The 243,793-nt window shown below is 37.6% G+C and overlaps 2 protein-coding genes, 1 non-coding gene and 1 pseudogene across 29 annotated transcripts; 2 read left to right on the top strand and 2 right to left on the bottom strand.

The window, feature by feature from the left end:
* Nucleotides 1-1,105: 1,105 nt before the first annotated feature.
* On the bottom strand, nt 1,106-97,693 carry LOC147829866 (uncharacterized). 27 transcript variants are annotated; one of them, XR_015445394.1, is made up of 4 exons: nt 97,291-97,693; nt 94,467-94,568; nt 10,607-11,859; nt 1,106-10,500 (listed from the first exon to the last, which is right to left on the bottom strand). XR_015445394.1 is itself a non-coding variant. In XM_087196053.1 (3 exons), exons 1-2 carry the CDS (start codon nt 97,691-97,693, stop codon nt 94,499-94,501), a joined length of 426 nt encoding a protein of 141 aa, XP_087052179.1. In that variant the 3' UTR covers nt 1,106-10,500; nt 94,467-94,498. The 27 variants fall into 27 exon arrangements, 14 of the variants coding, with proteins under 14 accessions (XP_087052179.1, XP_087052164.1, XP_087052132.1 ...); XR_015445393.1 differs by having other exon boundaries at nt 11,806-11,859; XR_015445420.1 differs by having other exon boundaries at nt 11,806-11,859; nt 97,338-97,693.
* Nucleotides 97,549-134,143, top strand: Slc35f5 (solute carrier family 35 member F5). The gene is made up of 16 exons (XM_004836094.4): nt 97,549-97,731; nt 98,451-98,541; nt 98,683-98,824; nt 102,436-102,579; nt 105,376-105,438; nt 108,484-108,565; nt 109,497-109,687; nt 114,534-114,615; nt 115,376-115,463; nt 118,013-118,077; nt 120,078-120,182; nt 124,375-124,534; nt 126,443-126,533; nt 128,742-128,896; nt 129,704-129,792; nt 132,134-134,143. The coding sequence occupies exons 1-15, from the start codon at nt 97,692-97,694 to the stop codon at nt 129,777-129,779; spliced, it is 1,575 nt and encodes a 524-aa protein (XP_004836151.1). The 5' UTR covers nt 97,549-97,691; the 3' UTR covers nt 129,780-129,792; nt 132,134-134,143.
* Nucleotides 103,754-104,315, bottom strand: LOC101719285 (signal recognition particle 19 kDa protein pseudogene; annotated as a pseudogene).
* A 98,604-nt stretch (nt 134,144-232,747) lies between the features above and the next one.
* On the top strand, nt 232,748-232,854 carry LOC147829865 (U6 spliceosomal RNA). Its single transcript, XR_015447530.1, has one exon. It is a non-coding gene; the product is annotated as a U6 spliceosomal RNA (small nuclear RNA).
* Nucleotides 232,855-243,793: the final 10,939 nt, after the last annotated feature.

The raw sequence follows: 243,793 nt of genomic DNA, 5'->3' as shown, positions 1-243,793 counted from the left end.
TTTGTCTTGTCAGCATAGGCCATTCAGATGGCTCACTAGTGATAAATGGGTACCAAAGCCCAAAATGGGAGATTCCACCCCTTCACTTTTTGAATGTCAGTCAGTGTTTCTCCCCATTGGCCACCTCAAATAAATTTTATCTATTCTGCATTGTTTTTCCATTTAGAAAATATTGACCTTTATAGTTACAATTCTATGGTTTGAAAAAAGAAACAAAGTTAAGGGCTCCAATGGACAGAATGTGTCACTCCAAATTCTAGGCTGAAATCCTAACTTTCAATGTATTAGCAGCTGGGAGTTTGGGGAGCTAATTAGTTCATGAGGGTGGACCCCTCATGAAAGAGATTAGTGCTTTATAAAGAGTGCCTCCAGAGAGTTACTTCACCCTGTTTTCTTCCATGTGAGAATATGTTATAGTTTAGGTCTGAATGTCGCCCCAAAGCCCCATTCAGTCAGAGATAGCTGCATCTGGAATGTGTGATGCTGGGATTAAGGGTATGTGAGTGAGTGGTTTAGTACAGCCTTAATTCCGGTAGTCTGAATGGGATAAAAAGACAGAAAGACACGGTGAAGCTCCCTTTTTAACATTTGTTGCCTTGTGCCTGCCATGTTTGTTTCTCCTCCGCAATGCCTCTGCCACCCTGTCTTGGAGCCAGCTGACTAGGGACTGAAACCTCTACAAACTCTGAGCTAAATAAATCCTTTCCCCCTTTAACTTTGGGTGCCAGGTATTTTGTCTCAGCAATGAGAGAAAAGTAACTAACAGAATATAATAAGAAGTCAGCAGTCTGCAACCCAGAAGAGGATCTTCACAGAACCTGACCATGCTGACACCTTCATCTCAAACTTCGAACCACTAAAAATACTAGAAAATAAATTTCACCAGTCCATGGTACCTTGTTATAGCTCTCCAAACTAAGAAATGTACAGCAAAAATGTCAGACTTATTTGAAACTTGAATCTATTATAATAATTATTTTGGCATTGTGTATAATATTTTCATGTAATCTATAATGGAATTTTAAAATGAAAAGGACATTTGTCCTGAGAATGTGTTAATTACATTAATTTTACATTAATTTAAATTTAACAGAAAATTTATTTTAGAAAAATTTACTATACACCTAATATATGCCAGATATTTATCCAAGTGTTATCACTGGGATATTCTTTTTTTTTTTTTTTTTTTGGTACCGGGTATTGAACTCGTGACCTTGTGCTTGTGAGGCAGGTGGTGGAACCACTGAGCTAAATCCCCGGCATCACTGGGATATTCTCAATGAGAACCAAAGCCTAAACTCTGGCCCATTTGAATCTGTTAGGAACACAGCTGAACTGGGAGGGTGAAAACTGTCAGAGTAGTCAATGAAAGCCAAATTAAAAGTGATTGAAGACTGAGTCACCTACTGTAATGGCATAAGCAAGACTCTAAAGCCAGAGAAAGCACTGATTCCTCTATTTTATTTCCCAAGAGTTAGATGGATGCCACAGTGGTCAAGAGTCAGATGGATCAGCACAGACATTAGGTTCTTGGGCAAAACATTCTGGCAGTTTCATGGACCTTGAAGTAGAGGTGGAGGACAAGGAGTAGAAAATTTTGCACACTGAGCCACTGTGAAGGTGATTGTTATGGTTTAGTCTAGATGTCCTCCCAAGGGCTCATGCGGTCATAGATCCCTTTTTCAGAGGTGGTTGAATCTAGAGTGTGTGATTGATTCATGATGCAATGCTCGGCACTAGGATTAAGGGTGTGAGTGCTACCCGCCCTAAGTAGCCTGGATAAAACTGAGATGCTGGGATTAAAATCATGTGATTACTAAACCAGTACACTGATTGGTTTGGCACTGCCCTAATCCAGGTAGTTTAGATAAGATAAAAGGGGTAGAAAGACACTGTTAAGGTCCCTTGTTGCTACCTTCGGTCTGCCACAACTTTCTCCTCTGCCATGCCCCTCTGCCACGTGCCACTCTGCCTTGGAGCCAGGTGATTAAGGACTAAAACCTCTACAAACTGAGCTAAATAAACCCTTTAAATTTGAGTGTCAGATATTTTGTCTCAGCAGCAAGAGAAAAGTAACTAACACAGAGATCTTAGCCAAGGTACCTACGGACAAGCTCTACCCAACAGAAACCTAGGAATGAAGGTTCCAGGGCTAGGAGTATAAACATGGTGAAGAATGTAACCAGCCGTGGGGGCCTCCTAGATAAGCTTTGTAATAAGGATGGCCTGTAATAAGGTATTTAACCAGGAGGCCAACTCTTCACTAACATTTTGAACAGTAGGTATACAAGTAAAACATATGCTGTATTAGATAGTTGTAAGTGATAAGCAAGAAAACAGACAAAGCAAGGAGAGGAGGCAGATAGGGAATAAAGAGTTTTGGGTGAGATATGACAGCAAATTGTTAAGGTCAGGTAAAAGAGGCCCCATTGGAAATGTGGAATTCGGTAAAACAGTTTAGAAATGAGCCTTGCAAGCATCCAGATGAGTGGGTCACACAGTAAGAACTGAAGTCCAGACCACCCGAGGTGGCTGTCTGGAGGAAGTCCACTTGTCTGGAGTGGAGCAGGCAAAGGGAGCAAAGTAGGCAAAGAGCTCGTGGAGAGCTTGTGAGACCTCAGGTCCTATAGGGGAGGAGTGGTGAACCCATGGCATGTGTGCTATTGTTTTTCTTTTCGGACAAAAGATGTTAATGCATGAGTTGTTTTTCTAAACTAAAACCTCAGTATTCAGGTTTAATTGCAGTGTTGGCACTTTGCGATAAATAAGTGGGTTTGGGGTTGCAGTTTGGCACTTGGTCTCTAAAAGGTTCACTATCACCGCTATTGGACCTCATCCCCTCTGAGATGAGCAGCCATCAAGGCGTGGGAAGACCAGTGATGGTGTCTGGTTCTAGCTGCTTTCTTGAGAAGAGAGTTAGGAGAGGGTACACTAAAATTAAAAAATGACAGTGCAAAGCTTGCAACTCATTGTTCCATTCACTGGTAAATTATTTTGTTTTTGTCCTCTTAATCAATAGGTGATCATTAGTGACAGAGGATGTGATTCTGTGGTATGCACTGTATGCAGCCCATGACACAGCATATAGGACACATGCCACACCATGTTCAATACACAACATGTGTTTGAATACTTTTTTTTTCAAAGTTTTCCCTTAAGCATTTGGTGTCAGTTGAATTAGCTCTTAAAACTCCCCTTTATTTTTACTTTTTAATTTTTTTTTTGGTACTGGAGATTGAACTCGGGACCTTGTGCTTGCGAGCCAGGCGGCAGAACCACTGAGCTAAATCCATGCCCCAAAACTCCCCTTTAATCTCATTGTTTGCTCCAACTTCTGAGAGATTATTATTCTCTTAAGGATACTTAGGTACTGTGTTTTGCTCTCCATTGTATATTACCTGTTTTATTACTGATTTTTAAAATCAAATTTAATCAACCCATAAATTCCCTTCATAATGAAATAATTTGGTCATCTAAAAATCTAAATATGTTTAATACTTTTGGAAGTTATCTAATAGAAAAGGATTCTAGTAAGCAATAAGCATGTGAATGTAATGTGTGTATAAACTTTAACTCAGAAGTCCTAAAAATTTGTTTTATACAGAAAATTGAACAGAATGAAATATATGTGACACAAGGGTGTTCACTACATTTTTTTTTACCATAATGAAAAGCAATGAAATATCAATGGACTACTGACTCACAATGATGTATTATGCATTTTTCATGTATATGGTAAGTTGTCCATGATTTACTTTTGCAGAAAAGGTGGTAAAACTAAATTTACAGATATCAAAAAAAAAAAAAAAGAGAGAGAGTTAGGAGAGGGAGTGAAGTCATGTTAAGCACAGAGACAAGGAGACTGTGAGGAAGTTACTGTAATGATCCAGGAAAGACATGCTGATGGCTTGGACCAAGATGGAAAGATTGGAAGCAGGGAGCAGTGGTTGGGTTTTGGATACATTTTGAAGGTATACTCACCTTTTATTCATTCTAAACATACTTTTGTTTTCCACTTCCATATTTTGAAACATGTCTTATATTGGGGTGGCGTATTATGATTGTTGTCAACCAGGTGACAGTCATGATATAGTTGTTTAGTTTGTTAAAAACTTTTAAGCATCTATAGTCCCAGCTACTTAAGAGACTGAGGGGAGAAAAAATAAATTAAAAAAAAAAAAAAGAGAGAGACCAAGGGAGGAGGATTGTTTGAACTCAGGGGTTTGAGGCCAGCCTGTACAATATGGCAAGAGTCTGTTACAAAAAGAAAAGAAAGAATAAAAAAGAGGCCTGCGGATTTAGCTCAGTGGTTCCACTGCCTGTCTCGCAAGTGCAAGGTCCCGAGTTCGATCCCTGGTACAAAAAAAAAATGAAAAAGACAGAAAGAAAGAGAAAGAAAAGAAAGGAAGATAGATTGATTTCCATTGATATTATATGGTAATTGCTAGCATCCATCTATAGATATCTTGTAACAAATTTGAATTTTATGTAATTAAAGTTCAAAGTTTATTTTTATTTTTTTTGTTCAGAAATGCATTGTAAGTGTGGCTTTTCTGCTTACTTTCACTGACAATACAGTTAGTCCTCCATGTCCATGAGTTCCACATCCTCCAACCAACCATGGGTCAAAATATATATAGAATTTTTCTTGTCATATTTCCTGAACGATACAGTACAACAACTATGTACATAGCATTTACATTGGATTAGGTATTTCAAGTCATCTAGAGATGATTTAAAGTATACAGGGTGATGTGTATAGGTTATATTGCAAATACTATGCCATTTTGTATAAGGAATTTGAGCAGCTGCAGATTTGTATATCTGAGGATGGATGGGTCCTATAACAAATCTCCCTCAGATACTGAGGGATAACTAGTTATTTGCTTAGTTGCAAATCCTCTAATTCCCTCTGGTAATCACCAGTATCAACCCATATTATTGTGACAAATTCAGATAATTAAGTTTCAAAATTTAATACCTTTGCTCAGAAAAACATCAGACATGTGGCTTCTTTGTTCTTACTTTCATTAACAATACCTCACTTGAGGGTTTCATCATTTTGTGACTAGATAGCAGCTTTCTCCCGGTCTTCCGTCTTTCGCCTCCCAAAGGCATCACAGACTAGTGCGAGAATTATCTTCCTGAAACCTAAGTTGATTGTCTCATTCTGTGAGGATAAGTCTCTGATGCTGTATGGTGGGTATAGAATTTCAAACTTGACACCGTCATATGAGAATCCCATACTCTGCCTCGGCATACAATTGTTTTTATTAGTGCATGTCTGTAGTAGAGAATAGTGATGCTCATTTTGGGGAATCGGTACATGCATATAACAAATCGTGATCATTTTCAGTCCCTCCACTACACTCCCTCAACTCCCCTCTTCCCTGTCCATCTCTCTGTCTCCAAGAGTTTGCCTTTTAGTTTCCTATCATCTCTCTTATTTATTTGTTTGTTTGTTTATATTTTACATTTCTTTCTATAATTTTTCAGCCTTATTTCCCATTTGTACTTTCTATATAAGCTGCACTGAATTCTCAGTTTCCTGTAAGACAAGACCAAATCTCAACTTTACACCTTTCCTCCTGCTTTACCTGTCTTTCTCCAACAGCTACTCATCCTTCATCCACACTGGCTGTCACTTTGGGGAACTGTTTGGATCTTCCAAACAGACATAATTATTTATCTTCTCACAAAACATGCTGCATAGAAATGTAGTTTATCTATTTGTCCTTTTCTCTTCTCCTGGGGACTGGGAGCTGAGGACCTGATTCATTTTTGCATCCTTTGAACACAGTTATTTGGTTGGTACAGAATAGTTATGCAATATTTGTAAGAATCAGTTTTTATTAAATTGGATTTGATGAACCATACTTCTCTCTCCTGAAAAATGTAGAAAATAATAGTAGCTATCTGATAAAGGTGTTTTAGGTATTTTGAAGATTACTTAAAATCATGCATAAAAGTATAATGTTTGATACATAAGTGCTTGATAAATGCCTGCTCTTTAAAAATTTGTATAAAATTATAAATAATATTACTCATATTTTGAATGAACATAGTATCTTTTAATCCCATTGGAAAATAGTGATGTCTAATTTAAGCCTCAGAGTAATATAATATTATATATATTAATATAATTATTATTAAATAATTATGTCTGTTTGGAAGATCCAAACAGTATCTGACCCATTACAAAACTTCTAGTGTGTTCAATGAAAAAGAATAAAAAGCAGTGAAAGAGGAGGTAACCCCATTTCATTTTTCTCTTGGTGACAAAGTACTGAGAGCTTTGATTGTTTGAAGAGCCTAAATATAGAGCACAGATGACCCAAAAGCTCACCTCAAACTTCATTTTTTTCTAATAGCTCCTGAAAAAAATACTCTCAGGAGTACTAATTCTTCCTGTCAATTTAGGTAGTTCATACAATTTTCAGTAGTATAATGCACTTTATCACATTGACCTTATCTTATAAGAGTTTGTTCACATCTTGTTTATTTTGGTCATCATAAATGAATGGTTAAATTACTTATTTAGTGTTTTTTCTAACATGCAGATAAACAATTTAATGTATGATTATCATCCAAATAGACATCATTGGGTTTCTGTTAATCCTTGATGCATGACTGAATAAGATTTTGACACACACTTTCATCTATGACTCAGGAATTTTCTTGATTGCTATGTTGACACTGATGAATGCTATGGATTGAACGTGTGTTTTGTCCAATGCTGCTGTTGAAATTTATTGCCATTGTAACAGTATTAAGGGGTGAGGCCTTAAGGAGATGATTAAACAATGAAGGCTGCACGCCCATGGGAGAGACAGGTGCCATGATAAAGGGTGAGTTAGGCCCCCTGTCTATCTTTTTCCTTCTTCTCCCCTACCGTCCTCTCCACTCTCTTGCCCTCTGCCCCTCTTGCTTCTTACCACATGATGACAAAGCAAGAAGCCCTAATCAGGAGCTGGCACCTCAATATTGGACTTCCCAGGCTCCAGAACTGTGATGCAGTACAGTTCTGTTCACTGGAAGTTTCCCAGTGCTATAATTTGGATATGGGTTAAGTCTCAAAGATTCATGTTCTGGAAGCTTCATCGCCAGTGTGGTGATGTAAGAAATGGTGGAACCTTTAAGAGATGAAGCCTAGACTGATCAATTCTAAGTTTATGACCTCCTGTGTCAGCACTGCAGTGGTGGGTTATAATATTAAAACCTACTACTCTTTTCCCTTATTAACATGTAATTGCTGTGCTTTTGATAAGATGGTTTGGTTAGGAAAAAAATGTGAACGATCACTTAAACCAAGGCCAGTTATAAGGAGTATTTTCTCCTGTTGGTTTACCTTCACCTCAGAATTATAAGAACATCAAAATACAGAGTGAATAGTTGTCTATAACATTTCTACCAGTTGTTTCAATTGGTCTTGGCATTTCTCGACACTATGGTTCTATGTTCTTTGTGATGTCTTATTGTTTGTGAGGTTTTTTTAAATTTAAATAACTAAGTGGGGCTGTAAATGTAGATTTGTGTCAGTATCAAGAAATTGTTTTCCGATCTCTAAATAAGATTTCTATTTAAGTGTTTTAAATTTGTTTTTTCTTGCTGAGTAGCAAAGGACTTTTATTTTCCACTTTCCTATATACCTAAAAGTATGAACACTGCATTTCAATGGACTGTATTGTGTACTTTTTGCTGAGAACTTTTTTCTGTAAACACAATTGCCTCGTTCAGTTTTGTTGTAAAGTGACTTACCATTAGATGCATTGTTGATATGCTTTCTGATGTGTGTTTGATAAGAGTGATGAAATAAAACTTAAAACTAAAAGAAAAAAAGAAGAGGTGAAGCCTAGTAGGAGATAATTAGGTCATCAGGGGCAGAAAAAAATAGTGTAGTTTTTGTGAAACCTCAATTAATTCTTATTAGAATAGGATTGTTGTGAACTGAGCTATCCTATGTGGCTGTCCTCTTCTGCATTCAGCCAGTTCCCGTTCTGCTTTCCAGTCCATTTTGAGGTAACCAAAGGGATCTTCACCAGGGCTGAATCATTGAGGTCATCTTCTCTTGGAAGAAAACTATGCCACCACAACTATGAGCTATCACCTCCTTTCTTTTGGCATTCTGCTCATTCAGGGGAGCCTAGGTGGTGCAGGAATTTTTTTTTTTTTTTTGGTTCAGGGGTTGAACTTGGGACCTTGCACTTGCAAGGCAGGTGCCAGAACCACTGAGCTAAATCCCTGGCCCATAACCTCCTTTCTTTATGAAGGATCCAGGTTAAAGTATTTTGTTATAGTAGCACAAAATGGATTAAGAAAATGAATTTTCATACATAATCATTAAATCTTCCTAAGGAGTCTAAATCCAGTTCTTTCATAATTCCACCCAGATTGGTATACTGTTGTTCTTGGTAACCATAATGGCTTCCCTTCTGGCATCTCAATTTGGGAGTCTAATTAGCATATTATACCTAACTGTACATTTTGACCATCTTTCAAGAAGTAAAGACTTTTTTTTTGGTACCAGGGATTGAACTTGGAAACTTCTGCCTTCGAGACAGGCGGCGGAACCTCTGAGCTAAATCCCTGGCCCCTGAGAAGTAGAGACTTTCTTGTTTGGGACATTGAGAAACTGTAGAGTTCATTGGGTAAGTGAGAGTTCTGTGTACAAGTATTACTTTCAAATTAGTACAATCAGCCTAAGGTGTAAAGAATAGAGGGGGGATTGTCCCGCATGTTTCTAATCACTTCTTCCTCTCCTGCTCACTGATGACCTTGATTCATGCTTCCTGGGAAACAGATACTATCTCATCTACCCTGTCAGTAGAATTGGGCTCACTTTGTCTTTCCTCGTGCTACTTATGGTAAGAGGAAATATCTCTGCTCCTAGTACAGGGAAGTCCCTTACTCAGACTCCCTTGTTTCACCTTCTCAAGGACTTTATTTCTGCAAATAGATCCTTATCTCCTGCACTGCAATCCCCGCCCCCCCCAGGGGGGTGTTTTCATCAGCAAATAAACATACTCTTTATCTCTCATTCCTAGCTGCCGCCCATTTCTCCTGCTCTTTCACAGCAAAACTTCTCAGATGAATGGCTGTCCCCAAGCCATCACGTCTTTTCTTTCCTCAGTCTATTTCATATAGATTTTTCCTCACTATGTCTGAACCTTCTAAAAGATTCAAAGCAATCTCCATGTCAACAAATGCAATGGCCACTTTTCTGCCTTCATTTTACTCAGTACCTCGGTAGCACTTGTCCTAAGGAAACACTCTGTACTTCTTGAAACCCCCCTCTCTTGAATTCTGTGTTGCTCCACTCTCCTGATTTTTTTCTTATATTACTGCCCACACCATTGACTACAAACCAGCAACTCCCAAATGTATGTATACAAACCTAACCTTTCCCAGTTTCCCAACTTATAAATCTAAATACTATCTGGCATTTCCATTTGGGTGTCTAATTAGCATATTATACCTAACTGTACATTATGACCATCTTTCAGTAAATTAATATATGTTTAAAATCTTTCTTCTGTCCACTGTGCATGATATTCTCCCACCTCTTTGCCTTTATTTTTTGCCCCTTCCCCTAAGTCACCTCCCTGTAGGTTAGGTCCACTGATGATTTAATAGCACCCAATAATTTCCCCTCATAGTGATTATCACATTTATAATCAGTCAGATATATCCATTAGTCATCTGTTTAATGACACTCTTGCTTCTTTGATCTCCAAGATCCTTGAAGCCAGAGATTACCTCTGTTCTTTACTGATTTTTTACAGAATGCCTTGCACACCTTAGAAACTCAATAAATATTTTTTAAAAGGTGGAGTAAAGAAATAGCTGTTCTACATCACTTTTAATAGATAATATTATTATATGGATACAGCATAATTTATCTCTTATTTTTGCATATAGAGGCTGTTTCCTATATAACTAATCCTACAGTGAACATACTGTACTTATATTTGGCTTGTATCCCTAGAAATAGAACCACTGGTTTTATAGTGAGGTGACATTATTAATTCCAGGCAGGTTTTAGAATTACCACAGTGTCTACTGTGGTTTTCCTGACCTTTCTCACCACTGCATGCCCGGTGGGGGTGAGGGAGTTGGAGAGATTAGGGGGAGGTCTCAGAAAACAATTTATAGGTCTGTAGATACAGATAAGAAATACTTGAGGAGCTGCTCTCACATCTGAATATAGCACTGATAGTTAAGTATTGAACTTCGAGCCTGACACTTTAATGAGATGAGACTGTGCTCCACTCCGAGAGGGGGTGAGAATATTTTAAGAATTTAAACAATATGTGGCCAGAGGGAAGGCTATAGTGGATTCAAGATGGCCACAGATTTTTTTGCAATTCTTCTGAACAAAAAATAAAGTGTTTTTCCTTCTGCATTGGCTCTTGGCTGGCACTGTGACTTGCTGAGACAAATAGAACGCAGCAGAAGTGATGGTGTATGACTTCCAGGCAGGAATGTTCTGGAAAACCAGCTCTGTGGGGAAAAAAGTAAAAGCCCTGATTTATATCACTTGCCAATATCTTCAGTATAAATACTCCCACTATGGCTTATTTTAAACTACCAAGGTGATATCACTGACCATGGAATGGGGAAGAGATGTGCACGATGATTGGCGATTGGCCCTCGTGAGCCTGTATAAATGGGCTCCTGCATTCCATGGCTTCCAAAGCTGGTCCTTGAGATTGCTATCAGATTGCTATCAGATTCCATTTTTGCTTTCTTGGAATCTAACCAACATGAAAGATCCTTGGGCTCCTGAATGATGAGAGGCCAAATGGAAAGACTGTGTGGAGAAGAAAGGAAGCCTTCTGTGTTCCAGCCCCAACTAAGCAGCTGGCTGAGTGCAGGTGCAAGAGTGAACCCAGCTAACATTACATGGAGCTGAAGACTGCCTCACCAACTCACAGAAATAGGAGACATAATAAACTGTTGTGAATGGACGCCATTACTCTTTGGTTATTAGGTTATTAATCAGCAATAGATAACTGAAATGGGCCGGGGATTTAGCTCAGGGGTTCTGGCGCCTGCCTTGCAAGCCCAAGGTCCCGAGTTTGATTCCCAGTACCATAAAAAAAAAAAAAATAGATAACTGAAATATATGAATTGTCATATCATCATTTTAAAAAGCTACGAGAAGTTGTACTCCCACAGGCAATGCATGAGAGTGCTCATGCTGTGGAATATCAAGACCAGTTTAAGCTTTTAAAACAAGTATGCGGAACTCTTTTGCATTTCTTTAAAAATGAATCTGAATTTTTTTTATAACAACTGTAAGTTGACTGTACTCTCAGCCCACTTTTCTATTGATTTATAAGGGCTTTTTATTTTAATAATAGTAAGAATATTTTGCAACATATATATGTATATGACTACATAGTTTGTATATTTTTTTGCAGTAAAACATTTAAACTATATAAAACATGATGCTTGACTAGTCACTTTTTGAGTTTTTTAAAATAATTTGATTAAATTATTCTGAATATTTTCCCTGGATTTTCATTACTAGTGATTTTCTTCAAAGAAAATCTTCAGCTGAAAGCCAGTACAAAATGCATGCCCTTCTTTTCCTTGGCACTTCAATTAGAACACCACTGACTGAGGTCATTTAATTCTTCAGTCATTCCTGTGTTAAAACCCATGGGAAGTCTTTGGATATACAGTGCACTTATATTTCATACTAATTTGTATTTTAAAAGTTTAAAACAGAATGGTAGGAAAAGGCTATTCATTTCTACAATTTCCAAATAACATGAACCCTTCCCACTAAGAAATACTTACGTTGCATTGGACTCTGGAGCAGCAGCAACAAAATAAGGCCCAGTGATGGAAAAACTATTGAAATCCAAATAAAATCTTTTTTTAAAATTTAATTTTATTGGTACATTTTAGGTATACAATATAATGACCTTCATCATTGGAAATTTGCACCTTTACATAATCTCTCTTGGTCCAAATAAAATCTTGAGGTCAGTTAATAGTACCAGTGGTGTTTCTTAGTTTTGACAAATGCACTTTAATAATGTAAGATGTCAGTGATAGGGAAAATTGGGTAAGTATATACAGAAACTTTGTATACTATCCTTACAACTTTCTAGAAATCTAAAATTATTCCCGAATTCAAAAATATATCTTAGTCCAGTTTGTTTTGCTGTAACAGAATGGCTCACATATAAAGAAAAGTGGTTTATTTGGCTCATTATTCAGGTGATAGAAAGTCTAAACAATAACCACCAGTGTCTGGCTTACCATGTCACAGAATGGCAAAGAAACAAAAGAGGAAGCAGGCTTGTGCACAGAGAAGCCAAGCATGCAGATTGGTCTCATTTAAAACAATTCACTTTAGCGATGACCAGTCTAGTCCCAACCGAGTGAGAACTCACTGTATTGAGAAAAATATTAATCCCCCTTAAAGCCCCAACACCGAAAACAGCACCTCTCAACTCCACCACATTGAGTACTAAGCCCCTACATGAATTTATTATGAACCATGCTCAAACCATAGCAGTTTTTAAAAAGCAAACATTTCCTTTAGGAAATGACATACAGTGTTACAGGCTTTTGTGCTCTGAGAATGCTACTCCTTACATTATATTCATTCTGTTGGTGGAACAAACTGTAGAGAATAGGGCAAGTTTTGAATTATGTAAGGTTTGTGGGACCTTAGCCCATGAATATAATCCACTGCCATGTGAGTTACATATTCACATCCCATTTTGAAAATTGAAATAGGAATAACTGAAGAGTGAAGCATAAATCATAAGCCCAAAGAAATCCCTCTTTCCAGTAAAAACTAAAAGCCAAACCCAAACTTTCTCCCTTCCAGTTCCCAACAGTAGAATCATAGCATTAAAGCCTTATTGCCCTAGGGTGATCTTTGGACAAGTATGTGACTCGAGGTCTGATGTTAGGTGTGGAATTTGAGGTTAAGGTCCCTAGGTGGGGATTTTGTCTTACTCCCAGAGGCAGAAGCGTAAAGGTGTGAACCCAAATCCTTCAGGTACACTCATAAATCTTCTTTAGAAATTTGCTTTGGCCCAAGCAGTTGGTAAGGAGTTTCCCGTCATGCTTTTGTATTCTCCTTTCCCATCAGAGCAAATGTTTTGGGAGAGGGAGTGGAGGTGTTCCTTTTCATCATTTTGCATTCACCTGTAGGTTTCTTTGCAAATAAAATGTATCTTTTTATGGGCTTCAAGGCTGTAAAAGGAATTTTGATAATTTAAACTCTGAGTGTTTCAGGTTTTATAGTTCCAACGATTTCCTTCTTAGACTATATATCTTGAAATACACTAATACACTCCCCTGTGCCTCATTTCTTACAATAACCTCTCTCTGATATTGAGTGCCTTTGTATAAACATTGCACTAATGAAGGAGATCAAGAGATGGAGCGAAGGGAGAGGAAGGGTGAAGAGGATGAAAAAATAATTAAGATATGTTATGTACATGTGTCAACTCCCCACAAGGATTGTAATTCTTACGTGCTACAAACATGCACTAATAAAAAATAAAAAACAAATTAATAAAACAGTAGAAGTGAAAAATATTACTGCAGTCTCCCTTTGTGCTCACAAGTTGAAATAATGTACATTCCTCATACTAAAATGGTTTATTCTGCATTAAAGACTGTTTGATATCAGAAATTATCTATCATGGTCTTGGTTTATGTGCCCTGAAATTATTTCTTATGTTACATTTATTTGTCAGGGAAAAATCTGCCTGGAATTATACATGTCTAGGGTTTTGTGAGGTTTTCCAAAGCCCTTCCCAGAGTGGTTTCTGAGTAGCTTGAATAATTTGCCTCCACCACTAGGAATCTTTTATTTTTTGCTACTGATGTCATCGCTAATGGTAAAGGTTACTGATTGCTTACTCTCATGCCAGGTACTGTGTTAAGTACCTATATATTCGACAATGTGCATCATACCTATGAGGAAGGTATTAATGTGGTTTCCTTATATAAACAAACAAAAAACCCCTATGCTTGGCAAATTTAAGTAATTTCTATCCAAGAAATTATTTTTGGATATAGGTCTGGAATAAAAATTTGTTTCTCCGTAAATTCCAAGATTGTTGGTAGCCAATTCTGTGTAAAATATTTACCATGTTAACCTCAGTGATTTTAGCCCTCTAGAAAGGTAGGTAAGTCTGCTTTTGGGACAATCATCTTCCAATGTTGAGCTTTGGTCTGCTTCCTTGTTTCTAGGTCACTCATCTGCCTTTTAGGAAAGCAGGCCCACTCAGGAGAGGTGGTTTTGGGCCTGAGAGGGCAAATCTCTCTGCCTGTGGAATTGCTCAAGATTGGAGTAGCTCTTGAACTGTTTTTGTTTGCTTCATTGTTTCTTTCGGTGCGGCAACTTTTCCACTTCATTTGAAATTACTCACTTTTTCTAAGGGATGCTATATGCTCTGTCTTTAAACAACAGTGCCTTCAAACAGTTATTTCCTCTTAAGTGGACTATAAAATGGGCATGGATAGTTGTGTAGGGGGTTGCAGGGGTGTCATAGGTTATTTCTTTCTTTTGCAAATCTTTTTCCATTTGGGGGTTTTAAAACTTAGTAAATCTCACCATAGAGGTAGTTTGGTTCCAGCAACTCTGAGGCATTCCGTGCCCTAGGATATAATTTCTGTCTCTAAATTCTTCAATTCAGGGAGACAAAGTAGCCCCAGAGTGTCAGGAAACTAAATCTTCTCAATATCTTCCAATCTTTGGGAGCAGTTAAACACCTAGGAAGATGAGTCCAGTTGGGATCGGGACTTTCATACTCCACTCCTTTTATATTTTCTATTTATGAAGGTTTAACCATGTTCATAAATTCCTATTAACCAAAAAACTGAAAGCCCTTTACTATTACTGTTTTGTTTTTTTGTTTTTGTTTTCCATTACTGTTAATCATCACAAGAACATTATTATTGCTTTTTGTGAACGATTCATTATTTTCTTCTTTAAAATTTTATCCCATTCCCCCCTTCACGCCCTCTCCTCTCTCCATGTACAAAAGCTTTGCTTCCATTTTTTTCCTTCTATTTTCACTTTTTTTCTTGTCCCTTCCTTCCTTTCTCCCTCACGGACAATTCATTTTTTGTCACCCCTGTAAAACGAGATTCATGAAGGCAGGGACTTTGCCATAGAAGACTGCCCAACCAACACAAAATAATCATACAGTTCATTCGCAAGGAATTAATTAGGAGTGAATAACTGAGACTTTATTGAAGTAGTTTTCAGTTGGATTTAAGGAAAGGAATAGAGAATACTAAGTAGAAGGAGCACTAAGAGAGGAGTCTGGTGATCTCATTTTCAGCTTTGCCCTCTCACCTCCATTGGTGAAGTATATAACCTTAGGCAACTCCCGAAAGACCTTTAAAAATCTGTTCTGATTAAAGTCTTAGATTGTGACTTATGCTTTGTCTTCATTTGCGATTTGTTCTGATTGAGGATTCTTAACAGACTATGTTGGTGTAATACTAAGACATATGCATTTAAAGTCTATACCACATGCCATAGATTGTACATTAGCATATTTCCTAACTAAAATATTAAGGCTTGTAAGTCCTACAGACGTAGTTACTATTCATTTTCAGTTTATGTTCTATCAACTCTCTCTCCATAAAAAAAACGATACCATTTTTTGGACCTAAATATTTCCCTGGGGCTTTCTATAATTATACTTGTCTCTATGTATCTCCTTTAGACAATTTCACATTGTTTATTTTCTAAGGAGAAGTTTATTGTTGTTAGAAAGGCATGTCCAGACAGAGGATTCATGAGATTTCCTCTACAAATCATGGAAGCCAACTTTGTGACTCAGACCACCAATCCAGAATTGGAATTACACTTGTCCAGCAGCCAGCAGAAAGACAATATCCCCATTAGGAGTGAACATTTTTTAAAATCTTCATTATCACCTGAAAATGCAGAAGATGAAAGACAAGTTGAATCTTGCCTAAGAGTGTTTACTGTACTCTAAATTTGGAAGGTGAGGGAACTGGGATTCTTGATATTTGAGCTCCAGTTTCACATTATATTTATCCAACAGGCTCATCCTTAGAGGAGGCAAAACACCTACAGGCAATGAAAAAGCAGGCTTTGGTAGTTCCTTTTACTCATTTATTTATTACTTAGTTGGGGAGAGAAACTGTACTCCAGATCTCAGTGTTTCCCAAATTTATTTGTAAAGCTACAAACTGTAGCATGTAAGGAATATACTTTCCATCTCAACTTGGTCCTCACATGCGTACATATATGAGTACATGTGAATGTGATCACATACACACACTCACACAACTCAGTTTCATCAACATAGCTTCTATCTTAACTACAGTTGAGCCATTTGACATTTTTCTATTCTATTTTATTTTTTTAAATCTATTGGCTATGACTCCACAAGTTAGTTTAATGACCCTCTCTAGAGGACTGAAAGAAAAACAAACAAAAGAAATACTCTTGTAGATGATTTCAGGAGATTCAAAGAGAAATTAAGTTATAGACCCTGGCCAACAGAGAGAGCTTATAGGCCAATGAATTATTACCAGAAACTTAAACATTAAAAAAATAATGTGGGGGCAGGGATTTAGCTCAGTGGCACTGTGCACACCTGCCTTGCAAGCTCAAGGTCCTGAGTTTTATCACCAGTACCAAAAAAAAAAATGCCTTTAAACAAATGGTGTTGGTGCAACTAGGTATTGAAATGCAGTGGAATGAAGTCAGACCACTACTTTGCACTATATAAAAAAACTAACTCAAAATGGTTAAAGATCTAAATGTAAGTGATAAAACTATTAAACTCTTAGAAGAAAACATAGACAACTCTTTATGACCTATAGATTAGCCATTGGTTTCTTAGATAAGATGCCTTAACCACAAGGAACAAGAGAAAAATGGGTTAATGGAACTTAAAAAATATCAAACTTTTGTGCTCCAAATAACTCCATAAAGAAAGTAAAAAGATGACCTATATCAGATAAGGGATATATATCTAGAATATGTAAAGAACTTTTGGAACTCAATAATAAAAAACACAAACAACTCAATTAAAAAGTGTACAAAGGATCTAAACAGTCACTTTAAACCTTCGTTAGTGGTTAGAGAAAAGAGGGAAGAATAAACGGGTGGAGGAAAGATGACTCTGAGCATCTTTGTCAGGGCATTAGGTATTTTTTAGGGTAAGAAACTGAGGCCCAGGAGAAAGGACCTTAGGTGAATTTTCAGTTTCACATGGTGATTCATTACCACAGAATCTCCAAACCTTGGAGTAGGGCAAAATCCTGATTTAATTCATTTACTGAGTAAGGGAAACAGACAAAGTCCCTAGAGGTGTAATGATGTTTTCCAGACCATGTTAAATTTGAAAAAAAAGCTGGGGTTAAGAGAGTTCAAGCTTTAAATGACTTACAAAATATTATAAAGTAAGAAAAAAATATAGCCGTCAGAAAGACAAAGAATCAGGAATTAGGGGTACATTAAAAATACAAAGTATAAGGGGTGGGAATTTAGCTCAGTGGTTCTGGCGCCTGCCTTGCAAGCACAAGGTCCTGAGTTCGATCCCCCGTACCAAAAAACAAAACAAAACAAAATAAAACATATAGTTGTCAGGATGACCTTTGTCTGTTGGATGCAGGCATGGATTTTGCAGTATTGTGAAATAGTGGTTAAGATTGGAATAACTTATGTGTATGTTAGGCCAGAATTACTGTGGGAGTCCTATAGGGACTCATCTTTAAAAATTATAATTCAAAAAACACTTAGTGTTCTGTTAGTGCCCTCTGCAGTTCTCTTCAGAATCAACTTAGAGTGGAATGGCTTCTACTGGATACACCTTCCTCCCTCTTCATTTCTCAGTGAACTACTTCTTTGTCACATTTCCCTACAATCACCAGGGACCTGGCATGTTCATTTTGTACTCTGCAAGAAAGCCTATTTTACAGGAGGATCACTCTTCAATGTGCATATGTGACTATATACATATACATATAAATATGTAATTGTGTGTATATATTATACATACACACCAAATTTATATAACAAAAATGTATATTCAGTGATGAAAATTTGGAACATTCAACAGAATTTTAAAATCACTTTTAATTATAGTATTTATATATAATTTTTGGTAAGTTTTGGTGTATTTCCTTTTAGTCTTTCTGGAGAATTAAAAAGATACATACAGACACAAAGATATACACTTTAAAAAATAATTGGGCCAAATTATACCTGTTACATTTTTCTGTCTTAATTTAATAAGATATCCTTATCATTTCCTATGACATGTGGCAATATTCTGTAATATTATTTTAACTATTTCAAAGATTCTATTGTCTAAAGTACCAAAATATATTTTAATCATTCATGAATTCATGAATCTTACATATAAAAAAGTGCCATATTGAACATGATTGGATTTAAATAGGCACTTAGTGCATATTGTTTACTCAGGTTAAACTGCTAGGAATAAGTCAAGTTAATCACATAATTAAACACAAGTAAGTGCATGAATAAGAGCTTCAATATATATTGTCAAATTGTATGTCAGAAAGGATGTACGATTTCACAGTCCCATTAAAAAAGCAAAGCATCTGTGTATATACATTATTTGTATCTGTGTATATATAATGAGTGTATATGTGATTGCATTTCACCCAATAGGGTAGAATACTACTTAGATTAGGTCACTATGATAGAATAGCTCTTGTTGCTCTAACAAATAAAATGTAAAATCACAGTGGCTTAACATAATTTTTTGCTCATGCAGCTGTCAAATGAGAGGTTTCTGGCTGGGTATGACTTTTTTCCATGGGGTGATTTGGGGACTCAGGCTCTTGCTTCTGGCTAGGGATTTCCTGGTGCTTTGCCATTATTGTCTCTATGTGATGAGTCTAAAAAAGAAACAAAGAAAGTATGATGGAGGCCCAATCCACATTCCATTGGTAGAACTCAGTCTTATGATCAACCTAAGTGCAAGGGAATATGGAAGTGTAATCAGGATAAGTTGCTGCAGTGCCCAAAAAGTCAACCTGCACATAACAATACAGCAGGCCCATGGGATAAAAACACCCACTGCTGACTATATTGACAGAAGGGGCCAATTGAGGTCATTAGTAATGGCCTTACCATATATATCTTGAAGCTAAAATTTGTTATTTTAATTAAGACAACTTAAATTCTTACAGGGTTTCCACCTGCATATTTGCAAATATAGGATAGGTTTTCATTTTGGTACTAATTTTATACTTGAGAAGGCTTTTCCATTCAGCATTATACTGTTGGTTTTTATAGTACATTTATGTGATAATGGAAAGATATTAAATGCCTAGCTAAAATAATTACATACAGAGAATGACTTCAATTGACAGAGATCTGTATATTTATCTGCTACAGTGCTTAGAATTATACTCAGGCAGTAAAATTGATCAGCTTGCCAGAGATTTAGCTCATTGGCACTGCACCTGCCTTGCAAGCGCAAGGTCTTGAGTTCGATCCCCGGTATGAAAAAAAAAATTGATCAGCTCATTGGACAACCATAGATTCTGTCCTTAGATTTTATAGGTGGGTTTCTCTTTGCCTTCTAAAAGACATCCTGTTGCTTGACAGTGATACATTTAAGGTCAACTTTTAGAAATAAGAATAGGTTTATATGTTTTACTCATTCACATTGAGATTTAAGTAGTCTGCCAAGAAGATCATAAAATAGACCTGGAAATGTTCTTTCAGGATATCCAGTGAGATTTTCATAGAGCTTACAATGCTATACTTCTTTTCATACATTGTAAATCCAGCATATTCTGTTTACATGGGAGGATTTAGGAAAAACAGCACAGTTTTGAAAGACAAAATATTGATCCTTTCCTGAACACTTCTTTTGCCTCACTGATTATGCCATTTTTCTCCCTAAGTTGAACTATAAGAAGCATAGAAAATACCACTTAGTTATTTTTAATTTTAAGTGTCAAAGGGAAGGAGATATATAAGCTTAAAACATGGTTTTGTTATTTTGTGACAAAGTAGTAAAATATATACGCATTAAAGACTATACTGTTCATTCAATGTTTTGTTATCATTACCATTTTTAGTAACAAGAGTGTGTAATACAAGGAATAAAACAGGCAATGTTAATAGGCATTAATGTTAATAGGCATTAGCATTTGCTTTATCATTTATCACTTTTAGACAATACTGAATTTTTATCATATATGAATATTTTATTTTCCTTGTTTGATTGGAAAATTATATTAAATTCAACCTTCCTTAGAGTTTTGAATAATAAAATAGCATTAGTTATGTACACTTTAATATTAATGACTCCTTCACATTTTTCCAAATTTGACAACTAATTAAGAGCAGTTTAGAAAAAGTTTGATTTAGGCTGGGGATTTAGCTCAGTGGTTATGGCCCCTGCCTCACAGGCACAAGGTCCTGAGTTTGATCCCTGGTACCAAGAAAAAAAAAAAGAAAACATTTGATATCTACACAAAAAAGTAAGCCTAAGAGAGACTTAAAAGAAACTTAACAGAGACTGAAGAGTGAGAGAAAACTATTGATGATTTCTACCCTTTTGCCGCAGACCAGCTGCAGTCGATGTGCAGTCGATGTAGGAAGGAAGGGGAGATGTCCTGGGCCGGCAATGAGAAAGAATCTTCACAAGCAATGTTCAGGTTCCCTCTGAGAAATCTCATGGTCTGATTTATTTTTGTATCTTTAAGCAATAGCTGGGAGGCATTGGGCGGAACATGTTTACATTTTAAATTGCCTTAGCAATTTCTATTGAAGTAAAGTTTATGTTTTTGCTAAACAAAGTACAATTCCTCTAAGCTGTTTCATTTCATTGAACATCATGAATACATATTTAAAAATTACAACTGTCCCCTTATTTACCCATACCTAAACAGAACAGAAAGTAACTTAATCAAAATCTTTATATCAGCGGGGGTACAAGCAAGATTTAATCAACTAAGTGTCAAACTTGTGGTCACCAGCTGGCCCTTGAGAAACTGCACAGTGGTTAATACAGTTTGCTATTAGCTCTCTATTTTTCTATACCTCTATTCATCTTAACTAAATGTCATTTAGGTTCATAGTCCATGAGCAGGAGATATTTACAGCTTGAGTAACTTGTCTCCTTAATGTCTTTACCTGTCTTAACGTTCTATTTCCCATTTTCCACTATTTCTTACATCTAAAGTCTGTCCTTTCAATCTCTTCATAAGACCCCTTTAGTAAAAAGAATGTCAGCAATAAGAGGGGGAGTCATAGTAGTGGGGGAAACAGAGGGGGTTTTAGGAGAGGTCTCTTTAGGAGTGGATGTGGCAATAGAACTAAGAGAAACTGGAATTTGGGACTTTTGAGCCAGATCAGATTTCAATATATCATTGCCAATTTGCCTCATGGAGAGTTTGTTGTTAGTCACAAACACAGTGACTCCTGTGACCAGAGTAACAATTATAAACATTATGGCAAGAAAAAATAAAACATGAGGGTACGATGTGTTCCACCCTTTCTTTCCCCCAGCTGGAACTTTGTCAGGCAGCATTGGAGGTCGGTTGGGCTTCACCACCCTTTTGTTGTTTATCTACAAATTCCTAAATAAGGTATCAGAATCTTGGACTTATTTATAAACTCATGAGTAGCTATAATATGGGACAGGAAATATAGCCTTTTACTGGGCACATTATCACTGTGGATAAACTCTTAGTTTTATTGTAATGGAAGGAGAGAATGCATATTGAGTAGCTGACCAGCAATCATTTCCATGTCTGTATAATTCAAAGTATTTTTCCTATTTAAAAATGATGGTATCTGACTATATTTTAGAAAATGGTGGAATACACTACAAATTTAAAAAGTTTTATTTTTGCTTGATTTTTGTTTGTCTGTTTTGGGGAGTATTTTGTTTTTGTTTTTGTTTTTTTTGTGCTGAAGATTGAACCCCTCAGTCTTTACTCTAGCCCTGAGCTACACCTCTTGCCCAAAACATATTTTTATGTAAGATACTACCCCTAATAATATATTTATAGAGGATTATAAGGTTTCCAAAGTTGTTTCAGAGACTATTACATAAAATTGATGGCCCTAATAGTCCTGTGTAGTAGATAGGATAGAGATTATAATCTATAGAGGAAGAAACTAAGAATAAGTAGCTTCCTCAAGGTTATGTGGAAATGAGTTCTAATTTATTCCCTTCTTTTCCTACTTTAGCATCACATAGAAGGAATATAGGAAGAAGACTCTTCTATGCAGGGCCCTAGTAGTGCTGGGATGAGGAGGAGAGTAGGTACATGTACACCAAAGCCATCTGCCTCCTCCTCATGCTGTTTCTCCTTTGAATCATTGCATGTTTGTCAAATAGGGCTGGAATCCCCCCAACTACTGCTTGGGATCCCCAGTCACTCTAGTGTGATAATAAGTATTGGCATCAAATGCTATTACACAGGTACTGGGTGGATTTGGAATGCCACATAAGGTACAATACCAACTTAGTAATATGGACATTTGGTCAGATAGTTATTAATGCAAGTGTTAGCAGCCTAGTCTCTGTATCTTTACACATGGAGTACGAGAATTACATTGTTTAGAGTTGCAGATTGTTCAATAATAGAGATATAGTGAATATGAAAATGAGTGGCTACACAGAGCTTAGGGAAACTGAAAATGCTGTGTATATTATGCAATTTTTGTTTTCATGCAGCTATTCATTTTAGTTCTGCTTGATTAGAGACTTTGTAAGCGCCAGATCTCTCAGAAAGGAAAAATTCAGTCACTGCATTATGCCTCAAGGAAAATGTGGCAATTAAAGAATGTTAATTTTTAACTGAAAAATAGTTGACTGTCTCCCTGGAAGGATGTGACCAATAAAAGTCTTTAAATATTTTTAAACCACATAGCCAAGGATCCAGTTGAGGCTTTACTGTACTCGATACTGAAAGTACTTTATAGACCACTGAAAATGACTGCCAATATTTCAAGAATAAGATGTCTGTGAATTAAAATTATATGTATATATGTATATTTGCACACTAGTAATTTAAGGACGTGAAACTTTGTCCTTCAGTTTCAAAATACCTATCCATATTAGTAATTATTTAGGTACTCACAATATTTGCTATCAGTAAAAATATATTACACATAATGTATAGTACTAGATATATTTCTGGTGGTCTCATCTTTTACATTACATAGATTTTAGGTAAAAGACAATTTAACCTTTAATTTTTTGGAACTTTCTTTTTATGGAAAATGTCAAACATATATGAAAATAGAATATATTGATCCCTATCCCTTTCCTCCATCAAATATTTTGATGTAAATCTCAGAGAACATATTTTTAAATCTGTGACTACTTTAGTTATTATTAATAGATATACATACCTCTAGAAGGTATCTCCTTTTAAAAGGATAACCACTGAGATAGATGACATATGGCCTCTTCCGTGGTCTAATTCTCCTCACTTTGAATCCCAGCTGACGATAGCAAGTTGCTTGCCTAGTAAAATGAGGCTGAAGCAGCATTCTGGCACTTCCAAAGTTAGTTCTTCAGTGTCTTTGAAGCTTCCATCTGGACCTCTTAGGACACGTTCTTTGAAAATCTGTGATTCCATGTAAGATATCTGACAACCGAGAAAGTGCCACAGTGACCAGGTCACACGCAAGTGCTCAGTTGAACCCAGCCTTCCAGTCTTCCTCTCAAAGGCACCAGACATGAAAGTAAAGCCATCATGGATCTCCTATGTCTGCCCATCTGTGCATACCATGAAGTGGTACCACTGAAGCAGAAAAATTACCGAGCTGAACCCTGCTCAATGTCCTGGTCCACCAAGTTGTGAGATTTAATTTTATGTCTGCTGTTTTAAACCACTAAGTTCTAGGGCTATTTGTTGTGCTGCAAAAAAGTAGAGCAACTACAAAACTATTATCATTTCTAAAATAGCAATAATTCCCTAAAATACTAAATATCCAGTGTTCATATAAAAAAGCCTTTATTATCTCTCTTTTTTTTTTTTTTTGGTACTGGGGATCCAACTCGAGCGAGACTTTGTGCTTGCAAGGCAGGCAGCGGAACCACTGAGCTAAATCCCCGGCCTATGGTCTCATATTTTTAAACATTTTGTTTTAATTGGGATCTAATGCCCTATGTGGTGACTGGTTTTGTTTGTTTGTTTGTTTTTGGTACCAGGGATCGAACTCGGGATGTAGCACTTGCGAAGCAGGTGGTGGAACCACTGAGCTAAATCCCAGGCCCATGGTGACTGGTTTTTATATTTCCTTCAGTATTTTAAAATCTATTTGCTTCCTCTCTCTCCCCTGTCCCCACCTTTGAGGACAAACTGGACCGTTTGTCCTCTGGACCATTTGTCATCAAAGTTTCCCATAATTTAGATTTCAGTATTGTTTTATACATTCTATCACCTATATATGCTTTCTGTAAATTTTTAATTATCACTAGAGGCATGATCCATTTCAAGCTTGAATTTTGTCATAGCTATTTCATAGGTGGTATTATATACTTCTATGAGGAGGCACATCATATGAAGTCTCTTGTTCTGTGATATTAACAGCTATTGGTAACTTTTGCCTAGCTCCAACGAGTAATTTAAAAATGGAGATTGTATCAGCAAACTGTTACTATATAAGCAAGGGTCATAGAATCTCGGCAGCATACAATAGCAAGCATTTACTTTACCTGCTATCATCATTTTTCACTTATCTTGTTGAACAAAGCAAGTTATTTGGCCAAATCTAAGAAGAGGTAAATAATCCTGCCTCTAATGGGAGGTGAGAATCAGCTTCCAAACTAAAATCTACATGTGAACTTTCAGACCGGACCATAGGCAATGACAAGGCTTTACCAGGCAGGCCTCATGGGATGTGATGTGGGGGGAGCTGCCACTGCATCACAGTCTCCGGAGGGAGTTACAGTAAAGGACTCATGCCTTCCAGGGCCAGCCATATTTTTGTACATATCTACATTCCTAGGGCAAGCACCTCCATTCAGAGGTCTCTTTATTAGGTGCCTCAGCTAAGGTAGTTCCCAGGTGCATCCCTTAAGACTCCCTTCTTGGGAATCTTAGCTGAGGCATTTTTTCTTCACTTTGGCTCAATACCATGGGCCCTACTGAGACCCTCTTCAAGGAGTCCTTCCAGCTTATGAAGACGGCGCTGAAGGAGGACGACATCCTCTGCTGCCAGGGTGAGTGCCAGTGGCTGTATCTGGACTTCATCAAGTCGATGTGGCAGTTCTGCAGGTCCCTCTTCCCGGTAGTGGGCTAAGCCTACTGCACCATCCCCACCTACCCTAGCGGCCAGATAGGCTTCATGCTGTGCAGCAAGAACCAGAGAGCACCAACTTCCGGGAGCCTGTGCAGCAGCTGACGCAGGCCCAGGTGGAGCAGAGGCAGCTGAAGTGCTACAACGCCGAAGTGCACTGTGTGCCACCTTCGTGCTACCCGAGTTAGCCCGCAAGGCCCTGAACGATGCCAGCTGAGCCCCGGTGCCGCCGTGCCACCGTCCAAGACCTTGGGCTGGACCAGGGAGCCTCCAGGGTGTCGGTTCCCCCCAGCCTGTACCAGACCCCTGCCAGCTCTCGCTCTCCGGGCACGTGTGACAGGCCCTGGGATGCCACCACCAGCCCTGCTGGGCACACTCCACGTGTCTGTCCTCTGTGGTGTTCAGCTCCACACCCATACCAGCTCTGTACAGCACCATCTGCCCTGTTACCCCTCAGCAAACAAGTATTTATAACAAAGCGCGCGGGCGCGCACACACACACACACACACACACACACACGCACACACACACGCACAGCCATTCCTTCTCTTCCTCCTTCTAGTCCCTGGGAAGGAGTGAAAGGGCAGGAGCCTTTGGTTCAGGGCTCCTCAGCAATGACATGATTCCCTATGTGCATTGCAACTATCTGACCCTGGACCAGCATTGTTCCACAGAAAAACTGGAAGGCTGAGAAGCTGGTCCTTTTCTCTTCTACCTGACAGTGAGTGCATAAGGCTTAATTTTCACTATAGCTTGTTGTCCTAATTGTCCATGTCAACATAAAGTAGCTCAACAGGACAGTGTTGGAAAGTTATATAAGAAAGGGAAATTGATACTAGAGAGGGTGAAGAATTAGGTTAACAAAACAATCTATTACAGTGATAGCCTACTAGTATTCTTCTTTACTAATTAGCCAGAATATTTCTATAAAAAGAAACTAACCAGCTCTTTTTAAATAGCTGATACTAAGGATTTCAGAAAGGTCACAAATGAATTTTAAACGATTTCTTAAAATTAATTTATGGACTTCAAATATATTTGATATATTTCAACCTATGGTAATTACTACTGTGATTATTGCTCAAATTGTAACATCTTTTGCCAGTATGAGCTCATAAAGCTGCTCCTGAATCTTTTTGACACGACCATAGTCATTTTGGATAACTTCCTTGTTTCTGGTAGAACAGAATGTACCAGCCCCCAAATCAAGCATTCAGTACTTAATTTTTTTTGGTTTCTAGTTGGTGGGATAATAAATAATTTTTATTTCCATTATGCTTTTCATAAAAAAATTAAGTTCAAACATGTTAGGTCACACGTGGCACTCAATGCTAATTTATCTTAAGTGGGGACACAGAGATGAGTCATTTCCAAGGAGAAGCCAACAGGACTTTGACAAAGGCTGGCTTGCAGGCGAAGGACAGACACTGGACAAAGTGGAGATGGTCAGCTCAGCCTAAGTTCAACCCAGAAGTGCTGACAGTGGCACAACACTGCACAAATCCAACTGCAAAAGCTGAAGATAACATGGCAGCAACAGCCCAAAAAGGCCAGGCTGCTCAATACTTAATTTTATACTGTATAGAATGATCCAGTGATGGAGGTTATGTTACTCAGCTTTGTGTTGCTGTGACAAAATACCTGAGAAAGCCAACTTCAATGAGGAAATGTTTAGAGGTTTCAGTCCATAGTTGGTCAGCTCCATTGGTTTAGGACTGTGGCAAGGCAGAATCATGGCGACACAGCATGGCAGAGGAAAGCTGCTCACCTTATGGCAGCCAAGTAGAAGACAGGGAAAAGCCAGAGAGGAAGGGCCCAGAGACAAATTATAGCCATGTCCCTAGTGACCTGCTTCACTTAATTAGGCTCCATCTCCTAATAAGACCACTGGAATCGGAATTCATCAATGGATTAATCCACTTGATGAAGTTAGAGCCCTTAGGATCCAATCACTTCCCCAAAACCTACCAGCTGGCAACCAAGCCTTTAACATAGTGAGCCTTTTGAGGAACATTTTCTACTCCAGTCATAACAAAATGTCAATTTAAAAAATGTATCTGAAGAGAGTTTACTTGTAGTTGCTGAAAATTTAATACTTTTGTTAGTAGGAAAAATTATATATAAATATATGCTTTAAAATTTCAAATTATGTATTATGGAGGTATAATTATTGTCACTGTTTTTTTGTTGTTGTTGTTTTTCCAGTACTGGGGATCAAACTTGGAACCTTCCACTTGCCAGGCAGGTGGGACGCAGCTGAGCCTGTTAGGAATGGGGAAAAAATAAGAACCAAGATGCATTATGTAAAGGTACAATTCCCAATGAGAAATGTAATTGTGTTGATACTTACAATGTACCAATAAAAGAATTTACTAAAAAAAAAAAAAAAAAGAAAGAAGGAAATCTAAGCCATATTTGGTGAGGGCTGTTTTCTTTACTTAGTGACGGATGACCTCAGAGAAAGATCACTGTCACATTTTGTATCTGCCTTCATTCATCTCCAGTCTTGAAATAGGGACCTTTAATGTGACATCTTGCTTTCAATACGAAGTGCTAGAATTTAACACTGACTTCTGTAAAACCTTTATAATGATAACTACATCTCCCCTGTAGCCAATTATATTTAATTAACTATGCAACTCAATTCAACAAATAGTATTTGAGCCCTACCCTGAGTAAAAGCAACCAGTTAAGTTAGGCTTTTATGAAATACAGAAGAAATACATGAAAAAAACTATACTCCATGTTTTGAAGAGACAAGATAAATTCAAGAACAATTAGATTATGATTGAGGAAAATATATAATTACATGTTCACACAAGGAGTACTAATACTTATTGATGTGGGATTTCAGAGGATAAAGAGATGCATTAGCTTAGCATAGTTGGAGGTGGCTTTATGGAGAAGTTACTCTCTGATTCAAATCCTGAAGATTGGGTGCCTTTTCCATGGGCATAATAAACACCTGAACAGTTATAAAGGCGGGTTTAAAAATGACATGGAGGACATGGGGAGGCCAGCCACACTGGAATGCAAGTTTCTGGCTGGGATAGTGGGCAGCTACACATGGGACACATGGATTGGAACCAGTTTCTTGGCAAGCTTAAGTGTTAGGCTGAAGAGATTAGATTTTAGCAAAGCATCTGTGCCCTTCATCTCAGCTGCCAAGATCTTTGCTGTTAATCAATAGCTACTGTATTTACTTCTGGGAAAAATCTTGGGGTGTGATTAAAGTTAGAAATTTGACAGAGTTTGGAGTGATAAAGGCAAGACATGAAGCAAAGAAATTTAAAGAAGTAGTAAATGCAGAAAGGGAAGTCAATTCACTTAGAGAACAAATATTGAGTATCTCTTTGTACAAAGGATGAACTAGGCATTGGGGATAAAGAACCACACTGTTCCCTGAGAATTTGTTAATGGTCTGAATAATTGAAGAAGAATTAATACCTAATATAGATGACTTAATAATTGATCCTTAGGAGTAGAATTTCAGATGTGGTGATAGTTCAGGAAAGAAGATATTGTCACAGCTGCCTTTCTTATCATTTCAGATAATCCCACCTGTTCAAACACCTACTCTGCCACCGATGTGTAGTACTAAAGCTGAAAAGTGAATGGATCTCCTCCAAATAGTTAATCACTCTCTCTGCACCCCCCCCCATATTCGGGGGGGATGTCTTTATTCAGCAGGGGATGTCTTTACAAGCCTTTAAAAACTTGTAGGAGAGTAAGGAAGCTGTAGCAATGTTAAGGATAATGGCTGCAATGTTTTAATGGTAGGCTAGATACTATGGAGGAGGAGCCTCCTTTAAGAAAAGTTAGCAGAGAGGATTGTCATGCATTTAAATTATCAATAAATGTTATTCAAATTCCTTCTATGCTTTAAGCATTGATGTGGTGCTAGAAATACAGCAGTGCTCAATACAGAAAATATTTCTGCACGCATGGGGCTAATACTCTGGTGGAAATGCAGACACACACTGCATTTTTAGTGATAAGTACTATGAAAAAGTATATAGCATAATAGGAGATTAGTGATAGGGGTGTGTGTGTGTGTGTGTGTGTGTGTGTGTATGTGTGTCTGGGGCTTGAGAAATGATTTCAGGTTGAGTGGATTGGGAAAAACTTCTCTGGGGAAAGAATGTTGAAGTGCATCAGAAATACTATAGGGGAAATAGTGTAGTGTTGCCAAATGCAAAGACCCTAAGAGAATAGCAGCAATGGAGGGAGAACAGGAAAAGTGTGTGGCTGGAATCATGTGCACTAGGGTCAAGTAGTAGGAGAGGTAGCTAGGGGCCAGTGTATTTAGGTAGGGCCTTGTAGGCTTGAAGAAAAATGTATTATTCACTGTGCTGGGAACTATGGGATGGTTTTGAGAATAAGACTGACCAGAAATGATTCCTATTTTTAGATCTTGATGCAATTTGCAGGATAATCAGTGTAGGATAAGAGTAAAGGAGACTCATCAGGAAGCAGTTTGGTAGTCAAGGTAAGAGGTGTTGGTGGTTTGGACTAAGGCGTGCGTGTGGGATTGTGAAAAGTGGCTAGACTCAAGAGGTATTTTGAAGATGGAGCTGGCAGAATTTCTGGATATACTTAAGTGTGAAAAGAAATTAAGAGAGTGACCCTCCCCAACACAGGGTAAATGGCAGCACCATTTACTGAGATAATAAAAGACTGGGAGACGAGGTTTAACACTCACTAAATATTCACTGAATGAGTGAATGAATCAAAAAATTAATGACATTACAAACTTGGAGTGATGGGGATGTTAAACTGTTTACTTTTTCACTATTACGAGATAAGAGTGCATAGCAATCTGACATCATTTAAGGTCATAATAAGAGTTTCTGAAGCACAAGCTTTTGAAGAAGTAAAATATTTATGAAAACCTCAGCAGAAAAAACATTGAATGAATATGTTAGGAGACTAAAATTTCAGTATAGGTTAGAAAAAGAAGACTAGGCATTTTCTCAGAAAGCCCCCGACTGTTGCCTTGACCATGTTCCTCCACTGAGCTACTACTTGACAGGTTGAGGGGAATGAAATAGGAAAGTTTTTTTTTTTTTCTTGATGGTGTAAGAGTGATCAACTGGACATTATTCCTCCAGCTGGAGCAAGGAGCTAGAGAATTGCTTCCTTTGAGTTATATAGGCTGTAAGTTATCATACAAATGTAACTTTGGCACACATTGCCTGATAAGAAAGCATAGTTTTAACTAATTTTTAAAAATTAATTATATTGGTACATTTAAGGTATACAATATAATGACATTCATCATTGGAAATTTGCACCTTTAAATAATCCATCTTGGTTCTTATTTGTTCCCCATTCGCCTGCCCTCCCTTCAACCCCTCCACCGCTCCCTATCTACAAAGACTTTGTTTCCATTTTTTCATTTTCTCATATTAACTCTATTCCCTTCTCTATTTTCCCTTACCCCTCCCATTTCCCCTTCCCCTTTGCCCCTTTTCTTCCTATTTCACATTATCTATTATACTTTTTAGTCCTTATTTACATTTTCCATTTCTCACACTAGAGAAACTATTCGATATTTACACGTGTGTCCTATTTATTTCACTTAAAAGAATCGCCTCAAAGTGCATCCATTTAACTAGAAATGTTTCTAATTTCTAATTTTTAATGGATGACTAGTACTCCATTTTATTAAAAAACCACATTTTCTTTATCCAGTCTCCAGTTGATGGGCAATTGGGCTGCTTCCAAGTTTTAGCTATTACAAATTGTGCTGCTATGAACCTGAGTGCACATATATCACTGTGGTATGATTCTTTTAATTCTTTGGGGAAGATACTCAGCAGGGGAATAGCTGGGTCAAATGGGACTTCCAGTCCTAGTTCTTTGAGGTATCTCCATACTGATTTGCACAGTGCTTGCACCAGTCTACACTTCCACCAGCAGTGGAGCAGGGTTCCTCTTTCCCCACAGCCCTACCAGCATTTGTTATTGGATGATTTCATGGTAGCAGCCATTCTCTCTAGAGTGAGGTGGAATCTCAGTGTTGTTTTCATTTGCATCTCTCGAATGACCAGTGATGTTGAACATTTTTTCATGTATTTATTTGCTATTTTTACTTCTTTGTCTGAGAAATGTCTGTTCATTTCAGATGCTCATTTTTGGATTGGATCTTTACATTTGGGAGGTCTGATTTTTTAAAGTTCTTTACAGATTCTTGATAGTAGACCTTTGTCTGAGGAGCAGCAGGTGAAAATTTTTTCCCACATTGTGGATTGTCTCTTCACACTGTTGGTGGTTTCTCTTGCTGTGCAGAAGGTTTTTAATAAGAAGAGATCCCACTTGTTGATTGTTTGTGCTAGTTCATGGGCAACTGAGGTTTTGTTCATGAAATCTTTTCCTACAGCAATGTCTTCAAGGGAGTTCTACCTAACCTCTGTTCCAGCCAATTCAGCATTTCTGTTTTGATATTTAGATATTTAATCCATTTTGATTTTAGTGTAGTGCATGGGAGAGATATATGTCTAGTTTTAATTTTGGCAAGTTGAAACCCAGTTTTTCAAGCACCATTTATTAAAGAGGCTATCTTTCCTCCAGTGAGGGTGTTTGGCTCCTTTGTCAAAGATGAGGTGGCTGGATGTGTCTGGAGTTGTTTCCGCATCTTCTAATCTGTTCCACTGGTCCTCAGGTCTGTTTCTTTGCCAGTACCATGCTGTTTTTATCACAGTAGCTTTGTAGTATAGTTTCAAGTTGGGGACTGTGATACCCCCTGCCATGTCTCTGTTACCTAGAATTGCTTTTGATATTCTGGGTCTCTTCTTGTTCCAAATGAATTTTTGGATTGTTTTCTCAAGGTCTGTAAAGTATGCTGCTAGGATTTCAATTAGGATTGCATTGAATCTAAATAGCACCTTTGGATGTATGGCCATTTTCACTATGTTGATCCTTCCTATGCAGGAGCAGGGGATGTCTTTCCATTTCTGATATCATCTTAAATCTCTCTTTTCAGAGTGCCATAGTTTTCAGAGAAGAGGTTTTTGATTTCTTTCGTTAGGTTGATTCCTAGGTCTTTCAATTTTTTGTATGCTATTGTGAAAGAATTGATTGCCCCATTTCTCTCTGTGAGTCTGTTTTATTTTTTGTTTTTTGTTTTTCTTAAATTCTTTTATTGGTACATTTTAGTTATACAACACAATTACATTTCTCATTGGGAACTTGTACCTTTACATGATGCATCTTGGTTCTTATTTTTTCCCCATTCCTAGCCCTCCCTTCACCCCCTCCACCCTTCTCTATTTACAAAGACTTTATTTCAATTTTTTCCATTTCTCATCATTTTTCCTTTCCCTTCTTTCCTTTCCCCTGCCCCTCCCACTACCCCTACCACTTTGGAACGTTTCTTCCTATTTTGCATTATCGATTATTCATTCTAATCATTGGTACAATTTAGGTATACAATATAATGACATTAATCATTGGAAATTTGCACCTTTACATAATCTCTCTTGGTTCCCATCTTTGACCCTTGCCCAGCCCTCTCTACAACACTTCCATTCCTCCCTATTTACAAAGATTTTGTTCCTATTTTTCCATTATCTCATATTAATTCCATTCCCTTCTTTCCTTTCCCCTACCCCTCCCACCTCCTTCCCCTTTGCCCCTTTTCTTCCTATTTCAGTGAGTCCGTTTTTTGTGTACAGGAAAGCTATTGATTTTTGTGTGTTGACCTTGTATCCTGCTACTTTACCGAATTTGGTTATTTTTTTTATCCCCCATTAACACTATTGGTACATTTTAGGTATACATACAGTTAAATTCATCATTGGGATCTTGTACCATTACATGAGTCTCTTGGTTCTTATTTTTTTTCCCCTTCCTTTGCCCTCCCCTCACCCCCTCCACCCTTCCCTATTTGCAAAGACCTTCTTTCCATTTTTTTCCTCTTCTCATATTTTTTCCTTTCTCTATTTTTCCTTCCCCTACCCCTCCCAATTCCCCTGCTCTTTTAGACTTTTTCTTCCTGTTACACAATATCAGTTATACATTTTTAAAATTACAATATTAAGATCTAGGAGACATTACCATAGATTTTACAGAATTCAAAAGGATATAGAAAGCATATTTCAAAAATCAGTTTTGAAATAAATTTGACAACTTCTAAGAAGTAAATTAGAAGACAAATTAATGAAACTAACTCTGGAGGAAATATAAAATTTGAATAGCACTTATTAGAGAAAGTATATTTCTAGCTTGAAAACCTACCTATATGACAACAACAAGCTGGTATACATTTTGACTGATAAATTATATCAAACATTTAAAGCAGAAAAGGAAAAAAAAAGAATACTTCCCCCCTCATTTTAGGAAATCAACATTGAGTTAATCCTTAAACTGGATAAAGATAATAGAAGAAAAAAGTATGAACATAGATAGAAATTTATTTAACAAAACAAACTATTAGAAGTCAGATCTGGCAGGATGTAGAAAGTGGTTTTGTTATAGGGATGGCAGTGTTGGTTCAGCATTGGAAGATCCACCCCCAAAAGTCATCATTTGAACAGAGGAAAGGAAAAAGCCATATGATCCTGTCACTAGTTGGAGAAAAAATATTGGACCGAATTCTATAGCTGTTCATGGTAAAAGCTATCAGGAGACTAGAAGTAGAACAGAAACTTCTCAACAAATTAAAGACACATTCTCCATACTTCCAGTGAGAACACCTTGCATGAATGGAGAAGATACAATGCTTTCTCCTTAAGGTGGAGAACAAGGGCAGATATACTTACTCTTTATCTGTCCATTAAACTTGAAACCTAGTCTCCACCAAAATAGTCTGGCAATAAAATGACACAACTAGAATAGGATTGGCATGGCAGAAGCAAAATCTTTATATGTAGATGAAATGATCATCTACAGAGAAAATACTAAGAAATCTCTAGGAGCCCCTAGAACTTGTATTTGAATTTAGCAGGATTAGAAAACACAAGGAATATATAAAAATTCAGGTCTGTGTATACTTGCTATAAATGAAGAACTGGATATTGAAATTTAAAAGTTATAAAAAAAAAAGTTATGTAGGAGTACAAAGGACTCAAAAAAGCCAAAAACAAAAACAAAAACAAAAACAGTGTTGGAAGATGTTTAGCACCCAATTTGAAGACTTCTTCTAAAGCTACAGTAATCAAGGCAGTTTGGTGTAAGGAAAGACATATAGATCATTGGAATCAAACAGAGAATCTAGAAATAGAACCACACATATATGGTCCACTGAGTTTTGAAAGATTATTTAACATTAGCATTTTATAGAATATAAACTTGATTCAAGAGCTGAGGAAGAGATAATGTCTTCAGCAAATGGCACTAGAACACCTGGTATCCGTATATAAAAAATTAACCTGAACCCTTTTTTTCCATACATGAAAATAACTTGAAGGGATCTATGAACCTAAATAAGAAAGCCTAAAAGTAGAAAACTTTAAGAAGAAATTATAAGGGAAAATATTTATGAATTCAGGGTAAGCAAGAACTACCTAGGATACAAAAAACATGATGTATAAAAGAAAAACATTGATAAATGAGATTCCATCAAAATTTAGAACTTTAAATGACATCATTAAAATGAAAAATAGTCCTTAAACAGACCATATTTACAATGCATATAACCTATGAGCAGAATATATAAAGAATTCTTAGAGCTCATTAATAGACAACCCAATTAAAATGTAGACACAAGAAGATGATAAATAGCCAGTATAGCACAAGGAATGGTGTGCAATTCTAGAATCAGAAAAATACTAATCAGTACAATAATAAGATTGAATTATACACTCATTAGGGAGATGAAGTCAAAAGTTTTAAAAGCCTTGTCATGACTTTTTCTTTTTGTTGGATTCTCCCCCTTTGCATTTAATTTGTCACACCCAATGGATTCATTCCGCTGGGTTTCCTGGGGTTGTGATCCTCATTGTCTTTTCCTAGGGTATTGTCTAAAATTTTTTTGAGTGCCGGTTTGGTATTCATGAAGTTCCTGAGGTGCTCTTTATCATGAAAGTATCTTATTTCTCCATCAAGTTTGAAAGATAGTTTTGCAGGGTAAATCAATCTCGGTTGGAGGCAGTTTTCCTTTAGGGCTTGAAATACATCACTGCAAGCTCTTCTTGCCTTGAGGGTTTGCATTGAGAAGTCTGGTGTGATTCTGATGGGCTTTCCTTTGTATGTGATTTGTTTCTTTTCTCTCACTGCTTGTAGAATTTTATTTTTCTGTTGGATTTCTGGAATCCTAACTATTATATGCCTATGTGTAGATTTGTTTTGATTAAGGCTAGCTGGAGTCCTATATGCCTCACTTATCTGTATGTCAAGTTCTTTTCCCCTCCTTGGGAAGTTTTCTGCCATCACTTCTGTGAACAGTTTTTTTTTATGTCATCTGCACTCTCTCTCCTCTTTCTTCATTGACTCCAATCAGTCTTATGTTGTTCTTCTTTGGATCGTCTAGCAGCTGCTGGATTGATTTCTCATGTTCCCTTGCAATTTTAAAGCAGTTTTTCTTTTCCTGGTCATTAATTGCAATCTTTTCTTCTATATCTGAAATTCTATCCTCACATTGGTTCATTCTGCTGCACAGACTTTTGATGGAGTTTTTAATCTCTTGGAAATCTGTTTGTATCTGTTTTATGGATTCCATTTGTTTCCTATGTTGGGATTCCATCATATTCTTCAGATCCTCTATTTTTTTTTTATCTGTGTCCTCTCTAGATTTATTAATCATGTCTTTCACCATGAGCAAAATCTTTGGTGTTATCTGAATAATTATTTCTGACTTTATTTTTCCCAGATCTTCTTTTGTTGTCAGTTCAGAGAGTCCAGGTGGTTGAGTATCAGAATGTTCCATCTCGTTCCCCTTTGGGGTTGCTGTAGGTGATCCAGAAGTCTGTTTTTGAGGCTTGTTTATGTGTCTTCTCATTTCCACGGGGGGTGGGGGGGTGCTTCTGGCACCCACGTGGCACACCTTCTCTGCCCTAGGAGCTTGGGATGGCAGTGGGGGAGCTTCCTTCTGGGTGCTGGGACTGGCTGAGCTTCTCTGCCCTAGGAGCCTGGGATGGAGGCGGGGAGCTTCCTTCTGGGTGCTGGGACTGGCTGAGCTTCTCTGCCCTAGGAGCCTGGGATGGCAGTGGGGGAGCTTCCTTCTGGGTGCTGGGACCGGCTCACCCTCTCTGCCCTAGGAGCCTGGGATGGAGGCCCTGAATTTGGTTATTAAGTCTAGAAGACTTTTGGTTGAATTCTTGGGGTCTTCTATATAGAGTATCATGTCATCTGCAAATAATGACAGTTTGACTTCTTCAATTCCTATCTTTATTCCTTTTATTTTTTTTCTCTTGTCTAATTTCCGTGGCTAATGTTTCCAAAACTATATTGAACAAGAGTGGTGATAGTGGACATCCTTGTCTTGTTCCTGATTTGAGTGTGAAGGATTTCAGTTTTTGAACATTTAGTATGATATTGGCTGTTGTTTTTTCATAGATGGCTTTTATCAGATTGAGGTAGAGACCATCTATTCCATTTTTTGTAGTGTTTTTATCATAAATGCATGTTGGATTTTGTGAAATCCTTTTTCTGCATCTATTGAGATGATCATACGGTTTTTGTCCTTGGCTGTCTATATATAGTATATTATATTGATTGATTTGCATATGTTGAACCATCCCTGCATCCATGGGATGAATCCCGCTTGGTCAGGATGTATGATCTTCTTGATGATCTTCTGCATTCAACTTACCAGTATCTTACTAGGAATTTTTGCACCTATGTTCATTAGTGAGATTGGCCTATAGTTCTTTTTTTTGTTTGGATCTTTCTCTGCTTTGGGGATCAAGGTGATGTTTGCTTCCAGGACTCAATTTGGGAGTATTGTTTCCCTTTCAATTTCATTGAAGAGTTTAAACAGTAGTGGCTGTAGTTCCTCTCTAAATGTCTTGTAGAATTCAGCAGTGAAGCCATTAAGACCTAGGCTTTTCTTAGTTAGCAAGTTTTTAATTAAGTTTTCAATTTCATTGATTGATATTGGGTTGTTTAGAATTTTTAGGTCTTCTTTGTTCAACTTTAGTAATTCATACTTATCTATGATCTGACCATTTCTTCTGTATTTCCATCTTATTGGTGTATAGGTTCTTGAAGCAGGTATTGATGATCCTCTGGATTTCTGCTGGGTCCATTGTAATTTCACCCTTTTCATTCCTAATTGCATGGTTTGGGCCTTTTCTTTCCTTTTTCTGATAAAGTTGGCTAAGGGTATGTCAATTTTGTTTATTCTTTCAAAGAACCATCTCTTGGCTTCATTGATTTTTTGTATAATTCTTAGTTCCATTGCATTGATTTCTGCCCTGATCGTATAATTTCCTCCCTTGTATGAGCTTTGTGTTTGTCCTGATCTTCTTTTTCTAGAAGCTTGAGGTTCAGCATCAGGTTGTTTAATTGGGCTTGTTCTGTTTTCCTAATATGCATATTCACTGCTACGAATTTCCCTCATAAGACTGCTTTCATTGTGTCCCATAGATTCTGATATGTTGTATTGGCATTGCCATTTAATTGTAGGAATTATCTGATTTCTTCTTTAATTTCCTCTGTGACCCATTGGTTATTCAGAAGTGTGTTGTTCAGTTTCCATGTGTTTATGAAATTCTTGCAGTTTCTTTTGCTGTTGATCTTCAATTTCATCACACTATGGTCTGAATATATATAGGAGATAACTTCAATTCCTTTGACCTTACTTAACCATGTTCTATGAGTGAGTATGTGGTCTATTTTGGAGAACAATCCATGTGCAGCTGAAAAAAATGTGTATTTTGATTTTGTGGGGTGGAACATTCTGTAAACATCTGTTAAGTTCATTTGTTCAAGAGTTTGAGTTCTAGTAATTCATTGCTTATTTTTTGTCTAGTTGATCTATTTGTGACTGTGGGGTATTGATTTCCTCCACTACTACTGTATTAGTGCTTATTTGATTTTTCATGGCCTTTAGTATTTGTTTTATATAGTTGGGCACACTAATGTTTGGTGCATACATGTTTATGATTGTCATCTCTTCCTCTTGGATTATTCCCTTTACAAGGATGTAATGTATTTTTTTGTCTCTCTTAATCAGTGTTGGTTTAAAATCCACTTGATCTGTAAAGAGGATAGCTATTCCTGCTTTCTTTTGGGATTCCTGTCACATGGAGTATTGTTTTCTACCCTTTAACTTTTAGTCTATGAGTTTCCTTTTGAATTAAGTGTGTTTCTTGTATGCAGCATATTGTTGGGTCTTGCTTCTTGACCAGTTCTGCCAGTCTACTTCTTTTGATTGGTGAATTGAGACCATTAACATTGATGGTTATACCTTATATGTATTGACTTATCCTTGTCATGACTTTTTCTTTTTGTTGGATTCTCCCCCTTTTCATTTAATTTCTTGTCACACCCAACAGATTCATCCTGTTGTGATTCCTGGTGTTGTGATCCTTGTTGTCTTTTCCCAGGATATTGTTTAAAATTTTTTGGAGTGCCAGTTTGGTATTCATGAAGTTCCTAAGGTGCTCCTTGTTATGAGAGTATCTCATTTCTTTATTTCTCCCCATTAAGTTTATTGGTACATTTTAGGTATAAAATACATTTACATACATCATTTGCATCTTGTACCATTACATGTGAATCTTAGTTCTTATTTTTTTCCCTAATGATCATAATATTGTGACCCCTAATTATCATAATAGCAGGTCTCATATTTTTATTTATACTCCATGCTACTGGTCTTATAAATCTATTGTCTGTTGAGAATCTGGAATCTTGATTGTGCAACTAAATGACAGCTTCTACTGTGGACTGGGCTGAGATTTATAGGTGTGTCATAATTAGTCATTTTTCACAGTATTGATGACAACAATATAGTATATTGATATGTATTAATAAACCAAATTTATCTGGGCCTATTTAAAGTATTGGTTTGCTTCCAGAAAGATGGGAAGGCTTAAGATGTCATTCTGAATGAGATAGATATTATCAGAGACTGCAATTTATCTACTCCTAAAATGTTTGCCAAGTCAATTTACCTCTTAACATTAACATTGAGGAGGACAACAGACACCAACAGAGACATTCTGCCAGAAGAATGAATAGAGTTAATATTTAAAGAAAAATAGACTTGAACAGATAGCACTGATGACCTGTTGATATCCATATAATTCACACCCTTCCTCACCATAGCTCTCACAGGGGGAAAAAAACCCAGTGATTAAAGTGCAAACAATATCTGTGTGCTAATGTGTGTGTGTGTGTGTGATTCATTGACAGACATAATTATTGACTACTTTATATGAAAGATTTTAAAGAGAATATGAATACAGAGTTATAGTCTACAAGAAAATTACATATAAGAAGAAAAATAGAATATATGTATTATTATATCACATTATGATAAGAATGTTTATGACATTTATGATGTGAAGGAAGAATATAAATTACTGGCTCACATTGGGAGATAATAATAGAACATTAGGTCAAGGAGATGGACTTCAAAGATAAGAAAATTAACTCATAATAATGAAACAGCATGTATTTAAAATTATGGGATACGATTATATTCAATACTACTATTTAGAAGTTGAGCTAACTATAGATCAATTTCTCATGATTAAAAAGATTGTCCTTTTCCCATTGTTTGCTGAAAATTCCCATCTTTGCTGAAAATCATTTGACCATGTAAGTAAGAATTTATTCCTACTTTTTCTCCTTATTGTGTTGGTCTATATTTCTGTCTTTCATGACAGTAGCATACTATTTTCAGTATGGTAGCATATGGAAATCAGAAAGTGTAACACTTCTAAATTTATAGTTTTTCAAAATTAATTTTGCTACTTGGGCCTCTTGAGATTTTACATGAATTTTACTCTCTGGGTAAAGGACATTGCTGACAAAACTGAATATTTACAAACAAAAGGTTATCTAATGCCATTTACAAATTTAACCACAAATGAATCTATGACATATATATGTAGGACCAAAATTATAAATTTTTTAGAAAAAAAGCTGCTACTCATCTTTCCTATTGCTGAGTCAAAATACTTGACACCCAAACTTAAAGGGGGAGATGTTTCATTTAACTCATAGTTTCAGAGGTTCCAGTCCATAGTTGGCTGGCTCTTAGGCAGGAATATCATGTTGAATAACTATGGTAGAGCAATGCTGCTCCGTTCTTGGCAGTTGGGAAGCAGAGCTCAGGGGAGAAGCACTAGTGAGAGGTCTACCCTCCATAGGCACATATTCCCGGTGAGATCCTTCCCACCAACCAGGCCCCTGCTCCTAACAGCACATTTACCTATGAATATTTGTGAATTAATCATCATGAGCACTTATATCTGCACATTGTAGCCCCAGGATACTGTCACTTCTCCAGTGCTCACTTAATCCAGTCAAGATAAAAGGTAAGATTAACTGGCACAAGAGCAATGGCAAAAGCTTAAAACTTTATATTTGGTAATGATTTCTTACCTATAACACCAAAACAAAGCAACCAATAAAAAATGAATTGAATTTTATTGAGATTAATAATTTTGTTCATCAATGAAAATGATCAAGAGTGAAAAGACAACTTACAATGGAAAAAATATTTGCAAATTGTGTATCTGATAAAGGACTAGCAAACAAAATATACTTAAAGAAAATACAGAGAGATAAGGTAGGTCTTTGCCTTGTGCTTGCTTTAGTAGCTTTAACATGAGAGATTCAGCTAAAGCATTAATAAACTGGCATCTTTCATGCTGAAAGGAAATCTCAGCTTTTCAAAATACCTTTCACAGTGGCACAGAAAACACCGAAGCAGTCCGCTGCAGACAGGCAGGTCTGCAGACACGGTCCCGAGGTCTCCAGTCACACTGAAAACACCAAATCAGCCCAATGTAGACAGCCACCTGGTTCCCCATTACAAAGACACAGAGGACACTGGACCACCAGACCACTGTACTGGAGCTAATCAAGTTCTCAGCATTTAAAGAATTCCTGCCCAGAGGTAGGGGCTTCTGAGCCACTGTCCCACTGCTCCCGGCCCAGAGGAAGGGGCTTTTGGGCCACCATCCCTACCACAACTCCTGGCCCCTGGCCCACCTCTCCCAGCTCAGGATAGGTGAGCCACGCAGGTGCCAACAGCCCCACCCACCCCCACCCCCCAGTCGAAATGAGAAAACACGTAAATAAGTCTCAAAACAAGACTTCCAGATCACCTACAGCAACCCCAAAGGGAAATGAGATGGAATATTCTGATACTCATCCATCTGGACCCACTGAACTGGCAACAAAAGGGGATCTGGAAAAAATGAAATCAGAAATAATTTCTCAGATAACAGGAGAAATTGTACTCCCAGTGCAAGACATGATTAATAAATCTGGAGAGGAGCTGAGGAACATGATGGAATCCCCACATAGGAAACAAATGGAATCCATAAAACAGATGAAAATACATTTCCCGGAGATGAAAAACTCCATTGAAAGTCTACACAGCAGAAAGAGCCAATGTGAGGACAGAATTTCAGAAACAGAAGATAAGATTACAATTAATGACCAGGAAAAGAAAAATTGCTTCAAAATTATAAGGGAACATGAGAAATCAATCCAGCAGCTGCTAGATGATGCAAAGAAGAATAACATAAGACTGATTGGAGTCAATGAAGAAACAGGAGAGAGTACAGATGACATAAAAAAACTCTTCACAGAAGTAACGGCAGAAAACTTCCCAAGCAGGGGAAAAGAACTTGACATACAGACAAGTGAGGCATATAGGATTCCAAATAGCCTTGATCAAAAAAAAATCTACACATAGGCATATAATTGTTAAGATTCCAGAAACACAACAGAAGAACAAAGATATCCAAGCAGTCAGAGAAAAGAAACAAATCACATACAAAGGAATGCCCATCAGAATCACAGCAGACTTCTCAACACAAACCATCAAGGCAAGATGAGCTTGGAGTGACATATTTCAAGCCCTAAAAGAAGACAGCCTCCAACTCAGATTGATGTACCCTGCAAAACTATCTTTCAAAGTTGATGGAGAAATAAGATACCTTCATGACAAAGAGCACCTTAGGAACGTTGTGAATACCAAACCAGCACTCCAAAGAATTTTACACAATAGCCTAGCAACAGACATCGAGTATCACAACCCCAGGAAGCAAAGCAGAATGAACCCATCTGGCATGACAAGAAATTAAATGTAAAGGGGGAGAACCCAACAAAAAGAAAAAGTCATGGCAATGATAAGTCAATAAGTTTCAGTTTTAACCATCGACGTTAATGGTCTCAATTCAATCAAAAGAAATAGACTGGTAGAATGGGTCAAGAAGCAAAATCCAACAATATGCTGCATACAAGAAACACACTTAATTCAAAAGGAAACTCATAGACTGAAAGTTAAAGGGTGGAAAACAATACTGCATGAGACAGGAACCCCCCAAAAAGCAGGAGTAGCTATCCTCTTTGCAGATCAAGTAGATTTCAAACCAACACTAATTAAGAGAGATGAAGAAGGACATTACGTCCTTGTAAAGGGAAGAATCCAAGAGGAAGAGATGACAATCATAAATATCTATGCACCAAAAACTAGTGCACCCAACTATATAAAACAAATACTAACGGACATGAAAACTGATATATGCACTAATACAATTGTAGTGGGGGACCTCAACACCCCACTGTCACAAATAGACAGATCAACTAGACTAAAAATAAGTAATGAAATACTAGAACTCAATCGAACTCTTGAACAAATGAACTTAACAGATGTTTCCAGAGTCTTCCACCCCACAAAATCAGAATACACATTCTTCTCAGCTGCACATGGGTCATTCTCCAAAATAGACCACATACACATAGAACATGTTTAAGTAAGAGCAAAGGAATTGAAGTTATCCCCTGTATATTATCAGACCATAGTGTGATGAAACTGGAGATCAATAGCAAAAGAAACTCAAAAAATTTCATAAGCACGTGGAAACTGAACAACACACTTCTGAATAACCAATGAGTAACAGAGGAAATTAAAGAAGACAGCAAACAGTTCCTTCAATTAAATGACAATGACAATGCACCACATCAGAATCTATGAGACACAATGAAAGCAGTCTTACGAGGGAAACTCATAACACTGAATACGCATATTAGGAAAACAGAATGAACACAATTAAACAACCTGATGCTGAACCTCAAGCTTCTAGAAAAAGAAGAGCAGGACAACCCCAAAGCTAATACAAGGGAGGAAATTATAAAGATCAGAGGAGAAATCAATGCAATGGAGACTAAGAGAACGATACAAAAAATCAATGAAGCCAAGAGTTGGTTCTTTGAAAGAATCAACAAAATTGACAAACCCTTAGCCAACCTTGTCAGAAAAAGGAAAGAAAAGGCCCAAATCCATGCAATTAGGAATGAAAAGGGTGAAATTACAAGAGACTCAGCAGATATCCAGAGGATCATCAATACCTACTTCCAGAACCTATAGGCCAATAAGATGGACAACGCAGAAGAAATGGACAGATTCCTAGATACATATGAATTACCAAACTTGAACGAAGAAGACCTAAAAACTCTGAACAACCCAATATCAACCAATGAAATTGAAAATGTAATTAAAAACTTATCAACTAAGAAAAGCCCGGGCCCTGATGGCTTCACTGCTGAATTCTACAAGACATTTAGAGAGGAACTGCTGCCACTACTGTTTAAACTCTTCAATGAAATTGAAAGGGAAGCAATACTCCCAAATTCATTCCTGGAAGCAAGCATCACCTTGATCCCCAAAGCAGAGAAACACCCAACTGAAAGAGAGAACTCTAGGCCAATCTCACTAATGAACATAGATGCAAAAATCCTTAATAAGATACTGGCAAATAGAATGCAGAAGATCATCAAGAAGATCATACACCCTGATCAAGTGGGATTCATCCCAGGGATGCAGGGATGGTTCAATATATGAAAATCAATTAATGTAATACACTATATCAATAGAGCCAAGGACAAAAACCATATGATTATCTCCATAGACGCAGAAAAAGCATTTGACAAAATCCAACATGCATGTATGATAAAAACCCTACAAAAATTGGAATAGATGGTCTCTACCTCAAATTGATAGAAGTCATCTATGAAAAATCAACAGCCAATATCATACTAAATGGTCAAAAACTGAAATCCTTCACACTCAAATCAGGAACAAGACAAGGATGTCCACTATTACCACTCTTGTTCAATATAGTTCTGGAAACATTAACCATGGCAATTAGAAAAGAGAAAGAAATAAAAGGAATAAAGATAGGAAATGAAGAAGTCAAATTGTCATTATGTGCAGGTGACATGATCCTGTACATAGAAGACCCCAAGACTCCACCAAAAGTCTTCTAGACTTAATAACCAAAATCAGTAGACTAGCTGGATGCAAGGTCAACACAAAAACATCAATAGCTTTCCTCTACACAAATGACATACTCACCGAGAGAGAAAGAGGGCAAACAATTCCTTTCATAATTGCATCCAAAAAACTGAAATACCTAGGAATCAACCTAATGAAGGAAATCAAAGACCTCTTCTCTGAAAACTATGGCACTCTGAAAAGAGAGATTGAAGATGATATCAGAAAATGGACAGACATTCCCTGCTCCTGGGTAGGAAGGATCAACATAGTGAAAACGGCCATACTTCCAAAACTGCTATATAGATTCAATGCAATTCGAATTGAAATCCCAGCAGCATACTTAACAGACCTGGAGAAAACAATCCAAAAATTCATTTGGAACAAGAAGAGATCCAGAATAGCAAAAGCAATTCTAGGTAACAGAGACATGGCAGGGGGTATCATAATCCCCAACCTGCAACTATACTACAAAGCTACTGTGATAAAACAGCATGGTACTGGCAAAGAAACAGACCTGAGGACCAGTGGAACAGATTAGAAGATGTAGAAAGAATGCTAGACACACTCAGCCATCTTATCTTTGATAAAGGAGCCAAACACCCTCACTGGAGGAAAGATAGCCTCTTTAATAAATGGTCCTCGAAAAACTGGTTTTCTACTTGCCAAAGATTAAAACTAGACCTGTATCTCTCATCATTCATTAAACTAAAATTGAAATGGATTAAAGATCTAAATATTAAAATAGAAACTCTGAACCAGTTGGAACAGAGGTTAGGTAGAACCCTTGAAGACATTGCTGTAGGAAAAGATTTTATGAAGAAAACCTCAGTTGCCCATGAACTAGCACAAACAATCAACAAGTGGGATCTCTTCTTATTAAAAAGCTTCTGCACAGCAAGAGAAACTACCAGCAGTGTGAAGAGACAACCAACAATGTGGGAAAAAATTTTCACCTTCTTTTCCTCAGACAAAGGTCTACTATCTCAAATCTATAAAGAATTTAAAAAGATCAGACTTCCCAAAGTTAAAGACCCAATCAGAAAATGGGCATCTGAAAAGAAAAGACATTTCTCAGACAAAGAAGTAGAAATAGCAAATAAACACATGAAAAAATGTTCAACATCACTGGTCATTTGAGAGATGCAAATGAAAACAATGCTGAGATTCCACTTCACTCCAGAAAGAATGGCTGCTGTCATGAAATCAAGCAATAACAAATGCTGGCAGGGCTGTGGGGAAAGAGGAACATTGTTCCACTGCTGGTGGAAGTGTAGACTGGTGCAACCACTGTGAAAATCAGTATGGAGATACCACAAAGAACTAGGACTGGAAGTTCCATTTGACCTCGCTATTCCACTGCTGGAGATGTTCCCCAAAGAATTAAAAAAATCATACCACAGTGATATATGTGTCCCCATGTTCATAGCAGCACAGTTTGTAATAGCTAAAACTTGGAAACAGCCCAAATGCCCATCAACTGGAGACTGGATAAAGAAAATGTGGGGTTTTTTTTTTATATATATAAAATGGAGTACTACTTAGCCATAAAAAATGAGAAACCAGAGACACAGCTAAATGGATGCACATTGAGGCAATATTCTTAAGTGAAATAAATAGGACACACATGTATAAATACCAAATAGTTTCTCTGGTTTGAGAAACTGAAAGTGTAAATGGCGACTAAAATGTATGATAGGTAATGTGAAATAGGAAGAAAAGGGGCAAAGGGGAAGGATGTGGGAGGTGTAGGGGAAAGGAAAGAAGGGAATGGAATATGAGAAAATGGAAAAATAGGAACAAAATCTTTGTAAACAGGGAGGAATGGAGGGGATGAAGGGAGGGCTGGGCAAGGGTGAAAGATGGGAACCAAGGGAGATTATGTAAGGTGCAAATTTCCAGTGATGAATGTCATTATATTGTATACCTAAAATGTACCAATGATTAGAATGAATAATTGATAATGCAAAATAGGAAGTAAAGTTCCAAAGGGGTAGGGGTAGTGGGAGGGGCAGGGGAAAGGAAAGAAGGAAAAGGAAAAATGATGAGAAATGGAAAAAATTGAAATAAAGCCTTTGTAAATAGGGAAGGGTGCAGGGGGTGCAGGGAGGGCTAGGAATGGGGAAAAAATTAGAACCAAGATGCATTATGTAAAGGTACAAGTTCCCAATGAGAAATGTAATTGTGTTGTATACCTACAATGTACCAATAAAAGAATTTAAGAAAAAAAAGAAAATATAGGGATGTCTAAAGATCATCAAGGAGAATATCTTTTGTACAATGGGCAGATGATAGACATATAAAATGAATTTACTCTTTGATGATATACAAATATCCACAATATCATCAAGATTTTCCTACTAGTTTACACCCATTAATGTGGCTCTTTGAAGCAAATAGAAGAACCAAATACAAAATGAGTACTATTTTTTGAATGTGTGGAAAAATTAGACGTCTTATGTATTGCAGGTGGAAATGTAAATGAGCTATCACTGTTCAGAAGAGAAAGTGGCTGTGTAGCTGTGTGTGGTGGTGTGAGTCTATAATCCCAGCCCTCTGGGAGACTGAGGCAAAAGAATTGTTAGTTTGAACCCATGGGCAATTTAAGGACTTAGCAAGACACTGTCTCAAAAAGAAACACACAAACAAACAAATGCAATAGTGGCTGTGGTGGTTAAGCTTATTTGTGCCAACTTGATTGTCATCGATGCCATGTAGTTTAGTACAATATATTTCTGAGTACTTGGGTAAGTCACGGAAGCATGACCTTGACATTATTTATGGTTCCTGCCCCTCCCTCTCTGGTATTCATCCTTTGTTCTGCCACCATGAAGTAAATATTTGTGCCATGCTGCACACTTCCACCATAAAGTTTTGATCTTGCAGTCTGCTAACCATGAACTGAATCCTCTGAAAGTTTAAGGCAAATAAAAGATGTCCTCTTTTAAATTGTGGTGTCAGCATATGGATCCCAGCAATGGGAAAGCTAACTAACATAGAAAATTGACAGCGGTGCCACCACCTGCCTCGCAAGCGCAAGGTCCCGAGTTCCATCCCTGGTACCAAAAAAAAAAAAAAAAAGAAAAGAAAATTGATACCAGGCCTGGAGTGATTGCTATGTCTACACCAGACTATGTAGTTCTGAAGCTTTTGGTTGTCTGGGAATTTGTTTGTTTGCTTGCTTACTTTCCTTTTTTTATTAGTCTATGTTTGCTGTACATAATGATTACAGTCATCATCTGGAGTCGGTACATGTACATGACACATCTCAATTCTCTTTACTTTTCCTTTCTCCCATTCTCTCAGAAACTTTTAAAAGTGCTTTGCAGAAGGAGTATCAAAACTTCAGAGATTGTGGGTAGAAAAGTCCTAGAATGTTATAATCAGAGCCTGTTGTGTGATTCTGGTCAGGGCTCAGACCAGAGTGGTGATAGCAGTGCTGACCAATAAGGCCGTGCTCATAAGGTTTGAACTGGGAATGAGGATTGTCTTGTGAGTTGGACTAGCAGCCCATGTTGTCTACATTTTGCACATTTCCTGAAATTCTTCAGGAGGCTGAGTTTAAAATTTACAGAGTAATTGATCTGGTAGAAGAAATTGCAAAGCAGTTCAACAATCAGATGGTGCCATAGTTACCACTGACAGCTTTCAGTCAAATTTATATTGATAACTAAGCAAAAAACAAAGTAGAAAAAAATTGAAATATTTAAAATTTGAATGAAAAGAATCATATATAAACTGTGGCCAAAGGAGATATTGTTGGTAACAAGATTAGTGTCATTAAAAAGAAAACCCTTTGTACAGGAAGAACAAAGATTGCTGAGGGCTCTCAGGATCAGCTATAACCAATCCATTGAAGGTTCAAAGGTTTCCCATTTGAGAGTCACTGGGACCTATATTCAAGAAGGCCCTTCTAGGGAATCTATTGACTGGGATTCATTTCACCATGTTCTACCATCTAGGCACCGAGAAGCTGCTGCAGCCATGATCAAAGGTATCTGCTCACTGCCCACACTGGTGGAAGAAATCTGTGTCACCCACATGATGCTCATTTTACTGATATGCAGAATACAGAAGTTGTGGTGTCAGAAAAACCTCCACCTGGATTTTTAAAGGTAGGCATGGGAGAACAGAAAATGTGCTTCTGAGAGAGCTGGCTGTGAATCTATGAAAATGGAGCCAAAGGTGCAGTGGAGACCCCAGGAAGTCTGAGATTTCACAAGTGTGGTACCTCTCGAGAAAAACTGCAAACAGTGAGTAAAAGCCAGTCCAAGAGAGAGGCTGCCACCATGAAAGCCATAGAGATGGCATGCCCAAGTCCTCTGGAGCTCACATCTCATCACCTAATGGCCCCAATGCCAGACATATAGCTACAGGACTTAATGTTTGCTTTTTTGGCTTTTGGTTTCAGTTTGGTCCTATTGTTTTTCTAGCCCCTCATTCATCCTGTGACATTTTACCATGGGACTACACAACGTGTTTTGTAGAGGTTCACAGCTAGAGTTTTCCTTGTGTCTCAAAGAAACATTGACTTAGAGTTAAGAAAAATGCTGCAACTATCGAGACATTGAAAGAAAGATTACTGCCTTCTAGGTTGTACATGATAGATATAACGTGTTAGGTGGAATCATTAACTGATGTTTATTTGGAGATTAAGTGTGATATAAAGAGATGGTGTAGGGTGTCAGTCGACAAGGGGTGCAATGTGGTTGAGCTTAATCGTGTCTGCTAGACTGCCTTGGAAGCCACCTGTTAGTCACACGCACTTCTGAGTGTGTCAGTCGGTCATGAAGCACGACTTTGGATACTAAAAGGTTCCCTGGCCCCTTCCTTTCTCACATTCTTCTCCTGCTCTACTTCTCAGCAGCCATGAGGCAGAACCATTGCTCTGTCACTCCCTTCTGCCATGACATTTCCGCCTTGGAGCCAGCAGACAATGGACTTAAGTCCTCTAAAACAGTGAGCCAAGAAACCCCATTACTCCTTTAAGTTATAGGTGTCAGATATTTGTCCCAGCGAAGCAAAGCTGACTAATATAGTGGCTCCTTGAAAACTTAAAAAATAGCCTCACCATTTAACTCAGCAGTTCTGCTTCTGGGAATACGTGTAAAAAATGGAAAGTAAGATTTAAATAGATAGTTGTACACAATGTTCACTACAGGCTTATCCACAATAGCCGAAAGGTACAGTCATCATTAATGTCCACTGTGGGCAGAAAGTAAAATGTAGTATAAAAACAATGGAATATAAGTCAGTCTAAAAATGGAATAAAATTATGATATATGGTGCAATATACATGAGTCTTAAAGACATTGTATTTAAGTAAAATAAACCATGCAAAAAATAGTACATTTTGAACTATTTTATTTACATAAAATAACTGAAATACTGAAATTCATAAAGACCAAAATAATAGTAGTTATTAGAGACTGGTGGAGAGAAAACTGAAGGTTATTGTTTAACAAAGAGCTGCTCTTTGAAATAACGAAAAATTATAAAGTAAGATAATTGTGATGATCAATACAAAGATGATACAACAATATAAAAGTACTTCCTGCCACTAAACTATACCCTTACAAATGTTACAATGATAATTTTTGCATTCTTAATTATTTCATAATGAAGTTTTAAATGTGTGGATTGAGTGTGGTGATAAATATGGAGATCTCAAAAAGCTAGGATTAGAGGTCAAATTGGACCCAGCTATTCCACTGCTGGCTATCTTCTCAAAAGATTTAAAAGAATCATACCACAGTGATATATATGCACCCGTGTTTATAGCGGCACAGTTTGTAATAGCTAAAACTTGGAAACAGCCTAATTCCCCATCAACTGGAGACTGGAAAAGGAAGATGTGGGTTTTTTTATAAAATGGAGTACTACTCAACCATAAAGAATGAGAAACTAGAGACTTTTATTGCTAAATGGATGCACACTGAGGACATACTCTTAAGTGAAATAAATGGGACACACGTGTAAATATTGAATATTTTCTCTGGTGTGAGAAACTGAAAGTGTAAATAACAATCAAAATGTATAACAGTCAATGTGAAACAGGAAGAAAAGGTCTAAAGTTAGGGGAGGAGGAAGTGGAAGGAGTAGGGGAAAGGAAAGAAGGGAAGGGGAAAAATATGAGAAAAGGAAAAAATGGAAACAAAATCTTTGCAAATAGGGAGTGGTGGAAGGGTTGAAGGGAGGGCAAGGGAATGGGGAAAAAATAAGAACCAAGATATATCATGTAAAGGTACAAATTCCCAATAATGATGAATGTCATCATATTGTCTACCTAAAATGTACCAATAAATTTCATGGAAAAAAAGAAGTAATTTCATATGCAAATTATGTGAAAGCAGCCTAATCTAATAAACCTGGAACTCTAAATAAAATTTTTAAAAATATATGTGGGGTGAGATAGTTTCTGAGTTCCCTGAATTTAGAAATTCGTTCACTTCTCATGCCCTTTTTTCAAAGTACATTTATTAAGTTGACAGAAATCACTTCATAAATGCCAAATTCCAGTTCCAATGTACATGTAGCTGATTTTAAAAGTAGAACTAAAACATTGTAAATAAATAAGTGCTATTATCTCGGATATGGCTTAAATATTATATCATCTCTCCTTAGAAAAGTGAATATTTTCTTTAAATTCTCCCTTCACTATATTACTACAGAAAATAAACAAATGAACTCTTGAGAAGATGTACACATAAAAAATTAGAAGAGCAGTATATTTTCAGAACTCGATAACATTTTTTTCCAGTAGCAAATTTGAGTGGTATCATTTATGACTATTATTCTTGATCTTATATTAGAGAATTTGACCTCTCTGCAAATGCAAAGGCAACAATATTGCTTGATAATATATCACTATTATAAAAAAAATCCCCAAATATAGGGAAACATGCCAGTGCTCCACGATTTTTCTGAGTACATACTTGTACTAAAATATTAAAACACAATTTTGAATTACACAGTCCCATGAGGTAATATCATAATGTAGACTGAAATAAATTGCAACAAAAGATATTGAAGACAGCTTACAATAGTTTCACATTGTAGAAATACACAAAATATTGAGGTTTGGATGAATAACAAATATTGAACCATATAATAATTGGAAATAAACAGACTTGACAGCAAAATTCATATGTGCTTACACAGAATTGAGGTGATTATCATTTTTTATTAAAAATATCTAAGGATTCCATAATTTTGATTGCATAATAGCACAATTTTTATTTCCTCTCCACAGTTATATAATTCCATGTGATGTTTTTATTTTATCTCACTGGATTTATTTTTTCTTCACTTTACAGTTTTTCTTCTTTATTCATACAAGTAAAGTAAGCATTTTCAGGTTGTGTGACTTTTTCAGAGAAAAAAAGTAATGAATCCATTTTTTAGAAACATAGTGTTCTAAATCTGAAATACATTATGATTTCATGATCATTACCTATTTCAAGAATTTACAGTTATTAGTTACCAGGATTATTGAGGTTAAATAAACCTTCAGTTGGCAAGATTATTTGTGCTGGGTTTTGTATTTGTAACCGAGATATCCATTATTGATTTAGTGTACTGAATATAATATATATTTCTACTTTTTATGTTTACAACTTTTTGCAAAAATTTGAACGCTTATCTTTGGAGGAAAGGTTCTAAGTTGGTTGACAAAAAACACAAAACTAGCCTTAAAAAATAGACTGCTTTTATTGTAGAATTGTGAATTCATATGTAAAAAGTCAAGATAATTTGCAATATGATGATTTGAACATGCAGCTGGAATGAAAATAATATTTGAACTGAGGACTTCCTTTTTTCCATTTTGAAGTATCATCAAATAGTGCTATTAGCAGATTTTTCATAGGATCGTCTAGACCTGACATCAGCCCAAGGAGTGGGTGATACCAAAGGACAGATCACAGTTTTTCCCAGTTTTTGAGTTTTTCCCAGTCTGTTCTCTTTCTTGGTAGCCCAACCTGATGATGTAGGGTGCACTTGTTTCCTCCTTTGACTTGGCCCAAACTTACTCTATAGAGCCTGATTCTTTTCTTACTTTTAATAAAACTTTGCTACTGTTTGCACTTGCCTTGACCAATTCTTTAGTCAAGACAGAAAGAACCTAGAAACCCCCTCCAGAAGACTCCAACATTCCAAAACGTGCTGATGCATTAGGCTTAGCCAGGTAGGAGAAAAGAATTACTACAATTTAATGTGGACAGAACACATTGTTATTGGCTACTAAGCCCTGTGAAAGATGCTTTGATTTTGGACAACAGCACTCCCATCTTCAAGCAAAATCAACAGACATTGAAAGAATAAGCTTTGCAGTGCAGAGGAGGAGGTTTCCTGGCTGCTGCACCACCGACCTCAGTGCAGAGGGAAAGGCTTCCAGGTCACTGAACCAATGCTCCCATACCAGAAGAGGTGAGCTGCCCAGATGCCAGCAGGACAACCCCCACCCCGCCCGTGGAAATGAGAATACAAATAAACACGTCTCAAATCCAGAATTCCAAATCACCTACAGGAACCCCAAAGGGAAACAAGATGGGAAACTCTGATACTCAGCCACCTGGACTCCCTGAACTGGCAACAAAAGAGCATCTGGAAAAAATTAAATCTGAAATAATTTCTCAGATAACAGCAGAGATTGTGCTCACAGAGCAAGATATGATTAATAAATCTAGAGAGGAGCTGAGGAACATGATGGAATCCCGACATAGGAAACAAATGGAATCCATGAAACAGATACAAACAGATTTCCAAGAGATTAAAAACTCCATTGAAAGTCTACACAGCAGAATGAGCCAATGAGAGGACAGAATTTCAGATATAGAAGATAAGATTGCAATTAGTGACCAGGAAAAGAAAAACTGCTTTAAAATTGTAAGGGAACAGGAGAAATTAATCCAGCACCTGCTAGACAATGCAAAGAAGAATAACATAAGACGAGTCAATGAAGAGGAGAGTGCAGATGACATAAAAAATCTTCACAGAAGTAATGGTAGAAAACTTCCCAAGCAGGGGAAAAGAACTTGACACACAGATAAGTGAGGCATAAATGACTCCAACTAGCCTTGATAAAAAAAAAAATCTACACATAGGCGTATAATTGTTAAGATTCCTGAAACCCAACAGAAGAACAAAGTTCTGAAATCAGAGAAAAGAAACAAATCACATACAAAGGAAAGTCCATCAGAATCACAGCAGACTTCTCAATGCAAACCCTCAAGGCAAGAAGAGCTTGGAGTGATGTGTTCAAAGCCCTAAAGGAAAACAGCCTCCAACCCAGACGATGTACCCTGCAAAACTATCTTTCAATATTGATGGAGAAATAAAATACTTTCATGATAAAGAGCACCTCAGGAACTTCATGAATACCAAACCAGCACTCTAAAAAATTTTAGACAATACCCTGGGAAAAGACAATGAGGATCACAACCCCAGGAAGCATAGCAGATTGAATTCATTGGGCATGACAAATTAAACGCAAAGGGGGAGAATTCAACAAAAAGAAAAAGTCTCGACAAGCTTTTTAAAACTTTTATCTTCATCTCCCTAATGAGTATATAATTCAATCTTGTTATTGTTCATGATTAGTATTTTTCTGATTTTAGTGTTGCACACCTTTCCTTGTGCTGTAGTGGCTATTAATCATCTTCTTGTGTCTACATTTTAATTGGGTTGTCTATTAATGAGCTCTAAGAATTCTTTATATATTCTGCTCATAGGTTATATGCATTGTAAATATGGTCAGTTTAAGGACTATTTTTCATTTTAACGATGCCATTTAAAGTTCTAAATTTTGATGGAATCTCATTTATCCATTTTTTTCTTTTACACATCATGTTTTTTGTATCCTAGGAAGTTCTTGTTACCCTAAATTCATAAACATTTACCCTTATAATTTCTTCTTAAAGTTTTATACATTTAGGCTTTCATATTTAGGTTCATAGATCCCTTCAAGTTATTTTCATGTATGGAAAAAAAGGGTTGAGATTAATTTTTAATATACGGATACCAGGTATTCTAGTGCCATTTGCTAAAGACACTATCTTTTCCTCGGCTTTTGAATTGAGTTTATATTCTTTAAAATGTTAATGTTAAATAATTTTTCAAAACTCAGTGGACCATATATGTGTGGTTCTATTTCTAGATTCTCTGTTTTATTCAAATGATCTATATGTCTTTCCTTACACCAACACTGCCTTGATTACTGTAGCTTTAGAGGAAGTCTTAAAATTAGGTGCTAAATGTCTTTCAACAGTTTTTTTTTTCTTTTTTTTACTTTTCTAGGTCCTTTGTACTCCTACATAACTTTTAAATTTCAATATCCAATTCATTTATAGCAAGTATACACAGACCTGAATTTTTATATATACCTTGTGTTTTCTAATCTGGATAAATTCAAATACAAGTTCTCAGGGCTTCTAGAGATTTCTTAATATTTTCTCTGTAGATGATCATTTCATCTACATATAAAGATTTTGCTTCTACCTTGCCAATCCTATCCTAATTGTGTCATTTTATTGCCAGAATATTTTGGTTTGGGGCATGTTTCAAAGTTTAATGGACAGATGAACAGCAAGCATATCTGCCCTTGTTCCCCACCTTAAGGAGAAAGCATTGTATCGTCTCCATTCATAAAAGGCATTCTCGCTGGAAGTATGGAGTACATGTCTTTAACCTGTTGAGAAATTTCTGTTCTACTTCTAGTCTCCTGATAGCTTTTACCATGAACAGCTGTAGAATTTAGTCCAATACTTTTTCTCCAACTAGTGACAGGATCATATGGCTTTTTCCTTTCCTCTGTTAAAATGATGACTTTTGGGGGTGAATCTTCCAATGCTGAACCAACACTGGCATCCCTATAATAAAACCACTTTCTACATCCTGCCAGATCTGACTTCTAATAGTTTGTTTTGTTAAACAAATTTCTATCTATGTTCATACTTTTTTCTTCTATTATCTTTATCCAGTTTTAGGATTAGCACAATGTTGATTTCCTAAAGTGAGGGGGGAAGTATTCTTTTTTTCCTTTTCTGCTTTAAATGTTTGATATAATTTATCAGTTAAAATGTATACCAGCTTGTTGTTGTCATATAGGTAGGTTTTCAAGCTAGGAATATACTTTCTCTAATAGGTGCTATTCAAATTTTATATTTCCTCCAGAGTTAGTTTCATTAATTTGTCTTCTAGTACTTCTTAAAAGTTGCCAAATTTATTTCAAAACAGATTTTTTGTAATATGCTTTCTATATCCTTTTAAATCCTGTAAAACCTGTGGTAATGTCTCCTAGATCTTGATATTATAATTTAAAAAACATATAATTGATATTGTGTAATAGGATGCAAAGGTATAAAAGAGCAGGAGAAATGGGAAGGGCAGGGGAAAGGAAAGAAAGGAAAAGAAAAAATATGAGAAATGGAAAAAAATGGAAACAAAATCTTTGCAAATAGGGAAGGGTGGAAGAGGTGAAGGGAAGGCAGGGGAAGGGGAAAAAATAAAAACTAAGATACTCATATAATGGTACAAGATCCAAATGATGTATGTAAATGTATTTTATACCTAAAATGTACCAATAAACTTAATGGGGGGGGGAAAGAAATAAGATACTCTCATGACAAAGAGCACCTTAGGAACTTCATGAATACCAAACCGGCACTCCAAAAAATTTTAAACAATATCCTAGGAAAAGACAACAAGGATCACAACTCCAGGAATCACAGCAGGATGAATCTGTTGGGTGTGACAAGAAATTAAATGAAAAGGGGGAGAATCCAACAAATAGAAAAAGTCATGACAAGGATAAGTCAATACATATAAGGTATAACCATCAATGTTAATGGTCTCAATTCACCAATCAAAAGAAGTAGACTGGCAGAATTGGTCAAGAAGTAAGACCCAACAATATGCTGCATACAAGAAACACACTTAATTCAAAAAGAAACTCATAGATTAAAAGTTAAAGGGTAGAAAACAATACTCCATGTGACAGGAATCCCAAAAGAAAGCAGGAGTAACTATCCTCTTTGCAGATCAAGTGGATTTTAAACCAACACTGATTAAGAGAGAAGAAAAAGGACATTATATCCTTGTAAAGGGAATAATCCAAGAGGAAGAGATGACAATCATAAACATATATGCACCAAACACTAGTGTGCCCAACTATATTAAACAAATACTAAAGGCCATGAAAAATCAAATAGGCACTAATACAGTAGTAGCAGAGGAAATCAATACCCCACAGTCACAAATAGATCAACTAGACAAAAATTAAGCAATGAAATACTAGAACTCAAATTCTTGAACAAATGAACTTAACAGATGTTTACAGAGTGTTCCACCCCACAAAATCAGAAAACAGATTCATTTCAGCTGCACAGGGGTTGTTCTCCAAAATACATCATATACTCTCTCGTAGAAAATGTTTAAGTAAGTGCAAAGGAATTGAAGTTGTCCCCTGCATATTACCAGACCATAGAGTGATGAAATTGGAGATCAATAGCAAAAGAAACCTCAAGAATTTCATAAACACATGGAAACTGAACAACACACTTCTGAATAACCAATGAGTAACAGAGGAAATTAAAGAAGACAGCAGACAGTTCCTTCAATTAAATGACGATGACAATGCACCACATCGGAATCTATGGGACACAATGAAAGCAGTCTTACGAGGGAAACTCATAGCACTGCATACGCATATTAGGAAAACAGAATGAACACAATTAAACAACCTGATGCTGAACCTCAAGCTTCTAGAAAAAGAAGAGCAGGACAACCCCAGAGCTCATACAAGGGAGGAAATTATACAGATCAGAGGAGAAATCAATGCAATGGAGACTAAGAGAACGATACAAAAAATCAATGAAGCCAAGAGTTGGTTCTTTGAAAGAATCAACAAAATTGACAAACCCTTAGCCAACCTTGTCAGAAAAAGGAAAGAAAAGGCCCAAATCCATGCAATTAGGAATGAAAAGGGTGAAATTACAAGAGACTCAGCAGATATCCAGAGGATCATCAATACCTACTTCCAGAACCTATATGCCCATAAGATGGACAACGCAGAAGAAATGGACAGATTCCTAGATACATATGAATTACCAAACTTGAACGAAGAAGATCTAAAAACTCTGAATAACCCAATATCAACCAATGAAATTGAAAATGTAATTAAAAACTTATCGACTAAGAAAAGCCCAGACCCTGATGGCTTCACTGCTGAATTCTACAAGACATTTAGAGAGGACCTGCTGCCACTACTGTTTAAACTCTTCAATGAAATTGAAAGGGAAGCAATACTCCCAAATTCATTCCTGGAAGCAAGCATCACCTTGATCCCCAAAGCAGAGAAACACCCAACTGAAAGAGAGAACACTAGGCCAATCTCACTAATGAACATAGATGCAAAAATCCTTAATAAGATACTGGCAAATAGAATGCAGAAGATCATCAAGAAGATCATACACCCTGATCAAGTGGGATTCATCCCAGGGATGCAGGGATGGTTCAATATACGAAAATCAATTAATGTAATACACTATATCAATAGAGCCAAGGACAAAAACCATATGATTATCTCCATAGACGCAGAAAAAGCATTTGACAAAATCCAACACGCATGTATGATAAAAACCCTACAAAAAATTGGAATAGATGGTCTCTACCTCAAATTGATAGAAGTCATCTATGAAAAACCAACAGCCAATATCATACTAAATGGTCAAAAACTGAAATCCTTCACACTCAAATCAGGAACAAGACAAGGATGTCCACTATTACCACTCTTGTTCAATATAGTTCTGGAAACATTAGCCATGGCAATTAGAAAAGAGAAAGAAATAAAAGGAATAAAGATAGGAAATGAAGAAGTCAAATTGTCATTATGTGCAGGTGACATGATCCTGTATATAGAAGACCCCAAGACTCCACCAAAAGTCTTCTAGACTTAATAACCAAAATCAGTAGACTAGCTCGATACAAGGTCAACACAAAAACATCAATAGCTTTCCTCTACACAAATGACATACTCACCGAGAGAGAAAGAGGGCAAATAATTCCTTTCACAATAGCATCCAAAAAACTGAAATACCTAGGAAACATCCAGCAAAAGAAATCAAAGACCTTTTTTTCTGAAAACTATAGCACTCTGAAATGAGATTGAAGATGATATCAGAAAATGGACAGACATCCCCTGCTCCTGGGTAGGAAGGAGTAATATAGTGAAAATGGCCATACTTCCAAAACTGCTATATAGATTCAATGCAATTCCAATTGAGATCCCAGCAGCATACTTCATAGACCTTGAGAAAACAATCCAAAAATTCATTTGGAACAAGAAGAGACCCAGAATAGCAAAAGCAATTCTAGGTAACAGAGACATAGCAGGGGGTATCACAATCCCCAACCTGCAACTATACTACAAAGCTACTGTGATAAAAACAGCATGGCACTAGCAAACAGACTTGAGGACCAGTGGAACAGATTAGAAGATACAGAAATAATGCTAGACACACTCAGCCATCTCATCTTTGATAAAGGAGCCAAACACCCTCACTGGAGGAAAGATAGCCTCTTTAATAAATGGTGCTGGAAAAATTGGGCTTCAACTTGCCAAAGATTAAAACTAGACCTGTATCTCTCATCATGCACTAAACTAAAATCAAAATGGATTAAAGATCTAAATATTAAAATAGAAACTCTGAACCAGTTGGAACAGAGGTTAGGTAGAACCCTTGAAGACATTGGTGTAGGAAAAGATTTTATGAAGAAAATCTCAGTTGCCTGTGAACTAGCACAAACAATCAACAAGTGGGATCTCTTCTTATTAAAAGGCTTCTGCACAGCAAGAGAAACCACCAGCAGTGTGAAGAGACAACCCACAATGTGGGAAAAAATCTTCACCTGCTCTTCCTCAGATAAACGTCTACTATCTCGAATCTATAAAGAACTTAAAAAGATCAGACCTCCCAAATTTAAAGATCCAATCCGAAAATAAGCATCTGAAATGAACAGATATTTCTCAGACAAAGAAGTAGAAATAGCAAATAAATACATGAAAAAATGTTCAACATCACTGGTCATTTGAGAGATGCAAATGAAAACAATGCTGAGATTCCACTTCACTCCAGAAAGATGGCTGCTATCATGAAATCAACCAATAACAAATGCTGGCGGGGCTGTGGGGAAAGAGCAACCCTGCTCCATTGTTGGTGGGAGTGTAGACTGGTGCAAGCACTGTGGAAATCAGTATGGAGCTACCTCAAAGAACTAGGACTGGAAGTCTCATTTGACCCCGCTATTCCACTGCTGGAGATCTTCCCCAAAGAATTAAAAGAATCATAGCACAGTGATATATGTGCGCCCGTTTGCATAGCAGCACAGTTTGTAATAGCTAAAACTTGGAAACAGCCCAAATGCCCATCAACTGGAGACTGGATAAAGAAAATGTGGTTTTTTTTATAAAATGGAGTACTACTCAGCCATAAAAAATGAGAAATTCGAGACATTTATGGCTAAGTGGATGCACATTGAGGCAATACTCTTAAGTGAAATAAATAGGACACACATGAATAAATTCCAAATAGTTTCTCTGGTGTGAGAAACTGAAAGTGTAAATAAGGACTAAATGTATAATAGGTAATGTGAAATAGGAAGAAAAGGGGCAAAGGGGAAGGAAGTGGGAGGGCTAGAGAAAAGGATAGAAGGGAATGGGATTAATATGAGAAAATGGAAAAATAGGAACAAAATCTTTGTAAATAGGGAGGAATGGAGGGGTTGAAGGGAGGGCTGGGCAAGGGTGGAAAATAAGAACCAAGAGAGACTATGTAAAGGTGCAAATTTCCAATGACGAATGTCATTATATTGTATACCTGAAATGTACCAATGATTAGAATGAATAATTGATAATGCAACATAGGAAGAAAAGGTCCAAAGTGCTAGGGGTATTGGGAGGGGCAAGGGAAAGGAAAGAAGGGAAAGGAAAAATGATGAGAAATGGAAAAAATGGAAACAAAGTCCTTGTAAATAGGGAAGGGTGGAGGGGGTGAACGGAGGGCTAGGAATGGGGAAAAAATAAGAACCAAGATGCATTATGTAACGGTACAATTCCCAATGAGAAATGTAATTGTGTTATATACCTACATTGTACCAATAAAATAATTTAATAAATAAAGAAACGTGTAGAAAATCAGTATTTTTCAACATTAAGTTTTGAAAATTCTCGACTAATGGCATAATCTAATTATAAAATTATTATATTTTGATATTAACCTCTTTTATTTCAGGTGATACCATAAGGCTGCATATACATAGATCCACAAGCAGAAACATATGAAAATAAACTCATCTGAATGGTTTGCAGTATCTTCTTAAGTGCAACAATTAAGGGGAAAACATTAGAAAAAGTGTTAAACACTAAGAAATGAAGAACAGAATTATTATGTAAACATCTGAATTAATATGCTTTAATATACCAAATTATTTAATCCAAAATGTAAGTGTGTTTAATATTCAGGAAGGTGAAATTATTCATTAGATGGTGTATTTTTACCTACGTTGAAATTGGTTGTTGTTATGAAAATCAGCCTGTTCAGCTATCAAGTATTTCTGAATTTCATTCCCTTAGTTGTAAAATAGAGGCATGCCTTACATTTTTATAGCTGTCCTCATGACTACCATTATTTTTGTTTCTGTGACCTTTCCCTTTGGATTGTTTATTTGGCCTTCTTATAATGAATTTTCTTTTTACATTTCCAATTGTACTCCAACTATTTGTGCTGTTCATTTGAATTTTCAATTCTGATGTTGTCTGCAGACCTTGCATATATTTCCACTTCAGTTTCATCACAGTTTGTGTTCTTCATATTGTATAAGAGACAAAATAGGATATTAAAGATGACATGGTTATTTATCACCAATTTTACTAGACTTTGGACTATTTAATATATACAAAAACATAAAAAAGGCCAGAGACTGACACATTACAGTTTTTTAATATAATGATAATTGCATTGCATCAAGATTTCATACATGGTAAAATATGGACCTTATAATGATCACAATTTTCCAAATTAATGTACTTGCTACATGTTAAGGTCAAAATATAAGTTAAAGATTTATTTATTTTTTTTAAATTTATATTAAATGCTTTATTTAAAGGCAGTAACATGAAAAAAGAACACAACACAGATTACATTATGATGACCAAGGCAGTGTTCTACATGACAGAAATCAAAACAAAACAAATTTATACAGTAAATATATCAGTGTTGAACACAGTACTTGAAATTTAACCTGCATATGCATAAAATGATCGGACTACAGGATTATGCAAAGTAAATCTTTTTAGAACACCAGAATGTCAACCATTCTAACTATAAAGTGACTTATTCCCCTAAAGAGTATTTTGAGACAATTTCTATATGACATGAAAAGAGCTGACATAACACTTAAATACTACAAAAAATAGTTGAAAACATATCTGTTATGCAGTTCTCTATAAAATATACAGTTAATCTTATTACTTAAAAAATTGAAAAGCAAAGGACCACCCTGAATAATGGTGAAAATCTCAAGAAAGAAAAATGCTCATCATTTCGATATCATTGGCAGAAAACTGGTAAGATTTTGTTGAGGGGAATAAGGAAGGTATCTAATGAAGTCATTCATGTAAAATTTGTTCAAAAATGTTCATAAAGTTGTAAATTTCTGCTTGTAATATCTTAAAATATTATACCATGAACACACTTTCTACTATTTAACTGGAGGAGAAAAGAATATCTTGAAGAAAGTGTTTCTCCAAATGACGTTCAAAAGTCCAAAAGAGTTCAAATGTGGGCTCAGTAATAAACATGGTGAACAAACACCCTGGGTGATTATTGTACACTCTGAAATGCCCTACAGAAAAGAGCAACACTTAAAAGCAAGATCCTAAACATATTTCTGACATGTTAGAATTCTCTGTAAGTTTATGTTGTGAATAGTGTTTTTTGTTTTAAAACAAGTTCCAGGAATTAAGAGAAACATACATGCCTCAGAAATGAACACATGAATGCCTATAAACATTTTCCCTTGATGTTTTCATTAGTTTCAAACTAAATTATATGAAGAAAAGATAATACATGAGTACAAGCTTTCGAAACGTAATATTTCTCATGAAATGGGGCATCTAAAAATGGTTAAAAGATAATTTCTGAAATGTTTACAAATTTTAAATCATTCTGGATTTAAAACTAGATCATTAACTAAAATTAGGATGCTATGTATCATCTTTCTGTTTTAGTATCATTTTTATGCCAAGGATGTGAAAGGTAACCATCATCATCTAAATGCAAATAAATTATAATGGTACAATCAGTTTAATTTAATTTTAGTTAATGATTTAGTTTTAAATTTAGAACAATTTAAAATTTATAAACATTTAATGTCTTTTAATCTTCTTCAGATGCCCCATTTAATGAGAACTCTTGCCTTTCCAAAGCTTGTAGTCATATATTGTATTTTCTTCATATAAAAAAGACACAAGTATATGTGTTTTTATTCACAATTGTTGATATTTTTTAGATTTTCCTGAAGACTACACAAACTGACCCCAAAAGATGGTCAGTTTCAAAAGTGTGGTTGGAGAGAAACTAGCATAGGTAAGATATTTTACTGAAAAGACAAACTGTTTTCTTGTATCATAAGAAAAAGAAAAAATATTAGGCATTATGTCCCACTCAACAAATGGAGTGCATATACAAGTGTGGTTAACAAGTGATTGGCTCATTGTTATTTAAATCAGTTCATAAAAATCTAATCTATGAACAAAAAACTCCACATTCTCTACTATAGACTATAAGAATCAAGTATTAGATCTAAATATAGCTTCAAAACAATAAATTAAAATTAGCTTCCAGACATCCCTGAAATGGTTAATTCTATCTAGGCTGGTAACAAGTTATTCCAAGCATTAAATGGCAAAATAAGCAAAATGTACAGTTGAAAAATGGGGATCAAACTACTTCTTCATACATCGTAAGATGATTGATATACTCAAAACCTGCAAATTCATATCCATCAAACTCCCGCACAACATGATTATCATCTGGGGTGAGCTGGACAGGTTCATTAGTAAATTCAGGATCAAAGTTGTCCAAACTAAATTGCTCAGAGATATTTGGTTTAAAGGGAGGCGCCACCTGCTTTTGTTCCATCATGTCCCAGTCCACATTTTGAAAGAATGGATGCTCTTGAATATAACCAAAGCCTCTGTGAGGATGACAACCCAGTTGTTCTTTTGTGTCCCTGTTCAGAAAACCCTCTAGGATACTTGCAGCTTGTACAGACAGATAACGAGGTATGAAAATGTCTCTTTCCAAAATTACTTGGAAGAGATTCTCAATTGAGTCTTCATAAGGGTTATCAGAGCTCTCATCAAGATGGAATGGAAACTCTCTGGTCATCATCATATACATCAGTACTCCAAGAGCCCATCAGTCCACACTGAAACTGTAATCTTCCTTTCTTATAATTTCTGGAGCCACGAAATGAGGAGTGCCACAGAAAGAGTGGGTCATGTCTCCTGGCTGTAAGCCTTCCTTACACAAGCAATAATCGATGAGTTTAATGTGCCCTTCTGAGTCCAATAATACATTTTCCAATTTTAAATTTCTGTGAAGTATTCCTTGATGATGAAAATAGTTGACTGCTAAACCGATTTCTGCAGAGTAAAACTTGGCATGTTCTTCAGGAAGCATTCTTTGTTGCTGCACATGAAACAGTAGATCTCCCCCACTGACATAGTCTAGAACAAGGAACAGTCTGCTTTCTGTCTGGAAGCAAGCATGCAGTGCAACTAAAAAGGACAATTCGATGTCTGCTGTAGAATGCACCTCTCTCTCTGTACCCAATGAATGTAGAAACACTCTTTTTTCACTGCTTTCATTGCATACATACGATTTGATTTTTTCAGTTGGACTAACAGTACTTTCCCATAACTTCCTCTGCCAATCACTTGGAGCAAATCAAAGTCCTCCAGACCTAAACCAGATGAAGCTTTGCCACTTTCCCTGGTGTTCCCTGCCTCATTCTCTTCATCATCTTATTCTAAAGCCTCATGAGTTGAAAGGTTATGTGGGATAGCTGTGTGTGCAGGGTCTGAAGCCATGGATGATGGATCGACTGGCACCATGGGCTCTGATGATAAAGAATGCTGCCCACATTCAATTGTGACAAGTTTGTGGCACTTCTTGTGAACCGAGAGTTTATAGTTGGTGCACTTATACACCTGGCAGCCAAGTTCCCCTACACAGTCTGTGCAGACAGCCCAGTGAGCTCTCCTGCTGAAGTGTTTAGCCTGAAAAGTGTGGCCATTTGGATAATACAGCTTTTCCCAGCAGCCTGCAGCTCTGTGGTGCATGGATTTCTCTTCTCCTGGACAAGGCACTTTAGGATGTTCTGGTATACAAGGCAATGAATGAATTAAGAGCTCAGAATCTTTCTTTAGCTCAGAAAGCCTAATGGTCTCTTCTAACTCCAACTGAGGTGACACAGTACATGAGTCTCCTTCCTCCTCTACTCAGTGTGTGGTGAAAATCTGTTTATTGTCCAAACACCACATATCTTGATCTTTATCACACAGGCCATCAAAGGGGATGGAATTCTCAAGAGATCTTGTCATGATGTCTCTTCTCAAAATCAGGGCCGATCAGGTAGAGGTGTGGGTGGTGGAGGTGCCTGGGAAGAAGGATCATAGAAGGGTTGGCTGCCCAGGGAAACAGGCAGGCAGGGCTCAGAGAACAAGAGCGGCCTGACTGCCTGCAGGGACTACACTGGCTGGAATTCTGCAAGGCTTTCTGTGAAGTTGTTTCCAATAGTGCCGACCAGGCCTGGACGGATGTACACCAGGCTTCTCAGTGTCTCTTGGGGGCCAATGGCTGTGACTTCAGTCTGACCTCCTGGACTTTGATTCTCTAGGTTTCTGCACTTGGCTCTGGGGAGGACTTCCCAGAGCTACTGGGTGTTTCTGGGCCTGGTGATGCTTGCCCCATGCTCTTCCCAGTTTTTGTGCCATTGGTATTTGGGCTTAGGGAGACTTCACTGGGGTACCTTGATTTTGGTAGGTCACTGGTGGTCACTCCCGGGGAGACAATCCCTGGGGTGTCTGTGACAGTTGTGTGGTGCTGCAGCATGGCCTACGGCATCTGGATGGAGTCAGCCATCTTCTTAATCTTCCACAGATACTTTCTCTACCTGGGGTCCTGAGGCTGTGGCCTCTCAAAGTGGAGAAGCAGCTCAGCAAGTTCACTGTTGACTGTCTCTGGCCAAGTGAGCTTGGGAGATGGCTGTTACTAGATTGTGACACCCATTAACAAGGGTTCCAAGTTCTGTTTGGAGATGTGGCCAAGGAAGTGAGCTCATGTCTTGGGGTTCCATATCCTGAGTCTCCACATAATAGAAAGGCCTATAGCCCATAGGGATAGAGACCCACAGGCAGGGAGAGATGAGCCCCTCCCCAAAGGAGTTCAGATAGTTGGCAGAACAGGCTTAACCACCCATAAGAAGCTGACAGTCTGCTGAAGTTGCACCTCCTCTTCACGCTGTACCCTGCAAAGATGGGTTTGCTACGATCAAAAGGAAAAAGAACCTTGGCCCTAAGATGTAAAGGGCCCCTGAAAAGACCCTTTCCTGTTGTCCCTAGTAATGAACTAAGTTAATCATTAACCAATCAAGTAGGGCTGCTCTCAGCCCAGAGGCAGGATAGGCCCCCAAATACTATGAAACCAGCATCTTGAGCCCCCTTCAATGGTGGCTCCATTTTGGGCACCCCTGCCTGTCTCTCTGAGAGAAGGCAGCTGTACTCTTGTATGCTTGCTGAAGAAAAGTACAACTTTGCCTCTATGCTTTCGGTCTCTATGTGATTCTTCCACAACGTTCTGCATCCTTGGGAGAGTCAGGCCTGGGACTGTGAGGACTCTCTCCCTGTCTTAGCCCATGACAGCCATTTTTTTCTTCATACTAAATAAATCAGTGGCCAATTATTTTGTTATTTTTATCTAAGTATCTATGAATATTTTTTTCTATTTCTCATCTATCTGTTAGTTTTTCACTTTTGCATTACTGGGGCTTGTACTCTTCATCTCTTCAGTGAACTATATCCTCAGACATTTTACTCCAGATACCCACTAAGGGTCTCACTAACTCCCCAGATTGGTCTGGCTGGACTCCACCATGTGACCTTCTTACCTCAGCTGTCCAGAGTGCTGGGACTGCAGTCACACACCATCCTGCCTGATTCAGTGTGCAACTACAGTGGTCTGGTGTGCCTTTATTGCAGAGATTTTCTTCACTTTTCCAATGGGCTTCCATTTTCATCAAGGAGCCTGAGAGAGGCACTCTTTCTGTTTCTCACAGCTGCTCTATCTTCTGGAGCTCAGAACAATGTCCTTTATGACCCCCTGGGCCTCTGTGCTGTGGATCCAAATACTGTCTCAGTGCAGCCACCAGGGTGGGGGGAGAGTGGTGCTGCTGGCACCTGAGCAGCTCACCTCCTCGGCACTGGTGGGGGGGGGGGCTCTGCTCCTCCAGATTTTTGCTGTTTTGCACTGTGAAGTGCATCTGAGGATTTTATGTGGCTATGGTGTCCCTGAGCCTACTCTAGAAAGTTGTATAACAAATTTCTTCTATGTGAGGGTCAAACTGATACCAGCAATGTTGGGCTATTAAAATCTTGATTTCAGGATCTGCAAAGAGGTGAACCTGAAGATGACAGCTTGTACAGGATAGTCCCCTTTGGAGCACTGCTTGTTTACCCTTCATAACTGTGTGGCCAGCTGGGAGCAGCAGTGTTTATCAGTAAGAGAGTACCAGCTCATGTGTTGCCAGCAAATTGTTAACTGCTTCCAGATGTGGTGGAGGATGCTTGTAATCCCAGCACTGGGAGACTGAGGATATGCATTTGAAGTCAGCCTCAGGTACACACTATATTCAAGGCCAGCCCGAAATACATAGCGAGGTCCTGTGCATGGGGCTGGTGTGGCTTCCACATCTCCACAACAGGGGATCTCTGATGTCCAAGAGGAGGCAGGATAGTTCCTTGTCCTCCCCTCATTCCCAGATCCTGATGTCTTCACAGAAATCAGCATCCTGGTTCAATTATCACTGCATAACGAACCATCTCAGTATATGAAGACTTCAAATATCTTCAATATTAAGGACCATGAGTCTGGTTGCAACATGGCTTCTTCCACTGACCCTGCCTGCATCATTCTTGGAACAACATTCCATTAATGGACATTCTCAGTAGGATGCCTTGAAAGAACATCTAGAAGACACTGATGGATACCATCACTGCTGTGCATGATGAGAGGCACAAATCTTTCTTGCTGAGATCAGAAATATGGCAAAGATTTCTCTTCTCACAATTTTTCTTCAGTATTACAGTAGAAGTTGTAGCTGTGCCTCAGAGCCAAGCCCAGCTGCTGGTGGATGCCAAGCACCTGTGTGTGGTGGCAGGAGCGCCATGGACTCGCGCTACAGCCGGTGTGTTCTTTGGGGGGCCGGTACTTTCCGGTGCGTGGCTGGCATTTGTTGCCCCCTCTAGGCCATGACTGCAGTCCCTGAAGGTCAAGAACAAAGAGCTGGAGGAGGGTGTAGAGCCCAGTGGCCCCGGTGGCAGTAAAGAAGTCACTGAGACAGAGGGTGCTGGATGAGCTCAACCGCTACTACCATGGCTTCCATCTGCTGTGGGAAAGTTAAGTTTTTGGTAACTTGATAATTACAGTAGTACATTGGTTCATGGACTTAATTCTTTCCACAATTTTGGTTGCAAACCAAATTGGCTGTAAACCAAATCAAATTCAGTGCTTAGGTTCAATGTTGACCTTAAGTTTACATGTCTCTACAGAATTAATTATTTTCTTCTTTGTGGTGGTTTCAGTCAAGTTGGAGGAGATAGCATTTATCCCTTAGAAAATCTAGAAATGTTTACAGTTCAATAGGGACTTATCAAGGATATTTTCCTTAAATGGTTTAAGTCCTTGAATATGGAGGGGCTGTTATTAATTTGAAAAACATGTTTAAATCTCTTTCTAGAAACTATTTCTTTAAAAATTATACTACGGTGATTGTTGTAGTGCACATCTGTAATTCCAGCACTCAGAAAGCTGAAGCAAATGGGTCATGAGTTTGAGGCCAGCCTGGGAAACAGTGAATTTCAGGCTGTCCTAGAATACACAGTGAGAGGCTTTTCATAAAACTAAAAAGAGAAACAATTACATCCCAGGACTTCATTAGCCTGGTCTTCCTACAATTGAGTGATACACCATATTAACAGAATGAAGGACATCTGAATAGACACAGAAAAATCATTTGACAAATTCCAACACTCATTCATGATAAAAAAAAAAACCCTACAGAAAATTGGAATAGATGATCTTTATCTCAATCTAATAAAAGTCATCTATGAAAAATCAACAGCCAATATCATACTAAATGGTCAAAAACTGTCTTCACTCCAAAATCAAGAACAAGACAAGCATGTCCACTATCACCACTCTAATCAATATAGTTCTGGAAACATTAGCCAGAGTAATTAGACAAGAGAATGAAATAAAAGTAATAAACATAGGGAAGGAGAAGGTAAATTATCATTATTTGCGGATGACTCAATACTCTACATTGAAGGCCTCCAATATTCAACCAAAAGATTTCTAGATTTAATAATCAAATTCAATAGCATGGTAAGATACAGAGTCAACACTCAAAACTCAATAGCATTCCTCTACAAAAATAACAAACTCACTGAGAGAGAAATTAGGAGAATCACAATAGCATCAAGATGATAAGATACACCGTCTGTCACACACACACCACTAACATTTACAAATATGATTATAAAGTTTAAATAAATTTAGGAGGTCACAGTAATTTTTACCCATCCCATAGACTGTTTAAAATTCAATCTTGCCTCAGCTGTTGCTGTCTCTTTCATAAGTGTTCATTCATCAAGGTGCATCCTACTTCTGGGTAGAAGTTAAACTATTACTTCCCAGTTTTGCTACTAGGATAGTTCTCTCTTCCTTGCTTTATTTAGGGAAAACTTGGTGAAGAAACTAGTTCTGCTTTCCATGTTAAGAAAACTTTCCACCTCTTTTTCCTCCTGACCCCTTCAAATTAAAGCCATTAGTTATTTTAGGAACTTTTTCATGGGCTCAGGTAGCAGCTGCCCTTTTAACATTTGTGGAATTAGTGTGTATATAAGCCATTCTTCCTGTAATCAAACAAATAGTCTTCGTGGCACCTTTCAACCTCGATTCAGCAAGGACTTAACAGTACATGGGGATCAATTTGCATTGTGTGATATATGGGCTGTAAATAAGTTGCCACATATTCTGAGCTTTGTAGCTTGATAAACTCTGAAGACTAGAAAAAGAAAAATTAGAAGGTTTTATAGTAAAATTTTGTACTATAAAATTTTTTTGAGCTCTTCAGAATTTTTTGTCATGAAAATTGTGTTAATAGCTTTAATGACATATTGGAATTTTCCTAGGGTGATGAATCTCTAAGTTTGCATTATAACAAATCTATTTACAAAATACTTTAAAAATATTTTTATTGGAGAAAATGGAATTGTTGCTATGTTCCATTTTGTAATAATAATACATAAAAACTACTACAATGCCCACTAGCTGCCTGTGGACCTGTGTGGGTGCCTGCAGCAACAGAGCCCCCCCCCCACCCCCGGCCACCTCTGGCCTCTTGGCTGTGCAGCTACTTGGTTCCACACTACTGAGGCACAGAGGGACACAAAGGCCATTGTTCTGAGCTGCAGAAGTGAACATCAGAGAGAGGGCCTCTCTCAGGCTCCATGATGAAAACAAGCCCACTGGAAAAGTGAAGAGAATCACTGCAATAAAGGCACACCAGACCACTGTGCTTGGTAAGTTGGAGGGATCATCAGCTCCCATCAGAACCTGAACTTTATTCAAGGGAAAGGCCGCTGAAACCTGGAGTAGAAACTTGCAGAAGGCAAACCTGCAGGAGAACAGGGAGCTCAACTTGGGACTTGCAGCCAGAAATCTGCCTGAATCTCATGGGTCTGGGACTAGCTTACTGAGACTCATTGACTTATAACTGCACACTGCTGCCCACATTGTCTATTGTGACAACAGAGACATATCCTGAAGGAGGCCCTTCATTTTTAAAGGTGATAGATTAATAACTACCACAGATTATCATTCTCTAAGATGTACTTGATGCTATGGTGTTGCTGATTGTATCACTTGGGCTAAGGTGTTGTGATTGATCTAATCATTTGTCCTTCCTGGTATAATGAAAATGAGATAGCCTCAGAGCCATTAGAGACTCAAAACCTAAAGACCAGCTATATCTGGAAAACTCCTCTGAGAAGCAATCATTCCATAAGGATTCTAATTACAAGCAACAAAGATACTTACAATAAGCAACTTCAAAATATCAACCCAGGAACTAAACCGAGGACAGTACCAAAGACAAAAATGAGAAGACATTTAAGCAAGTCAGATATTCAGGCTTCCACCCTCCAAAAGGCAAATTCTAGGGGAAATGAGGTGGAAAAGACTGATAATCAACCACCTGGACACCCTGAATTGAGAGCACAGGAAGTAACAAAACAGATGAATGAGGCTCTAGAAAAATTCAAAGCAGAAATAATCTCCCAGATAACTACAGAGATGGTGAACAGAGTGAAAGACATGATTAGAGGCTCTAGAACAGAAACTGATTAAAAAAAAGATGAGCTCAGAAACATACTGGAAGCCATGAATGCCCAGAATAAGAAAGAAATGGAAACCATGAAACAGATTCAAACAGATATTTAGGAGATTAAAAACTCCATTGAAAGCATGCACAGCAGATTAAGAGAATCTGAAGATAGAATATCAGATATAGAAGACAGGATTGTGGTGAAGGACCATGAAAACAGAGATTTCTTAAAACTAGTAAGGGCCCATGAGAAATCAATTCAGCAGCTGCTAGATGATGCAAAGAAGAATAACATAAAAATGATAGGAGTCCATGAAACAGGGGAAAGTACAATTGGCATAAAAAAACTGCTCACAGAAGTAATAGTAGAAAACTTCCCAGACAGAGGTGGAGAACTGGACATACAGATAAGTGAGGCATATAGAACTCCACCTAGCCATGATCAAAAAAAATCTACACCTACACATATAATAGTCAAGATCCCAGAAACCCAACAGAAGAACAAAATCCTACAGGCATTTAGAGAAAAAAAACAAATCAGCTGTAAAGGAAAGCCCATCAGAATCATGGCAGACTTCTCAACACAAACCCTCAACTCAAGGAGAGGCTGGAGTCAAGTTTTTTGAACCCTAAAAGAAAATAATTTCCAACCTAGACTGTTGTATCCTGCAAAATTATCTTTCAAAATCAATGGGGAAATTAGGTACTTCCATGACAAAGAACACCTGAGAAATTTCATGAACACCAAACCAGCACTCCAAACAAGTCTAAGCAAAATCCTAGAAAAAGGCAATGAAGGTCACAACTCCATGGGGCTCAACAGAAGGAAGCCACCAGGGAAGGTAAGAAACTAAAGGGAAAGGGGAAAAAAGAAATAAGAGCCAACAACAGTAAAACATCATGACAAGGATGAGTCAATATCTCTCAATTATAACTATCAATGTTAATGGTCTAAATTCACCAATCAAAAGAAGTAGACTGACAGAAAAGATTAAGAAGCAAAATCCAGCAATATGCTGTATACAAGAAACACACCTAACTCAAAAAGAAATTCATAGACTGAAAGTAAAAGTAAAAGGCTCTCCACACAACAGGAATGCAGACAAAAGCAGGGGTAGCAATCTTATTTGCAGACAAAGTAGATTTCAAACCAAAACTGATTAAGAGAGACAAAGGTGGTCACTACATCCTTGTGAAGGGAACAATCCAAGAGGAAGAGATGACAATCCTAAATATATATGCACCAAATACGAATGACCCCCAAGTATACAAAACAAATATTAATGGACACAAAAAACCAAATAAGCACTACTACAATTGTAGTGGTGGACATCAATATCCTACTATCACAAATAGATAGGTCATCTAGACAAAAAATTAACAATGAAATTCAAGAAATGAACCAAGCTATTGAACAAATGCACTTAATAGATATTAACAGAGTGTTCCACCCCACAAAATCAGAATACACATTCTTTTCAGCTGCACATGGGTCATTCTCCAAAATAGACCACAGGCTAGCTCACTGGACATGTCTAAGTCAATGTAAAAGAACTGAAATTACCCCCTGAATATTATCAGACCATAGTGCAATAAAACTGGAGATCAATAACATGAGAAACTGCAAAACTCCCACAAACACCTGGAAATTGAATAATACCCTCCTGAACAACCAATGGGTCATAGAGGAAATTAAGGAAGAAATTAGACAGTTTCTACAAGTAAATGATAATGCCAGTACAACATACAGGAATCTATGGGACACAATGAAAGCAGTTCTACAAGGGAAATTCATAGCAGTGAATGCCCATATTAGGAAAACAGAGAGAACTCAAATAAATAACCTAACGGAGAACCTAAAACTCCTAGAAAAACAAGAGAAAAACAAACCCAAAGCTCACACAAGAGAGGAAACTATAAAGATCAGAGCAGAAATCAGTGCAATGGAGACTAAGAGAACAACAGAAAAAATTAATGAATAAAAGTTAGTTTTTTGAAAGAATAAAAATCAATAAACCTTTAGCCAATCTTATCAAAAAAAGGAAAGAAAAGGCACAAATACATGCAGAAAATTGGAATAGAAGATCTTTACCTTAACCTGATTAAGGCTATCTATGAAAAACCAAGAGCCAACATCATACTAAATGGTCAAAAACTGAAACCTTTCACGCTAAAATCAGGAACAAGACAAGGATGCCCACTATCACCACTCCTGTTCAATATAGTTCTGGAAACATTAGCCAAAGCAATTAGAAAAGAGAAAGAAATAAAAGGAATAAAGATAGGAAAGGAAGAAGTTAAACTGTCATTATTTGCTGATGATATGATACTTTACATAGAAGACCCAAAAACCTCTACCAAAAGACTTCTAGACTTAATTGACAGATTCAGTAGAGTAGCTGGATATAAGGTCAACACTCAAAATACAATAGCCTTCTTATACACAAATAGTAGACTCACTGAGAGAGAAATTAGGGAAACAATTCCTTTTACAATAGCATCCAAAAAAATGAAATATCTAGGAATCAATCTAACAAAGGAAGCAAAAGACCTCTACACTGAAAACTTCAGCACCCTGAAAAAGGAGATCGAGGAGGATATAAGAAAATGGAAAGACATCCCTTGTTCCTGGGTAGGAAGAACCTATATAGTGAAAATGGCCATACTTTCAAAACTAGTATATAGATTTAATACAATGCCAATGGAAATTCCAACAATATACTTCACAGAACTAGAGAAAACAATCCAAAAATTCATTTAGAACCAGAAGAGACCTAGAATAGCAAAAACAATTCTGGGCAACCGAGACTTGGCTTTGTAGTAGCTATAGTACAAAGCTACTGTGGTAAAAACAGCATGGCACTGGCAAAGAAACATACCTGAGGACATCTGGAATAGATTAGAAGACATAGAAACAACTTCAGACATACTCAGCCACCTCACCTTTGATAAACGAGCCAACCACCCTCATTGGAGGAAAAATAGCCTATTTAATAAATAGTGTTGGAAAAACTGGATTTCAACCTGCCAGAGATTAAAACTAGACCCATATCTATCACCATGCACTAAACTAAGATCAAAGTGGATTAAAGATCTAAATATTGAGTTGCGCAGAACACATGCCGGGTCAGCTCGCTGCAGACAGGCAGGTCTGTGCACGCCCTACTGAGGTCCTGGGTCACGCGGAAGACACCGAGTCACCCCACTGCAGACAGGCAGCCACCTGATTCCACATTACCAAGGCGCAGAGGACACCAGACCACCAGACCAAGGTACTGAGTCTCACTGTTCCTGGCCGAGAGGTAGGGGCTTCTGATCCATCGTCCCACTGCTCCTGGTCCAGAGGAAGGGGCTTCCCGGTCACCATCCCTCCCGCTGCTCCCAGCCCAGAGGAAAGGGCTTTTGGGTCACCTTCTGTCCTGCTGCTCCTGGTCCAGATGAAGGGGTTTCTCGGCCACCATCCCTCCAGCTGCTCCCAGCACACAAGAAAGGGCTTTTGGGCCACCATCCCTACCGCTGCTCCTGGCCCCTGTCCCACCTCACCTAGCTCAGAGGAGGTAATCTGTGCAGGCGCTAAAAGCCCCCCGCCCCAGTCGAAATGAGAAAACACGTAAGTAAGTCTCAAAACCAGACTTCCAGATCACCTACAGCAACCCCAAAGGGAAATGAGATGGAACACTCTGATACTCAACCACCTGGACCCACTGAACTGGCAACGAAAGGGGATCTGGAAAAAATGAAATCAGAAATAATTTCTCAGATAACAGGAGAAATTGTGCCCTTAGTGCAAGACATGATTAATAAATCTAGAGAGGAGCTGAGGATCATGATGGAATCGCAACATAAGAAACAAATGGAATCCATAAAACAGATGCAAATAGATTTCCAGGACATGAAAAACTCCATTGAAAGTCTACACAGCAGAATGAACCAATGTGAGGACAGAATTTCAGATATAGAAGATAAGATTGCAATTAGTGACCAGGAAAAGAAAAATTGCTTCAAAATTATGAGGGAACATGAGAAATCAATCCAGCAGCTGCTAGATGATGCAAAAAAGAATAACATAAGACTGATTGGGCTCAATGAAGAAACAGGAGAGAGTAGAGATGACATAAAAAATCTCTTCACAGAAATAATGGCAGAAAACTTCCCAAGCAGGGGAAAAGAGCTTGACATTCAGATAAGTGAGGCATATAGGACTCCAAAGAGCCTTGATCAAAAAAAATCTACACATAGGCATATAAATGTTAAGATTCCAGAAACACAACAGAAGAACAAAGTTCTGCAAGCAGTCAGAGAAAAGAAACAAATCACATACAAAGGAAAGCCCATCAGAATCACAGCAGACTTCTCAACACAAACCATCAAGGGAAGAAGAGCTTGGAGTGACATATTCCAAGCCCTAAAAGAAAACAGCCTCCAACCCAGATTGATCGACCCTGAAAAACTATCTTTCAAAATGGATGGAGAAATATGATACCTTCATGACAAAGAGCACCTTAGGAACTTTGTGAATACCAAACCAGCACTCCAAAGAATTTTACACAATAGCCTAGGAACAGACATTGAGGATCACAATCCCAGGAAGCAAAGCAGAATGAACCCATCTGGCATGACAAGAAATTAAATGTAAAGGGGGAGAACCCAACAAAAAGAAAAAGTCATGGATATGACAAGTCAATACGTTTCAGTTATAACCATCAACGGTAATGGTCTCAATTCACCAATCAAAAGAAACAGACTGGCAGAATGGGTCAAGAAGCAAAATCCAACAATATGCTGCATACAAGAAACACACTTAATTCAAAAGGAAACTCATAGACTGAAAGTTAAAGGGTGGAAAACAATACTGCATGCGACAGGAACCCGAAAAAAAGCAGAAGTGGCTATCCTCTTTGCAGATCAAGTAGATTTCAAACCAACACTAATTAAGAGAGATGAAGAAGGACATTATGTCCTTGTGAAGGGAAGAATCCAAGAGGAAGAGATGACAATCATAAATATCTATGCACCAAAAACTAGTGCACCCAACTATATAAAACAAATACTAATGGACAGGAAAACTGATATATGCACTAATACAATTGTAGTGGGGGACCTCAACACCCCACTGTCACAAATAGACAGATCAACTAGACTAAAAATAAGTAATGAAATACTGGAACTCAATCGACCTCTTGAACAAATGAACTTAACACATGTTTACAGAGTCTTCCACCCCACAAAATCAGAATACACATTCTTCTCAGCTGCACATGGGTCATTCTCCAAAATAGACCACATACTCACACATAGAACATGTTTAAGTAAGTGCAAAGGAATTGAAGTTATCCCCTGTATATTATCAGACCATAGCGTGATGAAACTGGAGATCAATAGCAAAAGAAACTCAAAAAATTTCATAAGCACGTGGAAACTGAACAACACACTTCTGAATAACCAATGAGTAACAGAGGAAATTAAAGAAGACAGCAGACAGTTCCTTCAATTAAATGACAATGACAATGCACCACATCGGAATCTATGGGACACAATGAAAGCAGTCTTACGAGGGAAACTCATAGCACTGAATATGCATATTAGGAAAACAGAATGAACACAATTAAACAACCTGATGCTGAACCTCAAGCTTCTAGAAAAAGAGCAGGACACCCCCAAAGCTCATACAAGGGAGGATATTATACAGATCAGAGGAGAAATCAATGCAATGGAGACTAAGAGAACGATACAAAAAATCAATGAAGCCAAGAGTTGGTTCTTTGAAAGAATCAACAAAATTGACAAACCCTTAGCCAACCTTGTCAGAAAAAGGAAAGAAAAGGCCCAAATCCATGCAATTAGGAATGAAAAGGGTGAAATTACAAGAGACTCAGCAGATATCCAGAGGATCATCAATACCTACTTCCAGAACCTATACGCCAATAAGATGGACAACGCAGAAGAAATGGACAGATTCCTAGATACATATGAATTACCAAACTTGAACGAAGAAGACCTAAAAACTCTGAACAACCCAATATCAACCAATGAAATTGAAAATGTAATTAAAAACTTATCGACTAAGAAAAGCCCGGGCCCTGATGGCTTCACTGCTGAATTCTACAAGACATTTAGAGAGGACCTGCTGCCACTACTGTTTAAACTCTTCAATGAAATTGAAAGGGAAGCAATACTCCCAAATTCATTCCTGGAAGCAAGCATCACCTTGATCCCCAAAGCAGAGAAACACCCAACTGAAAGAGAGAACACTAGGCCAATCTCACTAATGAACATAGATGCAAAAATCCTTAATAAGATACTGGCAAATAGAATGCAGAAGATCATCAAGAAGATCATACACCCTGATCAAGTGGGATTCATCCCAGGGATGCAGGGATGGTTCAATATACGAAAATCAATTAATGTAATACACTATATCAATAGAGCCAAGGACAAAAACCATATGATTATCTTCATAGATGCAGAAAAAGCATTTGACAAAATCCAACATGCATTTATGATAAAAACCCTACAAAAAATTGGAATAGATGGTCTCTACCTCAAACTGATAGAAGCCATCTATGAAAAACCAACAGCCAATATCATACTAAATGGTCAAAAACTGAAATCCTTCACACTAAAATCAGGAACAAGACAAGGATGTCCACTATCACCACTCTTGTTCAATATAGTTCTGGAAACATTAGCCACGGCAATTAGACAAGAGAAAGAAATAAAAGGAATAAAGATAGGAAATGAAGAAGTCAAATTGTCATTATTTGCAGATGACATGATACTCTATATAGAAGACCCCAGGAACTCCACCAAAAGTCTTCTAGACTTAAGAACCAAATTCAGTCAAGTAGCTGGTTACAAGTCAACACACAAAAATCAATAGCTTTCCTCTACACGAATGACAGACTCACTGACAGAGAAATAGGGCAAATAATTCCTTTCACAATAGCATCCAAAAAACTGAAATACCTAGGAATCATCCTAACAAAAGAAATCAAAGACCTCTTTTCTGAAAACTATGGCACTCTGAAAAGAGAGATTGAAGATGATATCAGACAATGGACAGACATCCCCTGCTCCTGTGTAGGAAGGAGTAATATAGTGAAAATGGCCATACTTCCAAAGCTGCTATATAGATTTAATGCAATTCCAATTGAGATTCCAGCAGCATACTTCATAGACCTTGAGAAAACAATCCAAAAATTCATGTGGAACAAGAAGAGACCCAGAATAGCAAAAGCAATTCTAGGTAACAGAGACATAGCAGGGGGTATCACAATCCTCAGCCTGCAACTATACTACAAAGCTACTGTGATAAAAACAGCATGGCACTAGCAAACAGACTTGAGGACCAGTGGAACAGATTAGAAGATACAGAAATAATGCTAGACACACTCAGCCATCTCATCTTTGATAAAGGAGCCAAACACCCTCACTGAAGGAAAGATAGCCTCTTTAATAAATGGTGCTGGAAAAATTGGGCTTCAACTTGCCAAAGATTAAAACTAGATCTGTATCTCTCACGACGCACTAAACTAAAATCAAAATGGATTAAAGATCTAAATATTAAAATAGAAACTCTGAACCAGTTGGAACAGAGGTTAGGTAGAACTCTTGAAGACATCAGTGTAGGAAAAGATTTTATGAAGAAAACCTCAGTTGCCTGTGAATTAGCACAAACAATCAACAAATGGGATCTCTTCTTCATAAAAAGCTTCTGCATAGCAAGAGAAACCACCAGCAGTGTGAAGAGACAACCCACAATGTGGGAAAAAATCTTCACCTGCTCTTCCTCAGACAAAGGTCTACTATCTCGAATCTATAAAGAACTTAAAAAGATCAGACCTCCCAAATTTAAAGACCCAATCCAAAAATGGGCGTCTGAAATGAACAGACATTTCTCAAACAAAGAAGCAGAAATAGCAAATAAATCCATGAAAAAATGTTCAACATCACTGGTCATTCAAGAGATGCAAATGAAAACAACGCTGAGATTCCACTTCACTCCAGAAAGAATGGCTGCTATCATGAAATCAACCAATAACAAATGCTGGTGGGGCTGTGGGGAAAGAGGAACCCTGCTCCACTGCTGGTGGGAGTGTAGACTGGTGCAAGCACTGTGGAAATCAGTATGGAGATACCTCAAAGAACTAGGACTGGAAATCCCATTTGACCCTGCTATTCCACTGCTGGGGATCTTCCCCAAAGAATTAAAAGAATCATACCACAGTGATATATGTGCACCCATGTTCATAGCAGTGCAGTTCGTAATAGCTAAAACTTGGAAACAGCCCAAATGCCCATCAACTGGAGACTGGATCAAGAAAATGTGATTTTTTTATAAAATGGAGTACTACTCAGCCATAAAAAATGAGAAATTAGAGACATTTATAGCTAAGTGGACGCACATTGAGGCAATACTCTTAAGTGAAATAAATAGGACACAAATGTGTAAATACTGAATAGTTTCTCTGGTGTGAGAAACTGAAAGTGTAAATAAGGACTAAATGTATAATAGTTCATGTGAAATAGGAAGAAAAGGGGCAAAGCGGAAGGAAGTGGGAGGGCTAAGGGAAAGGATAGAAGGGAATGGGATTAATATGAGAAAATGGAAAAATAGGAACAAAATCTTTGTAAATAGGGAGGGCTGGAGGGGTTGAAGGGAGGGCTGGGCAAAGGTGAAAAACAGGAACCAAGAGAGACTACGTAAAGGTGCAAGTTTCCAATGATGAATGTCATATTGTATACCTAAAAGGTACCAATTATTAGAATGAATAATTGATAATGTAAAATAGGAAGAAAAGGTCCAAAGGGGTAGGGGTAGTGGGAGGCACAGGGGAAAGGAAAGAAGGGAAAGGAAAATTGATGAGAAATGGAAAAAATGGAAATAAAGTCATTGTAAATAGGGAAGGGTGGAGGGCGTGAAGGGAGGGCTAGGAATGGGGAAAAAATAAGAACCAAGATGCATTATATAAAGGTACAATTCCCAATGAGAAATGTAATTGTGTTGTATACCTACAATGTACCAATAAAAGAATTTAATACAAAAAAAAGATCTAAATATTAAGACAGAAACACTAAACTTGCTGGAAGATAAATTAGGTAGAACTCTTGAAGATATTGGCACAGGTAAAGAATTTATGAACAAAACCTCAATAGCATGGGCACTAGCAGAAAGAATCATCAACTGGGATTTCATCTTATTAAAAAGTTTCTGCACTGCAAGAGAAACCACCAACAGAGCTAACAGACAACCTACAATGTGTGTGGAGAGCGGTGTTAGCCATAGAGGCTCCATTTTGAATCTTACCCTCCATTGTACAGAGCAAGGAGACTATGTTACGAGGAACCGCGTCCTTGCCAAATTAGATGTTTACCTTCAGAAATTGTCCTGGAACATGATGAACGTTTTGTAAACCCTAGAAACAAGAAAGCCCATGAGGGTGGGGAATTTCCAAAGAACTAGAGAACAAGGAAGCACGTGTCTTTGGATAACGGTCACGATTAACAACCAAACTCACCTGTGAAAAAGAAGGGGAGGAGAATAAATACAAAGCGCAGTGGCAGTCTCTCGGAGAGGCTCCCTACTCTATCTCCGCATCTTTCTTTTTCTTCATCCTCACTCCCCCATTCAGGTGCTGTTCGACAAGTGACGGCTAGTTCCGTCAAATGTGGGAAAAAATTTTTAGCAGCTGTAACTCAGAGAAAGGGCTACTATCTAGAATATATAAAGAATTGAAAAAAATCAGAACCCTCAAATTCAAAGACCCAATTCAAAAATAGGCATCTGAAATGAACACACATTTCTCAGACAAAGAAGTAACAGCAGCAAATAAATATATGAAAAAATGTTCAGCATCATTGGTCATTCAAGAGATGCAGATGAGGGCTGGGGATTTAGCTCAGTGGTTTCGCCACCTGCTGTGCAAGCGCAAGGACCCAAGTTCGAGCCCCGGTACCCCCCCCCCCGCAAAAAAAAGAGATGCAGATGAAAACAACACTGAGATTCCACCTCACCCCAGAAAGAGTGGCTGCTACCAAGAAATCAACCAATAACAAATGCTTGTAGGGGTGTGGAGAGAAAGGAACCCTTCTTCATTGTTGGTGGGAATGCAGACTGGTGCAACCACTATGGAAATCAGTGTGGAGACACCTCACAGAACTAGGACTGGAGGTCCAGTGTGACCCAGCTATTCCCCTGCTGGATATTTTCCCAAAAGAATTAAAAGAATCATACCACAGAGATATATGTGTACCCATGTTTATAGAGGCACAGCTTGTAATAGCAAAAGCTTGCAAACAGCCCAAGTGCCCCTCAACTGGAAACTGGATAAAGAACATGTGGTTTTTTATAAAATGGAGTACTACTCAGCCATAAAGAATGAGAAACTAGAATCATTTATAGCTAAATGGATGCATATTGAGGCCATACTCTTAAGTGAAATAAATAGGACACACATGTGTAAATACTGAATAGTTTCTCTAGTGTGAGAAACTGAATGTATAAATAAGGATTAAAAGGATTTATAACTAATAATTGATACTTTGAAATAGGAAAAGGTCCAAAGGGGTAGGGGTGGTGGGAGGGGAAGGGGAAAGGAAAAAATTATGAGAAAAGAAAAAAATGGAAATGAAGTCTATGTAAATAGGGAAGGGTGGACGGGGTGAAGGGCACACAGGTAATGGGGAAAAGAAATAAAAACGAAGATCCATCATGTACAGGTACAAGCACCCAATGATAAATGTGGACATATTGTATACTTAAAATGTACCAATAAAAGAATTTAAGGGAAAAAAAAGAACCAGAAATTAGAGACATTTATAGGTAAATGGATGAACATTGAAACTCTTAAGTGAAATAAATAGGACACACATGTGTAAATACCGAATAGTTTCTCTAGTGTGAGAAATGGAAAGTGTAAATAAGGACTAAAAGGTATAATAGATAATGTCAAATAGGAAGAAAAGGTGCAAAGGGGAAGGGGAAATAGGAGGGGTAGGGGAAAAGAGAGAAGGGAACAGAATTAATATGAGAAAAAGAAAAAATGGAAACAAAGTCTTTGTAGATAGGTAGGGATGGAGGGGTTGAAGAGAGGGCAGGGGAATGGAGAAAAAAATAAGAACCAAGATTTATGTAAAGGTGCAAATTTCCAATGATGAATGTCATTATATTGTATACCTAAAATGTACCAATATAATTTTAACAAAAGCACAACAAAGGATCATTAAAGTTTACTTCCGTTTAAAAAAAAATACGAGTGACACTTGTAGAACACCAAACAAATATGATGAAAAAAGAAGCTCACCAAGGCATATTCTTATTAAACTACCAGATATTCAGTATACAAACAGAATTTTAAAAGTAGTCAGAGAAAAATAAAAAATCACATATAAAGGTAAACCAATAAGAATCACACCAGACTTCTCAAGGAAAATCCTAAAGTCAGAAGAGCTTGGAGTGAAGTATTTCAAGTGAAGAGTAGTAACTTCCAACCAAGATTAACTTATCTAGCAAAGCTATTTTTCAAAATAGATAGAGAAATAAGGTATTTCCATGAAAAATACCAGCTCAAAAGATATACGAGTGCTAAACCAGATCTAGAGAAAATACTTAAGAATATTTTTGACAGAAATAATGAAACTGACTCAGCTAAAAACACAGAGTAAGGTCAATGGATAAACAGCAAAAAGAAATGTCAGGAAAGGAAAAACAATTCGCCAATAAATGAAGAAGGCAGTGATAGTAAATAATCAACATATCTCAGTAATATCTCTCAACATTAAGGGCCTCAGCTCTCCACAAGACACAGATTGACAGACTGGATCAAAAAACATAATCCAACAGTTTGTTGCATTCAAGAAATTTATCAAATTCAAAATGATATACATAGACAAAAAATTAAAGGATCAAAAACTATTTCATGCACCTGACCCCCAAAAGAAGCAAGGATAGCAATTTTATCAGACATTGCAAACTTCAAGTTAAAACTGGTAAGAAGAGACAAAGAAAGTTACTACATACTAGTTAAAGGTTCAATCCAACAAGAAGAGATAATATTGATAAACATATTCACCAGATAATGGAATACCTATCTTCATGAAACAAAAATTGCTGAAATTAAAAGATCAAATAAAGACTAATGTAATCATAGTAGGGGATTTTAACACTCCACTTTCACAAAGAGATAGCTAACTATACAAAAAAAATCAATAAAGAAATATCAAAGCTAGCTGGGCATGGCGGTGGATACATGTAATCCCAGCATCTGGCAGGCTGAGGCAGGAGGATCACCACTAGTTAGCTACATAATGATTTCAAAGCCAGCCTGAACTACATAGCAAGACCCTGTCTCAAAAACAAAACAAAATGAAATAAAAGAAATATCAAAACTGAAGTACACTTTTGAACATATGAACTTAACAGATACTTGTAGAGAATTCTACCCCTCTGTAACAGAGTATACAGTGATATCTTGGTTTGTGAACTTAGTCCATTCCATGATTCTCGAAAAGATGGCCACATTCATGTTCCTGCAGGAAATATGCCCACAGTTGTGGTCATCACCTGATGCAGAGTTTGCAGACAAAAAATTTTGCCAAACACTTTTGTTTGCAAACCAGATTGTTCACAAACAAAAGCATTCATAAACATTGTACATTATTTTCCACACCACATGGTATTTTTTCCAAAATGGATCAGATGCTAATCTGCAAAGCCTGCTTAAGTAAATACAAAAGAATTGAAATTACCCCATGCATACTATCAGATCACTGTGCAATGGAAACAAGATCAATGAGAAGAAATTTTGGGAATAGCAAAATCTCCTGGAAAATTAATAACATACTCCTAAACAACAATGGGTCACAGAAGAAATCAAAGAAGAAATTAAAATACTTCTGGAAGTTAATGACAATGACTGTACAACTCAATGAAACATCTGGGACACTATAAAAGCAGTTCCAAGAGGAAAATTTATCACAATCAATGCTCACATTAGGAACATAGAGCAAGCCCAAGTAAATAACCTCATGAGATATCTAAAGATACTTGAGAAAAAACAACAAACTAGCCCCAAACTGAAATTAAGGAGGGAAATTGTAAAGATGAGAACAGAAATCAGTGAATTTGAAATGCTGGTTCTAAATAAAGTAGACAATCCCTTAACCAGACTTAAGAAGAGAAAGAGAGAAAAGACATCAGTGCAATTAGAAATGAAAAAGGTGAAATTACAACAGACATTGTAGAAATCCAGAAGATAGTAACTACTTTGAAAATTGATATTTCAAAAAATTAGCAAAATTTCAAGAAATGGTCAGATTCCTAGACACATACAAGCTACCAAAATTAACCCAAGAGGACATAAATATGCTCAACAACCCAATAATAAGCAATGAAATTGATAAAGTAATAAAGAATCTATCAGCTAAAAAAGCCCAGGGCCTGATAGATTCACTGTTGAATTCTATCTATTATCTATCTTATTATTGCTATTATCAGCATTTTTGAACTACTGAAGAGGAAGTTGCAGATACCATGACTTTTTCTCCTTTCCTGATGTATCTTTTGTGAACAAGGATATTTTCTTCTGTAACCCCAGAACCTAATCAAATGCAGTAAATTTAATTTTATATTACCACCTAATGCATGGTTCATTCAAATTCTATGTATTGTTCTTGTAATATTCTTCCTTAACATTTTATTTTTATTGACAAATAAAATTGTATATATTTATTATGTACATTTTGAAATTTGTAAAAATTGTGGAATGACTAAGTTGAGCTAATTAACATCCATTACTTCACATACCTGTATGTGGTGAAAATATTTAAAATCTACTACCAGTAATTTTCAATAATATGCTATTTTCAAAAGAAACCACCAGCAGTGTGAAGCGACAACCCACAATGTGGGAAAAAATCTTCACCTGCTCTTTCTCAGACAAAGGTCTACTATCTCGAATCTATAAAGAACTTAAAAAGATCAGACCTCCCAAATTTAAAGACCCAATCCGAAAATGGGCATCTGAAATGAACAGACATTTCTCACACAAAGAAGCAGAAATAGCAAATAAATACATGAAAAAATGTTCAACATCACTGGTCATTCGAGAGATGCAAATGAAAACAACACTGAGATTCCACCTTACTCCAGAAAGATGGCTGCTATCATGAAATCAACCAATAACCAATGCTGGCGGGGCTATGGGGAAAGAGGAACCCTGCTCCACTGCTGGTGGGAGTGTAGACTGGTGCAAGCACTGTGGAAATCAGTATGGAGATATCTCAAAGAACTAGGACTGGAAGTCCCATTTGACCCTGCTATTCCACTGCTGGGGATCTTCCCCAAAGAATTAAAAGAATCATACCACACTGATATATGTGTGCCCATGTTCATAGCAGCACAGTTTGTAATAGCTAAAACTTGGAAACAGCCCAAATGCCCATCAACTGGAGACTGGATAAAGAAAATGTGGTTTTTTTTATAAAATGGAGTACTACTCAGCCATAAAAAATGAGAAATTAGAGACATTTATAGCTAAGTGGATGCACATTGAGGCAATACTCTTAAGTGAAATAAATAGGACACACATGTGTAAATACCAAATAGTTTCTCTGGTGTGAGAAACTGAAAGTGTAAATAAGGACTAAATGTATAATAGGTAATGTGAAATAGGAAGAAAAGGGGCAAAGGGGAAAGAAGTGGGAGGGCTGGGGAAAGGATAGAAGGGAATGGGATTAATATGAGAAAATGGAAAAATAGGAACAAAATCTTTGTAAATAGGGAGGACTGGAGGGGTTGAAGGGAGGGCTGGGCAAGGGTGAAAAATAAGAACCTAGAGAGACTATGTAAAGGTGCAAATTTCCAATGATGAATGTCATTATATTGTATACCTAAAAGGTACCAATGATTAGAATGAATAATTGATAGTGCAAAATAGGAAGAAAAGGTCCAAAGGGGTAAGGTTAGTGGGAGGGGCAGGGGAAAGGAAAGAAGGGAAAGGAAAAACGATGAGAAATGGAAAAAATGGAAACAAAGTCTTTGTAAATAGGGAAGGGTGGAGGGGGTGAAGGGAGGGCTAGGAATGGGGAAAAAATAAGAACCAAGATGCATTACATAAAGGTACAAGTTCCCAGTGAGAAATGTAATTGTGTTGTATACCTAAAATATACCAATAAAAGAATTTAAGTAAAAAAATAAATATACTGTAATTTAAAATCTATTTTAACCTAGTGTGGAATATTGGTATGGGGTAGGCTGCATGTATGAAGGATAAGGGGTATATGGGAACTCTGAGCTTTCACTCAATTTTGCTGTAAACCTAAATTTGCTCGGGCCAGGGATTTAGCTCAGTGGCACTGTGCCTGCCTCACAAGTGCAAGTTCCTGAGTTCAATCCCTGGTACCAAAAAAGCCTCCCCAAAACAAAAAACAAACCAAACAAAAAACAAACCTAAATCTGCTGTAAAGATATTATCATAACATTTGCCAACATGTTAATACTAAATGTAGTCGACTCTAACCACATTTCTCAATTTTTCTACTTTCTATGTCCTTCTCTTACATTTTATGATCTCAAAAATCATACTAGTTCACTGATAAAAGCAGCTCCCAGAAGCCACTAATGAGGCAAACTCCTGGCAGGGAGAGAAGCTGAAGTTAAGGTCACTGTATGATAAGAACTTTCTGAGAACTTTTGCTACCCAGTCTTCACACCACTCACAATTTCCTAATTTTGAAAGTACCAATTTTATATCTTAGTAGAACTACAACTGTGATACCTTGAAAGCACAATAAAGAGAACTTTGGGTGGAGAAGCAGCACTCTAATTGCTTTAGATTTTGCAAGGTTTATTTTTTAAAACGCAGATTAACAATATCCTAATATCCACACACATAATTGCTCACTTCTTTAAAAAGTGACACATAGAGAAAGTAATATAATCTTTAGTGGACAAATTAAGGATTTTTTTTAACAGGATCTATACTCTCCTATCTTTTGCAAGGCAACTTTCGGGTAAGTATATCCTATCTTTCTAGACTCATCCTAGGAGTGGCCACCTATTACTCTTACTCTATTATTCTCTGCCCCTAAACTTGAAGAACTGGCTATACTTTTATCTCTAATATTCTCTAATGTCCATTATGAAAAACACAGTAGAATTTGATGACACACTTCTGTATTCATGGTTTGCTTCCTATATTTGTAGACTTTAACCAGTTTTATTAAATATGTACACATTCCAGTACACTTTTCAGCACTAAAGATATGCAATGGCAGGGAATATATTTAATACTCTTCATGTCAATCCTACATCCAATTCATCAGCAAGCACCATTTTCAAGATCTATCTCAACATGTCCATTTCTTTGCATTCCCTTTACTCCATATCAGGTGCAAGACATCACCATTAGTCTTTTGACTTCTACAACAACTTTCAGATTTCTTTTTCATCTTTACCTGTACTTCTATTCATTCTTCACATTGTAGAGTAATTCTTTTTTTAAAATCACATAGAATATTACCATTTACTTGCTCGAGATCCACTAACAATGAAACATGGACTTTTTACCAAGAGCCTCTGGACTATGTGTATAGGTTGGTACCTATCTCTTCAGTACCTCTCCTACCTCCCTTTGCCTACCAAAACTTTAGCCACTTGGCCTTCTTTCCTAAACCCACCTGTTATTTGCTCCACATGGATTACTCGCGCACATCCATCTCTACACACCCATACTGCAACTATTTCTAATGAATTTTTGTAATATAAAGATCTATAATATTTTTTAAAATTATAAAATCATAAATGAACTTGGCTACTATGATACTTTTCATGAGCTTTGGAGGAAAAAAACAATTCCTGGAAGCCCTACCTGAAGAAAAGTTCCATAAGTCATCTTAGGATTTCTTAGGGGATGTAACTCTGGCCATAGAAGCAAGCTCCCTTTCAAAGAATCACTTCCTACAATGCATTCTTACATGGTTGGGGGTGAAGTGTAAAGGTGAGATACTTGTTTCCAGTACTCACAAACACTCGAGGATAAATCAGGTGAGTGAGAGGTCAGGTGTCTTAGTTACTTTCTTGTTGCTGAGACACAATATCCAACACTCACAACTTAAGGAAGGAGAAGAAGTTTATTTTGGCTCACAATTTGTAGAGGTTTCAGTCCATAGTTAGCTGGCTTCAAGGCAGAGCAGTGTGGCAGAGGGGAATAGTAGAGGAGAAAGAGCACATGGTGTGGCAGCTCCAAGTAGAGAGTGCAGGAAGGAGGGAGAGGGATGGAGCCTTCCAGGCTACACACCCAATGACCACCTCCTCTGACCAGGCCTCGCCTCCCAACATCACATTTAGCTATAAACTTATCAGTGGACTAACCCACTGTTGTGTATCACATCCCTATGATCCAGTCACCTCCAAAGCCCCACCTGTGAATGCATAAGGCTTCAGGAGGACATCTAGATATAAACCATAACAGAAGGCTACCTGGAGAACTGTTAGTTAATAAGAAATGAACTCAGTTATTTGCAAAGTCACCAAGTATAAACTATTTGTTTATTGATTTGTCCATTAATGCACATTTGGGTTGCTTCCTCTTCAGTTTCCTATAATATTTTAAAAGAATGCAGCTCCTTTTTCAGTACTATTCTTCAGTGAGCCTGAGAGAATGATATGAAACAAATGCAATGTTTTACTTAGAAAGTGATCCTCCCTTCTAGAATGGGATCCTGCTGCCTCGGTCAAGCCCTCAAACAACCGCAATTTGACAGCAATATTTCAAAGAGATCCTGAGCCAGAACTGCCACACTACACACTAAGTTCCTGGCCCACACCAATTTCGGTTTTTTGTTTGCTTGTTTGCTTTTTTGTTTTTTGAGTCAGGGTCATACTCTGTAATTCAGGCTAGCCTTGCTATGTAACCCAGGCTGATCCTCTTGCCAGCCTCCTGAGTGGTAGGATTGCAGGTTTGCACCACCATGCCAAGCTTCAGTTTTGAAATAATATTTTAAGATGCTAAGTTTCAGAGAAATTTATTATACAGGAATATGTAAAGTGTATGTTTTCTTTTTCCGATACTGGGGATCAAACTTAGGACCTTGTGGTTGTGAGGCAGGCACAGTGCCAGAGTTAAATCCTTGGCCCCAACTGTTTGTTTCTTGAATGAACTAGACTTTGTAGGGCACAAAGGGAAAATAGTTATTTTTCTCAATTTTTTCCCTATAAACTCACTCACTCTATTTGTTCTTTACTGTCTCAGAATGAAAGAGTAGGAATTTGGTTGGCTTTTTGGATTCTTTTAGACACTAGTAGTTCTTTAGTCTAATGTTATAAATCCTAACAATTATTCAATTTAATTTTTACTTCTTCCAGGTTAGGGATGTTTTGGGCCTAAAAACTTACAGTTGAAAGAAAAACTTGGCTGGCTTCTTTTTCCCTCATCTTGCTTGTTCTGTTCCCTTTTCCACACTCACCAGGCTATGTCTGATGCCTCCATGGATAAGGGACAGGGTAGAAGAAGGAGGCTGGTTAAGGAGGAAAGGTCTCACTTGAGTGGTCTGGCTGTTGTAACCTGGCATTAGTGCCTTCTTTGAATGCTATAGTGGTAGGTTGGAATTTGTCTGTATTGACTCAAGAGAGCTGGTAGTTAGATTATCTGGAACTTTTCAGGTGGTTGTTATATCCAGCCCTCATTAAAAATTAAATTGTATATAAATTTATAATTAAATATATTAAACATAGTTAGTAAGTTCTCATTACTTCCTAATTATTTAACTACTGAACACTTTTCTAGTGTGTTTGTTCTTGAGTTTACTTATATCTATTGAATCTGCATGATGAAAATATTCTATAATGGTGTCCTACTGTACACTTTCCCAACTACATGTTCACTGATGTCATGTTGGTAGTTTAAAGTTGCTTATGGTGGGAGTCAGAATCATGGACTCAGACCATGGAAACCAGAAACACTAACAAATCTAGGCTTTTCTCCTGGAGATGAATTATGTGGATGTTAGACTTTTTACCAGGACACCAGATGTAAATCTAGTTCTCATGGAATGCTACTTCTGGGAGATATGATATATTCCAAATGCAGATCTTTGTTTTCATGATTTGTTTCTGCTGGGAAACATGAATCTTGTCTTGTTTACCTGCCCACTTACAAATTCTTCAAGTAGTTGTCTGTTACATAGACACAGCCTGGACATGTGTGTTGTACTGATAATAAAACTGGGTTGGAATACTCCTACATTGATAAGGTAAGGTAATACCTTAGCTTAGAACATGACTGTCTTTATTTAAATAACTGTTAATTATTGTTTTTTCTATGCTTTGGCAGCCTCTGCTCAAGGCAGGAGAAAATAGGAAAAGTGACATATAACAACCTGTTATATGTATCATGGCAATAATCTATTTATTTATTTATTCAAATATTCTCCTGTGGGAAAATAAGCAATCCAGGCTGTACATGGGCCACATGGTCTGGGGAAGGGTTCCAGGAACTAGCTGCCAAGGCTGGGTGGTTCACTGAGAGATTAGAAGCAGATAAGAGCTCATGTGTCAATGCAAAAGAGAAGAGAGCCAAAATTGTACTGTGTGAGTGCTATCTGGTGTCTGGATCAGACCACATAGGAAATAAGTGAGCAAGTAGAAGATGAAGGGTCAAGAGAATGTTTGGGAAGTGAGCATATATGTCACTAACATTATCAGTGCTCCTCTTTGGTAGTGCTACTAGTCTACTAGGGAGCTGGGTCGGCTGGCTGAAGATACAAAATGGGCATAGACAGTGCTATTTTGAATTTCTCAGAAGCCAGTGAGATGGGTCTTTTACTTTTTCATCCAATTCCTGGAAAATTATGCCTTCTGTAGTAAGATATGAAAGGAAGTGACATTCAAGTGAGACCATTTTCAAAACAAGCATTGATTTGGCATCAATCAAGGCAGAGTGCTAAGAGGAGAAAAAAATGCATTTAGATTCAGTGTTTTCCAGCTTAGCAAATATCTGCCCTAATTAGATTATCAGTTTTGTTTATGACATGATATCCTTGAGGGCAGGCCCCATGGGTCCTCCTACAATAGTACAACACTGCAGCACATGGCTACTCAATAATGTCTGGTTTACTAAGTGTTTCTCTCCAGCTGAGAGTGTAGCTCAGTGGTACAGTACTTGCCTAAAGGTATTTTCTTGTTTGTTTGTTTCTTTGTTTTTTGGTACGGGGGATCGAACTTGGGTCCTTGGGCTTGTGCAGCAGGAGGTGAAACCACTGAGCTAAATTCCCGGCCCTAAAGGTATTTTCTTTTACCTAAAAGGCCATAGGTTCTCAACACACATGAATACACATATGAATTAGAGGTGCACATTCTTTTGCTTAGTTTCCATAGCATGCTTCAATCTTCACAGAACTCATCTGACCTGTTTAATTTTCTATTGCTTCACCACATATACACTGTGCTTTGCCAAACCAGTTTTATAACTTGTCTTTGGATAGAACTTTTTCTCATGGACATATGTTTTTACTCAGGAAAAAACTCTTTTCTTCCCTTATAAAATATACTCATTATTAAAATCAAACTCAGATTCTACATCTTTTTTTTTTGGTACCAGGGAACAAACTCAAGACCTTGAGCTTGCGAAGCAGGCAGCGGAACCACTGAGCTAAATCCCCAGCCCTCTACATCTTTTTTGAAGTCTTCCCTACCTATATCTACAGGAAGAGATCATGTCTTCGAACTCTGGTTCATGCCCTCAAAACATGGGAATGAATGGGAATCAGTCATGCACTTTTAAGAGGTGCTTATTCCAGGGGCCGGGGATTTAGCTCAATGGTGCCAGTGCCTGCCTCCCAAGTGCAAGGTCCCAAGTTCGATCCCCAGTACCAAAAAAAAAAAAAAAAAAAAAAAGAGGTCCTTATTCCAAATATGTTGGAAACTTTTATTCAGATCCCTGCTACTATCTTGCTTGTCCAATTTGTCCATAACCTCCAAGAAATCTAGGGCTTGATTGCATAAGATAACCCTAATACCTTAGATATCTCAGAACCTCCCAAGTTTATGACTTCTACTAGAGCATATGATTTACTCCATAAAATGCACTAAGGTTCAAATTCCAAAGAAGTGTTTTTTATACAATACATATTTTGTTTAAATTTGTGAATCTCAATCCATTTGATCATCTTACAAGCACATGAAATCAATAAATGCTTATCAAGCCAAGCATGTGCCCAGTATTCTGGTATGTACTGCAGAAAACAGGATGATACAAAGTAGAATCTTGTGAGAGACTGAACTTACAAACAAGCAATGGCCAGATTGTATATAAAAAATAGAACTCTGACTCACAATCTCTGTAGCAACCGGTTCAGAAAGGCAACCACAATCTCTGCAGCAATCAACACAAAATGGCCTAGGCCTCACTGATGACTGTGTTTCCTTAGTTTGGTTCCATTTCCCACTTAGGATCAACTGGAAAAAGCCAAATTCATGCCCTCAACTTCCAATCCGGGTGGGAGGGAATCACTGCACTATCCTGTTTGCCTTGAAGTCATCATAAAACACAGGTGATAGTGGCTGTCTGCTTTGCTACAGCAAGTAGTGAATGCAAGCTGTCCCTTGGTATCCCTGGGAGGTTGGTTCCAGGACCCCACTGATGTTAAAATCTGAGGATGCTCAAGTCCCACATATAAAATCTGCATATAACCTGTGTATCTACTCTCATATACTTTAAACCATCTCTAGATTACTTATGATACCTAATACAAAGTAAATGATATGTTTAATAGTTTTTGTATGGTATTGTTTAGGGAATAATGCCACCAAAATAAGCTTTGTATGTTTAGTACAGATACAATTTTTTCTTGAATATTCTCTATCTGTAGTTGGTTGAATTCATGAATATGGAACCCATGGATACAGAGACTGACTCTAAATATTCTTTGCTTGTTCTCATTTATTTTCATACTTGGAATTTACAGTATTATTATAGGTGGTTTCAACTATCAAATGAAAGACTGTGAATACTCACGACATAATCACAATTTTACCAGCATTCGAATTGAAGTCGTAGTCGCAGACTGGTGTACTGGACACTTAGCTAGCGTCTGCTCTACATACACGCAAAACTTTGCTCCTGTATTCATATTATGGCATATGTTCTTTTCTGGGAAAATTACATTATCTAGGGAGCATTTTAGGGGATTACTCTGAAGGTGTGAGACAATGCCTGATGAAACATAAAAGACTACAAAGAGATTTCCAAAGGACCTAGAGTGATTGATTTTGAAGAATAAAAAGTAAATAAAAATAAAACATAAAACCCATGAAAGAAGGAAAATTGCTACACCAACCAACAGAAATGGAGACTTGGGAAAAGTATTAGGTGTAATTAAAAGGTCAAGAGACAGCAGAATGTTCAAGTTCATTCAACAAATATTGCCTGCCAACTCTGCAATAAGCACTGTTGTAGATGCCATATATATGGCACTATTCACACCATATATTTTTCCAGTTTTTTATCAGTACATATTTGCATACATAATGATTACATTCCTCATAAGGAGTTGGTACATGTATATAATGCATCTTAATTTTTTTTATACCCTTTCCCCTGTCGTTTCTTGTCCCTTCCATCTTTTAGTACCCTTCTCATTTGCAAAAGATCTATCTCCTTACTTCCAACTATCTTTTATTTTGCTCTTTATTTCTATTTTGGGTTTCTCATATAAGAGAAGCCATGCACATTTAAGCTTGTGTGTCTAATTTATTTCATGTAACATTATGGTATCAAGTTGTACATATTTTTGTACAAATACTCATTTTTCCTTCTTTATGACAGAGTAGTCCTCCATTGTGTATAAACACTTTTTTAAAAATCTGTTTATTTACTGATGGGCATATAGGCTGCCTCCAAGATTTATCTATTATGAATTGTTCAAGCCACACATACAAATACACACACACTGAGTGGTGAGATTTGAAGGGACGGGTAATATAAAGATACATGTTTCTAAGACTTATCCACATAGAGATAAAATCAAGTAAGTGGCACATTCATGTAGTCAGTTACCTGGGAAGCCAACGTAGCAGAATCACTCGAGTCTAGGAGTTCAGATCCAACCTTGGAAACATTTTCAGTGGGTAGAGTACTTGTCTACCATGTTCAAAGGCCCTGGGATTGAGAACCAGGTTTCAAAGACCCCCCCCCCCCCCAAAAAAAGTTTGAGGTTATCAGGTCAGGCAACAAATTTCCTAAGACACTTTCAAGTCTAAAGATTTAACCCTGGGCAAGGTATACACACTGGGGCAGGAAGTAAAAAGAACGCCTGAAATGTTCAGGAAGGTGCCACAGGACAGAAACCATGGCAAGGTCTATTTTTACAGAGCAGTGCAGTGGAACTACCTTAAACAAAAATCAAGGGTAGGGAGGGGTGTCAAGGGGCAGTTTAAACTAGGTTTTGAGACTACTTAAAATAAATCTGTCTAGCATTACTTTATCTAATGCAGGAATATTAACAGCACTGTTCTTTTTTTTTTTTCTCCTTAAATTCTCTTATTGGTACATTTTAGGTATACAATACAGTTACATTCATCATTGGGATCTTGTACCTTTACATAATATATCTTGGTTATAATTTTTTCCCCATTCCCTGCCCTCCCTTCACCCCCTCCACCCCTATTTACAAAGACTTTGTTTCCATTTTTTCCTTTTCTCATATTTTTTCCTTTCCCTTCTTTCCTTTCCCCTACCCTTCCCACGTCCCCTACCCTTTTGGACCTTTTCTTCCTATTTCACATTATCAATTATTTATTTTAAACCATATTTACACTTTCAGTTTCTCACACCAGAGAAACTATTCAGTATTTACACATGTATGTCCCCTTTCCTTCCTCCCTCCCTCCCTCCTCTTTCTTTCTTTCTTTCTTTCATTCTTTCTTTTTCTTTCTTTTCTTTCCTTCCTTCCTTCCTTCCTTCTTTCAAGGCAGGCGCTGGAACCACTGAGCTAAATACCCGGTCCTCTCCTATTTATTTCACTTAAGAGTATGGCCTCAATGTGGATCCATTAAGCTATAAATGTCTCTACTTTCTCATTCTTTATGGCTGAGTGGTACTCCATTTTATAAAAACACCACATCTTCTTTACCCAGTCTCCAGTTGATGGGCACTTGGGCTGTTTCCAAGCTTTAGCTATTACAAACTGTGCTGCTATAAACATGGGTGTGCATATATCGCTGTGGTATGATTCTTTTAATTCTTTTGGGAAGATACCCAGCAGAGGAATAGCTGGGTCAAATGGGATCTCTAATCCTAGTTTTGTGATGTACAACCACTGTGGGAGACAGCACTGTTCTTTAACAGATACTCTGGATAGAGATGGTAATAATAGTAACTTATATTTACAAAGTACTATTATTTGTATTATTTTTAATTAAGAAGCATTTATTGATGGAGAAACTCAGTCACAATAGTGTTGATAATCATTAAGATTACACAACAAATTGTGGCCAGATTAAGAACTAGAATCTAGCTTTTCTGCTTTTAATTCTGAGAGATATTCATAATGCTATTATTTTTTCAGACTATACATCATATAGGTAGCATAAAAATCTTTAAACATATTATGAGCCTGACATCCTAAAGAATGTTAATAAAAGAATGAATAAATTACACTAAGTCTCTGATTTAGGAACATTCAAGTTGTGAACTTTCAGATACAAACAGACCTTGCATTATGAATAATCCTAGATGTGAACAAATCGTAGATGTAGTTTATGTGTCTGCCAGACATTGTCAGTTGTGCTACTGTGTGCTTATTGTACAGTGAGGTAGTGTACAGTAGTAGTGTTCAATCAGAGCCAAGGGTGTCCACAAGCAAGAAGAAAAGCAGTGGTGATGTGGAGGGGCCTGCTAGGAAGCATAAAGCAATATACATAAAACTCAGGTTGTCAGATTTAGGAAAGAATCCAACTTATGAACATTCTCCCAGAACGGAACTCCTTCCTAAGTCGGGAACTTAACTGTAGTTAAGTGCTGGAATAATTTGGTTAATGTCTACAACCAAATTCCCTTAAGAAGTAATTACTCTGCAAAATAAGTTTCTGAATAATTTATTGGAGGTGCTTGATGACAGTAGTTTCTTAGAAACTGATCATATCAAGATAAACATTTTCAATGGTATTATTAGTCACAGGAGTATGTGTTTCAGTGAAACAAAAGGAATACACTACACCCTGACCACAGGGGTAAGAAAAATTTCATTATTATCAACTGCTCATGACATAAAAAATGCATTTGTGGTAGACAATTCCAGTTAAATTACAGAATCCTTAAGTCTTGCTTGTGTTTTCCAAATAATATAAAAGAGGAAGTTGGCCAAGTCTTTGTTGAGGTATTTAAGGTATTTAAGGGAAAGAAAGAAAAGAGCTGTACTTTAATAAGGCTAACATTTGTGGAGCTCTTACTGTGTACCATGAGTTTATCCAAATCCTTTACATCTGTAAACTCAGGTTATCCTGGCATAAACACAAAAACCAGATAGAGCAAGTACCATCATTAGTTTCATTTTTCAGATCAGAAAACCGAGGGGTAGGGAGATGTGTAACTTGCCCTAAGACACAGCAAATAACTCGAAGAACTAAGATTCCGTCTACATACAAACGTTTCTGGAAATTAAAAGTATGCTCAAGCCACTCTGCTTTTGTGTTCTCGAGGAAGGGATATTCTAAGTTCCGTGCTGAACCTTGCAATAAGTGGAGCCGGAAGCTTTGGCTCCACGGTGGGGGATTTGAACCCTCCGCCACCTGCCCTGCCTTTTCGTCTTTCTCAGCCACCTACGCCCGATTCTCTCTTTTTTCCCATCTCCTCTCTTCTAGAGGACCGACAAGTCTCCTACCTCCGTGGCCAGGGCTGAGATACAGCCCACACAGTACTTCCACCAACCTGGAGCTGCATCCCAGTGCGGGTGGTCGTCGCGCCGACATGACGTAACACGCGCGGCACCACCGGGCTGTGGGGGCGGGGCCGCGGAGTTGGCCAGTCGGGGGCGGGGGCGGGGCTAGGGCCGAGCTCAGGCTCTCCGCGGCCATCCCTGCCTGCGTGGTCCGTTCTCTTCCTTCTTCCCGGCTCTCCTGGGCGAGTGGAGCTGAGTGGCATCGGTGGCTTTGCCCTGAGGGGCACCACGGCTTCAGAGGCTCGTCCTCCAGCGAGGCCCTATGTCGGGTGCCGTGACGGCTGTCTGAGTGCGGGGCCTCGGCCGGGCGCTGGGCGGCGGCGGCGGGGCCGGCCGGTCCGCTCATGGTGCCACCACGACGCCATCGCGGGGCAGGAAGGCCAGGTAGGCAGGCAGGAAGGCGAGGGCCCCGAAATCACCTGGAACCCGGTGCACACGAGCAGCCCCATATCCAGCCATAGTGGCGGCCGTGGATCTGTGGCCGGGACGGTGACGATCTCTGGGGGCGGAGGGAGCGGGAGGCTGTCAGGAGCGGTCGCGTCGGGTCCCCAGGGCCAGCGGGGACGCTCCTACCCTCCCTGGGAATTGCTATTTGGAGCTGAATCACTGGATGTAGTCACAGGATAAGTAGGGGAGCAGGAGGATCCCTTTCCCTTACCACGTGAGATGAATGGAAAGGAACCCTCAAGACCCACAACAAATCACTTGCTCTCCGATAACCAAATTCCACTGGAGATCAGGAACAGAAAAGACACCTTTAGATCCAGGCGTGAGTCTAGTCTCTGTTCGTGGGCTGGATTCCTCTTCGGGGAGAGGCGAATGATGAAATTCTGCTTTGGTGAAATTCAGAGCAGCAGTTTTCTGGTCGTTGAGTAGCTAATAGACCGCTTGTTGAATATTGCCTTTCCCCTGTCCCATGTACTTCGCTCAGTGTAATCCGAAGTATACAATGGGTAACATGAAAGCCTAGAGAAAAATGCCGGTTATGTTTAACACATTTTAGTAGTTTTCTTTGGTTTGTTTTCAGTTTCAAGGTGAATTTAAAAAGACGTGAATCTTATTTGTTGACATTTCTATAAACATCGTTTTGTGGTGGTTTTTAGGTGGGCTGAGTTCTTCACCTCCTTTTAGACTGAGATCTGCCCGATTTTTAGGCATTGCTTTTGAAGATCTCAAAGAGGCCCTTAAAGCAAGGTAAATTCTGTGTGCTATGTGACTTTCCTCCTGCACATTAGCTAACATTTGCCCCATGTTTCTTTATACTTCTCATCTCATTTTTATATGGCTATTTTTCTAAAAACATCTCTAATGAGATCTATGTTTTCTAAAAAACAGACTGCAAATGGTGTGTGTATTTATCATGAACCGAATGAATTCCCAGAACAGTGGTTTCACTCAACGCAGGCGGATGGCTCTTGGGATTGTTATTCTCCTGCTGGTTGATGTGATATGGGTTGCTTCCTCAGAGCTTACTTCGGTATGTACCTCTTCTCCAGGAGTGATATTACATTATGGTAATGGCATCAGTGTTTCCCTATAGTATTTCCAACAATTACTAGAAATATTGAATGGAGTATTTTAAGTATTGTTGAATTGGTGTCATTTTAAGTTAAAACTGTAAGGATGCCCTTTGTTTTTCATGCAATTTTCTTGTATCTTGTAGGGAGGGTACTCATTTTCTTAATATATGAAGATGAATTGCTGGTTTTTTAATTACTAAATTCAGTTTCTCTGGAAATACTTTTTTTTTTTTGGTGAACAACCATTCATAATACAAAACAATCTTCCACTATTTAGAAGGAAGTAAAAATACTTTTGAACTGGAGGTATAGCTCAGTGATAGAGAACTTGTCTAGCATGTGAGAGGCCCTGGCTTCAGTCCTCAGCACTGCATTAAAACAAGTAAGCAAACAAAACCCCACTTTTGGAAAAAAATGAATAAAAGTGATCAGAGTTTTCACGTGCAGGTCACTATTATGCACATGCACGGTTGTTTTATATGTTTACTGCCTGAAACAGTATGAAGTGCACATTATGCAGTGAGTGCCTTCAGTTAAATTTTGTGTTTGATGACCTATTGATAGTATTATAGTACTACATTTTGAATTCACAAGCTAAGTTTTCTTTCTACTTGTATAATTAACTGTTTGGTTAATGATTCCTATAAAAAAGAGCAACTTTTATTTTCAGAATTACCTACCTTTCAACTTACATGTTGCAATCTTAACAAAACATACAGGGCTGGGGATTTAGTTCAGTGGTTTCACCGCCTGCTGCGCAAGCTCAAGGACCCCAGTTTGATCCCTCGTACAAAAAAAATATTGCGGGGATTTAGCTCAGTGGTTCCGGTGCCCGCCTCGAAAGCACAAGGACCCAAGTTCGATCCCTGGTACCAAAAAAACAAAAAACAAAAAACAAAAACCCATACAAAAGGGAACTACCGTTTACAAAAGAATTTAAATATCACAAGAGGCAGTTTGATACTAGGGATCTTCTTAACATCATAGCTAAGTAACAGTTGACACTGACATTATATCCTATGAATAAATAATTTTTTACCCTTTGTGGAATTAGGCTCTGGAATTCAACAGGTCATTTGTTTTTCTCTTTAAAACTGTCCAATAATCTTTTAGATTAATATTCTGTAGTTTTACCTCAAAGAAATCTTAATATTGGCAGAGAACTAAACCTAACTTGTAAATTTTATAGTTATGAATAAATTTTTTTACCTATTAGGTAGGAAAATTTAGACAAAAATCACCTGAATAAATTATGATTTAGTGATTCATATCTGAACAAAGTAAAAAAAAAAACCAACTTGTTTGTGGTAATTGTTTCACAATATAGAACATGAATCAAAATGCTGTATAGTACTTAGCAAATATATTTAGTTCTTTTCAGTTGTACCTCAATAAATCTAAGGGAAAAAAGTTTTTTGTTTTTTTTTTAAGTTTTAGTAAGAGGATATTTAACAACTTTTATCCAAGAGCTTGTGTAAAGTTTTAATACATCAGACAGATAAACTCACAAATTTTTGAGATAAATTGTGTATTTCAAAAAGAAAATCTTTTTATTATAGAACTTTCTAGCATATGTGAAGTAGAGAGAATGGGATACCTTTAACAGTTGTCAATTTTTTCCATTCTTATCACCGCTGGTGAAAATTTTTTTTCCTGGAATATTTTAAAGCAAATTCTAGTTACATTTGCCTCAAACTGAAAATTACTTTTGTTTTTAAAAACATAGTTGCTGTAAAAAAAAAGAAAAAACCCATAATTTCTGTGCCATTAATAATATCTGAAAAAATTAACTGTAATTCCTTAAAATCACCTGAAACTAGTTGATATTCAAATTTTCCCACTTGTATTAAGGACATCTGCTTTTTTGTGTGTGTGTTTTTTCATTTGAGGTTTATTTGGAACTAAACAAACGTCACATATTCCTTTTGTTGTATATTTGAATTCACTTTTATTTCTTTTTTTTGGTACTGGGGATCAAACTGGGGATCAAACTGGGGACCTTGAGCTTGTGAGGCAGGTGCTGTAACCACTGAGCTAAATCTCTGGCCCTCTTTTATTTCTTATGTGCATTTCCCCTCCCCTTTTTCATGCCATTGGTTTGTTTAAAAAAGTCACTTTTCTTCTAAGGTATGTCACACATTTTGATTTTGCTATTGCTTCCTTGTCATTTAATTTGTTCTTTTCTTTTATTTCCCCCAAAATGATGGGTATAAAAAGTCTTCACTTGGGTTGAGCTTTTTAGGAAAGAATACGTTGGTAATAACTAGGTACTTCCTGTGACATTACAATGTGGGTCCTAAAATGACTACAAGTCTTATTTTGGGTGATGCCAATTTAAGCACTGTAAAATTCCTCATCAAACTTTAGATAATGGGTGAATGTCTGTATGACTACTGCCTTGATAAAGGTTACAAAATGATTATTTTTCTAAGGATCACTCCTTCTGTATTCTTTAGCTAAAATCCTTTAAGGAGAACTTTTCCATGACTAAACATAGTTCATATATAAAAATTGGATAAATCTTAATTTTTCCCCTCTTTTTATTCATTTTAGAATAGAATTACCTGGCAACTTCCATATTGACCATTGTTAGCATCATTGTAAATTCTTAATTTTTATATATTTATATATTTGATAAGTTTTAAACTATTGAAGCTATTATTTCTTTTAAAGGTTAAACTATCTTGTCTTTGACCAATGGAAGCCCCATGAGATTGACTCTGGGGTCCTTTTGGTATGACTCCAATAATCTTTTATTTGCTCTCCAGCACAAGATGCTTTAGGTTTATCATGTGCATTTCTTGCCTCATTCTTGGAGTTGACTATGGTTTCTTTTAGTGCAAAATGCACAGACTATCACCTGGGCCCTAGAGTTTTTTCTCCCGGTTTGTCAAAATTTTTAGGCCTTTTCAGTGCACATGATTTTTTTCCCCAGTAGACAAAAATGACAACTTTATACTGCTATTTCCAGTTTATATGAAGATTGTAGGTTCTTGTATAACTCCCTAAAACATTAAACTTCATGTAGTTTTCTTCATACACCATTCTGTTTCACTAACTTTGAAATGGTGTTTCCTGTGTTGAGGCCAACTCTTCTTCGGCCTTTCACACCCAGCTCAGAAGTAGCTTCTCAGGAAACTTCCTTAACCTTCCAGTTGGTCTTTGCAAGGCACCCGGTGCCCCTGTCATGGTACTGAGAACATCATGCTGTATTTTCTTCATTTATTGGTCTCTCTTATTTGATTGTAAACTTCTCAAGGGCAGGAAAGCCTATCTTATTTTTCTTTAGCTCATAGCACAGGTTTGTTATGGGATAGGTTTTCAGTGGATGTTGAACAAAACCTTTTTGAAAGTTGTTGCTGCTGTGTTTGGCAAAAGGAACCTTTATATGCAAGGCAAGTACAGTATCAGAAATGAAACTAGAATATTTTTATAATCCCTTTTGACCTTTCCTGTACAAAGAAACTTCTAAAAAATGAAAAATCATATGAAGGCTTTGTTCTCTTGGAAATGAGTGGTAAGGTTTAAAGACCTCTCAGAGTTATCTGTGTAATTTTTTCTTCTACAGTATGTTTTCACGCAATACAACAAACCATTTTTCAGCACCTTTGCAAAAACATCTATGTTTGTTCTGTACCTTTTGGGCTTTATTATTTGGAAGCCATGGAGGCAACAGTGTACAAGAAGATTTCGAGGAAAACATGCTGCTTTTGTAAGTTTTTAACTTTGTTTGGGGAGGGTATAATTTTTCAAGGTTTAAAGAGATATTAATTTCTTTAAATATAGTTAGATTTTAAGTTGTTTAAAGTGAGTAATGATAGAATACAAGAAAAACCTATTTTTGTCTAAAAATACTCTAAATTCTAAATATACTCTAATTAACTTGATATCAGAATACCTAAGAAATCAAAAGTGTATAATCACTTTCCATCTCCCTTATCCCATGACATCTTTTCAGTTGTTAAAAATTGTTGAAGTAGCCCGAATCAGTTAATGTGGAAAGAAGATGACAGTGAGGAATAAGAGTATCTAGAGGCTTAGGTTATTTTCAGATTGGATGAGTATCATCTATGTAATTGTAAAGTCTATTGTAGAAACAAAATAATTCAGTTTTATATTAAAATAAAAACTAAATTTCAAGTATTTGCTTAGTCAAATTGTATTCTTTCATTGATCTAATGTGACACGCTTATTCAAAATATTGAAAATTGGTCCCGGGATTTAGCACAGTGGTTCCGCTGCCTGCCTTGCAAGTGCAAGGTCCTGAGTTCAATCCCCGGTAAAAGAAAAAATATCTATCTATCTATCTATCTAATATACTCATTAGGTAAGACAGGAAATGATGCTATTTCAGTACCCCCCCCAAAAAAAAGTACAAACGAAATACAAAGACTAGTAGAAACGAGATACAGGGGCTACTGGGGTACATATTTTGTGTAGTGGCAAATCTTCCTTGTAGAATTAGAAACTTTTGAATTTTTGAGAATGAAAAATATAAAACTGTTCCTTATATTAATCCTTTTCTTTTTAATATATATGTAACATCAAATTTACCATTGTAACCTTTTTTCTTTTTTCCTATTTTTTAATATTATAAAATATAATGTAAAATCTGCCATTTTAACCATTTTTTAAGTTTAAAAATTTATTTCATTGACTTAAAAGGTGAACAAAATGTGTGTTTCAAATCTTATTAAACTTACTTATCTGACATACGTGCTTACACAGAGGACAGATACAGATTTCTGTTAACTTCTGGAATAGTCCATTGACCATTTAAAAATATTTATTCTTCCACAAAAACTTCATTGAAAGATAGAAATTTTTTTCTTTTATACTGCATAACAGCTAGATGTACATTTTCAATGTGTTGTACTTCTGATGTATTCATTTCATTGTCAACTCCGATAATGAAGATAGAAGGCACAGATGTTCACAGTTCACATGACTGATGGCAAACAAAAAGCTGTTTCCCTTAGCTACAAAGAAGCCTCCATCATGTCCCTCACAGTAGGATCACATACTTGATGCTCACAGTAGATCACTTCTTTCCTTTTCCTCTTTTACTTCCCTCTCCTCGCTGAAGGTTTGGGTCACTACCTCCTGTTTTCTGTGACCTTGTTTTCAGTTTAGGTATCATTTCTGCTGCATACAACATTACTGACTTACCTCAAGAAGTGCATTGAGTCCAACTGCTGAGCATATGTCTTGAATCTTGGTAGCTGTAGGATTTTCAACAGCCTTACTTATTGGGATCTGCCTCCCCTCTGCGTTGGTTTTCTTATTATTTAAATAAGCAGGGTAGATACAAATAAACCTGGCTTGGTCTGCCGGGGACTGTGCAGAGGCACAAGCCATTTCCACACAGCCGCCATTTTAACCATTTTTAAAGGAGCAATTGAGTGGCATTAAGTATACTCACTTTGTTATGCAACCATCACCGTTATTTATCTCTAGTACTTTTTTTTTTCTTTTTTTTTTTTTGGTACCGGGGATTGAACTTGGGTCCTTGCGCTAGGAAGGTAGGTGGTGTAACCACTGAGCTAAATCCCTGGCCCCTCTAGTACTTTTTTTCATCATCCTAAGCAGAACTCTGTACCCATTAAACAAAAACCACTGTAAATATTTGATACTATCTATAGCTCCACACATGTGTGTCTATATTAAAAATTGTGTATAGTAGAAATAGGCCCAGTTTTATCATTTTCTAACCTGATTTTATTTTTTACTTAATGTATCATGAATGTCTTTCCTGGGAAATAAATAAAATTTATCATCTTTTCTTTTCCTATTTTATTTAACCCTAGACAAGTTTTTTTGCTTTTTTTCTGATATAAATAAGTAGAGATCTCTAAATACTAATCTAGTTGTTTAAATTTTTAAAAGCACAGTGCTGCATAAGAGTAAAGCTCTTGTTACTGCCAAATTACAATCAGTAATGCTTATTCCAATTCCTGTCTCAGCAATGCATGAGATTTAACCCTTGCCAGCATTCTAACAATTTGATATGTGAACAGTAGTATCTTGTTTAATCTGCATATTTTAGGTAACTTTTCCTCATATTTATTGGACAGGAGAATTTGTATATTGTCTGTGTCTTGTCTACTTTTCTATTTTTAATTCCATTTAAAAAATGATTTATACTGGTTCTTTCAGAAGGTGAACTCTTGTGTTTGAATCTTGTTCTGTCACTTGACAGTAGTTTGATTTTGGGCAAATTATTTAAGCTTTGACACTAGACAACTAATGAGTTTTAATCCTAAAATGAGTTTTAATCTCTCCTACTTTGAAAAAATCTCTCAGCCGCAATTTCTTCATTAATACGGAGAAAATGTTAATACCTACCCTGCTTGGCTGAGTACTTGGCATTAGCTACAGTAACAATAGTTATTACTAATACACTCTTATAGGTCTATTCTGGATTTTTGGCTCTATTTGTTTGAATGGTGTCTGAGTAGTCCTACACCATAAGTTTAATTGAATGCTATGTTTTGTTGTCTGTATTTAGTTTGCAGATGCTGAAAGTTACTTTGCTGCTTGCACAACAGATACAACTATGACTAGTTCTTTGGTACGTCTTTCTTTTCTTGTTTGGCCATGGCAGGAAGAATTCAAATAGTTCTGATGGCACCATAGGTATATTAAGAGATGTAACGCAATATTGGGTGCCCTCTGAGAATTACAACGTGTTACTTTTTTTCCTTAGGGAGACCTGGAACCTAGAGGTAAGCAATTCAGCTACCTTTGAAGAGAAAGGGGAGAGGTAAACTAGTTAAGGGTTGAAAATAATAAAAAACAATCCTTTTTTTTTTTTTTTTTACCAACTTTCCAATTTTCCAACTTCATGTTCATTATTATCATTTGGAAACATTTTTGCTTGACACTGAGAATAACCAAAATGTTCATTTATTTCAGAAAATATTTTAGAGCAACTAATATATGTAAAACACTTGTTCTAGATTCTGGAAATAAAGTTTACAAGGGTTTGATCAAAATAAAGTGAATGTTTAAATTAATAAAACTTTATTTTAGCAAAAGATATATTGCCTAACGTCAATCCCCCTCAAAATACTTCCCCTCATTTTGAACATACTTATCTGATTGTTCTTGCTGCTTTCTGGTCTTGAACTCACAGTGATCCTCCTGCCTCAGCCTCCTGAGTGTTGAGATTATAGGTGTCTGCCATAGCACATGGCTGTTCTTGTTGCTTTCTGAAGCAGTTCTGGAAGTTCTCTTTTGTGTCTTACAAGGTGTGACAAAAAATACAGTGAATTATGCTGCCGAGTGCCATCCAGTGTAAGGCAGGCTCATAAAAACATTACAGTGTATCCTCATGCACTTTATTTACCAGATCTGGCATGATGTGACTTCTGGCTCTTCCTCAAAGTCAAAATGATAATGAGAGGTAAACGTTTTGAATCAACTCAGGACGTTGAGGTAACGATGACAGCACTATAGGCACAGATCAGGACTTCCAGAACTGCTTCATAAAGTGGCAGAAACACTGGGTTGTGTATTCAAAGTGAGAGAGATTAATGGCAGTGTGTCTTTAACTGTAATAAAGTTTTAAAAAATTTAAACACCTATTTTTGTTTCAGTGTGTTAGAATATGTGGGGAGGCAGAGCAAAGAGGTAATAGGCAAATGAATTAAATAGCATACTTATTTTAAGTTTTTTTTAGAGTTTTTATAGTCTAGTTGGACACAGTTTGTATAGTCCATTCTTTTAAGACTATCCCTAAGGGGGCTGGAGATTTAGCTCAGTGGTTCCACTGCCTGCCTCACAAGCACAAGGTCCCAAGTTTGATCCCTGGTACCGAAAAAAAAAAAGACTATCCCTAAGGCATCTCTTTAAAATGTATTTTTAGTAGTACTTTTTTTTCCCAAATGTGGCATTGTGAGAAAAGTTTTAAAGTTACTCTAACATTGTACCAGTTTGTGAAGCATTGGCTTGATGACCTTATTGGACATACAGATTTTTGATTGTTGACTTTTTTAGGACTGCTGTGTGCCGAATAGGATACTAGGTACTAGGAAAAATTTTATTAAGCTTGGTGAAAATGCCATTTCTTTTCTCAAATCTTAAGCATAGACAAGACAGTGTAGTATCAGTTGTTTCTCTCAGTGCAGAAGGCCAAGTTGAGATGGCAGCCTACATTCCTGACTACTCTTCTACTAATTCTTGCTTTTATCTAAGATGGATATGTCAGATTGCTTGAGGCCAAATGTTATAATGAAAACTTCAATGTAATGAAAAGATTGTCACTTTCCAGACCCTATTATCTTTTCATTTATGGAATATTTTTCATTTTTAGAGTTCTATACCAAGAATTAAAAGAGAAATCAAAGAGATACCAAAAAAGTTCTGTTAATCTTTAAGATATAGCCTAGTTAAGGAATTGTACTTTTAATAAAGACCACATAGAAAATATTTACAAAAGCTACTGAGGCATTTAGAATCACCTAAAAATATGGGCCTGTAGCTGGGGATTTAGCTCAGTGGTTCCAGTGCCTGCCTCACAAGTGCAAGGTTCTGAGTTTGATCCCCAGTACCAAAACAAACAAACAAACAAAAGAATATGTAAACTCAAATTTCGGGCCAAGGATTTAGCTCAGTGGATCTGCCTCCTGCCTCGGAAGCGCAAGGTCCCAAGTTTGATCCCCAGTATTAAAAAAAAAAAAAAAAAAAAAAAAAAATGGGCCTGTAGAGCATGGTTAGACAATCTGGCTTTAATTCGGTTGTCTACTACTTGGTTATTTTATATATCTGCTTCTAGAAAAGTTTAAAATATATATTTCATAAATTTATTTTGAGGACTAACGAGAAATATATGTTTATTTGCTCTGGACTGGTATATGGTACATTGTAAGAACTGATAAGTAGTAGAAATTTTTATTTTTGTTGTTGTCTACTAACCATGTAAAAGTTTTCAACAATTTTTGGTTTTTGTTGAAACATATGTAATAAAACAGTTTGGCTAATACTGTATGTGAATATATATACTATATATTTGGTTATCTGTTCATTGTCCACCTTCCTCTTTAGACTGCATGATTATTGTGGTTTCTTATCCCCAGAACCCCAGAACCGATAACAGTGCCTGACAAGTAGGAGCTCCATATGTTTTTGTTTGTTTTGGGGGAGACAGACAGGATCTTGGCTGTGTTGCCTACGCTGGCCCCAAACTCCCAGGCTAAAATGATCCTCCTGCCTCGGTCTCCTGAGTAGCTGGGACTACAGGTGCATGCCATCATACCTGGCACTCAGTGTGTATTTTCTAAAAGAATGAGTAGAAAGGGATGGAAGATAATCTGTTAGCTGGGAGAGAGGTCTGTTTGTATGATATTTAAATATTAGTTGCCATAATGTGCCAAAGGTCTTATATTACATTTCTTATATCACAAGTTGATTTTTCCTTGTCACTGTATCTGTGTGTGTCAGTTGAACTTCCTTTCAAGGTTTTTAATCTGTATTTTGGGAAAGTTATGCTATATAAACATACTGGTGAATAGCCATGTTTTGGATGGTATCTGTGTCTACATACTATTCATTTAAATTTTAGTCAGTATGTCAGCCTTTACTTGAGCTGTTTATACTTGCTTCTGTTACATTTTAGAGTGAACCACTGTATGTTCCTGTGAAATTTCATGACCTTCCAAGTGAAAAACCTGAGAACACAAATATTGATACTGAAAAAAGTAAGTAATTTCAAGAATGAGAAATGGATTGAAATAAACTTTCTCCTTCTGGTCACCCCCTAACTTATTGATTTTGTAGGTTGTCTAGGATCACCTGGTAGTTTTGTTTCACGTGGATTGACTTGGCCTGAAGTGCTCTGGACATTTGAATGGACTGTTTTTGTATTACTTCAACTAGAAATAATACCAGAATCTCTGTGGTTTCATTGTGTGTGTGTGTTTGCAGTACTTGGGAATGAACTCAGGACTTTTGCACTGAGCTACATCCCATTCGCTTTTTAAAATTTCTTATTTTGAGACAGGGTCTTGCAAAGTTGCTTTATTGCCCAGCCTGGGCTTGAACTTGAGATCCTACTGCCTCAGCCTCCCAGATTACTGGGATTACACATGTGCACTATCACATCTAGCCTTTATTATTTTTTTTAAATGAACACTATTCTGTTGAACATACCCTCAAAGACCCTACTATCAAGTGATAGGAGTTTGTGAATCTGTTAAAGGATCCCAGCTTCAATGTAAGGCATTTATCCATAATTTCCTTTGCAAGGAATAAATCTAAAGAGGAGTGTTCTGCATGCTTTTCCAGGAAGATAATTTTCATAAGTTGGGTATCCATGAAGAAAAATCCAAATATAAATGCTAAAGTAATAATCATATGAAAATCCTATGCCAGACACTTGTGTATACATACATTTGCAGAAACTTTGTTTGAATATTGGCCTCATTTGAAACTCTTTACAACATTTTTATAGATGAAACTATTTTTCCAGTTAATTATTTTGAGTGAGTAAAGCTGCTCAAGGTAATAGTATAACTAGTTTTCTTTGATTAAAAAATGAATTAAACTATATATTTATGACAATTAAAACTGGTGACTTTAGTTAGAAGAAACCGTACATGTGATGATTTTGTGCTGTGCTTTTCTTTTAAGCTCTCAAAAAGTCTCGAGTAAGGTTTAGTAATATCATGGAGATTCGGCAGCTTCCATCAAGCCACGCGTTAGAAGCAAAGTTGTCTCGAATGGCCCATCCTACTGTGAAAGACCAAGAATCCATATTGAAAACTGTGGGGAAGCTGACTGCAACTCAAGTAGCAAAAATTAGCTTTTTTTTTTGCTTTGTGGTAGGTCTTTTCTTTATTACATATTTGGAATTTGAATTTTTACATTATACACACGCGCACACACACACACACACACACACATATATCAATAATTTAGTATTGAAGTGTAAGACTATTAGGCCAAGTATGACATTAAGCTGCCATGTGGCATCATTCAGGAGAATATAAAAGTTAGCAAATGCTCATACCTCAAAGAATTAGAAGTCAGTAAATCCTATAGCATACCTGTTCATTCGCATACATACATACACACACACAATTTAGAAATTCTTCAGAATGTTCCATTGCCTTGGGACCAAAACAATGAAAAGAGATATTCTGTACTGTGATTTATACAAGGGGTAGTAAATATCCAGATAAGAGTTTACCATGTGCATTTATTTCTTCAGATAAGTGTTTTTTATATTAAATTTATATAAATGTAGTTGAGCATTATTTTAGCAAGTACTCATAGTGAATATTTTTATAGAATTTCTTGTAGTATAAGTTATAGTATCTGTGTTATTTTAATATAGAATCTGGGAAATGTACGTAAGATTGCAAGGAGAATAATGGTATAATAAAGTATTTTTATTTTGGGCTAAATTAGAATCAGAAACTTGCCCAAGTTTGAGAATTCTAAAAATGGATTTCAGAGCTACTTCATGTACATATATTATTGGAAGTACCCTATATAAAATTGTTTAATGTGAGCCTTTAAGATATAATTTATACTAAGCACCTTAAACCAGTGTACTATGCCAGTGTTAATATTATTGGCCTGGATTACAAGGTATTTTGCTTTCTAATATTGCCTTTTATATCCATTGAATTACCCATTTTTCTTCATCCCCTGGCCAAATAGCCTCTATTTCAGTGATTACTTGATAAATACATTCCTCTATGCAAATCAAAAGAAAATCTTTTGGAACTGTTACATGATCATACATATATATGATTATATTTATAATAAAAATAGTTTTAAACTTTAAAGGGTCATCAGTTGTGACTTCTGATTGCTTGTTTTAAATGTGTAAAGCAGGACTAAAATCTGTTAATTGTATGGTTCCTTCCAAGGATCCCTGAGGTGATATGTTATGAAAGCATCTCAGTGTTAAACATTAAAACAAGGATGAAAATATACAGCCAAGTTAAATGTGTAATGAGGACAGGGTCTGGCTGTGGAGTTAGAGATTATATCAGGAAATTTAATTTAAAGGGAGAAAGCTACCTAAGATGGGTATGTAACTGATCTGTAGACAAAGTGGAAAGATAGCCAGAAGGAAAACCTCTGAGTTAATAAACAACTTCTTGTTTATTAAAAAGAGGTATCTCCCTTCCTTGGATAAAGCAAAACTTTGCCTCAACCTTAAACAAGAAAGGTACTGTGGTGGATATGTTCCAAGACCTTCAGTGCATGCCTGAAGCCAGGGAGAGCACTGAACCTTTGTATACTGTGTCTTTTTTTCTTGTATATACTTAACTATAAAAAGTTTTCATTTCTAAATTAGCGATAGTGAGAAATTAACAGCAGTAATAATAAAATGGAATAATTGTAACAATATATTACAGTACTTCTTTATTTCCACCTCTTGCAGCCCTGGGTAACAGTCATTCTGCTTTGGTTCTGTGAATTTGACTACTCTGAGTGCCTCTTATAGGTGAAATCCTACATTATTTATCATTTTGTGACTGCCTTATTTCACTTTAATGTCCCATAGCTTCATCCGTATTGTAGTATGTGCCTTTTCAAGGCTGAGTAAGATTTCATTGTGTGGATATACTACGTTTTATTCATTCTTTTATCTATAGGGATACTTCCATCCTAAGTGTATTTATTAGAAGAATCAACCTGAAATACATTGTGAGAGTTAGTGAACTTTGTAGGTTTTCAGTAAAGGAATTTTTATAGGAAATTAGAATAAGATAGTCCAGGTATATAACTTTTTGGAACTCTGGCTTAATAAAATGATAAGCTTAGATAAAATCAAGAGCAGTGCTCTTCAGTAGAAATATAATATAGTCTCAAGTTTAAAAAAGAGAAAAAGAAGTGATGCTAATTTTAATACAATTTTTTAATTTAATAGACTGTGTAAAATATTATTTCCACATGTGATCACTATAAAAATTATTGATAGGAGGGCCGGGGATTTAGCTCAGTGGTTCTGCTGCCTGCCCCACAAGCACAAGGACCAGAGTTCCATCCCCAGTACCAAAAAAAAAAAAATTATTAATAGGATAATTTAAACTTTCTCGGTACTAAAATCTTCTAAAGCCAGTGTGTATGTACTTTAAACACATTGGGGTTCATTTTAGTCAGTTTCACCTGTATAGTAGCCATGTGTCTAATATCTAACATATTAGACAGTGTGGCGGAAAAAGTTACTGATTACTGTATTTTCCAATCTTTCTTGAATATCTTTTGTCTTATTAGGAACTATGGTGGTTTATTCATTTTCCATTAATAGTGCCTTTATCAAGAGTACCTTTTATTGTATATGCAAAGGAAATGAAATCAGTATCTTGAAGAGATATCTGCAACTCCATGTTCATTGCACAGTATTCACAACAGTCAGGATACAGGAACAACTTAAGTGTCCACTGAAGGATGGGTAAAGAAAATGATACACAAACACACAACATAATTTTTTTCAACCTACAGTTTTATAAAAAGGAAATCCTGCCATTTGCAACAACATGGGTGAATGTAGAGGCCATTAGGTTAAGTGAAATAGGCTAAGCACAGAACAAGTTGAACGCATAGAGCAGAAAGTAGATGGTGGTTCCAGGGGCTTGGGGATAAAGAATAGGGAGATGTTGGTCAGATTTAAACTGTGAAATGAGTAAGTTCTGTACATTTCACCTCTTTGACTATAAATAAGAATACCTTGGAATTTGATAAGAGCAGTTTTTGTGTCCTGATTACATACACATACACATACACAAATATGGTAACTGCAAGTGGTGATAGGTGTACTAATTAATTGGACTGTGGTAATCAATACTGTGTGTGTGTGTGTGTGTGTGTGTGTGTATCTCAAATGATCATGTTGTATACCTTGGATATATATACAATTCTTATTTTCAAATGTTTATAAAATATGTAATGATAATTAAATGGCACTATCTTAAGATAATTTAAAAATGATACTCATGAAATTATGAAATATATAACTTATTTGCTAGTAGATGTCCTCAACTCCGGAATAATGAAGGGAGACCTTATGATCATTTTTGTTGGAGGATAGTTAAAATTGGTGTTCTTTTTTGACGACAGTGCCTTGGGCTTGAGAGGCAGAGAATAAGAAGGTCTTTATGGAAAGAATTTGCAGGTAGTGAACAATGCTTAAGTTCTTTGAATGCCTACCATCTCAGTAATCTGTTTTTATTTCTCTACTTTGCATTAGTAGGAACCAGTGAGATTGTTTGGAAAATGAGCACACTATTTATGTATTAAAGTAATAAGAGAAATGAGTGAAGAAAAGCTAATTATCCCCCTTTAGGCATTATTGGTTCTTTCAGAAAAATTCCCAAGGATAATGTCAGAATCTGCCTCTTTCCCAGCACTTCATCTGTAGGCAGATTGAGATTGTAGCTTCTGTCGCTGTGTATATTTAATATCACACATCTCATCAACTGAGAGTTCCTTTTGTTATTTAGATAGGTGAATGAAATTATCTAGGAAGTCAGGACTGCAGATTAAAACTACCTTGCTCTAGTTTTCCTCTGGCTTTGGCCTTGAGTACAGTGTAGAAGACATGGAGGCTACTCTTCTCTTAATCATTTGCTACCTTTTAGTAGTGCTCTAAGATCATGTAGCTGTGATAGTTCTTTAAAATTAAAATATGAATAATTATTCTACTCATTTAATGTTCTGAAATAGATCAAGAGCTGTCTCAAGTCCTTCCATGGAATAACTTTCCAGTTGATCTATATAGTAGAGATGTCAACAGCAATTAGACTAGTGGTTTCATTATTTCAGTTGATGTAGCAGTTCACTTCTTAGAATAAACTTCAGTGAAATGCATGTAATGCAGCAGGTAACGTACTAAAATGTTCATAATAGCATTGTTTGCAGTAGTTAAAGAATCCATTCACACCCACACAAAGATGAGTTATCACTGAAAATAAATGATCTTTGGATATACACCAAGCTTCACCAAAAGGAGATATTATTTCTCCTTCCCTAAATCAAAGTAGGCACATGATTGGAAATATGAGAATATCCTAATACAAATGACCAGAAGAGAAGAAGGAAGGAAAAAAAAAAAGTCCTCACAGCTAGAAAACTTCTTTCACTATATCCAAAGTTAAGAGAATTCTTTGGGTGGTATTCAAACTGAGAACCAGAGAATCACAACTAACCAGTGAATTTAGTTGTCATAGGACCATTTCTAAATTTCCAAAGTGAATATGAATGTATCCATCTACTGTCTTGCTAGTTCTTTTCATATCCATGGACATCATCTAGTTTAATAGACTTCTCATTATGCTATTCATCTATACGTTGTAATGTTTGAGAATTTTCCCAAATTTAAATTTTATTTAGATAAACCTAATGGAGTGCAAGCTGTGCTTGGATAAAGGAAATTTTAAAGTTGACTTGATACTCACTTTACCTTCACTTTAAAAATATCTGCATATTTTTAACCACATTTTATTAGTTTCATAATGGAAATTGGATAGCAGGATTATAGGGCTGATTTACAAGTATTTGCCCCTTTTTTTGCAAGGCCTGTGATTTTTAATACAAAGCTTTTAAAACCTGTTAGGAGTGTTTAGGAGGAGGAAAAAAGGGGGCTGTAAATGGTAATGGCAGATATAAATATGCCTTTCCCTAGGTTTCACTTTATTGTCTTTTCTTTAGTGGTTTTTGGCAAATTTGTCATATCAAGAAGCACTTTCAGACACACAGGTTGCTATTGTGAATATTTTGTCTTCAACTTCTGGTAAGAAATTTGTTTTCAGAATCTGCATTGTAAATTGATATATTTCTTGTGTGTGTGTTCATACATATACATATTTCTCTCTTGTTATAACTTTTTACGTTAGTTATAATGTCATTTGTATATTTTAACTGCTTCTTAATATTTATAATTTCCTGCCTTACCTTTGTGCCTCTTATGCTTCTTCAGGTACATTGCAGTGTTTTTTATACAACAATATATTGAAGTTGTACAGCTTGCCTCTTTGTATTATAGTTGTCTTACCCTGTGTATATATATATATATTTTTTTCCCTGTATATATCTTTGTTAAAGATCTTTTTATAAACCTTTTGCCTAAATGTAATTGTTTATTTCAGAACTATAATTTGCCTTATGGTAGAGGTTTTATTTTAAAAATTGAATCACCTTCCAAATCTAGAAGATAAGAGAAGTATTTTTGAAGCTGTAAAAATAACTTCAGCACACAGGCTTGGTCATGATGAGGTCACAGTGTTACTCTGAATGCTCAGTTTAACTCTTTTATTTAAAAATAAATAGGACTACTTGATCTGTATTGTTGAAATAATGGTTGAGTTTAGAGGCTGTTTTTATGTATTGATGTTTGTACATTTCAGCCTAGGTAACAAAGTCTCATTCTTAGTTATTTAAAAATGATCAAAAAATAGTTTAAAAGTTAGTTGTATAATTTATGTAAACTATTAAATTGGTAATGGTAATATTGACAGCTCATGTACTTCTTTTTTATCCTTTTCTTCTCATAGGACTTTTTACCTTAATCCTGGCTGCAGTGTTTCCAAGTAACAGCGGAGATAGATTTACGCTTTCTAAACTACTAGCTGTAATTTTAAGGTAAAAATACAGTGTAAGCTAGTTTACTCTGCTTAAAAATACGATGTTTAGCAAGGACCCGAGTTCGATCCCAGGTGCCAAAAAAAATATATATATATATATGATGTTTAAATTTTTGGTTGTGATGCAGGATAGTTTATTTTATATCATAACACACAATCAAAGAATGTACAGAGACATTGATGGACATTCTGTCGCTCAGCCCTGCTTTATGTGCTAGCACTGGTTCCCAAACCTTCCTGGGTAGGATAACTGGAAGGGGAAGACCCCAAGACAGCTTTGTTCCCTTTCACATAATTGCAGAGTTTCTAAGTTTTATCCCAACACTCACATTTAACTTAATGTGGGAAATTAATCATCATGGCTTCCAAGGTATCTATTCCTTTTCCTAAGACAATTTCATCTTTTTGTTTTGGCTTTGATTTCTCCTTCCTCTACTTTGCCTGGAAATCTAACATTCAGTTTTCTCTGATTGTCTCAGCCAACAGTGAATTACACAGATTATTTTCTGTATAATTCATTTGGAAATTTTACACTACTGCATAGCAGCAGCATTGTCAATAACTATATTTAAATCTTTTACTTTAATTTTGTATATATTTGTCTTCTCTTTTCTACTGGATTGTAAACCTTTGAAGGCTAAGGCATTGTTTTATACTTCTTTGTGTCACCAAAGCCTAGCATTGGGCTTTGCTTAATTATGGATAATACTGAAGAAATACTGTATTAGTTTGATAAAGCTGTTATTTTTGTGAGAGAAAACCAGCAATCAAAGAGGGCAGTAGAATGATTTATTGATTAGAGTAGTGTTTCTTAACTGTCAGACTGGGATTGAATTAGAGCTTGATTGTTTCTCCTTGTGCAATTCTCTTAAACTTTGAAAAGCTTTTTTAGTTGAGGAAAGGATGATCATATTATCTGCTTTGGAGCCTTGTTTTAAAGTTTGGAGCAGTGTATATAAAGTGACTTATATAGCTTGGTAGTTGGCAGTCACTGAAGACTGGTAGCTCTGACTGACTTTTTTTCTTAGACGTAAGGGAAAGTTGACTGTAATAGTTTCAATGAGTAATCCATTTGACCTAACTCACTTACCTTTCAGACTTTTTTAAACACCAGGAGTTTATTCTTTTGCATGGTTGGCTAATGTCTTAGCCAAGCATATTTTTTGCATTAGGGAAATACGTTTGTATTGAGGAAGTAAATGAGGTTTTATTCAACTTCATTAAAATTTATGCTAATTTTTCTTAGCATTACCAATGAAGGTTTTAGTAAAGGTAGGAATAGATAAATGATGTTGAACTTGCAAGTATTTTGATAGATTCTATTACTTCTCATTAAAGTAGGTCTAGAACAATAGTGGGCAAACTAAGCTGGGCCATCCATCAGTTTTGTAAATAAAGTTTTATTGTTTCACATCCATTTTCATTTATGTGCCTGTTGTCTATGATACTACTGTAGGGTCACAACAGCAGAATTGAGTTGCAGCAGAAACCATGTGGTATATAAGTCTAAAATATTTATTTTATGTTTCTTAAAAGAGTTTGCTTGACCTTCGGTCTAGTGAATTTGATACTTAGAATTTTTTTTTGTATTTGATATATTCTGAAGAGTACTATATTAAAAATTGTATAATACTATTTTCAGTTGGCCTTAATGAGATTGAATTTCTGAGACTGTGAAAAGAATTTGATACCTCAGCAGTCTTGAAAGAAATCTGATGAGCTAAGAAATCTCATTTCATCATCTATAATCCAGTTCCACTTTCATCATTATTAGTTTTGAGATCTTGGGGAATTTTTTTTGACTTCTTGGCTTATTTCCATATGTTGAGGATAATAATAGAATTTGTCTCAGGTTTGTTATGAGAATAAAATGAGTTAAAACTTCTAAGGTGTATGAAGCAGTGTCTAGTATACAACAGGTACTCAGTAATACTTAGCCATCATCATCATCATCATCTAAATTGAAACAAAACCCTAGTTTCTAGTAAATTATAGTTACTCGATAAATAATGTGACTTCTCAACATCCTTAATTTAGTCTTACTGTTAAAACATGGGATTAATGGAACTATTTAAATGTGTAAGAAGAGTTACTGTTAATTTAAGTTTTACCAGTTAGCAAGAATAATGCCATTGCTAAGTTTGTATGGGTTTATTTTTATCTCTAAAAGAAAGATTGGCAGAGAGACGACAAATTAGTTCATTATTTCATAAGAGAAAAACAGTAATCTATGAGAGTGTTGGACTCTGGAGCCAGGTTGCTTGTGTTTCACTTCCAGCTGTGTGATCTTGGTCAACTTACTTTACCTCTTTGTACATTGTTTGTCTTGTGTAAAATGGGAATGTCAGTAGTGAAGATTAAATGACTTTATACAAGTATAGCACTGTGCTTATAATATCATTGGCTATAATTATGTAATCACTAAATTCTTTTAACAGTTTTACCTGAAATTGAGATTAGTCTCGATCACTTGTAAATAATTTTTATAAGGCTAGTCTTCTAAGCGTTGATTATTTTACTAATCAGGAATGGCTGTTATTTTTATAGCATTGGAGGTGTTGTGTTGGTAAACCTGTCAGGGTCTGAAAAGTCTGCTGGAAGAGATATGATAGGTAAGTGCGACTCTGAATCTTCTCTGTCAGAGTATAAAGTTTTCTACTTACTGTCCAGCATGCACACACACACACACACACACAAGAGGTGGACACTAAGGTGGGCCTTTTTTTTTTAAACTTGTCTTTTTAAATAATGCGAAAAAAACAAAAACAATATAGAATTCTCATATAACCCTCACCCAATTCTCCAGATGTTAACAGTTTATATAAATATAGTATAGTTACAAATTAAAATTGATTACGATACTGTTATCTATGGACCCTTTTTAAATCCATCCATTTGTTTCCCTATGTTCTTTTTCTGGTCTAGGATCATTTGTTGCATTTAGTTTGAATTTGTCTTTAGTTTCCTTTAATCTGGAACTGTTCTGTCTTTTGTCTTCTGTCACATTGACACTTTTTTTTTTTGGTATCGAGAATCAAACTCAGGGCCTCATGCTTGCCAGGCCGGTACTGCACTGCTGAGCTACGTTCCCAGCCCCTGACATTGAGACTTTTGAAGGATACTTGTTAGTTGTTTCGTACAATGCCCTTGATTTAGATTTGTCTGATATTTCCTTAGGGTTAAATTGAAGTTGTGCATTTTGGTAAGAATATTATGAAAGTAGTAATATTTCCTGGTCTAATGTTGATTTAACTCATTACTAGTGGTATTAATTTTAATGTGGATTCTGCCGGTATGGTCCATTCTAACATTACTAATTGTTCTCTTTGTAAGTAACTGTGAGATTATACAAATATCCTGTCCTTATCATACTTTCCCATACTAATTTTCTCATTAACTCTTGATTCTTACCTTAAACAATTACTACTATGGTGAATACTTCGTTTTTGATCTAGTGAATAGATTTAACAAAAACAAAGGTAATCAGAACCCAGTTTAGTGGTTTTATGTATATGTAATTTTTTAGAAATTTGAAGTTTATTGTCTAGAACCGTGCCTTTGGTTACTGCCCAGTGAACTGTGCCTTGATCCACCTTATCTCTTACCCAGAGCAGCTTTGTGTATATAGAACAATTTATATATTTATTTCTGTGTGTGTGTGCAAAGTTTTGTTGACAAGCTTTCCCTTTGCTTTAAAAAACTTTGAAAATGTTTTTAAAAATTGATGCAATTAAACATGAAATTTTTTTTCTTTTTTTGGTACTGGGGATTGAACTCAGGACCTTCTGCTTGTGAGGCAGGCAGTGGCACCACTGAGCTAAATCCCCGGCCAAACATGAACTTTTTGAATAATTGATTAAAGTATTGAGTATGGTCTCTTTGCAGAAACACATTATTTTAAAGGCTTATCAAGTGTTTTTAAAGGTTTACATTAGTACTTTGAGAGTGAGTTAATGAAGAGAATCAGTATTTATTACTCACATATTGTGAGGTCCACATTATATTAGATATTTTGGAACATTTATAAATGTAAATTATGTGTTTGTAGTTTTTAAGGAGTTCTGAATTTGAAACAGAACAAGATTTACAAGCTGTAGCCACTAGAGAATAATGTAATATCATATTTAACAATGGTAAATGTTAAATTGTCTAATATAGAAGACAAGTGGGTTGAAGATCCAGCAAAGTAGAAAGAGAATGCTCTGTGGAAGAGGTGGGATAGTAACAGAGTCTTGATGATGGGAGTGGTGGTGAATATGAAAAGTATGTGTGGCATGGGAAAACCAATATTAACATCTTAGAGATAGAAAGAATCATTTGCTAAGTTGGACAGTGTCAAAATTGTTTATGTAGGGAAAAGATAGAAAGTGTGCATTTCCAAGTTAAAGCCAAAATGTTACTCATATGAGCTTTATTATTATAACATATGTAAGTGTTGGTTAGATCGTTGAGGGTGAATACTTTTGCATTTATTTGTTAACATATTAAAATTCATTCCTATATTGTTGGAGGATACGGGTTATACCTTATCTTTTCACTTTTGTGTACTCATTTCTAAAAGTAGTATCTGACATATTATTAGATTTGAAGTCATTATGTTGATATTTTACAGGTTCCATTTGGTCTCTTGCTGGAGCCATGCTCTATGCTGTGTACATTGTTATGATTAAAAGGAAAGTAGACAGAGAAGATAAGTTGGATATTCCAATGTTCTTTGGTAAGATTATGTTTGTGAGACTGCTTTACTTTATTTATTTATTTAGTTAGTTTTTGGTACTGGGGATCGAACTTGGGTCCTTGCCCTTGCGCAGCAGGGGGCGAAACCTCTGAGCTAAATCCCTGGCCCAGAGACTGCTTACTTTAAACGATTAACTCAGGGTTTGCTTTTATTTATGGTGTGGGGGAAAGGGAATCCTTTTTCCCCTATTTTTAATTTTTTAAGAAACTTTTAAAGATGAAGTCTGATCTGAAGGATTTTCTCCTACCTTGTCCTGCATTATTGTGTACATATGAGGCCATACCCATTCTCTTAATGTGAGCTAGGGAAAGAAACTGCTGACACTTTGTTTTGCATTAATATCTTTGGCTGGTGAATCAGTTTCCTCATCGATATGACAAAATTATCCTACAATAAGCATGAGAGTTTACCTACTGTATTATATATTGTGCTCTTAATAGAACAGCAATATAATGTTGGAAGCTTTGTATTGGCTAAGCTGCCTAAAATGATAAATATGATACTATTCCAGTCTATATACTTATTTTCATTAAAAATTGTGGGCTGTTTGAAGGCTTTCCATTTAGATTTTATCTCTCAAGACGTGTTCTTTTATAATGTAGATTCTCAAAGTTCCAAAATAGTTTCTGGCCTCAACTATCAGGTTCTGGAAAATAAAATATCTAATATGGTTTTCATTTTAAAATCAGCCTAGTCAAGAACTTGTGGTATTTGTAGGATTGCAAAAGAAGGGCACATTGACAAGATATCTTCCAAAAGCTATCAGAATATAAATAGATAAAGTCAGTAGTGAATGTTTAGTGTGCACCCCACAGGAATCAGGAAGCTTGGAAGCTAGCTGTTGTAACTTCATTTATTATATACAGTGGTACCTCAGTTCATGAACTTAATTCATTCCATGATTCTTGGGAAAATGGTCACATTCGTGTTCATGAAAAAAAGATGACCACGGTCTTGTTCGTCACCCAATGCAGAATTTGCAAACAAAAACAAAAATTTTGACAAAAATTTCTGTTCTCGAACCAAATTGTTTGCAAACAAAAACATTTGTGAACTGTGATACCACTGTTCTTATTTGAAAAATGAGGATATTAAACTAGGTAAGTGGCTTCCAAATTCTCATTTGTTGAATTCGGAAGATCTTGAGCGGACTGGAGGAGGAGGAGGATTTGCATGGGCCTGGTTCTTGGACTTATGCTGCTTCTTCTGGAACATTCTGCGCTGCTGGATGTTTTACATTATAATTTGTAAAAAATATTTTTTCTACTAAAACCAGTATAAATACCTGTACCTAAGATTAAGAGAAACAAAACATTTGGAAAACAACTGGACTAAATGATAGCCTAAGTTCCCTTTAAGTATAGAATTCAAGAAATGTGTCTTTACCCAGTCAGAAAAGCTATTTTCAAGAACACAGAAGACAGTGAATGCTGATGAGGATGCAGGAAGGCGGGAGTGGGAAGAAGCCATATCATTGGTGGGAATATAAACTAGTACAACTGTTAAGGAAATCTGTATGGAGATTCTTCAAATAAATTAAAAATAGAAATACCATTTCACTCAGCTATACTTTTCCTAGGTATATTCCCAAAACAATTAGACACCACACTACTGATATATCCCATACCTGTAGTTTTTATTGGCACCATTTACAATAGGTAAACTCTGGAAATAGCTTAGGTACCTGTCAACAGATGAGTGTGTAAAGAAAATATGGTATATTTGCACAATGGAAAAGAAGAATGAAATCATGTCATTTGGAGGAAGACAGATGGAACTTGAGACCATCATGCTAAGCGAAATAAGCCAGACTCAGAAAGTTAAATGTTGTGTTTTCTCTTATATGAGAATCCTAAAATATAAATAAACAAATGAATAAAATAAAGGTGAGATGATGGGAAACTAGAAGGGAAGCTCTAAGAGAGCAGGAAGGGGTGGGACAGAGAAATGGAAGGTAGAGGAATTGAAAATAATCAAGATGTTACATACGTGAACCACCTCCCCAAAATGAACATCGTTATTCTGTTTTACAAATATACACAAACAGAAAGATATGTATCTTTCTTTCAGATGAAGATAATTTATGACATTTTAGTCATAGAAAATTCTATCTGGAATGGAATGAGTGCTAATATTTTTTGAGTTTTTACACAAATACTTGAGTCAGTGGCATTTTTTTTCACTGGGCAAGAAAAACGAATCTACTCATCAGTGAGAGTACTCAGCATGTAACTCATCATATTGGTCTTCATATGTCGTGTGAGATGTATAACAATGATGGTTTGCTGTAGGCTTTAGGAGGCAGGATTTGAAGAAATCAGGGATGTGAGAGGGCTCTTCAGGCAAGGGAGCATGAGCAGAGGCATTGTGGGGCACAGTAAGTGGATCCAAATGACTGCCAGAAATTTACCTCAAGAAAAGAGCAGGAAAAAAAAAGAAAGAAAAGAGCAGGAAGGTATATGGGGTGAGGTTCTGGAAGATCTGGGGAATAGGTGAAGTGATTTGACTTTGTCTCTAGGTCCAAAGGTTGTTAATTTTTGTGGAATTTCATGGACTTGGCACTTCATGGAACAGAATATGGATTTGATTCTTGATAATGTCAAATTTTGGTGTTTTACTTAGAGTGATTTTTAATGTTACTTATTTTAGGTCATGGGTCACTTCTGCATAAGTGTCTTTCTGTGTGTTTGCTTTTTATCACTAAATACACTAAGGGTTTCTAAAGCAGAATATGAGACAGGGATTTGGTTTAGGGGGTTTATTGGTTGGAGCAAGGGTAGGGGGTCTTCTGAGGGAAAAAGGGAGTGAGGGAAGCAGGACAGAGAAGAGGAAAGAACCACATGGTCCCTGGTGCAGTTCATCCACTTATTAGTGGGAATGGGGACAGAGGGGGCACAGGTCATCATGTCTAGGCACTCCTTAGAGCCATCCTGGGTTGAGCTGTGAGGGCTAACATGTATCTTCCAGCAGTCAGGCAGCTGTTGGCAGCAGAGTATGAGGTAACCGGGTGCAGACTTTCTGGGGAAGGCTGACTTGTTTCCTGTTCACTGACAGTTCTTCAGAGAATGGGGCAGCTGCGAGACTTTCCAGGCTTCTTAAGAGGCCTGTAGTTGAATGGGTTGGGGATTTAGCTCAGTGGCACTGTGCCTGCTTCGCAAGCGCAAGGTCCTGAGTTCGATCCCCAGTACCAAAAAACAAAAAGAATAGTAGTTGAGTATTTAGTGATGCAGCAACTTTAAAATGGATATCTACTTTAAATTAATATTTTAAAGAAAGCTCTATAGTTACCACCTGGATTTCATAGCAGATCTGTGACATTGATACATAGAAAGTGCAATTAAAGTTTCTATAGTATAATCTTTTTTTTCCTTTCTAAGCTTTACATGCACATAGTCATATATAAGCTTAATTTTGGTAATTACTAATAGCTAACTTTACTAAGTGCCTACTATGTACCAAGCATTGTGGTGAATTTTATAAATGTTTTGATTAATCTTCCCACCAACCTAATTAAATATTATTTTATATTTATTGATGGGAAAACTAAGACTTTGAGACAGCTTTTGCGTCTTGTATCAGGTTAACATTAGTAGTAAGTGGTAGAGTTGAGAGCAGAACCCCAATAGTCAGACTGTACAGCACAGACTAGCAGTCGGTCTTTACTTAGTTCATATATTGAATAACTGTTTGCATATATATGTTACCTCACCAACTAGCTTGTAATGTCTGGGAAGGCAAGACCAAGAATTTTATCTTCTTTGGAATTTTTCTCCAGTTTTCCTAGTCTAACACAAGTGCTTTAAATACAAATTGAATCAGAGAGTAAGCTACCTAATTCCTCACAATTAATTTAGGCTAAACACGTAAACACATATATACCATTTAATACTCTTAAGTTCTAAAACACTATATTTATTCACTTAGATTAAAAACCCTTCATTTTGTGTGGAGTAGTTGCTCCATAGAGAATGAATAGTTGAACCTCAAAGACAGTTGTTCCATACAGTTTTTTCTAGTGTTGAGCTCACTAGACCAAGAAACAAAAAAGTTCCAGTTAAGGAACCTTGTTGGATCCCTTCTTGTAAAATCTAATGTTTTCTAATAATAGGGTTATAAGTTTAGAAAATTGAAATAACAATTTTAATTTGTTTATCTTTTTTTCCACATTTAGGTTTTGTAGGTCTTTTTAATCTGCTACTCCTGTGGCCAGGTTTCTTTTTACTTCATTATACTGGATTTGAGGACTTTGAGTTTCCTAATAAAGTAGTGTTAATGTGCATTATCATTAATGGCCTTATTGGAACAGTTCTTTCAGAGTTCCTGTGGTTGTGGTATGTACTATTTATTCTCCTACGATATATTAGTTATCAGTTTCTTGACTTCTGGTTAGTTTAAGTGTATACTTATTTCTTCTGACTTCTGATGGCCTCTCCTTTTTTACCCCTCCCTTCATGCCCATATTTGCCTATATTAACTCCTTTAGAACAGGGACTTTGTATTTGACTTCTCTTTGCCCACATAAAAGCTCGAAAGTACTTACTGAATAAGTAAATACAAATGCATGAACAAATAATACGAAGTTCTAAACTTGTAAAGGTGTTTTAGAAAGCAGAGCACTTTGTAATGAAAGTAGTCATTATCTAATGGACACCAAACTTATGAGATGTGTATGTCAAGTATGAATTTATGAGTTCTAAAAGAGAAGCTAGAGGATGTTGCTTACTTAAGAGACTTTGGCTGTTCATACACCTTTTGGTTTTGTTTGTTTTCAGGACCAGATATGTAAACCATAAACTGATTAATTTGAGATGTTATCATATTTTGATTTTATAATTTTGAATACATTGATTATGATAAACTTAAGATAAGATTGGACACAGTGTCATGTGTGGAGTTTGAGAGACCTTTTCAATACAGAGCTGTATACTTTTACCAGTTTCTGTCCAATAGGAATTTTGAAAAAAATACAAATGATAATTCCCAAACAAATTTTATTGCATACCAAATGAGACTACTGAATAGTTTTCCTTGGAAAAGACTACAACACAAATAGTATTTTCCATGAAGTTTTCTTTAGCACTCTGCCTATACACTTCTCCCACCCTTCCTTATTTTGGAGATACCTGTTTTCTTCATAATCCTCTCCACACACTCCTTTTTGTATAATACTACAAATTAGTTTGTATTATAGTAATTTGTACTCCTTTGCTGATATAAAACTTCTTAATATCAGAGTGTATTTATTTAGTTCATTTTTACAACTTTCATTACGTGCATTTTAGATGCTGTGTTGTTTTAAGCTGAAAATTAAGTGATAACAAAAAGATTCAACCATCAGCTAAGTAAGGAAAAGCAGGTTTAAGTCAAATAAATTTTTTTTTTTTTGGTACCGGAGATTGAACTCGGGTCCTTGCGCTTGCGCAGCAGGCAGCAAAACCACTGAGCTAAATCCCCGGCCCTCAAATAAGTTTTTAATGCTGTCAAGTTTTATATTACAGTTCTTTGCATGATAAATATCAAAATATGTGCTGAATTTTAAAAGATGATAATAACTTATTTTCTTCTTATACAAGTATACCCAAAAAATTGTTGTTTTTTGTAAATGGCTTATCTGTCTCTATGTGTTATAATATTTTTTTCAACTACACAAAATTTTATGCAGATTAATATTTCAGAATTTGGTGCAACATTGGTAATTCATGGTAAAAAAATAAAGAGCTTAGCTTTCAGTTAGGACAATTGTTAGATAAATGAAAAAAAGGAAAATAGTCTTTAAAATACTGAGTTCTTTTTTTTCTATGCTGAACGAAGGCAATAACAATAATTTTCTTTATGGTGAGATTTTTTTTGCTTTGGTGACAGTCACATGTTGGCTTATCACTTTCTTAAAATCTATGAGGTATTGTTCTGTAATTTTAATACTGCTCTTTTCTTTGTTAATCATGTTATAACGAACTGTAAAAACTATTTAACAATTTTTTAAATTAATGAAATGTAAAGTAAATATCCAAAGTTGGATAATATCTATGCTCAAAAATAGCATAAAGTACTTTGAACTTTCTGTACTTACTTGCACTTTTAATGTTTGAAGATAAACTTTGAAAAATGTTAATAACATTATTCTTTGCATCTCAGTCCATCTTAAACTTTTATTTGTCCTCCTGATCTCTCATGCCTATAGTATAGGAGAGAAAAATCTTTGTTAAATTATATTTTAAACGTAGAAATTTTTTTTTCAGGGGCTGCTTTCTTACCTCATCATTGATAGGTACCCTTGCACTCAGCCTTACAATACCTCTGTCCATAATAGCTGATATGTGTATGCAGAAGGTAAGGCAAACTATTTATTAGTATTTTTATTTTTGGTACCAGGCATCGAACTCAGTCCTTGTGCTTGTGAGGCAGGCACAGTGCCACTGAGCTAAATCCCCAGCCCAATATTTTAAATATGATATTAAAACAGATCTAATGAAAGTTAAGGGATGTATCTAAAGCATAAGGACCATAAACATGAATAATACTTTGGTACTTTTTTTCCTGAGGTGCTTTACTACACAGTAATATAAAAAATACCAAAGGAAAGCATTTTTAGCTTTTCATTTTTTTCTGAATTTCTAAGTTAAGGACAATTTCTTTATATGTAATGCTCTAGTTCCAAGCTGATTTGGTTGTAGATGTCTGTGGTCTAAATCAGTGGTATGGAGTAAGAGGTACATTTTATAAGATCTCTGAGTTAAACTCCAGAGATGCTAAACTTCCTTAACATTCTGACAGTACCATTGTAGAAATGAGCAGCTCATAAGCACTGTGGTTTCTCAGTGGCCATTCATCTCAGTAGACCAGGTATCCTTCCCTTTTCTACAAAGTCTTGTTCTGGATTCAGGGATTCTGGTGATAAATACTGGCAATAATAACATCACAGAAAAGAGATGCCTTCTGCTCCCAGCCTTGAAGGGGACCCTCCTTGGGTAGCAGGAGAGAGATGTACCTTTGCCTAATGCTGAAAGGTGGAAGAGAGCCACATAACTCCCAAGTAGTAACAGAGAGTGTGTGCATGTGTGTGTGTGTGTCTGTATGTGTGTTTTGGTTTAATTAGAAGAAGGAATACTTGAAAGCCCAAAGGCTTGTAACATGTACAAGTAATAATCAAATTTTTAAAGCTGCTTTTCTTTAGATGTTTGTGCAATTTGGGGATAAAGGCAGAATAATCTCAGTGATGCGTATCATTATTTGAAAAACAGTTCTAAAAAAAAACCAGTTCTGTGCTGATATTTCTATCTTATTAAATATTCTGGCAAATATTCCAAGAAAAGTTAGTTTACCAATAATTTGACAACTAAATGAAGGCTTTTTAGTTTCTCTTAATAACTACTCTTACCTGGGTGTTTTTAGGCCTGCTTAGCCTCTGGTGTACGTGTGATACATACAGGGTATGCGTGTTAAGACATTATTCTTACAAAACCCTTTACTCTGATTAATGGTGCCATTAAATGGAATAGTGTATGTTTTCCACAAGAGGGAGTCTGGCCTATAAATTCTAAACATTTTTTCTCTTTCTTTTCTTTTTAATTTAAAGAGGGAAAACAGTTTTTCTTCCCTGATTTAAAGATAGGAGTTATTATTGTCATTATTATTTTTAAAGCAAAGCACCAGTGATGTTGCTCCTAAGTCTTGGGAGTTAATCAGTGCAGGTTTTAAAAGCTGTTTTTGACACCTAGTTGAGTCTAGATGACAAAGGTCAACTAGTGAAAAGGAAAAGAAAAGGGTTTTGTTTTGCTCTGTTTTGGTAACTCTATGGCGTCTCATTTTTAATTTTCTTGATAACACTGATAAATAATGGATCAGAACATCACACTTAGTGACATCAGAGAGCTGTTTCCCACCGAGGCTTGTCTTGCTGCTTGTCTTCTCTGGCTAACGTTCCTTAGTAGAAATATTCCTTTATATCTGCATTTTACTTGGTCATTATTTCATTTTGTACTTTTTTCATTTGTTACTAGATAAATAATCCAAGCCAGTTTTGACTATCATGATTAGAATTTGTTGCAAATAGTTAATAAAAAGTTTGCAAAAGTTGCACCTCAGAGTTTCATTTGATTTTAATACTGCCTGAAGAGCTGTAACATAACATAACTTTTTTTTTAACTGTGAGTTTTGAAGATGACATCAGAAACTGAGGGGGAGCAATACATCCAAGAATAGGCAGTAATCACTAAAGCAGAGATGGGGAATGTGGTGTGCAGGACAAAAGTGTTATTTTTAGATATTCTTACTCTTGGTGCACTATGTCTAATAAATGAGATAAGTATGTGTTCTTGACTTTTTCCCATTTTCCAAGTAGGAAGTATTGTTGGTAATTTAGGCAAGTGGAGTTGTAAGTTGAAGTCCTAAATTCTTTTATTTAATACTAAGGTATTTAATAATACTATTATCTTCTTGGTGGTTTAACTTAGTCATGCTAGTGTTCGTGGATGGAAAACTTACATTAAAGGTAAAATTTGCCTTAATGATTTTTTTTTCTGGATATTTTATTTTTAGGTGCAGTTTTCTTGGTTATTTTTTGCAGGCGCTATCCCTGTATTTGTTTCATTCTTTATTGCAACTCTCTTGTGCCATTATAATAATTGGGATCCTGTGATGGTAGGAATCAGAAGAATTTTTGCCTTTATATGCAGAAAACATCGAATTCAGAGGTAAGTTTAGTTTCTGTATAGATTTTATTTCATTTTCTTTTTGTTGTTGTTGTTCTCTCTCTTTTTTTTTTTTTTGGTAGCAGGGATCGAACTCTAGACCTTGCACTTTCGAGGCAGGTGTGGTGTCACTGAGCTAAATCCCTGGCCCATTTCCATATAGATTTTAACAAACTGTTTGCAAAGTAAAATGAGAATCATCTCATACTCTCCTAGCTTTTAGACATTTTGTGAGAAATTATTCAAAGATTATATTTTCTTTGTGTTATGCCAGGAAAAAATAATTTCACTCAAATCGTTTTAGTCATGAGATAGTTTCTTCATTGCTACTTTTTAGAAGAAAATGTTATAATTGATGGATAAAACCAAAGTGCTTACTATTCTTCTGTAATGAATTTAAATGTAGAAAACTTCTGTTGGTTCCATAATAGAATATGTTAACATTTCCTCAGATTTTCTTTCTAAAATTTCTTTCTTTTTTAAGGGAGAATGAAGCTGGACACTTGTCATACCAACACACTGGGAGGCCCTGTCTCAAAGTAAAACATTAAAGAAAGGGCTGGTGATGTAGCTCAGTGCAAAAGCCCTGGGTTCAGTTCTCAGTGTAGCAGAAATAAAGAGAGAATGCTTTTTACATTTTATACAAAAAGAATGTGGAATAAATTGTTGGGGAATCCTGCCCTACTCTTTTCTTCCACCACTAACTTGAATCCTGACTTTACAATTTGAATCAGTATAATAGACCATTTTGAAGATTCCCTTTCAACTCTAAAGTTAAGCTTAACTTTGCTTTTTTTTTTTTTTCTTCAGAGCTCCAGAAGACAGTGAACAGTGTGAGAGTCTCATTCCTATGCATGGTGTTTCTCAGGAGGATGGAGCTAGTTAGCCGTTTAGTTCAGGTTTGTATGTGAGCAGGCATCAGTGTTGAATAAAGGTTCTTATTCTCATAATATTCACAATTAGATGTTTGAGAGGCAGTACAGCCTAAAGGCAATATAATCTCTGGAGTCAGAGTTCCTTGGTTTTAATTCCAGCTTTTTGTGTGCTGGCTGTGTGGCCATAGGTAAATTTCTTAACCTCTTTATGCCTCAGTTTTCCTATTTGTGAAATGGTGCTTCAGTAGGTAGCCTCCCTTATAAGGTTGTTAGAAGTATGAAATACTTTGTAAGTAAATTAGGTCTTGACTCAAATTAAGTGATCAGTAAGTTCTAACATTTATTTTTATTGCTAAGGGCCATCATTTTATTTAATGATATATTCTAGAAAAATGTTTTTCTCTATTAAAAAATGTAATAATTTAGTGTATAGCCAGTATTTTCTGTACATGTGTGTTTTAGGTAACTGATATAATGTGAATCCTGACTCTGATTGCTTTTTCATTTAGCAGTGTTTCAGGAACATTTTCTCAATAGGAAACAGTATCTTTTATATTTTTTGAAGGACAGAAATAGTACCTTATATTTAGTGGTTTGCTAATGAATGCTTGAAATAAATCCAGTGGCAGGTATAAAACTGATTATTTAGAATAATAGAGCACAGTAAATAACTAGAATTCTGGAGATTCAGGTCCCTTCCTTCTGAGCTATTTTTAGGCAATTTTTATTGAAATGTTTTCCAATTGAAGCTAGATTTTCCCTACCCACATAGAATGTTGTATAACTAGTGTCTACATTCACTTTGGCCCTGAGTCTAAAGTTTCGTGGTAAATTTTCCTCAGGGGAGTGGTGGTGCACACCTGTAAGAGGCTGAGACAGGAGAATTGCCGTGAGCTTGAAGACAGCCTAGGGTCCATAGTGAGTTCAAGGCCAGCCTAAACTATGTAACAAGACCCTATCTCAGAAAAGAAAAAAACCCCAAAAAACCCAAACAGACTTTGCCTCTAATCTAAGGTTAATTATCTTGGTTTTGTGGGGGTTTTTTGGTGGGGTTTTTTTCCTTCCCTCAGTGATAAAGATTAAGCCTAGTGTCTCACATGTTCTGAGTTAGCACTCTACTACTGAGCTCATCCCCCACCTCTCCGAGCTGTTTGTTAAATATAGTTTTTATTACTGTGATGGTTACACATGCACATAGTTTGAGTTCTAGACTCAAACTTGACTCAAACAAGACTTGTACAGAGCAGTTTTCTCTGGCGCACCCTCCCCTGTCCGGCCATTCTTGCTTTTATTCTTTTCCCACTCTTTGAGGAAATCATTTTAAACTCTTAGGTGATTCTTTTGGTATTTATCTCCTTGTATCTTTACATATCATGTTTATATTTTTATTTCTTGAGTTTTCCATTTTAGGTATCTTCATTGACTTTTTCACTAATGTAAATGAAGATCTCTGTTTCTATCCCATAGATGAGCTTGCCTCCCAGTCCTGTATCATTCATACCACTCCATTATCCCTCTATAGTTATAGCATAATTTCAGATAGATTTATATTTATTGTTTATACTCTTATGGCTAAATAAATGTGAATAATAACTGAGCCATGTAGAATACTACCTGGTGCTTTCCAAGCCCAGAGACCCTATATATGTATATATATATGAGATACCTATTTCAACGTTAAGATAAAGTGGTACCTCGATTCATGAACTTAATCCTTCCCACAGCTCTGGCTACAAACTGAATTAGATGAGAACCGAATCAAATTCATATTGCTTTTTTTTGGTACGGCCATCAAACTATCAAACTTAGGACTTTGCGCTTGTGAGGCAGGCATAGTGCCACTGAGCTATATCCCCAGCCCTGAATCAAATTCAGTAGTTAGGTTCATTGTTGACCTCATGGGGAAATTTGATTCAGTTCTCATCCAATTTGGTTTGTGACCAGAATTGTGAAAAGAATTAAGTTCTTGAGGTACCACTCTAATTTGCTTTTTAAAGTATAAACTAAAGAAGATTAAAACTATAAAAATTATTAGAATTTTTTCTCCAGACCACTATTTGTTCAATATTAGTTTTAAAAATCTTTCTAAAACAAATCACATCTTCTGATGTCTTGTTAATGCTTGAGATTTTAAAAAAAATTATATGGAAAAATGTTTAAGTACTTTTCACTTTTGCTTTGGTTGAGTTCTATTATATTTGAATATTATTATAGTTTTTTTTTTCCCTTGCATTGCTTTTCTTTGAATAATTTTAATTTTTGTATATATGTGTATTTAGTGAATGATAATAAAGTTATACATTAAAAAATCTATAAAAATTATAATCTAATATCTATTTTTGTTTTTGTTTTGCTTTGTTTTTAGCCTGGTGGTGGAATATTATACAGCGAAGAGACAATCTCTGGCAAGTTTTTGTAGAAAAATGTTTCAGTGCCTAGTCTGAGAAATAACAGTTTCAGTTCTTTGAAACTCTAAAATATATTTTCCTCATGTCTGTGTTCTTCATTTTCATAATGAAGTATTTTGCTATGTAGCTGTGTACATATCACTACAATTATAGGAAGTTCCAGACCACAGTCCATCTAAAGGACTACCCTGCCTTACATATCTCAAGGACTTCAGTTGAAGAAATCACTTGACTAATCAGAGAATAAAATCCTAATGTTCTGAAGACTTTATTTTCACATATTTGTTAAATGCTGGACTATATTATAAAAATGTTTTCAAGAAATCATTTAAGTATGTAGATCAGTATTTCTGACAGGTAAAATGATTAACATAAACAGCCTCTAATAGGCATGGATTATATTTTTGAGTTTTGTAGAATATTGCAAATTAACTACACAGAAAAAATGTTTATGTAACAAGTGTGTATGTTCATGCAAATTTGGTGGAACTTTAAAGAGAATAAATATTTGAGAAAAGATCTGGTACAGTTATACTACATATACTGTATTCTTTCATAGCATTAGGTGCCTTATATTTTAAAAATGTGACAAACTATGACAAATTTTGAAGGGGGAATATTATAAAATGAAGCACTGTATTTCTAATTGCTATAAATTTAATTGATAAAACTCTGTTTAATTTAGAGTTTTATAGAAATATTCTATCTTCAATTAAGAAATTTTCATAATGGAATGATTAAATTGAAGTGATAGAGGATTATTAAAATAAAATGTTTATATATGTGTTTGTATATCATAGATGTATCAGATGTATCATAGATTTCACATTGTATAAATATCCCAAATTACTCCAGAACTGTATGCTTCTTTAAATAATTTGTTTTCCTAAGTAAATTTTTAGTGTATAAAACATCAAAAAAAGAAAGTTAAGGAGGCATTCTACTTTTAAAATTACATTTGAATTTTTCTTTTGCCAGTATTAAGACAAGTATAAAATACTCCTAATTGCAACTCTTAAATATGTGCTTACCCATCGGCTCCTGGACTCTGTTCGCTATCAGTGAGCATATGTGTTAGGGTCTGCAGGTTTTTGATTACTCATAATCCATTCCCTTTTCAAGTTTTGTGAGAATAGTTTAGTTCTCTTTAAAATTTTTTAATGAATCTAATTTTTAAAAATTCTCTTTGCAGAGACCCACTTCTGTTTGTCTTATTTATAGCCTTAAAGTTGTTTGTTGTTACCCTGAGTCTAAAATGAAGTTTAGCCATCTTTCTGAGTAGTCCTGAGAATTTTTATATTAATTTAAGAGATTGTGATATTAAACTTAAAAACAGGCAGCTTTGTCTTCTCATTTGGTGTCACCAATAATTCTTAACCTAAAAGTAATGTTGATTTTGTTACTCTTTGACCTATTTGGCTTGACAGGATAGAGGCATGTAAGACATACGGACTTTTAAGGAATTTTTTTAAAAATAGGAACTTACTGAAAAAACATTTCAGTACTCAGAGACTAATTCTGGTTGAAGTTTATTTGTTCTTTGTTTTTGCCATTTAACAGGTCACAGAGATCTTTTTATAGGGCAAAATAGTTAAGGCAAAGGAGCTAAAACTAAAATTTTAAAATAATTCTTCAAATATGGTAAGAGGTGTAACTTAGGTTTTTATTTTTTTGTTCACGTGCACTATTCTCACATCACACAGATCATGTGTCGTTACTTAGGATTCTAGAACTAGTTAGGAAGTATTTGTTAATATGCTGGACAGATCTCCAGAGGGACTTCTCTGCTAGGCTGCTGCTTTTTAATCCAAGAACTGCTTCAGAAGGAAGTGCCATTAAATTGGTTGAGAGTGTGAATTACTGCTGCTTTGCTTTCCTTCCTATTATCTTCTCTCTCAAGGTTTATTTATCTGAATGACTGTTGTATTGAATACTGTAGACCTGGTGAGTAAACAGTTGAAAACCTCCTTGCTGCACTTTTGTATTTAAGGGTTCAGCCTCTCAGGAAGCAAAGTACTGAAAATTTGTTGCCATGGTACACAGATATAATCCCAGCTACTCAGGAGGCTGAGGCAAGAGTATCCCTTAAACCCAGGAGTTTGGAGACAGTCTGGGCAGCATAAAGAGACCTTGTCTCTTGAAAAAGCAAAAGTGCCAACTGGTTTCCTTCTGTGGATTATCTGAAACTAGGCAGCAAGTCCGGGGGATCACAGCAGCTGTGATGCACTTCAGGCCTTTGGAAATGCTGGGGAGAAGTCACATTCAAGCAATTGCTCATGTCCTTTCTCTTTTAGAACATCATTGGCCTGTAATTATATTTTTCTGAATCTAAAGATACATAGAGATTTCTGATACCTTATTTTTCAGTCTTCTACTTTTCTTCTCATAGATAATTTAAATCTCATTGTTGTATAATATTTCAAATTACGACCTTGATCGAAGGAAGTCTGTTTTGTCACAAAGACTTTCTCTTAAAGGATCATCAGAATCTCAAGCACAGTGAAACTGAAAAGCAGGGCAGCTTTAAAGGTGCTTAGATGAATGTTTTCTGGTGCTTAGAAAGACTGCTAGGTGTGTGTAATATACCTATATTTATTCCTTTAAGTAAATTTTGATTTTTTAATTGACATATTGGCATCTGTCCTAGCTTAATTAGTTCCTTACATTAATTTTTTTTCCCCTGGAAGCTGATGAATAAATTTCCTTGTTTTGTAGATGAGACTGTAAGTGAGCTCACAAGATTAAAAATGAATGTTCTCAAAGGTACACGGCCTCCTGTCAGGAAGAATGCTAACGCCCTCTTTAAAATCTTTCGGGCAAAGCCAGTTTAGGTTGGAAGGTCTCTCTCCTCTGGAAGCCAAGTTTTCTCATAAGGCTGTAGTACTAATCCTCAGTTTGCTGGCTAAAGAAATAAAATGTCTTTAAAGAAGGATAAAGGAGAAATTAATAATAAAACAGTATTTTTCCACAATCTTATTAGCAAATAAATAAAATGTTTTCAGTTTAGGCGGTTCTAGTTGTTATAATTCTACATTCCTCCCAGCTCTCCTTTTGAAATATTCTTTATTACTAAATAATATTTCAGGAAGGATTTGCAGAAATAGAAGATGAATATTATCTGACATTTACAGACTTATATGAGTAAAATACTGAATGCTGACTTTTAAAAATTGTGATACTGCATTTATGAGATATTCAGCTTAAAGAATTTGAAATTGAGTTCCCTTTAAAAAAAAATACTCTTGCTGTGTATACCAAGCTGGCTTCGAACTCAGAGTGATCCTCCTGCCTCAGCCTCCTGAGTGCTGGGATTACAGGCGTGCACCACCACACCAGTTTAGAGTTTTATTTTAATATGTCTTTTATGTTCTCAAAATTCTATTTAGATAAATTGAGGTAGATTTTTACATGAGTATGGAATTTTTAGATACCACATGCCTTGTTTCATAGTATGTCTCATTTGCCTATACCAGAAGGCATAGGTACACTGTTTATACATAGAGAATTTTCCTATACATCTCAAGAACCTTTAATAAAAGGTCGTTCACTTAATAAGAGGAGCTTATTATAAATTAGAAGCAAACAATTACCTTGGAAATTTGTCATTTTAATATGAAGCTTTCTTGTTTTGTCACAAGGAATAGATCGCCTGAAAATAGAAAAGTTTATTTTCCCTTTAACCCTTACTTGATTGCCTTGTATTCATTCTGAGTTTTTGATTATCTAAAAATTTGTTTTGTATATCTTTAAATATTTTAATATCACTACATTTAAAAATGTTTTTCTGTAAAATTTCCTGTATTCAGTATACATTATTAGAATGTCAAATAATGAAATCAGTGACATGTGTTTAAAGGAAAACTGCATATGCAAACTAATTAGTACTTTCTGATGAGTGCACTTGCCAAGATGTTCATGTGAAGTGGTAGTGTCTCCAGTGGGAATATTTGAATTTATGGTGACACAAATGTGATTGTCCTCTGGAGTTGGGGATTTGGGGCAGAGAAGCACTCAGATGAAGGCAACATTTCCCTCATGGTATTTTGAACTTGAAAAACTTCCAAACTGGAACTTTGGACAAGTCACATCATGAAAATTTTAGTTTTTAATTTAATTTCATAATGTGATTTCTAACGAGCCAACTACTTTTATTAACTTTAATTTAGATCCTTAAATGCTATGCATTCAGTATTTCTCTACTTGGTTTTCCTGTACCTAGTGTTAATTATGGTGAGTAATATGAAGTCAGTCATGTGAGACCAGACATTAATTTCAGTAGGTCCTTGCAAGGCAGGCAGAACATTTGTTTCAAGAGTCTTAGACATTAGTTAAAAACAGTCTTTTTAGATTCTTACTGTCTGCTTACTTGGAATAGCTTTTACATTTCTTTTTCTTATGAGGAAAATCCAGTGACGGACGATTAGACCATGTAACTAACATCCAAATTTTTACCCAGGGCTTTCACTGACTTACTTTCCTAAAATAAAGTATAATACACTAAATTCTTTTGACCGCTATAGTAATATGTAAAATTATATACAGGTTCTCCTCCACTTACATCTCAGTGTGCCCATAAGTTAAAAATATTTAAAGTTGATGCTTTTAATACACATAACCTAATAAATATCGTAGCTTAGTAACACAGCACACTGTAGATAGAGTATGTTTACTCTTATGATTGTGAGGCTGAATGAAAGCTGTAGCTCACTGCTGCTGTCCATTGAGAGAGTGTCATGATGCATATTCCTAGCCAGGAAAAGATCAAAATTCAAAATAAGTACTGGATATGTATCACTTTGGCACCATCATAAAAATTGTTCAGTCAAATCATTCTATTTGCAAGGAACACAAGAATGTTGCTGAGAACAGACTGTATATTTCAATATCATGCTCCAAGTGAAGCTCCAAGGACAATGTGCATTTGCATTGGAGCGGTGGCTCTCAAAGTTGAGCTTGCGACAGGCCCCCCCCCCCCCCCGGCAGGCTGTTGGACACAGATAGGTGGAATGTCCCTGGGGAAAGAGGCCTGGGAAGCTGCATTTCTAACAACTATCCAGGTAATGCTGCTGCATGTTCCAGGTTCACACTGAATTATTACTCTGCGGAGGAGTATTAACTTTGAAGTTGGATTCCCTCTGCTGTCCATTAGCAAATTTATTTGGGTGAAATTATTTAAACTAGTAGTCCTGCATTTCTTCATGGAGAAGTCCAAATTAATGCTGCCTGCCCGGGACTGAAATCAGCATGGCTGGCTTGAAAAATGCTGATTCCCTGGGTCAGCCCTCCCCTCACCTTTCTCAGCTGTAAAGTGAGCAGATAAAATGACTCACAAGATTCCCCTTAGTTGTAAAAATCTGTGATCCCAGCGCTCTGGGAAACTGGAGCAAGAAGATCCCAAGTTTGAGCCTAGCCTGAGCAACTTAGTGACTTAGCAAGACCTTACTTTAAAATGTAAAGCGAGATTGGGATAGAGCTCAGCACAGAGGCCCTGGGTTCAATTTTCAGTATGGGGTGGGGATGTCTGTTACTCCAAAATTTCTATAGTTAGAGACAATGCCCAAAACTTTATGTGCACTTACTGCTTTATATAGAGTGGTAATAGCAGTGATACTGCACAGGCCAGTTTTGTTTTTGCTTTTGTTAAGTTTAGCATCTTAACTTAAAAGTTTTCAGTGAGATTTATAAAACAGCGTTGTAGAAATACATTTACAGTCTGAATCCATCACAGTTGTGTGGAGGCTGTGTGTATCAGATAAATAGGGTCTATTCGTTGGATGAAAAGTGCATATACCTAGTTGACTGGGGCTTGGAGACCTATGGAACTTGCATCATTCCCAAGTAGTCTCCTTGGAGTACTGACTGCTCAGTGTCTGCAGGAACAATTCTGGCTTGGATGGAAGATTTTCCCCATGCATAGGATACTGAAGTTGCATTTGAAATAACTTTTTAAAAACCCTGAGCCTAGAGAGGGTACAAGGAATGCAGACAGACATTAAAAATGCAAATTCCCTTTATCAGTGTAGCATGAAATAATTGATAAGGGAAAAAGTATACATTGTAGGGTAAAGGTTTAAGTAGCATAATCAAGTGAATCTTAATGTGTGAATTAGCATTAGAAGTTAGGTATCAATACTTGTGTAGGATTATGTTTAAATTTGCATTGTGTTGGAGTCATCCCAGTGTAAATCTTTGTGAAGGTTTGTTTTAGTGTAGGAAACCTCAGATTATTTATTTATTTTTTAAAGTATATCCCCTTTGGGTAGTAAAAGCTAAAATTTTCAAGTGTCAGCATACTGTGAGTCATATATATAAGGCAAGAGTGCACATTCTGGTCAAATTGCAGCATTTTAATTTTATCTGATAGGTCTGTATTGAGAAATCAATAGCTATGTGCAGATGCTCCCAGTAACAGTGATAGTTCAGAAATCAAATCAACTCAATTACCAGACCCAGAAGGCCAGAGGTGATGAAAGAATACTTTAGAAAGATGAAATGTTCATGAAAAATTAAGGGAATAGTGTTTGGGATACATATTTTCTTGGTTGTAATTTAATGCAAGATTTTGCCACAATTGTTATAAAATGATCCTTTTGTTCCTCCATCTACTTAATGAACATTTTTATATCCTGGAGTATTTAAAATTTAAACTCAATTATAAAATTAATGCTAATTACTATGGATGTTGCTAGTTATCATTTAGGGCCAAAACTCCCTGGTTTGGGATGCAACTTGAAACATTGCTTATTTTTGTGCTGTATAACTTGGGAAACACTTATAGCCAATTAGACAATATGCATGAATTATTTTAATGCATTTGTGCAAAATCACTTGTATATTCTACTTATAGTATTTTCTATTTTAGTAGAAATATATAAAAACTTCAGGTTTATCTTTATGAAAGCAAGTATATGATTTCTAAAGTTTCTTTTTGTTAAATGGTTTCCATCCATTTATTCTTTCATGCCTAAATAAGGTAGGTCTCAGGTGTTTGATAAGGTAGTGCATCTTTCAGTCTTGAGAGACCAAAAATTGAACACAATGAGTTGCATTTATGCATGTTTTGCTGTAAAGCCAGCATAAAAAGTGGAACTTTTGGATAATCCAGTTACTCCTGGTAGGGTTCCATGTAGGAGATCTACATCCCATCTCATGATAAAGCCATTCCAAAGAGCTTTTACGGCAAAGTTGGAATAGCTTGCCATTTTGTTGAGTATGATAGCAAGTTGGGCTTCTACCCCCAAAAAAGCCACTTGTGAGTATTTTAAACATAGGGAATTTAGAACAAAATTTGTGATAGTATTCAGAGAGCTGAAAGGAGAAGTCAAGGATGGAGAGAACACAATTAGCAATAGTAGAAAACCAGTGCTGTTCCTGGGTTGGTAGGCAAAGGAAGGAAGTGTTCATAAAACCCAAGGCCACGATCACTTGGAGGAAGCAGCACCTTGGCAGGGAGAGCTGGAGCCTAGAAGTGGTGCAGCCTCAGGCAAAGGAAAAAGAGAAGGAATATTACTGTTCTTCTTTCTCCAACTGACTGCCATGGGCAGTGATACGGGACATAGGGCGTGGCAAGGCTGGCTGCCAATTACAAAAGCCAAAGCACCTGGAGGACCCCGTATATAGAACAACTCCGGAGCTCTCACCAGACGTGGATGGCGTAAAAGAAGAGCGGGCATCGTGGAAAGCTGCTATCGTGTGGTTTTCCACGATAGCTTGTGCTGCGTTTCTCAGACAGGGAGTGTATTTTTATTTTTGCTTTTATCCTCTTTTACTCTTTGTTCAGCCCAAGTTCTCTCTGCAGAGCTGGTTTCTTCCGTACCCATTCACCCCGCACTTTTCTCATAAACTTTTTGGCATGGTTATTAGCTTTGCTTGTCCAATTCTCTGTAGAAGCAAAAAGGACCTTGAATAGTTTTGACTGGCAAGCCATTTCTACCTTATAACAGCAGGACCTGCCTAGAAGCAAAGTGACACGCGGGATATGGGACATGCTGCCTAAGTGGGTGTCAATTCCCTTGAGTTTGAGCAGAACAGTGGAATGTCTCAGGTCAGAGGTTCAGACACTGTGTAGCTGGCTTGCCCCAGGGAACCATATTGTAGGGACACTTAAAAACAACCAGTGCACGAAATATCCTGGATCTAAGATTGGTTTTGTTCATCTCAAGTGTACTCCAAAAAGCAGAATTAGAGGAAATTTTAGCTCCTGAAATTTTTGTTTCTCATTCCCATCCCTCCTCCTCTACTTATTCCCCCACCTCCCTCCTATCCCTTTTCCTCTTAAGCACACGTAGGCATAAAGAGACATATGAGGGGTGGTATTGCTTCTTTAAAGCCAAACATGAATATACCACATGAAAGTATTTTCTAGTGGTTGAAAAGAAGAAAAGCATTCAGGATAATGTATTTACAAAACTGTCGGGAATGAGGAAGTAATAATTTTTTAGTTCCTTTATTTAAAAAGCCATGAAAGGAAACAATCTTAAGGAGATAAGTTTTTTTTTTCTTTTTTTTTTTTGAGCTGTCTTTTTAAGCCTTGGCTATTGCTATTTGCAACTTCTTTCTTTATCCACTAATTATTTTTAAAATTAGTCATTTATCAACCCTAATCTTTAGGGTTTAAAGATAAAAATTTAAAACTAGCTTACTGATCATAGCACCATTATGTCACAATTAGAGCATATCTTGTGGCCTGCATAACTAAGGAGACAGTATCCCAATTTGCTGAGGAAAGCTCCAGTTTACATCTGTGTCCTCTGTTGTTCCGGTCTAATCCTTAACAATGCCCCTCCCTTCAGTTTAGACAATGTGTTACAGGATGCCCTGTTTGAGACCATTGATAGAATTCCTGTCCTTCTGGTGCGCTCTCTCTCTCTCTCTCTCTCTCTCTGTGTGTGTGTGTGTGTCTCCCTCTGTAGTTTAGGCTGGCCTTGAACTCAGAGCAATCCTCCTGCCTCAGCCTCCCAAGTGTTGGAATTACAGATATGCGCCACCACACTTGTCCCAGAATTCTTGTACCATATATAAACCACTCTGATATTTTTTTAAAGCAAGCCACATTATCTTGTCATGGTTTGGAACCATCTAAAAAGTTAAGTGTAGGGCTGGGGATTTAGCTCAGTGGTTCCGCTGCCTTGCAAGCGCAAGGACCCGAGTTCGATCCCCGGTACCAGAAAGAAAAAACAAAAAAATTTTTTTTAAAAAGGACTAAGGATACAAAGGCCTCATTGTATCCTAGTTCAGTCCCCAGCACCACACACACACACACACATGAAAGCAGGTCATCATAGTTGGCATGTTTTTGTTAAAACAAATGAACACCTATTAGACCAGCTTTAAGTACCTCATATCAATTCAGCATGCAGATGACAAGTCCTTAAAATACAATGTCACTATGTCTTTGGATAATGTTGACAGACTACTTATTTTGCATGTGCATTTGTCCTATAATCTGAATTTTCAACTCAGATAATTCTTTTCTTGACACTCAGTTTGTATGGACAATCTAAGCACACTTGCATGGAATTGTTTCTCAGTTGAAGTCCTGCTCAGTGCTCTTGTTCCACAAGATAATTTAATAGGAGCTTCAAAATAAAATAGCTGATCCTATAGTCACATGTTCCTGTAAATATCCTTTAGCATGACATAAAATATCTAATATGCTATATACATAAAGGATTTGTTAAGTAAGATGAGGAGGGTGTAAAGAGGGTGAAGTCTAATTTGCAATTTTATTAAAACATGTATATTTGATCACCAAGCCCTTGCATTATTGCTAAGTATCTACTTATGCAGATATGTTTCCATTCTATAGAATATAGTTTAGAAAATGATGACAAAAAGTCAGGAAACTTTATGTTATTGTGGATAATTCTGAGTTTTTAGTAGAAGAAATGTTTCTTTTTTAACTTAGTATAGGTTTGGAGTATACAATGTTTACATTCTTTTTGTGAAGTTGGTACATGTACAGAACACATCTTAATTCCTTTTTTCACACCCACTACCCCCCTTTCCTCCCCTCCATCTCTTGAGCCCCTTCCCATTTGACAAAGATCCATCTTCCTACTTCCTATCACCTGTCTTTCATTTTTCTCTTTATGTATAAGTTGGGTTTATCATATAAGAAAAACCATGTCATATTTAAGTGTGTGTATCTGATTTATTTCACTTAACACTATGTTCTCACGGTGCTTTCATTTTCCTGAAAATGATTCAAGTTTATCTTTCTTCATGGCAGAGTGATACTCTGTTGTGTGTTACTACATTTTCTTCCTCCATTCATCTATTGATGGAGATATATTGATGGGCTGCTTCCGAGATTTAGCTATTATGAATTGTGCTGCTATAGACATGCGTATGCATGTATCACTATAAAACAATGTCTTTTACTCTTTCAGGAAGTTACCTAGAAGGGAAATAACTGGGTCAAATGCAATTTCTGGTTTTAATTTTTTGAGGACCCTCCAATTGATTTCCATAGTGGTTGTAGTAGTTTACATTCGCATTAACAATGTAGAAAAATTATTTTTTCCCCAACAGCCTGAGGTAATGAAGAGGCTTCGTAAATATGTTTCTTTGGCATGTGTAGCAGATTTGAAGTGACTTTATGTCCTTAGTAGGTATAAAGTATCTTTATTTTCAGCTTGTAGTAAAACATGACACAGTATAATACTGATAAACAATTCAAAAATAATTCTTCCCGTCCTTTTAAAAATTAGATTCAGCAAAACATGAAGCAATGTACAGTATTAGTTATCATTCCCATTGCTGGACACAATACCTGACATTCACAGGTTAAAGGAGGAAAGGTTTAATTTAGCTCATGGTTTGGGGGATTGAGTCCATAGTCAGCTGACTCCAAGGCAGGAACATCATGGCCGAGCAAAGCTGCTTACTTCTTAGCATCTGAAAAGCAGAGCAAGGCAGCAGCAGAGAACAGTGAAGGGAATGGATGCATTACCCAAAGCCACGTCTCTATGGTCCACTCAGATGCACCCAGGTATGTGCTTTACTAATCTGCTGGGCATTTCTTAATCCAGTGAGGCTGACATATGCAGATTAATGGTCACTAACACCTTTACAATTACTGCCAAAACATCTCAAAGGGCACTGGGTTAATAGAAGCAGGAGGGAGCAGAAAAAGAGGCAGTTGCTAGTCACTGAGAATAAGGAATCTACTTGCTGCAAGGATTTGTAAAGGTAGCACTTTGCTACTGGGATTTTGGAAGTCTATTTGTTTTGAAATTGGAATTACATTTTGTGGACTTAATCATAAAAGGGGAAGTACATTTTCCTAAATATAAAAATATACATTAGACAATTTGGGGGTACAATTGGAAAAATCATTGTTTTTAGCATATAGACTGTAACAGAAATAGAAACTTACACATAAGATACAACTACACAGAGTTGAAGGAATTGTGAGCAGGGAGAAGCCAACAGTTTGGAGTTGGAATAAACAAGTGTTAGGGACTAATGGGAAATGGTATTAGAAAAGCCAAGTATGAAGAACTTTGAATCTGTCAGTCTAGGCAAAGTTAGACTGAAGTAACAAAGGACTCTCCAAATCATAGCGATACAACAAACTTATCTCTCCTATCCACTGCGCATCCCTTTTGTTCAGCCAGGACCTCTGTCAAAGCCAGGACATCTTTGTTCTAAGCCTAGGCTGAGGAAGCAGCCCCTATAGGGCTGTCATCAGTTCTGGGTAAGGGAAAAGAGAACATGGCATAACAGTGCAAGAGCTCTCATGGTATCCTCTTGATAGGGTACTGGTTCTTTCACTTGTGTGGCCCAGTGTGCCATTAGCAGAGAAGGGAAATGTCATCAGTCCTTGTGGGAGTTAAGCTTAACTGTCAAACTGATTGGCTTGGAAGCTGCCCAGGGAATTAGTAAAGGACACTTCTCGGTGTGTCTTAGTGGGTCATGGAGTCATGGCATTGGGATCTATATCTGGTCCCCTGTCTCTTCCTCTCTGGAGCTTTCCAGATCTATATCTGGTCCCCTGCTCTGCTTTTCAGTCGCCATGAACTGAACAGCTTTTCTCTGTCATGCCCTTCCAATGTGCTTCCGATGGACTGAACCTCCTGAAACATGAGCCAAATTAAACCTTTTTTCCTTTAAGTTGTGAATGTTGAGTATCTGGACCCAACAATAGGAAAGCTGACAAAGTATGCTTATAGAAAGGGACAGCAAATACTTTGAGCAATTTACCAAAAGCTTTGAGAATCAGCATGTTTTTTGGCACTTAACTTTTTTTTTTTTTTGGTTCTGGGGATCAAACTCGGGACCTTGTGCTTGCAAGGCAGGCAGCAGAAACACTGAGCTAAATCCCCAGCCCTACACTTAACTTTTTAGATGGTTCCAAGCCATGACAAGATAATGTGGCTTGCTTTAAAAAATATCAGTGGTTTATATATGGTGCGTGTCTGTGTGCATGCATATGTGTGTGTGTGTGTGTGTGTGTGTGTGTACAAGAAGTCACCAAGGAGCTTGTTGTACATGTAGGTCTCAGAATCACAAATGATCTCAAGGAACCTGGGAATCTGCATTTTTAGTAAGTAGCCAGGTGGGTAGTATGTAAATTTTCCACAGGCTTCATTTTAAGAAGCCTTGGGTTAGGGAATGAGTAGGGATCAAGGATGCCCAGGTGAGATGGGGCCCTGAGGCGGCAGGGAAGGGTGGATTTGTGTGTGTGTGTGTGTGTGTGTGTGTGTGTGTGTGTGCGTATGTGGTACCAGGGATTGAACTCCGGACCTTGTGCTTTTGAGGCAGGCGCCAGAACCACAGAGCTAAATCCCCAGCTCAGGGAAAGGTAGATTTTATGGGAGTGTGGGCCCAAGTGTGATGTGGACACACAGTAAGTGGGCAGTGTGGTGATAGGTAGATGAACTGAAAGAGATCAGAACTCATAACTCAAGAAAGGAGGAGCTGGCACAAACAACGAGGATGCAGCAAGGTACAAAGGAGTAAATATCTTTAGGAGTTGAGATTAAGAATATCAGCGCACCTTGATCTTTCCTGAGAAGTGGAGGCAAGCTTATCTGATGAGAGAAAAAGGTGGGAGTTACAGGAGAGGAAAAGCAATATAAACTGGAAGTCTGAGGAAATGCAATGATTGTAGAGTAGTTTTCCAGAAAGTGTTGATTAAACCTTTCTACCTCAATTTTTTGCCTTTGACCAGCAGGGGGCGCCCACGTCGCGCCTATGTTGATGATTGGGCTCCCAGATATAACGCCAGCTTTGCTTGAATAGCATTTGGGGGGGTGGGTACTGGGGATCGAACTCGGGTCTTTGTGCTTTCGAGGCAAGCGGCGGAACCACTGAGCTAAATCCCCAGTCCTTTGAATAGCATTATTAACCCAACCTACAGTGTAGTAGTATTTTGAGTGCTTCATTTATTATTTTTATAGCTGTGAACCTTCATAGAAGAAACTTTTAAGGTTTCTCTTTAATAATTAAGGCATCTAGTTTTTTTTTAACTGCCAATTCCTATTGTCAAAAAGAAATGAATTCTATCGAATTTATGGGACTTCCTACCCCTTTATTGATTTCACTTGAGTCAGTGAAGAAGCGAGATTAGGAGAGGGAAAAGACCCAGAAAAGAGAAAAGTGCATTTGTAGCGTGACTCCTAGAAGGGGAACTGCTGTGCCCCAGGCTATAGGGGGTCGTACTTAGTATTAAATGCTTGCCAGTCTCTTTCCAGAGAGATTGTGCTGATTTACTTTTGTACCAATAATGCTGGAGCGTCTTATTTCCTACTGCTTCTGAAAACCCACCGCATATGTAAACTTTTTAATATTTGCCATTCCAACAGGGCAAAATATGGAACTTTAGGGTGTTTTATTTATTTATTTATTTATTCATTTTGGTACCGGGAATCAAACTCAGGTCCTTGAGCTTGCACGGCAGGCGGTGCAACCGCTGAACTAAATCCCGGGCCCACTTTAGGGTGTTTTAACTTGGATCTCTCAGAGGATGGACACCTTTTTATATTTAAATCCAAGTTTAACATGTTTTGCCTCTGGGAACTGTAAGTGCACGTACTTTGCCAATAGGTCTTTTACTTATTGATTTGTAGGACCTCTTTTTATGAGGTCAATCAGAAGATTCAGTTAACAATAGAATAAATTATGCTTTTCAATAGATGTTTGGATGATGAATCACCTTTGAGTATTGCCCTCCCGCACCTGCTTACTTGATCCACTAATCATGTAACTTGTTACACGTGTCTAAAACTACTGTTTTAAATCACCTATGGGCAGAATGCTGTGTAGAATCATTTGCCTCGAGAGTACCATGTTTCTTTCATTTTATAGTTCATTTCAATATGGAGAAGAGCTGGGAGTTAAAAAATGATGAATTAGGTGAATGTGGTGGCTGGAACACTTTTACTGGTCTGAAATTACTACCACATGGTGAGTGGTGTGCATGGATTCTGAAATTACTACCACATGGTGAGTGGTGTGCTTAAAATGGAGAATTTTCAGACAATGCTATGGACATGCTGGACTGTGATAATTGCTTACAATTCAGTAGCCTCTTGAGTGCTGCAGGTGATTATGAAAGCTCTACCATGGATATCCCTCAAACTTCTGGGCTTGCATTTCTTGTAAGGAGATCACATTTATTTTGCAACAGTTTCACTGAGATATAATTCACATTCCGCACAACTCCCCAATTTAAAGTGTATGGCTCAGTGGGGTTTTTTTGTATATTCAGAGTTGTGCAACCATCACCATACTCAGTTTTAGAACTTTTTCATTATTCCCAAACAAGCCCTGTACCCTTCAGTGTGGGCCCCCACCTTCCCTGTGTCCTCAGCTTGAAGCAACCACAGATCTTTCAGTTGCTACATATTTGCCATTCCAGATATTCTATGTAAATGGAACCATACAATATGTGGCCTTTTGTGACTGGTTTTCAAAATTTAGCATGTTTTCAAGGTTCATCCATGTTGGAATATGTATTTGTACTTAGTTTCTTTTTATTGTGCAAAAATGTTCTGTTGTTTGGATATACCACATTTTTTTAATATACTCATTGGCTGGTGGATATTTCATTGTTTCCACTTTTGGCTGTTTTGAATAGTGCTGCTATGAATATTTGTGCACATGTTTTTGAGTGGATGTATATTTTCATGTGTCTAGGGTACAGTATATATCTACTGTGGAACTGCTGTGTCATTTGGCAACTCTGCATTTAATGTTTCGAGAAACTGCTCAGTGACTTCCTATGTAACATACCAGTGTTCCAATTAATTCACACCTCACCAACATTGTTATATCCTGGTTTTGGGGTGTGTGCATGTGTGTGCGTGTGCATGTGTGCATGTGCATTAATTAGTTTTCACTATAGCATCCTGGTAGACTGAAGTAGAATCTCACTGTGATTCTGTTTTTATTTGTATTTTTATGGTCTATGCTTTTTCTTTGCTTTTGGTTTTGGTACCAGGGATCGAACTTGGGATCATCAGCACCACTGAGCTAAGTCCCCAGCCCTATGGTCTATGCTTATGGTGGTTAATTTTATTTTTTAACTTGACTGGGCCTTTGGATGCACAGAGAGTTGATCAAACTTATTTCTAGTATGTCTGTCTATGAGGGTGTTCCCAGAAGAGATTAGCATTTGAATTGATGGAGTGAGTAAAGCAAAGGGCCCTCCCCATTGTATGTGAGCCTCACCCATATTTTGAAGGCCTATATAGAACCAAAGGCCAAGGATGGTTGAATCACCTCCACTTGACATCAGTTTCTCTACCCTGCAGTCAGTCCTGGTTTTGAGGCCTTCAAACTTCACTGTGAGCTTCAAGGTGGATCTCCAACTTGCAAATAACTCATCATGGGGCTTGGCCACAATGATCATATGAGCCATTTGATACCTCATAATATATATACAAGCAAATGAGCACATGGACAAATCTTATTGGTTCTGTTTCTTTGGAGAACATGGACTAAAACAGTCCTTTATGATATATATTTATATGTATTTTTTTACTGTGGTAAAAATATGGATTACATAAAATGTACCCTTTTTGCCATTTTTAGGTATACAGTTCAGTGGCACTAACTGCATTCACAATTTATGCATTTAGTGGTTTTGGTTTGCATTGCCCTGGTGACTAATGATCATTTCTCTGTGGTTTTTTACCATTTGCATATCTTCTTTGGAGAAATTCCTCTTTAAGTTCTTTGTCCCTAAGTTGAGTTGTAGTATTGTTGTTAAGTTGTAATAATTCTTTATAGATTCTGTACCTGCAGGATTTAATTTATATAGGAGATTTACTGAGAGGTCAATACCATCAAAAGAAGGAGGAGGGACTACATCACGACACATGATGGGGTGGGTGGACACTGGCATGGTTGTGAGGCACAGGACTGGAGAGAGAGGCAGGAATAGCTTTTAGTGAGGTTTTCCTGTGAAGGGAAAGGCAGGCAGATTAAGACGCTTAGGCAAGATTGAATAATTCCACCCGACATGGGTTACAGTAGTGGACTCTAGTTGTCTGGCACCTGGCCCTGGGATGACATTGGGTTGGAGAAACACTGGGTTGGAGAAATACTGGCTTGGAGTGTAAGAGTTCACAAAGAAGGTGAGTGGTAGCACACTTTGGCTGGACCAGCCAGGCTGAATGGGAAAATAGAATTCTAGTCAGGGTGAGCTGCAGGAGAGAGGGAAACACTTTGGCTGCCACTTTAGCCCTGTAGTTAGTGGATGCCACATACATATACAGGATCTAAGAAAACATAGAATCATTCTAGACACTGGACAGAAATAGGGCTGGCAAATACAGTCTTCCATTCTGTGAGTTGTCTTTTTCACTTCTTTGATGCACAAAAGTCTTACATTTTGATGAAGTTTATTTTATCTACTTTCCCCTGTTGTTGCTGGTGTTTTTGGTATCATGTCTAGAATTCCACTGTAAAATCTAAAATTATAAAGATTTATACCTATGTATTCTTTTAAGGGTTTTATAGTTTGACTCTTAATTGTAGGGCTTTGTTCCTTGAATATTTTTGGGTTTTTATTTGTTTATGGCTGGCACTAGGAATTGAACCCAGGGCCTTTAACATGCTTGGTAACTGAGTAGCACCCCTAATCGTGAGTTAATTTTTTTATATGGTATGAGGTGGGATGCATATTAAGAATAACTCTATGAGCAGGAGGAGGCTCCCCAGCCACCATTCCACTGCTCCCAGGGCAGAGGAGGTGAGCCAATCCCAGTGACCAGGAGGAGGCTTCAGGGACACCATTCCACTGCTCCAAGGGCAGAAGTGAGCCGTGTGGGCACCAGCAGCACACCTACCCCCATGGAAATGAGAAGACACATAAACAAGCCTCAAAAACAGACTTCCAGATCACCTACAGCAACCCCAAAGGGAAATGAGACAGAACAATCTGATACTCAACCACCTGGACTCCCTGAACTGGCAATAAAAGAGGATCTGGAAAAAATGAAATCAGAAATAATTTCTCAGATAACAGCAGAGATTGTGCTCACAGTGCAAGACATGATTAATAAATCTAGAGAGGACACAGATAAAAAAATAGAGGATCTGAGGAACATGATGAAATCCCAACATAGGAAACAAATGGAATCCATAAAACAGAAACAAACAGATATCCAGGAGATTAAAAACTCCATAGAAAGTTTATGCAGCAGAATGAACCAATGTGAGGACAGAATTTCAGATATAGAAGATAAGATTGGAATTAGTGACCGGGAAAAGAAAAATTGCTTTAAAATTGCAAGGGAACACGAGAAATCAATCCAGCAGCTGCTAGACGATGCAAAGAAGAATAACATAAGACTGATTGGAGTCAATGAAGAAACAAGACAGGGCAGATGACATAAAAAAACTGTTCACAGAAGTGATGGCAGAAAACTTCCCAAGGAGGGGAAAAGAACCTGACATACAGATAAGTGAAGCATATAGGACTCCAACTAGCCTTGATCAAAAAAAATCTACACATAGGCATATAATTCTTAAGATTCCAGAAACCCAACAGAAGAACAAAATTTTACAAGCAGTGAGAGAAAAGAAGCAAATCACGTACAAAGGAAAGCCCATCAGAATCACAGCAGACTTCTCAATACAAACTCTCAAGGCAAGAAGAGCTTGAAGTGACATATTTCAAGCTCTAAAGGAAAACAGCCTCCAACCCAGATTGATGTACCCTGCAAAACTATCTTTCAAAATGGATGGAGAAGTAAGATACTTCCATGACAAAGAGCACTTTAGGAACTTCATGAATACCAAACCAGCGCTCCAAAAAATTTTAGACAATATCCTAGGAAAAGACAATGAGGATCACAACCCCAGGAAACCCAGCAGAATGAATTCATTGGGCCTGACAAATTAAACGCAAAGGGGGAGAATCCAACAAAAAGAAAAATTCATGATAAGGCTTTCATTTTTTAAATTTTTTTATTTTTTGGGTACTGGGGATCAAACTCGGGTCCTTCTGTTTGCGAAGCAGGTGGCGGAACCACTGAGCTAAATCCCCGGCCCATGACAAGGCTTTTAAAACTTCTAACTTCATCTCTCTAATGAATGTATAACTCAATCTTGTTCTTGTACAGATTAGTATTTTTCTGATTCTAGAGTTGCACACCTTTCCTTGTGCTGTACCAGCTATTTATCAGCTTCTTGTGTCTACTTTTTAATTGGGTTGTCTATTAATGAGCTTTAAGAGTTCTTTATATATTCTGCTCATAGGTTATATGCATTATAAATATGGTCTGTTTAAGGACTATTTTTCATTTTAATGATGTCATTTAAAGTTCTAAATTTTGATGGAATCTCATTTATCAATTTTTTTCTTTTATACTTCATGTTTTTTGTGTCCTAGGAAGTTCTTGCCTACCTCAAATTCATGAACATTTTCCCTTATAATTTCTTCTTAAAGTTTTACAGTTTTAGTCTTTCATATGTAGATTCATAGATCCTTTCAGGTTATTTTTATGTATGGAAATAAATGGTTGAGATTAATTTTTTATATACAGATACCAGGTGTTCTAGTGCCATTTGCTGAAAACACTGTCTTTTCCTCTGCTCTTGAATTGAGTTTATATTCTAGAAAATGTTCATGTTAAATAATCTTTCAAAACTCAGTGGACCATATATGTGTGGTTCTATTTCTAGATTCTCTGTTTTATTCCAGTGATCTATATGTCTTTCATTATACCAACACAGCCTTGATTACTGTAGCTTTAGAGGAAGTCTTAAAATTAGGTACTAAATGTCTTCCAACACTGTTTTTTTTTTCCTTTTTCTTTTTACTTTTCTAGGTCCTTTGTACTCCTACATAACTTTTAAATTTCAATATCCAGTTCTTCATTTATAGCAAGTATACATAGACCTGAATTTTTATATATACCTTGTGTTTTCTAATCCTGCTAAATTCAACTACAAGTTCTAGGGGCTCTTAGAGATTTCTTAGTATTTTCTCTGTAGGTGATCATTTCATCTACATATAAAGATTTTACTTCTACCTTGCCAATCCTATCCTAATTGTGTCATTTTATTGCCAGATTATTTTTGTTTAGGCTTATGTTTCAAAGTTTAATGGACAGATAAAAAGTAGGCATATCTGCCCTTGTTTCCTATGTTAGGGAGAAAGCATTGCATCTTCTCCATTCGTATAAGGCATTTTTGCTGGAAGTATGGAATACATGTCTTTGATCTGTTGAGAAGGTTCTGTTCTACTTCTAGTCTTCTGATAGCTTTTACCATGAGCAGCTGTAGAATTTAGTCCAATACTTTTTCTCCAACTAGTGGCAGGATCATATGGCTTTTTCCTTTCCTCTGTTAAAATGATGACTTTTGGGGGTGGATCTTCCAATGCTGAACCAACACTGCCATCCCTATAATAAAACCACTTTCTACATACTGCCAGATCTGACTTTTAATAGTTTGTTTTCTTAAACAAATTTCTATCTATGTTCATACTTTTTTCTTCTATTATCTTTATGCAGTTTTAGGATTAGCACAATGTTGAGTTCCTAAAATGAGGGGAGAAGTGTTCCTTCTTTTTTCTGCTTTAAATGTTTGATATAATTTATCAGTTAAAAATGTATGTGAGCCTGTTGTTGTCATATAGGTAGATTTTCAAGCTAGAAATATACTTTCTTTAATAGGTGCTATTCAAATTTTATATTTCCTCCAGAGTTAGTTTCATTAATTTGTCTTCCAAGGTATTCTTAGAAGTTGTCAAATTTATTTCCAAAAAGATTTTTGTAATATGCTTTCTATATCCTTTTAAATTCTGTAAAATCTGTGGTAATGTCTCCTAGATCTTGATATTGTAATTTAAAAAATGTATAATTGATATTGTGCAATAGGAAGAAAAGGTCTAAAGAAGTAGGGGAAGTGGGAGGGGTAGGAGAAAGGAAAGAAGGGAAAAGAAAAATATGAGAAAATGAAAAAAATGGAAACAAAGTCTTTGCAAATAGGGAAGGGTACAGGGTGTGAAGGGAGGGCAGGGGAAGGGGAAAAAAATAAGAGCCAAGATACTCATATAATGGTACAAGATCCCAATGATGAATGTAACAACTGTATTTTATACCTAAAATGTACCAATAAACTTAATAGGAAAAAAATAATAACTCTATGAAAGGTAATTTGTTAATATCTATTACAAATACTATTGCCCTCCCTTAGTCTCTGGTAACTGTCATTTTCCTCCTTAATTCTGTGAACTTGACTTACTTAGACACCAAGATAAGTGAGATCTTATGACATCTGTCTCTTTGTATATGCACATTTCTTATGTACATGTGTCTTAGTACATTATATGTTTCAGTAAGAGAATACTCAACACTTGGACATTAATAAAGAAAAAAGAAATATATTTAGCTTACTGTTCTAGAGGTAAGAAAGTTCAAGGACATAGTGCTGGCATCTTGTTGCCTTCTGATAAGGGTCTTGTGCTGCTCTGTGCATGGTGGAGAAGCAGAAGGGCAAGCTGATGTGTGCAGAAAAACAGTGCCCAGTGATAACCTTGCTTTATAACACCCTGTTCTTGGAACTAATCCAGTGAGGTGAGAGCAGGAAATTACTCGTATGAAACAGCATTAATCTATTCATGAGAACTCTGCCCCCATGATCTAAATATGTCCCATAGTTTCATGTCCCAGTACTGCCACGCTGAGATTCCTCCTATGAAACAGGAGACTCAACATGAGTTTTGGTGGGACAAACCATAGCAATATGTAAAGAAGCTGTACAAGAATTTATAAGAAGTTGAAAGAGGCAGATTCCCTCAGGGAGAAGAGATATTCAATGTATGAGACAAATGAGGGAGAATTGTTCCAGGATGCATTTGAGTTACTGTTTTTTACAACATGGGCACATATTACCAAACAATTGGATAAATATATGTTAAAATTTAAAAAGAAAGTCCTTCAGGGGGAAAAAATGTGGGAAGAATGGATAAAACAGCCTTGACCTGGTTTTCTCATAACTAACAACACATTACATTATCTGGTTTCTCACGGTTACCAGTGGACTAAATATAGGCATAGCACTGACGGTGGCTGTTAGAATTGTGATCTGTGGCCACAGAGCAGAGCAGCAAACTGGTCCCCAGGAAGCTGAACTAACAGCCATGGCCTCATTCATACAATAATGAGCAAACATTACCCAGAAGGGTTTCCATGCCTAAAGTCTAAAGGGGAGACCTGTGGTAGAAGCTCTCTCAGTTGAGAAGCACAACCCTAAGTATATGGTTTCCTCCTTCCCTAGTAAGGCTCTTGATGCTGTGTCCTTGAAGAGAACGTCCCTCCTGAGCAAATCCATGTCTGTCTTCCAGCTTGGAAAATCAGACAGTGATGAAAACCTCATTGTTGACGGTCCATTCTTATGGCTATTTTGGAGAGTTTGCCCTTGTCTTGAAACATTTCTAAAGTTGTCTTTTGACATTTTCCCTCTTATCTCTTATAATAACTGTGGCCATTGTCTCTCTTTGCTGAAAGAGCACTTTTCTCCAGATATAAAGTTCCCCCTGAACATTAGATTTCTCTTTCTGACTTCGGTTGTTATTAGCCCTGCAACAGTAGCAAAATTAGGCCCAGACATGAACCAGGCCTGCAATCTAACAAAATGCTAAGTAGTCTCATGTGCACATTTAACTTTCCCACTATGTGCTGGACCAAAGATCTGTCTTTACATGCAGTTCTCATGTGCAGGCAGCTGGCATTTTGGGAATGAGTGTGATACGTATGAAAGACGGAGGTCCGCAGCATGAGGAAGAAGGTGAGCCCACTTCTGTGTTTTTTGCTTCCTCCTTGTATGACCAAAAATATCCACTTCACAAGTAAAGAAACTGAAGAATCACAGTCATCAACAAAGCAGCTGGGGAGTGGTCTGTACAATAAAATAAAACTTAAAGAGGAAAAAGGGTCCCAGAAAACAGAATCTTATTTTAGAAACTTAATGAAAATAAATTTTCTATAAATATAATACAAAGTCCTTTCCTACTGTAGGGAGAAATTTGTTTTCCAAAAGACAAAATCTAGAACAAAATTGAGTCACCAGCAAAGTTCTCAACAAATTTAATGGCTTCATTTGAAGACTGAAGCTGACTGAGTCCAGTTGTATAGTGGACCCTCAAGTTACGACTGGCCTGACATAGGAACAACTTGGGTTAATTAGGTTAATGGAAGATTCATCTGCTTCTTGTTATTTATTGGTAAACATCCAGATCTCAGCTGTATTGACTTACAACCAACTTGAGTTACAATCTGCCTTCGGCAACTGGTTGAGTTTGTAAGTTAAGGGCCCACTGTAACTGAAAACTGAAAGGAAAGTTATCCAGCTAAGCTCAAACCTGTTGCCCTTTTCCTGGCCAGAGCCCTGGATATCCTCCATCCCCCCTCCCCTTCTGTGGCAGTGAGGGTAAAGGCACCAACAGGAGACATTTAAGACCTGGTGTTTGCAGCTAGGAAACCCCCTTTCTGGGGGACACAGGATCTAAGAAGTAAAGAGCCACTGAGACCCAGGTGGCAGCAGAGAGCTCCATTTTGAAAAATGGGAATGAGCTTCAGACAGAAGTCAAGCACACCAACTCACTCTATTGCTCCTGTTTTGTTGGCACAAGACAGCACATACATCACTTTCACTTCAACTGGAAGTAGAGTCAAACCTTCTACTTTACTGTTTTTTAGAAATGCCCTGTCATTAAACTTCCTCATTGAATCAATTTGACCAACCTCATTCCATCCTCTGTGTTGAAAACTGAGAGGCAACTTGAAAACATTTTTCACCTCATGTCTCCAGAAGTCATTAGAATGCTCTGTTCTTTCTTGGCAGAGTTAAGCTTTTCTCTTTAATTTTTCAGAGGCTTAAAAGAGAATTAAAGAAACTCTAACCTTCCAATCATTCCTGGGTTCCTCATCGTCGATAAAAAGCAACATGGCCTCTTGATTAGAATCTCCAGTGAAGTGAACCTCATCTCTGCCAAGGAGAAGTCGGGCTCATTGCTGGACAGCTCTGGTTTAGCGTGTTTGATTCCATTTTGCTGATATTTGCTTGCTTAAGAGCTGGGTGTTGCCCCAGTGAGCAAGACTGATTCTTTTCTGCAGAGGACCCTTCAGATACAGGAAGATGCTTCTCATTATAAGGCCATCTTGTGAACTACTGAAAAATCTGGCTTGTCACACCTTTCCCCACAAATGTGACCTAGCTGCTGTTGGAGTCATAATCATAATAATAGTAATAAAAAAGCTTTATCTTTGTTAATCACTTGTTGAATAATCACCAAAGAGTCCTTATTTTTAAAACTATTCACGCTGAGGCTTTTCAAAAAATTTTGGCCCCAACCAGCCCTAATTGGTGTATAACCCAACAAAGCTATACTGCTGTGATTAAATCAATTACAGTGGACCCTTGACTTATGAACACAGTCCATTCCTGAGGCTGGTTGTAACTCAAGTTGGTCAATTGAAGGTTCGGGTTCCTTTAAAAAGCCTTCAAAGTCTCTCTCCTGTATACAGGCAGATCTCAGTGTCCTTAGACAGCCATTGGCCCATGGTGTCTCAATTAACCCAACACAGGAAAGGATGTTGTAATGCTCCTTCCAGAACTCTTTAATGGTTAAATCTATACCTGGGACCATCTGAGAGCACAAGTGGCCAGCATTCAGGTTGTAACTAAAGACTTTGATCATAAGTTAAAACTAAAATTCTTGCTGTTACCCAAGTTGTTTGTATGCCAGGGCAGTCATAACTAGAGGGTCAGTTGTATTAATGGTCTCTTATCATTTTTCATCTAACTTAATTCTCTCTGGCAGCTCCACGTCTGGCAAGTGTTTGTTGTCTTCTCCCAAATCACAAATTCTTTACAGCCTCAAGGACTCACCTTCTCCATAAAACCACCCGAACAATGTAGGCCTCGATTATTTGACATGTATTTTGAATTCATTCTCATAAATGAATGCCTTAGGTCAGATCTCCTGGGGAAACATTTTGAAATGGAGATTTCTGTGTAGGAAGTTTGGGGAGGAAGGGAGAGAACAAAGACTGGGAATAGCAGAGATGAGAGGTGTAATGTAGTTGTAACAGAGGTTTCGGCAAAATCATAGGGCAAGCAGGAGCTGGGCTGGGCCTTCTAGGTTATCTCTTAGTACGGTGAGGATGTTGGATTGGGGGTTGAAGGGCTGGACTATCCATCCCTATATGGACCAGTCACTGAATGTGGAGTTAGGCTGTTCTGGGGAAGGAGCATGATCTTGAAAGGACAGCTTTCTTTTGAGAAGAAAAATTCTAGCTCTGAGTTCTCAGGAGCCAACAATTCCAGCACTTAAGGTGGAATCCTAAGGTCTAAAGGCAGGATCTGGATGGCAACTTGTAACATCCTTAACAAGGATAACCACCAAGTTTCAGGTGATTCCAATGTATCTCCCGGTAAGAACCACTGCTCTAGCCCTTTTAGGTGATTCTAAGGGCCAAACATTGTACATGCTTTTCAGTACCTAACATAACACTATATATACTATAAGGAGACAGGTGACTATAGGTCAAAACTGTTGAGGAGGGTTAAAATTTGAAATCCCGTTAATGTTGTATACAGTTTGGATGTGTTTTTGTCTTAGGAATCCCTATGATTAGATATAAAAATATAATTTTATACTTTGAAGAGTTAATCAGTTTAATTTTATTGTAGTACTATCGCCTGTGCTATGTTTATTGACATGTTACATATGGAAAAATACATAGATCCTAAGTGTATAGCTTGATAAGCTTGTGTTCACCATGTGCTGAACACCCACATCACAAGTATGAACTGTACCACACCCCAGAAGCCTCAGTGTGCCCGGTCCAGTCCTATCCCCAGCCAGAGCCAACCTCCATCCTGACCCCTTTAACTACAGGTCAGGCAGTTCTCTTGCTCTCAATGCTTATGTAAATAAAATTATACAGCGTGTTCTCTTTTGTGGCTGGCTTCTTTTGCCCAGTCATGATTGTGAGTCATTCATGTCATTATGCATAGTTATTCTCATTATTTAATTATTTTCATTATTCATTACCCATCATAGATATATCACAGTTTATAGCTGACTCTTGGAAGTTCCCAGTTTGAGGCCACTGTGATTGGATATTCTCGTACCTGTCCTACAGGCTGTATATGCACTTCTGTGGGTTAAATGCAGTAGACCCCCTAGCCACAGGAGATAAGCTCAAGACCCTGGTGGGTTCATGAAAGTTCAGATAGCACCTAGCCCTATATACACTATGTGTTTTCCTGTACATACATAGCTACAATAAAGTTTAATTTGTAAATGATGTACAGCAAAAGATTAACAACATTTATAGAAAAAGAACAATTATAACAATATAGTGTAATAAAATTTATGTGAATATTGCCTCCTTCTGTTCCTCCCCTACTCAAAATGTCTTACTGTGGTTTTACCTTTTCACTTAAAGGAAACTCTTTATGGCATCTCCTTGGCAAATTTGAATTTCCAGAATCACCACTTTTGTAAGTAAAATAAGGGTTACTTAAACACAAGCACTGCAATGCTGTGATGGTTGGTTTGACAACTAAGGTGGCTTTTAAGTAACTACTGGGCAAATAGCAGGTACAGAGTGGATATACTGCACAAAGGGATGAGTCACATTCGAGGTGGGACAGAGTAAGACTGTGTGAGATTTCACCTTGCTGCTCAGTGTAGCATGCAACTTAATATTCATAAATTATTTATTTGTGGAATTTGCCACAAAGTATTTTCAGATCATGGTTGACCACATGTAACTGAAACCTGAGAAAATGAAGCTGTGGGTGAGGGAGGAATAGAATTGCTAAGCTGTATGAGAACATATGTTCATCTTTTACTAGACACTGCTAAATACTTTTCAAAGTGGTGGTAGCAATACTTTATTGCTTGCCTACTGGACATGTATGAGAGCTCTAATTGCATAATATCCTTTCCAACACATACTTTCATCTGTCTCTTTCATTTCAGCTTTTCTGGTAGGTACACATTAGTATCATATTGTAGTTTTAATTTTAATTTCTCTGATAACTAATAAAGCTGAACACTGTGTGTGTGTGTGTGTGTGTGTGTGTGTGTGTGTACATGTGCTTGTGGTATGTGTGTTTTGTTTTTAATGTGGTATTGGGATTGAATCCAAAGCCTTTGCACTGAGCTATATGTTCAGCCCTCCCCTACCCTTTTTAAAATTTTGAAACAGGGATTGCCTAAGTCACTAAGTTGCCCAAGCCAGGCTTGAATTTGTGATCCTCCTGCCTGAGCCTCTCAGAGTGCTGGGATTACAAGCGTGTGCCACCACATCCAGCTTCTTTTCACACTTACTGGGCATTTCTCATAAAGACTGCTTAAGTCTTCAGCAATTACCCTATTGGGTTGTCTAGGCAAAGACCTCTTTATGGTATGATGTTACAGAGTAATATTTATTAGCATGTCAGGTTGTTCGTGACAGGGTAAGAGGAAAATAAATGTTATAATGGAGCTAGTGTAGCACAATCATATTTCCATTTTTAATCATTTAAACATGAAGGATAGTGTACTAATATAAGAGCAATACGTTTCTCTGAGAAAACAATGAATAATTTTAATTTCCTACTTTCTAGCTCTTCTTATTTGTTTTTGTCTAAGTTTGTTTTAATAACAAGCATGGATTACTTTTATAACCTGGAAAAACAATGAAGCTGGTTTCATTAAGAAACAAACAATTGCGACTCAAAATGCAACCAAACTTTATCAGCATGCGTTGGCTTGGCTCAGCCATCAGCCTCTTTCCATCTGGAACACTGAGGGACACTGAGGAAAAGTGTCCTCTCTGGGCATAGTTTGAAAGTTTGAGTTAGGAGAAGAGGGCGTGAAAATGAAGAATCACTTTCACTGCACAACAACCATGTGCTTGTTCTCACCCGCAGAGCTGGGAGATGATCAGAGCCATAAAGACTGGCTAATTACTTCAATTGCTCCTTCTCTGTAGAAGCAGACTTTCCCATGCCATCCGCTGGGCTTATTTGGTTTGATTACTGGAGTCCTGCTGTTATCTGAAATGAGTAGAGCACATTATTACTGTGAGCAAGTGTAATGTTCCTGTTTACGTTTTGCAAGGCAAACGGGGTGACTTCCAGTTTTAATAACCAGAGTCCTACAAGTCACACGTAACACTGCCCTCTCTCTTCCATTTTGGGTTCTACTTGGTCCTACTAACCCATAAGCCAAAAACAAACGTCAAACCATCACACCCACCAACATACTGATTCTGAGGAAATGTGAAACAAGTTTCCAGTACAATCCAAAGAACTCTTTTCCCCTGAAGCACTTGAGTGTTAAGTTGAACACATGATTTTCCATCATTTCAAATACTTCACTATTTTCTATAAAGAAGGCCATTCTTTTACATAATCAGAATATAACCATCAGCATTTGGAAATCAACATTGGCACATTAGTAACATCCACATTTGGATTTTTTCAGTCGTCTTAATAACCTCTGTTACTGCAAAAAGACCCAGTCAGAAACATGCAGTGCATTGGAAGTTCTAAAGCCGGAGCCACCTGTCTTAGTTCCTTTCTCATCGCTGAAACACAAAACCCAACAACATCCACAAGTTGAAAGAGGAAAGATTTATTTTAGCTCACAGTATGCAGAGGTTTCAGCCCATAGCCTGCTGGCTCCAGGGTGGAGGAGCATGCAGAGGGGCCTGAAAGAGGAGAAAAAGCTCTTGACGTGGTGTGAGATCAAGACAGGAGGGAGGGGGAGTTACCCTTCCAGGCCACGCCCCCCAGTGACCCATAGCCCCCAGCCAGCCTTCACCTCCCAAATCACATTTAACTCTAAACTCAGCCTGGATTATCTTCCGTGATCCAACCACCTCCCCAGTGCCTCATCTTTAGGGGAAGTCCAGAAATAGAACGTAGCATCGCCCTTGGCCAGGCCTCTTCACCCTGCCCCACGCCCACCTCCTCCCCATCCCCTCCGACTGGGGCCTTGGATGCTTGCTCTCAAGGGACACAGAAACGGGAACAAAGAACGCAGACACTGCTGTCCCAAAGAGAAGCAAGGGCAGACCCTGCGCGGGGAAGCAGGAGGGAACTGGAGGGCACCAGAGAACCCTCCTGAGACCGGGAGAGCAGCTAGGCAATGTCAGTTAGCCCTGCCCGCCCCCACACAAATAGTCTTCATCCTAGGGTTTTTCTTTTTTCTTTTATCTCTTTATGCATTGTCTCACCTCCCCCCTGGCCCTTCTACTTTTTTTCTCCACTTCTTTCTCTTCATTTTTCACATTTCCCTAACATTTTTCTAGATTCCTCTGTTTCCTTTGAAATTTCTTCTTTACAGACACCAGCAAAATATTAAAAGTTGTTTTCTATGGGGAAGTGGAGAGGTAAGGAACAAGACTCTCTACACATCTTTTTATATTGTCTTGATGTTTAAAATCATAACACAGTAGCTCCCCCTTGTCCATAGTTTTGCTTTCTGGGGTTTCAGTTACTCACAGTCAACCATTGTTCAAAGTTATTAAATGGAAAATTCCAGAAGTAACTCATGAATTTAAAATTGCATGTAGTTCTGAGTAGCATGACGAAATCTCACATTGTCCATCGTTGTCCCACCTGGGATGTAAATCATCCTTTTCCAGCATAGCCGCACTTTGTCCAGTCAGAGCTACTCACCACTAGGCAGGCAGTGGCCATCTTGGTGAGCAGATGGACTGTCATGGTGCTGCAGTGCCTGTGTCCAGGTAACCCTCATTTTACTTATTAGCAGCCCCAAAGCACTGAAGTAGTGATGCTGGTAATTTCCTTACAGAGCATTATTACAAATCTATTTTATTAGTAGTCATTATTGATCTCATGCTGTGTCTAATTCATAACTTAAAATCTATCATAGGTATCCGAGTATAAAGAAAATGTTGTCTCTGTAGGGTTTGGTACTACAGCATCTGTGGTTTCTAATGTCCATTGGGTCACTTGGGTCATAGCCTCCATGGATAGGGGAAACTGCTGTGTATCAGTCAGTGCTCTCTAGAGAAAACGATTTAATATAAGATATAAAAATATATAAGGATTTACAAGTTAGGCTCACAGTGGCTGCCTGCAGAGTCACGTGTGGGAGAAAGCAAAAGGGCTGTCTGTCTATGCAGATCCGAAGGATTCAGTCAAGGCTCGAAGCCCTGGAGCTCACTGTAGAGTCCCTCTCGAGTCTGCGTAAGGAGGCTGAAGGTTCTGCAATGGAAGCTGAAGAATCCTCACTGGAAGCCAGGAGATGATGTCCACAGCGAAGGTGAAGACTGGAGCTCCTCCAAAAAAAACAGAGGCAAGTCTTCTTTCTTCATTTCCTTTTTATTCCATTCAGGCCACAACCTATTGGTTACTACCGCTCACACTCAGAGTCTTCTGTCTTCAGTAAATCCCCTCAGCCACACCCAGAACTACGCCAATCCAATTTAGTTGGGCGTTTCTTACTCAAATTGACACAGTTAACTCTCACATGCTGTAATGTATTTTGTACATAAAAAGACAATATGTAATAACAGCAAAACAAACCAAAACCCCAAACCTAAATCTATTGTAATGAGTGAGGCAAAAGGGCAAAAGCAACCATGTCTTCTGTCTTTATTATGTATAAAATATTACCATGATGGCCAGTTCGTTGCCTTGTGCCTGAGTTTCCACATGCATTTGTTGTCACTGCATCTGTTTGTACATGTGAGACTCATGAAGGCAAAGAGGACTTTTTTTCTGGTTCCGGCTGTGTCAATTTTTCTTTTTTTTTTTTTTGAGACAGGATCTCACTATGTAGTTCAGGCTGGCCTTGAACTCACTATGTAGCCTAGGCTGGCCTTCAACTCACAGCAATCCTCCTGCCTCAGGCTCCAGAGGGCTGAGATTATAGGCATGCAACATCACGCCTGGCAATTCTAATTTTTCTTCCTCAGGCCCCTAAGGTGAGGATTCTACTGGGCTCTGACCTGTGTGCTTTCTCTTAATACTTGGCCTCATGAGGATCTCATTCACTCTCACAGTGCTAACACTGTGGATGATTTCTAAATCCGCGTTCTTCAAACTGACATCTGCTGGAGTTTTAGGAATGTTCCTCCAGTTGCCTATCAGATACCTCCAATGCAAGGAAACTTAGCAATATTTTATATCTTCCTTCCAGCAGCTCATCCTACTGACTTCTGCACTTGATTGTAGCCAAGAGGCTGAGAAGCGGTCCTGCTGACTTCCAAATGGGAATATTTGTGGTACATTTCAGTTCCTTCCTCTCTCATCTACCTCTTCCAGCTTCAGCAAATGGTCAATTATGCTTCTAAAATGTTCCTTTTGGAGCTTATACTCCCAGTTATAGACATGTAATAAACTTTATTTGTTCCTTGTCCTGTTAAAAATAAAAATATACACAAAATGTTATTTTATCTATATTTATTCCTATATCACTTGCTCCTGCAGTATTTCATAAATATGCACTAATTTTTCTCTTCTAATACTTTTTCATTTTTATTTCACTTACTTTAATAGCCTATGGAGATAGAACTCACACACATAAAATTTAGCCAAAGAAAATGCTGAATTTATTGTAAATGTAGGGGACAGTATAATCATCACCACCATTGAGCTTTAGAACATTCCCATCAACTTACAAATTTCATTTATATCCATTTTCAGCTCTTTCTCACACTCACCCTCAGCCCCAGGCAACCACTAATCTGCTTTTTATTTCCAAAGACTTGCCATTTCATATAAATGGAGCCATGCAATATGTAGTGTTCCTGTGTCTGGCTTCTTTCATTCAGTGTGACACTTCTGAGGTGTTCCCATGACATGGTATCAGTAGTATGCTTCCTTTTTTGCTGAGTAGCATCCCATCATGCAGGTACCCCCACATTTAGTTTATCTATTCATAAGTTAATGGATATTTGGGTTATTTCCAGTTTTTCTTCATTATGAATAATGCTGCTTCAGACATTCATGTGTACTAGGACTTTGTGTAAACACAAGACTTCATTGCTTTTCCTAGATACTTAGGAGTGCAATTGATGGATCATTTATTAAGTATAGATTTAACTTTTTAAGAAACTTCCAAACTATTTTGCAAAGTGGCTATACAAACTTACACATTGTCAATCCTTGGTGTTGTTGATCTCTTAATTGTAGGGATTCTAGTGGATGGGTAGTGAGTGGTATCTTGGGATTTTATCAGCATTTCCTTTTGATTAAATATGTTGAACATTGTTTCATATGTTTCTAGGGTGATGTTTCTACTAAAATCTTTTACACATTTTTAAATTGTCTTCTGATTACTGAGATGTAAGAAGTTTTTTCATGAACTGGAAATAAGTACTTGATCAAATATATGATTTGCAAATATTTTGTCCATTTTTTTTTTACTGTGTTTTGTTTTTGGTACCGGGGATTGAACTCAGGACCTTGCGCTTTCGAGGCAGGCAGCAGCACTACTGAGCTAAATCCCCGGCCCCATTTTTTTTTCTCAATTTCATAGTTGTTGCTAGCATATAGAAATAGAGTTTTGCTTATGCCTTACAGTCTTCATAGATTTATTCATTAATTCTTCTATATTTTTTGTAGATTTTATTAAATTTTCTACACATCTATAACTAGTAACAATTGTCCATCTTCCTACCCTGTTTGAATTCTCTCTCTCTCTCTCTCTCTCTCTGTCTCAAAAATTTCTGAAAAAGTTTCAGTTGAAGCAGTGAAAATGGACATCTTTGTCCTGTTCCTGATCTTCAGGGAAGAGGTTTAGTCTTCTATCACAAAGTGTAACATAGCTACAGGTTTCTTTGTAGAAGTTCTTTTTCAACTTTGGAAAGTTCTGCCTTTTCTACTTTGTAAAGAGTTCTTTTTTTCCATTGTGAATTGTTGGTGGATTTTGTCAAATGCTTTGCCTACATCTATTGAGATGATCATTTGGCATATACTTTGGCATGTACTTTGGCATGTAGTTTTATCAATTTGGTATATAATATTAATTTATTTTCAGATGTCAAACCAACCTAACTTTCCTGTAGTAATTCCCACTTGGTCCAAGTTATACAATTTTAAAAACATGTTTATTTATTCAGTTTGCTATTACTATTTTTAAAAGATTTTGACATCTATTTTCTTGAGGAATATTGGTCTACATTTCTGATTCCTAATGTTTCTCCTGCTACAGTACTTGGGTGTGGTAATTAAGCTTAATTGTCAATTTGATTGTCTTGGGAGCCAGCTAGGGATTAGGAAAGCACACTCCTGAGTGTGACTGCCTGTGTCACAGAAGTGTGATCTTCACCATAGTTGGTCCCTGGTCCCTTCCTCTCTGGCACTGCTCTCCTGGTTTGCCTCTTGACCTCCATAAACCAACCAACTTTTCTCCATATACTCTTCTGCTATGATGTTCCTGCCTTGGAGTCTGTCAACCATGGACTGAATCCTCTGAAACTGCAAGCAAAATAATCCAATTCTTCTTGAAGTTATGGCTGTTGGGAATTTCATTTCAACAACAGGAAAGCTGACTAATACAATGGATAATGACACTAGCCTCATAAATGAGTTAGGAAATATTTTCTCCTCACCTACTGTTGTGAGTTGAGTTGTGCTCTTCTCTCTAAATCACATGTTGAGCCAGGCAGTAGTACATGATTGTAATCTCAGCACATAGGGAGGCTGAGATAGGAGGATCACAAGTCTGAGTGCTGCCTGGGCAACTCAGTGAGACCCTGTCTCAAAAGGAAAAAAAAAAGCTAGGGATGTATTGTGGTGATAGAGTGCCCCTGGGTTGACTCCACAGTATGGCAAAAACAAAACAATCCATCAAACAAAAACCCACAAAACATTCAGGCATGGTAGAATGCATCTATAATCCCAGTACTCTGGGAAGCTGAGGAAGGAAAATCAAAAGTTCAAGCCTATTCTGGGAAATAGTAAGACTATGTCTCAAAATGAAACAAAAAGGTCTGGAGATATAGCTCAATGCAAAAGCCCTGGGTTCAATCTCCAGAATCACAAAACAAAGGAAAGCAAAGCAAAGCAAAACAAAAACACAAACAAATCACATGTTGACGTGCTAAAGTCTAATCACTCAGAATGTGACCTATTTTTGGAGATAGAATCTTCACAGTGGTAATCAAGTTAACATGGAGTTCTTTAGCATGAACCATAATCCAATATGACTGGTGTACTCATAAGACTCAAGAAGACAGAGGGATGACAGTACCAAGAAAGACACCAGCAGAAGAGAGCCTTATACAAGCCAATAAAATAGGTTAGAATAGACTCTTCCCTTCCAGCCCTCAGAAGGAACCAACCCTGCTAGACTTTGATCTTCAACTTTGAGTTTCCAGAGCTGTAAGATAATAAATTTCTGTTATTTAGCTACTTAGTCTGTGGCAGCCTTAATCTGTTATGGGAGGCTGAGAAATTAATGTACCTATTTTCTGAAAGAATTTATGTAGGATTGGTAATATTTCTTCCTTAAATATTTGATAAGATTTGCCAGTAAATTCATCTGAATCTGGGCTTTTCTTTGCGGGAATATTTTTAGTTACTAATTCAATTTCTTATTTGTTATTAGTTTTTTCAAATTTGAAATTTCTGGATCAATCTTAGTAATGCTTTTTTTGAGACAGAGTCTCACTATGTAGTTCAGCTGGCCTTGAACTCACTGTGTAATGCAGTTGGCCTCAAACTCACAGTGATCCTCCTGTCTTGGCCTCCAGAGTTCTAACATTACACATGTGTACTACCATGCCCAGCAATCTTAGTAAAGTTTTATCTGTAGGAATTTGTGCATGTTTAATTTATATTTACTTTGCTAGCATAAACTTGCTCATAACATTCTCAAAGTCCTTTCAATTTCTAAAAGGTCAATAGTTCTATTCCCTTTTCATTCCTGATTTTGGTTATCTCTATTTTCTTTGTGGTTCAACTGAAAATCTTATCTATTTTATTCATGTTTTTAAAAGAATCAACTTTGATTTAGGTAATTTTGTCTCTATTGCTTTTATTTTATTGATTTCTATTCTGATCTTTATTGTTACTTTCTATTTATTTGCTTTGTGTTTTATTTGCTCTTTTTCTACCTTCTTGAAGTATAAGCTTACATTATTGATTACAGATCTTTCTTTTAAATTAAGCATTTAATAGAAACTTAAATTTTCTCCTAGGCATTATATTAACTGCACTCTCAACTTTCAGTATGTATGGTTTTGCATTTATTCAGCTTGAAATATTTTCTAATTAACCTTATGATTTCTTCTATGACTCATGATTATTTAGAAGTATGCCTCTGAAACATTTGAAAGTTTCCCAAATTTCTTTCTGTTTAGTTTCATCATGGTTGAGGAACATACTTCATATGAATTCAATTCTTCTAAGTTTATTGAGACTTGTTTTATGATGCAGTATAAGGTCTATCCTGGAAAATGTTCCATGTAGCCTGGAGCACTCTGTGCTCTGCCATAGTGGGAGGAGTCGTCTATGTACATTAGTAGGGGAGGTTGGGTGATAGCTGCTTAAGTTTTCTGTATTCTTATTAACTCTCTGTCTAGATGATCTGTTGATTACTGAGAAAAGGCTTGATTTAACTCTGTTAACATTTGCTGCATGTATTTTCTACTAAATGCCTACATTTATAATTCCTACATCTTTCTCATGTTTTGATACCACTATGAAACACTATGAAATAAACACTCTTTGTTCCTAGTAATAACATAACTCTTGTTTTAAATTCTATTTCTTTCTGATATTAATATAGGGACAGTGCTCCAGATCACTTGTGCTAACTATTTGCATGGTATGCATTTCCGCCATTCTTTTACTTTCAATCTATTTGTGTCTTTCAATTCAAAGTGTTTTTCTTGAAGATAGAAAATACCTAGAACTTCTGTAAAAATCCAGTTTGATAATGATAGGTCTTTTTGATATGGCTGGATTTATATCTGCTGTTATACTATGTGTTTCTGTTTGTCCTATATCTTTTTTTTCCTGCTGTGCCTCTTTCACTGCCTTCCTAAGTTATTTTATTAACTATTTTAGAATTTAATTTTCTTAGTGATACCTAGGGATTACAATATATGTCTTAATCACAATCTACTTCAGTTTTCTATTGACAATTTTGATAAAATACAGCAACTTTGTTCCAATACCACTCCATTTTATCACCCCTCCTTCATGTTATTATTGGTGTAACTGTACATACCTATCATGTAAATCCCACAGTATAGTGATATAATTATTGCCTTGTGCAATCACTATTTTACAACAAATCCGCATAAGAAAAGACAAAAATACTTTTTATACAATTTTTTCTGTTTACCCACCTATTTGTCATCTCCTGTGTTCACTGTTCACTTCTTTCTATGGATTCACGTCACTGGCTGGCATCATTTTCTCTCAGCCTGAAAATAGTCTTTAAGTGCTTCTTAGGGGACATTTTGCTAGCTACAGATTATCTTAGTTTATCTTTGAATGGCTTCCTCCCACTTCATTTTTTGAAAGTTTACTGAGTATCTTGGTTGTACTTTTCTCCCGCCCTCTGAGTATGTCATTCTGTTGCCTTCTGGCCTGCATTGTTGTGCATGGAAACTCAATGTTAAACATGTTGTTTTCTTGTCTGTGACAGTTATTTTTCTCTTATTGCATTCAATATTTTCCTACTGTTTTGGAGTTTTTGCAGTTGAATGATAATGTGTAAACCACGTTTTTCCTGCTTAGATCTACTGGGCTTCTTGAGCCTATGGGTTAATGTTTTTCTGCACATTTAGTAAAAGCTTCAGGCATTTCTCTTCAGATATTTTTCTACCTCTTATTTTCTCTCCTCTCCTTTAGAGCTCACATTATGTATAAGTTGGTGTGTTTGATGTTTTCCCATAGGTCTTTTAGACTCTGTTCATCTTTGATCTTTTTTCTCTGTATTCTTCAGAAAGGATAATTTTTATTGACCTATCTTCAAATTTACTGAGGTTTTTTTCTGTCATCACATATCTACTCCTAAGCCCATTCTCACTTTGTTATACTTTACAGTGCTAATTTTCAATTGGTTCTTGTTGTAGTTTATATTGTGATTCCCTAGTTACAACTGATGTCCTAGTATTTTCTTTTAACACAGTTTCTTTTAATCATCAATGCATATTTAGAATAGCTGCTTTGATGCTATTGTCTGCTTCTTCCACCATTTGGATACAGTCAGAATTAGTTTTTGTTGACTCCTTTTACTCCTGAATATGTCACAATTTTCTATATTACTTTGTAGGTTTTATAATTTTTATTGAACACTGACACTTTGGATAACATATTGTTGCAACTCTAGATTCTAATTATCACCCTGAGGTTTTCTCTTTTCTTTCTTTTCATAAGTTTCCTGTACATAAACTGCAGAATCTGTCTCCTTGGCAGGATGTGGTTGCTGATGTCTCTGCTCAGTGTTTTATACTTATTTTAAACTAATTTTGTAGAGGCCACTTCTATGACTGCTTAGCTTAGTGACCAAACAATGATTAAGGCAGAAGCTTTGTTCAATTGCCTTGAGTGTGTAAGATTTCCACCCTCTGCCAGCAGATTGTATGTGAGCTGGGGAGTGAATTCAATGTTCTGCTGTTTCCCGAGTCTGTTTTGGCTTTCACTTCCCATCAGCGTCTCTTGAGTCTTCCTTCCACATATGTGTAGTTTCCCCAGTAGGCGAGGATGTGTGGAGGCCTTATCTAGGCCTTCCAAACTTTCTCTGTTCCAAGATCTCCACATATGCTCCTGGCTTGTCTCCAGTTGCCCCAAGTGGAATCACATCCTCAGTCCAGCAGAGCTGCAAATTTTCTCCATCCTTTCTGTACTAACTGTGATACTTAAAAGGACAACAGCTTTTGCTCTCTGCCTCAAATAAAGTCTGCCCCTCTGGCTGCAAAGCTGTTGATCTTCTTAGCCAACTCTGCCTTAGTAGTAATATCGCCTATTCTTTCCAGCTGGGCTACGGCAGGCAATCAGAACTCACCAGCCAACAAGCCTCAGACTCTTGCCTCATTTATCTGAACTTTGAATTGATTCTCATTAATAAACACCTTTTGGTTTACTTTTTGCTTGTATTTAGTTGCTTTGCTGTCCTAAAATAGTTTTTTTTTTTTTTAACTATTTTATATTTTTGTTTTTGAGGGATTTTAAGTCCACCATAGCTTGAAATACCAGGTCTGGTATGTTTATAGTTTTTATTTTTTTACTGTTTAAATGGTTCATCTTCCTGGTTTCTTAATTTTGTGTATAGTTTGAGATAAGGATCTAACTATTTTTTCCTCCAGATGAATAGACAATTTTAAACAACTTTTGGTTGATTGAATTCATCCCCAGTCTCAGTCTGTTTGTGTGTATAATTTTTTGATGAGGCTAATGTTGTTTGAGTGTGTGTATGTTGATACAGCTGTGGAAGAAAATGGCATGTAACTTCTCAAAATAAAATGAATCACCTCAATATATCAAGATTAGATGGAAGAATTTGTATGCAATGGATGAGATCAATTTGTGGAAAACTTCCCAGAAATTACTAGTGTTTAGACTGCTATTGGTGATTGTGTTGTGTCAGAATTTGGGCCATTTGAGACTCTATTTGTTTGCTTTTCACATCCTGTCTACATCTTTTCCTGTGTCTAACCTCAGTCCAACATTTTAGCTTTAGCTTTTTCTGCTGCCTTGGTATACTTGACAAAAACATAGGACATTTATTTAAAAAGGAATTAGTGTACATATAAAAGAGAACTCAGAGAGCTCCCTCATCCTTTGTACCTTGTGAAGGCCCAGGAAGCAGGTTCTCACTAGACACCAAATCTACCAAGGCCTTGTCCTTGAACTTCCCAGCTTACAAAATTGTGAGAAATAAATTTTGGTTGTTTATGAGCAGCTCTGTTGGTAGTATTTTATTAGACTAGCCTGACCAGGCTAAGGCAATAACTTATATATAACAAAAACCAACTTTTGGCAAGTAATTTTATGGCAATGACCCCTTAGATGGAATATTGAGCAGATCATTGTAGAATGAGACAGGGCCTGACCTTGTTCTGAAACAATCACCAAGAAATCTCTTAAGCACATGATTCAACATGAGGATAGGCTCTCTTATCCAGGTAGGTCTATCTATAATAGATGAGACAATATATAAAGCCTATCATATGTGACATATACTCAATAAATGGTCTAATATAATTATCATAGGATATGATTTTGTGACATGGATAATATGAATTTATTTTTAAGAACATCAGTCCCTCCTAAATGAAATATTAGGGCTAACTTTGTGAATCCAATGAGCCAAGGCTCAGACAGGCACTAATGCAAGGTCACCTCACCTAGTATTGTGTGCCAAAAGCCCAGCCCTTCCTGGAAGAATCAGCTGACTTACCAGTTGTGCATCCACTGAAATTAGAGACACAGTGCTGTGGGGTGTTCTGTGGTGTCCAACAGACTCATGGTGAGGGGCTTTCACAATGTTTACTTGGACTGAAATGACAAATATGGCCACCCACATGGGAAGTAACACAGGGGGAACACACAGGCTTTGAGATCCAGATGCAGCCTCAGTTACTTCCTAGCTATGTGACCTTAGCAAGCACTTCATCCTTCAGGACCCAGGTCTTTTACCTGTGATACAAGGAAATGGTACCTTGCAAAAGTTTTGTGAAAATGGGAGATAATGTGTAGAAAGCACTCAGTGCACCATACGAGCTATATAATGGCATTATTTAAACAGTTTAAAAGCATCCATTAATGACCCCTATCTTGGAGGTTTTATATGAGGATTAAAAGAAAAAATATATGTAAAGTACTTGCTACATAATAGCCCCTTAATAATTGGTAGACTATGATGTAAATTTCAAGGAAGACAGTTATTTAATGGGCTTCTTCAAGTGTAATTCTCAATTTGGACTTAAGAGTCTTGGTTCCAGTGCTAATTAGCTATGTGCTCTTGAGCAAATAATTCTGGGTCTCAGTTTCTTCACTTGGATAAATAAGAAGCCAAGATTTGTCTTTTTATAAACTAAAAGGGGGGTGTTCTTATGCCTTGTAAGGAAGGTGCTTTGGGGTGCTAAGGAACATTCTAGAAGCCTGTCTAATACTAACAAGTTAGGGTTAAACTTGCAAAATTAATGAGTTCTTTACAAATGAGAATCTTAGGACAATAATTCACAAACAGATAGGTTAATTCTTTGAGGTATATTTGCTGTGCTTATGAGTCCTGGAGAAATTTGTTCTTCCGAGCTCCTGCAAAAGAGATTTTGATGGAGTCATATATGCTTTACTTCCATCTCACATTGATATATTTTGTACATTTTTAATTCAGGTACAGGCTTTCCTGCTGGTGTTGAGAAAGTAGTGGACATATCGCCTTCAACTTCCTATCTAACCATATTGACAGCAGCCCAAACCTACCTGTAGCACCTTTTTTTTTTTTTAGAAAGACAACTCACCAGTCAACATTTCAAGTTTACCTTGAAAGAACCCTTTCTCTTAATTGAAAAGCTATTAATGACATACTCTACAAAGCATTTCTTTTGGTTGGGTTAAATATTGGTATTTGCAGGTGTGGTAGAGAAGAGATTGATAAATGAGAAAGCTCATTTTTTAAACAAATGCTGTTAATGGTTTACACATAGTCACCTTAGCCAGCAGATATATTCTTCACCATTCATTTATTTGTTTTGGTATGCTTGGTGCCTGACATACAGCAGTTGCTGAAAGTTGTTGGATAAATAAATGCATAAGAAAAACACCTTTTTCTTGTCCCCAACAAGGAGAAGAGTGTAGATGGCAGATCCTGCTTTTAATAGCTCTGAATAGGCTTTGGGAAGTTGGGTTTAGGGGCAGCCAAGGAAAGGGAGAGACTTGCTTGGCATCTACTGGTGCCTCTCTGTTCAGACTGAGAAGGGATGGATGGAATAGTGTGAAGAGATTATTTTGTGGGCTTTAACATTCATTCTCTAAACCAGATGACACGTGTTGGCCTCATCATCTTTGGTTAGGTATTGGGTGTGCATGGGTTGTAGGAGTTGGGTGGGAATGGCTGAGTCCTGCCTAAGCTGTTGGAAAGAGAATGCAAAATGGAAACTTCTGAGACTGAAAATGCTGTTAGATGTGAGATAAAGCAGGTGAACTCTCATTTGGAACTTGATGGTGCTCTGTCTTTTTGGCTTTTTATATTGAAGCTGCACCTTCCCTACTAGAGGAACAAGAACTTCTCTTTATTCCTGACTGCATGCATTGTCCACAGCAGCTCAAGGCAGCCAGACTAGAGATGGACAGTATGAATTAGAAGGAAGAGTAGTGGGTTAGAAGTCTTGGCTCAACCAGTAAGCTGTGTGGCTTTGGGAAGACCATTTAACCTCTCTGGGCCTCTATGACAACATCTTTAGTGAGAGGGTTTGACTAGGCCATCTTTTTATTTTTATTTTTTTAATTCATTAATTTTATTGATACATTTTAGGTATACAATATGCTGACATTCATTATTGGTAATTTGTACCTTTACATAATATATCTTGGTTCTTTTCTTTTTCCCCCATTATCTTTTTTTTTTTTTTTAGTTCCTTTATTGGTACATTTTAGGTATTTTAGGTTTGTTTACATTTATCATTGGATGTTTGTACCTGTACATGATATATCTTGGTTTTTATTTTTTGCCCCATTACCTGTGCACCCTTCACCCCCTCCACCCTTCCCTATTTACATAGATTTCATTTCCATTTTTGTTCTTCTTTTCTCATAGTTTTTTCTTTCCCTCTTTTCCTTTCCCCTTACCCTCCCTTCACTCCTTCGTCTTTGGACCTTTTTTCCTATTTCAAATTATTAATTATTCATTTTAATCATTTTAACCCTTGTTTACACTATCAGTTTCTCACACTAGAGAAACTATTTGTTATTTACACATGTGTGTCCTATTTATTTCACTTAAGAGCATGGCCTTGATATGCATCCATTTAGCTATAAATGACTCTAGTTTTTCATTCTTTATGGCTGAGTAGTACTCCATTTTAAAAAAAAAACACATTTTCTTTATCCAGTTTTCAGGTGATGGGCACTTGAGCTGTTTCCAAGCTTTAGCTATTACAAACTGTGCCGCTATGAACATGGGTGCACATATATCACTGTGGTATGATTCTTTTAATTCTTTTGGGAAGATACCCAGCAGGGGAATAGCTGGGTCAAATGGGACCTCTAGTCCTAGTTCTTTGAGGTATCTCTGTACGGATTTCCACAATAGTTGCACCAGTCTGCACTCCCACCAACAATGGAAAAGGGTTCCTTTCTCCCCACAACCCCGCCAGCATTTGTTATTGGTTGATTTCTTGATAGCAGCCATTCTTTCTGGGGTGAGGTGGAATCTCAGTGTTGTTTTCATCTGCATCTCTCTAATGATGAGTGATGTTGAACATTTTTTCATATATTTGTTTGCTGCTTTTACTTCTTTGTTTGAGAAATGTCTGTTCATTTCAGATGCCCATTATTGAATTGGTTCTTTGAATTTGGGGGATCTGATTTTTTTCAATTCCTTATATATTCTAGATAGCAGTCCTTTGTCTGAGGTACAGCTGCTAAACATTTTTTTCCCACATTGTAGGTTGTCTATTAGCTCCGTTGGTGGTTTCTTTTGCAGTGGAGAAGCTTTTTAATAAGATGAGATCCCAGTTGTTGATTCTTTCTGCTAGTTCCCGTGCTGCTGAGGTTTTGTTCATGAAGTCTTTTCCTATGCCAGTGTCTTCAAGAGTTCTACCTAACTTATCTTCCAGCAACTTTAGCGTTTCTGTCTTAATATTTAGATCTTTAATCCACTTCGATCTTAGTTTAGTGTGCGGTGATAGGTATGGGTCTAGTTTTAATCTTTGGCAGGTTGAAACCCAGTTTTTCCAACACCATTTATTAAATAGGCTATCTTTCCTCCAATGATGGTGGTTGGCTTCTTTGTCAAAGATGAGGTGGCTGAGCATGTCTGGAGTTGTTTCTGCATCTTCTAATCTATTCCACTGATCCTCAGGTCTGTTCCTTTGCCAGTACCATGCTGATTTTATCACAGTAGCTTTGTAGTATAGTTTCAAGTTGGGGATTGTGATACCCACAGCCATGTCTCTGTTGCCCAGAATTGCTTTAGCTTTTCTAGGTCTCTTATGGTTCCAAATGAATTTTTGGATTGTTTTCTCTAGTTACGTGAAGTATATTGTTGGAATTTCAATTGGCATTGCATTGAATCTATATAGCAGTTTTGGAAGTATGGCCATTTTCACTATATTGGTTCTTCCTACCCAGGAACAAGGGATGTCTTTCCATTTTCTTGTATCCTCTTCGATCTCTTTTTTTCAGAGTGCTGTAGTTTTCAGTGTAGAGGTCTTTTGCTTCCTTTGTTAGATTGATTCCTAGATATTTCATTGTTTTGGATGCTATTGTGAAAGGGATTGTTTCCCTAATTTCTCTCTAAGTGAGACTGTTATTTGTGTACAAGAAGGCTATTGATTTTTGAGTGTTGACTTTGTATCCAGCTACTCTGCTGGATCTATCAATTAAGTCTAGAAGTCTTCTGGCAGAGCTTTTTGGGTCTTCTATGTAAAGTATCATATCATCAGCAAATAATGACCGTTTAACTTCTTCTTTTCCTATCTTTATTCCTTTTATTTCTTTCTCTTTTCTAATTGCTGTGGCTAATGTTTCCAGAACTATATTGAACAGGAGTGGTGATAGTGGGCATCCTTGTCTTGTTCCTGATTTCAGCATGAAGGTTTTCAGTTTTTGACCATGTAGTATGATGTTGGCTGTTGGGTTTTCATAGATAGCCTTAATCAGGTTGCGATAAAGACCTTCTCTTCCAATTTTCTGTAGCGTTTTTATCAAGAATGGGTGTTGGAGTTTGTCAAATGCCTTTTCTGCATCTATTGAGATGATCATATGATTTTTGTCCTTGACTCTGTTAATATAGTGTATTACATTAATTGATTTATGAATATTGAACCATCCTTGCATCCCTGGGATAAATCCAACTTGGTCAGGGTGTATGATCTTCTTGATGACCCTCTGTATTCTGTTTGCCAGTATCTTTTTGAGGATTTTTGCATCTATGTTCATTAGGGAGCTTGGTCTGTAGTTCTCTTTTTGGGATAGGTCTTTCCCTGGTTTTGGAATCAAAGTAACACTTGCTTCCAGGAATGAATTTGGAAGCCTTGCTTCCCTTTCAATTTCCTTGATGAGTTTAAAGAGTAATGGCATTAATTCTTCTTTAAATGTCTTGTAAAGTTCAGCAGTGAAGCCATCTGGACCTGGGCTGTTCTTTGTTGGTAAATATTTTATTACATTTTCAATTTCACTCATTGTTATTGGGGTGTTTAGAATTTCTATATCTTCTTTATTTAACTTTGGCAATTCATATGTATCTAGGAATCTGCCCATTTCTTCTGTGTTTTCCATTTTATTGGAGTAGAGGTTCTCAAAGTTGGTATTGATGATCCGCTGGATTTCTGTTGGATCTGTTGTGATTTCACCTTTTTCATTCTTAATTGCATGTATTTGTGCCTTTTCTTTCCTTTTTTGATAAGATTGGCTAAAGGTTTATCAATTTTATTTATTCTTTCAAAAAACCAACTCTTTGATTCATTGATTTTTTGTATTGTTCTCTTAGTCTCCATTGCATTTATTTCTGCCCTGATCTTTATAATTTCATCTCTTATATGAGCTTTGGATTTGTTATGCTCTTCTTTTTCTAGGAGCTTGAGGTTCTGCATTAGGTTATGTATCTGGGTTTTCTCTGTTTTCCTAATATGGGCATTCACTGCTATGAATTTCCTGCATAGAACTGCTTTCATTGTGTCCCATAGATTCCTGTATGTTGTACTGACATTTTCATTTACTTGTAGAAACTGTTTAATTTCTTCTTAAATTACTTCTGTGACCCATTGGTTGTTCAAGAGGGTGTTATTGAGTTTCCATGTGTTTCTTGGGGTGTTGTGGTTTCTTATGTTATTGATCTCCAATTTTATTGCACTATGGTCTGATAATATACAGGGGGTAACTTCTATTCTTTTACATTTACTTAGACATGTCCTATGAGCTAACATATGGTCTATTCTGGAGAATGACCCTTGTGCAGCCGGAAAGAATGTTTATTCTGGTCTGGGGATTTAGCTTAGTGGTTCTGCCACCTGCCTTGCAAGTGCAAGGACCGAGTTCAATCCCCAGTACCAAAAACAAAAAACAAAAAACAAAAAACAAAAAAACAAGAATGTGTATTTTGATTTTGTGGGGTGGAACACTCTGTAAACATCTATTAAGTCCATTTGTTCAATAGCTTGGTTCAGTTCTAGAATTTCCTTCTTAACTTTTTGTCTAGATGATCTGTCTATTTGTGATAGTGGGATATTGAGGTCCCCCACTACAATTGTATTAGTGTTTATTTGGTTTTTCATGTCTATGAATATTTGTTTTGTATAGTTGGGGGGAATTCATATTTGGTGCATATATATTTAGGAGTATCATCTCTTCCTCTTGGACTGTTCCCTTCACAAGGATGTAGTGACCATCTTTGTCTCTCTTAATCAGTTTTGGTTTGATATCTACTTTGTCTGCAATTAAGATTGCTATGCCTGCTTTCTTCTGGGTTCCTGTGGCATGGAGAACTGTTTTCCATCCTTTTACTTTCAGTCTATGAGTTTCTTTTTGAGTTAGGTGTGTTTCTTGTATTCAGCATATTATTGCATTTTCCTTTTTAATCCATTCTGCCAGTCTATTTCTTTTGATTGGTGAATTGAGGCCATTAACATTGAGGGTTATAATTGATAGATATTGATTTATCCTTGTCATGATGTTTTACTTTGGTTGGCTCTTTTATTTCTTATTTTTCCCCCTTTCCCTTTAGTGTCTTACCCTGCCTAGTGGCTTCCCTCTGTTGGACCTCATGGAGTTGTGGCCTTCATTGCTCTTTTCTAGGATATTGTTTAGAATTGCTTGTAGTGCTGGTTTGGTGTTCATGAAATTTCTCAGGGGTTCTTTCTTATGGAATTATCTAATTTCCCCACCAATTTTGAAAGATAATTTTGCAGGATACAACAGTCTAGGTTGGAAGTTATTTTCTTTTAGGGCTTGAAATACTTCACTCCAGGCTCTCCTTGATTTGAGGGTTTGTGTTGAGAAATCTGCAGTGATTCTGATGGGCTTTCCTTTGTAGGTGATTTGTTTCTTTTCTCTTACTGCCTGTAGAATTTTGTTCTTCTGTTGGGTTTCTGGGATCTTGACTATTATATGTCTAGATGTAGATGTTTTGGTCATGGCTAGTTGGAATTGTATATGCCTCACTTATCTGTATGTCCAGTTCTCCACCTCTGTCTGGGAAGTTTTCTACTATTACTTCTGTGAACAGTTTTTTTAATGTCAATTGTATTTTCTCCTGTTTTTCCGTGGACTCCTATCAGTCTTATGTTACTCTTCTTTACATCATCTAGCAGCGGTTGGATTGATTTCTCATGGTCCCTTACTATCTTTAAGAAATCTCTGTTTTCATGGTCCTTCACCACAATCCTGTCTTCTATATCTGATATTCTGTCTTCAGATTGTCTTAGTCTGCGCTGCATGCTTTCAATGGAGTTTTTAATCTCCTGAATATCTGTTTGAATCTGTTTCATGGATTCCATTTCTTTCTTCTGTTGGGCGATCATGGTTTCCATTTCTTTCTTATGCTGGGCATTCATGGCTTCCAGCATGTTTCTGAGCTTATCTATTTTTTTGTTTGTTTGTTTCTGTTCTAGATCCTCTCATCATGTCTTTCACTCTGCTCACCATCTCTGTAGATATCTGGGAGATTATTTCTGCTTTGAATTTTTCTAGAGCCTCATTCATCTGTTTTGTTACTTCCTGTGCTATCAGTTCAGGGTATCCAGGTGGTTGGTTATGGGACTTTTCCTTCTCATTTCACCCAGGATTTACCCTTGGTGGGGTGAAAGTCTGAGTCTGTGCCTTGCTTAAATGTCTTCTCATTTTTGTTTTTGGTACTGTCCTTGGCTTAACTCTTGGGTTGATAGTTTAAAATTGCTTATTGTAGGTATCTTTGTTGCTTGTAATTAGAACCCTTATGGAATGATTGCTTCTCAGAGGTGTCTTCCAGATATAGCTGGTCTTTAAGTTTTGAGTCTCTAATGACTCTAAGGCTATCTCATTTTCCTTATACTAGGAAGGTTCATTGACTAGATCAGTACCAACACCTTAGCCCAAGTGATACAGTCAGTAACACCATTGCATCAAGTACATCTTTGAAAATGACATTTTGTGGTAGTTATTAATCTATCACCTTTAGCTGTGTGAATTAAATCAAGATTGAGGATCAACCCAACATATAGTGAATAAACTCTTCAATATAACAACTTTACCCTTTGGGATGGGGAGTTAGAAGGGGTTGGGGAGGTAGGGACAGATGGGAAGAAGGATAGGGGAAGGTTAGCAGTGTGGCCAGAGGACACAGGTGAGAAGCAAAAAGAGAATAATAGGAAAATAAAGAACTCCAAATGAGGACCAAAACAGGGACAAATAGGTAAGATGAACCATGTGGGAGAGGAAGAGAGTGAGTGTAAGAGAGAGCGAAAGGAAAGAGGAAAGAAAGAAGAAAAGAAAAGAAAAAAAGGAGAGAAAAACAAATATTTGCAAAGAGTAGGAAAAGAAATTAAAGATAAGAGGAGCAAAGGAAAAGAAAAGAGAAAAAAACAAACTAATAATACTAATTTTGGGAATAAAAAATAACAATGAAGATGAAGGGCCTCTTTCAGGGTATGTCTCTGCTGTCACAATAGACAATGTGGGTAGCAGTGTGCAGATATAAGTCAATGAGTCTCAGCAAGCTAGTCAAAGCTCCGTGAGATTCAGGCAGATTTCTGGCTGCAAGTCCCAAGTTGAGCTCCCTGTCCTCCTGTTGTATTGCAGGTTCCAGCTGCCCTTCCCTTGAAGATAGTCCTGGTCCTGATGGGAGGTGAAGATGACTCCAACTTACCCAGTACAGTGGTCTGGTGGTCCAGTGTCCTCTGCGTCTTTGTAGTGTGAAACCAGGTGGCTGTACAGAAAAGAGGCCAGAGGAGCGGGGGTGGGGTGGGGTGGGGGCGGTGGTCCAGTGGGTGTTCCGCGCGACTCGCGACCTTGGTACAGTGTCCGCAGGCCTGCCTGTCTGCAGTGGGCTGATCCCCCCCCATTATCTTTTTACTTTTAGCAACATGTGGTGGACTAAGTGCCTGACACTAGATACAGTTTTAGTCTCTAACTGGCTGATAAGGGATGAATTTTTTTAAAAAGTCAGCAGGCAAAGAGAAGGGAATGGTTAATTCTGTTTACTAGGGCTTGGAAACTGACGTCTGGAAAGTACAAATTCACCAGAATTTTATTTTGTCTTCATTCGTTCACTCAACAAATGTTGGCTCCAGCAGCTGTACACAGGCATACTTACTGCATATTAAGAGTGAGAAAATAGTCATGAAGAGAACAAACAAGATCTTCATCTTCACTCAGTTCATCCTAAATGGGGGTAATAGAAGTTGGGAAGAGGAAATGTTAATCTCTAACACTGAATGAACATTTAATTTTACCTCATTTCACTCTCCCAATATACTTATAAGGAAGTGAGTAAGCCCATTCTGATGAGAAAGCTGAGGCTTAGGGAAGAGTGAAGCAAACCATCTGCCAAGTTCACACAAATAAGATGCCATTGGGACTCCAACCCACCCCTGCTTGTCCTTGTAGCTCCAGCAGTTAACTGTGATGCAGTTTTATAAGGAGAGGCTTCTAAAACCAGAGTGCGTGGATACTTGTTTCCCCTACACAACATTCCCTGTTTGGTTAACAGGGCAATTTTTTCTTTTGGAGATCTGACGCCTTCCTGTTTCAACCCAGATTTTCAAAGTGATGTCCTCTTCCCTCCCTCTATAGGCTTCAGAGGTGAGGTCATGACTCAGGTTTAGCCTATCAGAGCACACATCCTTCTTGGCATAGTGACTGGTCAAGAAATGAGCACATGACCAAGGTGCACCCATTGGAATCAAGACCTAGGCTTTTTCTGGAACAATTAAAAAGGCATCTCAGCATTTCCCCTGTAACTGTTTAAGCAGTAGACTGTAATCCCAGAGCAGCTGAATGGTATCTTTACTCCCCAGGAGTGGAGAGGGAATCTGCCTAAGAATGTAGTCAACAGAGACAAAGGTAGATTCAGAGCCATGACTTCAGGAAAACATCTTTTATGCTTATGGATCTAGGTTTTCCTGGAACAGACACTATTCTCATGCTTTTCAGTTACTTTTTTCCCCTTAAGACTAAGTTGCTGTCACATCACTTGCAACCAGAAATCTGGAAGGGTATAGCCTCCAAGTATGTGCAGAGATTTTTTATTTCTCTTTTTTAAAATTATATTCTTCACACTACCTCCAAAAATCTTCATCAACTTCATTAAACCTCTGTCCTTGAAGATAAACAAGACATGGTCTTTTGCATGGATCTTTTGCCTCTGTTAGACTCCCATCTCTGTTCATGGAGTCATATTTTATACAGCAGGCAATGTCGGGCTTCATATGCCTGGGTATGGATTGGGCAGCTCCTTAACAAGTGGAAATTAATGTCTCTGCCTCTTTCCACTCCAAGGCCTCAACGATCTACTTTGGGCTCCTTTTGTTATCATGTTGGAACCCCAGACACAGCTCCTTCTGATATTGGGGATGTCACTGTAAGAGTCTGGGTGACCTGCTGTGTGAGTGATGTGAAAGCTAGGAAGGAGGCTGCAGATGACCAGAATGGCTTTCTCCCTGGTCCTAGTTTCCAGCAATATCTTCTCCAGGCTCAGAATCCAAGCATCTCACCCCTGGATAGCCTACTGACATAGTCCTTCTCCTCACAGGCTGAGGGTCTAAGAAGCACCTCAATTGCATGACTGAGTGAATCTCAACACTCAACCATTGGCTCTGAAGACCTCAGATGCTCAGGCCCATCCACAAAGCACTGTTCAACCCAAGGACATGAAGGAGCTCATGTATGGGGGCCTGTGATGCTCTCTCCATCAGCTATGTTTTCCCCCCTTTTATGCTTTGCCTCCCTTGTAGCAGAGCAGGTCCTCTAGCCAGGCTGAAATCTTCTCCTACTATTTCAGAAGCATATCCTAAGACAAACTCAGATTTTCATAAGAAAAGACTCACAAAACATCATTGCTAGTCGCTAGAATGTATGTCTGAGGATATGACTATGAGCTCTAGGAAGTCCCATGTAGCACTGGGCTAGATCAACAATTCCAAATAAAGTGACTCTAGAAATCTTGTGTCGCTTTGTAGGAATGAAGCTAGACTTTCCAAAAATGCTGTGTGGTGGGCAGTTTGCACATCACCTCCGCAATGATCCCTGGAAATAAAGGATTCCCAGAAAGAAGGGATCTAGCATGCAAACCATATTCTTTAGCAGGGCATGATAAAAGCATGGCATTAAGACTTACCCTCTTATGTAACTGTGAATCAAGCTGAAAATAAATAGATTAACAGAAGAAAAGCATATAAATCTTATTTGATTTTTTTTTTTTTTTTTTTTGGTACCCGGGATCAAACTCAGGACCTTGCACTTGTGAAGCAGGCTGTGGAACCACTGAGCTAAATCCCTGGTCCAAATCTTATTAGATTTTAATACTTGCATGTGGCTACTCTTAGGAAGGGCCTGCCACAGACAGAACAGGCTAAGCTCTACCAGGACCAAAAAGGTTATGTCCTGTGGCCTGGATGTGCTTGTAAAGGGGTGACAAAAGATGCTGGGAGAGTGCTCAGAGCCACAGGCGACAATAGACTTCTGGAAGACATTGGGAACAAAACAATGAAGAGACCAGCAGGGAAAAGGACCCTGTAGTAAGCCAGGGGTGCCCTAATTTATCTCCCTAAAGTACTGTACTAAGAAGGCCCTTGCAAATCTACCCAGGCCCAAAGACCTCTATTAAAATGCAAATAAGGTTTGATAAGGACTTCCCATGGAGTGGTTACCAGCAATTAGCACTTCAGCTCCTTTCCTGTGTGGAAATTAGCCCCGGAGGAGGAGACACGTGCAGCTACATTTTGATCTCCCCGTGGGAATGTAGACTAGTATGCAGAGGGAATAGCTTTTTAGGAGGCGTGGGTGAAAGGGAAGAGAGAATGTCAAACTCATTTGGCTAGTTGTCAGTTTCCCTCGAAATTGTCCATATTACTTAGCAGCAGCCTTTTTTCAGGCATGCCTGACCCCACTCAGAGTCTCAATTTTGTTTTTTGAAATACAGATTTGCAAAAGTGTCCACAGGTGACCAAGGTCACTGTTCAGGAAATTTATTTTTTTCCCCCCTCATCCCTAAAGCTGGGATTTGAGTCCTTTCAGGATAACAAGTTTTTCTCTCTCTCTCTCTCTCTTTCTTTCCCTTCCTTTCTCTCTCTCTCTCTCCTTCCTTCCTTCTTTCTTCCTTTCCTTCCTTCCTTCCTTCCTTCTGTGAGACCGAAAGTGACTCCATTTTGTAAATGTGGGACCAGAATGACTCTATTTTGTCCAAAATGAAACAGTGTCCTTTGTTCTCTCAAATTAGTGCTTGAACTGGGACAAAGGACGTAATCCACAACTCAAGATTCCTAAGCTCATTACTCAGCCATCTGTTTGCCCTAGAAACAAGTGTCCTGGGCCCACTATCTATAGGACAATCTGTTAACGTGCTGACACAAGGTAGTCATGACCATTAGTCAAGATGTCTGCTGACCATCAGTACGTGACAGTAGACCACTAACCTTTGTCCCCATTCTTCTTGTAATAACCTATACGTAATCCCCTTCAACCCCCAATGAGCCTAGCCAATCAAAATTCTACACTTCATGCTTGCTACATGTTAACCAATCATATGGCTGCTAATGACCGAAGCTTGCTGTAATCTCAATAAAAACCCTGCTAATTTGGAACTCGGGGCTCTCAATCTTGATCCGCTGTGTCGGTGACAATTGAGAGTCCCTGCTTAAGCCTGAATAAACGACCCTCGTGTGCTTACATCGGAAACGGCCTCCTGGTGGTCTTTGGGACTTCGTAATCTGGGCACAACACTTCCAGTTATCATCTTTTTTGTATTTTTTAAGTTTTAGTTTAGTTTAGTTTGCTAGCACCTGTGTGTAGTACATAAGGTTTACACTCCTTGCCGGAAGTTGGCACATGTACATGACCCATCTTAATTCCTTTTTTTCACCCTCTTTCCTGTCCCTCCCTCCCTCCCAACCCCTCCACCCATCTCTTGGTCATTGTCACCCACCTACATGTTTATAGTACATACTGTTTACATTCCTTGTGTGGAGATGGTACATGTACACAACACATCTGAATTCCTTTTTGTTGTTGTTGTTGTTTTGGTACGGGGATCAACTTGGGTCCTTGTGCTTGCACTTGGGCTTGTGAGGCAGGCAGCAGAACCACTGAGCTAAATCCCTGGCCTGGCCTGAATTCCTTTTTATCATCCTTTATCTCTTCTCTCCCTACCCCCATCCCTCCATCTCTTGGTCTCTTTCCCCTTTCAGAAGGATCTATCACTCTACTTCTCATTATCTGTTGTTTGCTCATTATTTTTACTCTGGGTTTCTTATGTAAGAGAATATTATATAAGTGGTATTTAAGCTTGTGTGTCTGGTTTATTTCACTTAACATTATGGTCTCAAGGTGCATCCATTTTCCTTTAAATGATTCAAGTTTATATTTCTTTATGGCAGACAACTACTCTACTGTGTGTAAGTAGCACATTTTCTTTATCCTTTCAACTGTTGATGGACATATAGACTGCTTCCAAGATTTGGCTATTATGAATTATGCTGCTATAAAGATGGATATGCATCTATCACTGCAATATGATGTTTTTACCTCTTTTGGGAAGATACCTAGAAGGGGAATAGCTGGGTCAAATGGAATTTCTAGTTTTAGTTTTCTGAGGAATCTCCATACTGATTTCTATAGTAGTTGCACTAGTTTACATTTCCATCAACAGTGTAGAAAGAACCCCCCCCCAACCTCTCCAACATTTGTTATTATTTGATTTCTTGATGATGGCCATTCTTTTTGAGGTAAGACGGAAACTCAATGTGTTTTAAATTGTATGTCTCTAAAGGCCAGTGATGTTGAACATTTCTTCATGTATTTATTGACCATTTGTACTTCTTTCTCTGTGAGGTGTTTATTAATTACGTTACTGGGTTTCGGGGGTGCTGAAGTCTCCTTCTGGAGGTGGTTTCTAGGTTCTTTCTGTCCTGAGCAATGAACTGGTCAAGACAGAGTTTTATTAGAGGTAGAAAAAGAAACAGGCTCTGCAGAATGAGTTTGGGCCAAGTGAAAATCAGAAAAGAAGTAATGGTGGGCTACCATGCAAGAGTGAACACAGTGGCAAAAATGTGGACGGTTCTTTTTATATCACCCACTCCGCAGATTAACATCAAGTCTAGGCCATTCTATAGAAAAGCTGCTGAAGTTCTCATGAAAAGTCTACATGTAGGGCTTTGAAAAGTCTCATGAAAACTCTACATGCAGAGCTGCTCTGCACGCATGTCCTGGGGTTTCATAATTAACAGGTCACATCTACTTCCCCAGCCAGCTTGGTATGCCCTAATCTATCTCAGTTTCACTTGCCCATTGTTTGGATTCAGGCTTTAGTTTGGGGATCTAATTTTTTTGAGTTCTTCATATATTCTAGATATGCATCTTCTGAGGAATTGCTAGAAAAAATTTTCCCATTCTGTAGCTTGTCTTTTTATTCTTTTGGTTGTTTCTTTTGCTGTGCAGAAGCTTTTTAATTTAATATGATCCCATTTGTTGATTCTCAGAATTATTTGCTATGCAATTGGAATTCTGTTCGCAAAGCCCTTGTTTATGCCCATGACTTCAAGAGTTTTACCTACCTTTCCTTCTAGCAGCTTAAGTGTTTTTGGTTTAACATTTAGTTCTTTGATCCAATTTGATTTTAGTTTAGTACATGGTAAAAATATAGGTCTAATCAACTAGAGACTGGATAAAGAAGATGTGATTTTCTTTTATAAAAATGAGTACTGCTCAGCCATAAAGAACAAGAAACTAGAGATATTTAGAGCTAAATTGATGTGCATTGAGGCCATACTCAAGTGAAATATATAGGACACACATGTGTAAATACTGAATAGTTTCTCTGGTGTGAGAAACTAAAACTGTAAATAAGGATCAAAATGTATAATCGATAATGTGAAATAGGAAGAAAAGGTCTGAAGGGGTAGGGGAAGTGGGAGGGATAGGGGAAAGGAAAGAAGGGAAAGGAAAAAATATGAGAAAAGGAAAAAATGGAAATGGTCTCTGTAAATAAGGAGGGGTGGAAGGGTTGAAGGGAGGGCAGGGGAAGGGGGAAAAATAATAACCAAGATACAACATGTAAAGGTACAAGTTCCCAATGATGAATGTATCTGTATTTTATATCTAAAATGTACCAATAAACTTAATGAAAAAAGAGATATGGATCTAGATTCAATCTGCTGTATGTGGATAGCCAGTTTTCCAAGCACCAATTATTAAGGAGGGTATCTTTCCTCCAGTGTGTGTTTTTGGCACAAAAAGTTGAACGTACATAGAGTTGTTTCTGCATCCTCTATTCTGCATGCTGTTTTTATCACAGTAGCTTTGTAATATAACTTCAAGTCCAAGATTGTGATACCTTCTCATTCTCCTCTTTTTACCCAGGATTGCTGTTGCTATTTTGGGTTTCTTCTGATTCCACATGAATTTTGGGGTTGTTTTCTCCATTTCTGTGAAGAATGCTATAAGAATTTTGATTGGAATTGTGTCAAATCTATACTTTAATTTTGGAAATATGGCCATTTTTACTATATTGGTTCTGCTTATCTAGCAACAGGAGATTTTTTTTTTTTGATAACTAGTTTTCATGTAGAAGTCTTTCACTTTCTTAGTTATGTTAATTCTTAAATATTTAACTTTTCTTGGTGCTATTGTGAATTGTTGTTTTGTTTTGTTTTTTTGGTACCGGGGATCGAACTCAGGACCTTGTGCTTGCATGGCAGTTGCTGGAACCACTGAGCTAAATCCCCAGCCCAGCTATTGTGAATTGTATTTCCCCCTTAATTTCTTTCTCAGTGGGTTTATTATTAGTGTGTACAGGAATGCTATTTATTTTTGTGTGTTGATTTTGTATCAAGCTACATTACTGAATTTGGTTATTAATTCTAAGCATCTTTTGGTGAATTTTTAGGGATCTTCTATGTAGAGAATTGTGTCATCTGCAAATAATGATAATTTAACTTCTTTCTTTTCTTTTTTTCGGGGATCGAACTTGGGAGCTTGTGCTTGTGAGGCAGGTGGCAGAACCACCGAGCTAAATCCCTGGCCCTACTTCTTCCTTTTCTATACATATCCCCTTTACTGTTTTATTTTCTTGCCTCACAGCTCTTGCTAATGCTTTGAGTACTGTGTTGAACTGGCGTGGTGATAGCAGACATCTTTGTCTTATTCCTGATTTTAGAGAGAAAGCTTTCAGTTTTCCCCCATTTAATATGATGTTGTCAGTAGGTTTATCATAAATGGATTTTATCAGACTGAGATAAGATCCTTACTTATTTTTTTCAGTTTTTTTTTTAATCATGCAAGGATGTTGTATTTTGTCAAAGGCTTTTTCTATATCTATTGAGATAATCGTGTGATTTTTTTTTAAACTGTGATTCTGTTTATATGATGTATTACATGCACTGATTTGTGTATGTTAATCCATCCTTGCATTCCTGGGATGAAGCCTACTTGGTAATAATGTACGATCTTTTTGATGATTTGTTACATTTTCTTTGCCAATATCTTGTTGAAGATTTTTGCCTCTATATTCATTAAAGATATTGATCTATATATAATTCTCTTTTTTTTCTTGGAACCTTGTCTGGTTTTGAAATTAGGGTAATGGTAGCTTCCAGAAATGACTTTGGGAGCATGCCTTCTCTTTCAATTTCATTAAAAACCTTGAAGAGTATTAGTGTTAAAACTTCCCTAAAGTCTTTGTAGAATTCAGCAGGGAAACCACCTGGACCTGGGCTTTTCTCAGTTGGTAGGTTATTTTTCATTGCTTTGATTTCATTTCCTGTTATTGGATTATTCAGGGTTTTTAAATTTTCTTGGTTCAATATTGATAATTCCTATGTATCTAGAAACCTACCCATTTCTTCTGAATTTTCCAATTTATTGGCATACAGGCTTGCCAAGTGGTTGTCAAGAATAGTTTTTGGCAGTATCTTTTGTGTTGTACCTTTTAAATTTGTAATTGCATTGATTTGGGTCTTTTCTATTTTTTGGTTAGACTGGCTAAGGGTTTGTCTATTTTGTTTATGTTTTCAAAGAACCAACTCTTAGATTCATTCATTCTTTGTATTTTTTTGGTTTCAATTTCATTGATTTCTGCTCTGATCTTTATAATTTCCTTTCTTGTACTTACTAGTCTTGGGTTTGGATTGCTCTTGTTTTTCTAGGATCCTGAGGTGCGTTATTAGGTTATTTATTTGGGCTTGCTCTGTTTTTGTTATGTGGATGCTCACAGCTATGCACTTCCATCTTAGCAGCACTTTCATTGTGTTCCATATGTTCTGGTATGTTGTACCAGCATTATAATTTAGTTCTAGACACTGTCTCATTTCTCCTTTAACCAATTGTCTAGTAGATTTTACTGCTTAATTTCCATACATTTGCATAATTTCTGTTTTGTCACTGATTTCTAGCTTCATTGCACTATGGTCTTATAATATGCATGATATCATTTCAATTCTTTTACATTTACTTAGGGCTGATTTATTGACTAGTATGTGGCCTAATTTAGAGAAAGTTACATGTGCTGCTGAAAAAATGTGAATTCTATTGTTGTTGGGTGAAACAGTCTATTAGGTCCTTTTATTTGAAGGTTGTGTTTTATGTTCCTTTTGGATTATTCCCATAACCAATATGTAGTGACCTTCTTTGCCTCATTTGATCATTTTTGGCTTGAAGTCCACTTTGAATATGAGATAGGTATACTTGCTTTTTTTTAGTACTTGTTACATAGAATATTGTTTTCCATCCTTTGATTTTCAGTCTAAGAGGGATTTGGTGGTGGTGGTGGTGGGTGTTAAATGTGTTTCTTGTATATACTTTTGGGTTTTTTTCTTGATCCATTCTCCTAGCCTATGTCTTTTGATTGGGGTGTTGAGATCCTTTATGTTGAGAGTTATCACTGGTAAGTATTGACTTATTTTCCTCTTGTTGATTCCCTATCTTTCTCTTCTACTTAATTTCTCACCCTACCTGGTGTATTCATTCTATTAGGCTTTTTATCATTGTGGCTTCACTGGCTTTTTCTAGGATATCCTTGAGAAGTTTTTGGAGTGCTGGTTTGGTAATCATGAGTTTTTTTAGGTGTTCTTTATCATGAAAATATCTTATTTCTTCATCACTTTTGAAAGATAGTTTTGTCAGCCTGTCAGCAGGATATGTCAGCCTGGGTTGGAAATTGTTTTCTTTCAGGGCTTTAAACACTACTCCAAGCTCTCTTGGCCTTTAAGGTTTATATTGAGAAATCTACTGTAATTTATAAGTGACTTGTTGCTTTTCTCTAACTGCTTTTAAGATTACGTTCTTGTGTTGGACTTCCCAGATTTTGACTATGATGTGTTATGGAGAGGTTCTTTTCGGACCCTGCTTATTTTGGGACCTGTAGGCCTCACTTACTTGTATGTTAAATTCTTCTACCTTATTTGGTAAGTTTTCAGCTATTATTTCTGTAGACAGGGTTTTTCATGCCATTTGTGTTATTTTCTGATTTTTCACTAATTCTAATTAATCTTCAATTGGTCTTCTTTGAGTCATCTAGTAGCTGTTTGATCCATTTTTCATGTCCTCTTGTTTTAAGATGTCTCTCATTAATGAGTCACTGACAACAACCCTGTCTTCTAGTCCTGAGACTTATGTCTTTGAATTGGTCACTTCTGCTGCCCATACTTTCAATAGAATTTTTAATCCCTTGAATTTCTATTTGGAGCCCTTTTATGAACACTAGTTCTTTTCTATGCTGGTCATGCATGTTTTACATCATTTTGTTTAGTTCTTGTTTTTATTAGTGTCTTCTTTAGATTTGATAATGATTTTGTTTAATTGCCTCAATATCTTGTTACTTATGTCCTAAGTGCCTTATTGAAATGTTTTGCTGGGCCTGGGATTTAGCTCAGTGGTTCCAGCACCTGCCTCACAAGCACAAGTTCGATCTCAGTACAAAAAAAAAAAAAAAGAAATGTTTTGTTATCTCTCTGCTGATACGATTTTGAATAATTCAGGTATGAGACTTTTGGTTTCCTCCCCTTCAGTACCCCATGAATGAGCTTTGGGGGAGTTGGGAGTTTTTGAAGGCATTTTATTAGTTTGTCTTCTCATGTACCTATTTTTGTTGTGGTTTATTTGTTTTGTGTTGAGGCTTGTGGGTTTATTGTAGTGGAAAGTTTTGTTTCTAGTATGGAAAACTTTCTAGTTAATGTCTACTTTTCAGTGGTGTCTTCTGGGGATGGCTAACACTGGCTTTTGCCTCTGTTCTAGGATCTAATCACCTCCATTTACTTGAGATGCAAAGTCACAGCATGTTTGGCCCAGTGCCCAGTTCTCCCAAAATGGGCCACAGTATTGTTAATGATCCCTAGGCAATGTAGATATTGGCATCTCAAGAAAACTAAATAATGGCAACAGCTATGACATGTTGGTTGTAGTAATAAAATCAACATTAGTTATAGCATTAAATACAAACTGAATATTGACAAATCCTAAGGGCCAATAAAGTCCTTGTCCACAGAAAAGAGATCTACAATTGTAGTATAAACACTAAGACAAACCTATTGACCTACAGAAAATATCTACTAAATGGAACAACTTTACCTCTACTAATAATAGGACATTATTTAACAGCAATAGCATAAAGTTAGGTATTTATCTAGAGATTTGTAAAGCTTAACAGTTATGTTAGTAAAGGTTGGGGACCAGAGAATGAAAAAAGCAAAATCTGAAAAATTAATTGATGGATAGGAGAAGGAGAGAAAAGTAAGATGGGGGTCCTATTAAGGAGGAAAAGGAAATTAATAGTGATAGAGAACAGTCACTGGAAAGGACAAACAAGAAAAAGCACAAAAAAGATAAATAGCAAAAATGGGATGAAAGACGAGAAAAAAGTTGGACAGAGAAAAAATAAAAGAAACTAAAAGAAGAGGGGGAAAAGTGAGAGAAAAACCCCTGCCATGAAGGAAAGATAAAAATAATGCAAAATAGTAAAATCAAAAAGAGATTGAGTCAAAGAAAAAAATGCCTGTGTTATTGTGTGAGTAGTTTCTTTCCACTATCTGCAATCTTGGAGTCCAACCAGACGTGATTTTCTACACCAAGCTTTAGGGTCTATGAGTCTTTGAGTTGCCCTCCCTGCACAAGTGGCCCCTCTGTTCATTCCTCCCAGACTCTGGTTACTATTCAAGCCAAGGCATGTCCTTGCTCCTATTGGTCCCTTAGGTGGAGAACACGGTCAGCCCTCTGATCTTTGTTAGATGTAGGCTGAAAGGTTCAAGTGGGCTGGTGGATTTAATGTTGACAGTTACAGCATCTGGTAGCTCTCTTCTCTCCCTCTGTGTTTCCTTTGTCCAGGATCGGGTCAATTGGTTAGTCTCTGCCTCTGCTGGCCAGTGCTGTGCTCTCCTGGGGTGGGGCACTGCTCCTCCATCACAGGTGTGCTGTCTCACGTGGGGGTGAGGCACCCTTCTTCTGGTGCAGATGTGCTATCTCACACAGGATGAGGGGTCAGCTCTCTCACATGGGCAGGGGTGCTGTTCTGGGTCATTTTTTGTATTTGTAATTTCCTACTCTGACAATAGGAACCTTGTCTCCCATTATCTTTCATGCATTTCCCTATTTGACGAGCATCCCTGTATGTAACTACTATTTCTTTGCTGCTACTGTCCTTGTGCCTGTATAAATTAACAAACTTTGTTTTGATATTTCTCAAGGATGAGTTTCTTGGCTGCCTGAACCAGCCTTTCTACCTGTTTGACTTTTAGCTTTAAACAAAAGATCTTCAGAAAGCTCCTTACTTAGAGTCTCTCACCTGCTAGTTGCAGCGGTGAAGTATTGTAGGCATACCTCACTTCTTAAACAGTTTATTTGAGAAGTGCTGATCTTTCAGTCTGCGATTATTTTGAGAGTCTAATCAGGCTAATACATTTAGACTTTTCCCCCTTTCCCTTGAGTTTTCTGAGCCCAAAGTGGTTCCCACGCCAGTTGTCTAGTGGTGGGCTGTAGAACTACAAAGCATATTTTTCAAAGTGGTGTTTTGTCACTGGAGTATCTGCTACTGGATGATTCATGGAAGAAAAGTAAAGCATATTTCAGATTCTCCAACTTGACATCTTTTTTCTGATCTTGAGACATCTAAATTGGTCTTCCAATTACTTCTTAATTTTATAAAGGAATATAAAATGTTTAATGCTTAAAACTGGCATATTAATTATATATATCTTTTATAACAGGGTTATTATGTGCTATATAACATTTTATAGAACATTAAGGCCCGTTGGATAACCAATATATTAGGTTCATTTGTGACTGTTTTATAGGAATAGATGTATAATTTTGCTCTTTTAATATTATAGACATTTACAGTTATATCCTTATTTATTGCTGATCGTATCTGTAATTTTCTTGATGCCCACTTCTTAGCCAGCATGCTGTCCTTCATCTCCTACTATCCACATCAGATTGTGTTACATCCGGCTGCATCTTCCTTTCTCATATTAGGGTGAAATCTCCTCAGTCAGTGGTGGCAAACCTACAGCATGTGTGCCTCAGTGGCCTATTTGTGTCATTGAAAGCACTAAAAGGTTCACCATCACTGTCCTAGATAATCATTCCAAATTGGAATCCTCTGAAATATGTGAGTATGAATGTATTTTAAAACAATGGGACTCAAGAAGCCAGTGTTTTTGCAACATTCTCAGTATCAGAGCATGAGCAGCTTCTTAAAATGCAGCTCAGCCTTCAGCCTTGGGAACCCATCCTCTATGCCTGGAGTCACAGGCAGCAAGAAGGCTGTGGCTTGCTGGAGTGCAACCTGTGGGATGGTAGCACCTGCCTCTGCATCTGCTGCTTTGCTTTCATGGGCTTGTTTTGTTTGGCTTAGCTTCACTATTCTTTTTTGAAACAGTTGGTGGGTGTGCACTTGCAAGAAGGAATAAACAAGCAGGCATGACTGAAACCTTAAAATCAAAATGAATCCACCTTCAAACGTGGGCTGTTTTCTGTTCGATTGCCTCTGAGCTTTACTTCTGATTTATTTTCCTGTTAACTCAACAGGGATCCATTTCTATAAGATAGGGGTAGTGAGAATCTTTTGTTCATCCCCAAATCAGGATGGATCTTGAAGTTCTTTGGAAATATCGATGCCATCACTTAGCATGTTAGCCTTGGGATTTCATGGTGGCTGGCAACAGAGAGGAACTGTTGAAAGCCCTCTAGAGACTAAATTAGGAATTGGTATTTAGCCATGTGGAAGGGTGCCAAAACAGGCTCTTCTTTTCCTTGAAGATTGGAAGGGATGCAGGGAGATTTTCATGTGCCAAAAGCCACATGCTAAGCTGTAATTGAGCGTAATTATTGCTCTGCATGCTCCAAAGTGCTGGACCTGAGGCATCCTACAGAATCCCAATACTTTCTTGATCAGGCTCAAAGAAACAGTGCCCCCAACTGGGCCAGAAAGACTTGCATTTGTGGTCTTGTCACTAAATGAAGATGTCACTGGCCATCCAGTTGGCTAATGTTTTCCTGTAACTAAGGGCCTTTGATCTGTGACCCAGGAGTCCATTGTCAACATACTTTATTCTGAGCCTTGGAATATTTCCACACAAGAAAACTGAAATGAACAATAGAAGAATTCATATGAATAATTCAAACATGACCTAAAATATGCCCAGAATACAAAATAAGTCATTTGTAATTATCTGGTTATTTCCGCTGAGAGGATGGAAAAAAAGGCTAAATTATTTGGGTAATTACTTTCTCCTTTTTATTCAACATGTGTAATTGTCCCAACTTCAGTGTACAATCCAACAGCTCTCAGGAATCTAGGATTCTGCCTCTCTCCTGGCATTATGTGCTGAAAATTATAGGAATGTGACATTCACTCTCAAATGTCATCCTGCAAGGCTAGGTATATTTCTTAAAGGCTAGGTATATTTCTTATTCTTTATTGTTAAAAATCTTTGCACCTGGTGTCCTGGCTTCTTAAATACAATCTGTGGGATGGAAGTTAATTTTTACTGATTAAATTTGTCCAGTCTTCCAGAGTCATTGTCTTGATCACTACAGCTCTCTATTCAGTCTGTTGTAAATAGAAATGGAAACTAGGACAAATGTATACTGTCCCCAAGACTTTCTTGTTGTTTTTATTTTGGTACCAGGGATTGAACTCGGGTCTTTGCACTTGCGAGGCAGGCAGCGGAAACACTGAGCTAAATCCCTGGCCTCCCAAGACTTTCTTGGAAGAGGCACATGTTAAATAATCAAGGGCAGATATCAGATTTTGTGTTTTGTCTGTCTATCTTTTCCTCCTCTTAATAGAAACAGTGGTGAGTCTCCAGTTAACTGAGGTTTCCTATCATGTCCAGTCCCAGCGAATTGAAATGTTAATGGATTTTAGGTGGTCTAGACAAGTCAAATGACAGTGTAGCTCCATTATCTTCTATACCACGAATGTCTTCTGGTCACGTTCACAGGAAGCCTTACTTCTCACCACCCTGGTAAAAGATGGGAAGGAATTCCTTCTTGCCAGCTTACAGCAATGCGGGCCATCTTTGCTATGCTATGGATTCAATTGCTGCTAAATCATCATTTTCATGCAAAACACATTTAAAGTTGCAAGTTTGACTGAAGATACTAGGAACACATTTTTGTCCCAACTTTGCCATCAAGATGACAAGAAAAGATTCCAGTGATTGCCCTATCATCCATGCTGTTCCTCATATTTCACCACCCATGCTGCAGAATTGTACATATACTGATTATCATATCATGGAGGAAGTTGCTCGTCTGTCTCTATTCAATGGTCCAAATTACTTCCTCTGGAGTACAGGTACTGGAAATCTTTTCCTACAGCACATTATTGATATTTAATGCTCTTCATAGTGACTAATACAGCATTTAAAAATATTTTGAAGTCTAGTTAATCAAAATTCTCCTTTACAGCAGAAGCTGGGTTCTATGCCTTGTTTAGGAAAGACTACTCCAAACTAAGATAATTGAAGGAGAGATGAATAAGAACAATTCATTTTTGAATTAATTTTCTATCGCTGTGTAACAAATTACCATACATTTAGCAGATTAAAATAACATACTTATCACTCCCAGTTTCTCTGAATCAAGAGTTGTATCAGTCATCTTTCTTTCACTGTGGCAAACTCCCTGAGATAAATAGTTTAAAAGGAGGAAAGGTTTATTTTGGCTCAGGATTTCAGAAGTTTCAGTCCATGGTCATTTGTTCCTTTTGCTTTGGACCTTGGCAAGGCAGAATATTATGACGGAGACTCCATGGTGGAGCAGAGCTGGGGCTGGAGTCTCACCTGAGGCCAGAAGTCCTCAACTCATGATGGTCAGGAAGCAGGGAGAAGGAGGAAGGATGCAGGGAAAAAATATACCTTTAAAGGCACACTCTCAGTGGCCTAATTCTTTCAACCAGGCCCTACCTTATGGGTTTCCATCACCTCCCAATAATGCTATCAAATAATGAATCCATTAACAGATTAATTCACTGATGAGGGCAGGATCCTCATGATCCGATCACTTCCTGAAGGCCCCACCTATGAACAGTGCTGCACTGTGGAAAAAGCTTCCAGCACATGCACTTTTGGGGGACATTAAATCCAAATTATAGCAACAGAGTAATTGAATGTTCTGCCATGAGTCTTCCAGGGCTGTAATCTAGGTGTAGGCTGGGGGATCTCATCTGAGGCTGAGGTCCTCTTCCAAGGTCCCACAACAAAGTTCATCTCCTTGGAGCTATAACATTCATGGTGGCTTGCTTCTTCAAGGCCACCTGGCGTATCTTTGACCTCTAGGTGCTCTTCTAAGGGCTCACATGATTAGGTCAGGCCCACCCAGTGTAATTTCCCTTTTGATTGACTCAAAGTCACTGGTTATCAACCTTAATTACATCTGCGAAAAAATCTCTTTGCCTTGACAATCAGCTTAACATTATTGTAGCAGTGGCATTCATCATACTTGCAGTTCCTGCCCACACTCCTGATAGGACAGGAGACTATACAAGGCTTGTACACTAGGAAGGGGGAGACTGAGTGTTATGGCTTATGTTTAAATATCACCCCAAAGCCTCATGCAGTCGTAGGTGGGGCTTTTTCAGAGGTGGCTAGATCAAAAGTGTGTGATGCTGGAATTGATCATGGTGCAATGCTAGGCTCAAGGGCACTAGGATTAAGGATGTGAGTGCTATTTGCCCTAAATAGCCTGGATAAGATATAAGGGATAGAAAGAACTGTGGTTTTCACTTCCTTACTTTGCTACCTTCTGCCCTCCATGGACTGTTTCTCCTCTACTGATGCCTGTCTGCCATGCCACCCTGCCTTGGAGCCAGCTGACTATGGACTGAAACTTCTACAAAATTTGAGCTAAATAAACCTTTCCCCCTTTAACTTTGGGTGTCATGTATTTTGTCTCAGCAATGAGAGAGAAGTAACTAAGACACTGGGGGTCATCTTAGAATTCTTCTTACCACAGTGCTTCAAAAAATAGCTTTTAGAACAATGTTTAATATTTAAGTCATTTGCATGAGGTGTGATCAAAACATATAGTAAATGTTTAATTTTTTTTTAAACCTGGGATGGAACTTGGGACCTTGAGCTCGCGAGGCTGGGAACAGAACCATTGAGCTAAATCCCTGGCCCTAAATTAAAAAAAATTTATTATGGCAAAATACACAATGCCACATGAATAGTGTTCCATTATTAGAACACTCAAAATGCTCCCCTCAAAATGTTCCCCTTTTGTTTCAAGAGTACTTATCCCATCATTATTACCCCTTTCAGAAGCAGTTCTGAAAATCTTCTTTCATGTCTTTAGTTACTCTGTCATGGCTGCCTGGATGCACCAAATCTACTAAAAATATTTACCTTTCATAGTCATTTTGACTTTGAGGAAGATCCAGAAGTGACACGGAGCCAGATGTGGTGAATAATACGGATGAGTATACACACTGTAATGTACTTATGAGCTTGTTTTTCCATTATATAGAACTTGGCAGCAGCATTCACCATATTTTTAAATCACAACTTATAAAGGTACTCACCAAAGAGAACTTCCAGAACTGCTTCAGAAAGTGGTAAGGAAAATTGAGTAAGTGTGTTCTAAGTGAGGGGGAATATTTTGAAAAGGATGAATGGGAATATGTTGTTGTGTTGGTTTTTTTTTGGTACCAGGAATCGAACTCGGGACCGTGTGCTTGCGAGGCAGGCGATGGCACAACCGAGCTAAATCTCCGGCCAGGCAATATGTTTCTTTTATTATAATAAATTTTTAAAATTTAAATTTTCACTTAAACTGTCATTATTTGCTGAAGACATGATACTCTACGTAGAAGATCCAAAAAAACTCCACCAAAAGACTTTTAGCCTTAATTGACAGATTCAGTAGAGTAGCTGGATACAAAGTCACCACTCAAAAATCAATAGCCTTCTTGTACACAAATAACAGACTCACTGAGAGAGAAATTAGGGAAACAATTCCTTTCACAATAGCATCCAAAAAAATGAAATATCTAGGAATCAATCTAATGAAGGAAGCAAAAGACCTCTACACTGAAAACTACAGAACTCTGAAAAAAGAGATTGAAGAGGATATCAGAAAATGGAAAGACATCCTTTGCTCCTGGGTAGGAAGACCCAATACAGTGAAAATGGCCATACTTCCAAAACTACTATATAGATTTATTGCAATCCCAATTGAAATCCCCAGTATATTTCACAGAACTAGAGAAAATAATCCAAAAATTCGATTGGAACCAGAAGAGACCTAGAATAGCTAAAACAATTCTAGGCAGCAGAGACATGACAGGGGGTATCACAACCCCCAACTTGAAATTATACTACCGAGCCACTATGATAAAAACAGCATGGTACTGGCAAAGAAACAGACCTGAGGATGAGTGGAATAGATTAGAAGATGCAGAAACAACTCCAGACATACTCACCCACCTCATCTTTGACAAAGGAGCCAACCATCCTCACTGGAGCAAAGATAGCCTCTTTAATAAATGGTGTTGGAAAAACTGGATTTCAACTGGATTTCAGCTGCACTGAACTAAAATCAAAGTGGATTAAAGATCTAAATATTAAAACAGAAATGCTAAACTTGCTGGAAGAGAGATTAGGTAGAACTCTTGAGGACATTGACATAGAAAAAGACTTTATCAACAAAACCTCAGTAGCACAGGAACTAGCACAAAGAATCAACAACTGGGATCTCATCTTATTAAAAAGCTTCTGCACTGCAAAAGTAACCACCAATCAGTATGGAGATACCTCAAAGAACTAGGACTAGCGGTTCCATTTGACCCAGCTATTTCCCCTGCTGGGTATCTTCCTAAAAGACTTAAAATAATCATATCACAGCGATATATGTGCATCCACGTTTATAGCGGCACCGTTTTTTTTCCCTTAAATTCTTTTATTGGTACATTTTAGGTATACAATACATTTACATTTCTCATTGGGAACTTGTACCTTTACCTGATGTATCTTGGTTCTTATTTTTTTCCCATTCCCTGCCCTCCCTTCACCCCCTCCACTTTTTCCTGTTTACAAAGACTTTGTTTCCATTTTTCCCTTTTCTCATAATTTTTCCTTTCCTTTCTTTCCTTTCCCCTCCTCTACCACGTCCCCTACCCTTTTGGACCTTTTCTTCCTATTTCAAATTATCAATTATTTGTTTTAATCATTTTAATCCTTATTTACACTTTCAGTTTCTCACACCAGAGAAACTATTCAGTATTTACACGTGTGTCCTATTTATTTCACTTAAGAGTAAATAATATACATCCATTTAACTATAAATGTCTCTAGTTTGTCGTTCTTTATAGCTGAGTAGTACTCCATTTTATAAACAAGCTGCATTTTCAAACTGCGAGAGCCACAGTTTGTAATAGCTAAAGTTTGGAAACAGCCCAAGTGCTCATCAACTGGAGACTGGAAAAAGAAAATGTGTGTTGTTTTTTTTTTTTTATAAAATGGGGTACTATTCAGCCATAAAGAATGAGAAACTAGAGACATTTATAGCTAAATGGTGCACAATGAGGCCATACTCTTAAGTGAAATAAATAGGACACACATGTAAATACCGAATAGTTTCTCTGGTATGAGAAACTGAAAGTGTAAATAAGGATCAAAATGCATAATTAATAAAGTGAAATAGGAAGAAAAGGTCTGAATGGGTAGGGGAAGTGGGAGGGGTAGGGGAAAGGAAAGAAGGGAAAGGAAGAAATATGAGAAAAGGAAAAATGGAAATAAAATCTCTATAAATAGGGAGGGGTGGAGGAGTTGAAGGGAGGGCAGGGGAAGGGGGAAAAAGTAAGAACCAAGGTACATCATGTAAAGGTACAAGTTCCCAATGGTGAATGTAACTGTATTGTATACCTAAAATGTACCAATAAACTTAATGAAAAAATTTAAATTTTTACCATATATTTTAAACATATCTCATATATGGTATTAAGTTGGTATGAGAATTTCTATTGTAACATGGTAAAGATTTCCTGAAAATCTTGATATCCTGTAAAATCACATACTAAAAAAAAACAAGTTTATAGAAAAATTAAAGTTAAGAGGAGATCATTCAAAATCTAAGCTACTCTGAAACCAGAGCATCAAAACACAGTAAAAATCCTAATAAAGCATCTAGTATTGTTTAAAAGACAGTTTAAATGCCTAATACATAATGATATATTGTAGGAAATATAACACAATTCCTAAGAGAACAAAAATGAGCATATCTTCATGGTTGAGGTCATAAGAAAAGATGGTGACTACTAAGTACAGCAATAAAGACAATGTCTAGGGACTGGAGAAACTTCACCATGAGCATGTCATGGCATTCTCAACCACGAGAAAAATATAGGGTGAACAGGCTCTACATATAAATGGCTTTTCACACTATGCATTCAACTGTTTTAGTGTGTGCTGTGGTCAGCAGTTGCTACCTGATTTCAAAAATTGTAGCTTGCTGAGAAACATTGACTATGACCGTCACTTTTACATTATACTGAACTGAATCCTTTATTTACCATTGACATCCAAGCTAATTTGTGTTATAGAAACTCATGTTGTTAATAGCAGATTGTAAATAATTAAAATTTCTCTTCTGTTGTTACAGCACTATTTATTGAATAAGCTTATCATCTCTCTTCCAGTTGTGTTTTTACATTTGGCTTTTATTTTATTCAGGTATGTACATACATAGTCAAATAAAGTTCTGGAAGATCTATTACAAACAAGGGCATCCTTGGGGCATCCTCCACTATTTCCTGTTCCCCAAGGCAACTATTTCAACTATTTTAGTAGCTACCTCTGTACCTCTATATAGCATCCTTACATTGTAATTTTTCAATAGTTTTTACTTTGTAGTATTATCTATTGATTTCTTATTAGGGAAGGCAGAGTTAGTTCATGGACAATCTTCTGCCTGGTCCCTGCCATTCTACCCACTCTCCTTCCATCCCCCCTATGTCATTCCATTGCAATTTTTGTTTAATCTACATACAATATTGTTAAATTGAATAAAGTTTGACCTAAAGCTGCCTCCATACATATTTTATGTTTGGCTTAAAGGTTTCTGTGTATGCAGTACACCTAACCTAACTTGATACACATACTGTCTTGTAACAAGTAGCCAAGTCTCAGCCAATCACAAGCAGCCAACAGTTCAAACCATGTTCCAGTTAGACAGGAGCTGTTACCAACAGGGCTGTCCATGTACCTCACTTCTGATTTCTGTATGTCCTATCTTTTTCTCTGTCTAGAAATATAATCTGCCCATGTGGTGGCACAAAGTGTTCTGAACTTTTTTTTTTTTTTTGGTCCAGACTGCTGCCCCATTCTAGAGTCACAAATAAAGCCAATTAAGATCTGCGAAACTATATTTATTGTCATTTTATCTTTTAACAGTATTTGCCTTGGTTGGCCATGTAAATGTTAATCATACCTAATCCATGAATAAACCAGTGATTAATTTTCCTTTTGCCCAACATTTTATATTGCCTAGAGTTAATAACTAACTTAAATTTTTTTGTTTTGTTTTCATGTACATATTAATATACTCTTATACCTTCCCCTAGGCATGTAAATCTACAATTTATTTTTTGTCTTGTGTTTCATGTGATTAAAGTTAGTCTTGTCCATTAAAAGTCATTAAATGAGAAGAATCTAAATTTAGCAAATGATGTCACTTTTCACACCTATTCTTATGAATGGCTAAGTGATATTTTGTAGTTCATTTATGTTTAATTATAATCACTTGTTCTAGAAGAGATGTGAAATGGCTTGCTATTTGATGCTCCCAGTCTCGGAGTTTCAAGAGATTTGTCCAGAGTAAAATCACAAGGAAATCACTAGAGTAATAGCTATAATAAATGTAAATTCCCAGGGTGCTAGGAATTTAACATCAGCCTTGTATTTTCCAATATTGCATATTGTGCTTGTTTTATAAACTCAAGGACCCATCTATGGCAGAGAGAGAAGACACAAGTTAGACACAAACATGGTATGGTGATTAAGAGGAGCAGTCATGAAGCAATTGTCTATGGGCCGCATCACTTGGTGACCTGTTTTTGTGTTGTGAGACTACTAACAATGGCTTTTACATTTTAAAAAGATTTCAAAAGCAAAATGCAAAATAAAAAATAAAGATACAGGGCATACATACTCTTTTTTAAAAAAATTTTTTTTGGTACTGGGGATCAAACTCGGGTTCTTGTGCTTGCGCAGGCCATATATACTCTTAAAGGCTAAAACATTTACTACCTGAGCCTTTAATAAAAAAAGTTTGTTGACTCAGGCTCTAAAACCAGACAGGCTTGGATTTGAATCCTGGGAGACCCAGTCAAGCTACTTAATGTCTCTGAGTGTTGGTTTTCTCATCTGTAAAATGGGATTGATGTGAAGCTTGAGTAAAATTGGGTTTGGAGAAGCTCCTCACAAAGCCTGGGAAGTGTGAAATATACTTTTACTGTACTTAATGTAATCACTTCTATTTGAGCAAAACGTCCAGTACTTTCTGTCCCTTGCTGGAGCTGCAGAGGCATCAGTATCTCTGGGTGCTGATTGTGTTGTGTGCCCTTTCTCCTCACTCTGCTCCTGGCTGTAATCAGGAAATCACTTTGACCCTTGCACCTAATCATACAATTTTGCCATTTCACATTCGGAGACTTCTTATGTTTGAGACTATTCTGTAAAACTCATATATTTCCATTAAGAGTTGATAATATTCTCTAGCACTGATAGTTTCTCCAAGTTCATGATTGATGACAGTGTGATAGGGAGCTGAGTGGCTCTGGTTGCCAGCTCAGGCAAAAATCTGCTTGGGGCAATTGCTAGGCTCTCTCTTGGCAGTGCCTTCCAACACCTGCCTGCTTCTCTGCCCACCTAAAGCCATCTGAACATGGCTCCCTTCTCCAGGCATGATGTCATAGTCAACAGCCTGGGTGTCTGGCATCTCTCTCTCCTACTTCTTTTTGTACCACTCTCGAGACAAGAGTATTCAGGCAGAAGGAAGGTTGTGACTTTAACCCATGGAGTTTGAAGTATGGTTATTCTCATTTTTACACAAGTTCGTTGTAGCAAAGGATGAAATCTGTGGATTCTTTTTCTTTTTAACATTTGCTCACACTCTGTCTGAATGTGTCTTGGGTTTTCTTTGTTTTGTTTTGTTTTTTTGGTGGGGAGACTGGACTGGGGATTGAATCCAGGGCCTGGCCTTTTGTGTGCTAGGCAAGAGATCTACAACTGAGGTAAATTTCCAGCCTGAGGTGTCTTGAATTCATAAAGACAGAGTGAAAAGAGCCCCTGTGGAGTCTATTCCACAAGCCAAGATATGATAGAAGCTGGGAGGAACCAGAACCCTGACCACTGGGCACTTAGGTATTTACAGGGTAGATGGCCATTACCCTATCCTGGGAGCCCTGTGCCATAGCAGAGTGTGCCCATGCTCATACATTCCAGGTCTAGCCAAGCCTAAGAAGCCAACACCTGATGCTAGATTTTGTACTATTTGGAAATGTGTTCCTCCCCTCTACCACAGCAGAAAAGCCCTGGGAATGCTGTAGGGAACTCTGCTTCACCAGGTAGGAGACTGAGCCATCTGGACAGGAAGTCAGAGGCAAAGGAGGTAGGGCAGTGCAGAGAATGTCATTGCGATGCACCTTTGGGGAGGGGGCACAGTGCCAAAGACTGTGACAGTGGCAATTGCTAATATCAGCCCACATATGCACCATATACTCAGCCCTCCATATCTGTGGGTTCTGCATCTGTAGATTCAACCAACAGCAGATGGAAAATATTCAAGAAAAAAATTTCAGCTCTTTTTTCTTGTCCTGATTCCCTAAATAATATAGTATGACAATGATTTACATAACATTTACATTGTATCATGTATTATAGGTCACCTAGAGAATATTTAAAATATACGGAAGGATGTGCATAAAGTTATGTGCAAATACTACATCATTTTATATAAGGGACTGGGACACCTGCACATATTGGTATCTTCAGGGACCCTAGAAAGAGCACCCTGTGGATATAGAGGGAGGATTGTGTGAACTTAGTCAGGACTTGACAAGCTTGGTGACTGGGTGCTGAGGAAATGGTCTGTGAGCATGAGTACTATCCACCTCTGATTAGGAGGGAATTGGTTTGGTGTGGGGTGACTGTTTGTTTCCTTCCCATGAAGCCCTGGGAAGAGGAGCTTGATGGGGCACATGAACACCCTGGGGCCCCACTTCTTCACCCATGGGATTACTTACATCCTCTTTATCTCCATCTAAAAAGCCAGGCCCAGCTGGCCTCCTGAGGGATAGTATATTTAGTGTTGACCTTTGCCAATTGACAAACTGTTTACAGACAACTCAGGGGTATTTAGGTGGGGCTTGGAGTAATGGAAATGGATTAGAATATGGGGTCCAATCAAATGTGTCCCCCTTTATCTTAACACGTAGAAAGGTATTTCAAAGCATATTTTTTTCCTTTTTCCTATTAAGTTTTCATTTGTTGCCAAGTCACAGAGCCATGTGGTGCCAAAACAGTGAGCAATTTACCTTCACCTTTGCTTTCCACAGATTAGAGGCGAAGGGGGAGGATTTACTTTTGTGGTTTCCATAGCAAAACCTTGGCACTGCTCCTAGGGAGTCAGTGAACAGAGAAGGAATGGGAGGGCCCCTTACTGTTTCATTGAGAGAGAGCCTAAAAGATACATATGCAGAGGAATGCTGGAAGAAGCCGGGAGCCGGCAGCAAAGATTGAAACAGCGTAATGTGGCCTGTCAGAGTGGTCATCTTGCTTTCCTTCCTTCCTCAGCGGTTGTAGGACTCTGCTTTGGACCCCCTTTGTACTTACCTTGCCATTTCTGAATTATCCTGGATTACCTTTCCCTTCCACAGTCCCTTCTGTTGAGGGGCTAAGGGCTGATGCTGATTAGAGTTAAAATGCAAAGTTAAAATGCAAAAATTAAAGTTAAAAATGCAAAAATTTCCTCAACATTAAACTTAATCCTTTACTGTCCTCATATCCTTTCGTCTCTCTTCCCACCAAATTCCATCTCTTCCACAGCCTATTGGAACAATAATATACTTTCCCTGCCCAGATCCTCTCTGGGCATTTTGAATGTTCCTGCCCTCAGGGGGAGGAGGTGTCTCATTTAGGCTATCATGTGAATGGTTGATAGTCCTGCTGTAGAAGTCTTGAACAGAAAGATGGGTGTTCAGATATTTACTCCATCACCCCATCCCCAGCCTCACCAGATGTTGACATTCCCAGAATTGCTCATGTTTTATACAATGGCAATAATATTGGAATTGAGAGATCTGCTCTACTCCTTTCTTCTACACTACCCCATCACCTACTTCTATGAAATGTAGTGATGTAATATCAGTGAGTGCTCACTAGAGAAACAAATTTAATGTAAGATATATAAATATATAAGTATTTACAAGGTAGGCTTAAAATGGGCACCCACAAAGTAAAGTGCAAGAGGGCTGTCTACGCACCAGAGATTAAAGGATCCAGTAAAAGGTCAAGGGTTGGAGCTCACTGTAGGGTCCCATGCGAGTCTGTATCAGGCTGAAGTCTCCTCAATGGAGAGCTGAAAGGTCTGTCGTGGAAGCCAGGAGATGATGTCCAAGGTGAAGGTGAAGACTGGAGCTCCTCTGAAGAAACACAAGCAAGCCTTCGCCTTCTTTCATTTCCCTTTTATTCCACTCAGACTGCAAGCCTATAGGCTGGTGCCATTCACACCCAGGGTGGTTCTTCTGTTTTTAGTAAATCCCCTCAGCCACACCCAGAACTATGTTGATCCAATTTAGTTGGCCATTTCTTACTCAAACTGACACAATCAGTTAACTATCACAGACATGTTTGTCTGTGTGTGTGTGTGTGTGTGTGTGTGTGTGTGTTACTGGGGATTAAACTCATCACCTTCACATTGAGCTACATCCCCAGTCCTTTTTTTTTGGTATTGGGGATCGAACTTGGGACCTTGTGCTTGCAAGGCAGGTACTGGAACCACTGAGCTAAATCCCCAGCACCACCAGTCCTTTTTTAAAATTTTTATTTTGAGACAGTGTTTGTCTTTTTGATGAGTAATCATATCAGTTTAAATCACAGAATATTGCAAACCAGAGACAAGCTTATAGAAGGGATGGAGCAAGCCACATTCCTATACTCTTTTGCTGTTGCTGTCAAACTCATTCAAATGGATATCAGCTTTCTGGAGGGTTTATTAGAGCAAAGATTGCTCAGGCCAAGAACTTGCATTTCTAGCAAGTTCCTAGGTTTTGTTTATGCTGTGCTTTGCAAGCACATTTCGAGAACCAGACCACTGAAAAGGTTGTGACTTCTTCATTCCAGTTTCTTTTCTTTGTCCCGAAACCTATCAAGTATTTGTTCTCTTGAGTGCATCTGAAAATATTTCCAGAGGATACGTCTTCTCCTTTTATTTATGTAAGAAATAATCTAGATTCCAAATTAAACATCCGCATGGCTGACTGCAGCTGCTCCCCAGGATGTGGCTCCTTAGGGCTGCCTGGTTTGGAGACATGGCTGGCAAATAGTCCCCTCAGAAACCAAGAGAGGAATAGCAGGTTTGTTGTCTTCCCTGCTTTTGGTAGGATGTCCTGGGAATCCTGACATTTTGTCCTTGCTGTGCTCAATGCCACTTCCTCTGACTGGTACCAGTTCCAGGGAAGGTGGGGCCAGCAGGAAGGAAACGAGGATTTGGTCTCTGCCAAAGGCTCTTGAGTGGGATTTTTCCATTACAGTTGGTTGCTTTCAGGCTGTATTCTTCAGCCTGTACTCATTCAGTGACAAGTGAAAAATACAAAGTTCAAAATACCCTAAGCAAAAACAGCAAAATTCACTGGTTCAGGTAACTGGAAAGGCCAGAGGAAGGTCTAGACAGAGCTGAATCTAGACCTTCTGAAACTGTTATCAAGTGAGCTCTCTATCCATAGATGTATAATTGGTGTTGTCACCTGTTATAGGCATGCCTACCATAAGCAAAGAATTGTTATGGGCACTAGGAAGAGAGATTCCATGTGCAAAAAGGTCCCCAAGGAAAAAGGAAAACTATTGTTTTGCCTTTTTTAATGCTCGCCCCTTCATCATAAATGCTTTTCCCTCCTAATTGCTGGCCTTCCAAAGCCTGTAAATTTTCAGAAACTCACAACCCAAGAAACTTTCCCTGAATCCTCAGCAAAAAATATTTCTTTCTTGAATGCCACCAGTGATTACTTGTGCAGGCAAGTGTCTCTGCTCTAGTGGGCATTGCCTGGACACTTTGGTACTTGTCTTTTGTTGCTGTTTTTTTGGGACAGGATCTTCTCTACATAGTTCAGGCTGGTCTTGGATTTACTATGCAGCTCAAGGGGGCCTTGAACTCACAGTGATCCTCCTGCCTCACCTTCCTGAGGTCTGAGATTACATGCATGTGCCACCATGTTTGGGTATTGCTACCTGTCTTTAAGCACATCACCTCTCCATCTCTTGGAGTTATTGTGAGAAAGCCCTCAAAATGTTTCTTTTTATTAATTTATTTTTCTTCCGTGTCTTTCCTACTTTTTTTTTTTTTTACTGTGAATTAAGTTTTCTGAGCCCCACCTTCCCCTTCTAGTCTTCAGTCTTGGCTACCAGAATATCATGACCTCTCACTTGCAGAAGATTTTTGTCTATATCACACTGTTCTGTGACATCTCATGTTGCCCAGATGTAGCCTGATTCATACTGGATTCAGAAGACAACTTGTAGCCAGGTCTTTTCATTTTGTACCTCATCTTCCCAATCTCCTCCATCACCTCCAGTCTCTTTCCGTACTAAGCACCAGCTTACAGGGCACAGATGGATTTGGAATTTTTATTATACCTATTAAGACATATTATCTATATAAATTAATGACATTTGCTGTTAGTTCTAAAGTTCCATACATACATATATTGTGTCTTGATCACGTCCACCCACCGTTCTTGTATCCTCTCCCTGAATAACCCCCTTCTTGCTCCATTCCCCTTTCCTAAATTAGATTTTTTAAAAAGAGGCATCTTAAATTGTCCTTTCAGGGTCATCTCTTCACCCTTAGACTTTTTCATGTTTTATTGATTATTGCCAATAATTGAGATACTAAAATGCTTGAGGAGACCAACAATCCCAACCCTCTTGGTGCTCCCAACTCCCCATAACCATGTGTCAACACATGCATTTTTATATTATACCTCACCTTTGATTAAAAGAGAGATAAGTCTTCTGCCTTCTCAGGAATTTATCCTCAGAGCCTAGTTTGAAGAGCAGTCTCTTAAAAAGACAACATCTTACTTTGGAAACCATCTATTGGCCCATTATTGCTTGGAGAAATTTACTTACTACTGCTGGTAAAATAAACACTCTAGGGTAATCTTTAAAATGAAAACACAGACTAGTTCTGTCTTTCCAGAAGGTCTTCCATACCACTATAACCAAGACAATACATACATCATAATAAAGAGAATTCTAAAGCATTTTCTGGAGAAGAAGAGACAGGCAGGCAGGCAGTGATAGGAAGAAAGGGCGAGTTAAGCATTCAAAATGGGTTTAGCCTGAAAATCCTCCTTTAGAACTTAGAACAGAGCAAGGGGGCTGAATTGAGATTCTTCTCCCATCAGGACCATTTATGCCAACTTCAGATTTTGATAGGGTGAATTTTTTCTTTTTTTTTGTGGAGAGAATTGAATCCAGGGCTTGATTGCTGAACTACAGGTCCAATCCCCCAACCATGTGAGGCACTGAGGATTGAACCCAGGGCCTGTGCATGCTAGGCAAGACCTCTATCACTGAGCTACACACCCAGCTTATATTCTTGAGGGAAGTTTCTATATTTTTTCAAACCAAACAAGGCTCTTCCTTTTATTCTGTTTAGCTAATAAACCCAATGTGGCGCCTCACATTTTTATTTCCAGCACTCAGGAGGCTGAAGTAGGAAGATCACTTTAATCCAGGAGTTTGAGATCAACATGGGTAACTTAGCAAGACCCTATCTCAAAAAACAAACAAACAAACCCTCAAAATCAAGGGAACATACGACTATCAGAAGAAGTATGTCTAGAAAGGTCTGCGGGTTAGTTAGCTCATTGGTAGAGCCCTTGCGTAGCATGCAGGAGGTCCTGGGTTTGGTGCCCAGTACCAAAAAAAGAAAGAAGAGTGATTATAATTATGGATTTTAAAGCTCTATTAATACCTCAGATGGTCCAAGATTCTTTTCAGATGGTATGTTTTCAGCTGGAATCTGAAGACAAGGGTAGACGGATGGAGAAGCTAGACCTGTCCTAAGGGTAGGTAGAAGGGAAGAAATGAATGTTTGAGGTGATCTTCCTGCCTCAGTCTCCCAAGGGCTGGGATTACAAGTGTGCACTGCCGCATCTGTGTTTAATGCATAAATATAAACATTAAATGTGGTAACATGAACTGAGGGATGGGAACTACCTAGCGGACAAGGGGAGAATTACTTTTCACTAGATCTTGCATTTGGTACCATGTGTGAAATAAAGCATATATGCTTTGATGGACTGTATCTAAGAAGTAGGAATAATGCGTTTCCTTAGCAAAGTGAGCCGTGTAAACCTTGCCTTTCAGCAATAGGCCAGAGCACTTTTTACTCTGTTAGTTTAAAGACTAGACCTTCTTGAAAGTGCAGGCAACACCAAGGATTATCAACAGGGAATCTGTCATTTCCTCTCCTTTCTTCTTGGTCAGGGGCATTTGGTGTGGTGTGTCAGGAAGCTGGGACCCATAACGTAAGCTGGTTTCTACAGCCAGCCCCGGGTGCCTCCAACACAGCTCTCCCGGTGCACAGTTCTCCCGGTGCCCCAGGAAGCTGCTGCTACTGAAACCCTGTGGACAGTTTAGAGCCTTCGTCCAAGGGTTGACAAACATCTTCTATTCAGGGCCAGACAGTAAATATCCTAGTGAAATATATTTGTGGACCTTATGGTTCCTGCTGCAACGCCTTGATTCTTCCATTATAGCCTGAAAAAGCAGCTGCGAATGATACACTGTGGAAAGAGCATGGCTGTGTTCCCGCAGAACTTTATGTATGAGGCCGAAATTTAAATTTCACATACTTTTCAGTTTTTCAACTATTTACCAGAAAAAAATATCCATTCTTACCTTTTGGCCATACAAAAACAGAGATCCCTGTGGGCTGTTGCTGCCTGACCTCTTTTTATAGCTCCCAAGCTGGTTCTAAAGTGCAGCCCATATTGGGAAACCCTGGCCCTGACTTTGAGTCTCTCGCCCAGTGGACCAGATTTATCTGTGTCTCTTCCTGGTAAGCAGGTGCCTGGTAAAGCTTGCATGAGTTAATCACTGCGGCTCTCCTGCATCTCCCTGCTGAATTTAGTATTTATTGAAATGGTTAATAAGCCAAGATCACTAGGGAGGAGGGCAGGTCATGACTGGGAAGGTCAAGGAGCAGAGCAGCAGGTGGACTCGGACTTAGGGAGCTGTGGGGTGCTGTGGTGTCTATGGGTGTCTGCCACTTACGCACCCCTCAGAGAACCTCACAGAACCCCTCAGAGAATGAGGAGGGTAGCTGGTGGACACTCCCTAGGTGCTGCACCTCTAGATCTGACACAGGTTCACACACACACAGCCACAGTTTCCCAGGATGCTCCCAGCCAAAATTGAGCATGCTAGAGGGGGGCGGGGCAGAGCCCAGCCATTCCTGCCCAAAGCAGGACACAGCTCTGGGTTATCCTTAGCCTGGAGCACTCATCAGCCTGGCTGCAGTATGAGGCTCCTTCAGTCCCATCTTCCCTTCGCTTTTTTGTTCACAGCTGTCACGCCTGCATGGCCATCTGAACCTACTCCCCAGCCATATCTGCTCCCTCTTCTTGAGGAACAAGTCTCCAATAAACTTCTTCTTGGAGGACTCAGATACACACAGGGACACCCAGGGAGGAAACTTTGTGAAAAGTAGGTATATCTTACTTTGTCTGCGATTTAGCATTCCTTTTCTTCTTTTTATTTTTTTATTATCCTCTCCTCATTTTTTCAGAAGATGGAATCAACAGGGTTAGCAAATGGCTCTGCTGATTTTAATGGAACTGATGAATGAATCTCAGTCAAGTGTGTAATTTCTTCCTCAGCTCACAGGTATTCTCAGTATGAGACTGATAATTCCTTAGGGAACTTTTATGTTGAGTTCATTACTTCAAGCAAAAATTAATTTTCCTTCCATTGTTTGCACTAAGGGATGTAGAGTTGCAATCTCCTTCAGGCTTTTGGGAAGCCCTAGCATGGGAGGTTCATCCATTTTGTGGCACAGGTCAGTATTTCCTCCCTTTTAAAGGATGCATAATATCCTGTCATATGTATGAACTACACTTTGTTTATCCATTCATCCATCAGTGGACACTTGGGTTACTTCTACCTTGCTTATTGGGATTATTGCTGCTATGCTACTAGTGTTCAAATGTCTCTTCGAGATCCTGATTTCAATTTTGGGGACATATGCTCTGGGTCATATAGTAGTTTTATTTTTCTTGAGTCTGTATTTAACACTGAAAATATTTCTTCAAGTTTTCTCAAGAAATCATGTCTTGGCATGAAAGGAAGCCTCATGTTTCTTTGTCCAGATTACATCTTCTGGCCATTTTCAGTCCCTACAAAAGAAGTAGAAATAAGACTTCTGTGACTGGCTTAGTATTATGGTCAAGGGTGGGTACCCGACTAAAACTGGAATTCTATTAGGAAGAAGTCGGGGAGGCATACCTGAAGAGCCACTGGCCTCTTAGTCCTCAACCTTTCCTGTCTCTTCTTTTCCTACTTAACAAGCCTGCCACCCACAACAAAGACAAAATATTCCATATTCTGTATTCTTCGGCCCCCCTTTAGGTAGGGGTAATCATGTGCCTGAATTATGACATAAAGTAGGTGGCCAACTCGGGTTTGCCAGGGATTTCTTGGTTTCAGCACGAAAAGACCTGTGTCCCAGAGTGTTCCAGGAAACATTTTCTATCTGATTATAGGAAAGAAATATATAAGAAAAACTATTCTTTATCCCATGTGAGGTTATGAGGTCTGGATCTCTAGCAGCCATTTTGCTATCATGTGGTGACACCTTAAGGATGAAAGCCAGGCTCCTGAGTGGAAGATATAGAAAACCCGAGCCCTTAACGACATACTTGCACAGTGGATTGCTTTCTACCTTCCAACTGCTACCAGTGTTACCATGTGTGAGGCACTGGACTTCACAAGTAGCCTTTTTTTGTTGTTGTTGCTGTCAGGGATCGAACTCAGAAAGAAAAGCTTTGTATTTTTTAGCAAAAGAATTTTTTTTTGAGAGTGTCTCACTATGTAGTTCAGCTGTCATTGCACTCACTATGGAGCCCAGGCTGGCCTCGAACTCAGCAATCCTCCTGCCTCAGTCTCCTGAGTTCTGGGATTACAGGCATGTGACATCCTGCCTGGGTAGCAAAGAATTTTTATATCTAACTCGATATCACTAAGGCTTATTAGGGAAAGGTAGAATGTGCACTTATGATTGGTCTACATTACAAAGTGATGGAGGGTTCAAGGTGAGCTGGCTAGAAAATTGAACTTTTTGTAGTTTAACACACAGCAAGGTAGAGCCATAGGCAGGTGAAAGTTAGTGAGGAGCATAAATGGAGAGTGTTTCAGAAAATTCCCACCTACACAGAGGAGAATGGAAGGTTGTACAGAGAAGAGAAAAGGAACACTATAGAGACAGAACTGGATTTGGATGCTGTAGATTGGACCTCAGCCCAATCATCCACTTCCTGAACCCACACCTGCTATGTATGTTCAAGGTTCTGCAAAAGTAGACCCTGAGATAGGGATCCATATATAAATTGTTTGTTGATAAGTGTTCCCTTGGAGGAATGGAGAAGGGAAAGGAGCTAAGCAGGAATGTCATTTCAAGGGAGGTCTCAGCCTCAGCATGATTCATGAAGAGTTCTAGAGTGGATCCTGCCTCAGGAAAAGGAGATGGGCTTTCACCAATTCTATTTAGTAGTTCAAGGTAGGTAATAAAGAAGGACACAGGTGCTGGCTTTTCAGAGCAAAGCATAGCTTCTCTAAGAGATGGGCACACAGAATTAGTGAGGGAGGCTCCAGGGCACTTAGGTGGAGCAACTGTCATACCATGTAACTTTGGTGCTCTTTTTTTGTGTGTGTTAAATTCTTTTATTGGTACATTGTAGGTATACAACACAATTACATTTCTCATTGGGAACTGTACCTTTACATAATGCATCTTGGTTCTTATTTTTTCCCCATTCCTAGCCCTCCCTTCACCCCCTCCACCCTTTCCTATTTACAAAGACTTTATTTCCATTTTTTCCATTTCTCATCATTTTTTCCTTTCCTTTTTTTTCCTTTCCCCTACCCCTCCCACTACCCCTACCCCTTTGGACCTTTTCTTCCTATTTTACATTATCGATTATTCATTCTAATCATTGGTACATTTTAGGTATACAATATAATGACATTCACCATTGGAAATTTGCACCTTTATGTAGTCTCTCTTGGTTCTTATTTTTCACCCTTGCCCAGCCCTCCCTTCAATCCCTCCAGTCCTCCCTATTTACAAAGATTTTGTTCCTATTGTTCCATTTTCTCATATTAATCCTATTCCCTTCTAGACTTTCCCCTAGCCCTCCCACTTCCTTCCCCTTTGCCGCTTTTCTTCCTATTTCACATTATCTATTATACATTTAGTCCTTATTTACACTTTCAGTTTCTCACACCAGAGAAACTATTTGGTATTTACACATCTGTGTCCTATTTATTTCACTTAAGAGTGCCTCAATGTGCATCCACTTAGCTATAAATGTCTCTAATTTCTCATTTTTTATGGCTGAGTAGTACTCCATTTTATAAAAAAACCACATTTTCTTTATCCAGTCTCCAGTTGATGGGCATTTGGGCTGTTTCCAAGTTTTAGCTATTACAAACTGCGCTGCTATGAACATGGGTGCACATATATCACTGTGGTATGATTCTTTTAATTCTTTGGGGAAGATCCCCAGCAGTGGAATAGCAGGGTCAAATGGGACTTCCAGTCCTAGTTCTTTGAGGTATCTCCATACTGATTTCCACAGTGGTTGCACCAGTCTACACTCCCACCAGCAGTGGAGCAGGGTTCTTCTTTCCCCACAGCCCCACCAGCATTTGTTATTGGTTGATTTCATGATAGCAGCCATTCTTTCTGGAGTGAAGTGGGATCTCAGCATTGTTTTCATGTGCATCTCTCGAATGACCAGTGATGTTGAACATTTTTTCATGTATTTATTTGCTATTTCTACTTCTTTATCTGAGAAATGTCTGTTCATTTCAGATGCCCATTTTTGGATTGGGTCTTTAAATTTGGGAGATCTGATCTTTTTAAGTTCTTTATAGATTCAAGATAGTAGACCTTTGTCTGAGGAAGAGCAGGTGAAGATTTTTTCCCACATTGTGGGTTGTCTCTTCACACTGCTGGTGGTTTCTCTTGCTGTGCAGAAGCTTTTTAATAAGAAGAGATCCCATTTGTTGATTGTTTGTGCTAGTTCACGGGCAACTGAGGTTTTGTTCATAAAATCTTTTCCTACACTGATGTCTTCAAGGGTTTTACCTAACTTCTGTTCCACCTGGTTCAGAGTTTCTATTTTAATATTTAGATCTTTAATCCATTTTGATTTTAGTTTAGTGTGTGGTGAGAGATACAGGTCTAGTTTTAATCTTTGGCAAGTTGAAGCCCAATTTTTCCAGCACCATTTATTAAAGAGGCTATCTTTCCTCCAGTGAGGGTGTTTGGCTCCTTTATCAAAGATGAGATGGCTGAGTGTTGTCTGGTGTTGTTTCTGCATCTTCTAATCTGTTCCACTGGTCCTCAAGTCTGTTTCTTTGCCAGTACCATGCTGTTTTTATCACAGTAGCTTTGTAGTAGAGTTGCAGGTTGGGGATTGTGATACCTCCTTCCATGTCTCTGTTACCTAGAATTGCTTTTGTTATTCTGGGTCTCTTCTTGCTCCAAATGAATTTTTGGATTGTTTTCTCGAGGTCCATGAAGTATGCTGCTGGGATCTCAATTGGAATTGCATTAAATCTATATGGCAGTTTTGGAAGTATGGTCATTTTCACTATATTAATCCTTCCTACCCAGGAGCAGGGGATGTCTGTCCATTTTCTGATATCATCTTCAATCTCTCTTTTCAGAGTGCCATAGTTTTCAGAGAAGAGGTCTTTGATTTCTTTCATTAGGATGATTCCTAGGTATTTCAGTTTTTTGGATGCTATTGTGAAAGGAATTCTTTGCCCTATTTCTCTCTCAGTGAGTCTGTCATTCTTGTAGAGGAAAGCTATTGATTTTTGTGTGTTGACCTTGTAACCAGCTACTTGACTGAATTTGGATATTAAGTCTAGAAGACTTTTGGTGGAGTTCTTGGGGTCTTCTATATAGAGTATCATGTCATCTGCCGATAATGACAATTTGACTTCTTCATTACCTATCTTTATTCCTTTTATTTCTTTCTCTTATCTAATTGCTGTGGCTAATGTTTCCAGAACTATATTGAACAATAGTGGTGATAGTGGACATCCTTGTCTTGTTCCTGATTTTAGTGTGAAGGATTTCAGTTTTTGACCATTTAGTATGATATTGGCTGTTGGTTTTTCATAGATGGCTTCTATCAGTTTGAGGTAGAGACCATCTATTCCAATTTTTTGTAGGGTTTTTAATCATAAATGCATGTTGGATTTTGTCAAACGCTTTTGCTGCATCTATGGAGATAATCATATGGTTTTTGTCCTTGGCTCTATTGATATAGTGTATTACATTGATTGATTTTTGTATATTGAACCATCCCTGCATCCCTGGGATGAATCCCACTTGATCAGGGTGCATGATCTTCTTGATGATCTTCTGCATTCTGTTTGCCATTATCTTATTAAGGATTTTTGCATCTATGTTCATTAATGAAATTGGCCTATAGTTCTGCTTTTTGGTTGGGTCTTTCTCTGCTTTGGAGATCAAGGTGATGCTTGCTTCCAGGAATGAATTTGGGAGTATTGCTTCCCTTTCAATTTCATTGAAGAGTTTAAATAGTAGTGGCAGCAGCTCCTCTCTAAATGTCTTGTAGAATTCAGCAGTGAAGCCATCAGGGCCCGGGCTTTTCTTAGTTGATAAGTTTTTAATTGCATTTTCAATTTCATTGGTTGATATTGGGTTGTTCAGAACTTTTAGGTCTTCTTCGTTCAACTTTGGTAATTCATATGTATCTAGGAATCTGTCCGTTTCTTCTGTGTTGTCCATCTTATTGGCGTATAGGTTCTGGAAGTAGATATTGATGATCCTCTGGATTTCTTCTGGGTCTGTTGTAATTTCACCCTTTTCATTCCTAATTGCATGGATTTGGGCCTTTTCTTTCCTTTTTCTGACAAGCTTGGCTAAGGGTTTGTCAATTTTGTTGATTCTTTCAAAGAACCAACTCTTGGCTTCATTGATTTTTTTGTATCCTTCTCTTAGTCTCCATTGCATTGATTTCTCCTCTGATCTTTATAATTTCCTCCCTTGTATGAGCTTTGGGGTTGTCCTGCTCTTCTTTTTCTAGAAGCTTGAGGTTCAGCATCAGGTTGTTTCATTGGGCTCATTCTGTTTTCCCAATATGCATAATCACTGGTATGAATTTCCCTTGTAAGACTGCTTTCATTGTGTCCCATAGATTCCGATATGTTGTATTGTCATTGTCATTTAATTGAAGGAACTGTCTGATTTCTTCTTTAATTTCCTCTGTGACCCATTGGTTATTCAGAAGTGTGTTGTTCAATTTCCACATGTTTATGAAATTTTTTGAGTTTCTTTTGCTATGGATCTCCAATTTCATCGCACTATGGTCTGATAATATACAGGGGATAACTTCAATTCCTTTGCACTTACTTAAAATGTTTTATGTGTGAGTATGTGATTTATTTTTGAGAATGACCCATGTGCAGCTGAGAAGAATGTGTGTTCTGATTTTGTGGGGTGGAAGACTCTGTAAACATCTGTTAAGTTCATTTGTTCAAGAGTTTGATTGAGTTCTAGTATTTCATTACTTATTTTTTGTCTAGTTGATCTATCTATTTGTGACAGTAGGGTGTTGAGGTCCCCCACTACAATTGTATTAGTTCATATATGACTTTTCATGTCTGTTAGTATTTGTGTCATATAGTTGTGTGCACTAGTGTTTGGTGCATAGATATTTATGATTGTCATCTCTTCCTCTTGGATTCTTCCCTTTACAAGGATGTAGGGTCCTTCTTCGTCTCTCTTAATCAGTGTTGGTTTGAAATCTACTTGATCTGCCAAGAGGATAGCTACTCCTGCTTTTTTTTGGGTTCCTGTCGCATGCAGTATTATTTTCCACCCTTTAACTTTCAGTCTATGAGTTTCCTTTTGAATTAAGTGTGTTTCTTGTATGCAGCATATTGTTGGATTGTGCTTCTTGACCCATTCTGCCAGTCTATTTCTTTTGATTGCTTAATTGAGACCATTAACATTGATGGTTATAACTGAAACGTATTGACTTGTCATTACCATGACTTTTTCTTTTTGTTGTGTTCTCCCCGTTTACATTTAATTTCTTGCCATGCCAGATGGGTTCATTCTGCTTTGCTTCCCAGTGTTGTGATCCTCAATGTCTGTTCCTAGGCTATTGTGTAAAATTCTTTGGAGTGCTGGTTTGGTATTCACAAAGTTCCTAAGGTGCTCTTTGTCATGAAAGTATCTTATTTCTCCATCCATTTTGAAAGATAGTTTTTCAGGGTCCATCAATCTGGGTTGGAGGCTGTTTTCTTTTAGGGCTTGGAATATGTCACTCCAAGCTCTTCTTGCCTTGATGGTTTGTGTTGAGAAGTCTGCTGTGATTCTGATGGGCTTTCCTTTGTATGTGATTTGTTTCTTTTCTCTAACTGCTTGGAGAACTTTTTTCTTCTGTTGTGTTTCTGGAATCTTAACAATTATATGCCTATATGTAGATTTTTTTTGATCCAGGCTATTTGGAGTCCTATATGCCTCACTTATCTGTATGTCAAGCTCTTTTCCCCTGCTTGGGAAGTTTTCTGCCATTATTTCTGTGAAGAGATTTTTTATGTCATCTCCACTCTCTCCTGTTTCTTCATTGAGCCCAATCAGTCTTATGTTATTCTTCTTTGCATCATCTAGCAGCTGCTGGATTGATTTCTCATGTTCCCTTATAATTTGGAAGCAATTTTTCTTTTCCTGGTCACTAATTGCAATCTTATCTTCTATATCTGAAATTCTGTCCTCACATTGGCTCATTCTGCTGTGTAGACTTTCAGTGGAGTTTTTCATGTACTGGAAATCCATTTGCATCTGTTTTATGGATTCCATTTGTTTCTTATGTTGGGATTCCATCATGTTCCTGAGGTTCTCTTTAGATTTATTAATCATGTCTTGCACTAGGGGCACAATTTCTCCTGTTATCTTAGAAATTATTTCTGATTTCATTTTTTCCAGATCCCCTTTTGTTGCCAGTTCAGTGGATCCAGGTGGTTGAGTATCAGAGTGTTCCATCTCATTTCCCTTTGGGGTTGCTGTAGATGATCTGAGAGTCTGGTTTTGAGACTTATTTAAATGTTTTCTCATTTCAACTGGGGCGGGGGGCTGTTAGCGCCTGCACAGATTACCTCCTCTGAGCTGGGTGAGGTGGGACAGGGCCCGGGAGCAGTGGTAGGGATGGTGACCCAAAAGCCCTTTCCTGTGGGCTGGGAGCAGCCAGAGGGATGGTGGCCCTTAAGCCCCTTCCTCTGAGCCAGGAGCAGCGGGACAGAAGGTGGCCCAAAAGCCCTTTCCTCTGGGCTGGGAGCAGCGGGAGGGATGGTGACTGCGAAGCCCCTTCCTCTGGACCAGGAGCAGTGGGATGATGGCTCAGAAGCCCCTACCTCTGGGCCAGGAACAGTGGGACTCAGTGCCTTGGTCTGTTGATCTAGTATCCTCTGCGTCTTTGTAGTGTGGAACCAGGTGGCTGCCTGTCTACAGCAGGGTGATTCGGTGTCTTCCACGCGACTCAGGACCTTGGTAGGGCATGCACAGACCTGCCTCTAACCTTGGTGTTGCTATCATAAAAGGTGGAGCACACTTGCTCACCCCTGACTGTTGTCTGAGCCAATGGAATGGGCCTAGTTGTGATGGCATTGAGAGACCTTGTATTTCTACTTGCTCTCTTGCATCCCTACAATCACCATGCATCATGGTTTAAACAGGAAGTGTTTGCCAAAGGCTACTGTGTTGAGGGCTCAATCCCCAGTTCAACAGTGTTTATAGTTGGGGGCTAGAGAGGTATCACTACTTTTGAGGGCATTAATCTCATTTCTCTATTGATGAGTTATAACTGATTGGGCTATCAGGAGTGAGGCCTGGTTGGTGGAAGTAGGTCACTGAGGTCATGCCTTTCCCTAGTGACTGACTTTCTGGATTTTTTGCTTTCTCTGCTTCCCAGCTTCCATGAAGCGAGCAGTTTTTCTCTACCATACACTTCCACCATGATGATGATTCTGCCTTGGGGCCAGCTGATTATGGACTGAAACCTCTGAAACCATGAGCCAAAATAAACCTCTTCTCCTTTAAGTTGTCTATGTAAGGTACTTTGTTCCAGCCATGAAAAGCTGACCATAAGAAGATTGTGCCTGGATCATCAGTTTTTCCAAGGAGGATAAGAGACATGAAGCAGATCTGTAGACCCTGGCTTGCAGCAGAGTTGACTCAGCCACTGTAAGCCTAGACCAGCTGATCTCTACTCAGCCAGATGAGCTGCACTAAAACCAGAGCTTCTCCAGCCAGCCTGACATGCATGAGAAAGGAAGCCTTTTTGTCTATGCCTCAGGTTTTCTGCTATTGCTATTTGCCATGGATCATATTGTAGAATAGCTAACACAAAGTTGTTGGGATTTTCCAGCTTCTAATGGTTTTCCATTGCTTTGAGATACAGCTGAACATTCTACCACTGGGTTCTGGGACATATAAAAAAATCCTAAATCAAAAAAATTTAAAAAATAAAAAAACAAAAAACAAAAAAAATAAATAAAAATTTAAAAAACATATTTCACTGCAGCTAGTTTAAGTGATTTTTTTCCCTTTCTTGCAACCAAAGGTTTTCCCACCTAACAGCTACATAGTGCAGGCTTCCATGTTAAGAATTAATTCAGTGTGATTAGTGTATCCTTCTTGACTTAGAATATTTCTAGAAAACTCTTGAAAGAAATGTCCCTTCAGCTCAATCAGCCCAAGGTACAGCTCCCTCCTGGAACCCCTACGCAGATATGTTAACTTCACTGGTGGTATCCAATAGTTTAAGGGACCTGATGTCTGGTAAGGGTCCTAGAGGAGATATCCTCTGTGTCTTGATTAGAGGGTCTCCTTGCTCCCTCTTTTCAGAAGCCTAAGCAGCAGTGGTGCCCCCAGCTTTGAGCTAAAGTTGAAACCATCATTGTCGATCCTTTATTTTAAATGCCCAGATGGGCTTTTGGGTAGAACATGGAGGAATCAGAGTTGCTCCCCTCTATGGAAACCTCTCTAAGCCTTCTTTCTCAAAGAAGGTAGATGCTTAAGGACCCTGGAATTCTTCATTAAAATGATTCTAATGCTTTCCCTCAATATTGTTATTAGAGCCTGAACTAGTAGCATAACTTCCTTTTTGTGTTTGCTGATACCTTGTCTTAGTTACTTTTCTCTCATTGGTGAGACAAAATACCTGACAGCCAAAGTTAAAGGAGGAAAGTTAGCTCACAGTCTGTAGAGATTTCAGTCCATAATCATCTGGCTCCAGGCAGGGTGGTTTGGCAGAGGGGCATCGCCAAGGAGAAATAGTTCATGGTGGCAGAAGACAGCAAAAGCAATAAGGGATCTTAACAGTGTCTTTCTGTCCCTTTTATCTTATCCAGACTACTTAGGAAAGTAGCATTCATACCATTAATCCTAGTGCCCTTGAGCCTAGCATTGCACCATAATCAATTCCAGTGTCATACACTCTAGATCCAGGTACTTCTGAAACATCCCCACCTGTTACCACTGGAGGTTTTGGGGAGACATCTAGACACAAACCATGACATTCTGTCCCTTGCCCCTCAAAGACTTACGCATATCCCTTTATGCAAGAAAGCATTCAGTCCGTCTCCAAGAGTTGCCAAAATCTTAACTGTTTCAGCACTGCTGAAATGTCCAAGTCCAAAGTCTCCTCTGAGATTTAAGGCAAATTTTTAGCTGCAAGCCGCTGTACCAATGAAAAGAAAGTTAAACTCTTCCAGTATTCAATGGCACAAGACAGACATTTCCATTCCAGAAGGTACAAACAGGGATACAAAGGAATGGGACCAAAGCAAGTCCAAAATTCAGCAGGGCAACTAGTAAATCCCAAAATTCCACTTTCAGCATCCCTGATAATCTGTGGCAGGTTGTGAACCCCAAAGAGCTTGGGTGGCTCCACTCCTACAGCACTGCTGATGGTTGTAGCCCCCATGTGTTCTCTCTTTGGCTGGCTCTGCTCCCTCTTTGCAATTTTCCTCAGATGATCCATGTTCTTGGCTTCTCCAAACTTCTGGGGTCTCCACTGCTTCACACTCACAGCTTCATCTTCACACATTGCCCTCTCAGGGGCACCCTGCCTGGCCTCCCAGGCCTTCTTCTGAAATCTGGGTGAAATCCTTCCTGACCCCAGAACTCCTGCATTCTGCATGCACCTAAAACCAGTGCCATGTGGATGATGCCAAGGTCTGCCACCAGCTGGAGCCAGGCTTCCTTCTCTCTTGGCTGTAGGGGTCAAAGGCCTGGATCCCTGAGCACTCTTAATCTAATCCTGAGGAACAAATTCTCTAGGCTGCTACCATTCTGGACATGGTACTCCGAGGCTCTCTTCTCAAAGCAAAGTCTTTCACCTTTGCAACTCTGAGGCTGAAAAAGCTATAGTTCTGCTGGTTCTTGTGATGTCCTTAGGCCATCTTTTCTGTTGTCTTTTTCTGAAATACTTCACATTTTCTTGCTAGACTTTTCAGTGACCAATTTCTCCTCTGTTTCATCTTTGCAGGCTGCAACTTTACTGGAGCTTCTTTTCTGGCCAAATGCACAGTGTTTTAAATCATTCTACTGGGCTCTTTGGTCTAGGTTCTCAACATAAATCTGGCTAAACTCCCCCAACAATAGCCATGCCACCACCTCAACATTAGACTGCCTTGAATTTTTTTTTCTGCCAGATTAATCTCAATCTCAGGCAAAGTTTCTGAACAAGAGCAAAATGCTTGGCAAAATTTTCTGCCAAGGCATAATACACATCACCTGGAGTCCAACAGCCAATGAAGCCCACCTTTTCAAACCTAGTCTTAACTGGCAGAATTCCTATCAGCCTTCTGGTCTTCTGAGCTCTGACCAGAATCTCTCATCAAGTACAATCTAAGGCTTTCCAGCTCTACTTTTTCAGCCAGCATCTCTGAACCTTTCCAAGCTCTTCCCACAAGTCATTCCCAAAGGTTCCTAAACCACATGGTCAGGTATATTCACTGTAATGACTCCACTTTTGGTACCAAACTTTCATCTTAGTTACTTTTCTGTTATTGCTGAGACAAAATACCTGACAGCAAAAGTTAAAGGAGGAAAATTTTATTTAGGCCACAGTTTGTGGAGGTTTCAGTCCATATTCAGCTGGCTCCAAGCCAAGGTGGCATGGCAGAGTGACATCGCTAAAGAGAAACAGTTAATGGTAGCAGAAGACAAAAGCAACAAGAGACCTTGATAGTGTCTTTCTGGCACTGAGTTACTCTTAAGTGGTCGACCCTTTTTAAATGTGGTCTGGTAAGTGGGTAACTTATAAGCAGAAATCTCAGAATGTATTGTATCATATAAAATGTTATGTTTAAATAAAGCCTATGAAACTATCTGTAACATATTTTGCATGTTGAGAAAACTTGTATATTAAGTTACCATGTTTATAGGTTTATATAGGGTCCACATTAGGGAAAAGAAAGGGAATAAGTAGAAAAGGGGGAGAATTTATTTTAGTGGCTAACAAATAACATTGGGTTTTTAAAAAGAAGGAAAGTTAACATATGCCCTAACATTCAAGGAGGTGACCTAAGATTCATTCTAGTTCACTAAGGACTAGAATTTATTAAGGAAAAACTGCTTGTTAAGAAAAAAGCCAAGGGTCTAAAGATGTCCCCAGAGGCATTCAGCCAACCAAACTGAATAATGGCCCTGGCCATTCTTATTTATGGCATTAGTGAACAAGTCACAGTGTCTACTCACTACACTCCAGTCCACTCCGGGTCAGTGGCTGCTAAGAGGAAATTTACATTGCACTGGAGAGGTTGTATCCATGGACCTGGCATAGATGTCATTTGCACTGTTGCTGTATGCAAGCAAGGTTTTGGAGTTCCAACTATGCTTTTGGTATGGACAAAATGCATCATCACAGGATCTTTTTGCTGCTGTTGTTCTGATGTTTAATTTTTTTGTTTGAATTTTTTTACATGAGGTTGTAATGTCTTTCTCTGCACTGTCAGAACTAACTGGAAGTGCTGGACATATGGCCATGTTGAGGTAGGGGGATTCTTTAAGTCTGCTATACATTTTCTGACCAGCAGTTCACATTTCATTTAGTTGTTTTGGGGGTTTTGTTGTTGTTTTTGTTTTAATAAAGCACTGGTATTCTGCCTATAACTAGTAAGATGACAAAGCCCTCTATTTTTGTTTCCACATAAAAATCACCTACAAAATTGGAAAGTTTTCTAAAACAGACAATAATATTTTATAGCTTATGTTATGGGTGGCACTTTTCAACAGTTTCTTTCAAATTGTATTAGGCTTGATGAGCTTTGATATTACAAATTATTTTATGTAGCTAAACTTTATTCCTTACACTTTTTCCCTATTTGTCAGGTATTTTTCTTGTCAGATTTTGTCTATGTACAAAGGCCCATACTTTAGTCACTGTATGTGTCATCAAGTTCTATGACTTTCTTTACTATAAAATTCTAATTAAATTTGCTAGGGATAAAATAGTTTACCATGAGTAGGTAGTAGTTATTCTTTAAATCCAAATAAATTAGAATTAAATAAAACTGCAGGGCAGTTATGATGTTACACTCTTGGTTAAACTTCCTTTAAAGTAAGAAATCACATTATTTAGGAAGACAAACTAATTTTAAAGTATTATTTCTAATAAATAATGATATTTACATTTTATGAAAGAAAAAGACCTATGGGAATTAATATGTTTGGTGTATTGAACAATAGGAAAATGTTTGGAGTTTTTAACCTGCCTTTTACCTGAATTTTATTGAAACATGAGCTTAAAATCTAATAGCTTCTGTTTTTCTTCCTTTGCTGAACATTTGTCTCAATTTTTGCAAGTATAAGGGCTAGCAACGACATCTCATGTATTTTGAGTAAAAATTAAAATTGTTTAACAAGTTCATTTGAATGTGACTGTTGTCTGTCTTCATTGTTTTAAGAAGTTGAAGGTTATTGTGAAATAAATTCATTATCCATTTTTCTTTCATTAAAATTTGAATTAAAAAAAATAGTGTCTTATCCAGACTACTTAGGGCAGATAGCACTCACACCCTTAACCTTAGTGTCCTTGAGCCTAGCACTGCACCGTGAATCAATTCCAGCATCACACACTCTAGATCCAGCCACCTCTATAAAATCCCCATCTATGAGGAAACATCTAGAAACAAACCATAACACACTGCATATTCCAGAATCAAGGTACAGTTGTGTCTCCTTACCTCTAGATCTGAGAGGAGACTTCAGAATATCAGCTAAGACCTTGGAATTAAAAGCTCACTGGAAAAGAAGTGAGAGCTGTCCCTACTAGGTTAGTAAAACATTCCACTGAAAACATACTCCTTTAACATATTCAAAGTTGATTTTTCAGAGAAACTGCAGACCTCTGTAGATACAGGAATGACTCTGAAAGATTCATCTTGTGTAAAAAAAAAACCATCCACACCTACCTCCATTAGTAAAAAATAGATGCTGACAGGAGTTTCCTCCCTGAGGTCTCCTCATCTGCCTAGGAAGTAGCTTCGTTTAAGGAAGAAGAGACAATTGCCCAAAAACAGATGACCACAGATGGTCTTCTGATGAACATTACCTGGAAAACTGTTGGCATTATAAGACAACTTTTCCTCATAATACATTTCTTTCCCTCACCTGCCCATAACATGTTATCACCTCCCATCACAGCCAGAACTTCAAGCATGTATTCTTTCTGTAGCACCAAATTCTATTTCAGTGTCAACGATCTAGCCCTTCTTTGAGTCTCACTCTGTATGCGTGGCTTCTGTGCCTATGCAGATAGTATATCTTGTTTGTTTGTTTGTTTTCCCATTGATATTCTCCTCTTGGTTCATTTTGTAGGCAAAATTGATCAAACCTTCAGAGGGAAAGCATGAACTTCCCTATACTGCCTTTCATATCATTTCATCATCCACCATTTCCAACACAACTCTGACTTGATTCTGACATCCTCCCCAATCTGTTCCCCACTTACCACACTTGACACACCTCATGTTCTCTTTCTACTCTGAAAAAAGGGAGGGGTTCTTATTTCTTCAGTATCTACTGCTTATGCAATGCTAGGCACCTGACTTATATTTGTTATTTTAACTCTTTGGATTAGGTATTATTGCCTTCCATCTTTTGTGTAGTAACTAAGACTCAGTGAAGTTAAAGGTTTGCTCATATTCCTGGAGGATATATTGAATGGAATTGAGATTTGGATGCAGATCCATTAGGATTTAAAGGCTTAGGCTCAGTCCAGGGCCTTGCAGAAAGTGTTGAGAGAGTTAGAGACAATGCATTTAAAGTGCCAAATAAATCTCTGCACAAAATAAGCTATTGATAAAAATGTCACTTATTATTTTACTTTTCTCTCTCTGTATCATGGTAACATATTAATATATAGATGGAGGGTGGTTCATAGGGCCCCAAAGTGAGTCAGTTCTAAGATGAGCATTTGACTGGAGTCAGTGATCGCATCATCCTTAGCATGGAGGTTCACCTCTCTGCAGAGAACCCTGTAACCCAGACAATGGGCCCAGACAAGTGAAGAGGAAAGTGAAAGTAGGTGGAACTATTAAGAGAGAGGAAGAAGGATGTGAAGCAAGGAGGAGAAAAAGAGGGGTCTAAGATGGAGCATGGGGTGAGTGTTGGTGTTCATAATGTAAGAGCGACTCTGGCCTACATGAACACAGATTGTTTAAATCTTTTGTGAATAGATTCAAATGAATGATTATTTTTATGTACTATCATGAAGACACAATCTCAATGTCAATGCCTTGTTCCTTCATCATTTTAGTAACTCTGTATGGGTCTCAATTTCCTAGGGGAACTAGGTGAGTTTGAGAAACTACAGTCAACTACAAATGTGGCCCTCCATTTACTTTTTAAATTATTTTAAATTAAATTAAAAAGTATGTCTAGTTGTTTTAAGGTATAATGTATAAATGACCTGAAATTCAGTGTCTTAGCCAGTTCAAGTGTATAACTCACTAGTGTGAAGTGCATTCATATTGTTGTGCAACAGTCACCACATCCATCTCTATAATTCTTTTGATCCTAAAAAACTGAGACTATATATACATTAAACAATAGCTCCCCCCTGTTTCTCACTCTTCCCAGCATTTGGCAACCACCATTCTACATTTCTCTCTCTCTCTCTCTTTAGATATCACATGTAAGGGGAATCACACAGTATTTGTCTATTTGTTCCACTTACTTTTGCATGACCCATCAATTAAGAATGATTTTTACATTTGTGAATGGTTACATGTTAAACTGTTATATCAGTACTGTTATGGTTTATATATAGATGTCCCCTAAAGCCTCATGGACTCAGAGTTGGGCTTTTGGAAGATGTCTGGATCATGAGTGTGTAATACTGGGATTAAGGGTGTGTGGAACTAAATTAATCCATTGATTGGAATTAGCATAGATCTGGGTGTGACTGAATGGATTTACAGAAGAGAGAAGCCCCACCCTGGGCGTGGGTGACACCACCCAGAAAGCTTGTCACCTGGGTGGGATAAAAGGGAAAAGGAGCCTTGTTGCTTCACTGTCCTTGCCTGCTCTGCCATGGACTCTTTCTTCTCTGTGATGCCCCTCTGCCATGCCACTTTGCCTTGGAGCCAGCTGACTGTGAACTGAACCTTTTACAAACTATGAGCTGGAATACACCTTTCCTCTGTTAACTTATGAATATCAGATATTCTGCCTTAGCAATGAGAAAAGTATCCAAGACCAGTACCTATATAATACCCTAAATTTTGCCTCTCGGCCTACAAAGCCTGAAATATTTTCTATCTGCCATTTATATAAAAATTTGCAAATTCCTTGGCTGAATCAGTGATTTAGAACTGTAGAATAACATTTTTTTTTTTTTTTGGTACTGGGGATCGAACTTGGGACCTTGAGCTTCCGAGGCAGGTGGCAGCACCACTGAGCTAAATCCCCGGCCCATAGAAGAATAATTTTTATTCAAACCCTCTGAGTTCTTAGACATTTTCCTGTAAAAAAAAAAAAAAAGACAGATCAATAAAAGAAAAACAGAAGGGCGGTCTGGTGAGGAGCGGAGCCTCCTGGGGCCTTCTACGCTACACCACCCCCTTCTCAGCCTCCCAGCCACCAGCAATCTGATGAGGAGCAGAGCTGCACGGGTGCCTGCAGCACAACCCCAGTGGTGCCCCAGCTCTGGCCTCCTGGTTGTGCCTGTAGCTGGCCACATCCCAGAGGCACTGGTGGTCATAAAGGCCATTGTCCTGAGCTCCAGAAGGTAGAGCAGAAGTGAACAACAGAAAGAGGGCCTCCCTCAGGCTCCTTGATGAAAATTGAAGCCCACTGGAAAAATGAAGAAAATCACTGCAATAAAGGCACACCAGACCACAGTAGTTGGTAAGTTGGAGGGATCACCACCTCCCATCAGAATCTGGACTATCTTCAGGGGAAAGGCAGCTGGAACCTTCCGTAGAACCTTGCAGAGTTCAACCCTGCAGGAGGACAGGGAGCTCAACTTGGGACTTGCAGCCAGAAATCAGCCTCAATCTCAGGGGTCTGCTGATGGCCTGTTGAAACTAATTGACTTATATCTGCACACTGCTGCCCAAGTTGTCTGTTGTGACAGCAGAAACATACCCTAAAGGAGGCCCTTCATTATTTTTTATTTTCAAAATTATTTTTTCTCTTATTTTTAATTTTTAGTTGTTATTTTTTCTATTCTTTCAAGTTTTTCTTTCTTCTTTCTCTTTTTTCTTTTCTTTCTCTCACTCTATCCCACATTGTTCTTCTTCTTTTTTTTTGTACAGGGGATCGAACTTGGGTCCTTGTGCTTGCGCAGCAGGTGGCAAAACCACTGAGCTAATCCCCGGCCCTCCCACATTGTTCTTCATCTCCCTTTTTGTTCCTGTTCCTGCCCTAATTTGGATTTCTTCTTTCTTTTTCTTCTTGCTTTTTCCTTCTCCCAATTGTCAATAGTTTCAAAGGAAAGTGAATACAGTTTCTCGCTTCCCTATTGGTGATAGGTTGTTCTGTTTTGCCTTTGTTCATTTTCATTCATTTTTCCTCTTGTTTTTGACAGTTCCCTAGAGTTTGCATCATCTTCCTGTGTCCTTTGGCCTCACTTCTAACCTTTCCCTATCCTTGTACCTATCTATCCCGCCCTCCCCAACTTCTCCTAAGTCCCCATCCCGAAGGGTAAAGTTGCTATATTCAAGAGTTTATTCACTATAAACATATTTTGGGCTGGTCCTTGATTTTAATTCACACAGTTAAAGGTGATAGATTAATAACTACCAAAAATTGTCATTTTCTAAGCTGTACTTTACACTGTTGTTATTGTTGATTGTATCACTTGGGCTTAGGTGTTGTGATTGATCTAATCAGTTATCCTTTTGGTATAATGAAAATGAGATTACCTCAGAGTCACTAGAGATTCAAAATCTTAACACCAGCTATATCTGGAAGACACCTCTGAGAAGCAATCATTCCATAAGTGTTCTCAATACAAGCAACAAAGATACCTATAATAAGCAATATAGAAGTATCAACCCAGGAACTAAACCAAGGATAGTACCAACAACAAAAATAGAAATGAGAAGACATTTAAATAAGCCACAATCCCAGACTTCCAGCTCACCAAAGGCAAATTCTGGAGGAAACGAGGTGGAAAAGTCTGATATCAACCACCTGGACACCCTAAACTGATAGCACAGGAAGTAACAAAACAGATGAATTAGGCTCTAGAAAAATTCAAAACAAATAATTTTCCAGATAACTACAGAGATAGTGAGCAGAATAAAAGACATGATTAGAGAGTCTAGAATAGAAACAGATAAAAAATAAAATAGATGAGTTCAGGACCATGATTAAAGACATGAATGCCCAGCATAGGAAAGAAATGAAAATCATGAACACCCAACATGAGAAAGAAATGGAATCCATGAAACAGATTCAAACAGATATACAGGAGATTAAAAACTCTATTGAAAGTATACACAGCAGACTGAGCCAGTGTGAAGACAGAATATCAGATATAGAAGATAGGATGGTGGTCAGTGACCATGAAAAGAGAGATCTCCTAAAACTAGTAAGGTAACATGAGAAAAATCCTCGATGACGCAAAGAAGAATAATATAAGACTGATTGAGTCCATGAAAAAGCAGGAGAAAGTACAAATGAAATAAACTCTTCACAGAATTAATGACAGAAAACTTCCCAAACAGAGCAAAAGAATTTGACATACAGATCAATGAGACATATAAGACTTCAACTAGCCATGATCAAAAAAACCCTACACCTAGACATATAATAATCAAGATCCTGGAAACCCAACAGAAGAACAAAATGCTACAAGCAGTTAGAGAAAAGAAACAAATCACATAACAAAGGAAAGCCCATCAGAATCACAGCAGACTTTTCAGCACAAACCCTCAAATCAAGGAGAGCGTGGGGTAAGGTATTTCACACCCTAAAAGAAAGCAACCTCCAACCTAGACTGATGTATCCTGCAAAACCATCTTTCAAAATTGATGGGGAAGTTAGATACTTCCATGAGAAAGAACACCTGTAAAACTTCATGAATACCAAACCAGCACTCCAAACAATTCCAAACAATATCCCAGAAAAAGACAATGAAGGTCACAACTCCATGAGGCCCAACAGAGAAAATTCTTCAGGCAAAGCAGGAAATTAAAAGGAGAGGGAGAAAAAATAAAAAAGAGCCAACAGCAGGAAAATAACATGACAATGATAAGTCAATACATATCAGTTATAACCATCAATATTAATGGCCTCAAATCACCAATCAAAAGAAACAGACTGGCAGAATGGATTAAGAAGCAAAATCCAACAATATGCTGTATACAAGAAACACATCTAGTTCAAAAAGAAACTCATAGACTGAAAGTAAAAGGATGGAAAACAGTTTTCCATGCAATAGGAACCCAGAAAAAAGCAGGGGTAGCTATATTATTATAGACAAAGTAAATTTCAAACCAAAACTAATTAAGAGAGACAAAGAAGGTCACTACATCATTGTAAAGGGAACAATCCAAGAGGAAGAGATGACAATCATAAATATATATGCACCAAATGCTAATGCTCCCAGGTATATAAAACAAATATTAATGGACATGAAAAACCAAATAAGCACTAATGCAATTGTAGTGGGGGACCTCGATACCACACTGTCACAAATAGACAGATCATCTAGCCAAAAAATCAATAATGAAATACTAGAACTTAATCAAGCTTTTGAACAAATGGATTTAATAGATGTCTACAGAGTGTTTCATCACACAAAATCAGAATATACATTCTTTTCAGCTGCACACGGGTCATTCTCTAAAATGGACCACATACTAGTTCATAGAACATGTTTAAGTAAATGCAAAAGAATTAAAGTTATCCCATGTATATTATCAGGCCATAGTTCAACTAAACTGGAGATCAATAGCATAAGAAGTCACAAGAACTTCACAAGCACATGGAAATTGAATAACACTCTCCTGAACAACCAATGAATCACAGAGGAAATTAAAGAAGAAATTAGACTTTTTTTTCAATTAAATCATAATGCCAGTACAACATACAGGAATCTATGGGACCCAGTGAAAGCAGTTCTATGAGGGAAATTCATAGCAGTGAATGCCCACACAAGGAAAACAGAGTGAGCTGAAATAAACAACCTAATGCTGAATCATAATCTCCTAGAAAAAGAAGAGCAAGACAAACCCAAAGCTTGTACAAGAAAGGAAATTATAAAGATCAGAGTAGAGATCAATGTAATGGAGACTAAGAGAACGATACAAAAAATCAACGAATCAAAGAGTTGGTTTTTCAAAAGAATAAATAAAATCAATAAAGCCTTATCCTACTTATCAAAAAAAGGAAAGAAAAGGCTCAAATCCATGCAATTAGGAATGAAAAAAGTGAAGTCACGACAGATCCAGCAGAAATCCAGAAGATCATCAATACCTACTTCAAGAACCTCTACTCTAATAAAATGGAAAACAGAAGAGATGGACAGATTTCTAGATACATATGAATTACTAAAGTTGAACAAAGATATAAAAATTCTAAACACCCCAATTAAAATGAGTGAAATTGAAAATGCAATAAAAAATTTACCAACAAATAAAAGCCCAAGTCCTGATGGCTTCACTGCTGAATTCTACAAGACATGTAGAGAAGAACTATTGCCACTACTCTTTAAACTTTTCAATGAAATTGAAAGGGAAGCAATACTTCCAAATTCATTCCTGGAAGCAAGTGTTACTTTGATTCCAAAACCAGGAAAAGACCCAACCAAAAAAGAGAACTACAGGCCAATCCCTCTAATGAACATAGATGCAAAAATCCTCAGTAAGATACTGCCAAACAGAATACAGAGGTTCATCAAGAAGATCATACACCCTGGCCAAGTCAGATTTATCCCAGGGATTCAAGGATGGTTCAACATATGTAAATCAATAAATGTAATACATATTAACAGAGTCAAGGACAAAAACCATATGATCATCTCAATAGATGCAGAAAAAGCTTTCAACAAAATCCAGCACCCATTCATGATAAAAATTCTACAGAAAATTGGAATAGAATATCTTTATCTCAGCCTGATTAAGGCTATCTATGAAAAAGCAACAGCCAACATCATACTAAATGGTCAAAAACTGAAAACTTTTATGCTAAAATCAGGAACAAGACAAGAATTCCCCCTATCACCACTCCTGTTCAATATTGTTCTGGAAACATTAGTCACAGCAATTAGAAAAGAGAAAGAAATAAAAGGAATAAACATAGGAAAGGAAAAAGTTAAACTGTCATTATTTGCTGACAATATGATACTTTACATAGAAGACCCAAAAAACTCTGCCAAAAGACTTGTAGACTTAATTGACAGATTCAGTAGACTGGCTGGATCCAAGGTCAACACTCAAAAAGCAATAGCCATCTTGTACACAAATAACAGTCTCACTTAGAGAGAAATTAGAGAAACAATCCCTTTCACAATAGCATCCAAAAAAATTAAATATCTAGGAATCAATCTAATGAAGGAAGCAAAAGGCCTATAAATTGAGAACTACAATACTCTGTAAAAAGAGATCAAAGAGGATATAAGACAATGGAAAGACATCCCTTGTTCCTGGGTAGGAAGAACCAATATAGTGAAAATGGCCATACTTCCAAAGTTGCTATATAGATTCAGTGCAATCCTGATTGAAATCCCAGCAGTATATTTCACAAACCTAGAGAAAACAATCCAAAAATTTATTTGGAACCAGAAGAGACCTAGAATTGAAAAAGCAATTCTAGGCAACAGGGATGTGGCGGGGGTATTGCAATCTCCAACTTGAAACTATACTACAAAGCTACTGTGATAAAAACAGCATGGTACTGGCAAAGAAAGAGACCCAAGTTCAGTGGAATAGACTAGAAGGTACAGAAACAACTCCAGACATACTCAGCTACCTCATCTTTGACAAAGAAGCCAATCATCCTCATGGAGGAAACATAACCTCTTTAATATGGTGTTGGGAAACTGGATTTCAACTTGCCAACGATTAAAACTAGACCCCTATCTTTTACCATGCACTAAACTAAAATTGAAGTGGATTAAATATCTAAATATTAAAACAGAAACACCAAACTTGCTGGAAGATAAGTTAGGTAGACTTCTTGAAGACGTTGGCATAGGAAAAAACTTTATGAACAAATCCTCAGTAGCACAGGAACTAGCACAAAGAATTAACAATTCAGTGCTTGCTTCAGCAGCACATATACTAAAATTGGAATGATACAGAGAAGATTAGCATGGCCCCTGCGGAAAGATGACATGCAAATTCATGAAGCGTTCCATATTTTTATTTTTTAATAAAAAGGGAAAAACGGGAAAAAAAAAGAATTAACAATTCAGATCTCTTCTTATTAAAAAGCTTCTGCACTGCAAGAGAAACCACCAACAGAGCTAAGAGACAATCTACAATGTGCAAAAAAATTTTTAGCAGCTGTTCCTCAGACAAAGGTCTACTATTGAGAATATATAAAGAACAGAAAAAAATCGGACCCCCCATATTCAAAGACCCAATTCAAAAATGGGCATCTGAAATGAACAGACATTTCTCAGACAAAGAAGTAAAAGCAGCAAATAAACATATGAAAAAATGTTCAATATCACTGCTCATTCGAGAGATGCAGATGAAAACAACACTGAGATTCCACCTCACCCCAGAAAGAATGGCTGCTATCAAGAAATCAATCAATAACAAATGCTGGAGGGGGTGTGGGGAGAAAGGAACCCTTCTCCATTGTTGGTGGGAGTGCATACTGATGCAACCACTGTGGAAATCAATATGGAGATACTTCAAACAAATATGATTAGAAGTCCCATTTGACCCAGCTATTCCTCTGCTGGGTATCTTTCCAAAAGAATTAAAAGAATCATACCACAGCGATATATGTGTACCCATGTTTATAAATATATAAAAGTATAATTTAAGATTATGATTTCCTAGTGTTTTTTCTATCTATCTTTTATTTCTTTTATCCTACCTCAGTCCTATAATGCCAGTCAAGGAGATGAGCAGTGGTGAAAATCAGAAAAGGAGCTTTAATCAGTATGGCCATGCTGAAAAGGACAAATAAAGAGGTCCAAGATTCATCTTTTGGGGGCTGACAGAAACTTTGGGGTTTTCTGGGAGTGGGGAGTAAAGGTGAGTATTGGCTTTTGTGCGGCTGAGAGGTTTGCATAGCTGGCACTTTAGGTAGTCATGGTCTGTTTGATCAGTATCTCAGGACTGGTTCTGCAAAGTTCTAGGAGAGCCTTCATTGCTTGAGGAAACAATTCTATTCCCATTATGAGGTGAGATATACTGCTTAGAGGGTAGCCCCCATTACTGTCATGATGTAATTGTTCTCCCCCCGAGGGGGGGGCACCTTGTATAACATGGTCTTTAGGCCTCTGTTTTCCTGGAATCTGAAAGTGACTACAGTTTAGGACAATGACTGGTGCCTTCTAACCATCACTCCAGGGGATCTGAAACTGAACATTGTAAAAGCTTGAAGGGGAATGAGTTTAATTTAGGGCTAATCAACCTTGTATTACAGACACTGCTTAAGTGATTAACATGCCACATGCAAAGCAGGGATCTGACCCAAAGTTTTAAGGTAATAAAGGAGACAGGCATAAAATGAGAGTAGAGATCTTGCTTTTAATTACCTGGGCATCTGTAGACCTAACCTCCAGGTCCCTGTTATCCACAAAGCTAAAATGTTGGAAAACTCTGACAAGGTGTTTTTTGAACTTCCTCATGGATTTAATATTCTAAAATCATGTTTTCAGAAAATTCAGCTTCTGAGGTTAAATTTCATTTGAAGACTTTTTAGTATTTTTATGTTAAAAACAGAACAAATATTAGCTTTGTAAAAATATGGAAAAATCTTTTGAAAAGCAAAGTATATACTAAAATACCTTCCTTGGAAGTACTGTGAAAATTTCCCACAGTGGAAAGCACATTTTGAGGGAAATCTTAAAAATTGCAGTTATCTTTAAAGAAGGTCAGACCCTGTGGTATGGTTTTGGTGGAGATGCCCAGGGTCTGCCCTACCACCCGAGTTGGTTGCTATGTCTGTGTGCTGTGCTCTGGGAGGGGCTGGAAATTTGGGAGAGTAGAGTTAGGATTGTCAGAATGATTAATCTGCTCTCTTCTAGGAGGTGAAAATTTTTCACTTTTAAAAAACAAAATGGATTTTCCATTCCCAAATATGTTTTTTCCCTTAAGAATGAAACTTTCACATTATTGAGTCTTTTAAATTTCATTTATTCAGTTGCTTTCCTGAAATTTCCAACTCCTTTAGTAGTTTGACAAAGCCCACTGCCATTCACATTCACCTTATCCACATAATAGTCTCATTTAGAATTGATGAGCACACTGAAGGAGGGAGTGTCCTTGGGAGGTTCTTTTGACTTCCACCTGCAATGGACCCCATTTCAGGTGCCAGGTAACAAGTGTGTGTGGGGGGAGTGTAAGGGAATGGCGGGGGGCAGGGGTGTGCTTCTCCAGACTATAGAGTCCAGGCTTTCAGAACTCCAGTGGCAGCAGTTTGCCTGTCTTATCAGAGCTTGGGCATTATTCCAGAAGCTCCTCACAAAAAACTTCTGAACAAAATTAATTAAAGAAAGGCTTGATAATTTCATTCCAAGGCATTCCAATGAAAGTAATTTCAGATACATAATGCACAATTGCCTTTTCCACTTAACTTCCAAATGAAATTCTCAGGGTAGTTAGTGCCATTTGCATTTATCAGCAAAACCATCAAATCCTCAGGCAGAAGAGATAGACTGGAAATCTTGGGAAAGAAAGTCTGAAGTATAGTGGTCATTCAATGATTTAAATGAAAAATGAAGAGGTTGTAGGGACACTTACTATTTTTTTTTTTAAGAAAAAGCACTTTAGAAATAAATATAATGAGGGCTCCTATAAAAGAAAAAGTATTCACCAGATATTGGGTAAAATGGTAAAGAAGATTTTATTCAAGATTACTGTAATGCTAGTTAACTCTACTGCAATAGGGGAAAGAGATTGCATTCAACTTCAAATATAGCCAAGAGCTGGGGATTTGTAGCCAAGGAGCAGAATAAGGTGGTTAGTGGACAGAAAATTGCTCAGAAGAGACATTAAAGACAGGTGGAAGACTTAGACACTGAGGGTAGGGGATGATGAACTTGGTCAGATACAAAGCATGAACAGACACCAAGGGCAGAGGATGACTTTGCAGGATTCATTCTAACACTAAGCTCTCCAAGAAAAGACACAGAAAACTGAGATGGAGGCCTAGTCAAGAAGGGAGCTCAGAGGAGCCTACCTAAAATCTGGTCCAGGAAAAAGTCATTGTCACCAATCTTCAGCTCTTTTGTGATGATGTATTAGAAAGCAAGCTCATGAGGAAACTGGAAAGTTGCACATTAGGCACTAGGAAGAATTTTCAGTGGAAGTTGTTGTCTGTGAGAGAAAGGGAATTAATGCAGACCACAGAAGCCTCACCTCCTAGGCAGCCCTTCAAACGTCGGAGTTGCCTCTGTAGTATATGGGTTGGTGTGACCATGCTCAGGGATGTCTGTGATGTTAGCATGGCATCACCTCCAAGAACCTGGAGTTGGACCCCAAGGTTAAATCAACGATTATGGGCACTCTGCCTGGGCTGTGCCTGCTGTTTCTTCGCTCCCCACAGGAAAGCTGGCTAAGCTGCCACTGGTCCCCATCTTTCTTCCTAGATCTGATCTGTCCAATTTGCTTCTGCTGGGTCCATATTAGATTGCTCATATGTTTTGTAAGTATGTGTCAGAATCCCATAAACTCCAAAAACTTGATGTTTTGTTTCCAGAAACTCACAAGTGATCTTGTCCCTTATGCCTACCATTTCCTTGTCAATAAGACACAAGAAGGACATTAACTGATGTTGAAATTAAATTCTCACTTGGAGAGAAGTCACAGAGAGCAGGCCATACGAAGCCACGTGCAAATGAGGTGAATGGTACATTTTTAGAGCCTGGGACTGGCAGCTGTGAGGTTGGTGACTTCACTATCTATGAGACTGATGTGATGTTTATTAGTACATTAAGGATCATATTAAACACCCAATTGGAAGCCAGCCTGACGTAGCACTTGCCACCATCTGCATTTCCTCCCACAGCACCAATGAAAACCAGTGGCTTCAGTAGCCCAGGAGTATCACTTGGTGCCCTAAATCCACTCCTAGAGATCTGAGCACAGTTGTAGAGATCGACTTCACAGTGCTGACTTCTCTTCCAGACGTCCTGCTTTTAGCTTGCCTCCTAGGTTTTGACTGCTGGCCCAGCATTGACCTTGGGGAAGGCATGCTCCTCACTATATCAGTGGTTAAGCTTCTGGTCTCTGTCAATCATTGTTCTTCCCTGGGCCTGCTTCCTCTCAGCCTGTCCTGTATCTCCAATGTCAGATGATATTTATTCATAGTTTGATAGAGCTCTAGCTTGGGTTCCTCCTGGGACAGATGAATTCTCCTTTTGGTTTAGGAATTTTTAGTTTTCAACACTGTAGGCTCCTCTGTGCTCCCTCACCCTGAAATCTTTCATGGCATGCAAGATAGCTCTTGCTCACAGAAAATGAAGGAGCTATTCTAGCCCAACTCTGTGGGAAGCTCTAGCTAAGTTAATCTCCTCTGTGCTGCAGTCTTTACTTGGTGCTACTTGAGGTCCTGTGTACATGGGGATGGGGGAGAGTATTGAGTTGGTATGTACTGTGCTGGGAGGGCTGGAGAGGAAGAAGCTTCATTAGTCCCAGCCTGAGCACCTGCTCATAGCACAGATTTTATTGACCAAATCTTTATCAATGGATGCCACAAAATTGCTTCACTCCATTTTGCTTCTTTCTTATTTTCTTCTAAGAATGCTAGCTAAATGCTCTAGGCATCTATGCAATTGGCTTCTAATTAAGACCCTCTTCTTCCCTCTGGGCCAAGTACTTGAAGTTTATGGTCCTTCTAGATGACATATTTTCCAACGGCTTTGGTAAGATCAGGATTCTCCATAGTGATGATCAAAGGAGCATCTTTCACAGTCTTCCTGCTTCTCCAAATTGATGGGAAAATAAATTCTCCACTAAATGGCTCAGCCAGATTTCCTGTGTAATAATAAACATTATCTATTAATAATTGATTCATGCTCATTTTTGTGAGTGTAACAGAAGAAACAGAGGTATCATAATAAGTGAATTGGACCTAGATGTCTTACTGTTTTCTACAGGGTACATGGGAAGAAATGCTTTTGGCATTCTGTGTCTTTCTCAGTCCCAAATGAGATACAAGTGAAGAAATGAATTGAGGTTGGTGATGCTTGAGGAACATCCTTGTAAAATACCCTCACTTAATAGTGACCTTGGAAGTAAAGCAGCAGAAAAATTTAAAACCCTCAGATGCTAATTTGTTTCAAATTAGGGTAAGAGTTCAAATGCTGCTTGGTTGATAGAAGAAACCATGCCAACAAACACTTACAGCTGGGATCCTTGGGAGCAGCCTAGGTGGTGTTCCTGTTGCAAATCCAAAAATGCAATGCACATTTGGAAAGTCCAGTGGGGTTCCATTTGCACAAAAGATTGAGGAACATCATGGGAAGAAATTCATTGTAAGAGAGAGTTAGCAGTGTAACTGTGTCTAATAACAATGGGTTAAGCTGCTAACAGCAGCTGAATACAGATATAATTCACACAGTAAGCAATTCATTCATTTTAAATCTATGATAGCTTTTTAGTGTATACACAGTTTTATAACCATCACCACAATGAAATGTCGGAAATTTTCATCATCCCCAAAATAAATCTTGTATTCTTAAGCTATCTTGTTACAATGTCCCTAATTCCTCAGCCTATGGAAACACTAACCTACTTTTTGTCTTTATGAATTTGGCTATTTTTGACATTTCATATAAATAGAATCAGTTAACATGTTGCCTTTTGTGTCCAAGATTTTTCATTTATCATAAAAGTTTTCAGGCTGTTTCATGTTATAGCATTAGTACTTCATTTTATGGCTGAATGATATTCCACATATAATTATAACATGCCAACATTATAACTACACAGTTCATCGGTTGATTGAATCATCAATTTGAGTTTTTTCCACTTTTAAGCTTTTGTGACTCTATTATGAAATTCAGTACAAGACTTTGTGTGGATATATGCTTTTATTTCTCTTGCTACATACTAAGGAATAGAACTGATGGATTATATAGTAACTAGGAGGAAAGATTTTTAGACTTCTAGTGTTGTGGACTAGTTTGTCACATGGAGGCCACTGACCAGGAATGACTGGGACCTTAAGAAGTGGCGATTGCCAGTACCTCCAACAACAGGAGGAAATGTGAATAGGAGGCAAAGTCATTTCCTACATGATAGGCCAATTTACTCCAGAAAGGCAGACAGGAAGCAAGGAGCCCTAGGAGCCAGTAGCAGATGAGGAGCAACTGCCCAGGTCTGTACATGGAACAACATCATGAGTTTCCCAAATGTGAGGGAGGAATGTGAGTAGAAAGGAGTTCTCCATGGGGCAGAGACTATGTGGGTCCCCTGAGTGTAGCCCTCAGCAGAACTGGGCTAGGGGTGCTATTCTGAGGGATGGAAGCTTCCAATCCCAGGGCTTCTAGCCTCTCACATGCCTGGAAGAACCTGCAGAAGTGAGGGGCCATGAAGCTCTCTCGGACAGTAATCCTGATCATACTCCACTCCTAATCCTACCACTGCATTTGACAGTATGTGAGTCCTGAAGTGTTGATATTAGTTCTAGGTTTGGGCAGAACCCTCAGAGTGACCCAGGCAGGATTTTCCAGGAAAGTAGTTGGGCATAGAACTTGTTGCTTGATAGAAAATGAGAAGATGTGGCATTTCTTACACCTTAAATTATGGACTGAGATTTCCTTCAGCCATTGATCCAGAGGGGGAGCCATGAGTAATGTATTTCAAGAGAAAATAAATAAATCAGCTCTGTTGGAGTAGACAGTTCATGTAGGGAAAATAAAGAATTGAAGATAGAAAAGGATACTACAAGAGAATTTGGGTTCCTTTCTGTAGTGGTAGAGAGGTATGTAAGTCTGAGGAAGACCTGAACTGTTTTTCTTCTCTGACAAGAGTAGGAAAATCACTAGAGCTATGTTCCCAATGAGGTGATTCGGGCCAATGAGGCGACCATTTATTTTGGAATTAAAATGTTACAGTCAAATAAAGATATGAAAAATTTTCAACATCATTGGCTGTCAGGGAAATTCATATCAAAATCACAATGAGGTGCCATTCTCACACACTGGGATGACCATACTCAAAAGATGATAACAAACTTTGTTGAGGAAGTGGAGAAACTGGAACCCTCATGCATTGTTGGTGGGAGGTAATATGTTGCAGCCACTTAGGAAAACAGTTTGGTGGTTCCTCTAAAAGTTAACGATAAACTTACCAGATGACTCAGCAATTCTGTTCCCAGATAACCACTTAAGAGAAATGAAAGCATATGTCCACACAATTTGTACATGAATGTTCATAGAGGCACTATTCATAATAGCTAAAAAAAGTAGAAGCAGATCTAATGTTCATAACCTGGTAAATGGATAAGCAAAATGCAGTATACTCATAAAATAGAATATTATTCATGTACAATGAAGAACTGGTTTATTTATTTATTTATTTTAAAAAATTCTTTTATTGGTACATTTTAGGTACACAACACAATTACATTTCTCATTGGGAACTTGTACTTTTACATGATGCATCTTGGTTCTTATTTTTTCCCTATTCCTAGCCCTCCCTTCACCCCATCCACCCTTCCATATTTACAAAGACTTTGTTTCCATAATTTCCACTTCTCATCATTTTTCCTTTTCTTTCTTTCTTTTCCCCTGCCCCACCCACTTCCCCTTCCCCTTTGCCCCTTTTCTTCCTATTTCACATTATCTATTATACCTTTTAGTCCTTATTTACACTTTCAGTTTCTCACACTAGAGAAACTATTCAGTATTTACACATATGTGTCCTATTTATTTCACTTAAGAGTATCGCCTCAATGTGCATCCATTTAGCTATAAATGTCTCTAATTTCTCATTTTTTATGGCTGAGTAGTACTCCATTTTATTAAAAAAACATTTTTTCTTTATCCAGTCTCCAGTTGATGGGCATTTGGGCTGTTTCCAAGTTTTAGCTATCACAAATTGTGCTGATATGAACACAGGTATGGATATATCACTGTGGTATGATACTTTTAATTTTGGGGGGAAGATACCCAGTGGGGGAATAGGTGGGTCTAATGGGACTTCCAGACCTAGTTCTTTGAGGTATCTCCATTCTGATTTCCATAGTGGTTGCACCAGTCTACACTCCCACCAGCAGTGGAGAAGAGTTGCTCTTTCCCCACAGCCCCACCAGCATTTGTTATTGGTTGATTTCATGCTAGCAAGCCATTCTTTCTGGAGTGAAGTGGAATCTCAGTGTTGTTTTCATTTGCATCTCTCGAAAGACCAGTGATGTTGAACATTTTTTCATGTATTTATTTGTTATTTCTACTTTTTCTGAGAAATGTCTGTTCATTTCAGATGCCCATTTTCAGAATGGGTCTTTAAATTTGGGAAGTCTGATCTTTTTAAGTTCTTTATAGATTCAAGATAGTAGACCTTTGTGAGGAACAGTAGGTGAAGATTTTTTCCCACATTGTGGGTTGTCTCTTCACACTGCTGGTGGTTTCTCTTGCTGTGCAGAAGCTTTTAAATAAGAAGAGATCCCACTTGTTGATTGTGCTAGTTCACGGCCAACTGACGTTTTGTTCATAAAATCTTTTCCTACACTGATGTTTCAGGAGTTCTACCTAACTTCTGTTCCAGCCAGTTCAGAATTTCTATTTTAATATTTAGATCATTAATCCATTTTGATTTTAGTTTAGTGCATGCCGAGAGATATAGATCTAGTTATAATCTTTGGCAAGTTGAAACCCAATTTTTCCAGCACCATTTATTAAAAAGGCTATCTTTCCTCGAGTGAGGGTATTTGGCTCCTTTATCAAAGATGAGCTGGCTGAGTGTGTCTGGAATTGTTTCTGCATCTTGTAATCTGTTCCACTGGTCCTCAGGTCTGTTTCTTTGCCAGTACTATGCTGTTTTTATCACAGTAGCTTTGTAGTAGAGTTGCAGGCTGGGGATTGTGATACCCCCTGCCATGTCTCTGTTACCTAGAATTGCTTTTGCCATTCTGGGTCTCTTCTTGTTCCAAATGAATTTTTGGATTGTTTCCTAAAGGTCTGGGAAGTATGCTGCTGGGATCTCAATTGGAATTGCATTGAATCTACATAACAGTTTTGGAAGCATGGACATTTTTGCTATATTGTTCCTTCCTACCCAGGAGCAGGGGATGTCTGGCCATTTTCTGATATCATCTTCAATCTCATTTCAGAGTGCTATAGTTTTCAGAAAAAAAGGTCTTTGATTTCTTTTCTTAGGTTGGTTCCTAGGTATTTCAGTTGTTTGGATGCTATTGTGAAAGGAATTGTTTGCCCTATTTCTCTCTCAGTGAGTCTATCATTCGTGTAGAGGAAAGCTATTGATTTTTGTGTGTTGACCTTGTAACCAGCTACTTAACTGAATTTGGATATTAAGTCTAGAAGACTTTTGGTGGAGTTCTTGGGCTCTTCTATATAGAGTATCATATCATCTGCAAATAATGACAGTTTGACTTCTTCATTTCCTATCTTTATTCCTTTTATTTCTTTCATCTAATTGCTGTGGCTAATATTTCCAGAACTATATTGAACAAGAGTGGTGATAGTGGATATGCTTGTCTTGTTCCTGATTGGAGTGTGAAGGATTTCAGTTTTTGACCATTTAGTATGATACTGGCTGTTGGTGTTTTAATAGATGGCTTCTATCAGTTTGAGGTAGAGACCATCTATTCCAATTTTTTGTAGGGTTTTTATCATAAATGCATGTTGGATTTTGTCAAACGCTTTTTCTGCATACATGGAGATAATCATATGTTTTTTGTCCTTGGCTCTATTGATGTAGTGTATTACATTGATTGATTTGCATATGTTGAACCATCCCTACATCCCTGGGATGAATCCCACTTGATCAGGGTGTATGATCTTCTTGATGATCTTGTGAATTCTATTTGCCAGTATCTTATTAAGGATTTTTGCATCTATGTTCATTAGTGAGGTTGGCCTATAGTTCTCTTTCTCAGTTGGGTCTTTCTCTGTTTTAGGGATTAAGGTGATGCTTGCTTCCAGGAATGAATTTGAGAGTATTGTTTCCCTTTCAATTTCACTGAAGAGTTTAAACAGTAGTGGCAGTAGTTCCTCTCTAAACATCTTGTAGAATTCAGCAGTGAAGCCATCAGGAGCCAGGCTTTTCTTAGTTGGTAAATTTTGAATTATGTTTTCAATTTCATTGGTTGATATTGAGTTGTTTAGAATTTTTAGGTCTTCTTTGTTCAACTTTGGTAATTCATAGGTATCTAGGAATCTGTCCATTTCTTCTGTGTTGTCCATCTTATTGGCATATAGGTTCTGGAAGTAGTTATTGATGATCCTCTGGATTTCTGCTGGGTCTTTTGTAATTTCACCCTTTTCATTCCTAATTGCATGGATTTGGGCCTTTTCTTTCCTTTTTCTGACAAGGTTGGCTAAGGGTTTGTCAATTTTGTTGATTCTTTCAAAGAACCAACTCTTGGCTTCATTGATTTTTTGTATCATTCTCTAAGTCTCCATTGCATTGATTTCTCCTCTGATCTTTATAACTTCCTCCCTTGTATGAGCTTTGAGTTTGTCCTGCTCTTCTTTTTCTAGAAGCTTGAGATTCAGTATCAGGTTGTTTAATTGGGCTCATTTTGTTTTCCTAATATGTTTGTTCACCACTATGAGTTTCCCTCATAAGACTGCTTTCATTGTGTCCCGTAGATTCCAATATGTTGTATTGTCATTGTCATTTAATTGAAGGAACTGTTTGATTTCTTTTTTAGTTTCCTCTGTGACCCATTCCATTGGTTATTCAGAAGTATGTTGTTCAATTTCCATGTGTTTGTGAAGTTTTTGTGGTTTCTTCTGCTCTTGATCTCCAATTTCATTGCACTATGATATGATAATATACAGGGGATAACTTCAATTCCTTTGCACTTACTTAAACATGTTCTATGAGCGAGTATGTGGTCTATTTTGGAGAACGACTCATGTGCAGCTGAGAAGAATGTGTATTCTGATTTTGTGGGGTGGAAGACTCTGTAAACATCTGTTAAGTTCATTT

The sequence above is a fragment of the Heterocephalus glaber genome, unplaced genomic scaffold (genome assembly GCF_053883595.1).
Source record: "Heterocephalus glaber isolate CG9 unplaced genomic scaffold, H.glaber_assembly_v1.0 deba00000347, whole genome shotgun sequence".
NCBI lineage: Eukaryota > Metazoa > Chordata > Mammalia > Rodentia > Bathyergidae > Heterocephalus > Heterocephalus glaber.
Note: the sequence above shows the minus strand (reverse complement) of the source record. Positions and strands in the feature narration are given on the sequence as shown.

What these genes read in the sequence shown, in the direction of transcription:
- LOC147829866 (XM_087195977.1), bottom strand. Translation starts at nt 25,717, where the DNA reads ATGGTGCTGTACAGAGCTGGTATGGGTGTGGAGCTGAACACCACAGAG.
- Slc35f5 (XM_004836094.4), top strand. Translation starts at nt 97,692, where the DNA reads ATGGTGCCACCACGACGCCATCGCGGGGCAGGAAGGCCAG. An exon ending in GGATATTCCAATGTTCTTTG is followed by an intron (nt 120,183 to 124,374) that starts GTAAGATTATGT and finishes TTCCACATTTAG; the next exon opens with GTTTTGTAGGTCTTTTTAAT. An exon ending in CTGATATGTGTATGCAGAAG is followed by an intron (nt 126,534 to 128,741) that starts GTAAGGCAAACT and finishes TTTTATTTTTAG; the next exon opens with GTGCAGTTTTCTTGGTTATT.